Source organism: Rutilus rutilus (assembly GCF_951802725.1).
Source record: "Rutilus rutilus genome assembly, chromosome: 18".
Classification (NCBI taxonomy): domain Eukaryota; kingdom Metazoa; phylum Chordata; class Actinopteri; order Cypriniformes; family Leuciscidae; genus Rutilus; species Rutilus rutilus.
The window spans coordinates 18,288,265-18,529,600 of record NC_140231.1 but is presented as its reverse complement, the minus strand read 5'-3'; the positions used below and the strand labels follow the sequence as shown (position 1 = coordinate 18,529,600).

At 38.1% G+C, this 241,336-nt stretch overlaps 3 protein-coding genes and 1 long non-coding RNA gene across 5 annotated transcripts; 3 read left to right on the top strand and 1 right to left on the bottom strand.

Moving 5' to 3' along the window:
• Positions 1-5,956: 5,956 nt before the first annotated feature.
• igsf9bb (immunoglobulin superfamily, member 9Bb) lies at positions 5,957-125,900 on the bottom strand. Its single transcript, XM_084388116.1, has 20 exons — positions 125,697-125,900; positions 97,087-97,278; positions 92,139-92,285; positions 72,150-72,301; positions 61,207-61,324; positions 57,135-57,276; positions 52,591-52,736; positions 46,159-46,301; positions 44,559-44,699; positions 44,349-44,465; positions 44,109-44,259; positions 42,596-42,707; positions 35,247-35,422; positions 32,086-32,312; positions 31,519-31,603; positions 30,010-30,171; positions 29,617-29,662; positions 10,628-12,271; positions 7,507-7,634; positions 5,957-6,274 (listed from the first exon to the last, which is right to left on the bottom strand). Exons 1-20 carry the CDS (start codon positions 125,758-125,760, stop codon positions 6,060-6,062), a joined length of 4,308 nt encoding a protein of 1,435 aa, XP_084244242.1. The 5' UTR covers positions 125,761-125,900; the 3' UTR covers positions 5,957-6,059.
• Positions 125,901-126,072: 172 nt separating this feature from the next.
• LOC311277505 lies at positions 126,073-128,770 on the top strand. 2 transcript variants are annotated; one of them, XR_014625270.1, is made up of 3 exons: positions 126,073-126,153; positions 127,294-127,331; positions 127,890-128,770. It is a non-coding gene; the product is annotated as an uncharacterized lncRNA (long non-coding RNA). The 2 variants fall into 2 exon arrangements; XR_014625271.1 differs by having other exon boundaries at positions 126,135-126,241; positions 127,890-128,769.
• Positions 128,771-196,960: 68,190 nt separating this feature from the next.
• On the top strand, positions 196,961-229,107 carry jam3b (junctional adhesion molecule 3b; the record flags this gene model as incomplete). Its single annotated transcript, XM_084386722.1, has 9 exons — positions 196,961-197,165; positions 221,846-221,914; positions 222,015-222,128; positions 223,293-223,445; positions 223,861-224,063; positions 226,160-226,259; positions 226,340-226,469; positions 226,704-226,758; positions 226,869-229,107. The coding sequence occupies 9 exons, from the start codon at positions 196,961-196,963 to the stop codon at positions 226,902-226,904; spliced, it is 1,065 nt and encodes a 354-aa protein (XP_084242848.1). The 3' UTR covers positions 226,905-229,107.
• Positions 229,108-231,999: 2,892 nt separating this feature from the next.
• Positions 232,000-238,832, top strand: LOC311277745 (E3 ubiquitin-protein ligase rififylin). Its single transcript, XM_084388158.1, has 6 exons — positions 232,000-232,163; positions 233,055-233,230; positions 233,307-233,738; positions 234,427-234,637; positions 237,470-237,493; positions 237,613-238,832. Exons 3-6 carry the CDS (start codon positions 233,358-233,360, stop codon positions 237,795-237,797), a joined length of 801 nt encoding a protein of 266 aa, XP_084244284.1. The 5' UTR covers positions 232,000-232,163; positions 233,055-233,230; positions 233,307-233,357; the 3' UTR covers positions 237,798-238,832.
• Positions 238,833-241,336: the final 2,504 nt, after the last annotated feature.

Genomic DNA, 241,336 nt, shown 5'->3' with positions numbered 1-241,336 from the left:
AACTACTGAGACAGACCATAAATTGATCATTCATCCATCAACAGCCACAGTGTACAACATATTCTCATTTACGAAAAAATATATATTGCATGATGTGCATTTTTTATTTACACCTTGTGGTAGTTCTGGTATGTGTGTGTCTGCTGTGGAGCTGGTGTCCTGATAAACCCTATGTGTTTCCTGCAGGCTCATGGTGCACTAAGTGCCATGTGAGGACATGACCGCCACACTCTCTCATCCTCTACATTGTGCTGACTCCATGCTTTCTCCCTCTCAATCTGAGACTGTGTACCAAAACGATGAGCAGCATGGTAATTCATATGCTTTTTGTATCCCTGATATACTATAAGAGGTCATCTTTTGAGAGGTTAACTTATAGGTTAGTCTGTTAACTCATTAGTGGCGTCAACAATAGGAAAAGTGTTCTACATTTGTACATGGGTACATAATATCTGCAACTGTCATGATTAAAAACAAAAGGAAATGAATAAACACACAGTTAGGGTCATTTTAAGGGTTAAAGCATTCTGAATTTCACCTGCTCAGACTATTTCAATTTTTTGTTAAAGGGGTGCGCAATGCATTGTGTTTGTGTCACATATGTGCATGTGAATTTTTAATGTCTTTGCTCTATTCAACAAACTATCAAACATGTTACTATTTCATTTAGGCCGATGAAGAAAAATGTTTATTTTTAATTTTTTTTATGGTAATGCCATAACCTCTGTTAAGTGGCAAGGTTACAGGGACAGTTTACCCAAAAAATGAAAATTCTGTCATCATTTGCATAGCCTCATGTTGCTCCAAACCTGTATGATTTTCTTTGTTCTGTGGAACGCAAAAGAAGATATAAAAATAAATAAAAATGTCTCAGTGCTTTTACAATGAAAGTTGATGGGGCCCAATATTGTTTTGACTTTCATTGTGTGGTATACTGGTTTGAAACGACATGAAGGTGAGTAAATGATGAGAGAATTATGTATCTTTAAGTGTATCCTACGTTTTTTTCTGCATTCTCCCTTTCTAGTGAGCTATCAAATTACTGAAATAATAAATATAATAATTATAATAATCAAATAATGATATATCATTGTACAATTAGTTAATAAATAAGATATCTTGTTGCACTCATTATAAATCATTGGCTTAGTAACATTCAGCAAAATCCCAAAATCATGCTAAAAAGGTAAGAAATACTAATTATGTAAACATGTATATCTAATAAAACAGGGTTAGACTTAAAAAACTTCTCTACACATCTCTAAACATAATTTCCATCCCAAACATTTTAGCTGTCTTACTCCGTCTGGAAGCAAACAGCGAAAGTACGAACCAATGGTGGCATAAATCAGCATCCAAACATCTGCAACCAAACAATCAACAGACCAGCTAAAACCGGTTTGCCACTGTGTAACGCATCATTCAAGATGAAGTAATATGCCATTCCCGCAAAATGTGCACGTTCTTGTAAGTTGCTTTGGTAAGCAAGTGTCTGCTCGGAACATAAATGTGATGTAAACATTAGAAAGAATGTGTCATAAAAAAATAAAATAAAACACTAGAAGATGCAAATTGAAAAATGCTGCTAAAAAATGACATGATTTATTCGCAATCAAAACAAAGGAACAGAGATTTGCTAAGATGTTTTTATTAAAAAATTATGCACCTCAGAAAATGATCTGGAATGGAAAAATGCTAAGCTTGAGATGTGTTGTCAAAAGTAATAGAATGTTTTTATCTTTGTGTAGATATAAATGGCATATAAAGTCAGTACAGTGTAATAAATAATCCAACTAATGCTTGAATGAATCTCTACCACGACTATAATGCTACTAAAAAGATAAAGGTTCATTTCATCAAGCTCAAGAGTCTGTTACAATGAATCTCATTGTATATCGCCCATGAGTCAAATCAAGTTAGCATTAATTATCTCTCAAAATCCCCAAACAGCTCATTTATCTGGCCACACTAGAGTTAGCCAATCTGTTCAACGATTGATGCTACAGTAGCAGAAGTCTCCTGCAAAACAGAATTTGAGCTAGACTGGTATCCTTTCAGGTTTAAACATAGACAACTTTCATCATTAGAAACCGACAAAATAAGTTGCAAATCCAATGTGAGAGTGAATGCAGGTGGACCGAAACATTTACACCACTTAAATAGCTATTTTGGCTCAAAAATGCTCTCATGCATTCCAATCCTCATGAAAAAGTAACATTAGAAACGGAATCCAAAATATGACAATGTGTTTTATATCAATATATTCTGTTGCGTGCATATATTGGCCAATTTATTCAAAATTACTAAAATTTTATAATACATTGTGCAATATATGCTATTATATTATATACAGTTTTTTTTTTTTTTGTCATATTACAGTACATTCCTAGCTTTTTGGATATTCATTTCGATATAATTCTTTTGTATGAAGGCTTTAAATAAAAAAAGGAACACAATATTTATGTAATTAAATAGTTGTATATATTTTAGAAAGCACCATATTTGACAATTGCCCAGTGAAATGGATCAAAAATACTTAGATAAGCACATCTCCCAACTGAACGAGATGATCAGTCACCTCTATCTACCTATAACAGTGTCTTGTGACACACATCTAACTTTAGAATAGAATACCTAACTTTAGCAAGTAGGTCTCATCTAGTTACTTGATTTACAAATAAAACAACAATTACAAGTATGAACAATCAAGTCTTTGCTCAAAATATAAAGCCATTCACACAACGCACAAATGAGACGGCTCAGTCCAGGTTCGGCAATCTGAGCAGGTCTCACGGCACGACGTTAAGTAAAACGTGTCGAGCTCCGAATCGCTAAAAGCTTAAAATGGTGTTCTCTTCGACAATCAATCCCCTGATCCAAATCTACATCTTCCACAAAGGTCGACCTTTTTTGATGGCGAAAAGGTGCAAATGAGCGCTTGATGCACTGGTCTGTCATGTGTAAGCTAACGTTACATCCCGACAAATGAAATTAAATCTTCACAATATGGCAGCTGCGGCTACAACATTGCTTCCCTTTACCAATCAATATGTACGCTCCACAGCTCTCAAAACTGTAGACTGACGCTCGCTGAAGTTTTAACGCTCCGATGGTAGTCAAGTAAGAATGTCAATATCATTGATGACCCTCAAAACAGCACAGCGGAAAAGTACGCTCACATTAGCAAAATTTGGGCGAAATTTCACAAGCAAAAAGGGCCATTGTCCGATGACCAACTTGAACCCATTGCAAAATTTGCATGAGGAAATCATTCGCCGCCACTTTGAAATTACAAATTGCACGGATTCCTATTTCGAATGCGAAAATTCTACAAACAACAGTAAATGTGACCGCACTTGAAGGCTTATCAGACAGATGCAGGATGGTGTTAAAATCCTAAAACATCAAATACTGAGGTGTTCAGGAGATAAGGTGCGTGACATTAGCGAAATTTCACACAAACAAAAAAGTTCCATTGTCTATAGTGTAGTGATGAATGAAGCACATCTTACACAGAAGTAACTTTCAAACCCAGCAGCTTTCTTTTGGGCAACACGCCAAATCCGAGTAACCAATTTAAACCCATTGTGAAACTTGTTGTGGGGAAATCTTTTACCCTTAAACGTAATTCCCTATCGAGCAGATTCCCATTGAAATGACTGCGTTTTGCCCTGCACAAATTTGCAGAGTAACATCAAATGTGAGTGTGGTTAAAAGTGACTACTGTTACTACACTATTGATAATAGACCTTTTTATGCTCATGAAACTGTGTCGAAACTTCGTTAATGTGACCACACTTAAAAGCAGCAGCCATTGTCTGATGGAAGATCACATTAATGATATAATATTAACAGAGTTCAGTCAGAAGACTTTTGATAGCACCTTACGTAGGCTGTTAAAATGCCTATAATGTGGTGATTGGCCATTGGGAGGGGCTTAGCTATGAACCACGTCCCCATAACCCCTTAAACCTGCGATCTGGAGGTCAAGGGTTAGCCTTCACTTGCTTTTCGATTTAAAATCTTTCCCAGGCTGAAGAAACAGTACAATGCTCAGCCATTTGATGCATTTTTAGACATTTTTCAAATGTACAAGCTGACTGCACCTCTGTACAAATGATAAGACACAGAACATGCCACCTCTCGTCTGACGGCCATTACATCCCCCTTTGACAATGGCTAGCACACTAAAATTTACATTTGCCCAGGTATGTCTGTTCAGACAGTGAAAATACATGTCTTTCTGTAGAAAAGAAGCACCGTTGGATGATAGAAACACAATAAAAACCTTTGGCCGCTGGGAATAGCCCTCTCATCCCAAAGGATCTTCAAAGAGGAGAGAGACAGGCGCTGGGTTGCCATTTCTGGTTTTACCAAAAAAAAAAAAAAAAAAAAAAGGCTCGATAATGGCCTACAAAGGCAGTAGATTTCTTTTCTCTCTTTTTTTTTGTCATTTAAACAGAAAAAACCCTAACAAACACAGAAGGAACAAGCATTTAGGAGCCCTATTAAGGCTGACCAATGCCTTTTTTAATGTAAGGGGGCATCGCATATTGATGACAAAAATACTATAGTATATTATGGCACAAAATCCTATCCTCCTCACAGTACAGTACACTTTATAGTCTTATTGATTAAGGAAGCTGTAGTATTTTTGGCATTACTATAGTACTTTCCAAATATAGCTTGGTAACCAAGAGAAGTGAGGTTGGTGTAAACTAAAAATGTCACTCACAGTAGTCACCAAGGTTTTGCTTCAGTGCTTCAAGTTCGTGTTCAAAAAAAGTAGAAGGATGTAGCAGCTTCTGTAAGTACACATGTTTATCAAAAATTGCATTGGAATAAAATGTTCCCTTAGTAATTGCCGTTGCAATCCAAGCCTATACTGCCTGTACTGTGGCTTTAACAGATGTTGTGCTTTGTAAAAGAGTATTTCCATTTTCTCCTCAAATATGGATTATTAGTGTTAGTATGTGAGTAGAGACACTAACAACATCCTAAATGCACACATAATCCTGTATGTCTAATTCCATCGCCATGATGCCTTAAAAATTTGAAACATTACTTTTGCTAATATACTACAGTTCAAAGGTTTAGGGTCAGTAAGAGTTTTTTTAAAACATTTTTTTAAAGAAATTAATGCTTTAATTAAGGATGCATTACATTGATCAAAGGTGACTGTAAAGATATTTATAAAGTTACAAAATAAATGCTGTTCTTTTGAACTTACTATTTATCAAAGAATCCTGAAAAACTGTTTCACGGTTTCCACAAATATATTAAACAGCACAACTGTTTTTAACATTGATAATATTAAGAAATGTTTTTTGAACAGCAAATCAGCATATTAGAATGATTTCTGAAGGAACGTGTGACACTGAAGACTGGCGTATTGATGCTGAAAATTCAGCTTTGCCATCACAGAAATAAATGACATATATAAAATATAAAAAAAAATACATTTATTTTAAAATGTAATAATATTTCACAATAGTGCTGTTTTTACTATATTTGTGATCAAATAAATGCAGCCTTGGTGAACATATAAGAATTTTTTTTTCAAAAACCCCAAACTTTTGAACAGTAGTGTACATTTCACTTACATTTCTAAATTTGCACTGTGAAATGACATTTGAAAATACAATAATATTCTGATTGCCAATTACTACTGTGTTTGTCAGTATAGCAGCTCTGAGTTTGTGGTGATTTTCAGCTATACCTGTGAGAACCCTGTGGTCTATTGCAAGATATGGTTGAGACTATTGGCAGAATAAAATAGAAGCTTGACAGCTGTCCTCTTATCTGTCTCATCGTCTGATAAGAGTCACTAAATCCCAAAGACAGGATGAAGCATATGATCGATCTTTCTGAATTTGAGGTAAATGAACTGGAGCAAAACCTTGGAACACAAGCATTTTCTTGTGATACATTAAGTGTAACGGAACAGAGAAGAGGAGTAAACCATTGGAGTCGGTGTGGACGTGAAGACGTTGGCTGGCTGAGCGAAGGTGGAAGGAGCTCAGAGTTTGGGGAGAGTGTGGCCTGTAATCTCTGGGACTTCAGAGGAGAGTGGCGTGGTCTGGGTCTGCTGTGTCCATACTAGCCAAAATGGCTTTCTGGTCTTCGCGGGGCGGGCGACGGTACAGCAGAGCGGAGAAGCGGGCGTACGGGTCCTGGCGAGTCAACTTTTTCTTCTTCTTGCGGAGGTAGAGAGCTTCTTCTGGCTGGAGGACCTGAGAGGTGTGGGGCTGCTGGGTCTGAGAGGGGGTCACACCTGTATTGAGAGCAAGACAGATGAGCACATGAGGACAGATGTGCTGAAAGTGAGGAGAGGGGATAACAAAATATTATGGGTCTCTCTGACTGGTCATAGCGACATCTAGAGGTCATATATATGCTCTAAAATTTTAGCTCATGGCACCGATGTAAATCAGACAGTTCATCTGGTAACTGAAACCTATGCTACTTTCATGTCTCATGTCATGTCTTCACTTCTTGCTCACTCCTGTTTTATACAAATGCAACTGGTGCCAGCTTGCATCATGGTTATAGACTGTAGTAAAAATGACCAGAGGATTTCAGTTTAGTATTTTTCTTAGTGGAAGTATTAAGATAATGAACAAAGGTTTCTTATGCTCACCAAGGCTGCATTTATTAAATAGTAAAATTCAGTATAAACATTAATATTGTGAAATATTATTACAATTTAAAAAAGCTGTTTTCTATTTTAATATGTAATTATTTCTGTGATGCTAAAGCTGAATTTTTGAACAGCCACTACTCCAGTCTTCAATGTCACATAATTTTGATTTTTGTAATAATGTAATACTTTTTTCAGGATTCTTTGATAAATGGAAAGTTCAAAAGAAAAAAAACAATTGAAATATAATTATTTTGTAACATTATAAATGCCTTTACTGTTATCTTTAATCAATTTAATTGATCCTTATTGAATAGTGAGTATTAATAATTTCTTTAAAAAAAATCTTACTGACCCCAAACTTTTGAACAGTAGTGTACAGACTAATAATATCAAAATACATATCAAGTAATATCAATTATTAAAGGCTATGTGTCTAATCTATAATATTTTGCGGCAAATTCATCTGTCACTTGGTACAGTAGAAGCAAAAACAGGCAGATGCCTACATGGACAGGTTGCATCACATACCATTATTCATGAACAACATAATGCAAAGTTGAAGAAAATACAGCTCACATTTCATTCACTTGCAATTACGACAAACATGTATTTTCTGGCTGCGGGGAATATGATTGTTTGCTGCCACTACTTGATAACAAAGTCAAATCTGGGTTGACATCATTTTAAAGCATCATAGGCGACAAAAGGACCCAAGCGACCCAAATCAGTCACTTACGATGTTCCATTTGAGTTAACTAACTAGGTTTTGAAACATATATTATGTTTATGAGAAAAGGCACATTATATTTTGTACAACTGGCTTATAGTATATGAATTACAGTAGCTTTTGACTTGTTCCTCACCCGTCTTTCGTCTGGTCTTGGAGTTGTTATTGTTGATGCCGACTTTCTTGACTTTTTTCACTCGTTGATATCTCAGTGCTTCTATCCTCTCAGACCCTGCAGAGCCACTTGGTGCACCTCGACGTTTTCTGAACAGAGAGCAAAGAAAGGCAAAGCCATCACACAAGGGACGGGTAGTGCGGTGGCTCTCCATGTATATTCAACTGGTCATAGTAGTGACCACATGGCCTCACTCAGATTACCCATGAATCTCTTGCACTCAAATGATCAAGACCAGGCTTGGTCCAGTTTAGCATGATAAGTATGATGCAAAACATTTATTTGAGTGGAAAGAGGGGTATACTTAAGAGATTTCCATGTATTTCCTGCCCAAAATTACATTTGTAACTCTTTTGTATGGCAAATTTTCAGCAATTTGAGATCAAATCAACATTTAAACAAAAAACTTAGTCAAGCAACAGGAAGGCAAAACATAAATATTTTATCATATATTATTAGGAAATTAAATTTGTTTTAAAATGAATACAGTACCTCAATATGGCAACATAATGTATGTATCTGTTTAAAGAGAAATTTTGAGAAATCATGACATAGATTGGGGTAATTCCAATGGATTAGCATACTTAAATACATATTAGAATAATACTGTATAGTGGTAAAGAACTTTAAAAAAAAATCAAAAGAAACATTTAGATACAAAAAGCTTTATAAATCCATTCTCAGACAGTTAGGTTTATACAGTCTTCCCATCCAAATATAGTAAGGAGGCACTTAAACTGGCAGCCCGCATACTCTGCCCCACACAGACACACTCGTACACACAGCTCTCACGAGGCACAATAAAATAACAGAAATAGCATTATAGAGGGACCGTCCTTCTGCTGAGGCTGCCGAGAGAAATTAAAGGCCATTAGTAGTGGGGGAAAAACACAGCTCAGCGACAAAGCATTGTCAGAAATGTGCTCATAGACATGAATACTGTCTACAATGGGCTTCACCATGCTGACAGGGGGAGAGATGGCGGGAGGGGAAAATGGCTACTTGGGAACAGTCACATAATGAAAAATAAAACAAAGCACTTGGACAACAAATGTAACAAGAATTTAATCAGATATTTGTTGGTTTTTCAACTGAAGAGCAATATTTAGCAATGGCATGCATGGCATTTTGCACATGGAACAGAACTTTAAAGGGGAATACTCTGGAAAAGCACTTCATTGGGTGAAAGCCACAACTTAAAAAGGAGCATTTTCTGGTGCCAATAGTACTTTCCCCATTGTAAAGGAAGTGCAGAAACTGTTTTGGAAGAAAACTTGCTTCACATGATTGTGAAATGTGTTCTGCAGTCCAAACTTACACAAAACAAGTGCAGTTTTATGCATATCCATACACTGCGTGTACACTAGATCAATCATGATTCGAATTTTTTTTGTGCATTTAATCATACAAGGTGTCTGTACAAGGCTAATGGGTTTTAAATCAATTGAATTTGTTTCAAGCAATAAAATGCACCTACCTGAAATGAAGTATAACATGCAACTCTTGCTTGAGACGGTCCCTAACGACTGGTCACTTTTATCCAGGTTGATCTAAAATTCCCAGCCACTGCAAGTAGTGTTTGTACTGTCATTTACTATAAACCTTTTTTTTTAAAGGCACATTTATTTTATAAACAGAAATCATACCTTGAAGGTTACCATGAATCTCAAACCATGCAGACTTTTTAAATGGCAGCTTCTCACAAAATCGAAATTCAAGCTCTGCTTTTGATATTTAATTTTTATTGCGTCTCAAGCATGAGGTTGTGTTGACCAAATGGTATGTGCTGGGTTTCCTAATCAATAACTGGGAAACGTACATATGCATACTAAGACAAGAATGCATATAGGCTTCAAGACTGCAGAACTAAAATGTGTGGCTATTTGAAAATAAATATAAAAAACAAAACAAAACAATAAACTAGGTAATAAACAAAACAAAAGCAAGACCCAAAGACTTGTATTCCCCTTTAAAGGACGAGGCGAATAAAAGCCCCACCTGCTGCCCCCCCCTTTCAGACATGGATCCAACCCTTACCTATTGCGGTGTAGAGGACCTGGTCACAACAACGCTGCCCAGATAGCTGAGATCAATCAAAAACAAAGCAGGTAAGACTCGAGGAGCCATCAAGAATGACCAAATGCCCTATTTAAGATGATGACAACATTGCAACAGATGAGAGCAGACAGTCCCTGCAACACGATTCGCCCAACAAGCCTCCCCTTGGCAGTTAGAGCTGGGGTTACCTGGGTGACAGGAGGTGGGAGAGAGGGGGAGTGTGGAAAAGGCAACCATGCGGTCAGGTTACTTTGGAACAGGAGAAGAGCCCTGTTGTGCTGGACACACCAACCTCAGCCTCCACATCATACATTCTGAGAGTCATCCTAAAAAGCCTGGAGTTAGTCAAAACAGTGGGCTTCATTTGGACTGGGATTGGTCAATTTTATTGCACATGTGGGGTTCCTCCTGTTGGGTGAAAGGCAGGGTAAAGCATGACAGTGAATGGAAAGGCTGAGATCCTGTAGTTGTGTCCCTCTGATTCCAGGCTTTTTAGGGGCTTCGTTATTGCATTTTAAATAGACTTAAAATAGAACCTCTCCAGCCACGTAGCCCTAAAAGGTCTGTCACCATGTCTGTGAAGCAAATAATTCATCAAGTCTTGACTTGGAATCTGTTACCCCACAACCACTTTGGTTAGTCGCTCACTTTGGTTTTAAGACAAGTGCTTTAAAGTGCTTCACAGACCTTATGAATGAAATTGGATGTCTGACATGAAAAGCAGCATTACATAGAAAACTATAGCACAACTTGTCTATGTAGAAAATGGTTTTGAATGGTTTTGAATAATGCAAGGCATCTGGGGCAGTGTAACTATGAAAGCATGAGTTCTAACATTCCTAAAAAACAAGCTTAAGGCAAGCAGGAAACATAATTTTGCCCATGTGAGCAAACTGTAGCTTTAGATTAAAATTAAAAGTGTGGTTACTTCTGCACTGAGACCCCTGAAAGGTCCTAGATGTTACACTTAGGCCAGATGGTACATGATTTATCGATCCACACACTACAGGCCTAGTGCACCTACCCTGAAGCTGATAACTGGGGTGGAGAGGGTTCTGATGGAAGGATCTCCTCCTCAGTCCTCCTATGGGTTGGCATCTGCCCAAAAATGTTGCTGCTTTCTACAGGAGGTGAAGGGGACTGTGACGGATAGCTTGCCGCTGAGGTGGCAAATGCCATGTGGGATCGGTAGCTGGGACTTGCCCTTCGGCTACCTTGGCCTTGAGCAGGAGAGGAGGAGGGCGAGGACCTCCTAGAGAAGCTAGCTGAAGACGGAGGTTGAAGGGTGATCTCAGACATCTCAGGAGGGATTGGGGGTTGGATGACACTGGGACGGGGCCTTGGTCGCACTACAATCTCCGGTGAGCCTTCATGAGAGCTAATAGGGCTCTGAGTTAGAGGTGAGAGGCGGGATGGTTGGAGAACAACCATGCTGGGTTCCATCCTACGGGGCTGCCTGGGGCTAAGCCTGGGTGTAAGCTCGTACCATCGGGTGTCCAGGCTTCCGAACGAGCTTGGGCCAACCATGTGAGACACTGGGTCAGGGTAAGGCAATACCGGTACACCCATACCGTGGCTTGTGTGTCTTAGCTGCCCTAGACTCTGTGCCTCTTGCATAGGTAAACGCTTGGCTGGAAGGCCCTGAGGCTTGACCTTGCTGGGAGACTTGCCGGGGCGGCACTTTGGAGCCTCCAGCTGCAGGATACCAGGGTAAGGAGATACTTGAAGGGTGGAGGGTTGGAGAGCACTAGGTGGAAGAACAAGAGGGGGAGGAAGGGGAGGTTCCGGATGAAGATGCAAAGGGTGTGGGGGTGGAAAAATAAAGTGAGGACCCTCAATTGTGGCAAAGGTGAAATCGGGTCTTTGCCAGATGTCTGGAGAGCGCGAGGTGGAGGGATGTGCCAAGGGAAGGGTGTAGCCAGAGACTGCATAATGCTGAATCTCTCCCTCACCGATTTCCTCCGGGATGGTGGGATGGCCAAAAGGTCCCTCCAGGTGGTAAGGAGGAGAAGACATTACTGAGCTGAGAGGGCTGGTGTCCGGCATGTAGAAGGGGGGCGGAGGCTCAGGTTCCCCTGGACTTCCCAAATAGCTGTAGAACTGACCATGGGAAAAGGCTCGGAAGTGAGGAGCACCACGGATCTGCCCTGTAGCCTGGAGTCGACTGGTCTCCATGATAGTCATGCCTTCCATGGGCCTCTGGAAGCGGGGACTGTAGGCTGGGGGCTGCAAGTAAGACTCCTGGCTAGAAGAAATGGGGGAGATCTGATGGGGTCTAAGGGTAGCCATCATAGGTGGCATGGGCCCCGGATCGTCATTCTCTTCATCTGACTGTCTAAATTCAGGGTACAGGTCAGATTCCTCCACAAAGGGGAAGCCCTCAATGCGCCGTGCCTTAACCGGAGTTTCCATATCTGTGGGATCCATGACAAAGCGCCCATCTGGCCCACGACTGATCAATTCAATTGGTGTGGTAGCCTCCGCCTCATGCTTAGAGACGCTGTATTTCTTGCTAATTATTGCTCTCTTGGTCTTCTTGTATAAGGACAGCTCCTTCTCCTTGGCAGGACTTTGAGGAAACTTCTTTGCTCGTAACCCATCCTCTGAAGTCTCTGAAGGAGGTCCTATGGAGTGGACGCTTTCTGGACTTATCTTTCCAGAAGATGACCTATAACAATGGGAAAGAAAAAGAAAGAAGAACAAATGATGAGTTATGGTCACTGTAGTTTCGGATATAAATACGTCAAAGACAACTGGACTTTTTGATGATGTTTCATCACTCATCCAAAAGGCCTCATCTGTTATCCGATGGGGAGAAATAGCTGTGATTCAAACATACTTGCAATACACCAAATTAGACCAACACACAGTGTGAAAGATTCCTCTCAGATGCATCCAAGGTACCTCATAAACAAAACTTATGCATAAAATAAAATGCAAACACCTAGTTTAATAGTTCAATTATAAATGTGGTATTTAGACACAAATTACAATAAACTTTTACAGGGACACACTGGATTGACCTAAGATATGATGCTTAAGGTCACAATTGGGGTCCAACCTTGTGATTTCTAGCACATGGTCCACCATTAGGCTACGTTATTTTATAGTACACTTCAGGCTTACCTGTTGTCGCTTTGGGAGTTGTGGGCATCAGGTAAGCCTGAAGTGAACAATAAAATCCAACAGTGCATATACATACACATTTGCTTATTTAATTGAATTTCAATGATTGATATCATTGATAATAACACAACAAACTGTTTCCGTAACTATTCTGACATTTAAAAAATGTTTTAGATAACCTGTTGGCCTCTGTGTAACTTTCTGCTTTTGGGTCTTAGAATGTCAGCATTAATCAAAATGATCATTGAAGTGGTTGGTTTACTTTAAGGTCACAATCATGGGAGCTAAACGTGACCTTTGATTTAGACTACATACAAGTTTATCTTTTCAAGGCATCTTTATGTTACCTTACATATACATAGAAACAATTAGTTATCTTCAAATTAGATGATGAAATGATATCTTGGACAATGGTCTTGAAAAGATTTACATTGTAATTCTAGGCCCCAGAAAGTTGCACCCTGACAACCATCAGAGAAATAAAGTTTAATTCAAAATAAAGCCATTGTGTGCTCTATATGAGATAAATATGTGTTATAGTTGTAATTTTCACTCTTTTTTTCTGGATATATCTTGTCATAACTCATCCTTGTTAAGCCCTTATACTCTCCAGTCACCACTGTTTGAACTAATTCAGTTTTAACACTATTGTTTCCTCAAAAATTAAGTATAGTGTTTGTGTGTGTGTGTTGTAGACAAAATATAGGCTATCAAAATAAATATTAATCATAGAAGGTGACATTTTCAAAGACATTAAACTGAGAGTATCCATGCGACCAAACAACGAGAAATAACAAGCATAGTCCAGAAAAGAGGAGAGCAAATCAGGAAATGTTAGAGACATAATACTTTATTCAGTAACAAATGTACATGTAATGGCTGAAGCTTTGTTTTTGCTGAATCATTACAGCATTCACTTTCACTTGTAATGGCTGCGGTGACGGAGCTTGGTTTCCATGGCAACTGCCTATTGATGACCACCATTCAGGTGCAATGACGTTATGCTTGCTCCAAGCAACAATACAGTGCACTATTAAGCAGGCTTTTCCCAAGCCAAGCAGAGGGAACACACAATACACACTCTTCGGTAAACGAAAGTCCACACTTTTCAACATTGTTCTCACAAATGTTTAAAGGCATTATACAATATGTCTGTTAAGAAAATAAAAATAAAATCTAAACACACAGACAGATCTGATTAGATATTGACTTGCTTATCAACAAGGCTTTGCTTTAATTTAGCAAGAGTAAACATGTTTTGGATAAAAACATTGATAAAACATCAGAGATTCAATGCGTTTTAACTGTAATTATCCTTATCAGCTGATCAATTCAAGTTGTTGTCCTGCTAAATGTTGTGATGAAAGATAAAGACATCATATCGCTGACAGAAAGATGGTATCAAACCTTATAGAGAGGCAAACAAAATGAACCGTCTGTCTTTACTTTGCCTTCCATGCAAATTTCTCCTGGAACTTCATAATGAGTTAAAACAATCTTCAAATTGAGACTCAATTCAGATTCTACTGTACATGGGAATTTCATATAGTTGCTATATTAGGTCACACCATTCACAATCTTTCTGGACTAATTTAGCTGAGCATTCAAGAATGATTGTCAGACATTACAATACCACAGGTCATACTGTGTTTGGCACAGAATATCTCATTAAAAGCTCATTCTACTACTACCATTGACTGTAAAAGCAATTCCAAATAACCACACAAAGTGCATATGCTTCACAATATACCAAGATAGTGCAATGTTTACCATTTATATAAGTTAAATCCACTAACAAAACAATAATTAACAAACAAAAAGCAATTTTAACACTGGAACACCAGTTGCTGCACGTTAACCTCTGGTGTGCAAGGGTGTGTTGACATACAGGCAGTGGCTCAGATGCTTGGGAGGAAGAAATCTGAAACAAACATTATGAGGTGAATAAGACACATGAAATAAAGTGCAAGCCACCCCTTGGCGGCCTGTTGTCTTCATGTGTGCACTGTTATTTAAACTAAACTATACTGTCAATTTCAAATGTGTGGAATCATAAAAGTTGCTTAAATAGATAGATAGATAGATAGATAGATAGATAGATAGATAGATAGATAGATAGATAGATAGATAGATAGATAGATAGCCATGTAATGAGTGACTTGACTTTGGGGAGCTGTATTAAGTTTGATTCAGAGATGATTGTGTGTAAAATATTTGTAAGAAACTTCAATAAAAAGCTAAATAATTTAAAGTGCTTGCTCAATTATGTATAAAAGAGAGTGTTATGAAAAGCTTTCAAAACCAACTTGACCGAGGTCTGTGTAGAGGATTCCACAGCTCTTAATGCACTGCATCATCAAATTAAAAGTGCTGTGTCGCCCTCTACAGGACACATTAAAACCGATGCTTTAATCAAATTAAATGTACACTCCAGGTTATTTTCAACCTAAAATCTATAGACTGCATGTTTGGTTCTATCAAACAATGTTGAAGGTAAATGCACATAATGGAAGCCTAGTAGGTTGTTGGTAAAATTCACAGGACTCAGGACCAAGTTTTACAGGTTTTCCCAAAGTGTAGTATATAGACTATATAGAGCATATATGAAACTTATTTTTTCTTCAATTTTTTTCAATTGTATTTATATAGCGCTTTTCAGAATATGCATTGTTTCAATCCAGCTTTACATAAAATAATAATGTTAATTATATCTTAATATTTTCATGCATTTTAGGCCCTGTTTACACCTGGTTTTAAGAAGCTTTTTCGTCAATCAGATCACAAGTGGATGATGCTAAATATAAAAATGTAAATGGGGTCTAAAACATTTTGAGCTTGTCCACTTTTGAGAACTTCCAGAGGTTGTCAAAAATGCATTCGTCCAGATTGCTTTCATGGTGTAGACGCTCATGTGGTCGAATGTGTTCGAACCAGTGGCGAGACTACATTAGGCCCACTCAGAGTGATGGCTGGTCCACCCAATCAAATGAGAGTGCTATGTGACAATAACAATCACTAATATACATGAATTTAGCGGATGGGACTTTGGATCCGACTGACCAAAACATATCTTAATACCAGATGTAAACAGGGCCTATAGTTGCATTTAGCAGATTAGAGCTGGGCGATTAGATAGTTTACATTTTGCCATGACACAAGCAATCAAGCAGTTGAGATAAGCTATAGTATCGCCCTACATGAGTATACTGTATATGCGGATAAAGTTGGACATTCTATATCCATCTTTATTTAAAGAGCTGGGTGATAGTTACATTTTGCGATGATATAAACAATTTTAATGCTATAGACCTTATGTAGCCACGCCCCTTTTCAGCGCTGCGCTCGTTGTCTTTTGACTTCCGGTCTGTATTTTCACAGCGATTTTGCGTGTTTATTAATGTACGGCTCGTTTTAAAATCTTCCCGGTCAACTGACATTTGTTTAGTCATCTGCTTTAAACATTACAGTCCTCATGATAACTTTCGTTAACTTTACATTAAGTAAATCCACTTCAAAAGCTAATTACTCCTGGACAGAAGCGCCACAGAGCGACCGCAAAAACGGAAGTTACAAGACAATATTCTAAAGATGGCGGCGCCCTCGTTTCTCTGGCACATAAGGTCTATATGATATAAATAATATATAAACTATAATATAAATAATATGATATAAACAATTATAAACAACAGTCGAGATTAACTATACATTAGCTATACTTGTTTTATACACAAGTAATTATACAGTACATGTGACTGTGTGATAGAAGTGAAATGGTAGTAATGTAATGTAACTATTCCTAGTACTTTTACATTAGTTAAACTATGCAAACTCCACTCCGAGAAATTATTTTTGTAATTCATAACCACTTACTCCACCTAGAGGACAAGTTTCACCTCAAAATAATAATTTAAAAGTAAACCACAAACATGTTTTACATATCTGATTTGAAAACATCTGGCACATTTGCCTGCTAGGCTCCAATTATAAGTGTATAAATGTAAATGCGTTTATACAAACATTATACACACTAAAACAGAAATCAAGTTGGAAACAACCAAAAAGCACCTTTCATTTCACAGGGCTAAGAGTAAATGTGTGAGTCGGGCCAAAAGGCAACAAATTCCTAAGTTTTGTGGGTCTCCTGTGTGTGTAGCGCATGGGTTCACAGCCTGCCAAAACAACCGTGCCCAGCAGCGCACATGGGACGCATGCGACATAAGGCAGTGCACACTGCTGAACAAGGTGCAGGCACTCACAGAGGACTGGAAGGCGGAGGCCTGTAGCTGCTCCTTTCCTGGCTTTCCTGGGACCTTTCCTGGTCCCAGAAGGGTTCTATGCCAGGTAGAGGGGTAAGAGGACTCCTGTGGCAGGAAACACAATAGAGACGGGAGGGACGGGGAGGGGAGGGGTCATGTTGGCCATCAACGAAGCTGCTTTCCATACAACCAACATAACAGGAGAAAAGAAACAGTGACATGGAGAGATAGAACTGAAGGAAAGAGGAAGGCAGAGCTTCAGGACATAATAATAGATGATGACCGCGAGCACTGGACTGTGCATTTATTAAATGACACTGTTAATCATCTTTCACACATTTTAAGGCATATGCATGCAGGGATGTCAAGGCCAGCTTGGATCCATGCAGTCTCCTTGTTTTGATATACCAGTAGACATTCAGCTTGTTTGAGATTCCTGGCAAAAGCAGCTGATATACAGTGGAGTGCAAAGATCTGTGACTAACTGCTCCAGGTTACATAAAAAAAAAGGGGGAAAAGAAAAGAAAGAACATGTGTGTGTGTGTGTGTGTGTGTGTGTGTGTGTGTGTGTGTGTGTGTGTGTGTGTGTGTGTGTGTGTGTGTGTGTGTGTGTGTGTGTGTGTGTGTGAGACCTGTGCTGGCAAATGAGTCGCAATGAGCAAATTTTAAAAGATGATTTATTGTTATTTTCACATTCTCTATTAAACAAAATGATGTATGATTTGTTGGAATCAGGCAAAAAATGACTAAGCTACACCTGTTTGAAGTTGATAGAGTCAGCAAAGTCAATTTTGAGAAAAATTGAGTTAAAGGGATACTCCACTTTTTTCGGAAATAAGCTCATTTTACATCTCCCCCAGAGTTAAACAGATGAGTTTTACCGTTTTAGAATCCATTCAGCCGAACTCCGGGTCTGACGGTACCACTTTTAGCATAGCTTAGCACAGATCATTGATTCTGATTAGTCCAGTAGCATTTCTTTCAAAATGACCAAAGAGTTTCAATATTTTTCCTATTTAAAACTTGACTCTTCTGTAGTTAAACCGTGTACTAAGATCGACGGAAAATGAAAAGTTGCGATTTTCTAAGCCTATATGACTAGGAACTACTCTCATTCCAGCGTAATAATCAAGGAACTGTGCGGCTGTACCATGAGTGCAGCAGGCGTAATGATATGACGCAGCGCCTGAAAATAGGTCTAATAGGTTAGACAAACTTAGTCCCGGTCACGTTGGAAGAAGTTACCGAGCTGGGGACTATTTTCAGGCGCTGCGTCATATCATTACGCCTGCTTCACCCATGGTACAGCCACACAGTTCCTTGATTATTACGCTGGAATGAGAGTAGTTCCTAGCCATATAGGCTTAGAAAATCGCAACTTTTCATTTTCCGTCGATCTTAGTACACGGTTTAACTACAGAAGAGTCAAGTTTTAAATAGGAAAAATATTGAAACTCTTTGGTCATTTTGAAAGAAATGCTACTGGACTAATCAGAATCAATGATCTGTGCTAAGCTATGCTAAAAGTGGTACCGTCAGACCCGGAGTTCGGCTGAATGGATTCTAAAACGGTAAAACTCATCTGTTTAACTCTGGGGGAGATGTAAAATGAGCATATTTCCGAAAAAAGTGGAGTATCCCTTTAACGTTTTCTGAAGATTCCAAAACAAAATCACCTAGCATAGCAACCATACCTTAAAATCCCTTAATAAAAATAAAAAATACCTTAAAAAGTCAAAACCTAATATCTATAGGAAAAATATATATTCAAATTTTTTTTCCCATGATACCACGATTGTTTGATTACATTAATTAGACAGGCAGCCTATAGCCTATATTAAGACCTACTGTACCGCATGGATATAATATAATGTTACACATCAGATGTTTTTCCCCCAACAGTTGACCAAAAAAAAAGACATAACAGACAATGTTTGCGTGAATACTCGCCAAGACTGATAATTTGAAATACTGTAATTCTGTATGTGTATATATCGGGATCACACGCTGTCTGAGGCGTCTTTGCATGCTTTGGAAGTGTCAGTCAGCATGAGTAAGATCGTTTTGTTTACATTAGCATGAGTTTGAAAATCACATTTCATTGGTTCAGACTCATGCCATCAAGAATTCGCTATGAATATTCACAAATTTGAAATGCTGCACTTTAAAAAGATACCAAACTTGTGCTGAGGGGAAGCACCAATCGCCGAGAAGCGAGCAGAGAAAACGACACTCGGTTACTAACGTAACCTCGGTTCTCTCTAGAGAGGGAACGAGTGTTGCGTAAGTTTAGCTTACGCTACGGGAAAACTCCTTTTCTCGAGAATACTGAAGCAAAAAAATTATATTTAATTTTCCAGAATGTTAAACGCATTTGCTGCAGCAGGCAGACATAGGCGAGACAGCTCGCGCGCCTATTGGCTGCTCTGCAGCAACTGCTGCAACCTATCAGTGCGTCTTGGCATGACTCCGTTCTCTTACGAGAGTACTCTCGTGTTGCGTAAGTTTAGATTACCAAGGGCAGTGTGCCCGGGGCTCATATCGAACGAAACGAAAAGCTGCTCTGTTTGCCTATAGGCGGCAGAGCGTTGCACATAAATCCTTAAAGCCCTCACTGGGCAAAGGAGGTTAACCCCAGCCTCCCTGTCGGACGCAGGGAGTGCCGAAAGGGAAATGACTTGCGCTCTGAATGGAGTCGCAAGCACCTTTGGGACGTAACCATGCCTTGGTTTGAGGATAACTTTAGAGTCGTTAGGCCCAAATTCCAAGCACGTAGCGCTCACTGAGAGCACGTGCAGGTCGCCCACTTGCTTTACTGAGGCCAGCGCCAGTAGAAAAGCAGTTTTGAAGGACAGGTACTTTAGTTCCACCACATGTAATGGTTTGAATGGTCTACCTTTCATGGCCTCGAGGACCATGGAAAGGTCCCACGCTGGAACCGAGGGTGGTCGAGGGTTAAGCCTCCTAGCACCCATGAGGAAACGGATTATGAGGTCGTTCTTTCCCAGTGACTGGCCGTTCGCGGGCTTCGCGAAAGCCGCTATAGCCGCCACATACACCTTGAGCGTGGATGGGGTTTCTCCCGTTGTCCAGCAGCTCTTGCAGGAAAGAAAGCACCGCCGCTACCTCACCACTTAGCGGGTTAAAGTCATGAGCTGAACACCATTCAGCGAACACTGACCATTTGGACGCATAGAGCCGTCTAGTAGACGGAGCTCTAGCCCGCGTGATCGTGTTCAGCACTCCCTCTGGGAGGTGAAATGGTTGATCGCCCACACATGTAGGGCCCTCAGCTCGGGGTACGGGTGCCAAGCTGCACCCTGGGCCTGGGACAGCAGGTCCTTCCTCAGCGGAATTGGCCATGGAGCTGTGTTCCCCAGTTCCATCAGTTCTGGGAACCATACTTGATTCTCCCATAGCGGGGCTATCAGGAGTATCGAGCATTTGGTTTCCCTGATTCGCTTGATTACCTGAGGCAACAAGGCGACCAGGGGAAACGCATAGAGAGGGCGCTTGGGCCAGTTTTGGGCCAGCGCGTCCCTTTCTTTTGAAAAGAACATTGGGCAGTGAGCGTTGGTCTGTGACGCGACCAGGTCTACCTCTGCTTTGCCGAAAATGTCAGAAAATATTTTGCACCGTCATGGGATGCAGAGCCCACTCCCCTGGGGAGAGCTTGGCCCTGGATAGCATATCTGGGCCCACGTTCAGGACGCCCGGCACATGCGCCGCTCTCAGCGAGCGCAGGTTGTGCTGGCCCCATATGAGGAGGCGTCTTGCTAATGCAAGAAGGCTCCGGGACTTGAGGCCGCCCTGGCGATTTATATAAGACACCACCGAGGTGTTGTCTGTTCTGACCAGAACGTGGTGGTTCTTTAATACAGGGAGAAAGAACTGAAGGGCGTTTTCGACCGCTTTCATCTCTAGACAGTTTATGTGTAGACGCTTTTCTGCATCTGACCACAGGCCCATGGAAGGTCTCCCTTCGTACAGGGTGCCCCAACCCGTGTTGGAGGCGTCTGTCGAGATGACTTTGATTTTTGAGGCGGCGCCTAAGTTCACACCGGTCTGGTACCAGCCGGCTTTCATCCACGGTTTCAGAGCTGCAACGCATGTCTGATTTGTCGTGAGACGAAGCGAACCTGTCTTCCACGCTTTTGCTGGTACGCGCCGTCTCAGCCACAGCTGAAAAGGGCGCATGTGTAGCAGACCCAGCCGCAGCACCGTCGAGGCTGAGGCCATGAGACCCATCATCCTCTGAAACATTCTGAGGGGAAGATTCTTCCCTACGGCGAATGTTGCTGCAAAGCGCTGAATTGCCGCCGCGTGTTCCCGCGTCAGGCGCGCCGTCATAGACCTTGAGTCCAACTCTATCCCCAGAAAGGATATTTCCTGACTGGGGGATAGAACGCTCTTTGCCCAGTTGACTCTGAGACCCAGCTGATCCAGATGGGCCAGCAGTAATGTCTTGTGTAACACCAGTTCCTCCTTTGACTGGGCTAAAATTAGCCAGTCGTCCAGATAATTCAGGACTCTCACGCCCCGTCATCTGAGGGGCGCGAGCGCCGTGTCCATGCACTTCGTAAATGTATGAGGTGCTAAAGACAGGCCGAAGGGAAGGACGGTGTACTGATAAGCCTGGCCCTCGAAGGCGAATCTCAAGAATTGCCTGTGACGGGCTGCTATTTGGATCTGACAGATCCACTGCTATTTGGGTCTTTCAGATCCACTGATATAAACCAGTCCCCCGGTTGAATTTGAGCGAGGATTTGTCTGGTTGTGATCATTTTGAACGAGCGTATCATCAGCGCTTTGTTCAAACGTCTGAGATCTAATATAGGGCGGAGTCCGCAGTCTTTCTTTGGTACCAAGAAATAACGTCTGTAAAACCCTGACTCGCTCTGGGCTAATGGAACGTGTTCCACTGCCCCTTTTCTCAGCAAATTCGCTATCTCGGCGCGAAGTAGGTGTGCTACTTCTTGATTCACCGATGTTTCGACCCTAGCTGTGAAGCGCGGTGGTCTGCGAGCGAATTGCAGCGAGTAGCCCTGTTTCACTGTCTTTAGTACCCATTCTGAAACTCCTGGTATTAATTCCCATGCTTTCGCGTGAATTGACAGGGGTAGAATCTGGGTCTGGGTTCCGGTCTGGGTTCCGGTCGCTCACATTCAGGGACCTGGAGGCCAAACCATGATGAAATGGAGGCCAAACCATCATGTTCGTTTTGAATGGGGCAGACAGTGTTTTGTGTGGTGGCTCTGTAGCTAGCACCCCGGTCGTATGAATGGGGAGATGCTGCATTACAGGCACAGCTGTGTGAGCTCGCGGCGCGGGGCGCAGAGAGTTTTTCACAAAGTGTGTGTGCTGAGAGGCAGACACGTGATCTGCACTTAAAGCACTGCCAGCTCATGCTGGGTTCATACGCTGGGGCGATATGTGTGTGCGTAGCGCAGATACAGTCGTTTTCACGGGCAGGGGTGAGCGCTGTAGAGCGAACACATTTCCTACACTTAAAACATGAACGGCGTGAGCCGGTTTGACTGATATGAACCCTGTGGTGGTGTGAGACACTGCATGGGTAGTGCTTGTGTGTAGGGGTGAACATTGGGCAGTGGGCACTTTTCCTACACTCAGTGGTCGAGCGGCCTGAGCCAGCTTTATTGTATTCGACCCTGGATGAGTGTGACACACAGAGAGGGTAGTGTTTATGTGCATGGGTGGGCACTGGGCAGCGGGCACCTTTGCTACATTCAAAACACCTTCGGCCTGAGCCGGAATATGACCAGACATAATGCTCTTTTTGAGATTTATGTGGGTCGCCGTAAAAACGGCGTTTGTGTGCAGGCGAGCGAGTTTTGGAACCGGCTCATTGGCTGCTAAGTACACTCTTTGAGTCGCCTCTGTTGAGGGAACTGCGAGAGCGGTTCGCACTGATGTCGACGGTGGTCCGGCCGCAGCGGGACTTAACCATCGGCGCTTTCCTAGGATGGCTAGGAAGACTTGGGAGGCTCGAAACTGAGCGCGAGCCTGGGTCTAGGTCCCCGGGCAGGTGGCGGTCTGCGGCGGCTCGACGAGCGCGAGCACTGGCGTGCATCCCGGGCCTGGTGCTGTTGCGGGGCGGGAGGCGGTGGGGGGGCCGTTCTTCGAGCAGGCGGTTGTCTCTTAGCACGGCCTGCTGCAGAACTGGAACGGCGCGGCAGAAAATGTCTCATAGCCTGAGATTTTTTCTGCACCTCCGAATAACGCTCCACGAAGCCTTTAACTGAGGGACCGAAGAGACCAGTCGGAGAGATAGGAGCGTCGAGGAAGGTGGCACGGTCGGACTCTGACATGTCGGACAGGGTAAGCCACAAGTGATGCTCTGTGACGGTTAAGGAAGCCATGTTGCGGCCAATGGCCTGGGCGGCGGCCTTAGTAGCTCTGAGTACCAAGTCCGTCGCACTCCTCAAATCCGTCACACACTCCTTAGTTGGTCCAGCCTCGTCCAGAGAGCGGAGGAGGTTGGCCTGGTGGATCTGCCAAACCGCCATGGCGTGCAGTGCAGATGCGGCTTGACCGGCGGCAGCGTAGGCGCGACCGATCAAGGCTGACGTGGTCCGGCAGGCTTTGGTGGGCAGAGTTGACTTGGCACGCCATCCAGCGGAGGGCGGACACAAGTGCGCTGCTACTGCTTCCTCAACCGGAGGAACAGAGAGATATCCCTTGTCTCTTGCGCTGTCGACCGCAGAGAGCGTGGAACAGCCTGGCCGAGTACGGGGCTCCCCACGATTTGGAGAGCTCATCGTGAAGCTCGGGAGGAAGGGAGCGGGCCTAGAAACAGGTGCAGAGCGGCGTCCTGTCAGGAAGCAACCGTCCAACCTGTTGGGCGCAGGCTCCTGGGGCGTGGTCCAGTCAAGGCCGAGGTCTTCGACGGCCTTCGAGAGAAGGCGGAGAAGCTCAGCGTCGACCGAGGCCCTCACGCTGGACTCCTGTGTCGACGGGGTGGGGTCAGGGATAGAGCCCGACCATTCCTTGCTCCCGGACGCCAGGAGAGAGCAGCTGTCCTCCTCCATAACCTCCCGTTCTGTCATCTCGACCGCAGCGGGGCGCTGGCCGTCGAGGAAAGAGACGGGGGACTCCGCCGGCGAGTTCTCCTTCACCCAAGGTTCTGGTGGCCTTTGAGAGCGGCGCTTTTTACAGAGCGGCCCAACAGAAGGCATGGGGGAAGCAGACTTAACGCGAACAAGGCCTGTCGAGCCCGCAGGGTCGAGAGAGGCAGGGATTAGCATTCCTGGCAGCCGCCATCAGCGAGCGCGTGGTCCGCGTGATCCTTTCCCAGGCAGGAAGCGCACAGCACATGGCGGTCCCCGTCGCTGAGAACGGCTCTGCATGAGACGCAGGACATGGTTGGCATTTAAAAATGCCTTTGCTCTTTTAGGAAACGCGTGTGTCGCAGCGGCGAACACACACGGAGCAGTGGAAAAAGGATATGGGCGCCAGATAGCGCAGCAGGTACGGCGAGCGAAGGCGGCAATCCGGCCGGCATCCTCAAATCTCAAGCTCGTCCCGCTGAAGGCTTTTCTACGGCACGGCTTCTTCCCAGAGATCCAGCGAAGTGAAGTCACTCGCTGAAGGAGACGAAATCATTGTGCAACCCGTGCGTCGGGTATTTATAGGCTCAAGGCCATACCCATTCTGTCATGACGTAGCGCGGGAAGGCTTCCCATTGGCGCTGGAGTCATGCCAAGACGCACTGATAGGTTGCAGCAGTTGCTGCAGAGCAGCCAATAGGCGCGCGAGCTGTCTCGCCTATGTCTGCCTGCTGCAGCAAATGCGTTTTACATTCTGGAAAATTAAGGATAATTTTCTTGCTTCAGTATTCTTGAGAAAAGGAGTTTTCCCGTAGCGTAAGCTAAACTTACGCAACACGAGAGTACTCTCTAGAGAGAAACAGCATTTCTCATGGACAAAGGAAGGATACTCCTCTCAGAAAATTTACAAATAAAGATACTTTTATATGTTTAATTGCTATTTGGAGCATTGGGATCGCTAGATGATGGATAAACTCATTTTTGTGAAAACCTTAAATTCGACCAAAAATAAACATTTTCACTTGTTTTGTCTGTAGCTCGAAATTATCCCGTGCACATTCCGACTCCTTTTGCTAGCACGGGTCATATATATATATATATATATATATATATATATATATATATATATATATATATATATATATATATAGGGAAAGAGAGAGAGAGAGAGAGAGAGAGAGAGAGAGATAGATATATAAATGTTTTCATTACAAATTATTATCTGCATAAGACTTTGTGTTAAAAAAAACCTTCTGACATTAATATTTCTTCATTTTACTTAATTTTTTCTTTCTTTCTTTCTTTTATTTTTGCCCCCACTGTATAATTTTGCAAAGCACAAGCCTATGTAAAAAGAGGTACAATAACTCAAAATGTATTTAGTGAAAAATGTATGAAAAAAAATCATACTTGATGCCATAATAATACGGTAGATAAACAGGTGTTACGTAACTAAAATAATCTTTAAAAACTAATTTCAGTGCTATACTTAAGCACTACCACAAACAGATAACATCTCCCAGCATGACATGAAATAAAGTGAACAGCAATAGCAGCATGTTTTTAAATGGCACCACTTTGGAGGTTATGACTGACATCATATCAGAGCTAACCCACTTAGATTTAGCCTATTAAAAGATGTATGTAGGAGGATCATATAGCTACTATAAATGTAATATCACAGAGGAGCACCATTATATGCTCTCTATTCATTTAAAACTCATCGTTTGTGTTTTTGAAGCATTAGAGGACATCAGAGAATGTATCAAGTAAAACAGATTATGAAGAAATAATATGAACAAATACTATGTAACTATTGAAAATATAAATAAGAAAATCCTAGTCACCGATGTCCACTGTTATTAGCACTGGGAAGAAAGACAAACAACAGAGTTAGTGTAAAATGTATGTTAAGAAAAGATAAGTTTGCAGTGAAATAAAAATACTGGAGAGATGAAACTCCCTGTTCTTTAGCAGCTTTCTAGTATACCATGGTAAATGCAAAATAAAAATATGAAAGCATGGTAAGAGGCATTCTTAAAAGCAGAGACAACACAGCATGCACATTTACCATGGTAATGAGTCCAGAGGTATTGTTGATAAAGCTGTTAGTGCCACTTTTAATGGTGGCTTATGAAACCCTGCTTGATGTTTACACAACTAATCAAACAAGCCTCAATGCTTACCTCATTAAAATACGTATGTGCTTATAAGCCCTTATATGTTAATGTTCACTGACAAATCCTATTTGAGCAATTGATATATGCAGACACGCAAGAACCAGTTTTGAATAAACTTCCCTTGAAAGATTTTGACAAAGAGGGCAATCTTCACACATTGATAGTCTGTGTGTTTGGATTGCGGTAAACACTTTTTGCACACCTATACAATTCAAATCACACAGATGCACAGATGTATATAATTTACAGTGCTTGTACTGTACGAGCATGTTTTACACACTCTTTTCAGTGGCCGATTGTTGCCATGGGAACTCAAACAGGGTCACTTTGAATCCCTCTTACTCAGTGTCTGTGTAGAAACCAACTGCTATGAGGATGAACCTGAAACCAATCCTACTTTCTTTACTGAGGTAGTAAGTGTCATCAAAACCATGAACATTTATAGACAACAGTTCAACAACACAAACATCAAGTAGAAATACATAAACAAGGTATTGTCTCAATCTCACTGCAAAACATTGGTCTCAAATGGCTAATCAACAGAAAAGGAAAAAAAAGAAGACATTAACATCAAATACTATTAATCAATGCTGCAAGGCACCAATACAAATAGAGTAACGTTTCAGAGACAGTGGCGTTTATGTTAAGGTTTCCTAACTTGAATTCAGCTCAGGCCGTTGCCTGATCCCACCCCCTTTTTTCTCCCTAAATGTTTTCCTGTTACTGCTCATCTGGTAAAAAAAAAAAAAAAAAAAAAAAAACGCTATATGAATGACTATAATTTTCATTAATTTTATCCCTAGACACTGAGAGAAACACACCCACCTTTTTGTAGGTGTTGTGATACATATGTGCACTCCCTTTGCAAACAACATGTCCAACATATTTTGAATTTTGAAGCCTATTAAATATAATGTTAATGATCCTAAAATCCATATAAGGCAACAGTAGGCCAGGGCCTATTAAGAGGTCTCGGTAAACTTCCAAGAGGGCCTCAAGATGACTTAAAAGGATTTAAAATAAGACAAAACAAGCATTACAAGGCTAAAAACCAGTGTTGGGGAGTAGCTAAGTAGCGACGCTAATAACTTAACTACATTTTTTTCAGTAGATTGACAGTAGCTCAGTTTCTTTTTTCAAACAGTGTAGCTTGACAGTAGCTAACTACTTTTTACATTGCAAACCTGCAATGTATGAAAGAAGTGCAGTGTCTTTTTCTAGAGTGCATTACCGCCATCTATTGTTTTATCACGCCTCTTTACGGTTTACTAAGGCTGTGTCCGAATTTGCCCCCTAAACCCTCACCATAGTTCACTTGAGGGAGTGGATGAAAACGAGAGAGTGAATTCGGACACTGAGTGCGCCGGAAGGCCTGCCGCTTTTGCATAGTTTGTGCTTGCTTTTTAATAATTATTTGAAACTTGGCAAACTGGCAGCCACAGTAGTAAGAGGAAAAGATTTATCTTGAACTCTGTCATAGAAACTATGTGTAAACCTTAATTAAACAATTTAATAATCAATTAAAAGGGAATTTATGCCTGTATAATATTACGCTGTAGTCACATTTGACACGATGTTGAGCGTACATTGGTTGTATACTCGTTATTGTGGTGCAATAACACAATCTTAAATAGTGCCCTATTTAAGGATATAAGGGGCGATTCCGGACACAGTCTAAGAGATTGTCTGATGATTATGTTAAGAACCGTTGGGTTGATATTTCAAATGAATCGACTAGTAAAGGTTAAACTTTGGTATGTAATCTATGCAAACCAAAGATAAACCGATGTCTGCGTTGAAGACTTCAAGCACAAATTTAAGGACGCACATAGAGGTGAGTAATAGATTAATTGTGCTGCTTTATAGCACTCTACATCAAATGTCTGTTTCTGTTTTAATTACAATGATGAATCAGTGTTTCCTAGAATAATCTGTCCTGCTACAATAAACCTTAAAAGATCATTAACGTTGTGTTTTTCGCCATTGCTTTGGCAAAGCATCTGTCAATCGAACAGAAAATGAATTTGCAATATACCTTAGTGCACTTATCACATGGCAAAGGCTATGATTTATTTAAATAGGTATATAGCTTAGTTTGTTGTGGTGGGTTTCAGAGCGAATCTCAGAGCTGCTCCGTTCACAGAAAATGTTGCAAGCTCCATCACTGCATGTGCTGTGAGTTTAACGTGCATTTTTGACTACTCCTGTATATCCAATTTAAATTGCATGCATTTTGTTCTTGCAATGATGTTACATTTGTTGCAATTTTTTACTTTGACAAACAGTCAGTTTGAGATATATATTTGAGTATTGTGTGTAAGCTATCTTTGGATAGTTTACAAAATAAAACAATATAGACTATTCTTTGAAACCACAATTGTATTGCATTATGTTTTTTTAAAACATTTAAAAAAAGTAGATTCAATATAGCTAGAGACTTTTTGATTGTAACTTGTAGTGTAGCTAACCTGGATATATGAGGTAGCCTAATTTTAAAAGTTTGATTTCTACACCTGGAAAAGTCATGTAAATTAATAAAATCTTAAAGGAATAGTTCACTTAAAAATGAAAATTCTGTCATCATTTACACACCCTCAAGTTGTTTGAAACTTGTATGAATATCTTTCTTCTGCTGAGCACAAAGGAATATATTTTGAAGAATGTCAGTAACCAAACAGTTGATGGACCCCATTGACTTCCATTGTATTTTTTTTCCTACTATGGAAGTCATTGGGGTACATCAACTGTTTGGTTACCAACATTCTTCAAAATATATTCCTTTGTGTTAAGCAGAAGAAAGAAATTTATACAGGTTTCAAGCAACTTGATGGTGTGTAAATAATGACAGACTTTTAATTTTTAAGTGAACTATTCCTTTAAAACGTCATGGCATTTTATAATGAATGAATACACATTTTACAAGTTTTGCTAAGCTATTGTAGTAAAAATCCTTATTCGTAATCCTTATCCAGTGAATCACAAACGACTAAATTACAGCTCCTAAAACTTCTGGAATTCTGAAATTTAATTATTAGAATTATACTTATTTTAGTGGACAATGGAGCCCCATTGGTTGAGAACCATTGATCTAAAGTGCAAATTAAAGCAAACGCATGAAAGAACTATTTAGCATTCCAAACTAATGGAAAAATGAAGGAACTGCTCTTTGGTGAAATTAACTTAGGCCGTCCAGTCTATGAACACACTACATCTACGAATTACCGGCCTATCACTGAGCAGTAATTAATGGGTCTTCTAATAGGATCTTTAAGCGAGAGGGCGGACCTGTTAGATGCCTTGATTTATGAAGCACACTCCACTCTCGCTCTGAATGAACTGAGGTACAAGGGGAGAAGGAGGAAGTTCTTAAAAGACATTACTTACGGAGTCTCCACGCTCTTTCTGCAGTGTGTTATAGACAGAGGGGGATCTGTCGAAGAGAAAACCGGAGAGAAAGAAAGCGATTAGAGATTTAACACGTGCATAAAAAAACTCATTTCCTGATGAAAAGCACCCTAAGAGCTTGTTGGGAGTTCTGCAGCATCATTTGTGCAATAGTGGCAGTTACCTGTTATTTAAACCTCTTCATACTGTAAGAGAACAAGATAGTGGGGATGCCTTGAATGTTAAATAAATGGAATTGCTTTAGGCAAAAAAATTCTCCCAGTCTGTTTGAATTGCATCAAAGTCTTCAGTCTGTCAGTAGGGTAAGATGTAAAGTGCATGGGGTTTGGATGAGAAAGAGGAGGACATTCTGGCCGTAAGGGCACCACTGACCTCGTCTCCTCTTGAGCTTACGCCGTCTCTGTTTGTTGACGAAGCAGGCTGCTAGCGTGCTGAAGAGGACGGCTGCTGCCAGGAAACAGATGGTGGCCACAATGCCTGCCACCACCGGCCGCGCCAGTCCCTCGTCTGGCACCTCAGGCGGCGGGAAATAGTCTGAAAGATACAAACAAGCTCGCCTTCAGCACACACACACACAAGCTCTTTCATTCTTAGATGCCTAAGACGGGCTGTTTTAACAATAAACCATACAGCTCATTTTGTATCATTTAGTTAATAGGAGCATTAATGAAAATAGCCAGCTATCTTGATTCATAAAGACATTCAAAATACATTTTAAATCACAGTGGGATGCTTTAAGAAATGAGATTAAAGACTGAGCAGCCTCACATTTATTTTGACTTCAAGTAGTGATTGAATTCCGACTGTAATGCTTAAACTATCTATTTAGTGAAATCAATCATTAGGGGTGGTTGTCAATCCCTAGAATATGGTAACAGACAAGGTTTGTCAACAGAACAAAATATAATAAAATACACCAATCATTTTAAAAAACAGGTTTACACTATTGTTCAAAACGTAATTAATACTTTTATTCAGCAAGGATGCATTAAACTGATCAAACAGTAAATGCTGTTCTTTGAACTTTCTATTCATAAAATAATCCTGAAAAAAAAAAATATATATATAAAGCAGCACAACTGTTTTCAAAACTGATGATAATAAAAAGAACTGTTTCTTAAGCACCAAATCAGCATATTAGAATGATTTCTGAAGGGTCATGTGACACTGAAGATTGGAGTAATGATGCTGAAAATTCAGCTTTGCCATCACAGGAATAAATTACATTTTAAAATATCTAAAAACAGAAAGCAGTTATTTTAAATTGTAATAAAATTGTACAATATTACAGCACATGTATTTTTGATCAAATAAATGCAGCCTTGGTGAGCATAACTTAACTGACCCCAAACTTTTGAACGGTAGTATATATTGTGACATATCTCAAAAGTGAATATTTTCAAAAGTAAAAATATCCCTGTTTAAATGGCTTAAAGTGATAATAAATATTTTACCTACTAAATACTAAACAAACTGGCATGCCAATAGTCTTTGTTAAATATTTATTTTTGTATTTGTATTTTCAGTGAACATTAACTGAAACATTAAACATTTTATAGTTTGAGATATTAAAATTATTAAAAAAAAATATTGTACAGTTGTCTGACTATATTCAAACAAAAAGAACACTATGCATCCAATATTTCTGAATGTGAACTTGCTTTAATTCTCAAATAAGACTTCAGCAAAGGCAAAATAATTCACTTTACATCCATCAGATGGCAGCAGAGTCTCATCAGACCACCACTAATTCAGAGTCAACTCATTCCATTAATGTTTGTGTGAGCCTACACAAAAATGTCAAGAGTACATTACAACATGATATCATGTGCAGTACAATATCAAAGTACAGGTTCTAAAATCCTCAGTATGGGCACTGACCTGTGCTAGAGACTCCCACTACATTACTGGGCTCACTGACAAGGCCCTCCATAACCGCTATCACTCTGAACTCATACCAGGCCTCCTGTAAAACAATGCAGAGACATTTACAGCATGTTTCCTTTAAATGTGTATTACCTGAAATCACTAGAAAAATCAGTCCACTGAAGGTTCAGTTGTAGTAGATTAAAACATTGTAAGGAATGTGAAATAATTGGAATAAATTTGCATCCAAATGTGACAAATATGCAAAAAAACGTCTGAACTTTTCATTACTGTGAGTAAAACCTTGAGGAAGATTTCTGTCATTTTGCTTTTTTCCTTCAAATTTACATTTTAGAAAATGTAATAAAAATATAATTTGCATGGCTTTCAAATGGTCATAAGAGTTCTGTTTCGGAACAACATAACTATGACTAAATGATAAAAAAATTTTTACTGTTGCTTGAATTATCATTCTAGGTTTAAAAGCAATACCAAAGTTATATTATAGTTTATTCTCAAATACTGCAGAAATCCCAAAACAAGCTGTGTGTCAAACTTTTGAAATTGTGATCACAGGTATACCTGAACCAGGTCTCTAGCCAAGAGCTCTGTCTCTCCAGCAGGGATTGCATCATCAAGGACATCCCACCTCTCCCCGAGGCGGAAGTCCATGATGTAGTGATCAATTGGCGACGTGTGATTGGCTGGAGGGATCCATGTGAGTAGGACTCCCTGCTGTGTCCGGTTGGCTGTGAGGCACCGTGGTGGGGTAAGCAGCACCAGTGGTTCTGGGGTACTTATAGGAAATACTAGAGAGAAGAAAGCAAAACACTGATTCATCATAATATGCAGATATGATGCTCAAGAAATATTTCTTAATATTATTAATGTTGAAAACTGTTATGCTGCTTAAGGGATAGTTCGCCCAAAAATTATATTTAACCCATGATTTACTCACCCTCAAGCCGGATGGATTACTTTTGTGAAGGATGCATGCCCATTTTGGGACTTGAACGAGGTAGACCCCATAGCCTCACACTATAACCACTGAAAGATCTAAGACATTTTCTAAAATAACTGAAAATGTGTTCGTCTGAAAAAAGATTGACATATGCATCTCGAACGGCTTGAGGATGAGTAAATCATGGGTTAAATATCATTTTTGGGCGAACTATCCCTTTAATATTTTTGTGGAAACCATGATACTTTTTTTTCAGGATTCTATGAAGAATAGAAAAAAAAAGCATTTATTTTGAAACTAAATATTTTGTAACATTATACATGTATTTTCTGTCTCTTTTGGTCAATTTAATGCATCCTTGCTGAAACTGCTGACCCTGTCTGAACGATAGCATTTTATAAGCGATAAATGTGCTAGTATTTTTAGTATTTGTTGCTAGTATTAGTATTTTTTCTAGTAGTGTTTTAGGTAATACTTTCCTTAAAGCCTTTATGTATGATGCGTTATAAATGTATCCATAATGTAAATTATAATGCATTTTTACATGGCTTGGTTGAATTCTTATGTAGTATGTAGAATGCGGTCTGTTATTTCTTGATAACAGACCGCTGCTAAGTATAACACACCGTTGCCATGAAAAACAGAGCGTTGCTATGGACGCAGGATTCTAACCGTAGAGACGGAACAGACTATTTTCTTTAGCGGAAGCAATACAATCGTTTTTAAAACAATAAACTCCTTTTTAAATAAATATTTTGTGTCAAATTATTGATTTATTTGGTAGGTAGCCATGTAATAAGCGGGCTTCACGTCGGGGTCCTGATCAGCCTGTCGGGGTTGTATTCACTTTAACAACCGCCTCGCTCTACATTATCCCTGCCTTACTTATATGTTTTCATAAATAATTGTAACCAAAGTTCAAAAGCATAATATTTGCAGATTAATTGTTACATCTGAAATTGGTTGTTTGTCATGATGTGTTTTAAAGCATTATACTTTCTAAAGCATTGGGACACCTGACCATTACACCAACAGGGACTTAAATGACATTGTATTCTAAATACACAGACATTAATATGGAGTTGGTCCGACCTTTGCAGCTTTAACAGCTTCCACTCTTCTGGGAAGGCTTTCCACAATAATTTGGAGATTTGGATTTGTTTTCCCATTCAACCAATAGAGCATGGATGAAATAGCCAAAAGGTCTAAATGGACCTTGCTTTGTCTCACAGTCACAGTCATGCTGGAATAGAAAAGGGCCTTCCCCAAACTGTTTCCACAAAGTTGGAAGCATAGTATTGTACATTATGCAGCTGATCAGCCATGAAAACCCATTCCATGAAGCTGCTGCACAGTTTTTGTGCTGATATTAATGCCAGTGGAAGTTTGGAACTCTTGACGACTTTTACGCACCAAACGCCTCAGCACTCAGTGACTTCACTGGGACATTACATGGTCTTCTTCTTTGTGGCTGAGTGGCTGCTGTTACTAAACGCTTTCCAATAATACAACTTACAGTTGCACGCAGAATATCTAGCAGGGATGAAATTTCACAAACTGGCATCCTATACACAGTACCACGGTTGAAATCACTTACATCTTCAAAACCACCCATTTTTTCACACGTTTGTAAATGCAGACTGCATGGCTATGTGGTTGATTTAATACAGATGTGGCAATGGGTCTGACTGAAACACCTAAATTCAATAATTAAGAGGTGTGTCCCAATACTTTTGTCCATAGTGTATATAACATGGTGTAATATAAGCCGCTTTCCGACCAAGTAGTTACAGGAACTTAGTTCTAGGAACTGTCCACTTCTAAACAGTTCTAAGAACTACTCTCCCCCAAACTCGGTTTTGCTGTTTGCGTTCGCACTGGCCAAGTGGCCATAGGAACTGGTAGGAGGGGTAAGGGTGTGACGCAAGCACGGTGACTTTTATTTTGACGGCGCGACGGACCTTTATTTTGGCGGCACTGAGAACGCCAGAGCAAAACAATACTCGCATACTCTGTGTTTATTAGTTAGCGATCTGTCTAACAGTACAGTTTAATATGTTATTAGATAGAACTGTTATAGAAAGTAGACAGTATATGAAAAAAAGGTTATTAGCCTATGCCGTGTGGTTGATGTCCAGTGTTGCTAGCTGGGCAGATAAACATAATCATGTTTGGCTTGGTCCCCTCAAAGTTGTGTTGGATTTTCTCTTCAGCATAAAGGTTTAGAGACCCATCTATCACTGTTTTCCATGTTTGTATAGTTAGTTTCTGGAGTAAATATGTAGGCTATAATCTGTGTGTTTACATTCTAGCTGTTTTAAAAATGGCGGGTGCTGGTGTTCCGCGTGCGTTAGGTCAATCAGCGTACACTAACGTACGCTCACACGTATGAGCGTACACTAACGTCACGAGTAGTTCCTATAGTGCTGGTTTAGACCCTACTCTGAAGTAGGACCTAAATTAGTTCCTCCAAATGGAGTTCCTAGAACTAAAATCGTTCCTAGTTCCTGCGGTGCGAACACGCCGACATCCGGGTACTTTAGCCATAGTTCCTAGAACTGTGAAAAGGTTCCTCCGGTCGGAAAGCGGCTATAGTTAGGATCAAGAATTTGTTGCTTCTTTAGAAGTACTAAAAGAAATCAGTAAGGAATCATAATTGTTAAGAGTCAGAATTTCAACTTAAATCGCTAAATTCTTAGTGTTTCTATCCCTACTATAAAATGGACTTCTGTCAGGCAGAGATGAACTTGTCATTGAATGTTGGATTGCACGGGTGACCAACCTAGTGTGTTCACAGTGACGACCTCGCTGAACGGGCCCGTCCCCAGCTTGTTCTGGGCCAGGACACTGAATTGGTAGGCCGTCTCGGGCTCCAGGCCTTGCACCAGGAGCCAGTGCTGCCCGCTGGGCACAGGCATGGACAGCCAGTCATGCGGTCCTAACTGCTCCCTCTTCACCCTGCAGGAGGAGTCACATGCACAGATGGAAAAAGTTGTCATGCATGCACATACGCTTGGATAATGATTATCACGTCGCTCACAACACTGATGAGAGCACTGCCTACAGCTTGACGGAAAAAGACAGCTTGTTTGGCTCAGTGTGAGTACTCAGTGATATCCAATAATACAAAAATTTCCCGGAGGAAATCCTGAAGAATGCAACTGCGTTTTCAACCGCTGATCTTTACAAAAAAATCGTCATACATCTTCAGTGCGCCTTGGCCGCCCTTCAACCCTTTTCTCTGGCTATCTTGGGAATGATCTATGGCTTGAAATGAGTCAATTGTATGGACAATACATCTCTTACAAGGAAACCGTAAGAATGACTGCAATGTTGTGGATAAGTGGAATAGAAAGTATATTTGGTCACACTATAGAATAGGGTCCATTCTCACTATTAACTAACTATTAACCACAACGTTTGCAATAAACTCCTTATTACAGCTTATTAATAGTTAGTAAGGTAGTTGTTAAGTTTGGGTATTGGGTAGGATTAAGGGATGAAGAATATCGTCATGCAGAATAAGGCATTAATATGTGCTTTATAAGTACCAATAAACAGCCATTGTCCTAGTAATATGCATGCTAATAAGCAACTAGTTAATAGTGAGAATTGGACCCTAAACTATTACTGTATATTTTAACATGTAGATTTTTTATATTTACAATGTATTGTTTTTTTTAGTTACAGAAGCCAGTGACATCATGCCCTATTGCACACATCCGTTGCAAGTGTGACTGCATCTACAACCAGTAATCTGATAAACTACTGCTTTTGGCATGCATGGAATGACGCCTGACGGATGTCTTATTGTTCCTATTGATGTGAGTCATAATATTCCACTGAGGTATAATTGATCACTTCCTCCATGCCCTTATAACATGAGAGTTCACAGGCTCTTGAGATGTGTGTTATTCACAGCATCTCAGCGGTCGCTCAGCACCTCTCCTGCAATACACAGGAAGTAGCAGGAACACGCCAACTATCTGCGTCAACGAGGTTGACGGAAGCTGTTGTTTAATCTCACGTGGGTCACCTTTAAAGGCCATTCACACACAACCTTTAAAGCATGAGTCACACTGCCCAATGTTTCAAATGACACCTTTAGTCAGCTCTTGGCACAGGCCTCCGATCGTTTGGGTACCTGTGGTGGACACATCAGGCCAGTGGATAATGATGGTCAAAAAGAAGTTTGATGCAGAAAGGTGAGGGAGGCCTGGCCCTTGGGTGAGGATTAACATGTTTATTTATCCTCCGGAGGGCCTTCTATTCTTCTTGAGCTTATGCCTGTGTAGATTGCTGCATTAGTGGAAGGACTCAAGTTGGTACTCGGTACAGACTATAAAGAAATGCTGAGCGCACACAGACCCAGTTTCCTCATATATGACATCGATCTGTCAGCAAAAATAACATTGAAACTGAATTTAATTTTGATCTTGGCAATGTACATGGAAATACATTTCTTGATGAGCGAACAGTCAGATGAAAGTTCATGTCAGTGTTTTTCAATCTTAAAGCCACGTTGTTTTATTCATCCTCTGCATGAAGAAGACTAATATATATATATATATATATAATATAAGGTGTAATTATTCAGCCAAAGTTAGACAATGTATACTGCTACCTCTACATTTTTTAAACAATTTCCAAAGAAATGACCACAAGCACTCATATACAATACTAAAAAAGAGAAAAAGACTTTAATAATATGTCAGATTTGAGCAGAAAATCTGAAATTTGACACCACAAATGTATATATGTATAAACAATACCAATCAAAAGTTTGGGGTTGGTACAATTTCTTTTATTTTTTTTATTAATAGTTTTATTCAGCAAGGATTCATTAAAAGCGGGAGTAAAGAATTTGTATTTTTTTCAAAACATTTCTATTTCACATAAAAGCTGTTATTTTAAATCTTCTATTCAATAAAGAATTTAAAAAAAACATATATAATAAAAATTTTAGATTGATTTCTGAAGGATCATTTTACACTGAAGACTGGAGAAATGGCTGCTGAAATTTTAGCTTTGCCATTGTCACGTATCCAGTCACCACACCAGCTCTGTCACCTCTACCGCACTACACTTCCGAGCATCCCTCATGCTTCCCACCTGCACACCATCACCTAATTACATCAGCACCTGCACCTCATCATCAGCAATCCCCCTACACTCTCTTGTCTGGTCTCGTCTATATGAACACCTTAAGACTGATTACATGTACCTTACCTGTTCTGTGGAAACCTTACCTGTCTTCTGCCATCCGTCACCTGCCCTTTGTCTGCGTCAGGAACCGTCATCTGCAAATAGAGACATTCGTTCACAGCAAGCTAAGTCATCCTTCATCTGTTCTTCGTCCATCATACCACCAGTCTGCATTCCTTTTCAGTTCTGTGTATATGTCCAATAAACTCTGTGTTTGTAGTCTTACCTGTCTGCATCCTTCTGTTCTGTGACAGAAGACCAGACCATAAACAAAGTATGGGCGTTCCCCCCATCAATCAAAACCCAACTGATCATCTGTTAACCTGTTTCCAGGATGGCAGCCCGATTGAAGAATATGTGAAAGAGTTCCTAGAAATTTCACACCAGGTCAACTGGACAGATGACGTCCTAAATAACGCGTTCGGGCTTGGACTGGACGATCCTCTGCACCAGCCAGCTTCAGCCGCAAAACCAGGTTAATTCGCACAATAACTGGATCATGTGCTGTTGTTGAGCGGTTCAGCCTTCACCGTGGGTGAGGCTGATGATGACATCGCCACTCAACCACCATCACCATCACCAGCCATCTTTCTTGCCAGACCGCCTGCATATCTTCACCATGCCTGCCCAAACTGAGTTTCGTCACGTCAGGCCTGCACAGCCTCAGCTTCACGTCACGCCAATCAAGCCTGAATGTCTTCATGTCAGATCTGCCCAGCCTGAACTTCGTCACGTCATGTCGGTCAAGCCTGAGATTCTTCATCTCATGTCTATCAAGCCTGAATGTCTTCACGTCATGCCTGCCCAGCATGAACTTCGTCGCGTAATGCCACAGGGATGGCCGCCGCCTCGCTTCCCGAGCCCTTGGCAAAGATGACCGCCACCTCACCGCCTGAGCCCTCGGCAAGGATGGCCACCGCCTGAGCCCTCAGCCAGGATGGCCGCCGCCACGTCAGAGCCTGTCCCAAGACCTGTTCATCGACCTGCTCCAAGACCTGTCCCTGAGTCTGTTCCCGAGCCTGTTCTCTAATCTGTTTCTGAGCCTGTATCCATTCCTGGGCCTGAGTGTGAGCCCATAGATCCGCCCAAGAAAATTTGGGGGGGGGGGGGGGCTATGGGTCCCTGGCCAGAATGGCCAAACCTGAGTCCCAGAGAAAGGCCACGATGGCTGAGCCGCCCCACCTTCCGGGAGGGGGAGGTACTGTCACGTATCCAGTCACCACACCAGCTGTCACCTCTACCGCACTACACTTCCCAGCATCCCTCATGTTTCCCACCTGTATACCATCAGCCATCACCTAATTACATCAGCACCTGCACCTCATCATCAGCACTCCCTATAAAGAGACACTTCTCCTGCCTCCCTTGTCTGGTCTCGTCTATATGAACACCTTAAGACCGATTACATGTACCTTACCTGTTCTGTGGAAACCCTACCTGTCTCCTGTCATCTGCCATCCGTCACCTGCCCTTCGTCTGCGTCTGGAACCATCATCTGCAAATAGAGACATTCGTTCACAGCAAGCTAAGTCATCATTCATCTGTATCTGTCCAATAAACTCTTTGTTTGAAGTCTTACCTGTTCTGTGACAGCCATTGCAGGAATAAATTATATTTTATGATATATCAAAATTGTAATCATATTTCACAATATTGCTGTTTTTACTGTATTTTGATCAATGCAGCCTTGGTGAGCATAAGACACTTCTTTCAAAAACATTCAAAAATCATACCGACCCCCAGACTTTTGAATGGTAGTCTATACATGTACAGTGGGGAGAACAAGTATTTGATACACTGCCGATTTTGCAGGTTTTCCCACTTTCAAAGCATGTAGAAGTCTGTCATTTTTATCATAGGTACTCTTCAACTGTGAGTGATGGAATCTAAAACAAAAATCCAGAAAAATCACACTGTATGATCTTTAAGTAATTAATTTGCATTTTATTGCATGACATAAGTATTTGATACATCAGAAAAGCAGAACTTAATATTTGGTACAGAAACCTTTCAGCTCCCTCCAAAGATTTTCTATTGGGTTCAGGTCTGGAGACTGGCTAGGTCACTCCAGGACCTTGAGATGTTTCTTACGGAGCCACTCCGTGTGTTTTAGGTCGTTGTCATGCTGGAAGACCCAGCCATGACCCATCTTCAATGCTCTTACTGAGGGAAGGAGGTTGTTGGCCAAGATCTCGCGATACATGGCCCCATCCATCCTCCCCTCAATACGGTGCAGTCGTCCTGTCCCCTTTGCAGAAAAGCATCCCCAAAGAATGATGTTTCCACCTCCATGCTTCACGGTTGGGATGGTGTTCTTGGGGCTGTACTCATCCTTCTTCTTCCTCCAAACACGGCGAGTGGAGTTTAGACCAAAAAGCTCTATTTTTGTCTCATCAGACCACATGACCTTCTCCCATTCCACCTCTGGATCATCCAGATGGTCATTGGCAAACTTCAGATGGGCCTGGACATCTGCTGGCTTGCGTGCGCTGCAGGATTTTAATCCATGACGGCGTAGTGTGTTACTAATGGTTTTCTTTGAGACTGTGGTCCCAGCTCTCTTCAGGTCATTGACCAGGTCCTGCCGTGTAGTTCTGGGCTGATCCCTCACCTTCCTCCTGATCATTGATGCCCCACGAGGTGAGATCTTGCATGGTGCCCCAGACCGAGGGAGATTGACGAGAGTGTGGAGAGGTTGGAGTCTGTTTGATTGAGTGTGTAGACAGGTGTCTTATACAGGTAACGAGTTCAAACAGGTGCAGTTAATACAGGTAATGAGTGGAGAACAGGAGGGCTTCTTAAAGAAAAACTAACAGGTCTGTGAGAGCTGGAATTCTTACTGGTTGGTAGGTGATCAAATACTTATGTCATGCAATAAAATGCAAATTAATTATTTAAAAATCATACAATGTGATTTTCTGGATTTTTGTTTTAGATTCCGTCTCTCACAGTTGAAGTGTACCTATGATAAAAATGACAGACCTCTACATGCTTTGTAAGTGGGAAAACCTGCAAAATCGGCAGTGTATCAAATACTTGTTCTCCCCACTGTATGCAGTATGCCTATATATAAACTTCCCCTTGCATCTCATATAATCTCTAGACTTTCCCCTCTTTTTCTCCATATGTGTCTCTAAACTCTCAGACTACATTTCATGACCATTTATAGCTGGAAAAGGACTGAAATCTGTCTCCAGGGCTTGTAACAGTCTAAACCTGTTCATGCTACATTCCCATTTAACATGGCTGACATCTGTTATCAGGTGTGACAATGCAAAAATATGTTCTAAAAAGAGTAAGTAGCAAAGACATTATTTAAAGGAGCTTTAGAGACAAATGATTGAGATGTTCTTGCTCGTACCCATCAAAGCAAACAAAAAGCATGTGTCATTCTATAGGGGCAGGAGCACAGAGAGCTATAGAATGCTGATATTCCGGGTGAATATCGCAGAGGACAGCACCAAAGAAGGAGCAGAATCACAGGGATGCAGAAGCGCTGGCATGGGCAGCAGAGAGATGAAGAGAGGCGAAGGAGACGAACGTGCTGAGCCAGAAGCGAGAGTTTGCCGTAATGGTCATGTCAATAACAAAAGCCTCCACAACCTATAACCTCTTTTAAACCTGATTGTCACCTTACCAGAGCAAGTAATGGAAACTTTTAAAATTGTTACAGTAAATACTTACTTGCAATTGTTGGCTTTCTGCATACGGTTACAATATCAAAAACTGTTTAGCACTGAACTGCGAGAAGGCACAAGACAAAGTCTTTATATTAATACATACTTTTCATACATCACATCTCAGAATCTATCATAGTTCAGAATCTATCAGGGCTTAATAAATACTGTATGTACAAACTGGAGGTTCACAGCACCTGCCAAACATGTGCAGTTCAATAAGCTGGACCTATAATTGATTAATTAGCATCTGAAAAGTTCTATTGTACTTCAACATCATTGTTTAGAACTTAATTTGATGTTTTGATGTTAACTCACCCTCATGTCGTTCCATTGTATTAAGAGACATTTCTCAAAATATCTTTTTTTGTGTTTTACAAAAGAAATAAAGTCATACATGTTTGGAAAGACATGACAGTGAGAGAAAATAAAGTAGAGAATCTTTCATTATTGAGTGAACTATACCTTATTTTTCTCACAGTATGAATGGGCCTGTAGATATGAATGTAAACATGACAATATATAGCTGCCTTTATATTTTAGGAAGGGGTCACTGTGATATTGTATATATTAACATACTGTAAATGTGGCTTCCATAACTATAATCAGCAGTAGACTGTTCCTTCTAAATCACATGAACATGCCATTATTTTTAGTGTGCTAAAGTGATTAAAAAGCAGTCGAACTGCACACAACACCAAAATGGTCTTGTCATCTTAATAAGGTACTTTGCATGCAGCTCGACTCATAACAACTCCGTAAAGGGATTTTACTGCCTGATCATTCCATTCCAATTCTATCGTTATGAGCCAGAATAACATGGCCAGCATGCTAGGGAACTGCTCGTAGAGGGGAAAAAACTCAAAGAAAACAGTGGATCTGGACTAGTTATGAAATGATTATCTTTGTTCAAGACTTTCCGGGAAAAAATGATTTGGAAGTTATGAACAGAACTTTGAAGAACAAACTAGAGTCTACTGTATTTTATTCATTATATGCACTACAAAAAATCCTAACCATGATGCTCTATACCCAAAAGTATCTCCTTAACATTTTAGCTGCACTGCCATTAATATTAAAAGTGTGGAAGGCCCTGCTGGTCATCTCACCCCTTGGGGGAAAGGTTTTGCCCCGTCCCACACCGTGCCCCCAGATGTAGCAGCCTCACAGCAGCAGCACAGCTCAGGTCAACAGTTAGGAAAAGAAGCAGAAAGCAAAGCATGCTGGGATGACTCACACATGGCCGTACCAGACTGAGAATGTCTGCTCAAAGCCGCCATCGTAACCAGATTCCCACGAGACGTTGGCCGAGGTCGTCGAGACCGAAACGTGGACTTTGGCGGGGGCGTGTGGGCTTGTGCCTGTGGGAAGAGGACAGCTTGTGTCACACTTGATATAAACACACACTTGTACACAAAAGCTAAAGCAAGGCCACACACATTTAATTTCCTAAAGCGTTCTCTGTAGAAAACCCTCGGTCAGAGCGATTAGATCACTTGTCTTAACACAAACACTTGCGCTAACACAAAACACCAGACACAGTGTGCATCATTTATCCTTTATTTCTTATTCAACAGATAACCGTTAGCTCGTAGGGATGCTTTTGAGTAAAATACTAAGACACTGAAACATTTCTACAGTATGAGTCCTCTCACAGCATATAATATCCCTCAGAGACCCGACCTAGCGAAGGACTTTTATACAGAGAGCTTTTTGTAAGGAACTCACTGAATAGCTAAAAGAGAAAACCTACAATTTAGCCTAGCAGCTGCTGATCAGTGACTCAACAAAGATTATTTAACTGACAGCTTCACTGAAGCTACACAAATCCAAACAGTGTCCAATAGCACAGTGGATATGACAGGGCAGTGGACAGCAATATACAGTAAGGACTTAAGTGGCAGTGTTGTTTTACAGCTGCACAGGTTGCTAATAAAAATAGACCATGGCAACATTAGCATTTGTGCTACTCACCTCAGTTAAATCTATAAAATAAGTCTGCATGTGCATATACTGCATGTAAGACACTGCAGCAGCTTCTGTTAATAGCAATACAAGTCATCTTTGCACCAAAACAAAGTATGTTTAAAGTGATGTGCTTCACATGAGATGAAGACTCCAGTTATATGACTCCAGTAATACGACTCCCTTTTACTCCCTATTATAAACAATATGCCTTGGTAAAATAGGGTAAAACATTAACCAACAGATATAAGTATAAACAAGGTTCCCATAGTTTTTAACCAATGAATTTCCTTTTTGCTTGAGATACTGTATAAGGATGTTTTTTATTATTATTTGGATTCAGACAATTCGCAAACAAGTCATGAACCTGTTGGACCAAAGCCCTGAAAGAACAATTTGCACAAAGTTTTAGTGAATAGCAGTTATTGTTGAAACTGAATTAGTTTTTTTGGTAATTCAAAATAAATAAAACTGAAATAAAATAAAATATTAAATAAAATATTTAATATATAAATATTATATAAAATCATATCAGAATAAAACTAGAAAAATATATGTGGACTACATACATTTCAGTTACTTTTTTAAAAATTCCCTTTTCATGACCATGGGAACCCAGAGTCAAAAACCACAGTCGTCCAGAATATAAACAAAATTATGCACCTTTAAAAAAGTAACAGGGTTGACTCTGTATGATGTAATATGATCAAAGAACATTGCTGTATGGAAGAATGACTTTATTGCAAGTAAAGTTTGTGCATCATGAAGTTGCACCATTTGTCTCCTACGCCTCCTACCGATTACTAGGAGGTGCGTGCTGGCAGTGATGCTCGTGGCGACATTGGAGGCGACACACTCCCACTCCCCATGGTCCTCCTTGCTGAGAGATTTGAACTGTAAGCTGCCTCTTGGTAGGACGTTGTGCTTGCTTCTGCTGGGCTTCCCTACCTTCTCCAATAAAAGAAAACAGTTCTAGCAAGCGGTTCAGTTGGGTTGACAATGATACAGGATCCTCCTCAAGGATTGTTAAGGCTTACCTTTCTCCATGTAATGTTGGGGAATGGGTCTCCTTCTGCCTCACAGGGGATGACCAGCTCTCGACCAGCCTCCTGCCTGTACTCCCCTCCAGGAACCACCAGAAATTTGGGTGGGTCCTATACATCGCCAAACACCACGTTATATTGATGCAAATTGATGATGTAATTAACTAAATGTCAACAAAAAACACTACAAGTGTTATTCTTTACCTTTAGCACCAGGGGGGCGGGAGGGGACTGTCCCATTGTACCGAGGCTATTGTAAGGCACGCAGGTGTAGGTGCCGAGAGAGTCCTCTGTCACCTCAGACACTCGAATGCTCCCATCTTCCATTTGGCTCCAGCCAGGGTACTGCAACAAAGAGAAAAGTCCCATCACACCCAGCATACACAACCAGAGCAAACCGTTTCCTGAAGCTCAAACAGTACAGAATGATGCTTGCAACGCCAAGGTTTTGATGCCCAAATTTGATTCCCAGGGAATGCACAAACTGATAGATTTTGTACACAGCCGTTCACATTTTTGTGGTCAGTAAGATTTTTAATCGCTTTTGAAAGAAGTCTCTTATGCTCACTAAGCCTGCATTTATTTTTAATATATTTTAAAATGTCATTTATTCTTAGCAAAGCTTAATTTTCAGCATCATTACTCTAGTCTTCAGTGTCACATGATCCTTTAGAAATCATTCTAATATGCTGATTTGCAGAAAATATTCTAAATGTCATCAATGCTAAAAAAAAGAAGCTTTGCTGCTTAATATTTTTGTGGAAACCGTGATACATCTTTTCGAGGATCCTTTGATACATATAAAGTTCAAAAGATCAGAAGTTATTTAAAAATGAAATCTTAACATTATGAATCTCTTTACCATCACTTTTGATCAATTTAATGTGTCCTTGCTGAATTAAAGTATTACCTTCTTCTTCGAAAAATAAATAAATAAACTTAATAAGCCCAAACTTTTTAACTTGAGTGTATTTTGAATAGATTGTAAATTCCTTTAGATAAAAGCATCCATTGCATACATAATTACATGTACAATGTAAAAATTGCAAATTCAATAATCGCACTAGGTATAATCACAGTATGAAAATCTAAATCAATACTCTGTGAAATCATCTGCAATCAATTTGAGTAAAATGGACACACTGAATAATATCACTTATGTATGAATGTACTAAAAAGTGGAGGGGACATATTATGAACCTCATCAGCTTAGATCATGAATATTAATTAGGTGATGTAACAATTGCCTAGTCCTTGCTGAAAGGCAGGTACAGTAAGTGGGTGTTAACCATAACCAACTAGTAGACTGTTTAGTATAAAAGTCATAATTTCACAAGGCTGGGTACAGCTTTTTCTTCATACTGCATCAGAAACGCCACCAAAAATTTGGGGAACAGGCTTTTAAATGGACTAGAACCCCCTTGTTATAATGGTTGCTACACCCCTGACAAGCAGTACAGCTTTTGCATTCAGTGAAATGTATGAAGTGGATTTGCTCTCAGTGCTCTTGGGATGTAACATGATAAGCCTACACATTTTCAGCTGCATGGACACTATCCTTTAAAGCCAATTGCATTGAGGAGGAACAGGCTTTGAGAATGAAAGTGATTTCCTGTTCCTTCATTAGGGTCAGTTATTCCCCACTTGGCTTTACTGAAGAAGAGCCAGTGTTCTTTGTCTGTGCGAGACTATGAGATCAATGTAACCTGTGAATGAAACCCATCTCACACAGCTGCGAGAGCTCGTTGAGGCCCATGTGACAGCATCTGTGAAAACACTGAGATCATTGTCCAGCTGGACTCACCTTCTCTATCCGCAGAGGCAGGCCATCTTTTTTCCACTTCACTGAAGTGACAGGCGGGTTGGCATCCACCGGGCAGCGGATGTACCCCGGCAGTCCGATGGCCACGTAAATAACGGGCGGCATGTTTACCACACGGGCAGGGTCTACAGGACACAATGATAGTAGAAACATTAAATACAGCATAAAACCTGTGCTGTTATAAAATTAGACATCAAGGGTTTTGTGCATTGTTAAACTGTCTGACAGATGAGATGAGTTTGTACTGGATTACTCTGAGCCATTAGTCTGAAACATTTAGCACAAATCCTCTGAATGAGTCAACTATTGATGAAGAAATACACTAATAAGGAACTGCTTGAAATCAGTGTGTGAGATGAGACAAAAAGATCTGAACTAGCTCTAGACTATTACTCAGCTAATCGGAGTACAGTACAGTAAGTGCCTTGGGAACAGATGGGAAAAAATGAGCTACAGCCTACATAGCTGAAATACAATATTGTTTTTATATTTTCAAAAGAAATATGAGTGGTGTTTACCCATGTAAAACTCTACAAAACATAGACAGTTGAAAAGACATGGCTAGGATCTTGTGCAGTTTTTTTTTTTTTATATTTTTTTTTTTATTGAGAGAGCCTGAAAAACAAAAAAGACCCCAAATGCCTATGAAATTCTGGTCACTAGATAGTTGACTAAACAGGCAGCATGTACTGTAGTATAAGGCACTTTCTAAGGAAACTGGTTTAAGATCAGCTTCAAACCATAACATCATGTCTAATGATATAAACAATTTAATTTCAAGCAAGCCTTAGATATAACTAAACAATGTGTGACGATGTTTATTTCACTGTAGAACTGGTGTTTAAGTAGATAGATAGATAAAGAGATAAATAAATAAATATTCGGAAGTTTGGGTTCAGATTTAAAAAAAATATTAAACAAGGATGCACTAAATTAATCAAAAGTGACAGTAAAAACATTTATAATGATACAAAAATGTTATATTCATCAAAAAATCATGAAAAACTGCATCGTGGTTTTCACAAAAAAAAATATTAACTGTTTTTAACATTGATGATAACAATAAGAAATGTTTCTTGCATACCAAATCAGCATATTAGTATAATTTTGGAAGAATCACGTGACACTGAAGTTTGGAGTAATGATGCTGAAAAGTCAGCTTTGCCATCATGGGAATAAATTACATTTTACAATATATTGAAATAGAACAGTTATTTTGAATTGTAATCATATTTTACAATATAACTTTGTTTTTGATTAAATGAATGCAACCTTGGTGAGCATAAGCAAAAAAAAAAGTAAAAAAAAATTTAACCATCTCCAAACTTTTGAATGGTAGTGTAAATAAATAAACAGTCCATCAGACATGGTTTTATTCTTTGAATCAACTGCATATATACACTGAATTGTGTGATTTCATAGGCAATGAAGGATACATATTGTATTTGCTGTCTTCAAAAACCAACCAGATGTTGTGAAAAGCCACTATTAATAGTGTTTTCACCAGTTCCCGAAAAAAAATTAGCAAGAGGATGATTTCTGATGACTTTTTCCTTCATTATATTGTATAAACCACATCTAAAGCAAAGAGTCTCAAAAATGCTGTAAAAGAGATTCAGTCGCGTGTGACTCATAAATCACTGTCTTTCATTAGTGAAGACACCAGCCAACCGCAGCATGCTGGAGAGCGAGAGGGAGCGGCGCTCCGAAATGAACACTTTGAAGAAATCCACTGCACATCTTAATGCTTAGCAAAGTACCCGTGTCTATTTTTAGCACAAGTGGAGCTGTGGGATGGGATGGCGGGAGGAGTGGACCAGAAAGAAGTGTGGAGTTGAAAAAAGAACAGAAGAAAAGGGAGTCGTGAGGACGTAAGGACAGGATTGCTGAGGATAAGAAAAGAAAAGGAGAAGGAGGTGGGAAAAGGAGCAGACCTGCAATGCCGTCAGCTGTCTAACGGGGCCGCCAGCGCCCACGCTAACAGCCTGCCGGAGTGTCTGCAGGTGACGTCACTGCAGAGAAGAGGGTTTCCACACAGGATGATGTCATCCCTTTACATTCCCCCCTCCCTTTTTTCACTTACTGTCAAATACACTTTCTCTGCACCTCCGCTCGCTACACACATGGGCGGCCAGACTATGTGCCGGTGGATGAGACGGCTTTAGAAAACAGGTGAAAATTTCTGCAGTCTGTCCCTCTCTGGGAATTCTGGTATGATGTAATCCCTTTCCGCCACTTCAACCGAGCCAAGCCTGTCCGACACAGGCTGATCTGCTTCCTCTGAGCGAGGGAATTTGAAATGTCTGTTACCTTGGATACCACAGCCAATTTGCAGTGCTCATTCCCGTCACTATTTACTGCAAATGCAACATGTTTGTGTGTTTTCCCCTGCTTTTTTTCCAACAACGTCTAGAAAAGCCTCTACACGCCGGTTCTTTGCATCAGTCTATCGGAGTGGAGGACGTGAGCCATGACTGAGTAATCTGCTAGCTTACTGACTCAAGGTCACTGTTTCAATTCTGCTCCAGACTCCGGGGACAGAAGGCCATTCAAATCTCTCGGCTGCAAATAGAAAGCGTCAGCCTACCCAACAGCGGCAGTTGAGGCTAATGTACCCTCATGCCCATGTATTGAGATGGAATACGCTGGGAGACTAAAGTAACCCTTTCATCGATTACAAAAGATCACCATGCAAGAAAAATTATGAAAAGGCCTAATCTGCTAGTGAAGGTTGTTACTTTATTTTCATGCTCAATCCAGTGAGGCCAATGTCACAGAGGATGAAGGAGAATTCATCCTCTATTACATCATGTATGACATTACGTAATACAATAGGCAACTGGGAATTATTGCTTCATCTACAATGATATATACAGTATCTCACAAAAGTGAGTTGTAAATATTTTATTATATCTTTTCATAGGACAACACTGAAGAAATGACACTTTGCTACAATGTAAAGTAGTGAGTGTACAGCTTGTATAACAGTGTAAATTTGCTCCAAGATGACCACTGCCTTGCTAAAGAAGCTGAGGGTAAAGGTGATGGACTGGCCAAGCATGTCTCCAGACCTAAACCCTATTGAGCATCTGTGGGGCGTCCTCAAACGGAAGGTGGAGGAGCGCAAGGTCTCTAACATCCACCATCTCCGTGATGTCGTCATGGAGGAGTGGAAGAGGACTCCAGTGGCAACCTGTGAAGCTCTGGTGAACTCCATGCCAAGAGTGTTAAGGCAGTGCTGGAAAATAATGGTGGCCACACAAAATATTGACACTTTGGGCATTTTGGACATTTTCACTTAGGAGTGTACTACTTTTGTGGGGACAGCACATTTACTCTGTTATACAAGCTGTACACACACTACTTTACATTGTAGCAAAGTGTCATTTCTTCAGTGTTGTCCCATGAAAAGATTTACAAAAATGTGAGGGGTGAACTCACTTTTGTGAGATACTGTGTGTATATATATACAGCGGGGGAAATAAGTATTGAACACGTCATCATTTTTCTCAGTAAATATATTTCCAAAGGTGCTATTGACATGAAATTTTCACCAGATGTTGGTAACAACCCTAAGGAACAAAAAAAAATATATTCAGAAATTAAGTTATGTGTAATAATGTGAAATGACACAGGGAAAAAGTATTGAACACATGAAGAAAGGGAGGCGCAAAAAGGCATGGAAAGCCAAGACAACTGCTGAAAACTTACAGTAATTAAAAAGCAATCCAGCCCCCTGTCAGTGGAAATTAATAACAGCTGGTTCAGTCCCAAATGATGGCCTACAAAAAGGTCTCATTGCCAAGGTGTCACACAAGACACATCTCATGATGGGTAAAAGCGAAGAGCTGTCTCAAGACCTTCGCAACCTAATTGTTGCAAAACATAATGATGGCATTGGTTATAGGCGCCATTCTAAGCTTCTGATTGGTCCAGTGAGCACTTTTGGGGCCATAATACGGAAGTGGAAAGACAATAATTTCACCATAAATTTGCCTCGACCAGTGCTCCTCGCAAGATTTCTTATAGAGGAGTGAAAAGAATAATCAGAAGAGTTGTCCAAGAGCCAAGGATCACTTGTGGAGAGCTTCAAAAAGACCTGCAGATAGCAGGTACTGTTGTCTCAAAGTAAACAGTAAGTAATGCACTCCACCACCATGGCCTGTATGCACGCTCACCACGCAAGACTCCATTACTGAAAAAAAAGCATGTTGAAGCTCATTTAAAATTTGCTGCACAACATTTGGAAAAGCCAGTGAAATACTGGGAGAATATAGTGTGGTCACATGAGAGCAAAATTGAACTGTTTGGATGCCATAATACACACCATATTTGGAGGAGAAATGGGAGTGCACATTACCCTAAAAACACCATACAACTTGGTGTTGGCTCTTGGACAACTCTTCTGATTATTCTTTTCACTCCTCTATCAGAAATCTTGCGAGGAGCACTGGTCGAGGCAAATTTATGGTGAAATTATTGTCTTTCCACTTCCGTATTATGGCCCCAAAGGTGCTCACTGGACCATTCAGAAGCTTAGAATGGCGCCTATAACCAATGCCATCATTATGTTTTGCAACAATTAGGTTGCGAAGGTCTTGAGACAGCTCTTCGCTTTTACCCATCATGAGATGTGTCTTGTGTGACACCTTGGCAATGAGACCTTTTTGTAGGCCATCATTTGGGACTGAACCAGCTGTTATTAATTTCCACTTACAGGGGGCTGGATTGCTTTTTAATTACTGTAAGTTTTCAGCAGTTGTCTTGGCTTTCCATGCCTTTTTGCGCCTCCCTTTCTTCATGTGTTCAATACTTTGTCCCTGTGTCATTTCACATTATTACACATAACTTAATTTCTGAACTTATTTTTGTTTGTTTCTTTGTATGTACAGTATGGCTTACTTGGGTTGTTACCAACATCTGGTGAAAATTTCATGTCAATAGCACCTTTGGAAATATATTTACTGAGAAAAATGATGACGTGTTCAATACTTATTTCCCCCGCTGTATATATATATATATATATATATATATATATATTAGTGCTGTCAGTTAAACGCGTTATTAATGGCGTTAACGCAAACCCATTTTAACAGCGCCAATTTTTTTAGCGAGAGATTTACGTTCTTTTTGGCCTAGCAAACTTTGTCGTTTTTTTCACATGCTGTTGCAACAACTAGTAACGTTAGAACAACTACAACACCACACCGGATCTAGCTAGACCGGAAACAAAACAACCGGCACGCCGCACACACTTGTTTGGGCTTGCGAGCCGGCCAAAGAGTAGTAGGCTAACGTTACGTTTTGAGTGGATGGCGAGCGCGAGAAGCCGAAATGGATGCCAGTAAGATTCTGAATGGAAAGTTTACTTTTAAAAAGTTGCCAAATGTTTCCACTGACAAGACCAAAGTGATCTGTGTGTTTTGTCGTTGTGAACTGAGCGATCATCGCAGCACGTCCAGTCTGAAATACCACTTGATGGCCAAGCATTCTCTGACGCGATTATTTGCTCCAAGTGAGAATGTTAGTGTGAAATTGAACACTACAGTATATGCCAATGTTGTTTTCAATAAAAAAACATTTGCACAAAGCAAGTCGATCCACTTTTCCATGTTGATAAGAGCATTAAAATGAGAAAAAAATAATGGGACAAAAAGAAATCAAGGGACATTTAGAACAGATAAAAATGTGTGATTAATTGCAATTAATTGCAAGTTAACTATGACATTAATGCGATTAATCGCGATTAAATATTTTAATCGTTTGACAGCACTAATATATATATATATATATATATATATAGACCTCCTGATTTAAGTGATTTTGTAAACTTATACTTAATGAAGATATTACATATAATACGATTATTTTACTATAACAAATTAATTTTAGATGAAGCAGTAATTCCCAGTTGCCTATTGTGTAATGTCATACATCATGACCTACTTTATATCTACATTGGGGTTCCAACATTTGAGATCAAACTGAAAATATGGGAATAAAAACTCTAACTCATTTACTACAAAATGGAATGATAATGATTACTTGGACACTAATGAATTTTTTTTTAGCAAATTTGTGACATACAAATTTGTTTTAGAAGCACAAGATGCTTTGGATCATCTGAAGCTGATCATCATGTTCAACAAAACAGAAACACTTTCACTTTTGCTCTTAGATTTTTGAGGGGTATGATCAGCTGGATATATTGACAGGAAGTAAAAATACCAAATCGATTCTATTCTGACGGTTTCTCACCTACACTCCACAGTATATTTCAGCATCTGCTCGGAGCAATGCAGAGAGTTTTTTAGGGGCACCAGCAACGGATACATGTTTTCAGATGAAAGACAAAAATCGAATGTCTGTAAGATCTAGCGGTGTCTCAGCAGATTGCTCCGCAGAATGACTCACAATGCACTGTCAGGTATGCTGATGCAGAAGGTGGGCGGCCAAGGCTGTTACTCGGGCTGCAGGTGTATCTCCCAGCATCCTCAGGTTTCACCTGGGAGATGATGAGTGAACCGTCAATCAGAATACTCACTCTGCGCTTTAGATCACTGGAGAGAGAGAAAAAGATTTAACACAAGTAGTATTAATAATGATTCCCACAATTTACATTACTTACAAGTCATTATTGCCACAAAGAATGGCAAAAAAATATATATATATATACATATGCTACATATGCTACTGTTCAATAGTTTGGATCAGTAAGATTTATAAAAAAAGTGACAGTAAAGACAGTTATAATGTTACAAAAGATCTCTATTTCAAATAAATGCTGTTCTCCATCAAAGAATCATGGAAAAATCATTGTTTCCAAAATGTTTTATTATACAGTATAACTGTTTTCAGTATTATTAATAAGAAATGCTTCTTGAGCAGCAAATCAGCAAAATAGAATGATTTCTGAAGGATCATGTGACACTGAAGACTAGAGAAATTATGCTGTTGAAAATACATCACCATCACATATTTTAAGATATAAACTGTATTTTATTTTAAATTGTATTAATATTTCACAATATTACTGTTTTACTGTATTTTATATCAAATAAATGCTGCCTCGGTGAGTATAACTGACTTATTTCAAAAACATTTATAAAAATCTTACTGACCTCAAACTTTTGAACGGTATTGTACATTCTTTTTGTGTTCCAGGTAAAGCGAGTAAATAATGATTTTTATATTTTTTTTGTAAACTATCCCTAAAAATATATATGCCTACGTCAATTAATTTTAAGCCAGAAAATAAAGCACAAAGCATCATGAATTACAGTCTACTCTTTCAATAAGAACAGATGGAGTGTCCGGGGCAGAGATCAGAAAAAAAAAAAAAAAAAAAAAAACGCTTCAGTGGACAAAATGCCTGCGTGGCCTCTATTCTTGCCTGTGCTTCCACCTGTCCTGCTGCACAGTCTCTATTAAAAAAATAAATAAATAAAAAACATAATATCCTTTTTCTATAGAGTGTACAGGCCACGCATGAGGGCGTCTTGAATGGCTCAGGGCACCGCTACTTATAATCAGTGCTAGTGGAGCGTATGATGACACAAGCGGCATGTCACTGGATATTCGTGTCATGGGGGAGAGAAGGAGAACAGTGAACCACGAAAACCTGAGAGGGTCTGTGGTGAGGCAACGGTTATCGTTTATCGTATATATAAATGTGGTCGTTCATTATGTTCCTTTTCTATTCAAGGTTAACACAGGGGACACACCATTTTATGTATCTGTTACTGTTTCTTTAAACATACCCTCTGATGTTCATTCATGTTTATTTTGTGCTGTAACTAGTAGTAAAGAGAAAGAATGCAGAGATGTGGCATGCCACAGTAAGAGTGCTAAACCGTATTTATCCATATCCTCTTTGTTCCGCAATGTTTTTTCACTGCGCGAGAATATGGATGTCACTTCCGTGAGTCTCACGCTGAGTCTCACCTTAGCAACGTGCTAATGCTAAAGTCGTGTAAGGAGTAGTTTCCTATTTTTAGTGTTCCCAATTAGTCACTTTTAAGTTTCTATTTCAGTTGGAATTGATGGCCTTCGAAGTATTTATAAAAAAAAAACAATAAAAAAAACACATTGGCCACAATTATTGGCACCCCTAGAAAATCTTATGAGTAAAATATATCAAGTATTCCCAGTCATATTTACATGTTTTAGCACAACACGGTGACCAGGAACATGAAATTATCCAGCCATGACTTCCCGTTTCATAGGAGTATAAATATGAGGAAACACCAAGGCAAAATTCCCTTGATCATCAATCACAATGAGTAAGACCAAAGAATATAGTTCTGATGTGCAGCAAAAGATTGTTAAGCTTCACAAAATAGAAAAAGGCTGTAAGAAAACAGCTAAACTATAGAAAATTCCCATTTTCACCAACAGGGCAATAATTAAGAAGTTTCAATCAAGTAAAGATGTTACAAATCTGCCTGGAAGTGGATGTGTGTCTATATTGTCTTAATGTATGGTGAGAAGGATAGTTTGAGCGGCCAAAGACTCTCAAAAAAACCAAAAAAAAAAAAAAAAAAAAAAGTTCTACCAGCACCTAAATCACCACGTGTTGTTTGGGAGGGTCTCAAAACAAATCCTCTGCTCTTATCCAAAAACAAACTCCAGCCTATTCACTTGTCAGACATTACTAGAACTTCAACCGGGACTGGGTTCTGTGGTCAGATGAAACAACAACAAAAAAAGCTTTTTGGCAGCAAACCCGCCAGATGGGTTCGGTGCAAACAGGGATAAAAACCACCCCATGCCCAAGGTTAAATATACTGCTGGATCTTTAATTTGGGGCCTATTTTTTTGCTGGAGGTCCTGGACATCTTGTTCAGATACATGGCATCATGGATTCTATCAAATACCAAAAGATAAAAAAAAATCTAAACCTGAGGACCTCTGCTAGAAAGCTTATAAGGGGCCGTGGTTGGATCTTCCATCAGGTCAATGGTAAAAAAATATATATATAAAAAAAACCCTCAAAATAAACACAAAACTGGTTCACTAAGCTCAAAATGAAGCTTCTGCCATAGCCATTCCAATACCCTGGCCTGAACCCAAAAGTAAATGAGTGAGGTGAACTGAAGACACCAACATGGACCTGGGAATTTGAAGGATCTGGATAAAGTCTGTATGGAGGAATGGACTCTGATCCCTTGTCAGGTGTTCTCCAAACTCAGACATTATAGGAGAAGACTCAAAGCTTTTATCTTGGCAAAAGGAGGTTGCAAAAAGTATTGAATAAAAGGGTGCCAATAATTGGGTGGCATTAATTAGGTGACTAACTATGACTGTATATGTGTAATCCCACAAGTGTGATTAGGGACACTGAGAATGAAATTGTTACATGACTAATATTAATGTATTACTTTAAACATTTTGGTCCAGCACAGGGCAAAAGAGACACGAATGAGACAATCTGAGGTGTGAGACCTTCAAACAAGTATAATGACACACGGACACAGGCACACATGTAAATACAAGTGGGAAACACATAGCATCATTTCATACTAAACTTTCTTTTTTTTTCAACTCAGAATGCTCACAAAAGCAAGTATCCCTTGTAAAATTGCATTTTTTTTTTGCAAAACATTCAGGGGCGATTCTATGGTTAAGTTTACACTAGTGCATTTTTGTTTTAAAACTTCTTATTATATCTTATTATCTTCTTCCCCTTCTTATATCTGTGGCTTAGTCACCCTGCGTTTCCAATCACTGCGTATCCTTCCCTGATTCGTCAAGCCCCTACACTACTGAAACACAACAATAACAGACCAAGCTCAATGCCCGTGTAAACATTAACATGGAGATGAAACTGCAAGCTTTACTGACTTAGTTCAAGCTATTATTAGAGCAATCGGCAACTCTTTACATTTGTACGTGCATGCCCAGTGTGCATGAATGGTCACAAGCGTTTTCAGTCATGTAGTGTGGACGGAGATCTTTTCTGAAACGCAGTGGAAACAGCAGTATGGGCGTGACGAGGATCGGTTTCATTTTTAAATGCTGTGTTAGAACCAAAAACGCACTAGTGTGGACATAGCCTATGCTTTCAATTGTAGGAGGCCCAGAGCTGCTTTTTTTACATTGAAAACTCTTTAAAAATAAATGCATAAAATGCATCTGTTTATCAATAGATGTACACTACGGTTCAAAAGTTTGGGGAGGGTAAGATTTGTTTATTGTTTTTGAAAGAGCCTCTAACACCGTGTCTACACCGGACGCGTACGGTGCGATGTGACAAAAGACAATAGAACCCTTTATAATCAGTGATGTTGTTTACACTGGATGCAGAGGACTCCAAGCACTCACGATACTTCTCATAGGAAGGAAAACTGAATTTGTAACAGTCGCTTTATCGCGTCCGGCATAGACATGGTGTTATGCTCGACAAGGCTGCATTTATATGATCAAAAATACAGTTAAAACAGTAATATTGTGAGATATTATCCTATTTTTCATTTATTATCATATATATCATCAATAACTTTTCTATTTGAATAAGTTTTCAAATATAATTTATCATCTATTATTATCAAAGTTGAAAACAGTTGTGCTGCTTAACATTTTTATGGAAAACAAAGTTTCTTTGATGAAAGTTTAAAAGAACAGAATTTATTTGAAACAGAAATCTTTTGTATTATTATAACACATTTAAAAAAAAATCTAACTGACCCCAAACTTTTGAATGGTGTGTTCGGATGAGTTGAAGCCCTCTAAATGCAGTTTAATGACACCTACAATTACATTTCAGAACATTTCTCAACAAAAGGCCTTACAAAGTGTTTGACCAAAGCCTAAAACAGTATTACAATGCCCATAATCCCTAATGGCAAACTCACTGATGCCTCAATGATGATGACGAAACTACATGGACTGTGACAAACTCCACATGGACACAGGACAGTGGGGGTATGGTACAGTAATGAACCCGATCATAACTTTACTTCTTGAAGTAGACGTTATCTTCCTCCCAGAACCAGGTGTACGTTAGGTTGCCAGGATATGCCTCAGCATGACAAGTGAAGAATGCATCCTGGGATATGTTTACGGTTATGTTCTCTGGCGGTGAGACAATAAATGGGGGTCCTGAAATAGAAAAGAGACACATAATAAATCAACATTACATATCAGTATGCGTCACATCCTATTGGAGCATATAGCAATCTCAGTACTCTTCACTGAATCAAGTGAATATTGTATTCAGTCAATGCCTCACTTACAGTACAGTGGTGTACATACTGAATGAAGAGTTAATATACACTACCAGTCAAAAGTTTGGAATAATAATTACGATTTATGCTCACCAAGGCTGTATTTAGTTGCACAAAAATACAGTAAAAACGGTCATTTTGTGAAACATTATTACAATTTAAAATAGCTGTTTTCTGTTGTAATATATTTACAAATGCAATTTATTCCTGTGTTGGCAAACCAGGCCCATTGCTCCAGTATTCAGTGTCACATGATCCTTTAGATATCTTTACATTACATTAAAGAGGTCATGACATGAGAAAACTAATTTGCCTTGATCTTTCGACAAATAAGAGCAGAGGTCTTTGTACCAGTAAAACATCCTGCAAGTTTCATAGCTTAAAAACATCCTAATCATTATAAACAAAGCATTTATTTAATCAAGCTCCAAAAGATATTGTGGGATCTTTGACGTCACAGAGCAAATATATTTGCATATGATATGACTGCCTCCAGAGCATCAATGAATAGTTATTTTACATCATTATAAATCATTATTATTATTATACATCAGTAGGTCCCACCTACTGGCATTCAGTCACTTAACAGCTGACACAAGATGCATCAAAAGCAAATAGAACCCATTATAATCACTGACGCTGTCTACACTGGATACAGTATACAGATGCGCGTTTAGTTTCTGACATACTCCAACATGCTTGAGTCTGCCGACAGCACGACAAATGGAAGAGCGAAAAAAACATCCCGGATCGTGTCAGAGGATTATATGTTTGTTCGGAGCATTTTGTTTTGTAAACGTGACATAGTATAATGGAGAGTTGGCAAAGAAACTTTTGGTGAAAGATGAAGCAGCCAATTTTATTGGATCTGACAGCAGCTAAATAACAAACCGTAAGTAAATGATTTCATAATGCTTTGTCTGTAAATTGTGGGGTTTTTTTGGATAATGTTTGCAAAAGACTTATTTATGTGCAATAGCAAGTGGGCATTGGTACTGTTTCCTATGGTGCAAAAAACAAGTGAACCTCAAGGAACATATTAAAATAATAAAAAATCCATGCCATGACCACTTTAAACTAAACATTAAAAACACTAGATAAAAACATGTAAAAATATTAGAGGTACCCTCAGCTGTAACGTACATATTTGGATCAAACGTCTCATTTGAATATCATCGATTAAGATGATAAGAATTCTACTCTGTGTGAGAATCTGCAGCGGCCTACCGACAGATCTCACTGTACCGCCCACTGTGGGCATCGCTTGTGTTGGCAGTGCCAGTGTAAAGAGAGGGCTCTTCTGTGGAGAAAGCCTGCAGAGATCTCCACATGAAGGCATGGACTCTACAGATGCTCTCTGTCCTGCTCTATACACACACAAACACACACCAGTACAAAAACAAACTTGAAAGGCAGCCATCGTGTCTGTAAAACCATGTTTCTTCAACTAGCAGCTTTTATGTTTCAGCAGTTGAAAAAAGTTTTTCTCCTTTTTTGTTATGTGATGGTCTTATTAAAAATGTTAATTCTTATTTTTGATACTCTTCAAATGCCTTTTATGTATACATTTGTATTGCTTTACCCTTGCCATTCAGTCTTAAAATATGTGATAAACTGGTCTAGACCAGTACGGAAATTCATGACACAGTTTCCTGAAAATGTGCTTGGTCCAGTACACACTAGAGCTTATTCTGGTAAAGAACTACCTACTTACAGATGAACAGACCACATGATCACCATGTAAAGTGATCAAAGTTTGATAGCAAATGTTGATGGCAAAATTGCGCACAATAATTTACTTGATATTAACAGCCTTCGATTTTTTTTAAACAATTCCATCAGTAGGGCTCAAGTATAGAAGTCCATTTCTGCCTCACTTAAAAAATATGATGATGAATCCGTAAATAATAATAATGAGAAACGTTTTTTTTTAATTATGACTTAGCATCTCATTATATTGAGAATATTTCTCATAATAATGGCTTGGCATTTCATAAAAATGGGAAACTTTCTCATAATGAGAAACTTTCTCATTATTAATGCTTAGTATCTCATAACAATCAGAAACTTTCTTTTAATTTATTGTTTATATCTCATAATGAGAAACTTTCTCATGATTCATGCATAGTATCTCATAATGAGAAACTTTCTTAAAAATGTACTTAATGTCGTAATGTAGAATTTAGAAAAAATAATAATTTATTAAATTAATGAAAAACTTTCTCATTAATGCTTCGTAGTATCTCAGAATGAGAAATGTTCTTAAAATGTACTTTGTCATAAAAATGTTCAAAAAATCAAATAAATGACATAATATTGCATAATAATGGAAAACTCTCATAATTAATTCTTAGTATCTCATAACAATGGAAAACGTTCTCATGATTATTGCTAAGTATCTCAAACCGATGAGAAACTTTGTCATAATTAATGTTTAGTATTTCAAAACAATGAGAAACTTTCTCTTGATTAATTGTTAGCATCTCATAATGAAAAACTCTGATTATTGCTTAGTATCTCAATATACTGAGAAGCTTTCTTAATATGTACTATGTCGTAAAATTTTGAAAAAAAAAATCTAATAACTGACTTAATATGTAATAATCTCGTAATAATAATATCTCATAATAATAAGAAACTTTCACTTAATTAATGCTTAGTATCTCATTACAATGAGAAACTTTCTCAATATGTACTTTATGTCATAACATTTAGAAAAATCTAAACTGACTAATGTAATAATAGGAAACTTTCTCATGATTAATGCTTAGTATCTCATAACAATGAGAAGCTTTCTCATAATTAATGTTTAGTATTTCATGACAATGAGACACTTTCTCTTGATTAATTAGAATCTCATAATGAAAAACTCTCATGATTAATGTTTACTATCATTATAATTACAGACTTTCTTAATATGTACTTTGTTGTAAAATTAAGTAAAAAAAATCGAATGACTTAATATCTCATAAATAATAATGAGAAACTTTCTCATGATTAATTCTTCGTATCTCATAACAATGAGAAACTTTCTCATGATTAATGCTAAGTATCTCATAATAATGAGATACTTTCTTAATATGTACTTAATACCTACAGTATGTTGTATAATTTAGAAAAAGTCTAATAATTGATTTAATATATCGCAATAATGAGATATTCTCATATTAATAACTTACCATAATAAAGAGAAAGTTTCTCGTAAATAATGAAAACGTTTCTGTGGGGGAATGTGGGCTTCCATACAACAACACCAAATCAGTATTGATAGTGTTTCTATTATACCGAATATCATTTAGTATTACAATCAACAGTATTCAATTATTACAATGATTCACTTTTAAGTTTTTAATTTAATTTAATTGAAAACTTTAGTAGTTTTATTTAAAAATGGTTTGATAAGCATTTGATGGGAAGAAAACGAAAAAGAGTAGCATATTTTATTATTGTCTAGAAGTATGAATAAGGTGAATATAGAGGATATCTGCAACAGAACAGATTAGCGATCCCAAAAGGAAAAAGCTGCTTTGGCGGCACTATGGTGAAAAATCTCTCTGACAGTGAACCCATTACTGCTTTATACTGTACCAGACAGCTAACATATGGAGTCCAATTATCTCTGTAGCTCTGCAGCATGGGTGCCATGCAGCATGCAGCTTTGCAAGCATGACTGTACACACATACACAGACACAAACACAGAAGACCGTTCAAACACAGCACAGAACTCTGACAACATGATAGTCATGTCATTCAAATAACAGCAAACAATAAAGACATGGAGTCAAGTCAGAGTTAGGGTGCTACCTTGGACGAGTAAGCGTGTGGTATGGATGGCCTCTCCCTGCTCGCTGTACGCTCGGCATGTGTACGCTCCCCTGTCCTCACGGCTGATGGAAACAAGCGTCAGGCTGCCATCACTGACCTGTGGAGAGAGGTCACAGCATCACTTACTGACATACAAATGAACAATCTTATAAACATAAAGAAAACAATCTCGCTGACAAGTGTTGGGGGTAACGCATTATAAGTAATGCGAGTTAAGTAATCATAATACTTTTTCAAAGTATCAAGTATGCATTACATTTAAATTTACAGTAAAATATCTGAGTTACTTTTTCAAATAAGTAACGCAAATTACTTTGTTTTCCCATTAAATGACGCCGCTCCTGTCCCCATGTTGAGAGAAATCGGGAGTAAGTGCAGAGGCGTTGTGTGCACGGTGTAAACATGATAGTTATTGTAGTTCTTCTAGACTATCAGAATATTATGCAAACCTGCAATAATTAAATTTGTTAAATGATACAATTGTACTTTATGTATTTAATCTCACTTTACTATGTGTCTTTGCTGCTGACCTTCGATGATCCAATTCAACCATACCAATAAGCAAAAATTTCTTCAGATAAACATCACATTTCTGCTTTGTTAGTTTGTTGTTATTGCTGAAGTAAGACTGCTGAACTTCATTCTCCAGTGTCCTATGCTTCAGCAATCCAGAATGCCAGCACAACTGAAAGGTGTGTTTGAGCTGCACCCTCTACTGTACAGGTATGAATTTGCATTTGCTTCAGCCTGAGGCTTATTCATTTCACTTTTGGTGTGAAAGGGCCTTTACATTTGCCAAAAACAGAACTTTTTTAATTAAAAAACAAGCAAGAAAGCCCAGCCTAGGTGAGAAAAAAGTAACGCAAAAGTAAGTGTATTACTTTGAAATAGAAAAACATGAATGTAAAACTAAAATCCCTTTTTGCTTATTAAACAGTTCATGTGGGGTTTTTAAAGTCTGTTTGCTTCAAGTCAACAGTAACATATTGATAATCCCGAAGTGTGAGCTATACAACTTTTTTATGAACACATAGATCAGTAGAAATGATGTGTTGGGGGAACCCTGCTCAGCATCCCATGAGATCCATTTTTCCTGCAGACATACTATACCCACAGTTATGTTACTTCACATTCAAAACATGCATCATGAAAGGGGCGTTCATATAACAACTTATAAAGAATAAAACAATTTGAGGAAAGAATTGTCTCATACACAGTAGAAACAAAAATGATTCGCAGTGAAATCGCTGTGAACCGGAGACATAGAGGCAGAGACTGCGTAGGAGAGATCAAACAAACCAGGCCACTCCAACAGAGACTTAAAGATCAATGTGCATCTCTCTTTCTGTGCCCACACAAGCGTTATTTCCATTTTGCCAATGGCAGAGCAGTTCTTGCATTTATCTAATATGCTCTGGATTATTCTTGGTTAGATTGGCTGAGGTGTGGACCAAGGAGGGTTTGGAATTTTTATGAAACATTTTAGAAATTAGGATGCAAAAGAATAATTTACAGTGGGGATATAACGTTACCCACCAATTTTGGCCATGGCCAGTTTTGTCCCCACCACTTTATGAAATAGCTTACAGCGGGGATGAATCTAATACAGAGGAAGCATCTACAATTGTTAGTATTTGTTTATTATTATTAGTATTATTTAAAGCTGCCGTCGGCAACCCTGGAAGATTGAGTGGACTTAGCCAAAATTTTGAATGTTTACAACTCTCGTGCCCCTCCCCCACTATCAACTAATACCCTCCCATCGAGTTTGTGAGGGTCAGTGCGTGTGCACCAGATTTTCTGTGAACGCGCCCGTCTCATCAGCATCGATCAACACCATGGAGTACTCATAAAGTAAATGGTTGATAAAGCACAATTACCTGTCGAGAAGAAATGTTGCAAACTCTGACCTCCTAGCTCTTGAGGTTAACCGAGGAATTGGAATCTTTTCCGCCATCACTCTTCGTTACTGCGCAAACTTCAGGCGTGTGCATGTGATTGTAACCCCCCTGCGCTGATTGGACCCGATGATCCGGGAGCGGTGGATTTTTGAAAAACAAATTTGGAGTTAGAAGCTCAGGGTTTTTTTCTAAAACCACCTTATTTATGTTGTTCTGTCGGATTATAGTGTCGATTTCACTGAATATGATCAAAAAAATGTTGCCGACGGCAGCTTTAAATTTTTATTTATACTATTTTATACTATTTATTCACAAATAAATAAATCAGTTCACTTTCCACAGGAACCCCTTGTACTGAAAGTTACTATTTATTGTATTTATACATTTATTTTTTGTTTTTTGTTTTATTATAGTCATTTTTTAATATTTGTGCATAAACTAATATTCATGATCTAAGCCTTCTGCGCAACACTTTGAATCTTCTTACAAAGTGACACCTGGATATAATTGTGCCATTTTCATTCTTGTATGATGTTCTAACCGGACTTTTGGTTTTTAGTAAAATACTAGGCCAGTCTTTTCTGTCTTGTTATTATTCTGAAATGATAGTGCATATAAAACATGCAAGACATCAATCATTAATAGGTTCCTGTATGAACTTCGAAGCTCGTTCAAGCTGGGATGGTTAGATTGCTGGCTCGGTTTCACAATCATCTTTTCGAGACGAGGCCACGCTTACAAGAGGAGAGTGTTTCAGCTTGTTTTGGCATTGAATTGTGCACATGGTCTCAGAGAGTGAGCAGACAAACAGCTGAATAATGGATTTACTCTGTACAAGTGTGTGTGTTTGGTGGCAGAGGGGCAGGTAAAGGGAGGGATGCTGATACTACTGTATGCATGATTCATTGGTACATGTTATTCCAAAGGAAAAAATGTTTGTCTTAAACACTGTAATAACTTTCTCCACCTTTGAAACAACTTTCTTCTAAGCTGACATCACATAGGCAGTGTGGGCACTGAAAATAATGCAGCTTTTCTAAACTCTAATGGTTAATGCATTATTTTACTGCGGTTTAAATTAACGTTAATACTAAATATAATATAGGTTATGGCGATAATATCAAATAACAGATTTTAGAAATAAGCATTTACCATTGGTATATGCCATAAGGCTTAAGGGTCAAAAGGCCTTCTCAAAAATAGGTACATGCCTCATTTCTTAGAATCATTTCTCAAGCCCTAGACGTTTGTCACTAGTAATGTCCATGGTTAGTTTCGTAAACTAAAATTAAAACAACTGATTTAAAAACCATTTTGAAAACTGAAATAAATGAAAAACTAAATGAAACAATTAATAATAATAACATTAATAAAAATAAAATAATAATTATCAGAAATAAATAATAGTTTTCATAATCAATAAGCTCTTATCCCATGGTGAAAAAATCTGACGTCCTGTTTCAACTAATTTCATATTGTCACAGCTTGGTTGCTGCAATAATCACTCGTAAAAAAAATTCCTTAAAAAAGGAAACACTCTTTAAAGGTGCTCTAAGTGATGTTGGGTGACGTCACTTCTTGTTGACGTTTAAAGTATTGTCAAACAAAACGGTGGCTAGCTAGACCCTCCCTCCTCCTCATCCGCGCACTAACCCCCCAAACCCCACCCCCAAATCCTTCTTGTCGGTTATTGGCTGGAACAGTTTGTTATGTTTCGTGGTGCGGGTGAGCCCAGTTTGTTTTTCTTGCCGTTTGTGGAGCCTGTGGTGTCTTTTTTTACAGTGTGTTCAGGGGACAGGCAAGGCAGCTAGCGGACGGTGAGGAGATGTTTGCTGTATGTGACAAAAAAAAATTTGGCCTAAAAAACGCATGACATCGCTTAGAGCATCTTTAACATAACCAAACTCAGACAAGCACTGGAGATAACAGGAGAATACCACAGCCAACTAAAGACGATGTGGAATAGAGAACAGAATGAACTGAGAGCTTCCAATAAACCCACACTAAGATTGTTAACCAAACCGAAGACACCTGCTTAACTTAATCAATGATTATGGAGACAGATTAACTCATGAACTTAGGCACACAGAATATGAAGAATATGTTACACATATAATAAAAAAATATATATGATTATTATTATTATTATTATTACAATGATTATATATAAAAAATAATTATTCTAAAGGACGTCAACAATCAGTAAGCCATACTTGAAAATTTTACTGAATTTTTTTTTTTCTTTAATGACATTTACTTTTCAAATGAATAAATTAGTAAAATGTATTTCAAATGAATAGTGTATTCTCTACAAGTCAGCAAGGAAGAAAAAAAAGGGACAAAAAATAAAAACCTTTACTCACTTTCGAATGCAATTTGCTGTCAATCATAATCTCATGGGAAATATGTGACCGGGTACAACTGGTCTCAGAACAGCATAACAGATCTGCCGTTCTCTGCAGACAGACCTGACGGGTAAGGGGCTCGCCAAAGCATCTTTTCTCCCTGCCCTGTCAGAGCTGGATGGTTAACGATACATGAGGGTCACTTTACTGCTGCCGGCCGAGCAGGTGAAGAGTACTTTGAGAAAAAAAATTGCAGGAGTGGAGACAGATGACATAGATTCATGCTAAAGTAAAGCCTTCGCTGAGGGGGCTCTCTCTCTCTGATGAATTATTCAGTGTTCCATCAGACGGTGTAATGGCAAGACCTACTAGCAAGCATCATCATCACAGTTCATGTGATATCAGGCATGTGTGACTTTACTCTTAGGAGACTTACTGTACACACACCTTGAAGCATTTTTTCTTTTTCTTTCTTCTTGGATGGTAAACTTTGGTTTTTGATTGGCAAAATCCCCAAAACTTTGTGCTCTGGTAAGAGCCGCCAGAGTGAAAATTAAATATACCAAAATGTATTTAAAATACATTTATTTTATGCTAAGTGTACTATAAATACATTTACATATACGTATGTACCTAATATGAATACTTTACAGTTTCTGATAGTGTATTGCAAGATCTATTGCAAGTATACTTTAGTTACACTTGAAATATCTTGCATTTAAAGACTGATATTATACCATGATCATACTATTCTTACTAAATGTAAGGATAGTCAAATGCATTTTATGTTTAATAATAAGTACTCCAAATAAATTTTAATTACAATATTTATATCAGTAAGTCTCAAGCGATATGTCAGTAAATATATGTTATGGATTTACTATACTTAGTATAAATACATTTTCGTATAGGTTTTTTTCATTAGGGCAGTGTTGGTATTGTTAACTAAAACTATTAAAAACGGTTTTCGGTAACTGAAATAAAGCTGAAATAAAATATAACATAAATATTAGATGGAAAAAGTACTAAAATTACTAAACCTGAAGTAAAAATACATTTGAGAATAAAAAAAAACAATAAAAATGAATAATGCACATAAAATTATTACAATTTTATTAAAATGAAAACTGAAAACTATATTTAAAAAAAAAGCTAATTCAAAATATTAATAAAATATGAATAACACTGGTAAGAGCGACTTGCAATCAGAATCCAAAACTATATTTGAATGGTCGTCAATTTAAAAATATGCTTTTTCTATCAGTTACAGCATCTATCCAGCGGAGGTTAACTGCTAACCAGTCAAACCTTGACCCCTTGGCGTGAACATACACACTCTGCGCATTTACAAACTGAACATACACACCTTAAGTCTACAAATGGGCAACATGAGGGTAAGTACAGCAGCTAATTTACTCAACAAACGGCAGCAGACTGAGATGCCGCTGTGGATCCCAGACTCCATAATTACTCTAATTACACAGATGGAGATGCACGGCCAGGCAACAGCAGACCCAGCAACAATCTAATAAATCAAATCATAATAATTGATATAAAAAAACATTACTGTATATATGTTATTTAGCATAAATCAAAGACCATATCCCACCTTCCATTCATAAATAACCCTGATGCTGTTGACTAACTTAATCTATGGCTATCAAATATGGCGATCTCTTTTTTAAGGAGACACTTGCAAAGAATTAAATGTTAAATGTTTTTTAAACTTCAGAAATGTTTGACATTATGGAAGTAATATGGATTGTAAACTGTAGTTCATGACTTTAAAAAGCTCCATATTTCTAGTTTGTTGTCAATAAAGGAGTACTTGAGCATCATTAGTGGGAAATTACCTTATAATGGAATAGATTTTTAATGGTAACCTACAACAAACCTTTATAGACAGACCTGCTGTGAGCTTTGATGTTGTTAATAGATGGTATACCCTTTTGTTGAAGCCATCAGCCACATTATTTTAGTGTATTTTTTAAATAATTGTGTTGACAGCAGAATTGAAGCTGAACCCATGACTCTGCATAGAAGTCTCCACCAATCAGAGAATCTAAACAAGCAAATCGCACCAAAACAACTCTTAAGCTTGTCCAAAATTAGTAAAAGTCATCTCCCTACACTCTCAAACCACTTAATTATATATATATATATATATATATATATATATAAATATAGGGGTTAGTTAAGGGGTGTAACGATACATGTATTCGTATTGAACCGTTCGGTACACATTACAAACCGAATGATTCAGTGCGACCAAATTTTGTTAGCAGTCGCGACCACCCCAATGTTGCCCAACATCAAATGGAGCCAAACACCTGACATGGAAACCAGGAGAAACATTGTGCCGTCAATTAACTAGTTATAGGCTTTAAGTCCACAAATCAGCAACATTAACCATGGATTTAATGTAGTAACACTAATTGTAACCATGGAAGTTTGGCAGCAATAGTAAAATGCTTTCAAGTACGTCACACATCTTTTTCCAGCACTTCAAAACTCAAATATTATCATAATGTTAATGTGATGACCAAAACATTATTTGTTCATCCTTCAAAGAGTACCCCCATTTATAAAACTAAAAGTTTCAAGATGTAGGAAAACTCAGGCTTATTTAAAAATTATATATTTTTTCAAATAAATAAAAAAAATCAAGGAAATTTCTCTTTTTGCTGTATCGAAAACGTACCGAACCGTGACACCACTGTGTCGTATCGAACTGAACCGTGAATTTTGTGAACCGTTACACCCCAATATATATATATTTTGCAAGCATATTTTGCATATAACATACATATATGTTTATAAATAATCATAATCATTTATCCATCCTTTTATTTTGATTATGTCGTTCACAAAGTTTCATTGGTTTATAGTTCTTATACTTCCAGAACCAAGGGCGCTGAAAAAGTCTAAAAGAAAAGAATAATGATTCCACAACCATAACTGCACAGTGAAACTGAATCATATTCGGAACTATTTTTCTGAGCTGATGAATGATAAAAATATCGGCAGCCAATCAGAATCCACCCTGCTTTAAAAAACTTGAGCATTTAAAGCGGCAGATGACAAAACTGCTGTGAATGCTTAGAATAAACAGAACAATATCGTGGGTTGGTGTGGACAATATTGTTATCGTTCAAGCTGTGAATAGGTCTTAAGGGACAAAAATGTAGTATGGGAGTCCTCTCTTCCAAAGGCTTTAGTACATTATTAAATATATACTAGCCTACCCCAGCATTATGCTTTAAACAAAAAAGTCGATGCAGAAGTTTCTTTCGTATGTAAATAACATTATAGATCTAATCAGTCAAAACAACATGCTACAGTATTTTGACTAAACAAAGAGCTTGCCATCACTCAAATCGAATACAGCGAATATCACAAGCAACGAATACCATTGTTCCTCATATTATCTCACCTTACTTCAAAAGTGTTCAATCACCAAGCAAAGCTAGTCACTGACAGGCTGTCATTGCTCTGTTACAGTATGTGTGAGGAGATGGAGATCTCTCGATGGGCTTTTATAAATCAAACTCTTTTCAGGCAGAGAACTAAGCCATCCGTTCCTGTAGGGATCTCTTTGCTTAGTCTTCAGCGAGCAGATGGTTTATACTCAGGAAGCATTTGACAGTTTGGTTCACTATGTTTGGTTTGCCGGTTTTGATGAGCCACAATCAATGGATCACTTGTGAGAAAAAAGCCAGTATTTAGATGCTGGTTTCGACAAGGGAATCTAAGATGCTGTTTCATATCATGGAAGGCTCATTTGATGAAATATATATAAGACGTCACTCAAGAGGAGAAATTCCATTAGTGCTGAAATACAAGGACGATTTATTTGGTTCCTAATTACACAGCACTGTGAACATAAGAGGCCCAAGGGACACCTCCACGACACGTAGGTAAAATGAGCACAGTTACGAGCACTGAGATGGTCAGGGGTCTAGGGATAAACCACTAGGGTATATGACAGGGCTGAGGGAGATTAATTAGATGTTTCTACAGGCCGTGCAACTACTGTTAAAACTGCAGCTTGATTTGTCCAATTTGACAGAGTAAGTTTAAACCATATAGAAGGGACACTCAAACTGCTTAGTTTGAAGGACACTTTTAGACAAGAGGGTGAAATTTGGCAAACTTTTTAAAGAAGGTCATTTTTATTACAAGATTATTACCATATTATAACAATTCAAACCGTAATTGACTTTGTTCTTTTATAATATATTTTAAAATGTACTTTATTCTGGCAAAGCTGAATTTTCAGCATCATTACTCCAGTCTTAAGTGTCACATGATCCTTCAGAAATCATTCTAATATGTTCAAGAAACATTTCTTGTTATTATACGTTAAAAATTGTTGCTTAATATTTTTGTGGAAACTCTGATGCATGTTTTCAGGATTCCTGATTAATAGAAATACCCCAAAAAAAGAAGAAGAAGATATATATTTTTTATATATTTCATCTATTAACTTTTGAACTGAATAAACTAGAAATAAAAAAAATTCTTTAGTCAAGGTCAGAGATTAGTAATGGCAGTGTTCACGTATTCTGCGAATTAAAAAAAATTGTATTCAACAAAAAATGATAAAACTGCAAGTGAGTGTTGTGGCACTTTCAATGCATGTTACTTGTTTGCATTTTAGACACAGAAGCAGCAATTTAACTGTGATGGCGGGCCACTGATAACCTCATGGAGGGCTGGATTCGGGGCCATGACTATGGTAGTTTGAAGATGGAAAGATAGAGGAAAAGAGATGACAAAGTGCCTATGACCTGTAATTTCCACCGTCATCAAATATCCTGAGCCCTCACTGTGGCAACTGCAATCCTGTATTTGTGCAGAGAAGCATATCAATCAAACTACACAGGCATTCTTCAGGTAACTACAACACTAGGGCTGTCACATACTAAGATTTACAACAGTATATCATGATTTTCACACTGCCACACAAACATTTCCCAAAGAAATTTAAATGTCTCACACCTATATTCTGGAAAGAATTCTCTTTTTTAAAGGTCCCATTGCATGAAAATTTCACTTTATGAGGTTTTTTAACCTTAATATGTGTTTCCCTAGCCTGCCTATGGTCCCCCAGTGGCTAGACGTTTTGATGGGTGTAAACCAAGCCCTGGGTATTTTTGAGAAAATGAAAGCTCAGACGGGCGAATCTAGAAATCTTCCCTTTATGTCGTCATAAGGGGAAAGGTTACCTCCCCTTTCTCTTCTTTGCCCGCCCATGAGAATACGAGAATATACACGAGCGCGATATTGTTTTTTCCTCGAGAGACATCATGGCTTGCAAACGAGCGAAGCATGGCAGTTGCTCAGTGTTTGGATGTACAAATGAACACAAAAGTATTTTTTAGTTCCTTCATCCGAGCCTCCGAAGAACCAGTGGGTTATATTAATTTCTGATGTGGAATTGTTTAAGTTCAGACAGATAATCTTTCTCTCAAAATCGTTCAATACTGTTTATGCATCAGTAAATCAAGCCAGTGACTAAACGATCAACTTCTCTTAGTAGGATGAAAATAATCTTACTTAAACTGTGATTATAGAAAGCGATCAAAGAACAATCCCCTTCCAATCGCCCAAGCTGTCAATCACACAGCGCGAGTTTATCTGGACACTTGCCAAAATTCGTTATGAATTCAATGACGCTGTTACACTGCACAACGAAGCTCTTGTACTTACCTCATGTTTGCATTGATGAAATCATTAGTGAGAGTGCAGAAACTGCGTTGCAATGATAAGATCTTCATTCACGCGATCAACAGGCTGTCATCTGCTCAATGCTCATCACTGCAACCTTTTATGTGATGGGTATAGATCTAAATACTTAAAAAACTTCTCACGATTCGTTAATCCCGATAGCTGTAATAGTAAAAACGTATAATAGCTGTAATAGTAAAAGTTTTCGAGAGAGTTCCACATGTAATGCTAGATATTTCATATGCAAGCATGTCAGCCAATCACAGCAGTGGGCGTTTACACTGAAGTCTCACAGCAGACACACCCCTTCAAATAGAGTGTTCAAATCAGAGGCTAAAATCAGGCTAGGAAATATGCCTTTTATTTCTAAATTATAACAACTTTTGATCTAAAAAACATACTAACATTATAAAGGCACCCCAGGAAACATTCTAAAATAATAAAATAATCCATTCAATGGGACCTTTAAATAACATTTATATAAATATGAAAATAAAATAATAATAAAAATGCTCAAAACCGCTTATTCGGAGACATGGCAACATTGCATACGACACATATTTTAGTATTAAGCAACTTGGCCAGCGCAGATGAACGACATTGTTAGCCAATCATAACAAATGGTCAGAGAGAGGGCAAAAAATAAATAAATAACTTCTGTTTAGACACAAGAAACTATACTAATATTTTACACAAACACACACACACACACACACACACACACACACACACACATATATATATATACACATATAGATGAACGACATTGTTAGCCAATTATAACAAATGGTCAGAGAGAGGGCAAAAAATAAATAAATAACTTACTAGAAACAAGAAACTATACTAATATTTTAAGGTTACATTATAAAATATCCCCCAATTTATAATATCCCGTAGATTTCATGAACAAAGTTAATATTCAAATATAAGAGATGTGTTTGCTCACCTTGTATTTGCTGCTGTCCTGTACGGGGTCTCCCTCCCTAAGCCAGCTGACTGAAGGTTTGGGATTGCCAAAGGCCGTGCAGCTCAGAGTGATGCTGCCCCCCTCTTTGGCCTCCACATACTGCGGTGGCGTGTCCGTAAAAGTTGGGGGAGCTGTGACACAGAGAAACGATGTGAAAATTCCCTATCTGTTACCTGAAATAAATCAGCCTGGGGATAACAAGGCAGGTTGATTCATAACAATATCATGTCTTATAATATACGTGTCTTTTACAGACCCTGCAAAAGCATGATTCATGCCTCATCGCTAATGGGAGCCATAGGAGTTCAGAAGGCCATCGGAGCTGTTAGCTCGTATACCTGTGAATAAAAGGGACTGGTCATGGATCTCCCTACTGCATACATATGTGGCCATTTATGAGCTCTTAGTATACAGTATATGAGCTCTCTGGCTGGCATCTCTCTCATTGTTAATAATTCTGCTCCTGCTCCATGGCCAATTCTCCCCCAGCCTTGATTTAGTCGCTAAAATTTCACTTTCATTACATATAAATCACGGTGGGGAAGGGGTGGCCATGCCGTCACATCACATGGCCAGCCAGCAGTGTGCCTGAATATAGATATATAGATATTAGTGAGACATGCTGCTGCTGTACAATATAGCATACATGAATTACGCGTAGCAGATCTATACAGGTGGAGCTGGGGAAGGTGGAGGGTTTCTGAAAGCGCACTGCACTGCTACAGCAAATGCTAACCAAGTATTTGAAGGTTGAGCATGCAAGCTCATTGGCTACTGATACAGCAGGATCCAATCAGCTGTAAATGATGATTGCAAACAGGTTGAGTTAAGGGCCTGTCAGCCTGCGCCATCTAGAGTTCCATGACAGAACTTATATATACATATATATATATACACACATAATAATTCATGAAAATAATTGCTTGGAATTTACAGGATTAGATTTTTAAGTATTTTTTTCCAATAATTTACTGTAGTCTGAAATTTACTGTGAAATCAATGCATGCTGGGTCATTTTCTTAAAAATTACTGTTAATCAACAACAAAATAATGCTGACATCACAGTAACTTACTGCTCGTTTTACTGTGATTTCACATTATAATGTTGTCTTTAATCATGCCACTGTAATAAATGTTTTCTTTACAACAGTAATTTGTCATTTGTAATCAGTCACCATAATGGTGATTAGTGCTCCATTAGCTTGGGATCTTGGACTGTCTGTATTCATATCCATATTTATGTTCTAGCCAATTCAGAAATGTGACAAATAAAAATATTTGTCAAAATGATGACAAGCTGGAATATTAAATAGTTTAGTCAAACTATTCCTAGCATGTAAATGAAGATTTTGTGATTTTTTATATGAATTATTATTAACTTAATGCCTCCTAGATAAACTTGAAGCGCATTTCCTGCAGAAAACAGGGCTATCAGGAGACATAAATATAAATTAAAAAACATACAATCTCATAGGAAACATTCATGTTCATGTGTGAGATTGTCTGGTTACAGCATGTGGCTCAATGTATCTCATGTGTGTGATAACTTGAAATGGGTTTTATAGTTTTGTAACACTTTAAAAACAACAAATTGTGTTGTGCCGCATGATCTGCATTTCACTCAGAAACATCAAAATATTAGTGACTTGTTGAATAATTGGTCATATTTCTTACTGTATCTCCAAAAATAAGATTATTGCATCTCTTGAAATTTATTTACTCAGTTATTTCTAGGTACAATTACAGACAGTTAGGTGCAAAGGATGACAAAGGAACACTAGGGAGAAATGGTTTTGTCTCAAATGTGTTCAAATATTTAAGACAGCACTGTGACAAGAGGGTCACTTTAGTAGATCACAGGGACATCTTACTTTCCAGGAGCACAGAAGAGATGGGTTTGGCGATATACCTGGACTGAACCCTTCTCAAGCTGAGTATCTATTATACATGGCTCTAAATGTCAGTAAGACCTGACTGTCTGTGAAACTAAGGGGCAAATAATAATGATTCAGCAAGCTTGATTTGGTTTGGTCTGATAATAATACTAATTTGTTTTGTTTTTTAAACTTGTCTTACCCAGTTTCAGCACTGTTTTATTCTGCTTTATTCTACTTGAAGGAACCCCCAAGATCTGGTGGCACATGACCAGAGTGCTCAAGGAAACATATCTGAGGCCAGCCGCTAAGACATCTGTGCAAAACATGCCTCCATCTGCTCCGAATCTCCATTTACTGCCGTACACACTCTCACACACTGCTGACCTGTGATGTTGATTAAACATAAGCATAAACACAAACACACACACACACACACACACACACACACACACACACACACACACACACACACACGAAATGCTGAGGGCACAGGCACACTACAGGCTAATGAGGAGAATGTGTATGTCTTATATGAAAAAAAACACCCTCATCTGTGATTGTATCACGTTTCACAGTCATTGAAAGCAGCTAATTGATAACGTCTAAGTTTGCCTTTGCTTTTCAATCCACATTTCCATTAGTGGCAAAACATTCAGGCAAATCCACTTGACATTAGCTAAATGCCTGCCACAGCGTGCCAAATGGAGAGAGAGCAACTGCCCGACACCTGCTGTGTATACTAACCACAGAGAATATGTCTCACCGGATTGAAGTGCCCTGCTCCATCTAGTACTGTGTGATTTAGGGAATATTCACCATGTTTAAGATTATTATTCTGCCGGTATAAATTAGGTGAAATAGTGAATATTGCGATTGTTTTATTTGGCCATCATGTTTTTGTTCCTAAAGGATTGGATCATAAAATATGTTTTCATATAAGGTTAGTATTTTTGTAAAAAAAAAAAAAAAAAACTTGTGATTTGAAATTCTAATTAATTTCAATGAATTGTTTAAAAAATCTGATTAAAATATTAAATTGCTTCATCATTTAAAAAGTGACATTTTATACACTAACGCTCAAAAGTTTGGAGTCGGTAAGATTTTTTTATGTTTATAAAAAATAAATCTCTTACACTCACCCAGCTGGATTTATTTGTTCAAAAATATAGTAAAAATAGTAATATTGTGAAATATTATTTTATAATTTCAGTACAATTTACAATTTAACTGTTTTCTCTTTGAATAAATATTATAAAATGTGATGTATTCCTGAGATGGCAAAGCTGAATTTTCAGCATTATTACTCCAGTCTTCAGAGTCACATGATCCTTGAGAAATCATTCTAATATGATGATTTGGTGCTCAATAAACATTTATTATTATTATCAAAGTGGAAAACCATGAATGAAACCATAATAAAAAAAAAAAATTCCTAGGATTTTTTGATAAAAAGAAAGTTTAACAGAACAGCATTCATTTGACATATAAAATATTAGTTTTTACTGTTTGATCAATTTAATACATCCTTGCTGAATAAAAAAATAAATAAAAAAAAGATTCTTGATGACCCCAAACTTCATATCGGTAAAAAATATATGTGGTAATGTCTGCTGTTTACGATAATATACATACTATGCTGTATGTGATTAAATGAATTGTTATATTGGTGAAAAGTGTACAAAATTGTGGTTTCATCGAATTGAAAAATGTCTCTCTCTGAGAAAATATATAAATATCAAGATATACAGTTGTGGTCAGAATTAATGGCACCCCTGGTAAATATGATCAAAAATGGCTGTAAAAAAAAAAATCTGCATTGTTTATCCTTTTGATCTTTCATTCAAAAAATGTGCAAAAATCTAACCTTTCATTGAAGTAAAAGAATTGAAAGTGGAAGGGAAATCACATTATGAAATAAATGTTTTTCTCCAAAACACGTTGGCCACAATTATTAGCACCCCAATAATTTTTTATGAGGAAAATCTAAATATATATATAATAAGCATATTCCCATTAATATTTACCTTTTTTTAGCGCACCAGGGTGACTAGAAACTTGTTTCACAGGAGTTTAAATATGAGGAAACACAAAGGCCATCAATCACAATGAGTAAAACCAAAGAATATAGTTCTGATGTGCATCAAAAGATTGTTGAGCATCACAAAAAAGAGAGTGGCAGTAAGAAAATAGCCAAAGAATTGAAAATCCCCATTTTGACCATCAGGGCAATAATTAATAAGTTCCAATCAACTAAAGATGTTACGAATCTGCCTGGAAGAGGACATGTGTCTATATTGTCTTAATGCACAGTGAGGAGGAGAGTTTGAGTGGCCAAAGACTCTTCAAAAATGGAGAATTGCAGAGATTAGTTGAGTCTTGGGGTCAGAAGAATTTTATTTTATTTTTTTAAATCAAACATACATCACATGTTGTTTGGGAGGGTTTCAAGAAAAATCCTCCTCGCTCATCCAAAAACAAACTGCAGCAAATTAAGTTGTCAGACATGACTGGAACTTCAAACAGCACAGGGTTCTGTGGTCAGATGAAACAAACAAAAAAATATTTTAGGCAGCTAACACACTAGATGAGTTTGGTGCATACAAGGATAAAAAGTACCACATGTGTACAATTTAATATACCGCTGGATTTTTAATGTTGTGGGCATATTTTTCTGCTGGAGGTCCTGGACATCTTGTTCAGATACATGGCATCGTGGATTCTATCAAATATCAAAAGATAAAAAATCAAAACCTGACGGCTTCTGCTAGAAATCTTATAATGGTTGGTGGTTGGATCTTCCATCAGGACAACGATCCAAAACAAACATCAAAATCAACACAAAAATGTGTTACGGAGCACAAAATGAAGCTTCTGCCATGACCGTCCCAGTTCCCTGACCTGATGAGTGGAGTGAACTGAAGAGAAGAAGCACCAACATGGATCTGGGAATCTGAAGGATCTGGAGAGATTCTGTATGGAGGAATGGTCTCTGATCTCTTGTCAGGTGTTCTCCAAACTCATCAGGCATTATAGGAGAAGACTCAGAGCTGTTATCTTGGCAAAAGGAGATTGCAAAAAGTATTTAATAAAAGGGTGCCAATAATTGTGGCCAACGTGTCAACCCCAATAAAGGACTTATTATCCAAAAGCCAATCTTGTAAAATATTAAAATCAGACAGAAGAGAGTTGAATTTGTAGAAAGTCAGATTTATATAAATATATGACAGTGTTATCAGCATAAAGTTGAATATGACAGTAATTGAAAAATAATAGTAAATTATTTACATAATTAAATATTGGTATCACTTCTTTACAGCTAACAGAGAGGCAAACAGTGAGAGTCCTGGAATAGAGCTGTTGAATTTGCCAAATGATCACCTGCTCACCCTCTGTGCGCGCACACACACATACACACACACATTTTGTCTTTGACGCTGCATAATAATCCCTCTGATATTTCCAAGGCTTTGAGGCAAGATGACATCATCTCTTTTGCAATGAGCGCGCGTGTCAGCCAGTGATAAAATCACTAGCACTTATCACAGGCACAGATTGTGAAAATAATTCAGCTATAATAAGGCTCTGTGCTTACACCGGCCACACAGGCAGATGTTTTAGCACACACACACTAACAACACACGCATTGCACCAGTGAGAGCTAATTGGCAGGAGAAGCATGGAGAGAGGAGGCTGCGTGGAGCTCGTCCCACAGGAACATCTTCATCCTGCTCATCTTCCTCTCAAGATCCAGTACTGAGCCAAGCATCTGTGTGAATGCTGCTTGCGGGATTACACCTCATCAGATCACACGGCCTATTTAGACTTATGCAAATATGCGTGAACTACACCAGCTGCACAGTTCTTGCCCAGAACAAGCCACAATGTGAATGAATGAATGAATGAATGAATGAATGAATGAATGAATTTGAGCAAACTACCCAATGTAACACTGAATCGATCTAGGTTTAAAATACATGCTATAGACATGCTGTCATGTGTATGTTCTGTTTTGGTTAAGTTCTAGTTCCTGTACCTGTTTCCTTTGTTCCCATTTTCTCACCACTAGCTAGTTTCCTTGATTACCGATTGTCACGCACCTTTGAATTTCCCTTGTGAATTTAAGCCTTCAGTTCTCACAGTTCTTTGTTTGTCCTGCATGCAACTACTGCTCCACACTCCAGTCTGGTAGGTGGTGGTAATGCACCTCTAAAGATGGTTGCCAACCGCCAATCAAATCAGAAGTTGTTCTTTGTTTGCTGTTGATTGTCATTTGAGTGTATATTTCCAGATTTCCTGTTTCCTGAATGTTGTGTTGTTATCAAAGACTGTTATTGCTGGATTCTCCTCTGTTGTGTGATTTATTACAACCACCTGCCAGAACCAAAAGAAAAGAAAGGATGGATAATCCTGCAGTCCGCCTTTTCCTCCTGAATCAGGAGGTACGTTCCCTCGAGGACCACACAAGGGATTTCATAGATCTGGTGTGCCTCACTCACTACCCTGACCGCTCGCTCTGTGGGCCCTATTTTAACGATCTGAAACGCAAGTGTCAAAGTGCAAAGCGCAAGTGACTTTGTGGGCGGGTCTTGGCGCTGTTGCTATTTTCCCCGCGGGATAAATGACTCTTGCGCCTGGCGCAAATCTAAAAGGGGTTGGTATGAAGTAGCTTCATTATTCATAGGTGTGGTTTGGGCGTAACGTGAAATAAACCAATCAGAGCGACATCTCACATTCCCTTTAAGAGCAGGCGCGTTTGTTCTAAAGCAGATTCCTATTATAACGGCGGATTTGCCAGGCGCACGACAGGAGCGGTTCAAGGCCGAGGAGACCGACGTTCTCGTCAGGGACGTTGGGGATGGAGAAACACACCCAAATTAACTTCGGTTAAACAGGCGTATGATAATTTGGGTAAATGTGTAAGCTAGATGTATGCTTTTTATAATAAAATGTCTATCTATCTATCTATCTATCTATTGTAATAATGTATGATTTGCAAAAATTATAACTGCTGCGTCTGTGTGTAGATGAGAGAATCAAAGTATATGCGCGTTGTGCACACGCTACATTGATTAAGGCCAAGCATGCCCCCTTAAAATAGCATATGAATAACATGCGCAACGCGCCACTGACTTTAAACTGTTTTTTTTCGGTCAGTGGCGCAATTGTTTTCTAAACCTGTAAAATAGCATTAGGGAACGTTTGCGCCGGAACACGCCTCCTCTTTGCGCTGAACCGCCCCGGGGAGCGCAAGTGTATTTCTTAGTTAACCGACGTGCATCTGTGGAGGGAAAAGTCCGCTTTGCGCGGGTGCAAAATAGGAATGATACATGCGTTGGTGTACAAAGTCAATTGCGCTGGGTGCAAGATAGGGCCCTGTGTCTTTTATTACACCAGCCTCAAAGCGGTCCAAGGAACACCTAGAGGGAGCTTTGCAGAGTGCTGGTGAGATGTGGATCCCCCTACACTGTCTGCGCTGCAGAGGAAGACATCACAAGCCCCATTCCAGACGCAGAGTCCAGCACGCCCATCATAAGCCCCTTTCACACAGAGATTCCAGAAAATACACCGATAATTTTGGTTCATTCACACTGGATGTGATTTTCTGGAATCTGTGCACACGTTAACACACATTCCTTCGAGATCCCATAAAGACACGTGACATCAGGATGTGACCTGTAATGTCTCTGCAGCGTCTTAAGTTTGCTTCTGATCTGCGATTTCTCTCTCTCGATTTCTCAAATCACGCTTGTGCATTTCTGTCTGATTCGATCATAAACTAGCTCATCGCGTACCGTTCCACTAAGCTGATGAACTATCTCAGCTTCAGCGTCATCAATACGACACACCCCTTATGGCACTGGTCCTAACTTTTGTTCACACAGGGCGCGTTCCGGGACTGATCCCGGCAATGTTACTATGTGTTTGCGTTCACACAGAAGGCACTCAATTTTATGGACATTTTCTGGGATAAACGCTCTGTGTGAACGGGGCTATAGACATGCTGCCAGAGCCCACCGCAAGCACAGAGCCCGAGCCTCGAGCACCTCGATGCCAGAGCCGACACCTGAGCACAACAGCTGTGCTTTGTCCCTTCACCCCTCTGGCTTCGCCAGTCCCACCAGCTACGCCTCAGTCCTCCGGCACCCTGGTTCAACCTCGACCGCTTATCACCACGGCTCCGTCTTGGCCACCAGGACCTATGGTGTGTTCTGGTCTCCGTGTCTCCTCCGCCTAGGTCTCAAAGTCTCCTAGCTCCACCTGTGGTGGTCGGTCATCTGACTCCACCCTGGCTCCTCCCCCCATCGGTTCCGCCGTGGGCCATTGTCCTGGCTGTGCTCGGGGTCTTCAGCTGTCTCCTCCAACCATCTCTCCTCCCAGGCTCCTCCCTCCCCCCACTCCCCTATGGACTGTTCTGCCTGCCCCTCCTTGGTTACATCTCTCCCCAGCTCCAAGTCATTCCCCTGAATCCCCTCCTTCCCTCCCCTGTTGAACTGTTTTCTACGGTGCAAGGACGTACTTTTGCACCGGGGGACTATTGTCATGTGTATGTTCTTCTGTTTTGGTTTAGTTCTTGTTCCTGTACCTGTTTCCTTTGTTCCCATTGTCCCACCACTAGTTAGATTCCTTGGTTACTGATTGTTACGCACCTGTTTCTGTTGACTCGAATCCCTTGTGTATTTAAGCTTTCAGTTTTCACGGTTCTTTGTTCGGTGTTGATTGTCATTTGATTTTACGTGGTTGTTTGTTTTATTTTGTGTGTTTCCTGAGTGTTCTAAAGTGTTATTAAAGACTGTTCTTGCTTGATTCTCCCAAGTCATGTGACTTATTACAACAACATGCCAGAACATGACACATTCAACCTTCACAGAAAGCTGATTTTAATTTAGGGGATGTTGCTGCAGTCAAAGTCACATGATCTACTCAAGTGAATCAATGAAGACATTCAATAAGCATTTCACTTCATCATGACATATTTCGTACATGTGGAAACACACAGACTCTGACAGATCCGTACAGGTAGATCATACTGCTCACAGGCTCCTTAAAGACATATTTAAGCTGCTGAGGTGTTATTCACATAACGATTCTGAATAAACTGAGAATCACAATTTTTTTTTGTTTAAAATAGAGATCAAGATTCTCCCACATTTCAGAATAGACAACTAGACAAAATAACATGCAATTTACTAGAGGTTCTGGCAAAATTTACATTTTATTTCAATTACAAAAATATTGAATTCTCAGTAAGTTCTTTAGTGACTCAGTAACTCACTCATCAACACTTCACTTTTGTTCATTAATGGATGAATCAGCCGTTTTGAACGAATCTCTTCAATAAACAATTCAATGACAAATAAATGTTTTTAACAGTCACTTGTCTGCACCCTGTCCTCTGGCGTAATTATGTAATTGATACAAAGTTACTTTTGAAATATGATTTCCTGTATTTTTATCACTACCATAGACATCAGTGTTTGTATCCGAACAGTCAACTTTTATCCCAGTACTTCTGTGATAATTTGAATTATTGTAGCAGAAATAATGATATGTGTGGTTGAAAAGACTGTTTGTGAAGCTGTTTCATATATAGGCTATATGATAACAGCTCTCTCTGGCTTAGCAGCAGTGCCAATGCAGATTTAAATGTTGATTGTCTGCTGTGATCGTACTTGACAAAGCTTTAATTGACATAGCTGAATCATTGTCATTTAGAAATAAGATTGTGTGGGTGTTCGAATCGAGATCGCGATCTTTTAACGATTAATCATGCAGCTCTATAACACTGGTAAATAAAGTGTGTTCCCAGATCCCTCTGTATGACTGTATGGATCATTTCTAATATTTAACAAAAGAAACACACTTGAACAAAGCATCCAATTGTAATGGCTCAGACAAATGTAGCTTCTTTGTTAATGATGGAAGATAAGAGGCAATTCAAAGAGCCAATTATAGCTGCGGCAAAGTGTTTTTCCACAAAATGAAAATTTATTTTTATATTTGGGAGGTTCCGCTGATGTGAATGTAACTAAATTGCAAGTCCAGTCACACATGGAGGCCATCTGTGAGCAAAACCTATTTTCTTATCTCTCAGACACTCTTGGTCAAACACAGATTAAATGTAAGCCGATGCATACTGAGAGGAGGGGAGCCTCACCGGAGACTAAAAGAGCAAACTTAAAGCCTGGTAGACAAGGGGGCATTTTAACAGAACCCAAAGAGAATAGTAACAAAATAAAGAGCATCACTGCTCTTTCTGCAAGACTAAAACCAGCCCTGCTGTCCCTGCTAAAACAAGCACTGATTCAATTAGCCCAGAATGTGAACTGACCCTCACTTCCTGTTTCTCTGTCTCTGTCTGTTACTTCCTTCCATGTCAAATGTCGAGAGTATCTCACCCCACGTGTCATGTTTTCACATCTGCATTTAGCTGTGAGAAGTCTGTTTCCTTTTAGTGAATCAGTTTGTTCATTTAAATAAACGATTCTCTGTTCAAATAAAGTCAAAGTTAAGTGAAACAAATAGTACTATACTGATCTTCATCAGTAGTGATTTACTCAGTTATGTACAGTAAATTAGTGTCTACTTTCTAGTTTTAATGTTTTATGTTTGAATAATTTAAGTACTTAAAGGGACACTTCACCCATGGGAACATTGATCTTTATTGAAAGTGGGTCATATATGTAGTCGAAATGTAAAATTAATTTTGAATTTGGTGCCTTCTTGGCCGAGGAAAGAAAGAAAGTAACTTCAGGACGCATTTGTATGAAAGACACCAACTCCCACAATGCACCACATTGCACAGCTGCGCAAGCCACTCCCACTAATCCAGAAAGCGCATATCTGCCTAAGAGAAATAACTCTTCCGTCTACAAGGCTAGCTACCACCAGAGCTTGAAGTTAATTTCACACAAAATGTCTAGTTAGTTGGCGAACTCATTAGTGAATTACTCTTCATTTGTATTTCTTTCGAAGTGGTGAATTATTGCATTGTAACGTTACCTGGATGTTCAGTCAGATGCGGTGCGAAACTAGGATAGTTCACAACACAAACGTCCGTGTCCTCGTCTGATTCACAACACAAACGTCCGTGTCCTCGTCTGATTCAGAGATTTCATCCAGGAGAAGTTGTCATTGTTGAAATTCTTTGCCACAGTCGGACTCTATCTCTGTGTTCGTAGCGGTTCGTAGTTGCATAGTGAGATCACCGGCGCCACCAGTCCGCCCTAACCCGAGCCAGTCCGGGCTCCTCGTCCGCGGCAGGCAGGTCTTCTGCCTCGGCTGCTCTTCGCTATACTGCGGCTTGTAAAGGTAGCCACAAACACCTGATTCAAGCATCAGACTTCTGAAATCCTCTTCCTCTATATCATATTGAGCACTCTCCTCCGCTATTGTCATAACTTTACATCTGTCTCCACAGCGCCTGTTAGCTTAGCTTCCAAACAAGATGGAGGATATTGCTTTTAGTTTTCAGAAAGTCAAGTCCCACCCACTGATCTGTAATAGGCCTGTAGCGTGAGCGGTTCCCGCCCCCTGGGAAAGATGAGGAACGAGTGTCTGTAGTCTCTACACTTTTCAATGAAATGTGACTTCCTGCTTATTATGACGCAAAATGATGATTTTTACGTCATAATAAGCAGGAAGTAAAACACTTAAATCCTTATTTCTCCCATCTCAGGGAAAAATGGATGAAAAATCCACATTTATTATAATATATGACTGGGTTTCTAACAATACAAAGCTTAATGCAAATGGGTGAAGTGTCCCTTTAAGTACTCTTAAACTTATGTTATTTCAGTTAGTTGCCAGAGCAACAATTGTAATTTGTAATCTTTTTCATCTAATATTTAGATTTCATTTAATTTCAGCTTAACTTCAATTAATAAAACAACTTTTTAATTAGTAACTTTTAGTTAACGAACTACACTGCCAAGAGCATGAAACATCAAAATTGATCCAATAAACAATTTGGTACTTGATGTCCAATGTAAAATCTGGGTCTTGTAGCACAACTGCCATTCCATGTAAATCCTGCAGCAGTTGCTGGTGTCTGCTCTTAATTAGTGAAATTATCGAAATTATAGCTTAAAAGTCAGTAAATCAATAAAATATTCTCTCACAGGCATGCAACACATTTGTCAATGCAATGAGTGAACAGACTGGAATAAGGGCAGTAATTCATTATTAGTAAGAGTAGTGCACTATGGCATCACTCTTACCACTATGGCACCCAAGGGGCTGGCATGCTGTCAGCTTAATTTACACCCAATGAAAACACACCAAGGGCCATCCCTCAACTATTGAAAACTGAACAACCAGGCCTGTCTGTTTCCTGTAGCTAAACCCACACTTTCCATTCCCATTAACAAACCAACAAACATGCTGCAGGTCAACAGACTGTGACAATCAGAGCTGCAAATATCAGTTGTGCCAGTTCTAGAATTCTGTGCCTACCGTTGCGCTATCGTTTAAAAGTCTTCATCTCATGCCATGATGCCATCTGCAATGTTTCTGAAGCATATGGCCTCGCATTGCAGAGTTTTCAGCTCCCACATGAGATTGTGAGGCCATCAGGACCACGGACAGCTCTCTGGTCCACACGCATCAGCACCACGGACAGCTCCCTAACTCAACCCTTTAGTGACTCTGCTACAGGGTCAATTTGACTCACAGACTTGATAAGGGGACAATCAGAATGGCAGCATAAGCAGCCGGATTGTTTGTCTCTGTGGCTTTATCTGGGTTCATGCCCTATCCGAAGAGGCTTCATTCGCTTAACAAGCTTTATGGAAAAGAAGATTTGTAATGGCATTATCAAAATTGCAGTTCTGCACATATAAGCCGATTGATATGTAATGGTGCTTTTTTTAAACTATAACTTCTACGCTGTGGATGAATTGACCAGCATGAAGAAGTACAAGCATTTTATGTCACAAGACTCTAAACCAACAATACACACTCTTATTTAAACACAATGATGTCTAGCAGGCAATTAGAACCTGTTTGAAATGACAATAACTTCATCTTTCCGGCTGAAAATAAGTGTCAGAATAATATCAGTATCCCTGTATCCTTTTGCTTAGCATTTCAGGATCCAGGTGAACATTGTGGATGTATTAAGTCACTTGAAACCCCCTTAAAAAATTTTATGTAATGTAAATGTAAATATTAATCTGAATAAACTATTCTATCGCTAATTCATAGCCTAACTTTAGATGGGTAATTTGACATGCTATATTCCAACTTTTTAAACTGCACTTTGCACATTTGTTTATAATTATTATGCATGCAGTTTTGAATGGCCTTTATTGAGACAATATTTAATATAACATTTAAATATAACATTTAAAATTCAAAATAAATACAGTAAATAAATAGATAAATACAGTCAGACCTATTAAAATAAAGTATGGTCAAAAAGTTATTTAAAAAAAATAAAAATTGAACAACCTAAGAAATAGGTTAATCCTTAAAATGTTCAAATGTACACTACAAACCTCAGATATTTAGGTGAGTATGTGGACTTTTTGGCTCAATTGTATTCACAGTAAGTCATCTGTCAACAGCAATCATACAATGTCAAAGCATTAGAGCAGAAATGCAGTACAATTTTTGGACTGCCCAGAGACTAAGCAACAGACGTTCTCTCCTGATGCGGGTATCCCATTAAATCCCAGCAGGATTAGTGTTAGCTCACAGTCAATTTGGAATAGATTTAACCGCACTGCTCTCCTCTCTAACCCTGCCATAAGGATCTGAGTATTAAAACAGACAAGATGCTCTCGACAACCGAACAACAACTCTCACCTTGTCGGGAGGACGTGACCTAGCTTCTTATAGACTCTAGTTAACTGCATTACCAATCACAACAAGGTGATTATTGAAATTCACACAGATAAATGGTGTGTCCTCCCTGTCTACATCACACCCCAGAAAATAAGATGAACAGCAGCTGTCAGTCAAACTGATGGGGGCAGGAACTGTACTAATTATGTCCAATCAAAACACACAGAGGGTGTCAGTTCAGGGGAGACAAGCAGCCACTAATCACAGAATATGCCTCATAAAAGAGTCATTAAAATGTACTTGATGAATTTTTAAAAAAATGACCACATTAGAAACCACCTAGAACTTCCCAATCAACCACACAGTAACTTGTTAAAAACTTAGTAACCACATAGCAGCATTCCACATGCACTATAGTAGCATATTTTACAAAGGGAAGAATCATTTACACATTAACTTCTGAAAATCTTAAAATTAAATCATTGTTAGTAATTAGATTTTTAGCCTCACACTAATTCGATTTTGGTGACGACACGGGCCGACATCAGAAATCAAACACTAATTGAGGTTTTAAATAACTTGAGAGTCATGTATATGGGGAAAAAGTGAAATAGTAAAACTGAACTTTAGGTTTGCTATTTGGATTTCAATGGGACTTTTGTGCTTTCCCTCTCGAACTTTGCAAGAAATTTAATCTGAAATCCAAAGGATTAGTGATAACCAGCAGTGAAGTGTAAATCTGCTCTAAGATCACAGAAAAACCAGAGGATCTCCAGTGGTGCTGGAGTTTTTTATTCTCCCCACACAGATTCAGCACTGTAGAAGAGGAACGGAAGTTATTTAAAGAGTCAGACCTAGGGCTGTAACGATACACCAAACCCACGATTCGGTTCGTATCACGATTTTTGACCCACGATTCTTTTGGGGGGGTTGGAGGAGAGAGAAAAAAAAGAGAGATTTTGAGGGGGGGGAGGGGGGTAATTTGAAAAACCTGTATAAACTGAACACCAAAGAACAATATTAACTATTGAACGGTGGTGATGCGTTCATGTGACATGTAAGGGTGGCGCTGCCAATAACGCATCTAAGTAAAAGTAAATTAAGTATGTCAAAAGTAATGATTATGAATATGTCAAATATAGCAAGGAGACATTTTAATTGTTTATTAATAAACAAGTGTTTTCTGTGTCAGTGTCGGCTGCAAAGATGAAGTTGACGATGCTGACTCGCGATCTTCGCAGTAGTAAACTCACCAGAGAGAAATGCACATTTCACACAGATTATTACATAAGCAGCGAACAGTCTGTTTTCTTTTGTTTTGAATTGTTTTGTTTAAAAGAACACATTTCAAGCTTTCTATATATTTCTCAGGTCCGTGAGGCAAGTAGCTTATACGCTGAGTTTCGGTTCATTTATGAGACGAGCTCCAGTTCACGCGCCGGCGCCTCTGTGTCCTGATTGTATTGCCTGCTATACTTCTTATTTATTAAATCCAGGCAATTGGTTGATGAAACATTGATTCAAATTAAGATACAATCAATGCAAAAGAAACTCACTTTAAAGAAAGGTTTTCTACAAAAACAAACTTACTGAAGTGGTCAAAATCATGTCTGCCCACTCCATTTGTCTCCCGATATATTGCGCATCCTATGAACTTACTCATGCTTTTCACTTTTCATATAATCAACATAGATGAAATTAAAAAAAGAATTATTTTATTTAAACATAAATATGAAACTAAATCGTTTTACAGTACAGAAAAATCTTATTTGAGCGAACGCCGACTTACCGTGAGCATGTGGGGGGAGAGGTACGATTTTCGAACAATCATCAAATATTATTTTGCTTGATACGGCAATCCTTAATATTTGGTGTTTTAAATGCCTGTTTGAGGTCACTGTGAAAGTTTTAAAGCATTCTTTTAGTGCCGGTTTCAGAGCGGTCCCGTCCGTAACGGAGAACGGTCACGTCTGTAGCATTGTTTTTTCCTCATAAATGTTAACACGAAAGATAAAATAAAATAAATATTTTATGTTCTGTGGAGAGCCAACCCTTCTTCATCCGGTGGGTAGTAGCCTATTACTTTTGGTTTGCGCAGTGTAATTCACAGAATTACTAAAAACTATTTTGCCACCTAAAAGTTAAATATCTTTTGTGTCACGTCCGTAATGCATGTGTATTTCCCTCATATTAAATAAACGCATGTGTAGACCATAGACTGTAAAAAAATATGGACGTAGTGTCCGTGATGTCACCCGTAGGTTTCTGAAGAGCATTTTTGAAGCCTAAAGTGGGCGGAGCTTGGCCTTGCGTCACTCCCGGATAACAGAAAATAGGCAAAGAGGCGGGGCGTGAGTGGAGCTGAGGAGCCTGGCTATCTGAAATCACGCCCACCTAGCTCGACGTGATCGAGTTAGCTCAGGCTAGGGAGGTAATGCTATAACGTTATGCTACTGACAGTACGAAGTCTGCGACTGCACAGGGCCTCGCGCTAAAGTGACAGTTGATGATGTAATTGTAAAGCCAATTAAAAGTTCCTATTTTTGCCCTTCGAAATATTATAATAGTTAAAAGACATGGCTACAAGTGAGACTGTGTATCGTGATTCTGTACTATTCTGCTAGTTGAAAATGTATTATGCAGTAACTTAATATTACTCTGAGAGAGTGTGTGTGACATTAATTTATGAGCATAACGTTACATGTCAGTCACTCTTTTTTTATAGTCTATGGTCCGTCAGCGCGGCATCGCTCATCAAGTTCGTAGAGAGCTTATTCAGTCCATTTTAAATTCTGATTTTGGCCGCCTCTCAAATGGGTTAAACCATAGATATATTGCCTATGAAGTTAAAGTAAATGCGCTAGAAAATCCGCGCTCATTCAAGGATGTGCATTTATTGCATGACGGAGAAAGCGCCGACACCTGCAGGATTTCACCTGACGGTACATAAACATATTATAATCTATCTGTTTCGTGAGAGCAGAACGAACGAGCCTTTATTGACGTTTTTAAATCTGAAAACTCCAAAAGCAACGAAATTGTCAGACATCCATTAGTGCATGTTCACAGAGGAAAACAAATGAAATACAGCGCTGGTTGTTCTCTCGAACGATACTCGACGACAACGACGGAATCCTAAGCCGTGGGCGAAGTAATGGGTGTATTAAATTGTATGAAATAATCCCGAAAAAAAGCACAAAACACTGCAGAGATGGCAAGTTCAGCAGCTAACATGCTGAGGTGAAGTGACGGCTAGTAACAGCAGACAAACGGCTAGCATTGACATCAGCCGCAATCCACCTGTCACTCAAGTGGCCACACCCTTAATTATGCAGAACTTTAAGGATTAATCAACTAAACGGATGAGTTATAAAAAAATTCACCCCCCTCACAGTTGTCATGAAGGGCAAAATTAGCTGTATAGACCAAAGCCACATAGAGACACCAGGCTGTAAACACGTTTTTTTCTGCTGTAAAATTTGGCATTTTAACATGGGGGAGATACAGATTTGACTCACTTTTGACACCAGCCTCAAGCGGCCAGTCAAAGAATTGCAGTTTAACTCACTTCCGTGTTGGTTTCAAGAGAGAGACGGGGAGGTTGCCGCTTGGTGTAGACTGATATTTTTCTAATGTCTGGACTCCTTTATTAAGGTAGTATGGATATATAAACAGACATTTCAATATATTGGTAATTAAATGCATTTTCTGTGAATTTATATTTCAAGTTTTGACTGCAAATGTCACGTCCATAACGCTGGAATTGCCCAATAGTAATTTAAAGATGTGGTAGCATTGGATCTGGACGGGAAGGATAACTCTGGGACGTCCTCCTGGGACTGGGAAGGGGTGTGTCGCGATTCTCCCTTCTCACACCGCCACACAGGTTTGTGGATCTGAGTGTCACGATTTCGGTTTCATATTGCATATTGTTACAGCCCTAGTCAGACCACCTACTCATATATATATATATATATATATATACATATATATAGCTTCAGGAGGCTTTTTTGTATGAATTATTGCTTTAAACACAAAGATGTACTGTATGATGTATACGCTCCAACAATCACCTGCATGAGTACTAAACCTTGCTGCATTGATGAACCATTACATCACTTCCTCTCCCCCTCCTTAGCACTTTTGACATGTGCCTCACACCTCAAACGACACAAGTGAGAGTGTGTATGTGTGAGAGAGAGCAAAAATATCTCAGGAACTGTAAAACAACAGCTCTGAGGCACATAGCGACAGCAGCTAACATTGAGCTTTAATTTCTTTCTTTCACTTACCACGCTAACCGCCCCTTAAACGGCCCCAAACACAACAGCGCTCCACAAAACACCCTTCAGAAAGCACTTTATCAGCTGGCCCTATGCATATATTCATAGAAATATGCTAAAGCTTAATGCTTGTGGGTTTTTCTATCTTTGCACAAAAGCCTGCAGAAACACCTCTGAGAGAGTGGGAAATATTAATGAGGGGTGAAGACCTGTCCATCACACAGATGAGACGCAAACATATTACAGTACACCCTAAAGTACAGTTTAGTCTCCGATTAAACTGTGTAAAAGAGTGCTCTTGAATATCTTTGTGCTTTTCCGAGCCTAGTGCAGAACTAGACATATCGGTTGTGGTCTCAAAGAAGAAACACTGCTGATATTAGTGTGTTAGTCACACAGGACCGCAGGGCACATGGGCACACACACATCCACATGCGGCTGATAAACTGGCCTGTCAACACTCCAACTTGTGTGCTGAGCTGCTGGATTAAAGACTAGCCACAACACAAATGGATACACACACATACACAATGTCATGGAGTGACATCAGCACCACCCTGACACTTGAGAGAGTCATAAAATAAAAAAATAAAACAAGATTCATCTCACAGACATGAGCAAGTTACAAAAAACTTCAATTCTACAATTTCAACACAGTCTGTAACTGCAGAGTTGCGTATTTGGAAGGGTGATCTGATTTACAGCTGTTGTCTGTTGGAAGAGGTTGAGTGTAAATCACACAGCAATGAGCTAGAGATAATGTACTGTAACTGGTCTGGGGATTTGGGTGTCTGCTGCCTAGGCAACGCAACCGAGAAGGCACAGCGACATGATGCGCTCACAGGAAGACTGACACTGTCGTAACCAGGCACGATGCGGCAAGATTTTTTTGTCCGCAACAATGGCCAATCAGAGCAGTGCCTGGAAGGGCTTTCTCTGTTTGAGCACTGTCACGCACTCGCAAACCTTGCCCATTTGGACACTTGCAACAAATTATCAAACCAACTGTCATTTATTTATCAGAAAGATAGCAAAAACAAACTTCTCAAGCAAATCCAAATCATTATACAAAAAGAAACTTTATTTCATATATCTATTTAAAATGACTTTGGGGCCAGTTAAAAGTATTTGAGTTATTATTCATGCATTAAATTGATCAAAAGTGACAGTAAAGACATTTATAATGTTAGAAAAAAAATCTATATCAAATAAATACTGTTTTTTGAACTTTCTATTCATCAGAGAACCCTGAAAATGTATCACAGTTTACCCCAAAATTTTAAGCAGCACAACTGCTTTCAACATTGATACTAACAAGAAAACTTCTTGAGCAGAAAATTTGAATATTAGAAGGATCATGTGACACTGAAGACTTGAATAATGATGCTGAAAATTCAGCTATGCCATCACAGGAATAAATTGCATTTGAAAATATATTCAAAAAGAAAACCGTTATTCTAAATAATGTAATAATATTTTACAATATTACTGTTTTTACTGTATTTTTGATCAAATAAATGCAGCCTTAGTGAGCATAAGAGACATTCAGAAACATTAAAAAAATCTTCCAGATCCCAAACTTGTGAACAATAGTGTACTTCAAACAACAACAACAAAAAAGCATAATTTGCTTGCATATGTCACTCGGTTTAAGATTTTGGCATTTCAAAATTTAAGTATGGGTGACTGTAAGTGTCTAAAAGTGCCTAAATACTTTTGAAGGCCGTTTACATGAGGAATGAAATATTGGTTCAAAAAGTTTTTGGTGTAGATGGGGCTATGCCACGAAACCAAGGCAAACAGCCGACTGAACGCCAAAAGAACGCCTTTCAACTAGTTATAAAAGAAACGTGAATCACACTGTTTTAATCACAAAACACAATTGGTTTGGACACAATCGGACAACAAAGCTCTGGGTTCAACTTGACCTTCTCAACCTGACCTAGGCTCAACATCAGCCTAAAAACAAAACTAAACCCTATAAGTGACATGAGAAGAAAACTGATCTTAGATCAGAGACTCACCGTTGACTGTGAGGTGCACCCAGCTGCCGTTGTGAAAGGTGTGATACTGTTGCTCCAGCATCAGGACCTTGCACTCATACCAGCCCTGGTCTTCCGAGCGAACCCTCTCAATGCGTAGAGATGACTTGCCATGCAGGCTGGCTCGACCTGAGGGGTTCAGAGGCACACAAAAGATGTGAGAGACGCTCTGATGCATGGGGTCCAAAACACCCATCTATAACAAAACATTACCGTTTCTTGTAGTCAGTTTGAGACAAAAAAAAAAAAAAAAAACTTAATTGTCATTCCAAATGGTATTTATAATACGAAGAGAAATATGCTTTTTAAAAATATTTGTATTTATTTATTTGTATTAAAAAAACATTATTTGTATAATAATACTTTATACTGTAATATCTTTTAATTCACACCACTCTACGTTTTTTTTTTTTGGTTTAGTACATGAAAGAACAAAGAAGCCTACAGCCATTTACACATTTAATTCAAGAAAATTAAATCTAATTGTTTATCTTTACTCTCGCAATGATGTACACAGCCCGGGTCCACAACAGCATCACTCATGAGTGTTGTTTTGGCGACAGCAGTGTCAGGTCCAGGGGCCATGAAGGCTGAAGTGAGAGCCGAAGTGGCCCACAGTAATTTCTGAAACTCCCATGAGCAAATCGGGAAACACACATCTCTAACCACGCCAGACGTGGGCAAATCCTTTGTGACACTATGATATAGCTGGCTGGCTGTCTTCGAGGGTCAAGCAGAGAGGGGGATTTATGCCCTTTTCTCTATATTCTGGCAACAGTGCTGGACAGATGGTCGGAAACAATATCAGCACAGGCAGAGGGATTGCAAGACGGCAGCGTTTAAGGCTATTAAGGGCCTCAAAAAAAATAAAAAATTCAATCAAAATGGCATTACCATGGCCAATACACAGTCTGAAAATAATCTGTTATAGTCCCACAGCATACAAAATAAAAACACTATGTAAATAAGAAAAATAAAATCTTGCATGTGCATTAGTTGTACAGTCTAAAAATATATATATTTTTTTTTTGTGTGAAGCATGGCTTATATCTTTGTTGTTAGATTTTATTCTTGGTTTGAAATAATGATGAAGTAATGTAATGTAAACAAACAGTTTCAGATATTGCCGTCTTTCTCCATGTATATAGATAGCAGCACTATTGGCACGACTGGAAATTGTACACAATTGTGTCCAGTGATCTCATCTCTAACCAAACCAAGGTCGCACAAAAAAAAACTTCAAAAATATATCTTACACACAGCAATTTCTGTAAGGCCCTGCAGATCAATAACACTGAAGGAGAACCAGAAGCGAAACGAGAGCGGTCAAACGCCTGGCCTACTTTTACAGCTGTAAGAGAGTGTTGATGAGAGCAAGAGAAACAACGCTGGCACATGATGTAGGTTAAAGATAGTCCTCAGGAAGTGACAAAGTGGAGGTCAGTACAGTACGGAAGTACATTTTCCCTCATTTTCATTTACATTTTCTTTCTCTCTCCCTCATTAAGTTGAAGGTCTAGTTCAAACCTGTATGTGAAACACAATATATAAATACATATACATATACATATACATATATATATATATATATACATATATATATATATATATATATTTATTTTATTTATTTTTTATGTTAAAGAGTTATGAAGAATCGGACACATGCATGTTTGACTTTCACTGTATGGACAAAAAAAAAAATCACTTTTGTGTTCCATAGAAGATTAATACAGGTTTGGAATGACATGAGAGTGAGTACAAGAGTTGTATTATTGTCATTACAACTAAAACGGTTACATTTGTATTAATTTGTTAATTGAAATAAAGCTAAAATAAAATTAAATAAAAATACAACAAGACATTTTTTAACCTAACAAAGAGACTAGGACCTAAACTAAAATTTTAATGAAAACTATATAATACATAAATAATAAAATAAAATAATAATAAGCTCATTCTAAATATTATTAAATTAATAAATATTAATAATATAGTATAGTATAGTATATTAATAGTATGTAAATACCAAAATATATTAAATTAAATTAATAGCGCATAGTATATTAATAGTATATAAATAATACAAAAATAACTAAAATTATGACAAAATTTTCATTTTTGGGGGAACTATCCCTTTAGCATCTCCTGATGCATTACTCAAAAGGACAATAACACCAATGCAAGTAACAAAACATTTTTTTTTTTTTTTATGCAGTAAAGCAGTAACTCACATGACTTCCAGCACTGCAGGCCTATTTTTTTCTTTCTTTTTGTTGTGCAGTTCCTGAATAAGCGAGACTAAAACTTTTAAAGAATTGCTATTTCATCTGTATTTAGCATTAATGAATAATATGTGGCCTCTTTATCATCTCTCAATCCCATGCTTAGACAAAGGCCCATTACATGGGATTCATATGGAGTCATTTGGTGACAAGCAGGCTTTTTGTGGTGGATATCGGATATCTATGGCTGAGCTATGCTGGATGCACACCAGTTACCATTACAGCTGGGAGAGTTGTGCCCGGGTCTCTCACGCATTAAGACACAGAGCTACTGTGGATGTGCTGAGCTGAGTCATTAGTCTGGAGGATGCGGTGCCCACTATGAGGCCAGAGATCAGAGGAAATATGCTGCTGAATAAGACCACATGTGAAACCTCATTTATATACAGGTCACAGAAGCACACAGGCCATATACTGTATGCCACAATTATGGATCCTGCTCAATGGAACATTGATAAAAGATGCAATAAAATAAAAAACTATTTCATTTAAATTTTAAATCGTTTTTGGATGAAGTCTTTGTCTTGATAGTAGCACACAGTATTTATTTACTGTGCGCATGACCAGATTTTCTTATATTTTATATTGCTGTTTTTTTGTTTATTTCATTGCTTGTTTGTCTCTCTGTTGTTATAAAATTCAATAAATAAATCATACAAAAAATGTAATTTAATTTACCATTCATAATACAATTAATTATGCAAATTATACAATTTATCATTCATATTATATATACATATACATCTTTATTTTTTAAAGATTAACTGAGTGAATGTTAGATGATGCCAAAGATAATCCAAATGTAAAAGTAGGGGGAAATAGATGCTTTATTAACCAAGATTGGTGATTGAGTCAAAAACTTCAAATAATAAAATCACACACATCCCAGGGTTCCAGCACCAGCAGAGCAACAGCCAATGAGATTTTTTTTTTTTTTTTATCTTAATCTGTTTAAAAAATACTGCACAATGTGTTAAAAATCACTGCTGGGAATTCAGCTAAGGATTCAGGATGAGAAAAAGTAAAACAATTCCCATCTCATTACCGTTCACCGTGAGTGAGAGCCATTAAAAATGCATATCCTGCCCCAAGCCACGTCTGATAAACTATCACAGTTTCTTTGCTTTTATAAATCTGACATGCTCTTAAATTATGCCCTTTCTGTTTCAACTTCTTATCAATGATGTAATTTTCAATCTCAATTAGGAAAAAAAAGATCCTATTTGATCTGCCTCACTCTACCCCAACCCCAGCACAAAACCTCTTTCATCTGTTCGGCTGATGCTTTGCTCTAGAGATCAGCACCTCTTCCACCTGTCCAATGATCTGGACCGCCAGATCCATTGGAGCAAAAGATAAGAGCTTTCTTCAAACCAGCCCGTATGTCTCGATTCATAATCTGTTGACACGGCTGGCTCTTGCCCTGTGATAAAGCTTTCAGCCCCTATGAATGAGATTAAATAATGTGCTGAGGTCTGGACTGGGCTGATTTCAGAGCCAACAGTGAGTGTCTCCATTTCAGTGGGTCAAACAAATGGCTGAACGACCTGCTGCGATACCCTGTATATGAATTTTTTTTATCATTTACTGGCAGATTATGACCAAATTAAAACTTGTCAAAATTAAATTGTACCTGACTTATATGGACCTGTTTATTACATCCAACCAGGATCCAAAATAAAAAATGTTCTTTTATACAATTGAATTAAAAAAGTTAAAATGGTTGGCAAAAAAGCAGGGTATCTTTTGTCATAGTAACAGTGATAGTAGTTAATAGAATTGGGCCTTCACCAAACACTGTGTCTGGTGGGTGATAAATTAAATTTCCCAGTCTGCATCCAACTAACAGATCCAACCCAGTAATGTTCAGTCGAAATGACTGAATGCAATACAAATCGCTCTTGTACCTCCTGTGGCTTGTAGAGGTGTAATTTCATTGTATCAATTTAGCATAATTCAAAAACTGAGACCTAAGAGCAAAATGAATCAATATCGACATAGTTTCTATAGTTCATAGTTTATATATATTTTTTTTTTTTTTCAGCATTTGATTTCAAATGGGTACATCCCTACCTGCAATATCCACAAATACGGTTATTATAAAGAGATTTAGATGTGGAAAGGCAACCTTCCATCTTTAAAACAGGATTCACATAAGGGTAATTTTGGGAGAATCACAGTTGTTGTGATGACACAGTCTGTGCATTATTTGAATATATTAATGGAGATGGTTTTATCTGATGAAGACTGCAGATATTGATCTCAAATCAAACAGGCAATTACTGTTGACTAATTTCATGTGACAAATCAGAGCCACATGAGAAAAAAACAAGAAGTTTAGAAGTGTAATAATTGGAAAGGGAAAGAGAAATTTCAACAGTATTTATCTCAAAAACAAGACCAAATTGTTTCAATGCATTTTAATGCATTTCAGTGCATGAAATATAAATGGCACTATGAATGCAAAACACTGTCTAATAGAAAGAATATGTCTGAAACTCAAGTAAAATGTGTGAATTTCCTTTATTAAACGCAATAATCATATAATGAATTAATTAAAAGCTTTATTAGTTATAACAAATGATAAAGCAATGGCTATATTTGTGTGAATGATGTTATGCAGTGAGACAGAAGTAATCAGGGCTCACCGGCGTACTCGGGGTCCACATGGGGAGGGTAGAAGCGGAAGTTGATGAAGAAGGGGATGGGAACTCCAAACTTGAACCATTCCACCACGTAGGGCTGGCCATTGAGTGGGTGGGCCACGTCACATCCCAGAATCACGGTCTCCCCAGCGCGGGCCGTCACAAACTGGGGCTCCTCTCTGACTCCGTGGGCACCTGTGAGAACATATGGACTTTGATGAGCAATCACACACAGGACTGTACCAACCACACACTGAAACTGCTCGGGTGAGCAATGATTCATATAACAGCTGAAATTAGATTTTGGTTAGTAGATCAACCATGGATCAGCAAGTCTGCAGGCTATGTGCTGAAGTTCAATTCAGCATATATTAGCCTTATCCAGAAATCAATTTTGTCTCTCCGGAAACTGGAAACTATTTTACCTATCAATATACACACTCATTCTCTCTCTATTTACTAAGACAAAAACTACAATGGGCTCCAAAAGTAAGTAATGGCATTATGAGAATGTTTTGTTTTTGTCTCACACTTAAACCTGGAAGTAAACAAGTTTTTGTAGGATTTGAAAAATGTAAAACAAAGAAATAAGAAATATTTAAGATTCTGCATTATTTGTGCATCGTATTTGTGACACTGATCTAATGAGCTGCTTTGTACAATGGTCAGTTGTTGTTTTTGTTGAAGCATAAGGTGCTCTTTGTATCATTCTAAAATTATGCTGGATAACATAATCATTAGACTTCAAAATGTAAATGTACAATTAAAATCTACTCAACATTGGCAAGTCATGAAAGGTTTGTCTTGCTAGAGTGAGAACAAGTATTGTTTCCACGCAACAACAAACACAGCGAGAACACAACGTCCGATTCAAGTGACTCTTATGAATCGGCTCTTATTAATAAGTCAGTCAAAAAGATTCAAAATACAGTGTTGAAGTGGTTTGTGAGTTAGAAGTCTGAATCAGATTCACTCAGTAAGTGAATCATTCAGAGGTGTTTCTGAGTTCACAACTGACTTCCTGACTGTCATTACGGTTAAGTCCAAATTACAAAACAAAAAGAATAGGGAACCTGTAAACTCGGATGTGTACTTAGGTTTGCCAGGTTATTGACTGACTAGTTGTTCATATGACAGAATGTAATTAAAGATACATATTCACAACAATATTTCAAGTTTTAACGAAATATATTAATAACAATATTTTATAAATATTTCTTTATTTTTAAAATGCTTCTGAGCAATCATCAGCAAATCTGTAATTTTAAAAGAAGTCATTTAGCTCCTAAATGTTTCACTTTACAATATGTCTGGAACCCTAAAAAATCATGCAAACAGAATCATTTTCACCAGAGGTCTCAGATTTTTGAACCCCACTAATATCCTGCCCATAAGAGCTGAATATTTTGTTTACAACAACAGTGAAATGTCTAAATGAGTGAGTTTAATTAAATCACAATTTTCTAGAAAGCAATTAAAGTAATGAAACCATATCGGACAGACGTAGTGAAACTGCAATCAACCTTTGATACAGTAACCGTGTCATCCAAGCTAATCTTGCCCGCAGCAAATTAATAGGTAATCAAATATGATTAATCAGATATAGATGACTAGATGAAAAACTTGCATTAGACAGGATAAAACATCAAGCCTTCCTCTCCTCTGGAGCAAAACTGACCTTGACTTAAAGGGATAGTTCACCCAAAAATGAAAATTCTGTCATCATTTACTCACCCTCAAGTTGTTCCAAACCTGTATGAGTTTCTTTGTTCTGCTGAACACAAAGGAAGATATTTGGAAGAATGTTTGTAACCAAACAGATCTCGGTCCCCATTGACTACCATAGTATATTTTTTTCCTACTATGGAAGTCAATGGGGACCGAGATCTGTTTGGTTACAAACATTCTTCCAAATATCTTCCTTTGTGTTCAGCAGAACAAAGAAACTCATACAGGTTTGGAACAACTTGAGGGTGAGTAAATGATGACAGAATTTTCATTTTTGGGTGAACTATCCCTTTAAGGTCATGGTGGCCAATGAAAAACTTGTATAATCAACGCATGTAAGAGTGTGAGGGCTTCCTTAAAAGGTAACATGACAGATAAAACAGTATGGCTTAATCAAAGCCCAGGTGGACTAAAACTGATTTATTCAATATGTAATTTCCTTTGTGAGGCACATCACACATAAAAAGCTGGGGAATCAGATGACTTAATCACGACTGTGATTAGATATTCTCAGCTGCTGCTTTCCCTCCTCCTCTCTAGCCCCGTAATGATGTGATGATGGGAGCCGGAGTGCCGCCAGCGCGTCCCTGTGCGTATACCCAAGACTCCCGCTGCACCCACTACCCACTGCAGCAGCGCCTGCTGATTGGCTGCTGGTGACATCACCGGTGAGCAAAACAAGCCTTGGAAGGTATGACTTCACTGTTTGCACGGCTGAGAGCAACAAGCGGTTAACAAGCTGCTCTCTCTACTCTCCCCTCCAGATTTACTCCCGTTTACAATGAAAGACACAGGGGATTGAGCCAGTCAATCCACTTGAGCCCTGAGAGAAAGATGATGTGCATTTACAACAGAGAGGACTCAAGCATTCGCTGTGGTAAAAATCCAAGCATCATTTGTTTTTGTTTTTCACAAGATTTTCTTTTGGTAGAAGACAGAAGCATGTGCCCTTTTAAAAATAAATAAATAAAAATTATAATAGTAATTAAGTTGCCTTAATTTGCATTAATATTTATTCATTATCAAAGCACTATTTTCGATTTAAGTGAATGGTATTTTTTTTCTTCTTTGGTCATGTAAAATTTAAATAATACTGCTCATAAATAAATAAATAACAACAATGTTCATATATTATAATTTTTTATCTTTTGGTTACATTAACATTTATAAATTTAGCATTTAGCCTAGTTGTTATCAAAAGCAACTTACATAATGTAGTCAAAGTCAAGTCACCTTTATTTACATAACGCTTTATACAAGACAGATTGTTTCAAAGCAGCTATGGTGATACACATCAGGATAATAATGATCAATGATGCAAACAGAATTCAATTCTACTGTAAAGCAGCTAGTAAATAGATAATAAATATAATAGTGTCATTATTCAGATGAAGTCAGGTGAAGTCAGTTTAGTGTTGTTGATTCAGATCAGTTCAATACCTGTATAAAGTTTATCAATTAGGAAATTAGTTCAATTCAGCTATAAGTAGATCTACACAGAAGACAATACTGTGGATATTCTGTACTACAAGCTATTTCTATTAAAAATGTGAGGTTGTTGTTATTATTATTATTATTATTATGATTATTATTAAGCTACTACTACTCTGGCCATGTGTTATTTGGCTTCAGATACCAAGTGAGCCAAGACTGCCACAGGTATAACCTAAAAGAATAAATACATTTTAAAAAATCCAATCAATAAAGGCAGATAATGTCCTTGGTAGAAGATGAACTGGTTTTCAGTGTTTTGCAAAGATACATCCATCTTAGCATAAGATTTGCATGAATATACTGATGAAAGCATCAATATATTAGGCATAAATTAACGATCTAACAGCATATCATGATATTCACAGATCTTGCTCAACATTATAAATGTAACGGAAGGCTGGAGGCACCATACTTCCTTTGAAAATCCCACTTAGGAAAGTAGGTCAAAGTAACCTGTAAGTGCTCTGAGATTGTGAAGGATTTGATTCAGGACAGTGTGCTTCCACTAAAAACACTGAATCAACACCCAAGGGTCATAATATTGCCAACTATTTCCACCAGAATCAATATGGCAGGACAAATGAGCAATCTTAATTAAAGAAAAAATCTATATACAGGAAATGATACAGTAAGTCTTTATCATCATTGTGCCAATTTTAAAAATACACAAATTAATGGCTATTTGCTATAAAAAAAAAATTCTGCCTGAACTTTCAGTTTAGGAAGTCAATACATGAAAGAAATTGGGCCAGTAAAACACAAATCTTTTAACTAAGACGTATCACCGGTTCAATCTTATTAATAATTTTTTTTTACATTTTTTTAAAAGTTTGTTTTGCGCAAGAAAATTAATCAATCATCTGTCAAATATCTGACTATGTCAGAGTCAATCTTGTCTGATTGTGGCATAACTTTAATGAGTGGTGATGAGAATTTCTACTTTGCAGTGCAAAAAAACACAGCAAATAAACAGGATGGATCCTGACTGTGCAATTACAGCTGGAAGAGCCCACTGTCTGAAAGAAAAACCAGACAAAAAGCTAAAAAGAAAAGACACTTTGTTTATGTCTTGGGAAGAAAAGAAAAAAAAAGGTGTAAAGACTGCAAATGGGCAAATACAAGGAAAAATAATAAAGAGCTCAGCTGTACAGCGCAAATTAAATGACATTACCTCCCCTTGGCGAACAATAGACTGCAGCTTCCCCATTCATCTGCATTAGACGATTCTGGCAAGGCTGATAAAAACCAAAATATTATGGTGACTTTGAAAACTAATGACACTCTAATGGAAAGGAAGGACTTGACCTAGTTCGGCTGGATCACATCAACCCTGCCATGGATCACTCACACGAAACCCTCAGAGGTTCAGGTTCTCTCTGTTTTCAAACAGCCAAAGCTGAGGCCTGATCAGCTCATGTCTCCTCTAGCAGAGCTGCTTTCTCTGGGAGCATAGTCATCTTCGAGTGTAACTAAATGAGCTAATAGATATTGGCGTGCGAGATTTGCATAGTGCACCCCGCCCCGCAGCATGGGTATACACATGGAAGCCCATGCGATCGCACTTCAGGATTTCGCCCTCGGCTGCTCAGCGGTGGTACAGCAACTATGGCAGCGGGACGTAACATATCCGTTCCCTCCTTTAGGCAACGCGGGTTACATAAGTAACCTAGACGTTACGTCAGAACGGTAACTGACGAATTGGGAGCCCTACCAAAGCGCCACTGTTGCTGCCCCTTCCAGCGCTCCATGTAAGCCACCTGATCCCCCGCACCTGCAGGGGCGGAAGATAGGACAGAGATTTACGCAGAGAAAGTCGATCACTGCTGTTCCTTCTGACCCGCTCAATGAAACTATTAGATAACACTGGGAAAGCGTGCCTTTTCCAAGTGGAAAGGAACACTACAGAGGCCACATCCTGCCCATAGGGAAGTATCATGAGGAAATTACGTATATGGAAGGTCTCTGGGGTAGATCCAACCTGGTTGAGGGTGGATATCAATACTGGCAGAGACAGCAGAGTGGGCTCTGCCAAGGGAAAGACACAGGCTCGCCTACAGGGGAGCCATACTGTGGAAGAATAAACATATGGGATTGGCGTAGGAATCACAACATATGGGCACCTAGCCTAGCACAGGTTCCACCACTGCATATGAGTGTTAGGCCTGGCGTAAGATGTCTCCGTCACGTCAAGTGCCGAGGGTGCTGGAGGTACTCCAACAGGCAATTTAAGCACATGCATCCAGTCCCTTGGGAAGGGAATGGCACGGCAAGCGAGGCACCGAGCGGATCCTCAGCGATCACATGCTACTTGGAGCGAGTACACGGGAGGACACTGGTTCTACATGGAGGTTGTAAAATCTCCAGCACGCAGCTCTACATATGTCTGCCAGCGAGGCGCCATGCGGCAACGCCCAGGAGAAGGCAACACTCCTAGTAGAGAGTCTACGGCTTGCCTTGTGTCTAGTACGCCAAAACGATGGCATCCACTATCCATTAGGCCAACCTCTGCTTAGAGACACCCATTCCCCTTCTGCTGGCCTCCATAACAGACAAAGAGCTGGTCTGAAGTTCTAAAGCTCTGCGTTTGGTCCATGTATAGGCGCAAAGAACGGACAGGACAGAGCAAAGCTAGGGCTGGGTCTGCCTCCTCCAGGGGCAGTGCTTGCAGGTTCACCACCTGGTCTCTAAAAGGAGTGGTGGAAACCTTGGACTTGATCCAGGCCAGGATCTCAGGATCACGTGAGAGTTGGCCGGTCTGAATTCCAGGCACGATTCATCGACTGAACACACCTGCAGGTCCCCTACCCTCTTGACCGAAGCCAGCGCAGTCAGGAGCGCTGTCTTAAGAGACAGGATTTTAAGCTCTACAGACTGCAGCGGTTCAAAGGGTGCTCTCCGCAGGGCCTCAGGGAGAGATCCCACGAGGGTATGAGGTGAGGGTGAGGATCTGGCGAGATCCCAATTTGTCAGTTACCGTTCTGACGTAACGTTGAACGTGACTGACTGAAAGGGAACTAAAATTACTTCTCCTTTATGACCATTTACTGTAACTATATTTATTGACACATACAATAGATGCTATGGGGAGACCCACACCACACAGAATCGGCACATATTATGTCATGTTATTGTGAAGGAAAATCTGTTAAATTCTGCAGAACTGATAGTTTACTTAAAATGTATAATTCTGAATCATTCTATATGAATCATTCTTTTCAGCAGAAAATTTATAATTGAAAAATTAATTTTGGACTGTTTCTAACATTAAGCTATTAAATGACTTCAGCTTGAGGTCAGTAAGATTTTTTATTTATTTATATATATATATATTCAGCAAGTAGGCATTAAATTGATCAAAGAATGACAGTAAAGTAATTTATAAAAGATTTCTATTTCTATTCAATTATGTTCTATATGTTCTATTAAATAACTGTCTATTCATCAAAAAATCAAACAAAAAACAAAAAACATCACAGTTTCCATAAAAATATTAAGCAGCACAACTGTTTTCAACATTGATAATACTCAGAAATGTTTCTTGAGCACCAAATCAGCATATTAGAATGATTTCTGAAGGATCATGTGACACTGAAGACTGGAGTAATGATACTGAAAGTTTAGGTTTGCCATCACAGGAATACATTTTAAAATATTAAATAGATCAGCCTTGTGACTTAAGTGTAAATAAAAATTCCAAACAAATCTTACTGACTGCAACATTCTGAATGGCAGTATATCTCAAAGCATTATCAATTTACCTAAACATTAAATAAATAAAAATGCTCCCAAACTGCAGTTAAAATAAAGAAAAGAAAAAAAACCTTGCAAGGTGCATGGGGTATTTCACATGAATGCTGTGGAAACCTACTATTTTCATCAGTGTTCTGTTGTTGCAGATTATATGTGGGCCCAGTAAGGGGGAATAGTCAGCTAGGGCCCCTACACAACTACATGTATATATGAGGGTTGACAGTATATGCCTCCATTAAAGATGACCAAACCACCACAATTTCCAATCCAGTTCACCCCAAATTACTTTATCAATGTTCCTATGACCTTATAAAAAACACCTCTGAGGAGTTAGCTTTGTGATGGATGAAACTACTTCTGCCTGCATCTATAAATACCTATAAATTACTCCTAAGTAATGGCCGCAGAGTAAGATGTTAGAGTGGATGGACCTCTATTTGCAAAGGAGGAACTGGGGGCAGTGCATAACTTTGAGGCTTCAACCGGTCGATTCATGTGAGCAGAATCCTTAATGAACGTGCTGATTGCTCCTCGGTAAGCTGCCTCAGCTACTCACCCACATTTCAAGGTGGATATCACATCTGACAGCTGCTAAAATCATTTGACATGATTGATTGGTACTTAATATTTACTAAGTTAATATCACAGATTTACATCACACACACTTTTGATGCCATATTACACGTTACAGTATATTATAATATCATGATTATAATATTAATGAGCCATACTTATAAGGTTTATAATGAGACCTGAAGCTTAAAATTATTTTCATGTTTGTTCATGGATGTCTGTCTGGATTATCAAGTGTTCACCAACTAGAAACAATCTAGTCAATGTTTATGCATACAAAAGTTATTAATTTTGTGTAGTGTTAAAGTTTACAAAGGTTGACTGGGGTCATTTTGGGTTAAAATATGTCAGGAGACATATACCTGGTAGTTACTTATCTTAAAAACATACACCTTCACATATCTTTCTAACGTGAGAAACGTCAGGTGTGTTATTATGCAAATGTTAGACCAATCTGGCCTCCAGGTTTAAAAGGGTGCTATAGATGTGGGTCCCAAACCAAGCTTCTTACCCCCTGCTGAATGCCAGTATTAAGGGCAGATGGCTAAGGGTGGATCAGAGTACTCTTGGTCTACTGAGAGGACTATAATGGAAATGGAATGAGATTTACCCCTGTGCATGTGACATCAACCTAATAGGTCATCTGAAGTCTAAGAGTTAAAACAGAATATAATCCCCAAATGAACTTTCATAGTTCTGGTTTGAAGTTTTCAGGTTTAGTTCTACAGGTCTACTGTAACTTAATCCCTACATGCTCATAGATCTATATCATCATTAGATTACAATTATATTTAAATATCATGGGCAACATAAGCAAGCAGAGAAAATGGCTGTGATGTTCCCTTTAGCCATAATGCACTTTTTTATTTTAGCGCTGCCCCTCTGTCGATCAGACTGTCACACAGCGGACTTTCAGCAGACTTTGGCTGTCAAATAAACTTGGATATCTGGGTGCAGGTAATATATAGGTAATCAAGTTTGGATACACTTTGAATACAAAGCTGGTTGAAAATCAGCAAATGAGTAGCTTATAGTTTGGGAAGCTACAGTTGTAAAGTACATCAAAGATACAACATTGTCGCATTTATATGAGACCCCTTCATTTCTGACAATCCATCTAGTGATTAACTGTAGAAATACATTTTAAATTAAATTGTTATCCCATATTAACAATTTTCATTCTGTTCTACTAAAGTGCCAAATATTTCCAGAATAATTTGACATGCGGCAAGACACAGGATTTTATCGGTCTGTAGAAGCTGTAATGTACATCTAAATATGAGAACCAGAAAATCAACTTTGGCACCACAGGCCAAGTGGCACAAGAGTATCAGAAAAAGTACATAATCCAGACAAATGATTTAATCTATTTTCCTTCATTAGGTTCATGCACTTTTCAGACTGAATGACACAGCACTTTTCATGGTGGACCAGCACATATCGCTTAATATTCCCAAATACTGAACCTTTTTTTTTACTTTTTAAGTTAAACCGATTAAAAATGACTGTGCTGTATACAGTAATGTCTAAAACCATACTTTGCATTGCCATCCAGATTCTCATGCCTTAAAAACATGAAGTAAATCAAAGCAAAATACCATATCATCCCTAGAAATGACTTCAGCAAATCTAATTTGACCTGTAATGAGAACTCAGTCCAGACAATGTTGCCTCCACTTGCAGAAATCCTAAATGGATGCTTTTTCCTCCCATTAAAAACAACAATGCTAAAGACCTAACACTTAAAATGCAATGAGAGGAAATCCCTTAATTGGCTGTTTCCTTCAGCCCTCTAGCACAGTGCTCTCAAAAGATGGAAATGGAGAATATAATTAATAGTGTTCATACAATGTTCTCTGCAGGGGCAAAATTTGAGTTTTTTTTTTTTTTTTTTTTTTCTTGACAGGCAGGTCTCTTTTTCAACAGCAGAGGAGAAACACAAGAGACAACAAAACAGACTGAACCGGATTCAGATTTAATGATGAATCCTAAACAAATAGTAAGGGCAATTGTGTATGTTTGAATCATGAGGGTTGACTGCAGAACTTTAGTTACTGGACAGTTTAAAACCAGTAACCCTAGAAGAAGATGTGTCTTCGAATGTATCCCCTTTAAAACACCACAGAAACGGCCACAAACATTCACCCGACAACTATTTTCAGGGGTGGAGATTTCGTATGAATTTGTATATACGAATGAGATTGTACGAATTCAAACAAATTTGCCACCAATTCGCCAAAATGCTAAATAGTTACAAATGGCCACAAGATTGAGTTGCTTAACATCTTTAGTGTGTTTTGCTGGCTTGCGCTATTACCGTTGCATTTTAAGACAATGTATCAAATTAAAATGTTTTAAAAACCTTTTTTTTTTACATCTTGAGACTTCCACTGAAACACAAGACTGTTTCCTAAGAAATCAAATTAACTCTTAAGTCTTCCTAATTATTCAGGATTTCCTTATGAAAGATTAGTCGACTAGTGGTTCAAGCAAACCACCAACTAGTCAGTTTAGTCTAAAACATGCAGTCTAGCACATTCCACAAAACTGTGTTTAATGTGAAGGGTGTCTTGAGGGTGAAATGCTGGCTGTGAGGTTGAGAAACCTGATCTTCAGAAAGCTCAGCATGTGCTAGAGAAAAGGTCTCATCAGCTTAATAATGTATAGTAAACAGCAAAACCACTCCCGAAATGGCTAAAATAATTCACAATATATTGTGATCACATGGTTCAGCAGCATCATGGTCAAATGACGAAATACGGTTTAAGACAATCAAACTGAACACTTAATGGTCTGAATAAAATATTTTTACATTCGTGAATGAGAAGCTCTACTCTGAAAAATAACATGTAAATGTTATCATGTGTTGAGTAAAAAACTATTCTCTTGAATTTTTGATGTCATCACTTAGACGTGTCCCATTTCTCGTTTCGCATCTGATTCTCTTTTCAATATCCCGCAGCTCTTGTGAGCTTGCATTGTCAGGGCTACAGCTTAATCAATCCTCCAGATAGGGGCCACATGATTAAGAGTCAGCTCCAAAAACTCATCTGAGGATTCGGTCTGATTTCCACCCCGACTCTCCCAGGCAGCGTTCACTTCTCCTTTAGGCATGTGTGTAAATCGAAAATCAGGGGTTCTCAAACCTGTCCTGGAGGACCCGTAGCATTGCACATTTTGTCTTCCTAATCTGACACACCCAACTTGCAGTCTCAGGTTTGAGAACCCCTGGTGTAAATGACTGTGTAGTAATGATGTTAGAGGCTGAGTCAATATCAGGCTAGGCAGAAACAGAAACAAAATATTGGATTCCACTAATGAGGTTTTAAAGCTTCTGTGACAATTTCCTCTCTCTTTTTTTGCTGGCAAGTAACCAAAAGTCAACAGACTGACACATGCTGGTTTAAATCTGGGAAAAAATAGAATCAGATTTCAGGTATTTACTGCAAATTAGAATTTTTTATCTTATTTAAGCTTTTATTTTCTGCAATTCAACTCAAAGTGCTTAAATGTTAAGATATTTTGTATAGACAATTAATGAATGTAAACTTTTTACTTTTTAAGAACTGTAAGAATACATATAAATTCACCCATTGACACCCATTGAAGTTCTTACAGGAAACAGTAATTGTTATTCTTTGATGCATTTATTTGTATTCTGAATTACTATTAGCCTAAATTTCAAATCAACTATATAGCTGTCATTAGAGAGGATAGAAGCATTTGCCGATTCACCTTTACAGCTGAAACCAATATCTGAATGAGTGCTATTGTTGTTTTCATTGACGTGCAACCTGTACATCTGTTAACGTCCAAAAAATTATTTTAGGGTTTCATGAGCCTTTAATACTGTATCTTGCAAAGATAGCTGATTCGTAGTTTTTCATATTAGAGGGTCATGAAATGCAGATTCAGATTGTTATATTATGTTAGTATAAAGTCTGCACCTATTTGTAAAAGTTAAAAACTGGGGAAAACACTCTGGCTGTCTCAGAAATCACATACTCTATTGAGTAGGTACTTATTTCGAATAAGTAATTATTTCACGACAGCTAAAAATGTACATTCTAATAGTATGAATGTGTGTAGTATGAATGTATGAATGTAATCCGGACGTACTACATCTGCCATGTTGTCATTATCATGACCTACCAGTGTAGGTCAGATTAGTTACGACACTTCACTGCCATTCAAAAATCCTCTCCCGTTGCCTCATGGGATAGTAAAGTGTCCATTGTATGCACACTTCAGAATCTACAGAGGTAGTAGGTCATCCGGGTACTTTTTGCCTATTCTCTTTTATGAGTACCGTGAATTTGGACATACTTTTTGAAATTGAAATAACTGGTCCGGGTATATTGATTTCATTAGCAACACTCAAACAATGATATGCTTGGTGTCTTAATAGCATTAAACGCTAGTTTGAAGTTTATTACAAACACACTGTAACATCGTGTCTACACCGGACGCAAATAGTACGACGTGACAAAAGCCAATAGAACCCATAATAATCAGTTATGCTATCTACACTGGATGCGGTGTGACATGACATGACAAATCCCAACAGCAAAATGATGACTCATCATATTTCTGATGTACTCAAAGCGCTTGCGCTACTTCTGACATGAAGGAAAAATGGATTTGGAACGTTCGCTTTGTTGCGTCCTGTGTCACAGTGTAATTATAAATAAATGTACTCAACCGTGTTGCCTCCGAGGACAAAATACTTGGCACTGCTGTATCTTTCAATAAAACATGTTTTGAAAAACCAGCAGCATGTTGGGAATAAGTCAACAAAAAAGTCAGATGTGAATGTGAAGAACAAACGAAAAATATCTTTCAGTTGCATAGGCACATCATTAAAAATAAACTTCAGGTGCAGTTTCTTGACATCCACTGACAGAACAAGGGCTGCATCCAAAAACTTAGGCAGTTGACTTGTTGCCTCACTGCCCTATCAGGCAATGACTCTCCAGGCAGCATTTAAGCACGAAGGCACCTCAAGAAACTGATTTCGGACAGACTTCTGAGGCAGCTCAACAGTTTAATGATCTACAGCAAAATAGAGCGAGCTTTGGTGAGAACTAAACAAATACTTAATTACTACAGTAGTAATTTCTCGCTAGAAAGGACATCAGAAGTGGAAAACGTTGGTCAAAAACCTACAGTTACACACAAACTGACCAGTAACCGCAACTTTCAGATGCCATCTTTCTTTTTCTAGCTCAACTGTCACTGAATGGAACACACAGGATTGTGGGATATCAAAGGCAGCGAAGGATACATCTATGCAGCCTTCAAAAATGTATCAGATGAAGGTATCTCAGGAGACAAGAAGTGAAGCTAACATTGGATTCAGACGTGGCTTGATGCGTTCCGACCATGGAATGCATCCTCCGAAGGCAGTATTTTTAAGTTTTCGGATGCACCCGAGGTCTGACTCGACATCTTTATTCAACAGCAGTATCGCTCTTGTGTCTGATGGACAGACATGAGTTGTTCAGAACACACCTCTTTGATTACATACAACGATGACCCATGTTAAGGGGCATGTCGAGGAGAATCGTGACATCGTGATTCTCACGATTTCAGATGCGGCCGTTTGAAAAGGGTAGAAACAATCATTAATATTTTATACCTGGGAGTTAGTTTTGACTTCTGAAAGTTGCCTATGTTTTTATTGTAGAGTAACCAGTAGTCATTATTTAGATTTAAGATTTTTAGATTATTTTATTTTAGATTTTAACTTGTAAAGAGAATTCACGTCCTCGTAGAGCTCCTGATTACAATTTATAAGCTGGGAATTTTCGGAGAGCTCCTACTTGTACCACATGACTCTGTAGATTCATTTAGGCGTTGATCATCACATGTTGTCATATTGAAATGACAGTGAACACAACATGGTGTGAACGCAGCTTAAATAGCAAGAACATTTTGATTCTCTATTTCATGACCCCTTTAATAACTGGATGTGACTTTCAATAAAGGGAAGTGGAGAGAGATTACGCTTGGTGTGAAGTCGTTATCTCATTCTATAGACCTTATGTAGCCCCACCCATTTTTAGTACTGAGCTGTTTTCCGGTTTGTACAGTATTTCCACAGCATGAAGGTAAAATCTTCCAGATTTATGAATGAAGTGCTCGTTTTAAAATATTTCTGGTCGACTGACATTTGTTATGACATCCGCTTCAAACATTACAATGCTCATGATAACTTTAGTCAACTCTACAAAAACTTCCATACTGCAAAAATGGAAGTTCAAACACAAAATTGTAAAGATGGCTGCGCGCTTGTTTTTCTGGAGAATAAGGTCTATAGACTACACTGAAAACTCTTGTGAAAAAGAATTGATTATAATTCAAGGGACGTGCACAAGGCTTAAGACAATTAAGTACACTTAAAGTGCCCCTATTATGCTATTTTAAAGTCTCCTAATTTTGTTTTGGAGGTCTCCCACAACAGGTTTACATGCAGCAAAGGTCTAAAAACTGTTTCATTTTCTCATAATAAACATTGCACATCGCCACATTTTTCGATGATTCTCGAACGGCTCCATGGATGAATAAATCTCTCTAAATCCCTCCTTTCAGCGAGCTACTCTGCTCAAAAACGCCCATTGCCATAACTGAACTTCAGCTCCATCTGGAGGCTTCCTACAGCTCAGCGGTTGTACACCGTAAACTAAAGACAGTATCGAACTATGACGTCGATTTTACTATATCAATCTGAGCGTGAGTCCGAAGATGAAACATTGGAGGAACTAGTTAATTAACCGAACCTCCATCGCAAGGACGACTTAAAGGGATAGTTCACTCAAAAGTGAAAATTAGCCCATGATTTACTCACCCTCGAGTCATCCTAGGTGTATATGACATTCTTCTTTCAGACGAATACAATCGGAGCTATATTAAAAAATGTCCTGGCTCTTCCAAGCTTTATAATGGCAGTGAATGGGTGTTTCTGTTTTGAAGTCCATAAAAGTGCATCTATCCATCATAAAAGTGCTCCACACAGCTCCGGGGGGTTAATAAAGACATAAAGGCTATCAGACACAATTTGGGACACAACTTAGTACAACTTAGTGCAATTTAATAACATACAATTAAGTGTCTGAAAACATTACATGCAGTTTGCACTCAAGTGCATTATTTTAAAAGTATATAATTTCTAAGTATATAATGTTTAAGCACTGACTGAATATTGTGAAATTCCATTAAGCAAAACTGTGCTCATTTGCAAGCAAAGACAGCAAATCTGACAATGGTGGGCGCACTATAATATATGAGCTTGTGAACATAGTCAGGCATCTATGGCAGAGGCTGGCTAATCCTATATTGTTGGGAAAATTTTGACTGTATTCAATCCTCTTAGTGTGTAACTTTTCACGGCTGAAGAGTCAGTGATTAATCTGCAGCCTTCCAGCATAACTTCTGTGACTTGAGTTTTGAGTTTGAGCTCATCCAAATCATGTTTTATTACAATAATTGTTGTATTGCTGTGCTAAAATGTGGATTTTGACCAGAAAATGTGGATTACAACAATACAGATACTCATTTAAAAATTAACGATTTTTTTCTGGCTCATTTTCACTCAAAGAAAGCAGCTCCAGCAATTCCCGGGAACTTTTTTTTTTTAATATCAGGTCATTAATCCTATCAAATATAAAAATAACTGAGACAAAAACAGAATCTGTGTCTAAATATATTCCCAAACACATACTCATTTGTGTTAGCAATGGCAGAAGACGCCTACGATTCTCTACACTGGCTAGCATTATATAAGCAGCAATTGGTTTCTCTGGCAATATATCTTCTATCTGACAGATATTCCCTGTTTACCTGCCCTTCACCTTTTTACTCTCTGTGTGCACCTAGTATGGTTTTCGTATGCCGTAGTAGTTCATTCCACTGCACTCTGGAGAACATGCCAAGAGAACACGCTAAAAGTAGTAGTACTATTTTCATTTTTAATAGCCACTGGCTAAGCAGTTGTTTCCCGACAAAATTGTTGTTGGTGGAAAGGAAGAGTACAGGCAATGGACAGACACGTCTATCTGGTGGGCTCATGATGTGGGATGATGGATGGGTTGGTGCTTTCTTGGTCTGTGAGTGTGAGACCTGGCATATTATCTCATTTGCAACAGACATTTGCCAGTCCACCCAAAATTAAAACACACACAGAACAGCTAATGTCCATATGTCATCTCCCACATATGGATGTTAAAAGCTGACTGGTGTTCAGAAGACTACACTTTTCCGAGGTTGCATAATGTTAATTACAACAAAAAAATATTTTTAAATTAACTTGTCCCACCTTTTTTTATTTTTATATATCATCAAAAATCAGTAGTTAAGAAAGCATCTGATAATAACGATATGTTGATATGTTTGCAAGCAGCTTTAAAGCTGAAAAAAACATGAAAAAAAAGTCAATGTTGATATCAATGAGAACAACTTCATTTTCTAAAATAAAGCAGCTCTCCAGTGTGTTCTTGCTTTTACTCGTCAGACTTCGATGGACTGAACAAAAGAAATGAACCAGAGAAGATTTCCATCAGAGCTTCAGAGCATACCTACCTATGTAACTGGTAGCTTACCAGCAGGAGCAAACTTTTCCTGGAAAGTTTGAATATGACAAGCAATTTCAAACTCCCCAAACTAACTCCAAACAAACTTCGCTTTGGACTGATTTTGTTCTAACTGAGTTAATGTTTCGCTTAAAGTTTTTATGCACCATGCATGGCATACATTTTGTCATCAGCAAAGTATATACTGTACACGCATAGCCAGATTATTCTAACTGTGCACACTCTTTATTCTCAGCTCGCACATTTGCCTTTTTCAGCGCTGACTGACCCGTTGTCATAAAAGAAACAGATGAGACGTAACAAAGCCAAACTACTAGGTGGCAATAACACATTTATGAGTGTGTGGCAGATTGCGAAATAAACACTACTCTAGTTTAAATGAGTACAAATCCATTTGATCGCTCATTACTTCTGGAGAGAAACAAAGCAGACACTGGAAAAGGATGAAACTTATAGTGTGTATGTGTTGAGTTTTTGTGTTTCCGCATGCTATCAAATGGAGTATAATTTGAAAGGCTATGTGGTTGGATGTATGCGTACACTAAAGCGTTCACGAAAAAACGTATGTATGCTTTGGGCTTTAGATTAATTAGCTTGACTGGTATTGAACCTGGAATATTCCTTTAAACCTTATTTATGGTCTTGTCTGACTTCTGAATTGAGGGGTGATAGGCTGGGCAGATATGATTGGTGTGGAAGAGTGGATATTTTGGATTTGAAGGAGAAAGTTGATCGAAGTTGGGCGCCATGCCACAAGGAGAAGAGGAGGCAGCTCAGTCAGGAAGGCCTGACTCATTACAGCAAGTCAGCATCCCGCCTGCTTCACATCCCATACCAGGCGTCCACCGCAGTACGCACAGTGAGCAAACACGTGGACTCGTGAATGATGAATCTAATTTTAACAGATCTATAGCGCAGCCAGACAGATTGAGAGAGATGGATGCACAGATAGAGTGCGCTCAAAATTGATTGCTTTCTGAAGGATGGTGGTGGAGGATAGGAAAACGAGGGCTAGGGAGAAAAGCGAGAGGGGCGGCGACAGCTAGAAGGAGAGTTGTCTGGGCAGAGAGCCTGCACTGTAAAAAAAATTTTTTTTAAATCCTGTCGTATTTACAGAGGATTACTGGCAGCTGTGGTTGCCAGCATAATTCTGGAACAATACAGAATTTTTTTTACAAAATAATTTACACAAAAAACTTAAACATTTCAAAAAATCCCTTTTCGGCTGAATAATCAAGGCCACGCTGATACTAAAATCGGTTTTGTACCTTCACCATATACGGTACAATAAAACAGGGGTAAAGAGAAAACCACATGATGAATCAAAGTTACAAGCAGCCTTTCCGCAAGCTGGTAAATACTAAAATATTGAAGATACACACATTTTTTACTTCCAAAAATAATACAATTAACAGTATTTTACTGTAAAATTACATGAGATGATTAGATCTATTAGGGTTCCCACACCTTGGTTAACTTCAAATTCAAGGACCTTTCAAGGACTTTCCAGGTCCAATACCCTCAAATTCAAGGACTTAATGTGGGGACACATTTGTTGTGTCCAACAACAAACATTGAGGTACCATCGTAGTTTCATGCGCGCGTGAACGTCATGGCAACGTACAACACAGTACGTCATGTGGGAAACACTTAACGTAACGCGTAAATGCACTTAACTAGTGTAAATCAAGCAAGCTAGTATGCATAGGCCATGAAGTGTTGGCGAATAACACATTCGGGGACCGGAATGAATATGGATTTTTTTACAGAAAACTTATTGCAAAAAATAAATTCAAGCACTTTCAAGGACCTGTCTCTATGAATGTTTATTTTTAAAAACTTTTTTTTTTTTTTTTACTTTTTTTCAGATTCACAAACTTTCAAGGATTTCAAGGACCCGTGGGAACCCTGTAATTACAGTTTTTCTCTGTATATAGTAAAGGAACTTACTGTTAACCAGTTAACAGGTTTTTACTGTAGCATTTTTACAGTCTTTTATAAAATTACAATAATTTTTTACAGTGTGGGGTACAGTACTGAAGTATCTCATGGCCAGAGCATGAATGTTTAATGGACATGGTGGAGCTGAGCAGGAGGAAGCCGAGTGCACTGCATCAATGGACAGCTGAAAAATGAGACGCGAGGGGAAGTGGTCCAGTCAGGGGGCAGGGAGAGAGGCTATCAGCATGCTGTCTGGCTGCCTGCCTGGCCCACGCGCGTCAGCAGAGACGCATACTCACACAAGCTCTCTACATCTCTGTCAATTCATTGTGAAGTCCAGCAGCCTGTCCTGACGCACACAATACAACGGGATCTCAAAGTGTACATGCAGTCTGGCATTTCTGTCTCTATCTCTGACTGATGATAGTGTGCTGCCTGTGTTACACCAAACGTAAAGGGATAACACTCAGAGTTTTGTTCTTATCAGCCATGGTTTCTATTTCTGCAGCCTCAAGCTGAGTAGTTCCGCCCACACTGAAATCTCATTGAACAGAAGTACCACTCCTCATTAGGGATGCACCAATATTAAAATTCTGCACTATTTTTACTATTCGTGTTTTTACTGAAAACTAAAATAAGTCATTTTAAATGCTACAAGTGAATTTTAGGCATAACAATATTATCATGTACAAATCAAATATATATATATATTTGTTGAGATTCGCTAAAGATGGCATTTAACAGTGTTATTAAATTATTAGTGTTTTTAAAGATTAACTTTGAGTGAGCATTAAATTATGTAAAATATAATGAATTTAATTAATTAAATATCCAATCAGCTTATATAATAAATAAAAAAAAAATCTCAAATATTAGCCAGTTTGGGATACTAATATACTGTGCATCTATACTTCTCATATCATTAAATACAGACAATGTGCGACTGATAGTCAAAGTTTAGAATCAATTATATGACAAATCCCTCAAGCTGCACAAGGGAAATAATAAAAAGCATAAACAAAATTCCTGCCTAAAATGTCACAAAATGTTCTATATCTGAAAATCCTGAGCAAAAATCTGAACAAAAAATAAAGCATTGGTGTATGACATCAAAGTGGCGAGCGATTCAAGTCTACTCTCTAATCGCTCTCGCGGTACTTTGGTGTCTTACACCGATCGTTCTGCGCAGCGCCACTTTAAGTCGAACACACCTATTGTCTTGTTTAGTTTCTAGTCATTGACTCTATTTGCCTGTGTTCCAGTTCTTTATTAGTTGTCATGGTTTCTTATTAGTTACACACTTGTTTCTTGTCTCGTTGATCAACTAGACCTGCGTATTTAAGCCCTTTTTTCCATCTGTCCATTTTCTTGTGTTAAATAAACATATTTAATGTTCATGTGTAGAACCTGATATATCTTCGTATTCATTAAAAGTAAATTTTGTGTCACACGTCTCCTTTTGGGATTTATACTACATGCACCTTTGACACAATAAGACATTCAAATACATCATAACCTGAAAAACAGAAGGGGTCATTTTCATCTTTGTATATATGTGTAACACACCCAGCTAATGCAGAGCTAATGGAAAGTTCAAAAGAGCAGCATTTCATAGTAATATTAATTACTATTACCCCCCCCCCCCCCCCCCCCCCAAGTAAAAAACTTACTGACCCCAAACTTTTCAACAGTAGTGTACCAAACCCAATCATTTTTCAAACTGCACAAATCCCAAATTCACCTTTATGTTTCCTACTGACCCAACACTCAGAAATTCATTTTTCCTCTTCCAGATGCTAGATCATGATTCTTCCTCTTCACCCTCTGACGCTGAGTCAGACTAAACACTGGCATCACTCCTCCATTAGTCAGCACTCTAACCACACCGCTGGAGTACCATCTACTGAGCGTCCTTGATTATCATCATTTTCATTTGTGCCAATCAAAAGGGACATTTCTTTTTCTAAACCCAAGAAGTGTTTAAAGATATATCACTGCATTATCAATGGATCATCCACAAACGACACAGAAACAAGGTTCTTCAATCATTTTGGTGTGCTGTAGGCCGTGGCCACATCACAGATGCAGATCTAAACGAGCAATGAGAGTGTATCGATCAATAGGCCCATGCTCTCAATTCTTAAAAGATCAAAGACTTTCTGCTCAGTGATTTCCAAAGTGCTAAACCAGACGTTAAGCTGTACTTAGACCAAGAGAGTGATTTCCACTGACTAAACACACAGTACATGAAAAAAAAACAGCTCTTCCATTCCCGGTGTGGACGATACATAAAATTAAATAAAGCAAAGGTTAAAAGGTAAACAAGGTTCTTGAAGTGGATGTCAAAGTCACAATAGATAATAGCTAAAGACTATAGTTATACAAAGACGGTGCACTCAAATTATTATGAATGGGATGGGAGAAAGTGCAATGTGCAATAAGGCAGAATAAGTACCACCTTCTAAATAAAAGAGAAGTATTCGATTTTGGATGCAGCGTCAGTGTTCTGAGACACACACTTAGGACTGCACATGGGCATTGGTTGGTCCAGCCTGAAAAATGCATTATGTTTGTCATGATTTGAGTGTTTAGAAGCAAAATTTATGAGACAGTTATTGTTAGATTTCATTGGTGATTTCAAATATGAAATTGAATTGCAAGCTTGGTGAACAGCTTTGGGGAATTTGATGTTTCCCCATTCAAAGTGGCAGGAGCTGTACTTGAATGACTGAAACAGCTGCCCAAGAGGCGTTTCAAAGATGGCCGCCGAGTGAAACGACTTGGGACTTTGATTATAGCGTCTGCCAAATGCATAAATGTAAACTTGATAGTTTTACATCATTGTATAAAATCTAGATCTTTAATGGCACTTAAATGAAGTTAGTGAGTGTCATGACGTGAATAAATCAGTCATCTGGCATGTTCTCCAACATGGGAGGGGTGTTTTTTATGTGTTGATGAGCTTGAATTAGAAACATACTTTCTTTACTTTAACGCCAGAGCTAAGTCATGCATAATTAACTGAATTCCACAGGGCTCTTTTGAAGGTATCTATATATGGAACATCTTCCATAGTGTTGTCTTGCATGCATCTACAGAGTAAGAGGAAGACTGTATTTGGGGGAGGGGGACCTGAGTCAATGCTGGCCCAAATACCAGCTGATTGACATATAAGGGTTAGTGACTTTTATGGAACAGGCCCTTTGCCCTGGGCCAGAGGTGGCCTGTTACTTCCTATCCACATCAATCGGGTCGCAGGCCGGCCTTTGGTGAAAAATTGATGCTAGAGCATCAAGGTTCAAGGAGTATGTAGAGTATGTGAGTGGTGAATGATTTCATTGAGGAAGATATTAAAAATAAATCTTAGAAGACCAGGGTTTCAAGTTATTATTATATATATATATATTATATATCATTATATATAGCCTATGTAACTATATAAATTTATACTACAGGGCTGTTGAATGCTTGAATCTGATTGGTTGATGAACGTTCTAAAATGTGCAATTATTTTCAGGGAAACGCACAGCTAAAGTAGTTCCAGGCAGCTCTTGACCGAATTACAGTTCCATATCACTTTGCCAAGTTATTTCAAAGGTCCTTCAACAGCAAAAGAACCAAAACACACAACAACATTGACAGTGACCAAGCAAATAAATACAGTAAACGATAGTATAAAAATATGTTTTATACAACTAATACAATATTTTACAATACAAACTAAATATTTTAGTATTTTTTTATGTTTTTTAATGTTTTTTCTCTCATAAATGAGAAAACAGCCTAAAGTACTGAAGTACAACACAGATTAAACAAGTTAAGCGAAACAAGTTACAGTATTCTTGTTCAAAATGCCTTAATAATCACAAATTGTGACCCTGGACCACAAAAAAAGTCTTATGGGTAAATTTTTTTTAATTGAGATGAAATTTAATTAATTAATTTAAATGAATAAATAAGCTTTCCATTGATGTATGGTTTGTTAGGACAATATTTGGCAGAGATACAACTATTTGACTATTACAACTATTACTGCAATCTGAGGGTTCAAAAAAATCTAAATATTGAGAAAATCACCTTTAAAATTCTACATTTATGTTGCCGATTGTGCTGCATCCACTCACAAAAATAAATTTTTAATATATTTAAGGTAGGATAGTTACAAAATATCTTCATGGATCATGATCTTTACTTAATATCCTAATGATTTTTGGCATAAAAGAAAAATCGATAATTTTGACCCATACAATGTTTTGTTGGCTATTGCCACAAATATACCCGTGCGACTTATGACTGGTTTTGTGGTCCAGGGTCACAATTATCAAAATTTTTAAAATACAATATGATTGTACGGTGATCCATATAACAATATAATATTGTATCGCCAAGTCACTGCTCATTTCCAACTTAAATGTGATCAGGGAAAACACAACAATACTACATTGGGGAACTAATGTACTGAGTATGTAACTTAAAGGTGAACTAAGTAACTTTTTTTACCTTAACTGAACCGCTTCGGAGTCATTGGAATGGTTATATTACTTATTTCGGGTTGAATGGTGGTCGTTTCGCACCCCCCTGGTGCCCGTGAGCGGAAAATACGCACTTGCAACTTTGGGCCGGCGGGCAGGAAGTATCGCGTGATATCAGGTCTCACGATGTAACGAATTGCTTTACGGCAAAAAAATCTGCTAAAATTCTGTCATTATTGCGCTCCCTCACGCTGTTCGAACCCGAATGAAGTGTTTTAAAGAATGTCCCATCTGCTTTGATGTCGTTGATCTATTCACCTTATTCCGGAAGTAGCACTGGGTGGCGCCATCCGCGTAATCTCACTTCCTGGTTTAGCTACTTAGCGCTTTGTTTGCCCTGGTCCAATCTGTTATCTATCTTGATATAAGTAGATAGACTATAATATTATAGCCAAATGCGTTGGCCTACGGTTATTAACAACTGCTGCAACGTACTAAAGTACATTTCACTTGAAGCTTTTGAAACAATGCCACAATCAAATTATTTAATAGCTGTGTCTTTCTAATAGCTATTACTTAGTTATGAAGATGTGCACAAACACTACTACATGTAAAGTTTGAAACATTATTACACCACAGTTTGTTTGCTTAATCACCAGATACATGTGCAGTGTATAGCCAACAGATGAGAAAAAAATAGCCACGAACTGGTGTAGAAAGAAAGTAGAGCCTCAACTAGATGAACAAGAGGGTAACGTTAGCTTAGCTAACTGCTAGCTGCAATTTCTTATGGTTTGATCTCTAACACAAGTAATGGCTGTAAAATAAATCCAGCGACTGAATTCTAGAGGACCATAGCTTTCAAACAAGGTATAGCATGTGTACTGTATGTGTCCTGTAGTGAGACCATTACAACATTAGATGTTTGTGGCTAATGTAGGCTAAACACTACACATCGGCCGGGCTGCGATCAGACAGGCAGACGGGTCATATAAACACCTAAAAGTCGTTTAAAAATTACCCCGAGAAACAGTGCATTGCTGTGCTGTTGGTACACACGTACATAGCACATTTGGCACAAATTAGCTTATCTTATGTGACATTTTATCAGTGAGACTTCTCTGCAGTTCTCCTCGAAATTGAATGAGGGTCCGCTAAACCGGAAGTTGGTTTACAACGGAAGTACTGGACAGAAGTAAAAGTGGGCGGGGCGGAATAAGGTGAATAGCCTCTGGTATCTGAGAGTCGCCAACGAGTTTTTCGACAGTGTTGTCAAATATCTATTCCGAAGCTGTAGGGGGAGCTCTATAGAGAAACCTGCGAGCAAAAAGCGAGAATACAGCGAAGAAATTCCCGAAACTGCATAGCCCTGCTTTAATAGCAAAGTCATAGAACTCATCTATCATCACACATCTGTCATCCCATTATTCTCCCCAAAAAGACAGAAACTCAGATAATGGCCAGAATTTGTATCCAACTTCCTAACAGTTGAACGAGTCTGTGGATTATAGAAACATCCAGTTCAAAAAGGCTCTACCCACAAATTTTTGAATGAGACAAACTCTTCCATTGCTTCAGCGGGGAGTCTGCTCAGGCACATGGTTTGCACTGGCTGTGGTGGTGGACTACACTGTAAGCGCTAGAAGAGGGAGAGTATCAGAGACAGGAAACTGCCTTTGAAGTGCTGAGAAAGTAGAAATGGAATCCAGCCACAGACATAGATAAGACATTCACTTCAGAGTCTATAGTGCTAGGAAGCTTTCTGAACATTTTTGTCCATTTTTTTCTGTTTAAAACTGAACAAGATATCCTGAACGCAAATGCGATACACAACCTACTGCACTTCATATATATATGAAGTGCAGCAGGATGTGTTTTACCAATGCATTGGAGTAAGAAAACGGAGTGTCTTCACACCAAGTGCAAATAGCCCAGCTTGTTGACAATCTTGTTGACAGAAGCTTTTGACGCGACCGACCCAAGTTCAAATTCCGAACTCATTCTTCTCCCTTTTCCCATTGCATATCAGCTTGAAGAGGCGTTTATTTTAAATAAAAAAATTAAGAAAATATTCGAAAAGTAGAAATAAAGTGCCTAAAGATTTAGATAAAGATCACATCTAACTGCTATTTACACTTAGAGCAAAAAAAAAAACTGCTATTGTAAAATGTAAAAAGCATCTATTGCTATTTTCACTTAGTGCCGTAAGAAAAATTAACTTTACTCAAGATAAATGCCCGGTTTTACAGAGAAGGCTTAAGCCTAGTCCAAGACTAAAATGCATGTTTGAGCTGTTTTAACTTAAAGCAACTTGCACTGGCATATCTTAAAATGTCAGTGCCATTGTTTTTTAAGGCACGTTTATAAAAGCTACTTAAATGTCCTAATTTAACTAAAGCCTACTCCTGGCGTAATCTAAGACCTGTCTGTGAAACCAGGCGATAAAGTTATAATATCTTAAGCAATTTTGCTTCCCAAGTAAATTAATCTTGTTTAGAGAATGTTTAGATATTAAGCGGTGTTGCAAGACACGAAAACAAGACAACATACTGATTAAGAAATATTTTTTTTATTATTAATTGAATCTCCCCCCACCCCCCACCCAGTCCTATAAATGCAAAAGAAAACAAATGAAAAGTAACTATAATAAAACTTAAAAATGTATGTTTTCTAATAGTTGTTTTTCTTATTTGTTCTTTATAACCCAAAGCATTACCCCTCCCTCAGAATCACTGGAGCCAACAAAATTCATTTGGAAATTGGCTGCCTCAGCTGTGCGCTCATGGTTTGCATATATATATATATATATATATATATGTGTGTGTGTGTGTGTGCTATCAGTGCAAGTCTGCTGTTTTCATTGTTTGATTAGAACGCCTGTCATGGATTTGGCTAGATAGCTGACATTATAAATCAGAATTACAAGACATTGAAAGTATCGGTCAAAAGAGCCAGTAAGTTGAAATATAGCAATTTGGGGGTTCTTTCTTTGCAATCTGTACTACCAAGACATAGAAACGACCATGATGGTGATGGTGACATGCTCGTGTGAGTTGTGTTGGAAATTCGGCCAGATGTGATGACAGGCTGCTTGTTTGTTATATAAACTATTGAATCTTTTCCACGAGGAAGAATCCTACACGCTTATCATTCTGCTGGATCAAGCTATCACAGCCTGAGGATGAAAGAGAAGTGATGACTGTTGGAAAACACAATGTTATCCAACACCGCTTAAAAATGAGCAGCTGTCAGGTCCCCCGCTAGCCCTCCTCTAACAAGCTTTCCATGAAACATATAGACTGCGGTACAAACCTCCAGAGCAAGCTTTCTTTAGATTCTCCTTTTCCAGCTGGCAGCTACATGAGTTAAGAACCCGGCAGAATGTAGTCTGCTAGCATGTGCTAACTGCTAAAACAAATCATCATCAGCTCAAATCACATCCTGTCTACCCAAAGTCAAAATTTTGGCTGGTTAGCATGGCCTGTTAGCCCCTCATAGATGCTGTAACTATGACATTGTAGGGCATAAAGGGTAATATAATATAATATTATATTATATAATAAGCAAATTTGAATGCTTTCTGAAGGATCATGTGATATTGAAGGAACTACTCTCATTCCGGCGTAATAATCAAGGAACTGTGCGGCCGTACCATGGGTGCAGCAGGCGTAGTGATATGACGCAGCGCCTGAAAATAGGTCTAATAGGTTAGACAAACTTAGTCCCGGTCACGTTGGAAGAAGTTACCGAGCTGGGGACTATTTTTAGGCGCTGCGTCATATCACTACGCCTGCTGCACCCATGGTACGGCCGCACAGTTCCTTGATTATTACGCCGGAATGAGAGTAGTTCCTAGCCATATAGGCTTAGAAAATCGCAACTTTTCATTTTCCGTCGATCTTAGTACACGGTTTAACTACAGAAGAGTCAAGTTTTAAATAGGAAAAATATTGAAACTCTTTGGTCATTTTGAAAGAAATGCTACTGGACTCGTCTGAATCAATGATCTATGCTAAGCTATGCTAAAAGTGGTACCGTCAGACCCGGAGTTCGGCTGAATGGATTCTAAAACGGTAAAACTCATCTGTTTAACTCTGGGGGAGTTGTAAAATGAGCATATTTCCGAAAAAAGTGGAGTATCCCTTTAAATTGTAATAATATTTCACAGTATAACAGTTTTTACTGTATTTTTGATCAAATATATGCAGCCTTTGTGAGCATAAGAAACTTTTTTTTTTTTTTTAAACATCTTAACGACCCCAAAACAATCTATTATATTATATTATATTATATTATATTATATTATATTATATTATATTATATTATTTTATATTATTTTATATTATATTATATTACTGTATATTATACTAGTCACATTTCATGGCTCAGGTGGTTAGCTCAATTCTTTTGAGATGAACGAGATCTGGCAGCTCTCTCCAGGTATTATAAACCTCCTTGTCAATCTAGACAAATTTAGATAAAAAGATCAATTTGAGCCCCAGCCAAAATGACATTCGAACAAACACAAAACTAGTTTAAAAGGGGAAAGCTGTTGGGCACATGCTCTTCTCATGAGGGAAGATGGTCTGTTCCTGAGGTGGACTGCTAGAGGTCTCAACAAGTTCAGTGCGGTCAGCTAGCATTGAGCCTTGAGGGCCTACAGTACCTGGAGCCATGCATCAGCTCATGACTCTCAGACTGCTGCCTCCCAGTCCTCTGTTTAGACAGAGCAACAAAGCATAGATCTGGCACCTGGCCAGTTTATGGGCCTGTTTGCCAGCTAACAGCTTGAGACGGGAGGGTGAGGGCAGGGAGAGATCTGCATTAGGGCTGGGATAGTGCAGCGTGGCTCTGACACACAGGAGGGAGACACTGAGCGAATGTAGCAAAGTGCACAGTCAGAACAGCAAGGTGAAATACGTCTCACTGTCAGATTAAGGGGATGACACAGCTCAAAGGTAAGATGATCACATTCTGCTTTTTATACATAAAAATTAGGGGTTAAAGAACACCTACATACAGCAACATATCAAACCACGTATAATGTCTCTCTTGACATATTTGACATGTATGATTATTCATAGTGCATGCAATGAAAAAGTTCTCAAAATGTGACCCAAGATTGGATGCTCCTTGCTGCTACACAGTTAGCAGCCCTCTAGTGGAGAAATTGGAAATTGCAGGGCTATGTGAGTCCATGAACCCAACATTTGAAATAAAGACAGACCACTTTTTTAAACTAGTCTGAACTGAAGGTCGGTCAGATTCACAGAATACATCTTGAATTACAATTATGATGGCTCTATTAGAGTGGCCTCGTGTTTAAAAAGCTAAAGACATCTGAGGAAGGTCAGGAAAGGCAGAATATTCATAAAGTGAATTACTATAACAACCTACAGCACAAAATGACTGATATATTAAAATACTACTGAGCTAAAAGCCCCTGCAGATGTGTAATTAAAGTTCCCCAATTCATATTTTCAGAGCTTAAATATAGTTCAAACAAAAATTAAAACTTTGTCACCATTTACTCAATCTCATGAGGATGCAAAACCTAAAGAACATGTTGGGCAAAATCAGCCTCAGCTAGCTCAAATATACAATGAAAGTGAATTGTAACATATAATTTTGTGCTCAACAAGAAAAAGTACATCCATAAATGTTCATTTTGGAGTGATCAATCCCTTTAATTTAATCGAACACACTTAATATGGAGTATACAAGCCTAAAGTACCTCATGGTATTGAAGAACAGACGAATATGGATGAATAAACAGCTCAAACCCTCGTTTTGCAAGCTCAGATGACTTTTTAAAAAACACTAGCACTTAAACAGAAATGTCACTATGGCATAGTAATAATATTTATGCAAAGAGAAAACTATAATTATATAACCCAGAGCTGCTATACTGCTGTTTACTTTAAAATATTCCACATGATCAAATTAGAATTTAGATATATTATTAGAAATTAACTCAGAATGACCCAATCCCAGAATTTTATTTTAAACTCAGCAATATCTCACAACAAACATAAAGCTGTATATAATAAATTGCACTTCAACTCACCTTGAGCAGCTGTTCCTCTGGTGCTGAATACACTTGCTATCAAAGTGGCCACATACCAAATCATAGTACTATTGCCAACCAGAAAGAAACCTCATCATATCTCAAAGTGCCCCTTTCAATAAATCATTCTTAGCCGAGCCCCTGGACGTTAGACACACTGTCAGCTGTTGATACCCTTTTATTCATGCCCTGCATACTTTTCTCCGACGGTTCCCTTCATTCTTTCCCTCCCCTTCTTTCCTTTCGCATCCTCTCTCGATGAAATAGAGCACCTGCACCAGCGCACGGCAGCCAGACGCGGCTTGATGGCAATGCCAGCGTGAAACCAAGCGTGACAATTTAGCTGTTAGCTCCGCCCCCGCTCTGATTTCATTGGCCAGTGGGGGAGGCGTCGGGGCGGGTATTGGTCGCCTCTCCGTCGCTCTCCATGTAAAAACTGAGAGCACCGCGTTTCAAGGTGAGTTGGAGCGTGAAGTGGCGTCGGGACCGCAGTATCATGCGCAAAAGCGAAGTCGTGTAAGCAGACTGTCGGAGACCCTCCATAGGTATAAAGCAGCGTGTGGTGAAAGTTAAATGTGTGGAGGGGTAGACGTCAGACTTTCGTGTGGGAAGGAAATCCTCAACCTGTATGCGTCATTCGCAATCGCATTTCATCCCATCGATTGCAGTGCGCGCGGTGTTAGGATTGAGACATTAAACTGGATCCACACTGAATTGTCCGTTAGTAGTGATGTCACTTGTTAGTGACATCATGGTTGAACCAAATTTTTAGCTCTAAACTAATTCTAGAAGGAGGCAAGTAACTAGAGCACTATAATAATATGACACCGTTATTATGAGTCAAATATATATGCACATCATGAATCAGTCCTCCCAGCGTCCAAAAGAGTCCAAAAGATGTAGTATAAATGACTCATTTGATGGTCACACCAACCTTTCCATTTAAATAAATAAATAAATAAATAAACAATCTGTCATTTACTCAGCCTTAAGTAATTCTAAATCCACATGCTTTTTTTCTAGCCTACTCTAAAACAAAAATGAGAACTTTTAAAGAATCTTAACACAGCTCTTTTCCATACAGTATAAATGCTGTGTTGTTTTAACCCAATTTTGGGTCAAATATGGACAAACTCAAACATTGGGTTAAAAATGTAATTAAAAAAATGTAACCCAATGGCTGGGTTTGTCCATATTTGACCCAAATTTGGGTTAAAACAACCCAGCATTTTTTAGAGTGGTCCAGAAGTTGTTAATCATGCAAGTGTAGTCCAGTTGAACAGATTCTAAGACCACAGTGTCGTATTACGAAAGAATAAAAGAAAAGCAAGAACTGGCAACACATCGCTTTTAACAATGGATAAAATTCCCCCGATACTAACCCATTCTGTCAATGTGATGGGTAATGATTCTCTGATAGTGACATCTTTAAAAACGTTGTCCATAAAACCTCTTGCAATAGCTTTATGCAAGGAACGGACATTATTTACTGAAACATCATTCACATCCATGTTCAGTTCACATTCAAAAATAGTGCTCAGACTTGATTTTATTGTTTGGTGACTCACATATTCACCTTTTTTTTTTTTTTTTTCAGAAAAAAAAAGTCAACTTATGGGTTTGGAACATCATGGGGTGAGTAAAAATAACATAATTTCCTCTCAAAGCACTTTATTTTATAAAAGTATTTTAGCTGATACATATCATAGTATATTGTTAAAAGCTATGAGCAGCTATAGGCTGTTTTCTGTAAAAAATTAAAAAATTAAAAAATAATTTCCAGGAATACAGAGCTGTCAAATAATTACAGTGTACATACATATTGTGTTCTTTGCTAAATTTGAGCATCCACAAATCAGCCTAATAGGAGACTGATCAAGCTGGAAATTCACATGTAGCATCTCACTTACAATTTAAGGGGTAGAATCTGCTATACAGTCCATTTGAGCAATGTTTTAAATGGAAATTCTGGTGTTCTGCCAATGCTTATAAGGCTTTAAAAGTTACATCCACTTAGATTTTGTTATTGATATTCATGTATTGTTTCTGTTTTGGGTTGGTTTGTCACGTGTTTTAGTTCAGCTTCCTGTTTCAATTAGTTTCTAGGATTTTTCATTGGTTTGATTATCATGCGCACCTGTCATTCATTTCATTGATTGGTTTGTTTGTATTTAAGCTCCGTGTTTCTTTCAGTTCATTGTCTGTCCGTTTCGTCACCTTGCACTGTACTATTGAGGTATGTGATGTTTCCGCCCTGCCTCCCACATCCTCTACCTGTTCCGAGACGACCAAGAGAGCCATTCCTAAGAATTCTGCCTATTCCGTGTCGGCCGAGGAGGCCACTTTTAATTAGTCAGTTTGTCCAATATCGGCCAGGAAGGCTGTTTGTTAAACCCAGCCTGCACTGCCCAGTCCTTCAGCCCTGTCTTCACTGCCTCCCATCAGCTCTTCCTCTCCTTATACGTCACCTGCCTCGGGCTGATAGTTCACCAGCTCAGCCCTAAGCTGTTGACCCGTTTGCTCCGTCTAGTATCTCCGAGCCCATCACTCCACCTCGGCCCATCGACTGTCAACTCCACTGTGGCTCCTCGCCCCCTCGGCTCCACCTGGGACCATCGTCCCTACAGTTCTACCAGGCTTCCCTAGCCCTCTTGGTCCACATTGTGGTCACTCTGCCATCGCCATGGAGTTACGGGCCATCATCTGTGACTCATCCCTTCACCCCTTTGGCTCCGTCAGGCTCCTCCTTCCCTCCGGCTCCACCTCAGTCCTCAGGCGCACCAGCTCCGCCTCAGTCCTCCAGCACCCTGGTTTCACCTTGGCCGCTCGTCCCCACGGCTCCGTATGGTCTCCAGGACCTTCTGTGTTCCCCGGTTTCTTCGGCTCCGCCTGGGTCTCCAACGCCCTCAACCTTGTCTCAGTCAGTCATCTCCCTGGTTCTGCCTGTCAAGTCTCCACCATGGCTTCCCCCTCCAGTGTACTGTCCTTATCCACTGTGTATAAACCCACATTCAATGACACAAACACTGTTTAGAGGCAAAAAAAAGTTTAATAAAGGCTTTATGAATTATTGTAACCTCTTACTCATTTGTCTCAGTATATACATTTACTGTCAAGTTTTATGCACCCACTCACCCATAAGATTTATTAACCTGCTTGAAAATATAGTTAATATTTGTAGGTACAGCTATATATACGTTATTTAACAGTAAGATGTGTTTGTATTCCCTGAGGTGAAAAGATGAAGATATGTTTTCCCTCAGGTAAGAAATGCACATCTGTTGGGTTTGACACCAGCTGCAAAGTGCTATGCAATCATCTGAACTGAAAATAACACACAGGCCTCAAAATTATCTCGATTTCCATAACCATTTTATAGCTGAAGGGCAGATAAGGATATTCAGCCCTACAACTCACCTTCAGATAGGTCATTATAATGTGGTTCAGGAAACCATGCTTAATTCGGTTTTTTGTTTGTTAAACAGCTTGTTGCAGTTATCTTGGACTTAAATCGATTTGATTTATTACAAAAGTTAACCTGTTCAGTAATGAAAAAGAAGAATCAAGAAAAAGTAGGGCAAAGTATCCATCAGCATTTTCAGATTCACTTTTATTCTTATTTACGTTTGATCCTTCGATTTAAATTTTTTATTCAAAGCTGATTCATTAGGGTAAATTTCATTTATTATGTCAATTTTGCAAATGGGCATGGTCTTGGTTTGTGATTTTTCACACTGAAAGTATTTTGAGAGTGTGGGTTAAGCTCTCGACTGATGTTGAAGATAAATGGGTTTGGAACCACCTTAACCTTTAAAAACCTGTCTGTGCTGTAATGCGCACAAACAATTCCAGAGATAAAGATCAGCCTATTTATAGAAATAGCCTTTCTTTGGGATATATATTTTTTTCTTTAGTGTACTACAGTGGTCTATATACAACACCAGACTTTTGATTTGAGATCCATGCTTTATGCTGTATAGAACATATTTATGTTACGCAGACAGTGTTGCCGTCATCTTGGACTTATGTCGGCACTACTGATTGATTTGATTTATGAGTGAACGTGTTCCATAATGGGGGTTATTCAGATAAAGTGAGTTGGGCTGGATATCAATCAGCATGTTCAGAAGTAGTTCAATTCTGACTCACAAGCTTTCATGCTGATTCATTGGGGTATATTGTCAATTTTGCTCACATTCTGTATGAATTCTGTAAATTGTGCATGGCAGTGATTCACACTTATAACTTGTCATTTTGAACAATTCATTAAAAGAAGAGGCTTCATAAGAGTCATTTAGCATACAGATTTGGCCCATTTTGGTACAATTTTATTTTTTATTTCCAGCTTTCCAGTAGGTGAACTTAAAATCAGAGTTCACCAAAAAATAAAATTCTGTCATCATTTTCTCACCATGTCTTTCCAAACCTGCATGACTTTATCTGGAACACAAAAGAAGAGGTTTTGAGTTTGAGAGTGTGTGTGTGTGTGTGTGTGTGTGCGCGTGCGTACGTGCGTGCGTGCGTGAGTGTTGTCCATATATCAATGCATGGGTTTTAACCCCAACATTCTTCAAAATATTGTTCCACAAAAGAGGTTTAGAACAACATGAGAGTGATTAAATAATGACAAAATTAAAATTTTTGGCTGAACTATTTCTTTAAAGGATATATTTAAAATGCTGACCAGAAAATCAGGAGCACTCTGTATAATAAGAATTAATATTAAATGTGCATGCATCATAAATTAGCTTCTCCGGGGCATGAGGCTGTAGTAGCTCTGAGTCATGAAATGCTTTAAACTTTTCATATGTACCCACAGGGGACAATAAATAAGACTTTTGTGTTTTTCCACTCCATTAGAAGATTTGCATATATCAAAAGAACAGCAGATGCTCTGCACTATAGTTTGTCAGTTCTCTGTGCTCAGGGCATATTTGGGCAGTCTGGCATTTCATGAAATGTTAACCACTGTCGACTTGACAAATACTAGAATGCAAATCATCTATGGCTAGGCTCTTGTGTTCCATAAGAAATACAAAGACAACAGATAAACAGCTTGCCAGTGTACTGGCTAATGTTAATGCTGCTTGTGGCTGGATGTTTTCACTCTCTGATACGTACAGAGGCAACACAAAAAACTAGTGAGAAAATGACTTCAGATGTTCTTTTTTTATCCGATTATTATTTGATATCATTTTATATATCAGTTTGTGACATCATAATGGTTTATCTGAATGTTGAGCATAGTTCAGCCTATAGTCTGTCACGAGACCCCTCAGAACCCTCAGAAAGGGTTTTGACTTTGGCTTGGCTTTGTTTGTGCTGTGAACAATGCCGATGAATGGGGAATAAGCAGTATGTGTACCTCATTCCTAAAATGTTGATGTTAATTGTTTACCATTTAGCAACTCTGGTGTTACAATTATTTATCCGTGGTTTCCCTTAAAAGTAATTGCAATTGATCAGGAGCAACTAATTTGATCAATGTCATTGATTCCTCGATTAGAAAGACAAACAGATCTTCTCATTAGGTGTTTTTTTTTTGTAAATTGAGTTAAGAAATTAGTGTAGCCATTGCAGAAATTAAATCTCTGATGCTATTTTCACAGTCTTTGTGTCCACTTCCAAATAGAGTAAATGTGCAGACAGCAAATGAGCAACAAACACGTCTAAACAATAGTAAACAAGAAACCAGTTTGGTAAAATGACATGAAGTTATGCTCTTTATCTGATGAATCTCATTGCCCAACAAATCAGGAAGATCTTATCACAGAAAAAGGTACAGTAATGCAGAACAGGAGTTGCATGCGTTAGCACCATATTAGGGCCTTATTGACAAAATGCACCACATATGGGGAGGGGACTATCGATCCTCCTCTTCCCTCTTTAATGCTTTCTCATAGTTCTCAGATTCAATTGCTAGTACACTTTTCTGCACACAGCTTCCAATAGATCATCCCATGATGTTGAAAAAAAGTGAGTGTCCAAAAAGACCACATTAAAAATGGTATTATTGTAATGCATCATACTTTTGTAAACTCTCTCTTTCTCTCTCTCAGATGTTTGGACACTTATAAGTGCTGAGGATGTGTGTGCACACTCACCCTTAGCACATTTGTAATTGTATCTGTGTTTACCCATTTTGTTTACAGTGCCTTGAATGTCATGTTTCCAAAAACTGCATCCACAATAAGCTCTTTCATTTATAAATGACCTCTTCTTGGTTGCTGTAATCTACTGTATGGGCTGTTTAAAGCTAGTTGATTAGTGGTCAGCTGTTTAAGTTCTACATATTTTGTTAGCATCTGTACAATAAAGGGCACCTTTAAATGCACCTTTAATATGAACTAGTCAAAGTAATCCCTGTTCATTCTGGTCAGGGTTAAGCAAATAATTGGATAGCTGTTGGCTGGCACTGCTCCACCCCTGTGCCCATGGGAAGTCTGGCATACACGCCTGGCTGTGGCACTTTGGATTTGGGGATGGGGGGGGTGTAAAGTAGGTCATATGGACTCCTGTCAGCTACAGTCTGCTCGTGACCAACACCCCCTACCAGTAATTCATTAGCCCTACTCAAAAGCATCAGCTAGTTGAACTGTGTTTGGACTATAACTGTGAGTACTTGTGGTGAAAGCACAGAATCAGCCCTAATGATCAATATGTCGGGTCGTTAGTGTGTCAGTGGCAACTGTCCTCTAGTTGTTACCAGCATGTTAGATTTTACTACAGCGAACACAAACTGTAAATATGTGCATAATTCAAGGTCACTGCGGTTTTTTTGGTGCTGTCACATCGCATATAAAGATGTCATCTAGCCCAAGTGTGTAATTCATGTCCAACCATTACAGTGAACCCATTTCCTAATGATTAGCATGAAAAAAATCAGACATCTGTGACCATGTCTGAGTGCTGTATTTATTTTTCAACAATATACTGTTTTAAGGTAATTATGATCTGTCATGCATATGGCAGGCTGGATTTTTGAAAAGTTAAACTTACAGTTTTCTCAGTCGCTTTGGTGCATTTCTCACATCACTATTTACATTTGCACAACAGTTAGTTCAACCTCCACAACATTTAGTCATTTGTGCACATCATAGTAGCAGTTTCTCATTCCTTCCAACAAATTGCAAATGCTTTTGGACATGCAACAATTGCTTTCATACAACTCTCTGCTGTTTTATAACATTATCATTTGCTTATGTCATGTCAGTCAAAATGAACTATACTTGTGAATGCTGAATAGTCATTCCATATAAAACTAATAGTCCTCATTTCATTGCTTGAGTCATTACATACAAAAATATTGAACTAGTAGTCAAAATCTGTCAAGCAAATTTTACACATTTTTTTCTTTTTTTTTTTCCTGAAAAAAGCAAGACCCTTTCTCTTTTTCTGATTGCAAGAGATGATATTCGCTGTGATGTAGATGAAATTATGTGGCCAGACAGAGAGGAACGTCTGGATGTGCATGAATGATTACAGTACTATGTATGTTGTATGTTCAGTTCCAATATGTACTGCAATATTGTGTACAGTTGTGCACAGCTCTACCCAAAGGGAGTCTATGTTTGTTGTAAATAAGGGTGTATTTTTTCTTTTGCACAATGCTGTGAACAAATTAGAATTGCAAAGAGCATATGCAGTAAAAATGTGAAACATACATATTCAGTGTCTTGTACTCAGTTACCTCACTAAATACAGTAATGTGTAACTTTACTGTATTTTTCAAATGGCTGTGACTTTTTTGCATTGGAAAACATTTACAGAGTAAACTGTCATAATGAAAACATGACAAAGCCATTTGACTATCTTGTTCATAAACAATGGTGTCAGGATTTTTCATCTTGATGACACTGACACTTTCATTGACATGAATACTTGCTTTTGAGGAATGAACTATCAATTTTGAGCAAGTGACACGCTTTTGCAGGTTATCAACTAGGTTTTGCAGTTTGTACTAATTGTTTTGAGAACTGCATTAACTGTTGTGCAAATGTAAATAGTGATGTGAGAAATGCACCAAAGCGACTGAGAAAAACTGTAATTATGATCTGTCATGCATATGGCAGGCTGGATTTTTGAAAAGTTAAACTTAAGATCTGAAAGGTGTAATGGAATTATGTGAAACAAAATCACACTTACAATGAGTCTTACTTTACTTTTAAATGTCAATGTCCTTCCAGACAGGTCTTATTTTTTTTACTATATTCATATTACCAATTAGCTTCTGATATTTCTGGCCTATTCTGAACAGAATTAAATGTGGATAGATAGATAGATAGATAGATAGATAGATAGATAGATAGATAGATAGATAGATAGATAGATAGATAGATAGATAGATAGATAGATAGATAGATAGATAGATAGATAGATAGATAGATAGATAGATAGATAGACATGAAATACTTAGCTTCAAAAAATGAAAGACTCTTAGCTTCAGATGGTGTATGCCAAATTCCTTAAGGAATAAGATGCATTTCTCATGGTAACAGTTTGAGACAGGCTGATTGTGCGGAGATGAAGTGCTTCACATGATGCATTTCAGATTCATGAGTAAGTAAAACTATATATAGTGTACTTACATATTCACTCTCAGAAAAAAAGGTACAAAAGCTGTCACTGTGGCGGTACCTTTACAAAAGGTACACCTTTGTACCTAAAGAGTGCATATAAGTCCCTCAAAGGTACATATTGGTACCAAATGTGTACATATTAGTACCTAAATGGTACATATTAGAACCCTTTTGAAGGGTAGTGTCCCAGTGACAGCTTTTGTACCTTTTTTTCTGAGAGTATTGAGGTGGAAATCCTACTTGTGGCACTCGTTGGTTTCTAAAGCATTGCTGTAATGGCTGGTTGAAGACAGGATGAGTTGAGGAGGGGCCGGTCAGTTGCCTTCTGGACGTAATGCTCTCAAAAGTAGTGCAGTTATTTTCAGTACTTTGTGTGCATCCTGATCTTCCATCTGTGTGTATAAAACAGCCCCTCAAACTGTATCAGACCAAAGGTAGTTTATTGTATTTTTGATATTTTAACAGCCCAAGCATACAGAATATGTAGAATGATGCATCAATCAAATTCATAAGGAAAATATATAAATAAATAATTTTCATAGTGGATTGCAAGTGATCAAGAGGTTCCATTTACATGTAACGTACGGCAAAGACGTACATCTGAGTCAATGAGACGGAGGGAGGTCAGCGAGAGAAGGGCACTATAGAAGCAAAGTGAAACACAGCCTGAGTCATTGAATCTGAAGGGGGTGGATTGGAATCAACTGCTGCTTCAATGTATATGTAATGAGTGATTATAATCAAGGTATTAATCAATATTTTTCCTTCTAAATATCAAATGAGTTGAATGACTTCTCTGGAGAGTTTACTTTGTTATAGAAGTTACCAGTGTGATTACTGAAATGTTCTTTTCATGTATTCTTAATGTCTGTATTTGATATCTGAATGCAGTAACAGTGCTTGCTTATTTAACCCAGCTTCCAGAATTCAATTTTGTGTTTGAGAAAGGTCTTCAACGTGTTAAAACAAATAGGGGTCATTGAAGTCTATAGTTTAAGGGACCATTTCTCAGTTAAAGCCTATATTTTCCATTTAGACTAAAGTTTCCTATCCTTGAGAGAAAGAACTTGTTATCTTGATGTTTTGAGACGAGACTCCTGTTTATAGTTAGAGCCTGGCCAAATCCAACCTTGGAACCGTGTCGGTGTGTGTGTTAGTCTCCTTGGTTGCAGGTTAAGGAACCACTGGCATTATTGGAGATTGACTGAGTTGTTGTTCGGGACATGCTGGCACCCATGCTGTCACGACGTGCCTAACTTCAGGGTCCGAGTGTCAGCTGCATAATCTATGGAGATATGCTTCAGTCTATCTGTATTATGTGTGGAAAATTACTATGTTTATCTATTTCTTAGCCAATGAGAATCATTCAGCCTGTTAGCAATGACGTAGCTTAGACCTTGGAAATGGTATAACTGCTGTGATCTTTGTAACTGTAAGCGGGGCGGCCTACGAACTCCTGTGTGAGTCTTAAGCTGACTTCTGCTGATGAAACTGCAAACTATCTTCAGTAAAACTTTTCTGCAATTTATTATAATTCTGACTCCGGGTCTTCTTTCAAACATCTGGTCCTTGGGTCCTAAACTGTTACCCCCTAACAAATCGTTTACTTAACTGATTCATTCAAGCACGCTGATTCCAGGTAGCGCGCAATAGTTGATTCTGCTTTGGCTTCGTTTAGGACTATTTTCGTTGATGAAACAAAAACACACAAATAACTGGTAATGTTTTGTGTAAAATGTAAGTTGATTAATATTAACCTGTTTATTGAACTGTGTGATTTAAAATTCCAAACTCTGATGATATAGTACAGAACAATCTTTCCGTGATTTTTTTTTTAAAGAAAAGACTTTCCTCGGCTGCATCCCCTATATCTACAGACATCCTAACATCTCTTCTTGTTGTCTTCCAGCATTTCAACAGAGGTGTCAGCCTCTGAAGATGAATAGGTGGCTCCTCTAGCCTATATTTAATGTAGGTGCCAAGACTAATTGGTTTTTATTTAGAAGGAAGAAACTGCTGAGCCACAGATAGATGGCAAGAGAGGTCTGAGGAAGAAGTGTGTGTGTGTGTGTGTGTGTGTTGGGGGGGCGTAGTGAGAGGTAATATACTGTACGTCAGTGAGATTAGCTTAAAGCAAAGAATCTGGGCCAAAAGGCAAAACAAGTCCCCTGTGAGCACACAGAGTATTGCGCTAGCATTTTTTATTCATAAAAACCTACAATGAGCTAATTAAAAAAAAGGAGGGAGGGAAATCAACTGCCCTGGAATAATTGCCATGGATCTATGAAGCAATGAGATTAATTACTTTATGATAAACTATCCAAAAAAGAGGTCAGTGCAATTTAATTATAAAATACACCAGATATGCCCCGATGAATAGTTAACAGATTTTATTCCATTGTTCTTATAATATGAACAACATTATAGCAACAGTACAGCAGTGTTAACATCGCCTTACATTGTCCTGCTGTCATATATAATGAGAGTATATAATCAGAGGTAATTGTAAAGGAGCACCATTCAACAAGCATACAGAGAGAAGAAGCTCTGCGGACTGTAATCGGATAAAGCTCAGTGGCAGGGCTCATCGCAGGTTTAAGCCATGGGCTTGATCCATTGCTTGGCAAACACTGTGTATCATACAAGCCTGATAAACAACCATTTTCCTTCATTTGGAGACATATTTTGAATGATCTGGAGACAAAGCCAAATTAGAAAATGTGGTGCCTCAGATCATCAATTGATGCAGACAACTGTCACAGTTGTGTTTCTGTCTGAGTCTTGTTTTCATTATTCACGTCTTCCTTTGTTCTGTTTTCCCGCCACTCCTTTGTTTCCACGGTAACCTTTCATTAGTTCATCTGTTACACCTGTTTCCTCATTAGTCTTGTCAGCTGTGTCTCGTTTCCCTGATCTGTGTACTTAACCCCTGTGTGTTACCTTATTCGTGGTATGATCTATTTTGTATCATGAACCCTCTGCCAGTCTTCTATGTACCAGTTTGATTTATATTGTGAGTAAAAGTTTGCATTGGAACTTTTGATTCTTCTTCGTCTTCTGCCTACACTACACCTTGACAACTGTAGCCACAAAAAATTGTTGTGTATTGCTCTTTACGTACAGTTTGGAATACAGTGTCAGTTTAGAAATGTGTGGCTCAGTGATGCTCAAGAGATGAAATGAATATAAAAAAATTACAGCCTCTGTAAAGTTACAGATAATTATCTTATCTTTATATCTTATAATTACTATATCTTATTTATTGTCTCTTATTTTTATTTGTTTATTATTTAATAAATGATATAAAATTAATGATTTATTTGCCTACTTATTTTATTTTCCTTTTTGTCTTTATATTTTTATTTATTTTTATGAGGTCCTTTGGATTGTAAAGTAATTGTCAAAATGTGTCTCATTTTTGGACCAATTTCCACCCGTTTAGAATTAAATGGGACACTTTTAGCGGCACCTTTCAGATTCATATGTTCCCGTTGCATGTGAAATCAGTAGCAGAGCTGAGTGCTGTACCTCATTGCTCACACACCAGCTTGCAGGTTTGCTGTTGTGTCCATTATATTTTTAACAACCTTGTCAAATTCTGCATTGCATTGTGACAGGTTCATAAAACAGCCTATGCTGTAATGTGTTGCAAAAGCTCTTAAGATCAGACTGGAATGATCAGGGACCTTAAAAATAAACATTTGGATCCTTCAGAAGCATAAACACAGAGCGGCAGATGATAATAAACAGCTAAGAATAGTCTGATGAACTTTCACACGTTAGTTCATCTGGTGTTGTGATCTCAACACTACTTTTCTCTTTTATCTTGCTGTTTTATGTTTTGGGGGAGATTTTTTTAATTCCCAATCCTTCTCTTTTTGTCGATGCAATTGCAGAGCTTTACCAGCAGAGGATGTATGAAAATTATTGATGCCTTCAAAGGACTCTCAGTTTTACTGGATACACAAATGTTGATGAGCAAGATATCCATAAACCCATGAGCGACTCCCGTTTGAATAGTGTTAAGCATCTAAATGCAAGATAAATGGGAAATAACAAGTCAGTGACATTTTGTAGAGAACAGTAAACATTAACAGTAAACAAGAATTGAGAGTAATAGTGCTCGTAAGCAGCAGGAACTGTCAGTTTATTTTTACCATGCTGTTATTCAGAATTTAATAACAGTATACTGCAGCACTCCTGTCTCATCGACAATAAGATACGCTCTCTTTCTGCAAATAAAACACTTGATTACATCATAATTTGGTGCCAGGATAGTACAGTTGTTCTCCACTAAATCTTTGTCATTTCATTGTGATTCAGTTAGAGGCACAGATCCCACGACTGTCCTCGGTGTCAATCTCTAGCATTGCCATAGTTACTATCTTCTCTTAAAGGCGATGCTTCAATATGACTGTAAATTTCACACTGCTCATTCCTAATAATGCTGACACAAATGCCAGCCTTTATGGATTCTTTCTCAGCAATATGCCCCTGGGTCTGGATTACAGGCCTATAATTCTTATTGACAGGCCAAAGGTGCAAGTATGATTTATTACAGAGAGCAAGAAACATCCTCAGACAGCCCTTCCACAGGCATACTGATTAACACTGTATATAAAAAAAATCACTAGAAACTATGATTGAAACTGCAGATAAACATGGCCACATTATACAATGGGATGTAAAAATCCGGTTTCACTTTATTTTGATGGTCCCTTTAACACATTATGTTGACTATAAGTAATGTTGCACCTTCATGGCTACTAACTCTCATTAGAGTGTTAGTAGAGTATTAATAAACTGGTGGTTAAGGTTAGAATAAGTGGACATGTAGTTGCAAAGTTACTAATAGTTAGTAGATTGTCTGTTGGAGGACCATCTCAATAAAGAGTTTGCAGATATTAAGCAGACAGTCTACTAATACTCTAATGACAGTTAGGCTAGTTGACATGTAGTTGCAAAGTTACTTATTGTCAGCAGGATGTTCAAAAGGGACCATCAAAATAAAGTGTTACCAAAAATTCTACTATTTTGCATTATTGTCTAATTCAAAGTGCATACAACTGTTAAGTTAAATGTTTAATTATAGAAAACTCCCAGATTTTTTATTCATTTATTTGTTTGTTTTAGGACTCAACTGCTGCTATGGAACCACTGTGATCATACAGTATATACTGACTGGTCATAAATAAAAGTAATATAATAATAATACTTTTAATAATTATAATGCAAATATTTATTATTAATAAAATTATACTATTGTCACATGTATAGCCTGTTTTGGTTTTGTGTCTCCTTTGCTCATTTTACTAGTCATCATTAGTTTCCTTGGTTATTAATTAATTTACGCACCTGTTCTGTTTTCCATTGATTACCCTGTCTGTATTTAAAGGGATATTTCACCGCTGGAAAGATGAATGTGTATTTAAATAGGGTCATTTATGTATAGTAGAAATGTGAAATTATTTTAGAAGTTGGTGCCTTCTAGACTGAGAAAAGCCAGAAAATGTATTTTTGGCTCATGTGGATGAAAGACATCAACTCCCAGAATGCACTTGTTTCGCTGCCCTAGGAGGCCACTCCCAAGCCACGCCTACTGGTTACAGAGGGCAGTATCAGAAGAAATGACACAACTAGGCTACTAGTTGACTCGAAACTGAAAAGATGCCGTTTTGTCGTGAGATCCCACCTCCTATGGGCGGGTTGAAAACATGTGGAATGAGCTCCTACTACTGGCTGTAGTCTCTAGCCTCTGGCCAAAAAAGCCTACGATGACGCAAAATGGCGATTTTTGCAGGTTTTTTTCCAGACACACAATACAGAAATCTCTCATCTCAGGAGGACATGAGGGAGGGAAGCACAGTCATTCGAAAATACTACTGGGTTTCTACTGATACAAAGCTTAATGCTAATCGGTGAAGTATCCCTTTAAGGGGGATTAATAAAGAAGTGTTTGTTTGTTTGAATTCTCCTGCATTTTGCCATTACTACAACCACCAGAATGTGACAACTTTAATTTAATAACATTTTCTTAGTTTCTTAGTTTCTTAATAATAAAATGGAAATTGTTTATTTGAAAGTGTTTTCTCTGGTATTATTACTTTCATCCCAAACTTTGTTTCCTAAAGCTGGCATCTCATTACACACGACTCTGTCTGTCCCCCTTTTAGTTCTTATTTTAAAATATTGAAATCATGTCTCTCAGCGCATTGATCCTTAGAGAACACAAACACTTGTTTCTGCAGTTTACAGTGATTAATTTTTAATTGCTGTATTCAAAGTGAAAGTCTGCTCTGAGATTCAAACAGGCCTTGACATTGCTGCTGTTTTGTTGGAGTAACAGAAAAGTGAATGGGAGTTAGTTTACTTGTTGACACATGTCAACAACAGCATCTACAAACATGCAATTAATTCATGAGATGATTTAGAGTCTGGAGTCTTTAATGAAGGATAAATGCTCAATGGATGACGACCCAGTGAATGCAAATGTTGACATTTAAAATGTTGCGACAGCTTTCAAACAGTGAAATCAGTTGTGTGTATAGTTTAAAGGTATAGCGGAGGATTTTCTTTTTCCGGGTGGATCATCAAGACTATTGGTCCTCCTAAATGTCAATCATTCTGGTGATATGTTTACGTAAGGCCGTCGTACGTGCTCGTGCACACGATTCACACGCTGGCGTGCGCTCAAAACACAGGTTGGGCTTCCCACTGATGCCTCAGTCGCAAAGTTTCTACTTGACAGGTAAAGTTTGGCATGCTATTTGGAGAAATCCATTTAAAATCACTGCTAGTAAAAGTTAATGTAAGCTATGATTAGCTCGTGCATGCTCTCTCGTGCACACGTTTAATAGGCGTTCCCTCTTGGGAGCATGTGCATTTTTTCAAAAAGTGGAGAGGGCGGTTCTTTTCTAAAATTCGGGAAAATCCTCCGCTATACCTTTAAGGCTCAATCCCAATTCACCCCTTGCCCCTACCCCTTGGCCCTACCCCTCCGTTTTGCGCGTTCCCGTGAAGGGGTAGGGTTGTCTCGATTCTCTTTTGGTTGGAGGGGTAGGGGTAGGGGGAAGGGCCAGATAGCCCTTGAAACGAAGATTTTTCGGGACCACACTTCAAACGAAGGGGTATGAAAAATGTACCTGCATACACTGGCTACAGAGGCAACATCGCATTGTTTTCTTGTGGTTATATGTGAACACGATATAAACGAACAGTGCTTACACAGTTTTGTGCTTTTTGCAACATAAAAAAAATAAAATAGCTGTAACCCACGCAATTGAGATGACTACAGCTGACGACGGCATCTTGGAAGTTTGTGATAAACATTGGCGCATCTCCTGTGACGTAGGCGCTAGCGACGACGTATAATGACGTGTAACGGTGTAGTAGTGGTGTCCCATTTCTTAGGGGAATATTTTCACCCCTACACCTTTCCACTCTGTTTTAAGGGGCAAGGGTTAGGGGTAGGCGAAGGGGTATAAAATAGAATTGGGATTGAGCCTAAGACTTGTGAAAGTATTGTCAGTCTTTTCTTAAATTTCTTTAAGTAACTGCAAGATGTTTTGTACTTGTGTAGTGTGTTTTATTTGTGTATTTAATCTTTAAAACGTCATTATTAGGTGTGTTGAGACTCTCAGATATTACTTCCTCGGGTGAAACATTCAGAAAGTGCAACTGTTCATTCTTGCAGCACTTTCAGGCTGCTAGGTTGTGACATGAACATTTTGATCATGTTATTTTTTTTCTGTTAAAGATCAATTTTCAAACTTTGTTTTTGCTGTCAGGTCTGAGGTGCTAATTGAGATGCCACACTTCTGACTAAGAGTTAAATGTTATTGGAGCCAGGCATGGCATGTGTGATGGACATACTGTTGACAGATTGTGCTGTGAATGTGTCACTCAGAGTCGTGATGATGAAACCAAAGTTTATTTGGAAGAGAACAGCCTTTTGAAACATCTTGTTCAGAGATGCATCACCAAGCTATGCTAAAGTTTTTGTACTCTGGGCACAAACGTTTAAGACTTTTAGATGTGTTTTAAAAAAACGTAAAAATACTGAATTAGACTACGCCCTCTCACCAAAACCCTGCCCTAAAAAGAAAGAGCGGCAAACTTATGCACAAAATTAACTAGGGGGTTTCTGAGCTAGTTCTCTAATGGCGCTTTTCCACTGCATGGTACGGCTCGGTTCGGCTCGGTACGGTTCGACTCGGCGCGGCTCGCTTCGGCTCGCTTCGCTTTTCCACTGCGTGGTACGACTCGACACGGCACGCCTCGGCTCGCTTTAGCTCGTTTGCTTTTCCACTGCAGTTAGTACCGCTTCAAAGTGGGTGGGACTGATCGTTAATAGTTGCCGTCTCTACTGCCATGGCATCATCATATTAAATGCGAATTTTTCATTCCGTGTTTCCCCATCCACTCCTCGGCAACCAAAGAGAGGAACGTCTGCACCTCGTCCACTGACCACGATTCAGCCATTTCTTTTTTTGAAGTTTATACTCTTCTTATTTTTTTTTTTTAAGCAAATACTTTTAAAACAGGCGCTACAGTGTTGGCTTTGTTTTGTCTACTGGCTATTTAAATCTAGCGGGTTTAGTGTCGTAAATACAATGACGCTGGTAGTGATGATTCTGTCTGACCAATCAGTGATCTGCAGTGTTTCACGTCACATTTTAGTATCGGTACGGTACGCTTGGAACCTCAACAGAGGTGGTACCATTTAAAGCGAGCCGAAGCGAGCCGTACCGTACCGTACCATGCAGTGGAAATGCGCCATAAGTGAGCCGTACCGAACCGAGCCGTACCGTACCATGCAGTGGAAAAGTGCCAAAGTATGCCGTACCGAACCGAGCCGTACCGTACCATGCAGTGGAAAAGTGCCAAAGCGTGTCGTACCGAACCGAGCCGTACCGTACCATGCAGTGGAAAAGCGCCATAATTGGCTGAAAAAGGACCTGACTCTTTCTTGCTATTTAAAGAGCAAAGGGATTTCACTCAATGATTTATCAGGACATTTACTGTATTTCAGCGGTGTATGTCAGGTAGAAGGAACTTTTCTACAAAATTCTGTATCCAAGTTTTAAAAAAAGAAGGCAATTGTGATATAATGTTTTAAATTCAAAAAATTCAAAAATTCTCTAAAGTTTAATTTGAGATATTCAAAGGCCAAATTGTGAGATAAAAAGTTGTTATTGCGAGATAAAGTCTAAGATATAGCGTTGCAATTGTCCGATATAAATTCACAATTACTAAAACATAGCTACAAATTTGAGATATAAAGGCCAAATTGCGAGACATAAATTTGTAATTGCTAGATCAGTCTAGGTGTAAGATATAAAGTTGCAATTGTGCAATATAAAGTCACAATTACTAAAACAAAGATTCAATTTGAGATAAAGTCACAATGTGAGATATAAAGGCCAAATTGTGAGATATAAAGTTGTAATTGCAAGATAAAGTCTAAGTATAAGATATAAAGTCACAATCGTGCAACTAAAGTAACAGTTTTAAGATAAAAAAGTCAAATTGTGAGATATAAAGGCCAAATCGCAAAACATAAATTCGTAATTAAAAGATCAGTCTATAGGTGTAAGATATTAAGTCGAAATTACGAGAAACAAAGTTGCCATTTTGAGATATAAAGTATCATTGTGAAATCTAAAGTCTAATTTTTTCGATCAAAAGGCTGTGAGATAAACTATAGGTGTCAAATATAGTTACAATTGTGCGATATAAAGTTGCAATTTTGAGATATGAAGTCACACTGTGAGATATAAATGTTGAATTACAAGCTATAAAGTTGTGATTGTGAGATAAAACCTTGGTGTGACATATAAAGTCAGTATGTGAGCTAAAAAGTGACTTTCTATTATTAATATTGTTTTATTCCTAGGTTATGGCTTAATTACAAAAAAAAATAAGAAAATGCTAATAGCACTTTTAACACAGTTATTCTTTTTACTTACACCAGAATCTTTCTTATATGTGTCTTCTGGTAGATGTTTTGTTCAAACACTAGTCATTATGTTTTCAAATTAATCTTTGGGTTAATTAAAATGTGAATTGCCCTTTATAAAGTACTCTTTATATTCTAGAGTGAGTCAGCAAAATGAGCTCTAAATAACTGTTCATTGAGTTTGAACCTTAGAGAGATTACACAAAGGGACACGTGTGAGACAGTCTAAATATAATCCTCCTCTGTGCTGGAATGGGCCGACAGAATGAGTTTAGGAAATACTTTCTGGACCGACAGTCAAAGAATGGCCAGTCGAGCCCACGGTAACCCTGCTTGCAGCTCTCATAGAGATATCAGGAGTCAAGCTCTGAGTGACACGCTAGAACATTCGTACTGACTCTATCTCTCACCGGACAGGGGTCTGCACCAGGCCTCAGCCAAAAGTGTGGCTTACTGTCACTCAAACTCAGATAGATACAGTACATACACGTCACGTCACTGCAGACGTGCTGGATGCTCAGACTGCGATAGAAGTGTTGAATTTCTAAACATTTGAGGAAAGTTGGCCATTTCAGGAATGAAGATAAGAGAAGTTTTAAAACCGAAGAATCCAACAGCACGATTTTAAGCTGTATCTAAATCCAGCCCCGTCACTGAGGTAGAACTTGTTTTGGGCGCTCTGGGCCACTGAACTATGTAATTGAACTGAGCTGTCCTGTTTCCAGACAGCTTTTAAAGTCTTTAATATTGCTCGACAAGTGTATTGCATTAAGAGAGCGGTTTGAGATTATTTTAAAATATGTTTTCCTGCCATTTCAGCATTCCTGTGCTCTCTGCTTGTTAAAAAAAATGATTGATGAATGAATGAAAATTCCATTCATTCATGTAATCCAGTAATGGAAGATAAATAGCTCAGCTTTATTCCTCTTTATCCATTCTCATTTCAGATAAGGTGAAACCATTTGTTTCTTTTCTCTAAAAGCACTATTCGTGTTATGAATCTAGTAAGATCATTGGCGACAACAAAATGTTTCATTTTGAGCAAATGGGATTGCTCTCATATTTTGCTTGTCACGGAACACTTTTACTTTATTGGCCACCTGACAGCTGATCCAGGATCAGTGTCTCATCTTATTCTACCAAAATGTCACTGACCTATGATAGCGTTAAACTGGTCATAACACTTCAAAAGTCATCAACAGTTATTTAATATTGCATCTGTCATCATTAGCATGGGAAAGTGATGCAATACATGAATATTTTCACCCTCACTTAAACTCAAAAGGCCACTGGAGTAAACTCGTGAAGCCAAAGTTGTTGCAAAAACTGTTTGTTTTTTTAAGTTTAATATTAATATTATTATTATTATCATTTTCACTTATTACCATGTCACAATCTCACTTTTTGTTGGGTCATAAATTATGATAAGACATTGTTTTCTCTTGAGAAGATGATTCGTTAAAAGGTATAATATGAGCATCCATAAATGAGTAGGAAGACATTTAAGACCATCTGAACTCTTCCATAATCATGCTCATTATTACTCATCTGATTTAAGTCACGCTGCACCTCCACAGCAGCTGCTTCTATGTTGAGACTTCACAACTCTTCTGTATGCACTATTATCTGTGCAACTGTAAAGTGCGTACAATTGATGTCATCTCTGTTGACACAAAATTAATCATAACACCCTTCCCAGAGGAATATATGCTAATTGTGCTATATTTTGTTCATGACCAACCAGACTGGCATAAAAATGCAAGTCTTGGAATGAATATAGTGCATGATTAGAATTTTAAACCAATATACGGTATGAGACAGTATGACTTGTATGTGTAAACTTAGCTTTGTGAATGATGTATTTGTATATATAATTGTCAAATTGACGTGTATCTTAGCTGAAGTGATCATTACAAACACAGTATGTAAGTCACTTTAGTATATGAAAGAGTCTGAGTACGGTAAAATGCATGAAAATGCTCAAAACCGTTGCATACATTAAATATTATGGATTATTTATAGCAAGGTTGCAGTTCTTGTCTATTAATGGATATCTGGGGAAAAGTGCCCTAATTAATTTATAAGGCAAGAGGCTTCACTGTAAAAATATATTTTTTATATTTTAACAGAAAAATAATTTGTTACCTTACCATACTGTGTAAAATTATATTACATTTAATAATTTAATACATAGAATATGATACATGAAATAATTTAGTTCATAAAGTAACAATACATGTTATACCATAAAATTCCCTGTGATATAGGCTACAGCCACAACATTATACTATACCTATTATCATAGGTCCCCCTCGTGCTGCTAAAACAGCTCGGATGCGTCAGTCAGGCATGGACTCCACAAGACCTTTGAAGGTGTCCTGTGGAATCTGGCACCGAGAAATTAGCAGCAAATCCTTTAAGTCCTGCAGGCTGCGAGGTGGGGCCTTCATGGATCGTATTTGTTGGTCCAGCACATCCCATAGATGCTCAGTCGGAATGCAATCTGGGCAATTTGGAGGCCAAGACAACACCTTCAAATCTTTGTCATGTTCCTCAATCCATTCCTGAACCATTTTTGCAGCATGCGGGGTGTATTATCCTGAAGAAAGAGGCCACTGCCATCAGGGAACACTATTGCCATGAAGGGGTAAACATTGTCTGCAACAATCTTTATGTTGGTGGTATGTGTCAAAGTAACATCCACATGAATGCCAAGACCAAAGTGTCCCAGCAGAACATTGCCCAGAGCATAACACTGCCTCTGCCGGCCTGCCTTCTTCCCATAGTGTATCCTGCAGCCATCATCTCATCCAGTTCTGTCACTGTGCCTTGGATTCCCATGACCCTGACCCCATTTCACCAGTTGTCCTTCCTTGCACCACTTTTGGTAAGTACTAACCACTGCATACTGGGAAAATGCCACTAGACTTGCCGTTTTGGAGATGCTCTGACTCAGTCATTTAGCCATCACTATTTGGCCCTTGTCAAAGTCACTTGACAAAGTTTTCGCTTGCCCATTTTCCCTGCTTCCAACTCATGATATTCAAGAACTGACTGTTCACTTTGTACATAATATATCCCATCCCTTGACAGGTGCCATTGTAAAGATATAAGCAGTGTTATTCACTTCAATTGTCAGTGGATTTAACGTTGTGGCTGATCAGTAGGCTATGTGCGTGTATATGTATATACACACACACACACGGAAGTAACTCAATCCATTTAGGCATGTAGACATGGTCAAGATAATCTGCTGAATTTCAAACTGAACATCAGAATGGAAAAGAATTTTAGTGACTTTGAACACAGGATGGTTGTTGGTGCCAGATGGGCTGGTCTGAATATTTCCGAAACTGCTGATCTTCTGGGATTTTCTCGCACAACCATCTCTAGGGTTTACAAATGGTCCAACCGAGTTCTGCAGAAGAGCATCTCAGAACGCACAACACGTCGGACCTTGAAGCAGATGGGCTTCTGGGAGCTGAGGCTACAATTCACAGACTCACCAAAATTGAACAAGAGAAGATTGGAAAAACAATGCCTGATGGTCTGATGAGTCTAGATGTCTGCTGGGACATTCAGATGGTAGGTTAAACATTTGCCGTAAAATAAATATGAAAGCATGGATTGGCTTGGCATGATCAGGCTGGTGGTGTAATGGTGTGGGGGATATTTTCTTGGCACACTTTGGATCCCTTAGTACCAGTTAAACATTGTTTAAATGCCACAGCCTACCTGAGTATTGTTGCTGACCATGTCCATCCCTTTATGACCACAGTGTATCCATCTTCTGATGGCTTCTTCCAGCAGGATAACGTGCCATGTCACAAAGCTCAAATAATCTCAAACTTGTTTCTTGAACATAACAGTGAGTTGACTATACTCAAATGGTCACAGTGGAGATGGAGAACAGTCACAGATCTCAATCCAATAGAGCAACATTGGCATGTGGTGGAACCGGAAATCCGATTTGGAACTGCTTGATACTATCATGTCAATATGGACCAAAATCTCTGAGGAATGTTTTCAGCACTATGTTGAATCTATGCCACGAAGAATTCAGGCAGTTTTGAAGGCAAAAGGGGGTCCAACCTGCTACTAGAAAGATGTACAGTGCATATAAAGTAGCTGGTGAGTATATATTAATTACATGGTGAGTGTGTATAGCAGGATCCAAATGCGGTTAAATGTTTCTTTAATGAATATTTCTTGAATGGATATTGGTCGTGGAACAATTTTAGTCATCGGGTGGCCTTCAGTTTAACTACCCATTTTATTATGATGATAACCAATATTTCTTAAGGTGTAACACAGAAATAGAGCCATTCTTAAGCTTCTTTGAATAAAACATGTGTGACTACCTCACTGACGTCATTCTCATCTATAACGGGATGCTGGGTGGCCTGTAATCGAGTTAATGTTTCATTAAAACATTGCCTTCAGACAAGATTACACAGAATACAGCACATTAATGCCACAAGGAGCCAAGGTGCATTAAAAAATCATCATTCAGTTCTTTTATTGAGAAGAACATTATCAAAACAGTAGCACTTGTGCCCTGGAGTCAAATCACTCAAAGCTGATTATAACTGTAAACAGCTCATAATTTACACACAGAGTCAAGGTTACTGCATGCACATCTGTTCAACTGCATTCTAGCATCCGGACATTACCGGGAGGGTTTTTTTCCGGAAAACGACAATCCATTCGTTTTCTAATGTGTCAGCTATCTGGCTTTACTTGTGCCCTACTAAAGCCAGATAACTAAAATAAAGCTTGAGCCTTGGTCAGCAGTAGCTGTGTGAAGCGGGAGTGCCTTCATTAGATGGCCTGATGCTTGGAGGATCGTCTACCTCATATACATTCTCATTTTCTCAATGGAGAGGGGCCAATAAATCAGAGCTCAGCATGCTTCGACCCCACTGTTAATGCTTTATAGCAGTGCTCAGGCCTAATTGCTGGCATATTGCAGGTCTCCAGTCCAGCTTAGTCACTTCCTGCTGTAGATGGGTCTCTCTCTGGTGGAGGCATTTCAATGTTTGAGAAATCAGCCTGCTTGTTTGTGTAATGCAGGTCAAGTGTTTAATTTAGATTACAAAGCAGATGTGTTAAAAATACATCAAAACATCAAAAAAATTGAATTAAATGGCACCATATTTCAAAGAGCTGTCAGTGTATAAAATTGGCACAACAGCTGTAGGAAGTCCAGAAACACAGTCTTATCTATATATGTGAGACAATGCGACTGTTAATTAATGAAACAAGGTATTTAATATATTACTCTCTGAAACACTTGACTCAGTTGGTCAGTTGTGGTGCTCTGTGGTCACTTTTAAAATATGTCTATACTATATTGGTTATCGGTCAGTATTAAAGTTTTTTTTCTCACATAAAAAAAAAAAAACGATATTGGATATTTCAGTTTCCCCTATTTTTTTCAATTAGATTAACTTTGCCATCATTGAACACTCACTTTTTCTATTTTCTCACTAATTTAATAACACACAAAATGAATATCATTTTATCATATTGTACATTATAATTTTATGCCTAAATTCACTTTAATGGCATTTAAAACAGTTTTTAGTTTTAGTCTTATTTAATTTATTTAGACTAAATATTATAGAATTGTAATATCCTCCATTTATTGCTTATTAGCCATAACATGAAAATAACTATCATCTTATTGGAATTGACCAGAAACATTATTTTATTTTATTAGTTTTTATTACTTTGTCTTGTCTTGTTTTATATTCTAATACACAACATACATTTATGTGTCTTATCCCACTTATTTTTGGCAAAATATTGTGAGAATAATTACATCTGAAGGATGCTTCTCTTACATTCACTTTCTGTGAATATAGCCTTGGTCAGGAGGAGTTGATGTCATCAGACGGTATCCAACTTTCATTGGGTGTTTTAATCCAGAACCTCATCACCCTCCAGTTGGGTCGGCAGTGGTGGCCAAATCACTGCCCATCTTCTCCCCCTGGCTTCCAGCTTAGCTCCTCTCTCCTGTTCCATATCCAGCAAGAGCCTGTTTCTGCTGCCTTCCTTTCCTTTCCTGTCAATCCAATGGCTGTAAACATTCTCCATATTGACTGGGTCGGGAATCCTCTACAGCCGACCTCAACTGGGAACAGCCATACCTGCTATCCTTTCTCCTGGCATTGCTGCAAGAAAACTTGGTATTTGGCACTCTTTCTTTCAAAGGTTTGATCACTACCTTTATCCCATGGGACTGTCAGTTCAATCAAGATGATCTTCTTCCTCTCCTCAGACCACAAAACCACATCTGGCCTTATTGGCCTGATTTTTACTGGCCTAGTTATTTGTTGTTCTTGATGTGGTTGATGTTTTTACTCCCTCTCTCACAAACTTCAATGGTGTTGGTTTTCCATGTGTTTGCAGCTTCTTACATCTCTCCTGCTCTAGAGCATAAGCAAGCATCATAAGCACCTAATCATGGAGCCACCTATTCCTTCCCTGAGTGAGTGCTGTTTTACAATCCGCCAGGATGTGTGCCATGGTACCCCTCTCTCCTCTCTCATACCCCACTTATGCAAGTTTGCTGGAGTTGGGAGTGTGTCATATACTGATCGCAGCAGGACGGATATACGGAAAGGCTCCAATTTCCATAGATCAGTCCATGTGATCTTCCTCACTTGGGGTTCCATTTGGTCCAGGCTCCCTGGGATGCTATAGCTCCACAGCTCTTGTTCTTCGTCCTTCCTCCTCCAGGTACCGTACTTCCTCCTGGATCATGACTCTCCTCTCTTTGGTGTCTGCCTTTCCTCATTGTTGGAAATGGGAAGTTTATATTATTTATTTACTTTTGCATAATGAGAGTGCACAGAAAAAGCGAGAGAGCAACAGAGAGGGCAGCACACATTAGAGGACAATATAGCAGGCACTCCTGTTTAATTACGCAGAAAACAAACAGTGCTTACAAGATTATCCTGAGACACAGCAGGCCTCTATTAACATGTAATACTACACACTGTATTTCCCATATGTTCAGAGATCTTATGGTTTTAGCTCATAACAAACAAATCCTGCATCACTTCTACATCTTTGACCTCCAAAGTCTCCATGCATTACATGCCTATTTCTGCATGTCATTTTCGGAAAATCTACATAATGTCATTCTTATACACTACGTTTGCCAAAACCAATAGGTTTGTGCAGTATATAAGGATATATACGGCTCTTATGAACCTGCATGCAAATGCTTTGTGAAGTGAGCGCTCTACTCGGAGTTTAATAATTGATTTTAAGTTGGCTGACACTCTAACGAATTTGCATAAAGTTTAAGGACACAGTTCTTTGCTGAATATAAAGTCAAGGGTAAGCACAATTTGTGATTAATCCCTTCATTAATAGCATATTTCGCCTTAATGAATGTTATTTGCACTTGAGTAAGCACTTTATGTAGTTGTACACAGTACGACAGTTATATGTTTTGTTAATAATATTGTTGGTCGATGGGCCTGAATAAAATGCCTTAAACAGTTCACACAAATGGAAAGCAGAACGATTCTGACAGGGAGTGAAATTAGAGGAATAACAGCGCTGGATGTGGCCTTGACCTTTAACACCCCCCTGTCAGACCTTAAAGTGGGTCTTTGGAACACTGTCACATAGTCTTAATGCCCTCATTCGTCGCTTATAACACTCTGAGTCACATCCATGTGGCTCAGCAGGGTACGGCGTGGCTTTGCCCACGTGCATTTGTGGGCAAGTTGTCCCACAAATGCACTAAACAACCCACCCTGTAATGTGCCGATGTGGACTTTCTGTGAAAGAGAGATACACACCACTTGTTTCTGAGAATATATGGCAGTGAAATGAAAGGCTGACTTCGCCTCGGACATAGGAGTGTAACTTCCTAGGAAGGAAGAATCGTTTGAGTTTTCATTCTTGTTTATGAATGCTGGATTCTGATCAGTGAGTGTTTAAATTGTGTCATTGTTCTTGAGGGTACACTGCTTCTGGAAATGGACCAAAAAATGAAATGTAAAAAAAATAAAATAAAAGGTTGCTTTAGCTTTGCGTATGTGGTAAAAATCATACAATGAAAACTTCATGACCACATAACCTTTTTTTTTACTGATTTTAAATAATGAAGACTTGAGGAACTCACACTTAATTCAATGATTAGGATGTTCTTATGCGCTATAGGAATTTCAAAGTGCCTAGTTGGGGCAAAATTAGGAGTAGTCGTTATGCAGTCCAACTCAGGTTCAATTCCCATGCCGGAATAAATGAATTCATCCTTTTAAATAAATCTATTAAAATTTCAGTTCTATGCCAGTGGATTTTTTTAACAAGACCAGGGTCTCATTTGGTTACGTTTCAGTTACTTACCTCAAAGCTGTGATGAACTCAGCATTTTGTTTGGCAGCTTAACTCGAATACTAATCATGCACTAAGTACAGGTTTTTTTATTATAATTTTTTTTTAAATGTAATGGGACTGGGAATGGGAGCCCACCAACCCTAATTATTATTTTTATTTTATTTATTTTTTGTCCCTTAATTAACTCTTAAGGGGTCTGGAACTCCTCCGTCTCCGCCTCAATTTGAACACTGATTCTGCTGATTCCGATTCTTCTTCTTCTCTGTATTGAACTGGGGTTTTGAATCTCATCAACTATAGATTCTTTGCTATTAGATTGGTAAGCTAAACAAGTCCTTGATTGCATTTTCTTTCAGGGCATATTTGAATCACTGTCCCTTTGTGAATGGAAATGGGCGAGGTGTATTTCAGTGAACCTACACCAGGGGCAAACTTCCAGGGGGCGGGGAGTTATTCAATTATTTATTTAAGTCTTAAAGGGATAGTTCAACCAAATATTTTAATTCTGTCATTTATTAACTCACCCTTGTGTTGTTCCAAACCCATAATACTTTCGTTCATCTTCGGAACACAAATCTTTTTGATAGAATCTGAGAGCTTTCTGTCCCTTCATAGACAGCTACACATCTACACTTTGACGCTTTAAAAAGTTCATAAAGAGATCCTAAAACTAATTTAGCGGTTTAGTCTAAAATTTTCTGAAGATATATATATATATATATAGCTTTATATGATGAACAGATTGAATTTAGGCTTTTATTCACAGTAAAACATTCATCAGCTCACACATCAGATACGGTAAACGGAAGCTCAAGCATGTTTGTGTAACATGCGAGAACCAATTAGGTTCATTCTTGTGTGTTACACAGTATGTTTGAGCTTCAGCAAGAACCAATGAGGTTTGTTCTTGCACGTCAAGCAGGTTCGGTTGAGCTGTGTATGCTCACTGATAAATATTTATATGTGAATAAAAGCCTAGATTCAATCTGTTCATCATATAAAGCGATCATGTCTGTTCAGAAATTTTTTACTTAACTGTAAAATTCAAATGGATTAGTTTTATGATCTCTTTATGCGTCAAGGTGTTAGTTGCGTAGCTGTCAATAGAGGGACAGAAATATCTTAGATTTAATCAAAAAGATCTTCATTTGTGTTCCAAAGATGAACGAAAGTCTTACGTGTTTGGAACAACATGAGGGTAAGTAATTAATGACAGATTATCATTTTTGGGTGAACTATCCTTATGCATCACTACATCCACACTGTGTCCTAACTACATGCGACACGACGCCGCGGCACGCGATAAAAGGTATCTTTTCCATGTTAATCAGAGTTTTTGTCCTAACCAGCCGCGACAGCGACGATTCTGTTTTAGAAACGGTTTCTATTTTTCTGCGACGTCACGCTGGAACAACAAACACAAAGTGTGGCAATGATAATCTCAGGTACTGTTTATGTGCTTTATTTAATGTTAAAAGTGTGTAATGTGACTTTGAATATCATTCAGTGCTCCCAGCTTTGTAGCTGTAAAAGCAACAACAGATATAATTCACCTCAGATCTTGAAATTAAACAAATGGAAACAAGAATGTTTAAACTGTGAACAAACAAGTGTATTATTTGACAAAGATTGTTTTAGTAACTCAGTAGCCTATGTATTTTTTAAATGGTGTAATATTTGTGAATTTGATTATGTAGCTAGTTATCCATTTTCTTGCAAGTGCCGTTAAGATTACTCTCTAGTGCTGTGCACTTGCTGCGAGACTCCGCCCACACGGTGTTCTGATTGGCTGTGATTTTTGATTGACGTTGTGGCGTCTCACAGTCACGTCGCGTCTAGTGTGGACAGACACACTGCCTGTCGCTGGAATCTTATCGCGTCGCGTGTAGTTAGGACACGGTGTTATGCATCGCTTTCTGGACTTTTACGGGCTTTTCCCAAATCACGGAAGTGACCTCGACGTCCGAGTTAGCGGTAGCATAAGCCATCAGGCAAGTGTTATTTAAATAAACTCCTGATGTACTTACAAACTTTCCATTGCCACCTTCCATTGAGTACAGAACCTATTTGTACTTCTGTAGAAGTTTGGTACCATTCCGGGCATTATTAGTGGGGTAATTTAAGATATACAACCTTGGATCCATTAGCGCCTGCACTAATGCATCCGGCTGATATCTCTACATAAGCTCTAACTTTAATAATGTTCGACCAAGGGAAAAAAAGCTTCTGGGGGGGTGTTTGGCTCGAGGTCATGGTGCAAAGGACCCTAGGTTGAAATTACTCCGAACCATCCCTTTAAGTGTTGGGGTTTGGGTTAGAATTAGTTGACATGTAGTTGCAAAGATATAGGGCCCTATTTTAACGATCTGAAACGCAAGTATCAAGCGCGAAACGCAAGTAACTTTGTGGGTGGGTCTTGGGCGCTGTTGCTATTATACCGGCCGGATAAATGACTCTTGCGCCCGACGCAAATCTAAAATGGGTTGGTCTGACGTAGCTTCATTATTCATAGGTGTGGTTTGGGCGTAACGTGAAATAAACCAATCAGAGCATCATCTCACATTCCCTTTAAGAGCAGGCGCGCTTGTTCTATAGCGGATTCCTATTATAACGGCGGATTTGCCAGGCGCACGCCAGGAGTGTTCACAGCCGAGGAGACCGACGTTCTCGTCAGGGCCGTAAAACACAGAGAAGTGACGTTGGGGATGGAGAAACACACCCAAATGAACTTCGGTTAAACAGGCGTATGATAATTTGGGTAAATGTGTAAGCTAGATGTATGCTTTTATAATAAACTGTCTATCTATCTATCTATCTATCTATCTATCTATCTATCTATCTATCTATCTATCTATCTATCTATCTATCTATCTATCTATCTATCGTAATAATGTATGATTTGCAAAAATGAAAACTGCTGCTTCTGCGTAGATGAGAGAATCGAAGTGTATGCACGTTGTGCACACGCTACATTGATTATGGCCAAGCATGTGCCCTTAAAATAGCATATAATAACATGCGCTGACTTTAAACTAGTTTTTTTCGTCAAAATAGCATGAGGGAACGTTTGCGCCGAAACACGCCGCCTCTTTGCGCTGAACCGCCCCCAGGAGCACAAGTGTATTTCTTAGTTAACCGTCGTGCGTCTGTGGAGGGAAAAGTCCGCTGTGCGCGGGTGCAAAATAGGAATGATACATGCGTCGGTGTACAAAGTCAGTTGCGCTGGGTGCAAGATAGGGCCCATAGTCTTATAGTCAGTAGAATGTCTGTTGGGGGACCATCAAAATAAAGTGTTAGAAGATACAGTATTAAGCAGACAGTCTACTAATACTCTTGACCAGTAGTTGACGCAGTTGAAAAAGTTACTTATAGTAAGTAGAATGTTGGACCATTGAAATAAAGTGTTACCATTTAACTATTTATTTGACCTTCATGAGATGGTGAAAAATCAGCCAGTTTATTGTTCTAAACTGGAAATGTCCCTTTATAGTTATAAACAGAGGCATCCTATTAGTGAGATCAAATGTATATTTTGCGGGTAAATGGAGCGTGGGATACTGGAGTTCACTGTAATTGCCCCCATGTGCATGTCTCATTGCCTATGCACTGTGCTTAGAATGTTTTCTAAACATCCTTTTTTTTAATGGTAATTGAGCTCGCATGCTCAGCTGAAGGTTGTTTGAAACACTTAAAGGCTTTACAGGAGTAGCAAGAAACAATTGTTCTAATTGGGCAACATGTTGGTTTTTGCAATCAATGGGATCCATGTTTAGTTCTCAGCAGGTTCAGTGTAATATCCACTGTAATTGCAGGCTGTGGAGAGCGTGGGGGTTCCAGATGCTCCACAGATTAGTGCTGAGGAAAGGAAAACGCGAGGAGTGTTTCCCAAGAGGAAGGGAAGAATGGAGAGGGCACTGTCAAGGAGAGCAGTCATCTTCATTATCCCGCAACCCTGTTAGTGACACAGCGCATCACTTTTACACGATGCTGTGCTTCATCTACTGTGATCCCTCACAAGAGTCTGACCACTGAGTGGAATATTAACAAGGCTGTCTCATATCTCCTCACAGTGCCTAAGTGCTTCAGTAAGCGGCGAGCAAATATTGCCCTGTCATTCCTGCAAATGGGGCCATTGAGGTGCTTGAATAAAGAAAGTCGTTGAAGATATGATTACATGTCTGGAGATCAGAGATGGCCAAAGTCAAGGGGGAAAAAACTATGTTTTGTATGCACCATTAAGATTGATAGCCTAAACATGAGCTGCGTTTCAATCGACGGGGTCTCTATATAGTCTTTAGTGCTCCCTAGACCCTGCGCAATATCACTACTTCACTTGACAAAATAGGTTAATTCAGAACAACTCTGAAACATCATCACACACAACAAACCAGTTGAGTTGTGCATATTAAAACGAGTTTGAGGTATAATGGCATAATGTACTTCTGTAAATGCATACAATATAAATGACCATACTCTTATTTAATATACATGTGCATATAATACATCCATGTGTATTTATATAAAAATTAAATGGATAGTTCACCCAAAAATGAAAATTCTCTCATAAATTACTTACCCTCATGTCATTCCAAACCCATTCGACTTTCGTTCATCTTCGGAACTGAGGATATTTTTTATGAAGTCTGAGAGCTTTCTGTACTCTCCATAGACAGCTACGCAACTGACACTTTGACGCTTCAAAAAGTTCATAAAGAGTTCGTAAAACTAATCCATATGAATTGAGTGGTTTAGTACAAATTTCCTGAAGAGACACGATCACTTTATATGATGGACAGATTTAATTTAGGCTTTTATTCCCATTTAAACATTGATTAATGGACATAAACAGAAGCTCAACCGAACCTGCTTGACGCGTGAGAACAAACCTCATTGGTTGTTGCAGAAGCTCAAACATACTGCGTAACACGAGAATGAACCTCATTGGTTCTCGCACGTAAAGGGTACATGCTTGAGCTTTCGTTTACCACAACTGATGTGTGCGTTGATTAATGTTTATATGTGAATAAAAGCCATCGTGTCTTTTCAGACTCAATTCATTTGGATTAGTTTTTGTCACATGCCTGTCCTGTCTTGTGCTGCACATGGGTGTTTTGTTATTTTGGGCCATGTGCTCATGTCATTGTCTGATCCCTCCCACTTGTCATCTGATTATTGTTTTAGTTCTTCCACCTGTTCCCTCCTGATTAGTTTCCCTTTATAAGTCCCCTCTTGTTTGCAGTCTGGGTCGGTATGTTGTTTGATGTTTCCTGTTCCCTGTAAATCCCTAGTAAGTTCTGGTTCTGTTTTTGGTTTTGTATTTTCCAGTTATGTTTTTCCCCCTTGTGGGTTTTGTTTTGTATTTGTTTTTCCATTTATAAATAAACCATCATATCTCTGCACTTGAGCCCTCGCACCTTTTTGCATTCATTCTTCCCGTGACAGTTTTACGATCTCTTTATGAACTTTTTGAAGCATGGAAGTGTAGATGTGTAGCTGTCGATGGAGGGACAGAAAGCTCTCAGATTTCATCAAAAAGATCTTTATTTGTGTTCCGAAAATGAACGAAAGTCTTATAGGTTCGGAACGACATAAGGGTAAACATTTTTGGGTGAACTACCCCTTTAAGTTACTAATTTAATTGATATAGATTGTCATATTTTCAAGTGCTAAACTGAGTGATAAATGTTTGTTGCGCTGCTTAATATGAAAACATAATCTGGTTACATTCGAAACTTCTTAATCTTATTTAACCGTTATCATGATGCACTGTAACTATCACATCTCGAGTACTTTATACTCGCGAACAACCCCATACTACACCTGGGACTAATTAAACTGCTGGAGCCTCATCTCAATTTTTACTGAGTTTATTTTAGTCAAACTTCTTGCAGTAATGGGGTGATACACAATGCCTCGATCATGGCTAAATGTCCTTATTATGTATCGATGCTCCCTAATTCCACATGCCATTCGCAGTGCCCTTCGAACTGAACATGTTTGTTCCCTTCGAATTTAAATCTCACCTGGTAAAATACTCTATGAAGTCTGCTTTGCAGAGCATTTGGGCAAATGGAATGTACCTTTGGACTCTTATTACAAAAATCTCTAGAATACTTTTTACTAGCCATCTAATGGTCATACATTTCCTAATATTCGCTCTTGATATCAGATGGCTCATCTGAATTGAACCGGTGCTACTTTCATGTCACACCGCGGACTCGCACTTTCATTCCATACAAACACAATTGCCACCTGTGTTCCGGTTATCGATTGTAGTGAAAATGACCTACTGTAATACTGTTGCAGTCAATTGTTTTGTACATTGTATTTTTAAAAAACATTTCTGTCCACGTAGCCTATTTATTTACTTGGTGAGACGTAATAGCATTCACAACATAATGTTAAAGGGATAGTTCACTCAAAAATGAAAATTCTGTCATTAATTACTCACCCTCATGTCATTCTAAACCCGTAAGACCTTCATTCAACTTCGGAACACAAATTAAGATATTTTGGATGAAATGACCTCCCATAGACTGCAATGTTGTGCCGTGATATTGATATTTTTGTTAAAACTGTAGTATTTCAGTAACATTGCATTTATTTTACAAATAAAAACCTGTTTTGGCAAAACTATGGTCTAAAATGTCACCCTTGTCATGTACTGACATTGTGTTCTTGAATGTGGTCTTTTTTGTTGTGGGCGGTGGAGTCGGGGAGTGTTTGTAATCTGTTAGAAGACGTAATGGACATTAGGGGGTCTTGGTGACTCACTGAATGACTGTACTGTCCATGTACTTTTCTGCCCACAGATATGACCTCTCACAGTGGGGTCCATACGAGGACTTCTTTATGCACACAAACCGCAGATGTGAGAAGCTAGTTTAATTCTGCTCACTGAAAAAAAAGAGCACCTAATGCTTTAATGCAGGACTTCTCAGACTTTTCTGAACCAAGGAACCCTTTCATTAACCCTAAAGTGTCCACTGACCCTGAGTCTTGTTTACAGGTTTTTGCTTTGAATTGATTCTTTTCAGAGCTTGTTTAGTTTGGTTCAAACATTAAAACTCTATATAGACCTTATGTAGCCCCGCCCCTTTTCAGCACTGTGCTCATTGGCCCTCATTTATCAAAAGTGCGTAAACCAAATTTCCAGCGTACACCTGGCGTACACCCAAAACCACGGTGACTTTGAGATTTATCAATATGGACGTTGGCGTACGGCACGCTCAAATCCTACGCCAGCTCAGGAGGTGGTGTACGCACGTTTTGAGTGCGGGAATGCGCAGAAAAACAATTCCTAACACCACAAAACGCACTGACAAACTAAAAGATATGATATATTATGACCCACTGTAAAAAAACAACAACATAGTAATTATAAACTTCAGTGTTTATTTTTGTGCAACATGGACTTCAATGTTTAATTTGTGTGACTTTACCAAAGCATTTGAATTGTAGGCATATGTATTCCTTAAGTTGCGAGCCTGTGCGCTTTACCTGACGTTTCAAGCCTTTGTTTATACTTTCGCCTGGCTCCGCAGCGCGAGTCTCCGCAGACTGCGCGCGCACCTCCCCAAACGGACGAGGCGTTTATACTCGACGCGCTCGCCGTTGTACTATTCTTTAAAACGATGGTTAGGCCAGGGTTAGGCCCGGCAGGTGTGCACGGACTGGGTTTATAATGAAAGGCTTTCAATGACCAAAAAAATAATTCAGACTGACAAAATAATAAAAATGACATTCTTCTTCTTTTAAATAATAATAATAATAATAATAATAATACAAATAATAATAATAACGACATTCTTCTTCTAAATAACAATAAGCGTCATTAATAATAAAAATCTAGAATCCACTTCCCTGGTTTCGCTTTCTCTTTCTCAAAGAAGTTTCTCTTCTTTGCCGTCTTCCGTGTGTCCATGGCGTAAAATGAGGGCGTGGGGGGAGCGGAGACTTGAATATATAGGGGCGTGTTATTCTAATGACGCTCGTTTTCAGCCGCGGCATTTATCAAGCGCAGGTATTGCGTACACCTGGATTTCAAAGGTACGCACAGCTTCATAAATCAAGCGGTGAGAAGAGTGTAAGCATAATCTTACGCCAACATATACGCCCGTTTCTACGCAAGAATGATAAATGAGGGCCATTGTGTTCAGTCCTCTGGTTTGTTTTTCCACAGCATGAAGGTAAGATCTTACGGATTTATGAACGAACCGCTCATTTATGACATTCGCTTCAATCATTACATTGCTCATTATAACTTTGTTTAACTCCACAATAAGAAAATACACTTCAATTACTCTTTGACAGCAATGCCATAGAAATATACAGAGCTACAGCAAAAACAGAGGTTCAAACAAAATTTTAAAGACAGCTGCGCGCTCGTTTCTCTTGTGCATAACATCTATAGAAGTATATTTATGGAATCCCTATCCACGTTTGTACATCGTAACGTATCGAATACTGTTTCTGGGTCCAAGCATCCACTGTAATTTCAATTGAGGATACTATCTTCAACAAAACTATTTATAGTGCACATTTAAGCTTTTAAAAACTCACTGTGTAGGCCTACACTACATTCTCCAGGCTCACGCAGTCTCAGACACCAATATTATAACAATACAGAAAAGATTAGGCCTAATCGCTGAGATTTTGTTATGGAAATAGACAATTGGAAAAGTTTTTGGGGCAAACCTGACCTGTTGAAAAGAGATGGTATTCATCCCTCCTGGGATGGTGCTGCTCTTCTATCTAGTAATATGGCTCATAGTCTTAGAGCTCAAACATGACAAATTGGGCACCAGGTCAGGAAGCAGACAGACTGGCTAAACCAAACGTCTGCTAGCGGCCTCGCGTCACCCAGGTCAGATAAATCCCATCACATAGAGCCTCTTTCACCTAGCTATCATCATATAGAGACTGTGTCTGTTCCCCGATTTTGGAAATCCAAAAAATGTTTAAACCTATCTAAGGTTAAAAATTTAATTGATGTTCAACAAATAAAAAACAGCTATAATACAGATGAGCAAATGCTAAAGCTTGGGTTGCTGAATATTAGATCGCTTACTTCAAAAGCACTCATTGTTAATGATATGATTTCAGATAATAACCTAGATGTGCTGTGTTTGACAGAAACCTGGCTAAAACCAAGCGATTACATTACTTTAAATGAGTCCACCCCGCAAGATTACTGTTATAAACATGAACCCCGTCTTAAACGCAAAGGGGGTGGTGTTGCTGTAATTTATAGTAATATTTTCAAAACCACTAAGAAATCAAGTTTGAATATAATTCTTTTGAAGTGTTAGTGCTTAATGTAAAAATATATAGTATAAATGATAAATCACGTTTGAGATTTGTGCTGGCTACTGTATACAGGCCACCAGGGCACCATACAGACTTTATCAAAGAATTTGCGGACTTTCTATCAGAGTTAGTATTGGCTGCAGATAAAGTACTAATTGTTGGTGATTTTAATATACACATCGATAATGAAAAAGATGCATTGGGTTTGGCATTTAAAGACATTGTAAACTCAATTGGAGTTAGACAACACGTGTCAGGACCTACTCATCGTCGTAATCATACTCTAGATCTAATATTATCACATGGAATAGATGTTGATGCCGTTGAAATTCTGCAGCAGAGCGATGACATCTCAGATCATTATCTAGTCTCGTGTAAATTACATTTAGCCAAGGCTGCAAAGCCGACTCCGTGTTACAAATATGTTAGACCTATCACTTCTGCTACTAAAGATTGCTTTATTAATAATCTTCCTGATCAGTTTCATCATTTTAGCATCCCGAATAGCTTAGAAAAACTTGATATTGCAACAGAAACTTTTAACTCTCTCTTTTCCAGCACTTTAGACACAGTTGCTCCTTTGCGCTTAAAGAAGATTAAAGAAAATAATCCAACGCCGTGGTACAACGAGCACACTCGGGCCCTTAAGAGAGCAGCCAGAAAAATGGAGCGCAACTGGAAGAAAACAAAATTAGAGGTATTTCGCATTTCATGGAAAGAGAGGTCGATTGCTTACAGAGAGGCTTTAAAAGTTGCTAGATCTGCTTATTTTTCAAACCTATTAGAAGAAAATAAACATAATCCTAGGTATTTATTTGAAACAGTGGCTAAACTAACGAAAAAGAAAGCTTCAAACACAGAAGGTTCCAAGCAGCACAGCAGTAATGACTTTATGAACTTCTTCACTTATAAGATTGATAATATCAGGGATAAAATTATAACTATGCAACCGTCTACTACAGTATCGCATCAGGCAGTGCATTGTAGTCTCCCTGAGGAAAAATTTTATTCATTCATTGCTATAGGAGAGGAAGAATTTACTAAACTCGTTAAATCGTCTAAATCTACAACATGTATGTTAGACCCTATACCGACTAAGCTAATGAAAGAGATGCTTCCAGAGGTCATAGATCCTCTTCTTAATATCATTAATTCCTCTTTGTCTCTAGGATACGTACCAAAAAACTTTAAGCTGGCTATGATTAAACCGCTTGTTAAAAAAATGCAACTTGATCCTTCAGAATTAGTCAATTACAGGCCGATCTCAAATCTACCTTTTCTGTCAAAGATACTAGAAAAGGCAGTATCTTCACAACTATGTTCCTTTCTAGAAAGAAATGATATCTGCGAGGATTTTCAGTCCGGATTTAGACCATACCATAGTACTGAGACTGCTCTCGTTAGAGTAACAAATGATTTGCTCTTATCATCCGATCGTGGTTGTGTCTCTCTATTAGTGTTACTCGATCTTAGTGCTGCGTTTGACACCATTGACCACAACATTCTTTTAAATAGACTAGAAACCTATGTTGGCATTAGTGGAATTGCACTAGCATGGTTTAAATCATACTTATCTGACCGTTATCAGTTTGTAGCAGTAAATGAAGAGATGTCTTATCAATCACAAGTTCAGTATGGCGTACCACAGGGCTCAGTACTAGGACCGCTGCTGTTCACTCTGTACATGCTACCATTAGGAGATATCATTAGGAAACATGGAATTAGCTTCCACTGTTATGCCGACGATACTCAGCTCTATATTTCTTCAAAACCTAACGAAACTTACCAATTCACTAAATTAACAGAATGCATAGCTGATATAAAAAATTGGATGACTCGTAATTTCCTACTTCTAAATTCTGAAAAAACAGAGATTCTAATTATTGGACAAAAAACGTCCTCACGTAATAACCTAGAATACTGTCTAACACTTGATGGCTGCTCTGTTAAGTCTTCGTCGTCGGTTAGGAACCTGGGTGTGCTCTTTGATACCAATCTTTCATTTGAAAGTCACGTGTCTAGTATCTGTAAAACCGCATTTTTCCATCTTAAAAATATATCTAAATTACGTCATATGCTCTCATTGACAAATGCGGAACAATTAGTCCATGCGTTCATGACCTCAAGGCTAGATTATTGTAATGCTCTACTGGGTGGTTGCCCTGCACGCTTAATAAACAAACTACAGCTAGTTCAAAACGCAGCAGCTCGAGTTCTTACCAGAACCAGGAAGTATGACCATATTAGCCCGGTTCTGTCAAAACTGCACTGGCTCCCTATTAAACATCGCATCAATTTTAAAATATTGCTGATTACTTACAAAGCAATAAATGGTTTAGCTCCGCAGTACTTGAGCGAGCTCTTAACGCATTATACTCCTTCACGTCTATTGCGATCTCAAAATTCCGGCCAGTTGATAATACCTAGAATATCAAAATCAACTGCTGGCGGTAGATCCTTTTCCTATTTAGCACCAAAACTTTGGAACAGCCTTCCTACCATTGTCCGGGAAGCAGACACACTCTGTCAGTTCAAATCTAGATTAAAGACACATCTCTTTGACATAGCGTTCACATAATACATTATAGACTTCTATAATTCAATATTAGGCTGCATAGATTAGGTCAGCTGGAACCGGGAACACTTCCCATAAATCCTGATGTACTTGTTACATCATGAGAAGAATGGCATCTACGCTAATTTTAGTGTCTTTGTTTATCCCAAGGTTTTCCCGCAGCCTGCCGGATCCAGGCCGTTTCCAGATCTGATGAAGGACCTTCGCCTGGACCCGATGTCAACACAGTGCTGAAGTGCCAACTAGTCTCTCCCTATGGAGGATCCCTTTCCCACTCTACAGATAACGCGTCGTCGGGAAAACTCAATTTGCGTATCTACCCCGAATTGATAAAATAAAATAAAATTCTGAAACAAAACTATAAGGAAACACCAGTAATTTGTTTAGGCTTGGTTTGCAGGGAATTCCAAACCTGCACACATATATTCAAACGCACATAACTATAGAACCCGTTCTTAATAGGGATGCAACGATACCATTTTTTCAGAACCGATCCGATCCGATACCAAAAATTCTGAGTATCGGCCGATACCGATCCGTACCGATACCAGCGCAGTTTTTTTTTAATCAAGTAGAATTTCTATAACTCTGTGTTGAACTGATAATAAGAACTGAAAAAAGAAAAACAACAACAAAAAATATATGATCATAATCTGACATAAATGCTATTATAAACTAGATTAATGGATAATTCAGCAGTAAAATTTAGTCTAGAAAAATTACGAGTGCACAATAATTGTATAAAATTTGAACATTTTGTGAAAAAAAATAAATGTTTAGTGTGGAACAAATTAGAGACAATAAGTGTAACACTAAATCTGGTAAAACTTTACACATTGCTCTTTGTATTGTTGTAAAATACATTCATGAAAAACAACAAAAATCAAAAATATAAATTATTCTATAGCCTACAATAAAATTTAGACATTTTTTAAATGTACAGCACAGCTGTTTAATGAGGTAGCAACATAATAGATAGGACAGAACAAGAACGGCTATTGATATTGTTTCATTGCGTCACTGTATTATGATATGAAAGGCTCCAATACAGTGCGGCACACAGCGCTTATGCGCATCCCGAGCGCAGAATGATGCGCTTGAAGCAACATGAGTCACAGCGCGCAGCGCGTCGAGTCCGCATTGAAAAGTTTAAAGCACAAAGAAAATACATATTGATGCGTAGTGTATTATACAGTATCTATCTATGCAATAGTCTATTCAGCATTTTCTTTTAACAGTTTTAAATGTCAGTTACTGTGCGCGTGAAGAACAAATAGTGCTCTGACTTTACTCCAGTGTTGTGATCTAACAGACACCCGGTAGAAAGTAACATGATTAAGGTACAGCAATAAAGTCCAGCAAGATAGAGTTGTTTTATGCAAAACCATAGACCTTTATCTACAGATCAAGTATAATAATAGTAACACTGAATCATCTTGGAGAGAGTTTCATTGTGTTAACTGTTGTAACCGAACGCGACGCGCTGTTTGAGTGCTGAATGACTGACAGCGCAGCTGAGGGAAACGTTTACGTGATCTTGAATTTAACGACTTAAATATTAATTTATATCTCACATTATACTATATAATGGCTTCAGAACACTTATAATATTGTGCACGAAACTTATGGTGCTTTATAATGTTTGTGTGCCTTTTGTGGGGCTTAACAATAACACTGAATAGTATACGCACAATATCGGATTTGGATCGGCCTTGTCTGACCGATACCCGATCCGCCAAAAATGGCAGTATCGGAGCCGATACCGATACTGAGTATCGGATCGGTGCATCCCTAGTTCTTAATGCACATCTGAACGCCATCAGCGTTTCTCACAGGTTCGCGTTTAAAGTCTGTGTAGAGAGAATGGTGTCGTCTTGGCGGCCCTAATTTAAAAACAAACGATCGTTGCGACGGAAGCGAATCAATCAAAACTAACTTTAGCTGGAAAATAACTTTATTAAAGAACCGCTATAAAGCCAAAACAATCTTACGTTAAATTATACATTTATCTCTGTAAAGCTGCTTTGAGACAATCTACATTGTTAAAAGCGCTATATAAATGAAAATGACTTGACTTGAAATAAAGATAATGATTTGATCTACAGCACCCTGTGAGTTTATATTAGCAACTAATGAGGTCAGACTTAACAAGAGGATAGTAAAAAATACTTCCAAAAGCCAGTCACTGGTTACTGTTGAACATTAGATTCCAGTTTGTCCGAGAAAATGTCTTAATTTGTATCCCAATGTGGGGAATATTGCTTTAAAATTAGCTTTCACTCCAAATTGACAACCAATTTGATAACACTGTCTAACAAACAATTTTCACTCTGAAATTGCTAGTAAATTTCACAAACAATTGCAAAGAAAAAGCAAGTGAGTGATTCTACAATTGGAAATACATTGTATTGGAGATACAAGTTAAGAAAAAAAAAAAAAAAAGTTGACTAACAGAAATTCTTTCCAATATCTTATTGAAAACATAGCCTATTCAATTTTAATAATTCGGTTAAAAGTTATTTTAAAACAATTTAATGTAAAATTAGGAAAAATACTATTTAGGGCTTTTATAAAATAAATGAAATATTACCAAAAAGAAAAGTAAAATAAAATACACTGACTAATTTGGACAACAAGAAATCATGATTTTCAGCTATATAACACACTTTTTACAGAAAATATTATATTGTCATGGCCTGTAACATCTTGTGATCCATGACAATGAGTAACAATTTATTAAAATAATTAAAACCATTTGAAAGAAGCAGAAAAAAATAATTACTTTTAGACACCAAATGTACCTGAATCACCCAAGTATCACATTGAATTAAAAGGGAAATTTTGAAGTAGAACTGAAATGTTCTACAGCAATAGTCTTTGTTTTATATATAGCCTATATATTTACGATTTCGAAAAGTTGAAGGAAGTGAAGGTTTTTTTCCAGTTTAATTTCCACCATTGAAACATTATTTCATGGTCAGGAGTGAATGTGCAGTGTGTAGGATGATCATCTATAACATTTTAAAGCATCAGCATATTGTAATATAGTATAAAGGCCTCACGTTCCTATTTGAACAACATGTTCCTCTTTACTGCCGCCCACAAACAACCCACACCTGATACTCATGCCTCGTACAACTTATCCCACTGTATCGTCATTGTTTACGCGCGATACGTGCTGCTCTTGGTACATTAAGTACTTACACTTCACCATGAGTCAGAATACATCTTCTCACAGCGGTCTGAAAGTGACGGGATGGGGATGACTGATAAACCTCTCTACCTTTTTCGGCTCCTCCGTGTCCAGCGTGAGTCACAGAAAGCCCTCCCTCCCCCCTCCTTGTACCGGACTCCTTCTCATGTTCTAAGGAGGTGTTGAAATGAAAACGCTCATTAGGCCTACAGAGATGATTCACAACAATGAATCAAGCTGCCGGCCCACCGTTAGCACACTGCTGGTCAGCCAAATGTCGTTCTGACTGTACAGCTGAAGAATGGCAACCCGCTTGTTCCCTGCTGTTGCCATGGTTCCCCGCTCATTCGTCACAGTGTATTGCGTGCGTCTCCCTGCATGTTAAAGTGAAGGGGAGGGAAGAGTTTCGAGTCAGACCCTCTGCAGACTAAATAGCCTACTAGCAACGTAGGCCCAACCTTCAACCTCTGAAATTAGACTTGACGGACTATTTGCTGTACATTATGAATTGAGAAGTTAAATGCACCCATGAAAGTGGAGTTTTATTGATTTTAGTTCATGTCTGCTAGATTTAAGGCTGTATGCTGGTGGTGCACTAAAATTCACTTTTATCAGATACAGGGGTCTACTCTACAGGGTAGGGTTGCACCAGCCGTTCGTAAGTTCGTTCTTAAATTGGAATGTAAAGTCCACACTAGAGGCTTAGTAACTACTAGCTAGTTTGTAACTAACTCTGTACTTTATTCCGTTGCACCATTTGTTCGTAAGGCAGAACATTTACATTTACATTTATTCATTTAGCTGACGCTTTTATCCAAAGCGACTTACAATTGCTATATATGTCAGAGGTCGCACGCCTCTGGAGCAACTAGGGGTTAAGTGTCTTGCTCAGGGACACATTGGTGTCTCACAGTGGATTCGAACCCGGGTCTCTCACACCAAAGGCATGTGTCTTATCCATTGCCCCACCCCACCACACCACGAACTAGAACGTTGCTAGTTGGTCGTAAGCTCTCAGTAAAGTAATGCATAGTCACATAATATGACGTTTAGCCTTGCTGATCCAATAGCAGCCTTCAAATACGTGAGCAAAAGTTGTGTTGAAATGCCTTGAATTTCAGTTTATCCTTCATTCTAACTTCTTTTGCCTCTCGTTACTAACAGTAAAAATTAGTTTCCATTAAATAGCCTATGATAGCATACTTGATCATTAATAACATAAGTGTTTTTATATGTAAATAACATTCAGAAACTGTATTTGAAATGAAATGAATAAGGATCAATAAATAAATATTGTTACAAAAAACATAAGAAATGACATCTATTGATATTTGACATGCACAACATGGACCGATGCACACAGCGGCACGCTGTTTAGGACGGGTTCGTGTTAAAGAGCCGCTAACAAAGTAATCTTTTCACCTAATGTTCTCTCTCTTAAAATGTAAGCTAGTGTAAATGTCAGCATTATCATATATGTCTAAAGAATTGAAGTCTGTCAGGTAAAAGAAGAGCTTATTGATGCAGTTCAGTCTGTCTAATAGGCTATTTTATTCCAAGCGCTACTCCTGATCGGAGGATGCCGTAAATATTTAGTTTATACGTAGAGTTACGCTTCAACTAAGTTTAATGGTGCAACGCAAAAATATTTAGAAGTGCGTAAGTCGTAACTTAGTGTCCATTTACGTCAAAACTCGGCTAAGTTGTAACTTACAACCGGCCACCAAAAGTTGGTGCAACCGGCCCCAGGTCAACAGGAAATTAAGTAGGCCAATCAGACAGTGGCTGAATCCAAAATCGCCCCCTAAACCCTCATTCACTATTCCTTACGTTAGTCCACTAATACTGTTCACTTGAAGGAGTGAATGAAAACAAGTGAGTGACTTCGGACACCCGTTGAGCCTACATTTGTTGCACACTCGTAATTGCAGTGCAATGTGGGATTGAATAAGGGAACTCAATAACGTCCACTATGGTTTTGGACACCACTACAAATGGCTGACCCCTCAAATAGCGTCCTATTTGAGGTATAGGAGACGATTTCGGAATCAGCCAGAGAGTATCAGTCAGGTCAGAATAGCCTTTTTTTTTTTTTAATTCTGCAGGGACACATTAAACTGATCAAAAGTGACATACATTTATAATGTTAAAGGATGTCTGCTTCAAATCAGTGTTGTTTGAACTTTGAAAAAATTTAGCTTGGTTTCCACAAAAATATTAAGCAGCAGCAACTGTTTTCAACATTGATGAAAATAAGAAATGTTTCCTGAGCATCAAATCAGCATATCAGAATGATTTCTGAAGGATCATGTGACTTGAGACTGGAGTAATGATGCTGAAAATTCAGCTTTACCATCACAGGAATAAATTATATAAAAATATATTCAAACAGAACAGTTATTTTTATATTGTTATATTATTTCACAATATTACTGTCTTACAGTATTTTTCGATCAAACAAATATAGCCTTGGTGAGCATAACAGACTTCTTTCAAAAACATAAAAAAAACTCCCCGACCCCAAACTTTGAACGGTAACGTTACTGTATATGATTAGTGATTTTATGTTTTTTCCCTGTTTTATATTAATTATTATTTATATTATAATATCCATCATAATGTTGTCACACAGCTGTGTTGTATGACACTCACAAACTCTGATGAAGGCAAAGGTAATCTTTAATAAATCCAAACAGAGATAATGGCTTACAACACATAACAGACTAGCCTGGTTAAAACCAGACCATTCTCAGTAGTAACTGAGTTATGGTCTGGCAAAGCTTCATTAATAACTCATTTCCAAAGGGGCGTCACCAACGGACATCGCTCAAATGCCTCTGGGCACAATTGGATAGACCTAAAACCAATCAGAGCGATTGTCATCGTGTAAAGCCATATGCTGCGTCCCAATTCGCCTAAGTTACACTACGCCATAAAAGTATGTACTCTTTTTGTGAAGAAAAGAGGCTTGTTTGAGATTAGCAAAATCTGCGCAGAACCGATCACCGGTGATCAGCGTGAGATGCATGCCGGTTAGAAATGTGTCCAAGTGCGGCCCGCCTTGCTCTGATGTCATGCTGACGTATGTCAAAAATCTCTCGCGAGCGCAAGGCGGACGTGTCGGATTCTGCAGTCGAGCGCAGTTGCTCTCCACTGACTGCGCTGATCAAAAGCACGATGGGAAACGACTTGCTGACGACACAGCTTAATGCTCATTGGTTTAAAGTTTAAACAACTGTGATGTATTGTTCTCTTTTAAAATGTTTGATTTTAAAACTCTAATAACAGGTTTTATGTGTATATGTTATGTGTGAATATTCCCAAACTATCTGACAGTGCGATCTCTTTGGGTTATGCAATTTCATTTTTATAAAAAAATAAATAAAAACACATATGTCTGTATTAAAGAAAAAAAAATTGATAAACATGTATTTGGAATGGAATTAAATAACAAGTACTTTGGGTGTCTTGTTCATTTTATTTATTTTCATATAAAAGCAACAGAAATTGAATTACATCAGAGAATGTCTAATAGGAAGAGAATTGGCACTCTCTGCTTACTTCCGGTTTCTGGACTGGCTGCAGTAACACGTCTCTGTCCATGCGGGGGCGCTCGCAGGCGAGTGCAGAATGAATGGAGGTCTATGGCGAAAACCCCTCAAAATCCACTTTTCTCAGGATATAATTTTTTGTCTAGTAATTTGAATGTTGTATTCGAAAGGAGATGCAAAGAAATTACACATTGCTGGGTGTTAGATTTTTTAGAGTCACTTATTTGGTTTAAAAAGTCTTTTAAAATGTCAATGACGTCAGAATGCTAACGTCATTAGCAGAATGCTAGCGTGTTATGGGCAACAACAACTCAACCTGTAAGAAATCGAAAAGAAATAAGTACTCGTTCATTCAACTTTCGACCTATAACCCATGTTGAACTTGCAAAACCTACAATAAAATCTGAGATTTCTCAACGGCAATCGGGTGAAAGAGACACATTTAGCCGTCTAGCCCCATAGACTCCCATTCAGTCTGCACTCGCCCGCGATCACCTCCAGTGGAATTCTAATGGAACTGCAACCAAGATCGATACAATGGGGCTAATATGAAGTGCCAAGGCTCTCCGTAGACGGGCTCTGATTACATCCAGTTTTTTAGCAACACTGTGCACGAGCGTGAATCCCGCGATATCCATCTTTGATCTCGCAGGTGTCAGATCCACTAGGAGAAGAGAGATTTGTCCGGCTTGCCTGCGCTTTTTTCACTCCTCCTCTCACTGCAGCCGCCTACTCTCGCATACATTTCAGGCAAGGCAAGGCAAGGCGCATCTCAAACAAGCCTAAGGTATTTACTTTTGAATGTGTAGCAAAAAAGTAGGCAAGCTTTGGGACATACTACTTCGTCATCTTTATCGGACGGATCTGTCGCGTGCATCCTGTCACGTAAACCGCCCTGTCAATCATCTTGTCACAGTTAAAATCCTCTATTAAATCTAATTTAATTTCCTACCGTTTCGGAGAGAAATGTAGTAGCACGTTCATCTGCCAGTGGGTCTTTCATGGAGACTGTTCTCATGTGTTTGTAATTTGAATATAATAATGCATTTAAAAGTTGGTGCGCTTCACCAACGGACGTCGCTCAAATACCTCTGGGCGCAATTGGATAGACCTAAAACCAATCAGAGTGATCATCATCATGTAAAGCCCGCCTCAACGTTTCTGATTGGTGCCTCGATTTGGACGGATTAGAAATCGCTTTGAATGGGCTCTTTGCCAGACAGACTACTTGCAGAGCAAATCTAAATTTGCTGGAAGTTTGTCTGGGTTTTCCCAGGCTAATAACAGACGAGACCCGACAGCAAATGAACAGATACAGAGGACTTAAGTATACAAGAAAATGAGAATAATTAATAACACACAACTGAACTAAATTAGAACTAATCAGAAACCTGACAACTAACTTAACAGTGGAAAACGGTGCAAAATGAAAACAAAGTCCAAAGTGAGACTGTGACAAATGTGAGTTAACAGGAGCTCATTTATATATATATTTTGCATTAGTAAAGAAGTTGTTTAAGTGTTTCTGAGGGCCCTGTGGACATAAGACAAGAAAAGTTATGAAAGACTGATATACAGCATTCACACAATTCTTATCTTGGAGGTGACAAAAACAGAATAGAGCACATGGCTATACTGTACACTGATGGAAGAGTCCCATGAGGAGAAGCATATGATGTGAAAAACAATCATTCTTAGCCTCTCTCCAGTAACGTGGGGTTCACTGCTGCATGTAAGACATGGGCATCTCAGGGGAGAGGCCTTCATATTCTTATCCATGGGGATAAGGATCGCTTAGCAACTTTTGTTGGTTACGGCCTCTCCTGGTTGTGACACAACCACTCCACAGCATAGGACCCCTGGCAAGAGATATCATTTACATCTCTGTGTGTTTTGCATTTTATAAGCGCCTACTAGCCTTCAGATGGATGCCTACATGAGCAAGAGGCAACTGTTTACACTTGTGCATGAACGTGTGACGTGTTTTCGGTCGTGTAGTGTGGACAGAGATCGTTTCTGATCGCAGTGTAAACGCCAGTATAAAACGCCAGTATAAAACTAAAATGTGCAATGTAAACAGAGCCTTAGTTTGTTTCTCTCAGGCTACGTTCACACTGTCAGTCCAAATCTGAATTTTGTGCATATCCGATTGAAAATCTGATCATATTTAGCTAGTGTGAACGGCAAAAAATCACTTGAAATGTGATTTTTACAAATCCGTTTCAAGCTTCATTCATATGTGGTTTGAAATCCTATTCAAATCGCAGTTCTGAAAATCCGTTTCAGTCTGACTGCTCTTATCGGTTTTCGCATGGTTTATGTGACATAAAATGTAAACGTCAGACGTTGTTATAGGAAACATGATGAAAGTCGCTACTGAAACAAGGGTGTGTTTCATTTCATCTTCAGACAAGCAGAAAATGATGATTTATGTTGTATATGTAACGGAGACATGTTTTGAAACGGACGGAGACGACAGCATGGAATAAAGCAGTGCATACCAGCCTCTATGTTTCTGCTGCTGCTTCATAAGACGCAGTAGTGCAGCGCGACACATTGTCATGCTGTAAATAAGACAACATCTGTATTGCAACACCCTCCATGTCGCGGTTGTTGTTTTTGACGTATGCATACCATCACAGCGTCATTGCCATAGAAACCAATGCAGATATTCCGGAAAACGAAAGATTGGCACGGACACACAAATCGGATCTGAACAGTTGTGATACACAGTGTGAACTTTGCCCGATCTCATCCCAAGGCGTCATATACTGACGCTTTTGACATTTCGTCTACATCCAACGCACATGGATGGCACCCTTTAGCGTCAATATGAGACGCAGATAGATATGGGCCAGAAGGCGCCTCCTAGCAGTCTAACCCTAACCCTACCCCAGACCTAAACCTACCCATAACCGAACAAAGCTCTGTGCGTGTCATATTGACGCTAAAGGGTGCCATGTGCGTTGGATGTAGACGAAATGTCAAAAGCGTCAGTATATGACGCCCTAGGATGAGAATGCGTTGGTAATTTTAGATCAGATTCCAATCGGATACACAAATAATCGGATTTGGACCGACAGTCTGAACATAGCCTTTGTTACCTGTTTCCTGTGTTCCCAGTTGTCATGGATACTCGTTTAACGATCACACCTGTTAGTCTTTGAGCTTTATTATCGTATATTTAATGCTGCGTTCCAGGCAGGGTTTTGAGCACGTAAATCACGACTTCAAACCACGACTCACGACTTTGTAGCGTTCCAGGCCAGTCACACCAAACTACCTGAGCGCAAGGAATTGTGGTAGCTAGATGTAAACAAACCAGCATGCCGGACCTTACGGGGCCGAAGGTGCTTACTCCTTGTTTATTTATTATTATTATATTATTATAAATTTGACTGCAACGTTATATTGTCCAAAAGTGTATTCTCACCGTGTACCGCCTGCAGAAACACTGCATCCGTAGGGGCTGCCATTGTTGTTTTGTATGGTTTCGCGGGCTATGTGACGTCAGAGCTCGTAACTGGGAGTACATCGATCTAGTACGAGTTCACGGGTGGGAAGTCACGGGTTTGACTGCTGTTCCAGTGCACTTTCACGGGTATAAGGTTGGAAAAACACGGGTTACAGGTTGCCTGGAACGCACCATAAGTTCCTCATTTCCTTCAGTTCATTGTCCGTTATAGTTTGTACTATCTATGCATGCTGTTCGTTTGTGTTTCTTCTGATTTTACTTTGTTTAATAAACCACACTTCTATTTTAAACCCTTTTGTCTATCTTCTTTGGACTAAACACATTACATTAACATAGTTGACAGAATTTTTGCGGACATTAATAAAATATTTTCTTATTTGAACAAAATTTTTATTTAAACCCAATCCGAATTTCTAAGGTATTTAGATAATATAAATAAATTGAATGTAGATCATCTTGATTTAAAAAAATTGTAATCGTTATTTTTGAATTTCTTTGACCCACTCACTCAAACTGAAAAACTGGGTGCACCAAATATTGGTGTGAGATTAATATACATTCTCTTAATGGATAAAATATGATATTTCTGAAGAAAATTATACAAAATATTATCATCAATGGACATGAAATGTACCCTAAATTATAGAACGACCCATATCAAATTTTAGTACAGAGGTGGGCATTCTGAAACATGATCATATTAGCCTATTACTGAGATCTGAGTGTGAATAAACCCTATCTTTAATAAAGGAAAATCTTTATTCATCATCTTATTTAACTATATTGTATCACACCTCTCATAATAGCAGATGAAAATGCACCGACTGGCATCACAGAAGATTTGTACCCTGCTATTATATATGAAGAGTTCAGATGCAAATGCCTCTAAGTGCCATCTGAAATTTTCTTCTAGAATGATCATTTTTATCAAGCTCGTATATTTAAGTTCAATAATTTCACTTAAATGGCCATGCAAATTACCTATTAATTGTCATTTAAGTGAAATGACTTGACTTAAATATACAAGTTTTACAAAAAGAAAATTTCAGATGGCACTTAGAGGCTTTTGCATCTGAACTCTTCATATCCAGACATAAGGTAATTTAAATTCAATGTGATTTTACACTAACTTCATTATCATTGACTATTTTTAATGTCTCATATAGAAGCCTCAACAGAAGCCTATGAAGAAATCTCAATTTGGGCACCTGCAAGGTCTCCTTCAATCTTCTGAGTCTCGTGTGGTAAGAGGCAATCATCTACTTAATCTGGGTGCTTTTTGAAACTTTTTACATCTTTATAAATCTTAGTCACTCTGGACAGAAATAGGAGGCTTTAGTGGCTTCTAGATGTCAAGTATGAACGAATACTGATTTATAAGTTGGTATAAGTTTACTTTAAAAATGAAAAAATCAACCATATTTATTTATTTATTACATGTGATACATATTGTGAAAGCACATGCACAACACAACTTCATCAAAACCATTAACTTAATTCCCTAAATTAAGTTTGATTGAAATTTATAATTGATCACTTGTTAGTCCAGCTAAATTATTGGTGAAATGGTGCCACCTATAGTAATTTATTAGCTACTGACAGGATACAGCAATGAAAAAATCTTCTTGTATATGTAATTAATGTAATTAATAATGGTTAGTTATTAAACTAAATTATTAAATAATTATTAAAAGGTAGAAATTATTATTAATAATGTTTTCATTTGGGCATAGTCTAGCTCAAAGCATAAATTCAGAAGAAGAAAAAAAATCGCTTTTATTTTAGGTCTACGTCTCATTTCAACCGCTAGATGTCAGTCATGAACCAGAGTTTTCTGTCTTCATGTTATCTTTCTAGGAATTAACATCTAGAAATAAGCAATTCAGTCATGTTTCAATATTCTTCATCAATTAATTATAAAAGTTAATAGAGCAGATTATCAAACAGCTGTAATGTTTTTTCTGCCAGCTTGTCAATATGTAGTACTGTTGTCTATTGATTGACAGCATTGTGGATTTTGGAAAATACTAATTAGGGTGTATAAAAGTATGATAGACAATAAAAGGTTCTTCTGCTGCAGTTGATTTTGAAGTCATCATGAGAATACGGTAAAAGGGGAATGAAAACTATTCTTACTTAAGCCTAAAATGTATAGGCTATTGCAACATTACTTGTGTTGTCATAATTTTTTTACAGCACACATTTACAGAACCAAAAACAGGTTACATTACAAGAAATTAATTGAGCTCTATTGCATTTATAGCGCTCCAAAGACTGGGACAAAGGTCAAAGTGTATCTCAGTGTGCTTTACCTTGTATTCCTATGCTGTCAGAGCTGTTTTTCCTCAGTGCGCCTGCTGGCGGTCTTGGGACTGGCCTTTTTTTTTTTTTTTTTGGAGGAGAGACTTGAAGTGACTTTGCTGTGGGCAGGTGTTTCCACTAACAGGTTCACGATGAGATTCCTTGAATCTGACAAGGCATTTAAGGCCTCCTCACGGTGCTCTGCTGCCTCAGGCGGACCTGCCGCTTAAACATTTAGCATGGAAATGGGCCGGGATGTGAGAGTCACAGTCTAACACATTTGCCATTCTGTCCAATATTCCAAATGGCTTCATTCATTCAATTCATGCATAATATTAGGCTGTAGAAAGATGGATGGATGGATGGATATATAGTAGGGTTGTGTAATAGTTACTCACGAATCACAAATTACTCACGGTTCAGTTTGTATCATAGTTTTAAGGTCACGGTTTCAGTACAGTTCGTATCTTTTTTTTTTTTTACAGTCTATGTTCGGTATGTGCTATGTTCAAGGAATAAAAGCACTACTGTCAAAAAATAAAGAAAATAACAAGAACAAATAATCTAACTACAAGCAACGGCACAGATAAATACATTAGAGCAAAAATACAACTAAAATAAACAGTGCTTTTGAGGTTTTTCATGTATCTACAGTAACAGTAGTTTTCAGGTACAGAAATTGAATAATCAAATGTAAAACAACATTGCATATACTCTTCACTGTATAAATTACATAAAGATGAATCATTATTAAAGTTACAAAAGCTATTTAGTCAAGAGCAGTGAGTGATTTACTTGTCTTTTGTTGTTTGATTAACATTAAAAACACAGACAGCAGGAATATTAGGCTGCTGTCACTTTAAGACACAGATCCAATACACTGATACTGTACACATGCGCTGTCTTTCTCGACTGTTTACGTTCACTTAAGACATAACCCAGACAGCAAACTGACTAGGTTTACCTTCTATGTTTGCTAGTGCGCACACAAATCTTCTCACAGAATGCGCCCGAGTTCTCTATAGCGTCTTGTTTGAATGTTTAAATTGGCAAGGCGAGTTTAGTTTAAAGGGGTCATATAATGCCATTTTTGTACAAGCTAATATGATTCTTTAGGGTCTAAATTAAAAGTTTGTAATATACTTTAATTAAAAATTCTTATTAGTATTGTAAGAAAACACTAATTTTACCTGGTCAAAAACAGCTCTGTTTTCAGCACGCCGTTTCAGTGCGTGTGTCTTTAAATGATAATGAGCTTTGCTCACCCCGCCCCTCTGTTCTGTGGGTACACCGTATTAGACATTCTCTGACCGTATCTAACACAATAACCACGTGTTATTCGTTATAAACGTGGGATTATGAATTATATTGAGAACGTCGTACATAGAAAACATGCCGTAATGTACCCTGAGTGTAAACCTTAGACGCATTCATCGTGAAGCCTGCAGCAAGGTTTGCAAATTTCGCAAAGATTAATATAAAGGTTAATAAAACATTACACTCACATCTTCTGGAGGTTCAGCAGGAACACGTTGGTACCGATCCGTTTTTCTCGTTTGTGAAGCTGTCTGGTGTGAAATGATTCGCGCAAACATGAAAGCACAGACGATCGTGGGGAATCCCCGTGAGGGAATCCCCGCGTCAATCCTTTGGGCATATGCTTCAAAAACAAAACTCAGCCACTGCTTCTTCAACGGCTCGGATTTAGGAACATCCAAATGACTGCTGTGTTCCTTATTACATCTAAGAACAGAACACCACAATCGCTTAGACGCCATTCTACTCCAGCATATCAACAATGGCGGACTACTATGACGACGGCTGTCACAGCTTGCTCAGGGCGGGTCTTGTGTTGAAACACTGTCAATCACAATAGCGGGAGGGGCGTACGATCTTATGACGTCACAATATCGAACGGCTTGATTTCAGAGATGGTCAAACATATAAGGAGATTAAAACAAAACCACTGGATGGATTTTTATCATGATAGGATGGTTGTGTACAGGCACTGCCAACAGACATTTCAGTGCAATCAACTTGTAAAAGTGCATGTACCATTATATGACCCCTTTAAACACAGATAGCAACGTGTGCTGTTCAGGTCTCACCTGCACTTGTGAGCTATCAACACTCGGATGATGACGGCATAAATGACTTGTCATATTAGGCCATTCAGAACTCGCATTGAACAAAGTTTAGGGGAAGCCAGAATGCGTATCCATCAACAGAAACATTCATTAGCCTAACTCTGTCTGTTTTATGCGTTGTTATTTTGAACAAACCATATTATAGATGCTTATGTGTCATCAGATTTGAGATGAACCGTGGAGCAAGTGCGTGCCGAACCGTGGGGTGGAGAACGGAACGAGAACTAACTGTTACACTCCTAATAGACAGATTGACAGACAGACAGAATGATAGACGGATCAATAATTGCAAACGATCTCTCATGACTTGCCACCATATAACCTACTTTACAAAGTTTGCTTCTCTGACAACAAACAGTGAGTGAGAGGACTATCTCTTCATCTTTTAGGGCATCTTTAGTTGTGCCTGTGCCAAGAGGCTTTTGTGACTTGGCAGAGGGAACATCCCATAGCGGAGTGGCCCACTCATCTGTCATCACAGCTCCGCTAGACTCTGGCTGATGTTAACACACTTTGATGTCAACTGTACATTCTGATGACATTCTTTCTCTAGTGTTTCATTTACAACATTAGAAAGCATTTGGCAGATCACAAAATGACAGCAACTGACAGTCTGGAGCCTTTATGACGCGCTGCTAAACAATTGTCCTTGCTATGGAAGCTATGCAATGTCTGTTTTCATACAGTGTGGAGCCATAGAAGTTGAAATCCCTCTGGTGTCAGTATTTGCTCCTGGGGTAAACAATTCAGCTGCGCTGTACTGATTTCACTGCAGTATTGTATTTCAATTTAATCTTTTCATTTGAAATATTAAACATTTTTGTTCTGTTTTATAGTTAATTTATGCTTTTATTTATTTTTATTTAAACAAATTATTTTTATGTTATATTTAATTCTGTAGGCTATATTATATAAAACAAAATATTATAAAATATATATTTATTTACTTTTCCCTTTTATTTCTTTCCTTATTCATTTTATGTTTTTAAATGAGTTTAATCTTTATTTATTGATATATTTATTTCTCTTTTTCTTCACTATGCCTCTGTTGAGCACTTCACTTTACCATTATGCATGAAATGTGCAGTAAAATAACTTGCTTGCCCCTTGTGTAATCTACCACAAGGGTCTTTCTGTGGTTATTTTTAGTGAGGTTATTTTCATTTTTCACATATTTACATTGCTTACTCAGAGAAACAGAATGTTCATGGACCAAGGGTAATATGCGACTTGCTTTCTAAAACAAATTGATGACATAACCAACAAAGAAGCGTGCAAAGTCACAGAAAGGATTTTCAATAATATATACACAAGCTTGTTTGCGTGAAAGCTTTTAGCATGAGCCCTGATGAAACATCTGCTCTTAAATCTGACAAATGTGACAACCTCTCACAATCTCATTAGAGACCAGTCCAAACGAATAAAAGGCTCCTTTTATCAGAAGGTCACAAGATGCCGCTCGGTGTGACCGATGCTTCTCACAAACCTCACTGACAACTTCTTTTAAATCTTTGAGCATATGATGACATATTTCCATAAAAGATGAAAGTAGTGAATAATGCAGAAGACTCCTTCATGAAACATTGACTGTTCCTCTGATGTCACTTCTTGACACTTTTTGATGCACCTCTCTAATGATTTGTAGATCTGAGGCTCATGGTATCATATAGTATAAATGTTATATTATATTTATATTATAATTATTATTTATTTTTTTAATTGTAGTTGCGTTTCACTTTTATAGCTGTAGATATTTTTGGTTTGAGTCATGTCAAATTAGTTAAATTAAAATGCAATAAATAAATGTCATGGCATTGAATATATTGAAGTAATCTTTGACTAAAAAATACAGTAAAAAATAACATTTTGTGAACTTTTTTCTATTTGAATACATTTTAAAATGTAATTTTTATTATTACTCGTCTTCAGTGTCACATGATACTTCAGAAATCATTATGATTCACATTTTTTCAAGATTTAATGATTTTTTTTCAGGATGCAAGTCTAATTTTGGTCAATTTAATGTGTCCTTGCGCAATAAAAGTACCAATTAAAAAAAAAAAATACATCTTACTGACTCTGCATTTTTGAACATTATACAGATGAAAACATTTGCTAATGAAATTAAGTTACATAATATTTATAACACAGTATGTTTGCTTCCTATGAATCACTAGTGCAATATCTGCTAATAATACGTGTATTTTCAAAGGATTCATATTACACCGTATGAAGTTAATTTGCGTATGACGTCAAGAAGCTAACCAGCTCCAGATGTGGCCAGTTTCTCTTACAAAAGAACACCTTGAGTAAGTTAGCCTGTTAGCCTCAAACGTGGCGGGGGTTGTTTTGAAAGACACCAGTGAAACAGGTGTTATGAATTCATCATCTGAACACTGTATTATTGCTTCTGCTCTGAGAATTTCACTTTGCCAAGGGCGTTTGAGGGTTTGAGAGCTGGCAGCATCTTAAAAGGCCTGGCAACCTGGACAACCAACCTGGAATTTGAACAAATTTTGGGAAACACTAAATTCCTTTTACTACTGAGAGGCTCTTTTACAGCAAACACACCTCGTGCATATACACACACTCAGTGGTGAATTTGAATCATGCAGTAGCCTATGTGAAACATTATGTCAGTGACTGACTAATCAGAATCATAGAGAGTAAAAGTATGGTAATTTACAATGTTAAATGCAAATTGTGGTAGAAATATAAGGGAGACTGGAGCTGGCTTTTTTGCTGTCTGTTTTTTGGCTACGAATGAAGGATTTTTTGTAATATACAATGTATCTCTAAACTATATTTCATACATTGTCCTGTTTTGTTTAATCTTTGTGGTTCCAGCAGAATTAAATATAGGGAAAGTGATTTTACAACCTTCCCTGTCTTCTTAGGCATGAAATTCAAACAAGTAAATCAGATCACACAAGACAATTTGCTGAATCAGGTTATTGTCTTGTCCGATAATCATGATTTTAAATCAAATTGTAAACCAGATGACTAAAGTGTTTTTTCTACCTCAATTTTTTTTATTATTAATATTAGTACTCATGTTTTGTCCTGTAAATCCTTCATATTTGTACACAGAAACTTACTTCTACTGTCACCTCAGGTGGATGGTGGGAATGTTGGATAGAGATTTCATCCCTGTAGCAAATTTCTAACTTAAACTCACTGGTACGTCTGTAAGATGTCTGCTAAAGATCTAAAAACATCCGATAAATGTCTTAGAAAAGGAAGTTTTACATACATAAACATCTTAAAGACATCTTCTAAATGTCTATATGACATCTTACAGGAAGAGACGTAGTTAGAGGCGTATTGCAGATGAGCAAACACTCTAAAAAATACATCTTGCAGATGTAAATGCAGACATCAAATAGACTTCTCCGAGATACTTGCTATCAGGGTGTTTCAACTCAGCCCTCCAGCTGTAATCAAAGGTCTACAAGAAATGCCTCCCATTAAGTTGCATTCTTGCTTAACACAGTTGCCATGCAACGCAGGTATAAATTTCCTCCCACAATGAAAATTACCTTAGGAGCTGCCAATGAACGAAAGGGCTATAAATACGATACAGGATAATTATCATTGGTTCAGGGGTTTTTCAGAAGTGTGATTCTTTGGCTCATCTGTGCACGGGGAGGTTAGACTGTAGACCCAGGTGCTCCTGTGTGCAGCATCTGCTCGCATGGCAGACATCCAGAGCCCGTCTCTCTCCCCACGCTCTCTTTTTCTATCTCTTCTTTAGGGTTGGGAACGGAGATCCGGGTCTTGTTTAGAACCGCTTCCGTTTTTCCATTCTTTTGCCAAGGGAGTAATGTGCTGTACCAATACCCTGGCAGCATTTACCACACCGCTTATTCAACGGCACGGCAGCACTGAAAATGAATCAACATCGCAAAACGGACATCTTCTAATTCCCAAACGAATGACGCTGATAAACTGGGCCTTTTTAGTGAATCAAAAATATGCCAAGAAATCATTAGTATTCCCAATGTGTCGGTTATTTTTAGTGAATCAGAAACATTCAGTGCAACCTATGTAGTCTGATTCTTGAATGAATCACTCTTATGAATTGTTCTTTAAGGTGAATCAAAACATACATTGCAAGCAATGTATCCTATAGTCCAATTCTCAAACAAATTACTATACATTTTTTTTGTGATTTCAAATATAGCCTACGGTGTAACCAGTGTAGTCCGATCACGAGCAAATGAATCTAATGAGTCGGTTGTTTTACGTTTTTTAGACTATTTCCGGTCGAATTCCTCTAATGAGTCATCTCTTTTTTGTGAATCAAAAATATACAGCACAACCTGTAGTCAAATTCTCAAGCTAATGACTCATGAATCGGTTGTTTTTAGTGAATAATAAAAAAAAAAAAGCAGTGTAACCATAGTAGTCCAATTATCTTATGAAATCCTTCTTTTTAGTGAATCAAACGCATAGATTTAACCCTTGTGCTGCGTTCAAAACCCTTTACCTGGTGTTCCCCGTCAAAAATGACCGGCCTTTTAACTGTTAAGTCTCTCATTACACTATATTATAACTACATATTGGATTTAATCTTTTTCTCAGCTTGTTTTCTTTCAATTAGCAAAGATTTTGTATTTCTTTTTGGATCTGATTGATCATATGCCTCATTAATATGAGCTTATGCACCTCAATTTTTGACAGAAAAAATAAATAAAAACATTATTTGTGGTTCATTTTGTCAATATTGAATAAAATGTGAAAATATTCTGTACAATTCTTATCACACTAGTGTGCTTTAAAATAAGTTCACAAAACCTTCACATCATTCAAAACCTAAATATTATATTTGAAATATTTGAAAATGTTATTGAATTATTATTTATTGTTTTCCTTTTACCCATTTTATCCAGCTTGAATTTGCTTGAACACCACCCTTATTCAACATATATTTTTTGTGTGTTCCACAGAAGAAATTCATTTTGGGACAACATGAGGGTAAGTAAATTATGACAGAAATCTTTTTCTTTTGGGTGAACTATTGTAAAAAGTGATCAGTTGACTTAAAAAAAAAAAAAGAAACTCTTTATCTTAACATTTTTAAGTAATAAACTTCATGCGTAGCCTACTTGAAATAATAAAATTATGTGAACTTGACAATTCGACATAACTTAATTTTTTCATTTATGTATGAAGTGTATTTACTTAATAATTTTAAGGCAATAGGTTTTCTCACTTTTTTAAGTTAAGTCAACTGGTCACTTTTTACAGTGTCCAATCATTTCAAAAGTTCCACTTACATCTAACTGAATGGATTAAAATATGCGTATTTGGCATGCTGTTTGGGTGGGAGGGCTCTGAGCTTGGAATTTGTCCCGAACCCAGAGTTGGGGTGTGTTTTAGTTGAGAGTGAGGAGTTGGGGTGGAGGAGGGATGCAGGAAAACTGTCATGTAGGCCTCCTTGCACTGATTATCTGAACGTGCTCCTCCCAAACTTTGTTAATAAAACATCATTAAAGGGAATTCTTTATGATTCACATCCCTGCTCTTCTTGCTCATCTCGTTGGTCTACTCCTTTGCAGATGTTTCCTTCTGTCCTATTAGAGCAGTGACTACAGCCAGGCTGCGTTCAATCAGTGGGATACGCCGTCTCTATGTTTCGGCCAGCTCAGGCTCTGCCCTCTTTAGCTCGTCTGACCACATGCACGCCTGACACGCTGGAGGCTCGTGACAGCTGTAACTGTGACAGGGCCAGACGGTGATAGTGCCTGAATCTTGGCAGGACGAAGCTAACAGGTGGATAAGACCAGTGCTAGCAGACCCATCTGTGTATGGGGCTGGCCAAGGGCACACCTATATCACGTGCCAGGAATGTGAGGCATCGGTGTTCAAGCAACTTAATCTATTTGTGACTAATACCTGGAAAGAGTAAACATGGAGCTGTGAAAAGCTCCACGTTGCGCAATCTCGGGCTCTTTTAAAGTAAAACCTGATGTTTCGGAAGTGTGTGAATTTATTTAATTTGCATTGTAAGTGCTGAATCGTTTAAATCAACTATAGCTTATCGCAAACGCACATGCCGAAATATCTGCAAAAACATATTAAACGTGCTTCTTGCATATTTCGTGACACTAGAATGGAGTCACAACATGACTTAATTCCTCACTTTGTGACTCTGACTTCGACAGTTTTATTAGGAAAGAGTGGGCTTTCTTTCTGGAAATGAACAACTCTACAGGGATTTCACCATCAATATTGTGGGAAATGAGTAAGGCAGCAATTACAGGAAAAATATATATTCTATTATTCTCTCCTTTTTCTCCCTTCTTCTTTTTCAAATTCTCTCTCTCTATATATATATATGGGTCATTGACGAATAAGGTTTTTAAAAGTGTAAAAAAATAGAATGGAGATATAACTATATTTGAAACCATTTTTTAGTTTACCTAGGTGTTAACAATAAGATTTTGTGGTTTGTACAATCAATTAACAGTTTTTTGTCATTTTTTTACAAGATGGAAAAAATATGTCACCAAAAAAGTCATTCGGTTTAACCACTGATTTGAAAGTTAAACACTGATTTGACATTGATGTTGAGATAGTATATAGTGTGTACCACAGAAGAAATATTAAATAAAATGATCACTGATCTCATAAATGTAATAATTTATTGGACTACTCTAAACACTCCAACATATTCAAGTAAAACATTGCACAGGAAAAGGGGAAATGTAAAAAAAAAGAGCCTTATCTGCTTTATACACTCACCTAAAGGATTATTAGGAACACCTGTTCAATTTCTCATTAATGCAATTATCTAATCAACCAATCACATGGCAGTTGCTTCAATGCATTTAGGGGTGTGGTCCTGGTCAAGACAATCTCCTGAACTCCAAACTGAATGTCAGAATGGGAAAGAAAGGTGATTTAAGCAATTTTGAGCGTGGCATGGTTGTTGGTGCCAGACGGGCCGGTCTGAGTATTTCACAATCTGCTCAGTTACTGGGATTTTCACGCACAACCATTTCTAGGGTTTACAAAGAATGGTGTGAAAAGGGAAAAACATCCAGTATGCGGCAGTCCTGTGCGAAAATGCCTTGTTGATGCTAGAGGTCAGAGGAGAATGGGCCGACTGATTCAAGCTGATAGAAGAGCAACTTTGACTGAAATAACCACTCGTTACAACCGAGGTATGCAGCAAAGCATTTGTGAAGCCACAACACGCACAACCTTGAGGCGGATGGGCTACAACAGCAGAAGACCCCACCGGGTACCACTCATCTCCACTACAAATAGGAAAAAGAGGCTACAATTTGCACAAGCTCACCAAAATTGGACAGTTGAAGACTGGAAAAATGTTGCCTGGTCTGATGAGTCTCGATTTCTGTTGAGACATTCAGATGGTAGAGTCAGAATTTGGCGTAAACAGAATGAGAACATGGATCCATCATGCCTTGTTACCACTGTGCAGGCTGGTGGTGGTGGTGTAATGGTGTGGGGGATGTTTTCTTGGCACACTTTAGGCCCCTTAGTGCCAATTGGGCATCGTTTAAATGCCACAGCCTACCTGAGCATTGTTTCTGACCATATCCATCCCTTTATGACCACCATGTACCCATCCTCAGATGGCTACTTCCAGCAGGATAATGCACCATGTAACAAAGCTCTAATCATTTCAAATTGGTTTCTTGAACATGACAATGAGTTCACTGTACTAAAATGGCCCCCACAGTCACCAGATCTCAACCCAATAGAGCATCTTTGGGATTTGGTGGAATGGGAGCTTCGTGCCCTGGATGTGCATCCCACAAATCTCCATCAACTGCAAGATGCTATCCTATCAATATGGGCCAACATTTCTAAAGAATGCTTTCAGCACCTTGTTGAATCAATGCCACGTAGAATTAAGGCAGTTCTGAAGGCGAAAGGGGGTCAAACACAGTATTAGTATGGTGTTCCTAATAATCCTTTAGGTGAGTGTATTTGTATTATTGTAGTTCCTTTAGTTATTAAAAACAATATTATTCTATTTAAATATTTACTATATCGGTTTTACCGAATGACCTTTTGACACTTCAAAATCTTTAAAATACCTTTATATGTAGTAAAATATAATTAAAACCTTTTGGATTCAGTAAAAGAGATCAAGTTGTACTACCTTACATACTTTGGATGTTATATATTTGTTTTTTTATTATTATTAAGGCCTTTGGACAAAAAAATGACCCGCCACGTCATTGACCCATATACACTCACCTAAAGGATTATTAGGAACACCTGTTCAATTTCTCATTAATGCAATTATGTAATCAACCAATCACATGGCAGTTGCTTCAATGCATTTAGGGGTGTGGTCCTGGTCAAGACAATCTCCTGAACTCCAAACTGAATGTCAGAATGGGAAAGAAAGGTGATTTAAGCAATTTTGAGCGTGGCATGGTTGTTGGTGCCAGACGGGCCGGTCTGAGTATTTCACAATCTGCTCAGTTACTGGGATTTTCACGCACAACCATTTCTAGGGTTTACAAAGAATGGTGTGAAAAGGGAAAAACATCCAGTATGCAGCAGTCCTGTGGGCGAAAATGCCTTGTTGATGCTAGAGGTCAGAGGAGAATGGGCCGACTGATTCAAGCTGATAGAAGAGCAACTTTGACTGAAATAACCACCCGTTACCACCGAGGTATGCAGCAAAGCATTTGTGAAGCCACAACACGCACAACCTTGAGGCGGATGGGCTACAACAGCAGAAGACCCCACCGGGTACCACTCATCTCCACTACAAATAGGAAAAAGAGGCTACAATTTGCACGAGCTCACCAAAATTGGACAGTTGAAGACTGGAAAAATGTTGCCTGGTCTGATGAGTCTCGATTTCTGTTGAGACATTCAGATGGTAGAGTCAGAATTTGGTGTAAACAGAATGAGAACATGGATCCATCATGCCTTGTTACCACTGTGCAGGCTGGTGGTGGTGGTGGTGTAATGGTGTGGGGGATGTTTTCTTGGCACACTTTAGGCCCCTTAGTGCCAATTGGGCATCGTTTAAATGCCACGGCCTACCTGAGCATTGTTTCTGACCATGTCCATCCCTTTATGACCACCATGTACCCATCCTCTGATGGCTACTTCCAGCAGGATAATGCACCATGTCACAAAGCTTGAATCATTTCAAATTGGTTTCTTGAACATGACAATGAGTTCACTGTACTAAAATGGCCCCCACAGTCACCAGATCTCAACCCAATAGAGCATCTTTGGGATGTGGTGGAACGGGAGCTTCGTGCCCTGGATGTGCATCCCACAAATCTCCATCAACTGCAAGATGCTATCCTATCAATATGGGCCAACATTTCTAAAGAATGCTTTCAGCACCTTGTTGAATCAATGCCACGTAGAATTAAGGCAGTTCTGAAGGCGAAAGGGGGTCAAACACAGTATCAGTATGGTGTTCCTAATAATCCTTTAGGTGAGTGTATTTATATACTGTACATGAAAGATAGAGAGGTACACATGCACATTTCACATAATCACATGTAAAACCAAACTTTGTTGTTTGATTGTTTTGATTGTCTGTTTTTTCTTGTCTTGCTATGACCTGTCCTAGAAGCTAATAAAATAAATAAATAAAGCATGTTCAGTTATATCTAAAAGCGATGATCGTAAATCTTCCAGCGTTTATTGGTTGTTGCACTATCATGAATCGCTGATGTTTCTGACGTCACAAACTACCTTGTAACCAATCACGTCAACGTGTGATCGTCAACGAGTGAATCTCTGAGCTGCTGTGAGTGAGTGGAGGCAGGGGTAATTTGCATATTCATAGAACCACCTATACTAAATGAGGTTACATTCAAGCTATTTTAAGGCAAGAAGAATCTTTTCATTTCAATATATAATTTTGGTGATCAAAGAAGAGTTTTAAGGGATACAATTGACTACATCATCGGGACTTTAACCGACACAAACATGCCACAAAAACGCATTTTCTGAAACAATCATACCATTTCGCTTGCTTGTTCAAATCTTTCAGCTCTTTTATCTGGACTGCATCTCAAGTGCAATGTTGAACCAAGTGAGCTACCAAGCAAGTTTAATACATTAGAAAAGCCGTGCATATGGAGCTGGTTATGTAACAAAGTGGTTATGTCAAAATATATTAGTTTACAAATCATGCACTAAAGTGTTTTGAGGTGAAAACATAATATTGTGCAAGGGATTGTGCAAAAATACATCTTTATTAATCAATAATCTACCCTTGTAATCAAAAATGTATGTGAAAGGAATGAAAGTTATGGTGTCTACAGTGCTGACAGCCTCCCTTTTCCTAGACAAAAGTAGAGATTTTTCCTTTTGTTACATTTCATGGACATTTACCGGCACAATCCAACATCATATTACAGTTTGAAAAGAAAGGTGTAAGAGGTTTAGGACTTAATACCTTCTAGAAAGCTCCTCTAATGTCCTTGTAAGAAGCTCGACTCCGATTGAGAGCTTTACATCAAATGGATTCAGCGAATCTTAATCCCTCTTAATTTAGGTGTGTAAACCAGCAGTGCACACTTCACCCAAGTGAATTAAGCAATTAATTCCCTTGCGTTGTGCTGCACTGAGTCTACGCTATGATTTCATAGTGACATCTTCAAACCTTCGGTTACTTCCAGCAATTGTTTTTTGTTGCTGGCAGGGTCCGCCTGCATCCTATCTCCAGCCTCCTGCCCCAAAGGGATTCAAGGGGTGTAGGGTAAGAGCTTCAGCTCTCTCTCTCCCCTTGAACCAAGGCTGTGGGCACCAACACTGTCAGCTTCCATTACCTAATTGGAGTTGAAATGCAGCTGTCCCGTGTTTCCTGCGTGGCGTGCCTCGCTCAGCCTCACACAGATGCTGCGTGTTGTAGACTTTAAAGGCGCCCGACAATCTCTCTGCGATAAAAAGGGAGTATCAGCCACTGACAATGTACCAACGGGTATAGCAACGGCTTTTAATGTACACACTGAAGCTGTGCGAAGCTCTCATATGCAACATGAAATGTTTAAGCGAGCAAAGAGTTACGATGTGCTTTATCATGCAGCTGTTTTTCAAAATATGTGGAGGAGAATAACCACCACACCCCACAAATGTCACAATCCTATCAACTGCAAGTTGTGTCATTGGTTCATAATAGAAACAGTTGGAATTTGAATGACTGTACTGTAAATCTGAATCTGAATCAGCGTGCAGCATTCACAATGACTCTTATTTAGCTTCACCACAAGGAGGAAGTGATCAATGCCCATTTGAACGTAGACATTGATCAGTTTTCTTGTCTTCTCTGATGAAAGTACATCTCATTGTTGTAGGCTAAAGCTGAACTCATTGGTGAAAAGGGTTCAGGTCTGTAGAATTTGAAGCAAAAATCTGTAGGGCAGGGAGTTGATCACTTAATAAGCATACTAGCTGATTTTTATTTTGTACGCATACTGTACATTTTAATTGCTCTTAACTTGAAATATTTGAGGAAGATAATTCAAACATTTCACTTAAAATGATCATATAATCTCAACTTTTTAAACTTTTTAGTAGTAACGTGTGATCATATGTGTCTGTTTGTGACACATGAAAAAGAAAGTTCTATATAACTCATAAAAGTTAATTTGATTGAACTAATGTGTTTAATTTAAGTTTACCCTACTCAAACCAATTAATTATTTTGAGCACCTATAGGGTTTACAGATTAAAAAAAAAAAAAATCTGTAGAAAAACAGGTAATGTTCTGGCAGAAAATTACCAGCACTTTTTCAGTTAAGTTTACGGGCAATTCCTTCAAACCTAAAACAATGCAATGCATGATTCAAAATACAAGTAAAACCAACATGTTCTCACTCCCAACCGTTCACATATTGACACTTGGATTGGATGCCTCAGCTAACTTCCAGAGCGGGCCACATAAGTCTTCAAATAATTTACATGTAGTTATATTAAAGGTGCACTATGTAATATTTAGGAGGATCTGTTGACAGAAATGCAATATCATATTGTTATGAGGTTGTGGAAGGAGAACCCAGGCGCAGACAAAGTACACTAAACACGATTTATTATAGGCAAAAAAGGGGAAAATAAAGCCCACAATGGGGTAAAACAAGACAAGACTGAGGATACTAACTAGACTATAAACTTGACAGAAGACTAGACACTAACTAACAGCAAATACACGAACAGGATCTTCACAGGACTTGTAACGAAGACAGGATACTCACAGGAACTATTTTGCAATGACTCACATGAAATAATAGCACAGGCAAGATTCACAGAGTAACATCACAGCAGTATTCACAGTGTAGATCATGTTAGACAATGTACCGACCCAGGACAGAAAACATGAGGGGATTAAATAGGGAGAAAACTAAATCAGGAACACAGGTGATAATGGTTAAAGCAATAATCTAACCAGGGACACAGGTGAAACAATAATGACTAAACAAGGGGGCGGGGTTACATGACGAGACAACGCAAGCACATGGCCAAACAAATGGCCATGTGCTGCACATGAAACATGGGCCTGTCATGATCCTGCCTCAAGACCAGGGAAAATCAGAGACAAGAAGGCAGAATCATGACACATATACCTAACTATGTTTTCAGTGGTGTATAAAGACCTTTAACTTTTTTCCATTCCACCGCGCAACTTTACCGTTGCTCTTGAGTCTTGCGTCTTTTGCATCGTTTCGTGCATGACACGACGTTCTAAAAACGCGGCACACTCAAGTTAAAATAAGTTAAACTTTTAAAGTCTTTTTTCCGTTTTTCAAAGCAAAACCGCTTTCTGCTAAGAAGCAGAAATGGCTGAATATATTTCCATCATGACTAGACTTTATGCAAATACAGCTGGATTAAAGACAAACCATAAAACAGGATTATATAAATAACCTTAAAGAATAATCATAATAATCATACGCATACGTTTAACAAGATTTCATTTTTAATATGAATGAGTATAATTGAATCATTTTTACTTTTTAGTTGCATTTGTTTGGTTCTTTGTTCATCCTCAAACAATTATTTTATTTTTATTAAGAGGTTTTCACAAGAGTTAACTGTAAACTGCAAACATTAAACTTTGCTGAAATTAAATGTCTTTAACTGGAAGTGTTCTGTTAACACCGCTAATTACTAAAATTGAAACTAAATATATAAAAACTAAATAGATATGTGTTCACAAAATAAAAACTAAACTAAAACTAACAAAACCATTAATGAAACTAACTAACACAAAACTGAAATTTATATGCAAAACTATAATAACCTTGCTACATACACCGCGGGTCCCCTTACATTGAAATAGCCATTTTGCGGCGACATGTTTCTACAGTAGCCCTAAACGGACAAACGCGCTTCGTCACTATGTTGTTCTGCGTGCAAAGAAGCTAGCTAAAGTCAGCGAATAAAACACTGACACAATGAACAAGTAACAATAATATTCGCAATAACATATCGTTGTGCTGAATAATCAAGCAAAACTAATTTCTTAATTTATCTTTGTAAAGAAACCTCATTGCTTAACTGGCTACTCTCTGCTGTCTCAGACGACGATATACTTTCCTATCGGCCACCGTAACTTCCGTTGGTTGCAATTTGTAACCTCACCACTAGATGCCGTTAAAAATTACACAGTGCACCTTTCACATTATCTTAATTAAACCGCTTGAAGGGTTAGTTAACCCAAAAATTCTGTCAGTAATTACTCACCCTCATGTTGTTCCAACCCCGTAAGACCTTCGTTCATCTTCGGAACACAAATTAAGACATTTTTGATTAAATCTGAGAGCTGGATCACTCCTCCATAGGCTTCTATGTGACTGAAACTTGCTGGCCCAGAAAAGTTATTAAAGAGATCGTGACTACAGTGGCTCAATCTTATGTATATCAAGCGACGAGAATACTTTTTGTGCGCAAAAAACAACAAAAATAACGACTTTATTCCACTATTTATTTCCTTCTATCTGGGCCTCAAGTTGGTTCACGTAGTGTTTTTGCGCAACGCGACACGTCACAACGTACAACACAGACGCGCTGCGCAAAAACACTACGTGAACCAACTCGAGGCCCAGAGAGAAGGAAATGAATAGTGGAATAAAGTCGTTATTTTTGTTTGTTTTTGCGCACAAAAAGTATTCTCGTCGCTTGATATACTTAAGATTGAGCCACTGTAGTCACTTGGACTATATTAACGATCTCTTTAATACATTTTCTGGGCCAGCAAGTTTTAGTCACATGGAAGCCTATGGAGTGATCCAGCTCTCAGATTTAATCAAAAAATATCTTAATTTGTGTTCCGAAGATGAACAAAGGTCTTACGGGGTTGGAACAACATGAGGGTGAGTAATTACTGACAGAATTTTCATTTTTGGGTGAACTAATCCTTTAATAAAACATTAAAAATAAAGATGTACAACATTAAACTGACATAATTTTTTGAGTTTATTTATTTATATTACAAAAGAAGCTTAGACAGGAGAGCCTTTGAATGTTGTCTTGGCAAAAGGGCTTTGTAGTAAAAGTGGTTAAGAACAACTGGTTTAGAAACCTGGTAATGTATTTTAATTTGGTTCAGGTAACACAATTTCCACCCAAATTAGTGAAAGGATCTGATGTGCAGTACATATATCAGTGTATGTGGGTTGATATTGTGAGATTGTTGATCCTCTAAAAAACATTTCCTCCCCAACAAAAGGGGGTTGGTTGTCAGTATTGCAGGATGCAGCCCACTTGAGTTGAAATCCACATTTTCAAAAGGGATTTTATAATGTCCTTTAAAAACGGAAGCCTTTAACATGGGCTATTTAAGCTGCATGAGGACTGGATCAGTTTTCATCACTTTTGGCTGAAGTCATTTTTTGGCAGCTTGACTTAATGTGTCATCTTACAGTGTGACTCATCAAACGAGTGGAACAACAACAAAAAATCCTGAACTGAACTGTTTTTCACCATTCCTGAAATAAACTGCAGATGTTTTCTCTCTGTAATTGAATGTAACAAATTACAACTGCTTGCAATCAGACAAAGAACATCTTAACCCTTAAATGCTTGAATGTTCGCCAATCTTTAGGCTATATATTCGAGTCTTTAGCGAACCCGGATATCTAACACAGATGGATCGATCTCTACCGTCGCGTTATATAGCCTATCATGTTAACTCTCCTGATATTAGAGTAACAATGAAAAAAGGTAAAGAATAAAATAAAATAAAATAAAATAAAGCATATAAAGTATCTTGACTTGACTTGACTTGAGCCCAAAACCAAACATGACAGGAGGGTAGTGAATTACGTCCCGGGTCACTATAGACCCGAGGTATGCCTTTAAGGGTTAATAGAACAAACTATACAGTCGTTGTGAAATTGTCTTTTTTGGTTCCATACCTTTGTCACAGGAAAGAAAATAATAATAAATCATCTTTTTTACTTTGTCACAAGAAATTTGAATACATAAATAATAACAACAAAAATAAGAATATAGCCTAATAGGTGTCATCATGAAATTGCCTTTTTGGTCCCAAGCCTTTGTCTCAAGAGATTATTTATTTATTATTGTTGTTGTTGTTATTATTTATTGATAATAATACTAATAGTCATTATCATCAACAACAACAATTGTATGGCAACCTTTGAATGCAAATAACACAGAACACAATATTTTGTGATGTTTATGAACACATCCTTCCTTAAGAAGAAATATGTTGTTATAGTACATGAGGAAGCACTGATCAACGCCAGTATGGAAGTAGGGAATATTGTTTAACTTAAGTGCATGACGGGAAGTGTGTTAACTCAGGAAGTCGAAGGAATTCTGCATGTCTGGAACAAGAGGAAAAGGAGTAACTGCATAGGCATGTTTGCAAATACCTTGGTATTTACAATATCTGGTGTTATGTAAAGAACTTGTTCATCAGAAATGAAGGCATAAGTGTGCAGTGTGATCTGACATTATGGCAGCCACATCTTGCTCATGCATATTTGACAAAGCATTGTTTTAATTGTTTATAGTGTAGAATGTATGGTGATGTATTTAATTTATACTTTAGTCTACAGTTAACCAGCCTGTTTTATCAGACATGACTAATAAGTCTGTCAGGTGCCTGCGGTTTTCCAGTAAACCATGTGTAATGCCCTTAAGTAATTCAAGCAGTGTCCGATGCAAAATTACAAAATTCCTTTGACAGATCTAAGCTCTGTTGCCCCCCAGAATATCATGTACATCTTCGCACACTAAACTGCTCCTGCTCTCCTGTGTTCAGTGGCCAGGGGTTGCCGTGAGTGTGAGTGTGAATGTGAAAGATGCCGGGATGTCTGCCTGAATTCATTCATTTCCCCTGAGCTCACCACACTGTCCACCTTACACGGCACCATCTGGCTCTCTTCTCTCAACAGACAGCTTTCACTGTTCATTTTCTCTGTTTGTGGTGCGAAAACAAATCACATTAAAAGTCTAAGGTGCAAAAAGTGAAACTTACCCAAATGGAAATATGTTATATTTTCTATCCCAACTATAATAAATAAATATTTACCCCTATTTCTATAATAAATATTATAGCTGAACATCACTATTTATTTACCTATAACAGAGCTCCATTGGGTGCTGTGCTTTGGCTTCGAGCTATAATTTAATTAGGCCTATAATTTTTGAGAAATAAGGCTTTGCTAAATAAATAAATATCTTTTTGTTGTTGTTTTTGACATACAGTTTCTGGAGCTTGCAACAAGGAATAGTAAGTAGAGAATGTGTGGAAACAATATATATTTAATACACCATATATGATGCTTAGTCCATGTCCTTTTTCAGCCTGCGGTTGTCCATGTAAATGTCATTTCCCCCTGTATTTTCATTTATTAATTTGTATTATTTATTTATATTTCTTGTCGAACAAGAGTGAGGTTGAATGTAAATGGCCTTGACTGGTGAACTTCTCTTATAGTCTGTGCTCAAGTGCTGCAAGTGGTTGGCGAAGCGAGAGACTCTTGCTTTGAACGTCCTTGTTGTCGATAATGTCTGGAATAGGAAAAACATAATGTGCCCTAAGCCTTCTGGATTTGCGCTTATCTCCCGTTGTCAGACACTGGAATGGTCTTTGTGCTGAAACGGTCCCACACACATTCTAACCTTGCCATCAGACAAATTCACATAAACAGAGTGTGATGACATCAATTATTATCTCTAATGCTGCGGCATTTGTGCAGATTGAAATCCTGAAATTCAAAATCCTGAAAACCCATCTATCTATCTATCTATCTATCTATCTATCTATCTATCTATCTATCTATCTATCTATCTATCTATCTATCTATCTATCTATCTATCTATCTATCTATAAGCTAATATGGTAATTTAAAATACACTTTTATGTCATTTCTTTTTAACAGTTGCTTTAGATTTAATTACACATTTGTAATTATAAAGTTGCAATTTAGTACATTTACAATATTTACTACCCTAATATTTAACACACTACAGTCAAAACAATCAAGTACTTGTGCTTTTTAGTCTGTCAGTCAGCACAACAAAATACATTAAGTGTAGGCTACTTTAAAGCACAACAAATGATTGTTGAAACATGATTTAAAATAGGCCTACCAAGTCTTTGCTTGTTCAATGGAAATATGGAAATATTTCCGAAATGTATGAAATTGTGATATAAAATTTCAAAGTTTGTAAAAACGTCCATGATCCATCCTTAGATAATTTGTAAATATCATGTTCCAATATAATGCAGTTTTTGTATTATTGGAACTTAAGCAACCTCACTGGCGTGGCATAAAAATAAAAAATAAAATCCATAAATACATGTTACAAATTCATGACGATGATGCTGTTTGTAGTCATGGAAACTCCTCACAATAGCTCGACGTGCCTCTCTCTCACTTCGGTCGGTGAGCGCGAGCTGAGCTCTGAGCTCCATCCTCTCCTAAAGCCCTTTACTTTGCGCATGTACAGCCGAACTGAACATTTCATCGACTCCAAGATGGCGTTAACACCACTGGCTTGCGTTCTGCTTCTCCTTTCCATGCAATGTGAGTACACATCACCGCACATTTATACTTTCTTTGTAGAAGAAGCAAAAGTGATACAAACTGTGGTGAATCATTTATCGAAGTTCTTGAAATGTGTTTCAATGAGCTTCCCTTTTTCACTAAAGTGCTTGTCTCTTTAAGCCAACTAAACTATTGAGCTAACCCGTTAGCTCTTTTAGATGCGATGTTAGATGTGGACGTTGAATCTAAACTGAGATAAAAGTAACATTTTACGGTGGATGTGCCGTGTTTCTTGACACGAGCTTCAGGTTTTAGTTGTCTCGCGCTGAAATGTTTCTCATCGCGGGCTGGAGACTCACTCGCATCCCGCTTTGCGTGTTTGTCCAACTAACCATAAAAAAACCCGTTCGCCTTATTCTACAGGTTACATTGGTTGTTTACGGGAATACTAGACTTGTTGTTGTTGTTTTTAACTCAGACTTTATTATGCCATAAAACCTGTTTTCGTGCGTGTTTGCTCCGCTGGATCATTCGCCTCAGTTCTTTGTTCACGCTTTAAAAGTTTTTGAAACGAAATAAGCAAACACATTTGGACTGAGTGGTTAGTGTTGTTGTTGATTTTCATTTTGCTTTCTCAAAACGGTCGCGTGTGTGTTAGGTTTGAGTGTGTTTTAACGATTGGAAACTATTTCTATGGAAATTGGGCATGTTTATTGCGAGATAACGGTTTTCCGCCTCAAGTGTTCACGAGAGAGGGATCAGGCAGCGCGCGCCAGGCATTAACACAGGCTGCGAGTGATATCGACATTTACAGCATATTGCCTTCAATATTCACAATATGTATTTGTTTTGAGCTCAGGGAAATAATTAAAAAAGGTGGGATGTTTTTGTCCTGGATCGTTTGAACAGTCGATTGTAATTGAATTAAATACTTTTAGTCTAGACCAATAGCTTAATTAAATTATTCAGTCAGAAGATGAAGATTTCGTTTCTTACGGTTGACTGGAAATAATCAGTAGCTTGGCTTTATAGATCATTTATATGAGCCATAGCCATAGGACTAAACTCTCTAAATTTGCTATTTAGGCTATATGTGTTTTTGGTAACATTTTAAAATAAGGGTTCATTTGTTAATATTAGTAAACGTATAGGCTAACTAACATGATCTATCCATTAGCAATATAGGCCTATTTGTTACTGTAGCCTATTTGTTAATCTTTGTTAATGTTAGTTAAAAATACAGTTGTTCATGTTACTTCACACTCACGGTGCATTAACTAATGTTAACAAATGCAACTTTTGATTTTAATAATGTATTAGTAAAGGTTGAAATTAACATTAACAAAAATAAATAAATACTGTAGAAGTGCAGTTCATTATTAGTTCACGTTAACTAATGAAATCTTATTGTAAAGTGTTACTGTGTTTTTTCACCTTTTTATTTATCTCAGTTGCTTTTGTTTATTAATAAAATGAACATTTGATGACCCTTTTAAAGGTTAACTGTAATTGTAGGTGTAGGGACTTGTAGGCTGAAACTGCTCATCTCCTGTGATTATTCAAGTGTGCTGATTGGCTTAATTAGAGACCACAGCACTAAATACTGCTGGTTAATCTGTGTTGTGATGAACTCTAAATGTACCATTTCTCTCTTTTAAAATTTCTGTTAACTTATGACTTTTTATCCCGTCATTTATTGAAATTAATTTATTAATTTTGTTTTGTTTGTAAAAAAAAGAAGAAGAAGAAAAAAGAAATCTGTTTGCAAATAGATTCTGCAAATTCAGTAGTCAGTAGTTTACTACTGACTATAAATTAAAAAGGTAGCTGGCCATGTTACATTTATTACTTGTAAAAATATTTTTTCCCATGTTTAGGCTACTTGTGTAAATACATTGCAGCATACTAATGTGAAGTGTGATTTTAAGAACAAATGTACGAGTTTCCTAGAATTTATTAATCAGTGTAATGAAATTTCGATTAAAAGTGAAGTTACAGCTGAATGTAAAATGAAAATGTCGGCCTACTCCAAAAGCAGTTTCTCCGTGGTTTGTTACACCTTATGTTTAGAGTGCATTTGTGGAGTGGAAACTCTCCGATGTCTTTTGCCAGCACATTTGGTGCCAAGTTATGCTTTACTGGATAGGATAAAATAGATTCAGGAATAGTACAAAGGTTGAGATCACACCCCATATTTTAGATGAATACTTGGACGAGTGGCAGCCTTCCATTTTAGTCCACACCGAATGCTTTGGACTTTGAAGAAATGTGGTGTCATGGAACAATATTCTGAGATAATATTCACCATTATGTTGTCTATGAAAATGCTGAAAATTGTCTGTTGTTGAGATTAATACTTCAGATGTGATTTAAATACAGCTTAAAGTGAAAAACAGTGAAAGTGATAGCTTGTCCCTTGAAGGCTGAGTGTCCTTTCTCTTCCACCCGCTGCTTCCCAGCAAATTGCTTTCTGGGGGTTCATGAAAAGCGTACTGGAGCTTCTGGGCATGTCCATCAGTTACAGGCTGACATTTTTGATGTGTTCAGTAAGCGACCGAGAGAAATAAGCTCAGAAAAGATAGCCGTTCTCTGTGTGCTTTACTTAGGGCTGTTGCAGACAAAGACACGTTGCCCTTCCGCACGTGCTTAGGTCCGTTTTAGTTGGAAGGTACCACATGAGAAAAGTATGTTGTGAACAGTATCTAATATTCCTAAAGGCTGTTTATTGTCACTGTAGAGTGATGTGAAAAATTCCATACGGGGGGTCCCAGCGTAATCCGCATGGGTACCATGACAGGCAGGCTTTGGGATGAAACATGCTGAGTCTTTGAGCAACAGGAGTACGGCACATGTCCGGCCGACCAGCCGGAGTATCCCGGAGTAACGTGAAGAAACAGCTGAGCGGCTGTGGGTGCGAGTGAATGGAGGACCCACCCCCCCGACACGGAGCTGAAATATGTCCCACTCAGCCCACCACATATACTCGGCATTGAGAACAAATGTGGAATGCTCACACACAAACAGAAGCCTCGAGAATTCATTCACTTCATATGCGTAATAACGGGGACGCAGAGGTGAAGATCGTATAAAAGTGTCAGTTGAGTAAGAAACCTTTTGCATTTTCAACATTAAAAACCATTTAAGTGAAAGTGTTAGAAGGAAATCTGAGAGTTTCTCATGAAAATGGAAATCCCTATGAAATCTCTGAAAGAAACATGAAAGGTGTTTTTTCCCATGCTTATCCTGGTTTTATTACTTTGTATTTTTTTGGTAAGCAGTGACAGATGTGGAAGGGAAAGCCTAGAACTAACAGATTCCCAGTTCAGGAATGGCAAGCATGCGCATTCCCTAAATGTCAATAAGACTTCCATGCATGTGTAAGATGGGCATTGATCAAAATAGTTCCTGACTGCAGGGCTGAATATCCTGGAGCCTATGCAAAGGAGTAGGATTAGGACAGACCCCACTTTTATTTTTATTTCATGTCGTTCCAAACCTGTATGACTTTCTTTCTTCTATGGAGCAAAATAAGATATTTTGAAGAATGTTTCAGCTGTTTTTGTCTTTACAGTGAAAGACAATGGGGTTCAAAACAGCACTGGACCCTTTGACTTTCATAGCGTGGACAAAAAAAAAAAAAAAAAACACACACTGAAACAATTCCCAAATTTTCTTTTCAATAGAAGGAAGTATTTTTGAGTGAATTATCCACTCTTTTTTTTTTTAAACAATCTTCATGTAGCCCAATTATCATAATACATAATTAGTGTTTTTTTAACCACTTCCTTACTCAAGATACAGTTCTTCCGTGTTTGTTCCAAGTTTGGGTGATCATTTTTGAACAATGAAGACTGTTCAGATGATTTCCTGTCATTGATTTCAGATGATTTCCTGTCATTGATCTCTATATCGTCACATGCTTTCAAAAGAAAGGATTATGCCTGTGCAAATGTCTTCCTCAACTGTGTCTTTGCCAGCTGCTTGTTAGAATAGGTGAATAGCTCTGGAATGAATCAGTTGAATACTCTCAGCTTCATCCAATAATTACCTATTAGCCGATATCAGAGATTGATATAACGAGTTTTTCTTTCCAGTTCAGTTTTCATTTTCAAATATAATTGTTTGGAGCGAAATTAAAATTGAACCTTGATTTTTTTTTTATGTAATCACAAAGGTAATTATTATTGCTAAAAATAGAAATGCAACAGATCATCTGACAGCCCTGGAATCAAATGCTGCTCTCTCTATGGAAACAAGCCATGCCAGTGTGCCCTCATTATAAGCTCAGAAATGCATACAACAGAAATAGTTTGAACAGAACTAACATGGTATTAATTAAAATTCTAATCACAACATTTTCTGTTGATTTTACATATCAGTTACATATACAGACTATAAGGTGCTGTTCACACAGAATGCATTTTTGCATGCCTCTGCTCTGATTTTTCCATGTTTTTCCGTATAAACTTGCACTAGACAGATGTCTTTGACCATTGAAATGCCTGTCACATGACACAATATTCTAAAAACGCAGCGCTCAAGTTAAAAGAAGTTTAACTTTTAAAAACCGCATCTCTACACATGTCTCTTTTTCATTTCATTGCCCTGCATCTTACAGTCCTCTAATGATGTGTAAGGACAGAAAACAAATGGGATATAACACCTACATCATAATGGAGAGAAATGTCATCATTGAGTTCAAACATCTGCCATTTGCACACCTAGTGTTTGAAATTCCCTATCACAAGTACAAATGTTGACAGATAGATCTCCCATGATTCACCTTGGTGATGATGATTTGAATCCCTCGCAGCAGATATCAAGTTCTAAAGCGACTGCTATGAAGAGCAATGACGCCGGCGTGGTGATAAAAAAAGACCCGCAAATGTATTTCTTGACTGTTCCAGCAGAGGTTTTGAAGGAATAAGATGATGAGCGTGACAGACTTTGACATTTCCAAATACTGAAAAGATTTTTCACACAAGCCGAAGCTCATTTTTGGAGGTTAGTGTTGTGAACGAGGGAGATGATGTGTGGCTGTACAAGAAATTCAGATACACGATACAAAGCTCCATCAACAAACAGCTCATCCATTTGGATTTATTATCTCTCCATCGAATTACACTTTGTCATTTTTACGACTCAAGTCAGACCCCCAGACAGTCAATCACAGAGACAATTTATCACCTGCTCGACGGCTCACTTTTTCATTGGGTTCGCACGGCTGTTCACCAGAAAAGAGAAAATGAATTACCCTAGCCTATTTCATATAATTTTAACTATTTCCATTTGTAGTGCCTTTAAGCCTATATATTTTAAAGAGCAATAGCTGCAAAATACCTCGCTTAAAATAGTGCCCCACTGCCTCTGAGCTTTATCGTATGTGCTGTTGCCTATCAAAGAATGATTAGCAGTTGATAAGTTGAGGGAACAGAAACGGAGCAACCTTAATGAGAATCTTATTTGGAGTGTGACTCCTCTGGGTTAAAATCCACCATTAGCACCAGATTTGTTGTGTGTGTTTAGCCGACTGGTCAGATTGCACTGACAGATTGCGGCCAGACCATCTGGCGGGCCGGCGTTAAGGCCATCTCATAACGCTTCTCTCACTTACTTGCTAAGTTAGCAGGGAAGAATTTGAAAATCAGGCAACCTTTAAAGCTGAGCTTGACCCTCTTATTATAACCATATAGGCTATGTATTAGATCTATTTCAAGATGCCATCTGATTCAGAAAAAAAAACGATTAAATCTGAGCTTGTTTATTTTTAGATTAATAATATAGAACTTAAAAGTCTTTATTTGAGTCAGATTACCATTGTTGTAGCTCCCCAATAGACATTACACAGGGCAGTTGGGCAAAATCAGAGGGGAAAAAAGCAAGTTACCTGAAATTCGCTTAAATACGAGTTTAATGGCTTGCCTGTGATTTGAAAAGTTTGATTCCTCCAGTGTCCTCAGAACATAAAGGTTAAATTCACCCAAAAATGAAAATTATCCCATAATTTACTCACCCTCAAGTCATCCTATGACTTTCTTCTTTCAGCCAAACATAAAGTTATATTTAAATATATCCTGGCTCTTCCCAGCTTTATAATGGGAGTGAATGGTACCCTAAAATGTTGAAGCCCCAAAAAACACATTCATCCATCATAAAAGTAATCCTCCAGGGGGTTATTAAATGCCTTCTGAAGCGACGTATTGACGAATGCAGAAGCACAGAGGATAGACCAAAACAAAACACCAGTCTCGAATTAGAAGTCTAAAACGAGAATTTTTAAAGAGAAATGCTGGAGGATTTCAATATAAGAGAAGAGGAGCTTGAATTTGTTCCCCGGCCCTATTTGTTATAACCTTGAGAGGTATCTATTCTCACCTAAGCTTACGCTACGCCTACATCCTACATCATGCGTCGGGTCAGAGCTCACTCTTCGACCAGAACTCGACTCTCGTATGGAAGCTGGAAAGCAGTGATTATAGTTTATAAAGTTATTTTTTTTTTATAGTTTTCTTACAAAAACGCATCGCTTCACTTCAGAAGGCCTTTATTAACCCCCTGGAGCCGTATGGATTACTTTTATGATGGATGGATGTGCTTTTTTGGGCTTCAAAATCTAGGGTACAATTCACTCCCGTTATAAAACTGTGAAGAGCAATGATATTTTTTAATATAAAGAAGAAAGTCATAAACATGGCTTGAGGGTGAGTAAATGATGGGATAATTTTCATCTTTGGGTGAACCGCCCTTTTAAGTGAACTTTGTGATAGTATGCGCTGAGTACAGCTGCTGTGGGTTTGTGAGCGTGCCCTGAACAAGTAAGTGCCTGGGATATTTGGCATTAAGCCAGACAGTGGTCAAGATCGTTCTGCCTGGTGGCCCTGAGGTGGGTTGTATTTAAGCCTACAGTATATTTAATAGGCAAATAGGTTTGTTTTGACTGGTTTTATAGATAAGGCTGTTAAGCAGTAAACATTTTGCTGACAATAATGCAGTTCAGTCATGGCGTTAATTTGTAGGCCAACGCAAATGGCTTGGGAATTTCAGTATAGCCTAGTGGTTTCCAATTAAAGGGATAGATCACTCAAATATTGTCATCATTCACTCACATTCATTCCTAACCTGTATGATTTTCTTTCTTCTGTAAAACACAAAAAAGTTTTTCTTTTCCATCCAGTGAATGTCAATGTGGTTCAATTGACTGTTATTTTAGACCCCATTGACTTTTATCGTATGGAGGGGGAAATGGTTGAAACATTCTTCTATATATTTCGTGTTGAGTGATATTTAATGGAAACCTACTTTGCAATTCATTTTCGTCAACGGTTCTATAGCCTAAGTATCATGGCAAAAAACTGAGATATGTGACGGTTATACACACAGTTTGTTAGGGGTGGTCCCAAAGCGAACACATTATCTCAGAGATTTGCCTTATCAAGAGATTTGCCTTGGTAAACGCTGCATATCAACGTTTACCAAGATGACCTTAAAAGGAGTCGCTAAGATAGGCTGCATGAGACGCTTCCTGAAGGAAACTAATCAGTCAGTAGCCTTTAAGAAGATTTGCTGAGACTTAAGACGTCCTAATAACGTGCAGAGATACGGAAACAATGCCAGAACGCTGGATGTAATTAAAAGATCTTACTGTTACCAACCCAAGTGGAAAAGATGCTGCTGTTATTGATGTTTTCCGGAACATCACAGCAAAGCAGAGTGCAAAGACAAATGCAGAGGGAATGTAAAGTTTTTGAATGAATCTCTTGAATGAATGATTCAATGACAAATACATTTTTAACATTCATTTGTCGCCACCTACTATTTTAACAATGTAATGATACAATCTTTATTTGATGCGTCAAGTCACTTTCAAAAGGTGATTTGCTTTATTTTGATTGCTTCCATAGACATCAGTGTTTATATCTGAAATATGAACTCTTATCCTAGTACTTATCCTAAGGTTATCCTGAAAGTTCACTGTGATCGTGCTTCAAAGGTTTAAATGGCATAGTCAAATTGTCATTTAGGAATGAAATCAGGTGGGTGTTTGGATCGAGATAGCAACCTTTTAGCGATTAATCGTGCAGCTCTAATGTAAAAATGTAATTTGAGTATAAGATTACAGATGGTAAGGAAATTGGATGTTTTCCATATTCTCTACCTTTATAGGCTATCAAAATATTGAATAGTTTCATGTTCCAGTTATCAAAATAGCAGTGGTCGGGCAAGGTCCTTTTGGCTCTGGATTATAATTTTGTTTATACATCCATTTAGTATTCGATATACACTGAAAAGTGTGATGTGTATTTGCTAGCATTATTGCTCTACATTCACTGTAAAAAAATTCTAACCTCTCCAAGTCAAAATTTTCTAGTGACTGGTCACATCTAAATTTTTTAATTGGCCCAAGTGCAATTCTTGTTGCAATAGTCTGTTAACATTGGCTCAATGAGAAATAATACGTCAGACTAATTGAAAAATTTAGATGTGACCAGTCACTAGAAATGTTTGACTTGGGGATGTAATTTTTTTTTACAGTGTTAACAGTCTAACATTAAATCTGTTGTACTTGTTCTGTTCATTGTCAAAGCTCTGAGAGTGTTCCTGGCCTGGGGGATGTTCTCATAACAAGTAATGATTGGCTGGAGCAATTTTTTCCTAATGCCCTATGATAATTTCTGTCTTCTAAAAGTATTGAATTGGATTGTTTTTTTGCATAAATTGTCTCTTTAGAGGACAGAATATTTCTAATTTGCAATTATACTGATGTTAGTTTCAACCATTTGCCTTTGAACTCAAGGGACACTTATTTTCTCCTTTTTTCTTCTTTCATTTGTTTTGCATTTTCTGCTCTTGTTTACCACAATGTTTCGGGTTTTTTTTATTATTGTTTTTTTATGAAGGAGTTTTTTAAGATTTTAACAAGTTTAAATAATGTAGTAATTTTTTTTTACTTATTTCTCTATGATGCAGTGCACTAACTGGATTAGTCAGGTTTATTGTGTTTAAATTGACAGCCCTGCTCTCAAAGAGGCTGGAAGCCACTATTGTCTGAGGCCGTGTTGTGTTGTACCTTAAATTACAGCTTCCCTTTGTTGTTCTGTGTATTGGAGAACAAAGACAACACTGATGTGTAGGTTCTTGAAATATTAAAAACATAAAACAGAAGAGAAAGAAAAGAGACAAATAATTTATGGCAAAAATAAGGCCCAAGAAGACACGCAAATAATGCCTTTTAGCATGGTCCCTTGAAAGTACGGGGCCTATATAGCCATTGCACTCCTCAAAAGTAAAAGTTTTCCCCAAAGTTGAGGGAAGGCTCTTTTACTTTCCATTCTCCACTGCACTGATCTTATGGTTCTGTGCACATTCATGGAATTTCCAGTTTGAGCGGATGAAACTGCCGCAGACGTACAGTGAAATAAAGTCTCTGCTATAGTCATTCATGCAGAAATGGGCAACCATGCAGCTTTATTTCTTATCAGCACCACTCAAGATCACTCCTCATATGTCTGTGGGCAACATCCTATGGTTGGGGGAGAATATTTGGACTAGCTGAAGACCATCAGTGTGATGGAATCTCCAAATCTGAGGTAGAAAATGTAGGGTAAAGCATTAAAGCTCTCATATCAGTATCCTCTCAATGCTGGATGTTTGAGCTGGCCACATTTCAGGAAAATGCAGTGCAGTTGTCTATCATAAGTAGACATCGCATATGTTACACTTATCATGGGTGGGGGTTAATTACATCTACTGCTATCCAAATTGGAGATTCCAAAATGACGCCAATAGAGTTGACAAAGTGGGAGATATTTTCAGCAGTTGAGGAAATACTATTCCCCTCGTAAAACTACCCTCATTAGTGAGTTTACATTGTATTCTCTCTGGGCAGCAAAGGCTTAAAGCAGATAAGCATAACGCAGTCAGTCAGGGCATTAAAAATTGGCAGGCATGCACATCTGGATCAACCAAAATGTATGCAGCGTGTATAAATCCTAACAGTGAAGTTGGAGTTTGTGTTTGTGTAGTTTTCTCTGCTCCAGATTTGTGGATTAGCTTGAAATATGATGTTTGATGATGATAATTGTGATAAGAACAGTTGAATCCTAAATTTGAGTCTTTAAATCAATCTTTTACTCTATGCCAGTGTTTCCTGCTCCACTTTTTTAGCTGAATCTGCAGCCCCACAGCAAAACAAGTCATATTCTACCTCAGTTCGCACTCCAAATCAAATGTGATGAGACAAAAACTACATGGTAGTAATTGAAACGTCTTCTGTTGTGCTCGCGGGCTCCACGCAATAATACAAACCAATGATACTTATGAACTGGTTTAGTGAATAAATAAAAAAAATGCCGAACAACCAGTGTAGTTTGATTCACAAACACATAACTCTTTTGAACTCTTTTTAATGAATCATTAAAAAAACCTCACAAACCTAGAATCATTCACTGAATAAACTCACTGAATCAACATCAAGTTACCATTACCTCACATTACCATTACCTTTTAAAAGGACATTGTAACTGAAATAAACCCAAATTAATCGGAATTGAATCAGGAAATGTGTATCAATGCGATAAGTCTCAGGTTGTTTCATAAAAGGATGGAGATTTAACTGGTTTCACTTTATTTGAATACTTCTGGTTTAAGCTCCACTTGTAAGCAGCACGGTTCTTTCCTTTTTTATTTGTTTTTAAAACCAAGCATGCTAGCGTCAGATGTGTCTTTAATCTCCAACCTTAATCAGTCCAGCCTCCTGGGCCTTGAAGAAGCGCCAGCGCAGTTGAAATGTCACTGTTGGTAAATCATGAAGGATTGTGAGAGCTCTGTCCAAGTTTTAATGTTGCCTCTGTGGCAAACCAAGAACATTTTATGATTTGAAATATGCTGCGTTTGTTTTTGCAAGTGTTAACGCTTCTGGCAAATCTGCAAATGGGGAAAAGAGCAACAGAATCTGACGGAATATATGTACACACCCTCGCTACGCTGCTACAGCCACATGATATCATGTGCTTTCCTGTAGTTGCATCAAGATGTCAGCCTTTTGCATCCTCCCACGGTCCACTGGAATGTCCACATTTGTTTTAGATGACCGGGCAGCGGATGGGCATCGAATGCTCCACATTTTCGCCGAGTGAGCAGGAGAAAAGCGTTTCCCAAACAAGTAGGGGATCTTCATGAGCAGGTGATAAAGTGGTTCCTTTGGGGAGGTCACTCCTTACGTGGTGCTCAGATGGTGTGTGTCCCGAGCCGTGAACCCCCCACTCTCACCCCACCTGTTTTACTGCAACATTCCCTCTCTGGCCACTTAGACGGCGAATGCGAACTATTCAAGTCTGAGGCATGCCTTTGTGAACATTTGTTGTTTCAGCCTAACTCGCTCTCTTTAAATTCCTCAGCCTTTTTTTAGGTGAAGCATAAGTATATTTTGAAGATTTATGCAAAAATCTCACCGTTTTAATTTGTTCTAGTCTCTGAGGAATGATCAGTCTAGCAAGTGAAATTGAGGATGTTTATGCATAAAGATTCTCAGTACAGGCTGGGTTTTATAATGGAATTTATATGAATATTTTATGTTTGTTTATATTTTATGTATAATATATTATATATGTGAAACAAAAGAAGATATTTTGAAGAATCTTCTGCAAATTTTTTCATGCAGTTCAGTGAATGGAGATTTGAGATTTAACGCATCAAAAGGCCACAAAAACAAACGTGACGTAAAAGTAGTTCATATGACACGTTACATATAAGTCTTGTCTTCTGAATCCTTTGTGTTTTATGTGAGAAACAGATGGAAATTTAAGTTTATTCACTTAAAATTATTTTTTAGTTTTTTAAAAATATATTTTCTACTTATACACTACCATTCATAGGGATCATTGGAATGAGTAATATATACAAATAATAATAATACTTTTATTCAGCTAGGATGCATTATATAAATCAAGTTACAGTAAAGACATTTACAGTGTTACAGAATGTTTCTATTTAAAATAAATGCTGTTCTTTTTGAAAATATATCACAATGTCCACAAAATATTATTGTTGTAAGTAGCACTGTGTTCAACATTGATAATAAGAAGAAAATCTTTCAGGGCTGGGAGGAAAAATCGATTCACCTACCTATCGTGTTTGTTTTTGTTTTTTATTTATTCTAAAATCGATTTTTTTTTTAATTCCAGCATCGATATTAATTCAAATTCAATTGCTTTATTTTTGTCCCTGCTTGTAGATGAGGTTGACAGTCACTTTCGCTCCAACAGAGGATGAAATGCGTCGTTATCTATGAGTGTTGAGTGACGTAATATCCCAACTGGACGCGCAGAAGAGACGTGAGACTGAAAGCACTGAAAAGCCCTCGCGCTACTCATATGCTGAGAGAGAGATAAGACAATAGAGCTGCACGATTCATCTTTAAAAAGACTGTGATCTCGATTCAAACACCCACGCGATCTTTCAATTCGTCTGTCTATTAAACTTTGACAAAATCATATAATTCAAAGCTTGATGAGAGAGTTGAGTTGCCATGAAACAGCTTCACAAACTTTGACATTAACAAAAAATTATCATAGAAGTACAGTTTACAGTTCAAATATGAACACTGATGTCTACGATAGCGATCAAAATCAGCTTTTGATAGAAACTTGGTGCTTAAAATAACGCATTTATCGATTGCATTGTTTCGCCACTAAGTGGGGACAAGTGACTGTTAAATGTATTTGTTATTGAATCATTTATTCAAGAGAATGTAGTATTGTATGATGCTTCTGAAATAAAAGTCAGAAAGATGTGATGGTTTGTTTTTGTAAATATGACTCATCTTATACATCACGTACAGTCTGTATAAGTGTATGATTTAACTTTTCCTGATGGTCTAGTGTTAAAAAATTGCAATATCTAATCGCAATCCTTGTAGAATCGCAATTCTTAAAAAAAAAGAAAAAAAAAGAAAGAAAAAAAAAAAAATCGCAATGCATATCGTTTTGGCACACAAGTATCGCGATAGTATCGAATCGGGAGATAGGTGTATCGTCCCAGCCCTAATATATATATATATATATATATATATAGCCATACAGGTTTGAAAGAACATTTTGGACTGAACTATCCCTTGTAATCAGCAAACAGGGAAAGTTGCAACAGTAGTAGAAAGTCGATCCGTGCCTTAAAGTAGCTTTTCCTGGTTAACCTCTCACCTGCAGTGTCTGTCCAAACACTGACTCACCTGTTGTCTGCTGTCTCAGACCGTCACACATTCTCAGTGACCCTCGTGCCTGGCTGGCCTGCGTTACTTCTACGGATCTGGCAGGATACACATTAATTTGACATCAAAGTAACAGTGAATTACAGTCTCTCAAAACAGGTCCAAAAGCCTTTCTCAAACAGGCGAGTCTGTTAAACACAGTATAAATCATCCTGAGAGTAGACCCTCTCTCGTTTACATTAGAGGCCCTTTTGAGATACAAAAGCCCGGAAGACGAGTACTCGTGTCTGCCGTTACGTGGTTTAGTATGCAGTTATGTTAATTCATTTCTGCAGATATAGGCCTAGTTTTTGCTGCTTTTTAGTGTCGCTGAAAACCTCAAGGTTTATTAGTTTGGCCATTTCCCAAACGAAAGGCTTGCAGAACCAGCTAGAGTATTTGCAGAACTGTGTTCATGGATTGATTGGGTTTGTGGTCCTGATTTAAAATTCTCTGTGCTAGTACATCACTGGTATTTCAGCAAAGCCAAGGCATGTTTTATGGCGTTGCTATAGAGCCAGAAGTGAATGCGGCCTGTGTTTGTATTGTACATTTGCAAATGAAAAGAGAGAAAGGGCCATGTAGGAACATACCTTTTTGCAGATTGTACTTATATAATACCATATAACTATTTTTTTATTTTTAGATTTTATTTAATTTTATTTAAAGAGAAAACTACATTAATAAAAAAAAAAGTGCAATGTTACATAAATGATTGATAAGCACTCAGATATTTTAAAAAAGATAATAATATAATGCATTTTATACATTAAGATATGATTCTCATTTTACTTGTCATTTTCTAGAATTCCCTATATTGTAAATACAGTATATGATGACAGGAAATCAATCCACAGTTACTAATAAACTAACGTTATGCTTCAGCCAATAAACATATTGATTTCATTTTTAAATGCAACCTATTTTATAACAAATGCATGTGGCAGAGGTAAAGATTTTTAAGCCTACTCCAAAGAGAAGCAACAACTGTTCAGAACTGCGAGTAGCGCAACACAACATGGCTTTTGTACAAGAGTGCAAACAAAAGACAATTAATGAGAGATGCTACGGGGGGCCAGCGCTGTACAATAGACAAAGAGAGTTCAGGGGTTTTTGCTTGGCTTGCTGTTTTAGCACTGATTGTATCTTGAAGAGAGGAATGAATGTTGCGACCGGATCTATTATGCAGTTTATAGGCTTCCTGCTGATGGTTTAGTCACTGTTCAGTGAGAGCTTGGTTCTCTCCAATATAGACTGACATCTCCATTGTGTTGCTTGTATTTTGTTTTATAAATTTAGATACGATTACATTAGATATATCTTATGTTTAGTATGATATAACTTTTTTTTTTTTACTTTTGTGTTAAGGTGGTGATACAGGGGGCAACTTTTTGAGCAATGTTGCTGGGCAATCTTGCCGAGCGATTGTTGCTTAGGCACTTAACCTTTGAAAATGGGCAATAAATTTCTATCTGGATAATTTAGATCATTCGTGTCTCATCTGGTTGCCTCTTGACGGCAACATTGCTCAAAAAGTTGCCCTGTGTATTATTGTGTGTTAAAATGACATAAGCATGTCACATTTCCAAAAGAAATCCTTTTTAAATCTACAGGAAAAAACTTTTTTTCCACCAAATGTTTATTAATGTGTGATTCCACAGAGAAGTTGTAAAACGCAACAATATTCCCTCTCAAAAAGAGTCACCCCCAGGGTGCTGTTTTCACCTGCCCCGTTGCATCCTGGGGCATTTCTTTTCAACAGGAAGTGAAAAGGATTATGAGCATATCCCTGTTAAATCAACAAGTCTCTAGCGACAGTGGGGTGGTATTATTCAGCTGTCAGTACCTCATTGCTTTGCTACACAATTCACGCGCTCAACAATAGATGCTGTTTGCAGCACTGGGACCTTTTAAGGCTCGAGCAGCAGAGAGAATATACGAGTTAATGTCCACGAGGACTGGAGCACCGCTGCAGTGTGCATTTCATGCTCTGATCCATCATCGTAAAGACGTCATCAGAAATCCAGAAACGTCACCATCTCATATTGTTTAATGTCACGAGAAGAGAAGGTTTCTCTTTACGTTTCAAAGCGTACGCTTGTGCTGCCACCGCTCTTGAAGAAGGCTCTGGCAGAAATTAATTAGGATTATGGAAGAGGTCAGTGTGCTTGTGCTAGTATGCGAGGCATTTGCAGCGAGCGGCGATGACGCCATCTGTGCTGAAAGCAGTGAGCGGCTAATTCTGGAACTGAGTGCGACACGATTTACAGATTTTGGGTTGGAGCCGCCTCACGGCGAATACGTGATCCTCCGATCAGCCGAAAACAATTTGGTGAGCTAAATTGGGGCCTTTTATCGCTGACGGAGGAGATAAGCATAGCCTAAATATTATGTGCATGTATGCAAATGCATTGCAGATCTCTGATTATCAGTTTCAGTGGAAAGCAGTTGTTGAAATGGCATCTCACAGCCACAAGCTTGAAAAATAAGCCTCCAGTAGATCTTATCGGGGGGTGGTCAGTGCTCCCAGCTGCCCACAAATGGGACAGGAGGAGATGCACAGCTCTGACTTACCTGCAAATGCAACCAATTAGTATGTTGCACAGTCTCTGCCTGCTGTTGACAGCTGCTATAAATAGCAAAGGCTTCTCCAACAGTAACCTGTTCTCACCCCTGTGGAAAATAACTCATGGTCTTGCTACGTACAACTGCCCTCTGAAGAATCACTAACCTGCATTGGGAGAGGTTAAGTGATGTTGGTCAGTTGAGCCTATATTTTAACCAACCCGATCTCACGAATCAGTCACATTTGTACGAATTGGTCGTGAGATAGCGTTGATTTTAACACTCGTGTCCTATGTGGTTCTAACCCTCATGTTCTAAACATCATGTTGATTTTTCAAGGCTTTTCATATGTAATATTTTTATAAATAAGCCAAAATCAAAGGCAAAATATATATTTTAAAAATGTAATTTAAAATATGTTACATTACTTATGTTTGGGGTCTCATTTTAGTTTATTTTTATTTTTTTATACATCTATTTTTCCATTTTCATCCATCCATTCTCCAAACCGCTTGTCCCATGTGGGGTTGCAGGGATACTGGAGCCTATCCCAGCATCGTGAACCCTAGGCAGGGAAAAGGCCATAGTTGTTTTTTTTGTAGGTTTTTTTTATGTTTTTTTTTTTCATTATTAATATTCATTCATAAATAAAATATGTATTTATTTTATTAAAAAAAAATTATATATAATTTTTTTTAAAATATTATTTTCATTTAAAATATTTTATTTTATAAATATTGTTGCATTTACAACACTTTTATATTAGATAAAACATTAAATTCCGTTAACAGAACTTGAGTGTTAAATTTATATTTTATCAAATACTTTTCCTATTTCCTAAAATTGGGGTACTAAAAAGTAACCCGCCTTTGTACTGTTGCTATCTGGAATGCTTTTTGTTCTGCCGCTGTAGCCACCAGGCCCTGTCCCGATTAATTTAGTATTCATTCACTCCCACTGCCTGAAACTGTGTCACAAAACAAAGGTTTCGATTGATGTTCATGTGGACTTCAACCATGTGATGTGTGACACTAAACAAGAGGTCTGTTTTTATTGGGGGGAAAAAAGGCGGCGATCTAATCAAGCCCAGTTATTTCATGTGACTGGAATGTGGGGTGAAAAGTACTCCTAATATGATATATCTGTAAAATGTATTTCCCTGTACTGCTTTTTGGTGCCAAAATATAGTATTTCCAAATGCAATCAAATAAAGCCATATTCAGCCCAACACTAAATCACAGCTGACTGTGAAAATCTCACCTCATTTGAAACCTGTCTCTATGCAGAAGAGGCGTAAAGGGATACAGGACAGAGATGTGGAATGGGAGATACGCACACTCGCTGAGCCCACCGGTCCCGTGAACTCCAGTCGGCTGGAGGACAAAAGGAAAAGGGGCCTCCTGCAGTAACTAATGCTGACGCAAAGTGACATGTACTCAGGCATTCTGTGACACCGCTGCCCCTCTCTCACTGGCTCAACTCAAGCTTAGTCTTTGACCTGGCTAGATCAGAGCAGAGCTCGGCTGTGGTCTAGCCCTCAAATACCTCTAAGAGAGCCTATAGCATCCACATGTGAAGGCAAAAAATTACAAATGCAAAGAGCAGAGCCTCTGGCTAAATGTGAACTGGAACACCGAATTTGGAATAATGCAAATTAACCCTGTTGCATGTGATCCTGTGCAACCTAGTCTAGTTTACCTGGATTTACTTAAAGCTGAAGTCCGTAGCTTTTTTGGGTTGAAAATTATCCAAAATAAATTTGTTCAAAACGATCTGCTTGCCTTAGCTCGATTCAAAATGGTAAGCTTGTATTAATGTTTTTAATTCCAGTGGTACTGGTGGATTTCCGTGGGAAATTCAAGCATGTCTTTGTCGTCATTACGTCACATTTGTACACATAAAGAAGGTGTCTCGGCTAGTAGGCTATATTGCGTGTGAGGATGTTGGAGGTGGAGATTTATAGTCTTTTCTCGCAGCACTTGATTTGATTAAACTTATCAATTTGATGGCGGATCCAGAAAGGTTCAAATGACAATCACTAGTGACAACTGGAGATTCACCCGACGTAAAACGCGAAAGACTTCGGAGAAAAAAGAGACTGCAACCGGCCCATGCGAAAACAAGGACAAATATCGGAAGGGCATTAAATGTAGTCATGCAATGCTGATGTTGTTAGCATTAACAATTTGAGTACAAAGTATAATTTGCAAAGTTTGACGTGATATGATAAGCGATCGTTAGATTTACTGCAATGCTTTTTTTCCCTTAGTTAGTCAGAACAAAAGTGGATGTTATTTACTTGTTCAGACGTCATTTTTCGGTGAAAAATCTTATGTTGGTCACACTTCCAAAGAGTAGAATCTGTGATTGCGAATGACAGTATCCACACCACCAGCGTGATGATTGACAGCCGCACATTCTCCTCAAAACATTGGATTCATCCGCGATGTGCCGTGCCGAGGCGCAACGCACGTAAAGTTGATAATTCCGCGAATAACTGCAGTTGCAGATTTCGAACAGAGATGGCGACAAAGAGGAAAAACTGCAGACTGCAGCTTTAATCTAAATAAATAAAATGTTACAGGATACTCTACATCAGGGCTGCCCAACCCTGCTCCTGCCGATCGACTGTCCTGCACAGTTTATCTCCAGCCCTAATCAAACACACCTGAAGTAACCAATTAAGGTCTTCAGGATCACTTGAAAATTAAAGGCAGGTGTGTTTGATTAGGGTTGGAGATGAACTGTGCTGGACAGTCGATCGGCAGGAGCAGGGTTGGGCACACCTGCTCTACATCTTTAATTTCTAAAATCTAAAAATCTTCCAATTCTTTAATTTGGATATTTTTTTTATGTTTGTGTAATTTAATTATTATTATATATAAGTCTAATATAGTATATTTTTGCTTATTTTGGGGATATATCACATATAGGATATATGTATACAGAAGTCTTTAACTGTTGCGTGCCGTCTAACACTGTCACGTTTTTGAGACGCTGTGTCAAGTTATACATATTCAAACTTTTAAAAATGTGTCTCAATTCTGCATTCTGTTTCATCCCTTTGCTTGTCTGCTCGTTTTTGAACACGGGAATGCGTCCTATAGCTGTAGATTTTAAAAAGCACGTCTTCACAAAGACAATGAACATTCCTCCTACTGTCGACCGTAGCAAGTCAGTGTTGTGTTTTAGTTAGAGGTGCACTTCAGGAGGAATGCCTGCTTGTTCTACACTTGCACTTTGAAGTGACGCCTAGTGACATTTGCTCAGCAGCTGAAGGAATATCAGAGGTATTTTCGTTTTGGAGATTGCCTTATCTTTGCTGAATGCTGCTATTTTTAGTCTTGGTGAAACAAGAAAGAAACTCATTTCTTCCATGATAGAAATCTACTCATCTAGCAGTTCACAACATTTAGAGTATAATGGGACTTTGGGAATATGTTACATAACAGAATAATTTTCCTCAACTGAATAAGAATCAGAGAGTACAGATATATCCAACATGAGAGTTACATGTAAATGAACAAAATAAATATCCAGCCAATATAATGACTGCGTCTAGCTCCCCGAGGTACCTTCCTCTCGGCTTTCATTATTAGACATCTTCAATTGAGACTGGATGAAACGGATGAGTCTGAGGGCAGAACATAAGGTCATTTTTTTTTCATTTCTCCAGCCACTTGGGACTTTTTAGACTGTAAGCGAATGAATATTCAACTTTAGACCTCTAAAAACGAGCATTTTCTCTTCGTAATCTTCTGTGCTTATGCAAAAGAGTCTTTGCTGAACCTATCTGACTTGTAACACTCATGCAAATAAACCTATGGCAGACCTAAATGTGTAAATATCTTTAAAGGAGATAAAACTGTAGACCGTTGAGATCATACATTTGGGCAGCGTCAAGAGAGTAAGAGCCGTCCACAGCTGTAAAAACGCCACCATTACTGACTCAAAGCTTAAACCTCTACACTTTTGTTGATGCCGTTGTTTTCATGAGTTCTGAGAGGTCAGCTATAAGCTACTTTCCCTGTAGCAGGTGGGATGTCCTACGCGGAGATTATTTAGAGGGGGGTTTAACACAGCCATGCCAAGTACTGAGGCGACTGGCTTCACAAGAAGCCTTAAACTCAACAGAAATGCACTTTTACATGGGATTTTCCCATGGGAATTTTTTTTATGCACATTAAGAGTATATTGGAATACATCCATTATGGGCATTAATATTTTTGGATTAATATCATTGATATAAGTGGCTGGTGTTTCTTTGCTAGTGACTTGCATCTTTGTTTATAAAAAAAACTTTTATTTTGTATTTATTTATTTATTTGAGATAATAAATAACTGACCCATAACTGTGTTTATGAGCTGTATTTTGAGGAAAATTGTGAGCTAAATGCACCTTTTTACAGCTGAAATATGTAAAATATTCTAAAATGTGTCATTTTAGCTGGATATTATTATTATTATTATTATTATTATTTCAGTTCCCCTGATGTGGCAGTTGTGGCATGTTTTTGTGATAAATGAATTAATTTGCTTAATTACTAACTTAATTATCCTACTTTAACACCTTGATTTGAGCATAATTTGTTTCCTTTTATATAAAAAAAAAGCCATCCCATAATGCACTGCAACAGACTCAGTGAAAAACAAAATAAAAAAATCGCGGATGAAGTGAGTGAAATGTTAATGATGAATATAATTGTTAATTATAATAATAACTGTTTTAAAAATCGAGTTATTGCCTAATTAAAGTGCTCCACATCACTCACTATGAGGTTAGGATGCTCCCTTAGAAGGCAGCTGTCTATGTAGGTGGTAGATAGCCCACTAGATTTCCAAAGAGAGCTTGTATTCCTCCCATCGGCATCAAACAAAAACAGATGCCAAAATGCCCATGAGACAAAATGTGAATTTAAAACACGTGGTCTCCTCTGTTATTTCTCAATGGTTTGCCCTCGTGAGTCCACACAAGTGTTCGTGCAGGCTCGAAGGGTGTAGTGTACGAAATACACTCCTCAGCGAAGTCACACTGGGAATATTGCTGTACAGTTCTCCATGTGAGGAGGATTTCTGACCTCTTGCACATCATGAATTGTTCAGGGCTACAAACATGCAGATCGTTTTAAAGCTGCGGGGGCAGAGCCCGAGTGTGACTGTCTGTGATGTGAAATCACTCTGAACTTCAAAATCTATTCCAGTTGGATACGATCAGCTTATAGGGACCTATGGGACACATCCAATCCAATCCCAGTGAAGTAGACCCGGGATGTGAAATGAATGGCTCTGTGGGCATCTCTTTCTCAGCCAGTGAACAACCTCCCAGCCTCCTCCCCCCTAGCGAAATGAATCAATGCTGCAGTTTAAAAATAACAAGGAATATTATCCACTTCATGCATTGCTGAGTGAACCGAATGCGTTGAATGCTCTCTGACAGGCTGCGTCGGAGCAGAATGTGTTCGGGCTCTTCTGCACACTGGTCGCGGATCACGATGCAGGGTGTGGTGGGTTTTTAAACGTCGCACTGTGGAGGCTGTCCAAACAGCCCCATGATTCTGGCTGTATAACTCATTTCTCTGTGGTGTAATGTTTCTCCATAAGCCGTCATGCTGAGTTAGGTGTTGAAGACAGGATTAGAAAATGGCTTCCTCGAATAGGGCGACCTCACCGTCGTGCACTTTTCTGAGTTCAGTTCCAAGGTGGTCCATTCATGCAGTTTAAATACAAGTTAAGCTCAGACAGCGTAATGCTGATTACCTCAAATAGAAATTAAGGTGAGACACTTAGAAGTGAATGGGGCTGATTTAAGAGCAGTAATGTGAAGCTTATAATTTTATACAAGTACTTACACTATCATTCAAAAGTTTGGGGTCAGTAAGATATTTTTTTCTTGAAGTGAAGTACTTTTATTCAGCAAGAATGCATTCAGTTTAGTGACAGTAAAGACATTTATAATGTTACAAAATCAATTTCAAACAAATACTGATCTTTTGAACTTTGTTCGTCAAACAATCATCATATCAGCATTATTGATAATGATTTCTGAAGGATCATGTGACACTGAAGACTGGAATAATTCAGCATTACCATCGCAGGAATAAATTGCATACATTTTAAAATATATTAAAATAGAAAATGTAAATAATATTTAACTTTTTTTACTGTATTTTTAATCAAATAAATGCAGTGCTGGTGAGCATAAGAGACTTCTTTCCGAACTAGTAAAACTTGTGCTGTAAAGCGGTTTCAAATCATCATTTTGCAGTCTTTCTAGGGTTTAAGGAGTTACATGGTCATGGTGACAACGCTGAATATGAACATAACTTCAAACAGAAAAGAATAGTTAAAATAATGTTAACTTGCATATTGTTTATGTCTTGTGGCTATCCTATTGAAACAATGACAATTGTGGTGTTTACTTGGTGCCCTATTCACTTCCTTTGTGCCTCACTGTAAATCAGCCCCTTTACAAAAATTGCCACCAATTCTGTTGATTGAGTATTACAGCACACAGATGCTTTATGTAGATATGGAAATTTGGCTAAGTCAGTAAAGCTCTCTCTCTCTCTTTTTGTCTCTCTATTATATTATTCAGTTCTGTAATGCCCAGGATTTTACCCAGGCATTACACTAAGATTACTGAAGAGAACCAACAGTTATGCCTCTAAAGGAAGAAGTGGGAGATTAAAGCTCGGTTAGGATTGTCACATCTCATCCAGCTGTGCTCTCCTAACAGGAAGAGAGAGGTCAGGATATATAGGTCATAGAACACCTGCCTTGTTTGAGGGCTCAATTATCCCTCAAATGGCACTTCACCCGACAGGACAGACCCTTCATGATCGGGTGAGGTGTACGGAGGCAAACATTACTGACACAAGCTACGCTTTTGGTAGTGCTGCTGAACACCAGCCTCCTATTTGATGGCATGAGAGGACAGGATGTGGCAGGGAAAAGTAGACTAGAGACGCCATCACTGCTTCCTGGACGTCTAGTCACAGAGTGGACAATGGCCTTTGTGTCCTCCATCTGGCTGTATGTGATCGTAAAAGAGGATGTAAACCTGTGGATGTGGATGTGGATGTGTTTGTGTGTGGGTTTTTTTTGGGCACATCCTGCATCCTTTCCCATTATGTCATTGCATCGATCTTCCTAAAATTTCTGCATTAAAAAGTATTATTTACACTAATACGCTAATGCGACTAAAAATGTGTGACCATTATTCAGAAATCTAAGCTGGGAAGCTTTGTGTGCGTTCATGTGCGGTTTCACCAGATCCCGCGTGTTGTTATTGTTTACTGAAACTAATAAAAATGTTCAGTAATTGAAATAAATCTGAAATCAAATCAAATATAAAATATAAATTAAAATATACAATTAAAAAAATGAAACATAAATAAATCTAAAACGGATATAATCTGATATAAAATAAATTGGAGCTAAATAGAAACATTTAAAAAGAAAATAAATAAAAAAGACAAAAGTACATACTACAATTAAAATTAAAACAAAATATACAAATAAAACAATTTAAAATATGAATAGTACTATTATAGTAAGTAACACTGAATCCTACTAGGGTGTGCATGAGTGTTTTCTGCACAGTGTGAGTAGGGACGTCCCGATTTGTGCTCAAATGACTCTTATGAACTCATTCTTTTGAATGGTTCAGTCACTCGTAAATCATCCAAAGCCATTACTCAGTTGACAAATGACTCCCTCACTGAGTTACAGAGATTTTAGATTTGTTAAAAATTACATAATTCTATTTACTCCCTGGTTGCTAACATGTCAAAGAGTTGCAATGATGCACATGACAAAGATGCATATTCACAACAGTTAAGTTGTATAAATTAATAATGGTATTCGGGAACAAAAAGAGGCTGTTAATGTTTTTTTTAGAAACAACACCAATATTTCTTACAGTAACAATTTTTGTTGTACTGTCCTTCTCATATTTAAACAGCAACACGCTGATGAGGTTTCTCTCTCAGATTTGCATCCACGTCTGTTGTATTACTAGCCTTGTTCTGTGTTAGATGGATGAATTCTCAAGAGCCTTGGCCCAAAATACAATCATCAAAGATTCATAAAAATTATCCCTAGCAATTGATGGCCATTAAAATTTCAGTGCCCTGAATATATGCTCTTTCAGGAAAAAAAATAAAATAATACACAATGTTTTATAAATATTTGTATGGAAGATTATGACACAAAATTAACACAGACATACAGTGCTTGTTTATGGATGGCTTATCCATGGTGAACCCAATGATTTTAACCGACCAGCTTTTCATAGGGAGTTAACCTGTAACCTTTTAAAGTGGTAGAGAAAGCATTGGGGTTTATAGGTTGTGTTCTATGCAAATAGAGCAAGTGTTCTTCTTCCTCTGTGAACACACCGAATGAACAGCATTACTAGATTCATTTAAATACATTTTCTAGATGTTGGACAAAAAGGAAGAGACACAAACTTCTAAAAATAGTACGGACTTCAAAGTTGACCTTTTTGATTTAACATGTTTATTAGTGACTACGTGAACTTAGTGAGCCCCTCTGGCCTTCACTTTAAAGCAGTCAGCTGTTATTCATAACACAGAACGGAGACTGCCAGTCAGCCTCCACAATTATCTGTGGTGGGACGCTTTTACATCAGTGATGTTTGTTGTGAGAGTGAAACTAAAAATGGCTGGTAACATATCCGTTCACAGCTCACAGGGATGCGAAGAATGTGTGCTGTCAGGGTGGAGGGGGACGACTGTTAATTGAGTTTCATCAATCTTTAAAAGAGTTTAGCGGTACCAATATCGCATGTTGTTTAGGTCGCAACGACACCCCTGAAATGTCAGTGGGTCGATGTTCAAGTTGTTAATTCAACATAAAACTGATGTTTGTCTCCATCTTCTCGTTGCAGGCTACATCAGCACCTTGGCAGTCATCCTCAAGACGGCGAATGAAAAACCGTGGGTCAATGAGTTTGAATGTAAGGCTGAGTAATTTACTCCCCCGCAGTCTTTAGCTGCTAACATTAAACTCGGCACTTGAACTGCTCACAAGCGCTCTCGTTTTGTCTTCCCATGCAGCAGTCGAGCTGTCCTGCGTGATAGAGTCGATCACCACTTCTAATCCCAGAATAGAATGGAAGAAGATTAAGAATGGAGAGCCCAGTTATGTATTTTTTGAAAAGGAAATCGCAGGTAAACTATACAACGCTCTTCTGAACACTGTGCCATACAACATATTGATGCATAATATTTTACAATAAGGTTAGCTAATGCAATAGTTAACATTAAACATATCATTTGTTAATTCTACAAACACTACCGTTAAAAAATTTGAGGTCGGTAAGATATATATATATATATAAATAAATAAATAATTTTTTTTTTTTTTTTTTAAAAGAAGTCTCTGATGCATTTATTTGATCAAATTAAAACAGGAAAATGTAAATAATTACAATTTAAAATAATTTTCTATTTTAATTTATTTTAAAATGTAATTTATTCCTGTGATTGGGAAATATAATTTTTTTGCATCATTACTCCAGTCTTTAGTGTCACATGATCCTCCAGAAATCATTCTAATATGCTGATTTGATGGTCAAGAAACATTTATTACTATTATCAGTGTTGAAAACAGTTGTGCTCCAAAATAGAAATCTTATTTAAGATGATAAATGTCTTTAATGTCAATGATCAATTTAATCTGTGCTTGCAGAATAAATGCATTACTTTCTTTCCAAATAAAAATAAAAATCTTAATGCCCCCCAATTTTTTTAAACATAGGTGTGTGCCATTACATTTAACATCATATGTCAATGAAATATAAATTAAAGTACTAGAAATAAATATGAATGAACAATAAACAATTGTATATTTATACATAAACATTCACCCAGATTAATGTTGGGAAAAAAATACGGTTACAATTTGGAAAATCGTTTTATAATAAAATTTAATTTGTAAACAGTTAACAATAACAGCTTACTTGAACAAACAATGAACAATACAGCATTTATTAATATAGGTTAATTTCTACATAATACATTTTAACACTTAACAATGAATAATATAGTAGTTATTATTGATGTTATATTATTATTATAAATGAATATTAAGCTAGATTAACAAATGCTGTAAAGGTATTGTTCATTGTTAGTTCAAGTTAGCTATTGTACCAAATGTTATCAAATTAAAACCTAATACGTCAACCAATGTCAATGAATTGAAACGCATTTCCTCACATTCCATCAGTATTTAGTAAGCATTTGGGGCTGGAGTATAATTTACATCACATTGCATGCAGGGGAACAGCTTTCAGTCCACCCATTTCAACCTTCTCTCGTTTTCATTTTCTCCAGGTGACCTGGAAAAGAGGGCGAAAATTCGAGAACCTGCGACCTTAGTCATTCTCAACGCAACGAGATCTGACACTGCTGATTACCGCTGTGAAGTCACCGCCCCCAGTGACCAAAAATCCTTCGATGAGATTTTGATATCACTCGTTGTAAGAGGTGAGCGGTTCCACTCAAATAATTCTACATCTATTGATTATTGTCTGACAGCCCCACAGTACTGTGCCTTGTGCTGAAATGGTTTTTTTTTTTTTTTAGAGGAATTTTGAATCTGTTGTAGACATTGTTAGTACTTCCCAACTGCTATGATGTAACGTGAGATGGAGCGGCGAGCCAAGGCATCCACCCTTGGCGCACATTTGAGGATGCTTGCTCAAACCCTACAGGGCGTGTCCAGGGCTATATGAGGAAACCTCTGAAACTGCATCTGAGTTTAATCAGGGATCTAAAAGGGGAAAGAGCAGCATGTTCAGTTAGCCAGGATGCTTGCAGTCAGAGTCACTATGGTGCATGTGTGTAAGGATGCTATTGTCTGTGCAATTACGTTAAGATGATTCTCTTGTGTGCCTTGCAGTGAAGCCCGTCATGCCCAGATGCTCCGTACCCAAGTCCGTCCCGGTGGGCAAACCAGCAGAACTGCATTGTGTGGAGGATGAGGGCTACCCGAAGTCCCAGTACCAGTGGTTCCGTAACAAGGAGGAAATCCCAGAAGACCCCAAGACCAGCCCAAAGTTCTTAAACTCCACTTACACCCTGAACGGAGAGATGGGCACTCTGGTGAGTTCGGAAAAAGAGGCAATGGGGTAGGCGTAGGGATATTTTTGGGGACCCAGTTGATGTGCGATGGGCTCAGCCATGAAGGGAATCTGCTGCCCTCATTTGCACATTCCAGAGTGCCATTCTCCGCCATTTGTACTCGGTGCCCTCGACAACCTTCACACCACTTTTTTAAAGTTTGACCTGCACTGCAGCACAGCCTCTTCCCCCTAAGGAGGCAACGTCTGAAGGCCCGACTGGGTCCTTAAAGATCTGCCAGAACCTCGTTTGACACCTCTGTCTTGATTTTTATAACATCGCACCACAATCAGAAAGATGCTTCCAGGATTCACACAGATTTTTTAGTTTTAGTCTAGTTTTTGTTTTTTGATGAGAGGATCCTTTACATTTTTGTTCATATTTCATGTCATATTTATTCAGTTTAATCAGTTGTTGGTACCTAATTTTAGGTGACGAAAATTACATTTTAATTGATGCAAGAGTTGAAAATGAAACTAAATATTTAAACCAGTATATTTTCTTCCTTAAAAAACATTGTTAGCTCATTGTTAATATCCTGCGATGCAGTTTTTTTTTTCAACAGCGCGTGTTAAATAAAACCGTGTAATTATTGCTATGATCCACAATAAAAAAAAAACTTGATTAACCCTTCAAGTATTTTGTTGACAGGTTAACACTGCTTCTTAGAAACACACACACACATTATATACTTCTCAAAAGTTTAGGGTTGGTAAGATTTTAAAAAAGTCTCGGTAACACTTTACAATAATGTTTCATTTGTTAACAATAGTTGTATTAACTAAGTAAGGGTTAATGCCCGACGAGGTGTCCATTGTCAGGTATTAATGGACGACGGCGAAGGGCATTAACCCACTTATACCATGGTCACTTGCCAAATAACACATTTTTAAAACATTAGTTTATATTTTAATTAGTTTTACAATCGAAATCTAAAGTTTTTACAAACAATAACTTGGTTTCCCTGGTTACGCCTGACGGTTTATTTAGCAACCGGAGATATTTATAGTCCGCTCAACTCGTAGAACCCTTCAGTTTAGCTAACTTACGAGCCAGAAAGTTAACGTATTTTTTTTTTCATGTAAGTTAGGCTTGTCTAGCCATGGGCGTTACACTTTCGTTTTTTTTAACCTATAATTAAAACACACAGGTAGTGTATAACGGCTAGCTAGATGTTTGTTTTGATACAATAAATTGTAAACGGATACTTTGACTGCCTGTTGCTATGGTTACTCACAGCTGATGTAGCCAGCACATTTATTTATTAATTTCGAACGGTAAACAGTCAGTTTCACCAGAACTCCTTTACTAGGTGTCCTCTATCACTTTTTAAAGGACAGCCAATCAGAATTGATTGCAGCCAATCAGAATCGAGTATTCACCCAGACCATGGTATAACATGAACTAACCATGAGCAATAAATTTGTTAATCTTTGTTAATGTTAGTTAATAAAAAATACAGCTGTTTATTGTTTGTTCATGTTAGTTCACAGTGCATTAACTAATGTTAACAAGATTTTAATAAAGTATTAGTACATTAACAAAGATTAATAAATGCTGTATAAGTGCCGTTCATTATTAGTTCACGCTAACTAATGTAGTTAACTAATGAACCTTATTGTAAAGTGTTACTGAAGTCTCTTATGCTCACCAAGCCTGCATTTATTTGATCAATAACACTATAAAACAGTAATATTGTGAAATGCTATTACAATTTAAAATACTGTAACTATTTTCTATCTGAATATAATTTAAATGTAATTCCTGTGATGGCAAAGCTGGATTTTCAGCATCATTACTCCAGTCTTCGGTGTCACATGACCCTTCAGAAATCATGATTTGGTGCTCAGGAAACATTTCTTCTTATTACCAATGTTGAAAACAGTTGTGCTGCTTCATTCGTTATTTTTTTTCAGGATTCTTTGATTAATAGAAAGTTCACTTTTGATCAATTCAATGTGTTCTTGCAGAATAAAAGAAAAAAATATATCTTACTGACCTTAATCTTTTGAGCAGCACTGTGAGTTATTATGCGAAATGATTTGTCAACTTAAATGACTGTAATTTCTGGTTTTCAGAAATTCAGTGCGGTCAGGAAGGAGGATGCGGGGGACTACTACTGCAGAGCCAGGAATGAGGCTGGGTTCTCTGAATGTGGACCGCAGTTGATGGAAGTTTGTAAGTATTTAGATTGCCTTTTCCCATGTGACAGGACACCCCTCAAGTCCATGATCTCATACTTTGCCTTTTTTTTCTAGATGATATCAACATTACTGGAATCATCCTGGGCGTAGTGGTTGTGGTGACAGTCCTTCTGTGTATAACAGTGGGCATCTTCTGTGCCTATAAACGAGGCTACTTCACCAGCCAGAAGCAGACGGGAAACAAGTAAGCGCATGTCTTTGACGGCCACTTCCGTCTGAGTCACACTTGGTCCCAGAGCAGTTTTGACTCACCGTTTCATAGCTTTTCGTCCCCAAAGAAGCTCCTGAATGTCCCCAGCTTATCCTTAACATCACATTTAGCTTGTTCAGATATATGAAATAAATGTAGTTTTAATAAATACTAATATCATATAGTGGTGAGTGACTGCTTAAGGTTTTTTTTTCTTTTTCTTCTTAGTTACAAAGCTCCAGCAAAAGGAGATGGAGTGGACTATGTCAGAACAGAAGATGAGGTAGGTGGAAATAAAGAGATTTTTTTATTAAGGCTTCCAAGAGCTTAAGAAATTCTGAGAAAATTCAGGGAATCAGTTAAACCTACTTTACTCAATCTTGTCTCTTTCAGGGGGATTTCCGACACAAATCCTCATTTGTCATCTGAGTGGAGGAAGACGGGTGACGGAAGAGATTCAGAATTACATTTAAAGTTATTGGCACTATTATACCTCGCAGACACAAATCCCCGAACGTGGACACAGATGTCGGAGCTGCCATGGCACGTGCCTTGCTTTTTGGCACGTCTGCAACGACACAATTTGTATTTTGCCAAAGGTGACAAATAATCATGTCTGATCACTGTTTAAAGACACTAGATGTTTCTTGTTTCTTTAATTCAACTTTTACAGCCCCTTTTTACAGCTGACTACAATTTTGCCTGTTGTAAAATTTTGCCAGAACCCGATATACAGCAAGAAAACGTTTTCCTTGAAATCCTCTGTCATTTTTTTAAAAACATTTCTTTTGTACTAGCTAAATTTGTCAGACTATTTTTGATGGAATATATTTTAAACTGCCTATAGAAAAAAATGTTTTACTTTTTTAAATATTTGTAAAATACTAACATAGAAGCTAGTGTTTTTTTTGTTTTGTTTTTTACTAATTTGGGGGTGAGAGAAACCATTCCCACCCACTTCACATCCTTGGTTTTAGTCATTTGACATGCAAATAATGTACCAGACCACTTGACGTTGTGGATGTTTCGTTTTGTTTCAAATCCTTTCAACGGCATATCCAGCGTCACCGGCTTCATTCAAAGGTCTTATGTACTTACTAAAGTGCTGGGGTTTCATGTTAATAGTGAAAGGACGTTCCATGTTCATGTTTGTAGATAGTCTTAGACAGTGAGTATCTTTGGAAAAATACCAGCAAAAAAGCTGGAGAATATTTTGAAAGACCAGTGCTGCGTATTCTTGATTTTAAGTGTCCTTCTATGCTAGCTGTTTATTTTGTATATAGTGAATATACTGTCTAGGTTTTATTATTTTTTTTATTATCCTTTCTTCTTCTTCTCTCTCTATGATTTTTCTTTTTCTTATTTGAGTGAGAAATGCTCTCAATGTTACTTTTTAACATAACAGGGTTTGTATGTTGACTAACTGGTTGTATATAGATCCACTGTGAGCTACACTGTGCATAAGACGTTTTTGGTTTAATTAAACGTTGAATGAGGCAAATATGACACTCTTTCCATGAAAAAAAACCCAAATTGGTCATGGTTGAGAGGGGATCTGCCTTATTAAATACATAATTAAAACAAAAAGCCTGGAACCATGTAAACTTTTCTTCCGTACCAATGATTATGGATATATTTGGACTATTCACACATAATTTTGATCTAAATTATGTTAAAGAGTACAATCAGCTGAAACTGAATGCTTTTGTTAATATTTTATGAGTAAAACTTTTATTTTTTATCCTGCCACATGCTCAGAAACTTCTGAAAAGAATCATAAATCATTCCTCTTAAGTGCCTTCATGTGTAGACAGTGACAATAATGCAGTTTTCAATCACTAAATGCTGTAGCGGTTAATTGGAATATGCAGAACAATTTTTCTAATTCATCACTCTTAAATCAGGTCAATATTTAGAAAAGATCAGGTGTTTGAGAGGAATGATAATGTTCTGCGCTCACCCACTGTTTTGGTCACATATCTGATATTATAAAAATTTTGTAAATAGACCTGTTGTTGTGAATTGATTTTGAGGAATTCGGTTTTTTTTTGACGTAGCTATTCTATTATGTATTTTTAGTGCCTAAATGTAGATTGAAATAATGTTTCAGGGGGACAGAGCACTAGTGTTATTTCAGCAGATGGAATCAGAGTTTTATAGTTTCACTAGACACATACGATATATAATTGATTTTATATAGAAGGTTAGAAAGCGAGGTACATTTCGAGTCACAGCCCAATTCAGTCCTATATCCCTACATATGGAGTACTGTGAGGGGAACAGAAAATAAGGTATTTTGTGGGTTTGGGAAAAAAGCAGGGCGAGCTGTACCAAATACTGACTGCCAAAAGAGCATTTTCTACAATTCCAGTATTATTCTGCTCTCAGATATTTCTTTTCTTTTAATTTTGTTTGTAACTCTTGAGAAAGATTTTTTGGAGTTCAGATGTGTTTTTTTTTTTTTAGTTTCCGTGGAGTTTGTGGTTGTTTTGGAGACAGCTGGAATTTTAAATGAAACATATTTCATTCACTGAATTCATGTAATGTCCCATTGGTTTGGGACCGGTACAAATCCTGTGTGAATTCTTGAACAGTATGTTTGTGATTAATAAAACTCACTTCTTAAATTCAGTATGTTGTCTTCATTTTAAAATGAATTAACCGTTTTCTAAAATAGATTTGACATTGATTATAGATTTTAATTATAAATATTTTTTGCTGTTGTGTTTCATTGTTGAATATAAATGGAAAACAAAAAAAGGATCATTTGAAGAAGCATTCAAGGATTTTTACACATAAAAAATAAACGATGCTTTACAAAATCATGTACACTCACATGAGATCAGCAGGCTAATAACCCCAAATTATTATTTTTATTTTTAAATGGAAGGGTCGATCACCTCATGGGAGCTGCCATATGCAGCCGAGATCACATGACTAGCAGAATATGTCTCGCATTATCAAAATAATTCCCCTGTTTTTCGTCTTATTTTAACTTGGTGAATAAATTCATCTCGTCAATATAAGTAGGCGACTGCTATAACAGTCAATGGAACATGAAAAAAATCATACTGAGAGCACCTTTAATTCATTTGAGATACCGATACTGGTATTCATATTGCCGATATTAGTCATGATGATAGTTTGGTTTCAGATCAAAAGGGCAAATAAATGGTTTCGCTAGTCCACAAATGGCTTTCGTTTAGAATATTTAAACGTACAGTATATAATTTTTTCACCGCTAGGGGTCGCTAACCTCTTTACAATAACAAAGGCGTAGTTTGATGACGCAACATTTGCTAAGAATTATGGATCTTGTCGTCAACGTCAAGCCGACCGATCTAATAATGTTTATGGATGACTGAATACATCGATGTTTTTATCATGACTGTGATATGAAGCAGTTCGGGATTGCTAAGAGACAGCTATCAGCTCCACACGCGACGCGAGTCCCGCGGATAAAAGGAATATGGACATTTCATTCTAACGTTACTGAACTACACGCAAGAGCAGAATTACTACTCGCAGGCCAGTTTATTAGACAAATTAAACTTGTGAGTTAACCCAGCGCTGTTTCACTTGGTCTAACATTACACTATCACACTAAACTGCATTTGAATGTGTTGAAATGTATGTGTTAGTTTGTCTGTATGAGACTAGCAGCAAGCTAGATCAACAATAGAATAACATACAGATCAAATGATATTCTAACATTTTATCATTGTTGAACTATATAACATTGATTAGTTTTAAATGTGCTCACCTGTTTAATAAAGTACGTTACATGTAGGAGCGGTCGAAGTCTCGGACGTGGAGCTCTCGTTTATATACTGTCTATGGGAGCTCTAGGTATCTCGAAAACACCGCGCTGATATTGATTCTCGTTTTAGTTCTCCTTTTTTATCCAAAGTCTGCTTGCCATGGTCCATAATGTTTGAACGAAACAACAACAGCGTGCAAATAGACATTGCGAACTACACAGTTGTCCATGTCTGTCGCTTTGGTTACTATCAGAGGGCTCTGGTTCATAGCTGTGGTTGCTATCATAGACAGTATATAAACGGTTGCTATGGCAGTACGAGCGGAAACCAGGGACAACGCGGATATGACGCCATTGACGGCGACAAAACGGAAATAAAGAAACGGGACGTGTCTTCGAATTAAATTACAAATTTCTCCTGGTTTGAAAGTTGTTGGAAACAGTCGGGATAACGTACACAACTAAAAAATATATATAACATAGATGTAGTGATTTTTGCTATTTTTATGCAAAAAAGTTACATGTTGTGCCTTTAAGGTTGTTGCTCTTAAGCACACAGTATGTGTCGGACACAATCCACTTGTTACACCCAACAGTCACCTCAGATAGGATTTGGAGGTAACCTGATTAACGAGCTAGTCTGAACCAGCAGCTCTGCTGAAGAGCCATGGTGACTGAGTGCTTCACCTCTGACCTCTCTGGATTAGTCTATAGTGGTTGTTTGGTCAGTAAACAACATAGACAGGTAAACAGCTCTGGATCTCTGGACCTACAATACGGGGATGTGCTACTCAAAGTTTGGTAAACAGCGCACTCTTCTGGTGCAGAAAGAAAAAAAAGCATTTTATTTCCCAGTAGTTTTGCTGTAAGACAGTGTACACTACAGTATATGATCTATAGCTGCTTCAGATTATTCATAAATCCTTTGATCCATGGTGCATTATGAAGTTAAGTGTTTGTAAAAGCAAGTAGGTTGCATTGGCCCTGAGATATGCTGATAAATAGAATTTGTGTTCTCTATATGATTTATTACACATATAATATTATAGTAATATACTATTACTAAATATATATTTATCCATGCCATTGTATATATATACAGATATCTATAGATAGATATATAGATCGATTCTGAACGTAATCTGAATGTAATGATCATAATATAATGTTACTGATGATGAGATGATATTTGTTGATATTTAGTGTTCTCTATATTATGTATTATTACTCATATAATATAATATTATTACTATATATTTATCCATGTCATTGTCTGTTTTTATTTTATATTTTATCTTATTTTTTATCTTTTATAAATATACATTATGTCTAACATTGTAGTATCAGCCCAGTTGATGGCAGTATAGATCACTAAACTACCGGTACATAAGCGGGAGAAAAAACAACTGTGTTGCCAGATCTCGCTAGTAAAATAAACACTCTGGTCTGACAAATACACAGATAGATGGTTCCACATTCGAGATTGTGATTGTAGTTGAGATTATAGTTAATGAAAAAATATTTCAGTTTTGTGGCAACTTTATACATTACTTGCAATGTATATGAATTAAAGTCATTCAGTTTCATTTATTATTTTTCAATGTATGCTGCTTGGATTTACTGTGGTGTTTTTAACAATGATAATGCTGTTTGTTATTTGAAGGGCTTTCTTAAAAAGTTCATAAAAAAATAAAATGACCGGACATGGCAACACTGGAGTACCCCTCACTCAGACAGGCTCCGGCTTTTCTCGCGTGATTACACGTTCTGACGTCATACTTCTTTGCGTTAGTCGAGAGAACTGCAGAGCGATTTCACCTATTTTCCTCTACAGAGCGTATTCATTCATATAGTGTTTTATCGTTTATGCGTTCCAGATTAAACACATATATTATGGCTGTAATAGGACTTTGCAACGGATATTTTGGGTAAGATATCAAATGCATCCAGTTACCTTAATTATATTCTGCAAGATACTGTCTATGGCTGTATCTCAAAACCCAGTGAGCTGCCTACCTAGACAGCATTTTTGGACATCATAAGCGCCCATTCCAGTAAAGTTGTCTTGGTAGGCAGCTCCTAGGTTCTTGCATACCTGCAAATGTCTTACTGCATTACAATAATGTTTAATAGAGAAATCGCAGTATTGTTGCACTTTACTATGACTTATCCTTGGATAACGAGCAGGGCCAAAGTGAACTGTCCTTTTTACTTTCTTTCTTTTTTTTTATCATACTTGATTTTGGTAAATGACCTTAATAAGCCATTGTGACACAAACATTCACTTGTTTAATTTCAAAATAGCAAAGCCGTTGATAGCAATGCATTAAAACTAAATTGTTTTCGGTAATTTAAATAAATCTGAAATATAAGTGTTATTAAAATATTTAATACTGGTTGATAACCCTATTAAAAATGCTCAGCCATGTACAAGAGCGCATCACAGAAACTAGACTATAAGAACAGGTTAGAATGACCATAATATGGAGAAGAAATGCTTACTTGGTTCTTGGATGCTGAAAATGTTTAGATACTATTACTGTAATGTATATTTGTCCAGTTTAATCTGCAGTTATTTTATTAGTTAGGCTGGCTAATCAATATTTAAGTGTTTTTTGTTTCTATTTTGTTTTCTATTTTTCTGTTTGATGGTTTATATGTTGGGTTGAGTTTGATAGGGTCACTTCCCCTAGTCCTTCATCATATAGCCAAAATTTCTATTGGTAAATATTAAATAATAGCAAACACAAACATTTTGACTGATAAGTATACCTATTTATGTCTATATTTTCTATGTGATACCTGTGTTGTATGTGCAGTATGGGTTGTGCAGACCTTATGTTATAGCTTGCTCTGTGTGGACATCACCGCCACCGTGGAAGAAAACGGCAGCTCATGGCACCAGGCCTACACAAACTCGGGCACCAGCCCCCTTCCCGCACCACCTGAACATTTGTGCAAGGCCTGCGGAGGCCAGTTTGACGCCGCAAGAACGGTAAATCAGGTTAAGTCTACTCAAATCCCTCAAATTCTGTTTAGGTATAACATATTATGTTTTCTGCATTTCTTAGCATGTCTGCGTGGACTGCAAGAACAACTTTTGCAGCCGCTGCTCGGTGCAGATGGATCTCCGGCCGCGGCTGTGCCACACCTGTCAGCGGCTCCACTGCACCTTCTTTGAGCGGGCAGAGTTGATGAGGCTGAAGGTGAAGGACCTCCGTGACTATCTCCACCTGCACCAAACCCCCACGCAGATGTGCCGAGAGAAGGAGGAGCTGGTGGAGCTGGTGCTGGCTCAACAGACTCCCAGAGGCAGCGGCAGCGCCCAATCCCGCTCACAGCCGCCTGCGCCTCCTCTGCCTTCCCGTCCACTTGCAGAATCTGAACCCCTCACGGAGGAGGAGGAGGAGGAGGATGAGGATGAGGAGGATGAAGAGGAGGAGGAAGAAGAAGAAGGAGATGGAGAAGAGGCTGAGGAAGATGAGGAAGAGGATGAGGAAGAGGTATGTGAACAACTATTTCCGTTATGGCATCACTGTATTTCTCAGTGTATTAGCAGCTTCTCATCGCAATGCAATCATGTTTTATCTTTGGGACTGACAACCGTATTTACTTCAAATGGTACTTCAATACCGTCTGCATTATGAATGTGCTATGGGACTCGCGTCTCGATTGGACTCTTACCAGTGACTATAAGTGATATAAAACTGTCTTATCACTTTTGACATGACAAGAGTCCAATCGAGACGCGAGTTCATCCGTCAAATCTTCATTAACCAACAGTGGCTTATATCTGGGTGGAGAGCGGAGCATTTGAGTCGTGGTGTGAAAAACACAAAATTGATGGGAGCAATACAGCGACTGGATCTAAAACCTAACACACAGACACAGCTCATATCTGTCACTGTAAGTTACCAAAATTACAACCCACAACACACAGTAGATATGTGTTTGTGCAGTGCAGAGCGGATCTAGTGCACTGTATGATGTGATAAACAACTAGCCTAGTTTTCCAGTCCGGTTCCGTTCACACAGCGGTTGTGAGTCCTGAAAATTTACGGGTGCGAGTTCATAGATTGAATGTGGTTGTCACTCCCACAGATAACTGAACTGTGTGTGAATAGAACTGTTTTAAGGACTCAAATACAGGACTGACAACTGTATTCTGTTGCTGTGTGAACATGTTCTTAGTCCACAGACAGCGAGGAGACGCTGGTGCACAGCAGAAGAGCCTCTCTGTCTGACCTGAGCAGGGTGGAGGACATCGAAGGCCTCAGCGTGCGGCAGCTGAAAGAGATTCTGGCACGCAACTTTGTGAACTATCAGGGCTGCTGTGAGAAATGGGAACTAATGGAGAAGGTCACCCTCCTATTTAATGATCAGAAAGACCTTCATAACCTGGGTACGTTTTTCTGCACGAACGCCCTGAAACTGGCAACCAAAAGATTGCAGTTTTGATTATTAAGAGTTTTGTTTTAATTAATTTATAATGGTATTCGAAAATGCATTAAAATGTTTTACAAAAAATATTATTGGTTAATTGTTTAGCTTTTTATTTTATTTTATTTTTTATTTTTTTACAATATATCATAAATATTCTGCTATGAAATAACAAATTAATTGATAACTAAGATTGGAATAAATGAATAATAAATGCAACTAAAAAAACATCAGTTTATAATATACTGTAGCTACACTACTAATCAGAAGTTTGGGGTCAGTAAGATTTTTTTTTTAAAGATGTTACTTTTATTCTGCAAGGATGCATTAAATTGATCAAAAGTGACATTTATAATGTTTACAAAAGATTTCTATTTCAAATAAATGCTGTTCTTTTGAACTTTCTATTCATTTAAGAAACCTGAAAATACTTATCATACTTAGTTTCCACAAAAATATAAAGCAGCACAACTGTTTTCAACATTAATAATAAGAAATGTTTCTTGAGCATCAAATCAGCATATTAGAATGATTTCAGAAGGGTCATGTGACACTGAAGACTGGAGTAATGATGCTGAAAATTCAGCTTTGCCATCACAGAAATAAATTATATCTTAAAGGGGTCATATAATGCCATTTTTGTACAAGCTAATATGATTCTTTAGGGTCTAAATTAAAGGGTTAGTTCACCCAAAAATGAAAATTCTGTCAGTTATTACTCACCCTAATGTTGTTCCAACCCCGTAAGACTTTCGTTCATCTTCGGAACACAAATTAAGATATTTTTGATGAAATCTGAGTGCTGGCTCACTCCTCCACAAGCTTATGGACACTATAACTTGCTGGCCCATAAAATGTATTGAAGACATCGTTAATATAGTCCAAGTGACTCCAGTGGCTCAATCTTAAGTTTATAAAGCGACGAGAATACTTTTTGTGTGCAAAACCAAAAAAAATAACGACTTTATTCCACTATTCATTTCATTCTCTCTCTGTGCCTCGAGTTAGTTTACGTAGTGTTTTTGCGCAGCGCGTCTGTGTTGCACGTCACCACGTAGGCTCACTATTGGGCGATGCTGGTCATGTGTGTCATACGTGGTGACTTTTGGAATAAAGTCGTTATTTTTGTTTGTTTATGCGCACAAAAAGTATTCTCGTCGCTTTATAAACTTAAGATTGAGCCACTGTAGTCACTTGGACTATATTAACGATGTCTTTAATACATTTTCTGGGCCAGCAAGTTATAGTGTCCATAAGCCTGTGGAGGAGTGAGGGGCCGATCACACCTGACGCGTTTTTTGCAGTGAGAGACGCCTATTTTCAATTGGTTTCCTATGGCAGCGAGCGTTCTGCGCGCTGTTTATGCGCCTACTGCGCCTCGCGTTTTACCGCCTGCTGCGCCTCGCGTTTTTGAAGTTGAAAAAAAAGCAACTCCGAGCGGAAAAAGCGCCCGACGTCATCGCGTTTTTTTCCACTGTCCAATCGAGTGAATGGAGAGGCGGGTCTTCCGTTTTAGTGATGAAAGCTACAGTTGCTTGAACGCCCGGAGAGTGCGATGATGGAGGATAAACTTGTGGTGCTCTCGCGGGTTACCAGGAGCTTAACGACTTCACGAACCGTAACTACCACAATGTTAACAGAAAGTAAATAAAGTTAATAAAAGGCTGATTTGTCGTTTACTTGACTGACAGGTCAGCTGTTTCAGTAATTGCCTAGCAACATAAAAAACGCAGCGCACTGCTCGTTCTGTGTGATGGTAAAGTGCTGTGCACCTCGCGTTTTCCAACCTGAAAAACGCGTTAGGTGTGATCGGCCCCTGAGACAGCTCTCAGATTTAATCAAACATATCTTAATTTGTGTTCTGAAGATGAACGAAGGTCTTACGGGGTTGGAACAACATGAGGGTGAGTAATTACTGACAGCATTTTTGGGTGAACTAACCCTTTAAACGTTTGTAATATACTTTAATTAAAAATTCTCATTAGTATTGTAAGAAAACACTTATTTTACCTGGTCAAAAACAGCTCTGTTTTCAGCACGCCGTTTCAGTGCATGTGTCTTTAAATGATAATGAGCTTTGCTCACCCCGCCCCTCTGTTCTGTGCATACACCGTTTGTAATAATAACACAATAACCATAACGCGTTGTTCATTATAAACGTGGGATTATGAATTATATTGAGAACCTTGTACATAGAAAACATGCCGTAATGTACCCTGAGTGTAAACAGCCGCATTCATCGTGAAGCATGCAGCAAGCGATTTGCAAAGATTGACATAAATATTAATATAAAGGTTAATAAAACGTTACACTCACTTCAGTTATTCTGGAGGTGCAGCAGGAACACGAATAGTTGGTACCGATCCTTTTTTCAGGAGCAGAACCAGATTTATATTGACCTCGTTTGTAAAGCAGTCTGGTGTGTGAAATGATTCGCGCAAACATGAAAGCATTGACGTTGATCGTGGGGAATATTCCCTTTGAAAACAAACTCAAAACATATAAGAAGATTTAAAAAAAACACTGGATAGATTTTTATCATTTCATGATGGTTGTGTACAGGCACTGCCAACACACATTTCAGTACAATCAACTTGTAAAAGTGCATATGACCCCTTTAAATGTCATTTTAAATTGTAATAATATGTCACTATATCGCTGATTTTACTGTATTTTTGATCAAATAAATGCAGCCAAAATCTTACCAACCACAATCTTTTGAACGATAGTGTAACTTAAACCATTTTTGGTCATCAAACTTTACTGAAACTGACATCCTTTTTTTTACTTTCAGTGTCAAATACAAAAACAGAAGCAGGTATGTGTTATGGATACCATGGCAGTTAGCCCCAAAATGCTAAATCAAAAATACAATTCCTGAATTTATGTGTGATAATATACTATTTTTACACATTGAATCTCTCGCCGTTCTTCCAGCTGATCCTGCTGAGCCCAGCGGCCAGGAGGAGAACATGTGTAAGATCTGCATGGATTCCCCCATTGACTGCGTGCTGCTGGAGTGCGGCCACATGGTCACGTGCAGCAAATGCGGGAAACGTATGAACGAGTGTCCCATCTGCCGACAGTACGTGGTTCGAGCCGTGCACGTCTTCAGATCGTGAAATTCGGGTGCAAAGACACAGACTGCCCACTACAGGTTGTTGCTTTTTCACACATTGAGCAACATTTTGTCTCTGTTTTCTTTGATTATGTTCCATTTTGCTGCTTTGTTTACAAGTTTACATGATTAAATGCACTTATTTGTGTGTTTTTTTTCATTGCAACAGTGCTATATTGTGGGTTTGGAGTTGTGTTTAATACATTTGTTGACTTCTGCACTTTTTATTTTTAATTATTAGTCTTTTTTCTTTATATCCATCCTACAACAGTATGTAAATAATAAGCAAGCAAAATTTAAAGGAAAAAGTTGATGAATGTTCATTAGAGGTTAAGACAACACTTATAACTTCACTTAAGAGCCTCAAGAAGTGTGTCTGCTATCTGTATAAACAACACCGTATTTAAATGTGTGGAAATAGCTTGGAAATTTCCGGGATGTGAAAACAGGATAAGAAAGTTGACTTTAAATTTAATTCGGAGCACTTGTTCTCATGTTGTTTAAGTCTGTACAGTAGTTCACCATTGCAGTTTAATCACCACTAGAATGTGACCTCTTCAGGGGTCATTCCGCTCTTTGTTAAATTTACACACGGTACCAGTACTGGTACTCGTTTCTAGTGAATAGGTGCTATTTTCCAGGCTCTGTGCACTTCTAGATCACAGACCATCCCGTTGTCTCATGCTTTGGCCTTGACTTCATATCTTGGGCAGATTTCGTCCAAACTGCCAAGAGACATTTTCTGTCTTCAAATTTGCTTCAGTACATTCTTCTTTTTTATGGTGGCTAGTTCTCCACCATTTCTAGTAGTACTAACAAGTCAGTGTTGGTCACAAGGTGCTCATTACTGTCTAAATTCTTTGTTGTATGATAAAGTGTTAACCTAATAAAGAGCGAAAAACATCAATTATAACTGTTCATTTGTTCCAAAAATCTTTAAATCCATCATTTTTAAACTTGAATACTCACATTTATGGAGGAACAATGTTTTGATTACTCGTATGAAGTTTGATTAAAATTGCAAGTTTATGAATGTATCATAATTGTGGTTATATAGGAATGTTTTTGTTCGAAATCTTTCTTGAAACTGAGGCATATCATTGATTCCATGCTTTTTTGAGCTGAATGTAGAAGATACGGAGATCCTTCTTAAGCAACTATCCCATCTCTTAAACACATGAGGCATCTGGCTAAAAAAAGGCAATCGTTTAGATTTTTTCACTTATTATATAAAACTTTTGACAGGATATGCAACCTGTACAAATTCTATATTTTAATAACTTTGGGTTTTTATGTATTTTCTAGTGCTGTCAAATCGATTAATCGCATCTAACATAAAAGTTGTGTTTGTATAATATATATATATATATATATGCTGCCTTAAGTTTTTAAGTACAATCAACATGGATGTTTAAGTCATTTCAACTTAAATTACATTAAACTGACTTAAATGAGCTGAATTTTGTATAATTTATAGAAAAAGTCGAAAATTGCTTAACTTATTTTGATGAGTTAAATCAATGTAAAAACAAGTTGTCAGAACTTGTTGATCATATTATTTTTTACAGTGTATATGTATTTGTGTGTGTACACACCCATGTATGTATGCATATATATATATATATATATATATATACTGTATATATATGTGTGTGTGTATACATGCTCGCACACATACATATATAATATATATAAATATATATACGCACATACTGAATATTAGATAAACAAAAACTCTTGTTTCATTCAATTAATATATATATATATATATACACACACAGTATATGTGTGTATATGTATGTAGAAATATATATAAGCACACATATATAATATGTTTAAAAACTTTGTTAGATGCGATTCATTGATTTGACAGCACTAGTATGTTCATTTTTAGCAAACATGATAAACCTAAAAGATCTTGATAACCCACTGTCATTGTTTTTCTGGTCGGTGCAAATGTCTAGTCAGTCCAAACCCAGCATGGCCTTACACTTCCATAACCTCCCCACTATATATTTAATATTAAAAACTGATGATGAACAGACATTCTGTGAGCGATGAGTGTTAACTTCTGCTCTCGAAACATAGATCAGTTCTGCGGTACTTGAAGATTTCATTGTGTGCTTCAACAGCTCTAGTTTTACAAAAAATAAAGAAAAGAAATGGGCAGTATGTAATTTACATGTTAAGTATACGCCTCTTGTTAAAATCCATGTAATTTATGTTATGTAATAGCAAAGGTGCCCGTGTGTGTATGTATGTGCCAAGTGGAGTTATATCCCTTGAAATATCAGTAGGCTGTGATGCGGTCTGAAATATTTACATAAATGTGAACATAAATATGATCTAAATCTCAATTAAAACTTAAGTAAAATAAAAAAAATGTGAAGTATAGCATTATTTGGAAGCTAAAGTGTCTTTGCAAATGTATCTACATTGAATGCAGCACTGAGAAATTGTGTGCAAAGAGAAATAAGACTAAGTCAAGTAAAACATTGGATGTGTATCTAGACAAGTATTTTTGAAAAAACAAGCACATGAGAAAAAAAATAGCTCTGCATGCATTAAGCAAAAGAAAAAAAGATATGAAATACTATTGAAAGGTGCTTAGAAATGCTTGAGTAAAGTTTTCAAGGTGGAGTGGAGACACTGGATTCTGTATTAACTTTTGCGTATCATTTTGTAAATTGTTTGGTTTTAGATTATTTGAGACTGTGACTTTCTTTTGATCTATATGAAATATAATCCAAATCAACTCAAACGCTGTTTCCGGTCAATAACTAGCATGTCAGATTGCCAATATTGTCTTTAACATGCAGTGAGCCTGATGTGCTAAATGCTGTATTCCTGTAAGCATCGGAAGCCGATAAGGTTTATAATTATTGACAAATTTATATATTTTTAAATTTTGTTACTATATACTGTATGGTTGTTCTTGTGATTCTTTTTTTTTTTTTTTTTTTTTTTTTGTATCAATAAACAAATGTACAACAGCTGAACATTTGTCATATTGGATTTATTATTAAATTAAAAAAATGTCAGGAGCAAGACTGGACATCCCAAATATCAACTTTACAGATCGCATCTTTTACGGTAGGGGGAGACAGACACCACTAATACGATACAAAAAAATAATCATACAGCACAGGATAAAGGTAAACTTATCCTTTCATAACGACATGGATGACTGAAAACACTTGCGCTGTTGAATTTGCATTCTCTTTTAATGTGAGTTATTGAAACAATCTAAACTCGCAATGAACAAACCAATGGCTGTTTCGCGCACGTGCCACTGTTTCTAGTAACCATAGAAACTAAGTTAAGGAGTCTGCACAGTGATTTACTTTTGCTGGCGGAAATTTAACTATATTTATATGAATGCGGATCAACAAACTTGCTGATGATATCGTCAAGAAAACGTGAGAAACCTAAGGTAGGTCGCTCAAACTTTAAGAATTGCTTTCTGATAGATTGTTATGAATGCTAACGCTAAGTAGTTTTAATGTTCAGAGGCTGCAGAGGAGTGACAACCGGTTGGTTTCA

Bases quoted from the DNA above. Each gene is read 5' to 3' on its own strand.
- LOC311277745 (XM_084388158.1), top strand. From the start codon at position 233,358: ATGGATCTCCGGCCGCGGCTGTGCCACACCTGTCAGCGGCTCCACTGC. The intron at 234,638-237,469 runs GTACGTTTTTCT...TTTTACTTTCAG, and splicing joins GAAAGACCTTCATAACCTGG to TGTCAAATACAAAAACAGAA. The intron at 237,494-237,612 runs GTATGTGTTATG...CCGTTCTTCCAG, and splicing joins AAATACAAAAACAGAAGCAG to CTGATCCTGCTGAGCCCAGC.
- igsf9bb (XM_084388116.1), bottom strand. From the start codon at position 125,760: ATGATTTGGTATGTGGCCACTTTGATAGCAAGTGTATTCAGCACCAGA. The intron at 92,286-97,086 runs GTGAGCCCTGAT...TGAACCCCTCAG, and splicing joins TGTGGACCCCGAGTACGCCG to GTCGAGCCAGCCTGCATGGC. The intron at 12,272-29,616 runs GTAAGTAATGTC...CCATTGTTATAG, and splicing joins AGAAAGAGCGTGGAGACTCC to GTCATCTTCTGGAAAGATAA.